Raw genomic sequence first — 259,653 nt, 5'->3', positions numbered from 1 at the left:
GTCTTCATTGCACATAAAATCAACGTGGAGCTTTAAAAAAAATATTGGTGTCTGAATCCCGCCTCCAGGGATTCTGAATTAATTGATCTCTGGTGGGACCTGGGAATAAAAAAAATTCTTTTTAAATCTCTCTGTGTGATTCTAATGTACAACCATGTTAGAAAACCACTGTTTTTGTTTCTCACCATTAAACATGAAATTCTTTGTTGTTTTGAAATAAACGGTTATATTATGTAATGGGTGAAATATTTTGCTCCTATTTAAAAATAGGTTTTATAGTTAAGAAGGCCAATTTGCAGTTAATTTTCTATTGTTTTTCTTCAGCAATCTTTTATTTGCTATCTTTTCTGATTTCAGATTACTCTTTATTTACAATTGCTTTGGCTTCATAAATGCAGGATTCTTTCTAATCACTTCAAAAAACCAAATTAGCTTTTTTCCTATGTTATCATAAGACTAGATAAAACATGTTGAGTTTGATTCTTGAAGCGTTCCCCTTCTTCTGATCTATGGTATCTCTTTGTAAATCCAGCCACCTTTTAAATTTTCTCACTTTATAGAAATATTTAGGTATATCAGCTTTTGCTTGTGTCTACTTATCCTCCTTTCCCGACTACACTCGATTCTTGAAGGGAATATGACTTGTCAGGAAGGGTAGTGTCCATGTTATTCTTCACTTGCTGTCAGTGGTTTAGAAGGTCTCAGGAGGGATATGTCAAGGTCCTCCATTTGCTTCCCAAACTTGTTGTTCTTTCATAAGAGAAAACACTCTGGGCATCTTCTTATATTTGTTGACATGCCTTTTCTGCATTTAAGCACCATTGTAAGTTTTTACCTATATTTATATTTTTCAATTAATTTCTATAGGAGTGTGGGAGGGAGGAAAGTTAACACTTCTGATTATGTGACCAGCTTACCTGGAATCTGTCATCCTTATACTCTTTCACTCATAAAGCCAATATAATGGCCTTCATAAATAAATTGAACTTTCTATTTTACTTGTTCTTATGGATTATTATTTCTGTCACTTTATATCTCTTTGCCAGTTATATTCATCTGGTATATAAATACTTCATCTGATCCATTAATAATTATTGTTATTGTTTTGTTTTCTTTCTGCTTCTTTTTAATACAGTGTACACCAATATTAGCCTTTTTTTTAAAGTACTCTGTGAAAAACAGATTGAAATTTACTATAGGTAACAGGTGGATTTACAAAGAAAACACTTTTCAGTGTACATTTCCAAGTCCAATACACGCTGTATTCTCTATGAGACATGACTATTTTCTATTGAAACCATATTAGAAAGGTTATGTGTAGATACTAACAATTTATTTCAATGCATACAAAAAATCATTTGGATAATTCATATTATTTTTGATGAACTATCAAAAGAATCCATTGCCTTAAAAGAATTAGAACAGTGATATAAGTGACTATCAGATGTGTTTAAAGAATGATAGTGGATATATATTTAAAAACAAATATAATATTCTAAACATACCCATTGCTTGAAAAAATTAGAATTGCATCATATTATGGGCAATAGTTTGTCTCCTAATTCAGTGTAGCAGCATGATGATTCCACATTGTGTGATTACAAAGTGAGCAGATGTGTTTTCTAAATTTTATTTAAAAATATTTATTTATTTATTTATTTATTTATTTATTTATTTATTTATTTAGGAGATAGAAGTATATTGAATACACTGCAAGAGAGTGGTGGGCAGGACAGCAGAAGATAGACTGCCAAAAATATTTATTTTTCTAGTAATGTTCCAATCCTTTTTTATCATGTCATTTTAGTGTGTTCTAATCATCTATATCTGATTGCCTCAAGTATTTAATCAGCTTTTTTTAAGTGCATTGCCTATTTATTTGGGCTTACTTCTCAGACCCATATTCTGCTTGATTATCCCCACCATAATGTTGTATATCAACAGTTTGAGGAGAATTGATGCCTCTAAAAGACAAAGGTGATGATTTGATTGTATCACTGTATTCAAGATATATTATACAATTTAAATATAAAGAAAATCCCTATACTTTAAGCCATTTCCACACCAACATGCATGGCAAACTGTGAGATATATTCACATAAAATACGGCCCCCAGATAAAATAAACATGCTTAAAAATGCAGAAAGTCATTCCAAGGAAAACTTGAAAAAAATTATGAGAAATTTGAAACATTTTAATGGATTAATGTTGTTATTGATATTAGAACGATATAATTAAGCAACAGTATATGAATATTATAAGGAAATATGAAATATTATTTCACAAACATTATTTAGGAGAAATATAAGCAATGTATATTGTATTCCATATTCTCAAAAAAGTTACGTGTTAGGGCAGTGAAACTGCTCTATATGATATTGTAATGGTGGATACGTGACATTATGTGTTTGTCAAAACCCATAGACCTTTATAACAAAGAGAGTGAACTTTAATGTATTAATATATTTTTTAATAATTATAACAATTGAGGCATCTCAGGGAAGAATGCAGATTGTGAGAAAAGAATCTAATTGTAGCACAAATGTATGAAATAACCTTACTGAAGAGGATGGGAGAATGATACTGATTTGAGTAACTTTGGAAATGAGTGGAATCTATAAGACTAAAGTTAAAGGGAAATGTACATAAGCAATGTACTAAACTTGATAAATTTTTTTCTTATGGGAGTATGAGTCAATAATTCTAAAACTATTATATAAGTATATAAGAATTGAATCACTGAGTTAGTTGATGATGGGTGTTGGAAGCCTGATATCTTACAGTTGGAGTTTAAGATTATAGGTAAGCAGTGGAAGGAGGATGTGACTCGTGATGATGAATTAGAATTGAACACATCAGTATGAACACATGTTTAGCTCACTATAGATACAGATGAAGATTGTGTGCGTGTGTGTGTGTGTGTGTGTGTGTGTGTATGTGTGTTTATACATGGGTTAGTACACACACGTATATTTCTTTGCTGTTTTAGCTGAGAGGACCTAGAAACAATGGCATCCCAATAATAAAAGAACCTTTAACACCCAGATCTTGGTTTTTATTAGTATTGTATCACAAAAAGAATCAGGGCTCTTTGGAGAAACAGCTGATTCTAGAACAGGGACTGGAAATATGTAAGCCTGGAAGGTCTGTTAGTTCCAGAAAATAAGGGCTAAGAGGAAAAAAAATAATGGGAGTGTGTCAAAAGGACATAAGGACCAACTGAAAGAGCTCCCAATGGCCAAATAGAATAGTTTGAACAATAAAAATAAATAAAGTAGGTTAAATTATATACTGAAGTATAAAATAGACATCCACGTGTCCATAAAGATGAAAATAAATGATATAACAAATAAATGGGAGAGAAGAGACAAATCTCACATTCCGAAGAATTCCAAATAATTTAGGTAGATATTCCATCCACAGTGAAGTGAAGCATAATTCCCCTTAGGATTTTTGGGATACACATAGTGACTTCCCTTCACAGAGTACGTTGCTCAGGAAAGAAGGACACCTAACAAACACTGCCTCAGCTTGGTGAATAAAATTAACATCTACAGTGATAAGCCATGTAACCTTGATGAAATGAAATGAGAATGGCACTTTACCTCTGTGATCTTCCCACCAAAAACCTATAACCCCAGTTTAATCATCAGACAAATGAAGAAACATTGAACAAATTCCAATTGAGTCTACAAAATATTTGACCCACACTCCTTGAAATTGTCAAGGTCATAAAAAACTAGGAAAGTCTGAAAAATTATCACAGCCCGTAAGAAACTAAAGAGACATGCAGCTAAATGTATTTGATATCTTGGATGGAGTCTGAGAATATAAAAAGGATATTTGGTAAAAAGTAAGGAAGTCTTAATAAAGTGTGTACTTCTGTTAGTAATAATAATTAATATTGGTTCTTATTGTGACAGATGTACCATACTAATATAAATGTTGGTTACTACTGGAAACTGGCTATGGAGCATAGGGAAAAGCTGTACTATTTTTACAATTTTTCTGTGAATCTAAAATTATTCTAAAATAAAAGTTTATTTAAAAAGAATGCCAGAATGGTTAACCCACTCCATTGAAGATACAAAAACACCAGATTGAAATTATAGCAATAATGCTATAATATCTGAGATGAAAATACATTGAATGGGCTTAACAGCAGATTAAACATAGATTCGTGAACCTGAGGAAATTGCAGTAGAAACTTCCAAAAGGAATTCAGAAAAAAATAATTAATTTTGTTAAAAGTATACCAAGTATTAATGAACTACGGGACAACTTCAAGTGGCCTCATGTATGTGTATTTAGAGTCTTCAAAAGCATAGGAAGGAACAGAAAAGAATTTGAAGAAAAATGGCTGAAGTATTTCCAAATTTGATGAAAATCATAACCCCAAATACCCAAGTAGTTCAGAAACAAGAAACATGAAGGTAACTACATCAACACATATCAAAATTAATTACTCAAAATCAGCAATAAAGAGAAAAATCTTAAAAGTAACCAGGGAGAGGGGGAGATCCTTATATACAAAGGACCAAACATAAGGATGACATCAGATTGCTCATAAAAAACAATACAAGTGAAAAGTCAGTGGAATAACAGCTTTAAAATATTAAAAGGAAAAAAACCTCATACATAAGCTGAAATAATTTGTCACTGGCAAACCTGAACTATAGGAAAATTAAAGGAAGGTTTTCAGGCAAAAGAAAAATTATTCCAGATGGGAATATGGGTAGAAACAGAAGGGAGAGATTACAAAGGTGTATAAAAATGCTTTTGAAGGTGATGGATATGTTCATTGTCTTGATAGTGGTGATGATTTCAAGGGTGCAGACACATGTCAAACTTGTCAAATTGTAACTTTAAAAATGTACACTTTACAGTTAAACATACAATTAGCATGTGACCGAGTTATTCCACTTCTAAATATTGAATATAAATAAAACTATATATCCATACAAAACCTTGTACACTAGCATTGATAGAAGGTTTATTCATAATATGGATAACAAACTGGAAACAACACAACTTCCATCAATAGTTGAGTGGATAAATAGTATATTCATACAATGGAATACTACTCAGTGATAAAAAGAAATGAATTATTGGTATTCTTAAAAAGAGATGAATCTCAAAATAAACATGCTGATTATAAGTAGGCACAAAAGACTAAATACTTCATGATTCCATTTGTATGAAGTTCTTTTTTTTATTGTTGTTATTATTGCTTATTTTTTTTATTTTTTATTTTTTTTTATTTTTTATTTTTTAATATATGAAATTTACTGTCAAATTGGTTTCCATACAACACCCAGTGCTCATCCCAAAAGGTGCCCTCCTCAATACCCATCACCCACCCTGCCCTCCCTCCCACCCCCCATCAACCCTCAGTTTGTTCTCAGTTTTTAACAGTCTCTTATGCTTTGGCTCTCTCCCACTCTAACCTCTTTTTTTTTTTTTTTTTCTCCTTCCCCTCCCCCATGGGTTTCTGTTGCGTTTCTCAGGATCCACATAAGAGTGAAACCATATGGTATCTGTCTTTCTCTGTATGGCTTATTTCACTTAGCATCACACTCTCCAGTTCCATCCACGTTGCTACAAAAGGCCATATTTCATTTTTTCTCATTGCCACGTAGTATTCCATTGTGTATATAAACCACAATTTCTTTATCCATTCATCAGTTGATGGACATTTAGGCTCTTTCCATAATTTGGCTATTGTTGAGAGTGCTGCTATAAACATTGGGGTACAAGTGCCCCTATGCATCAGTACTCCTGTATCCCTTGGATAAATTCCTAGCATTTGTATGAAGTTCTAAGGAATGCAGAGTAATATGACAGAATCAGAATAGTGGTTGCCTAAGAAAGGAAAACTTGTAGATACACTTCTTCACCACCCCCCAACAAAATAAATCAGAGTTCTTGGAAATGATAAAGTGCTTAAAAATCAGATTAATATAACTAAATATTGGTTTAACGACCAAGGACAGCCAAGGTCATTTTTCAAAATGGGGGATTTCAAAATGGGATTTTTCAAAATGGTAGTACAAAAGGGTAAAGAGATGAAAAGTGTGAGTGAAATGTTCTGACATGGAATACTTTGTAAAATAAATTCCCTAGCAGAGGAAGGAGAAGAGGAAATATTCAAAGAAATAAAAATATAGAAATCTATACACGTGCACATGTACACACTTACTTGACATATTTGAGTGAGGGGTACATATATGCAATTCTGAAACCCCTGACTCTCTAGAAACATTCAGTATTTCCTCTCTGTGAAATGCAGTAAATAGAGTATTTCAGAGCCACACAAAAATTTTCTCTCCATCTGCCCCCAAATTGGGCCTTTCATAATTTTTATTTATTTTTTATTTATTTATTTTATTTTTTAATTTTTATTACTTTTTTAAATTTTTTTATATATGAAATAATTTTTTTAAATGACAGTCTTCAAATATTTTTGTATTTTGCCACATAGAAAATTAAATTTTCAGTTGAGCCACTATGAGGGATTTGTCATAATAGGATTCAATAGCTTGGATTTATAAAAATTTTTTAAAATGTATAATTAAACCTCTGACACCTGCTATTTATGTCTCTATCTATCTATCTATCTATCTATCATCTACCTATCTATCTATCAGTCATCTACCTATCTGTTTGTCATTCTATCTATGCAAAGGCCATGTTTCCACTGAATCAAGACTAGGTGTTCTTTTGACTAATGCTTGTAATGTCTTTGAAAAGAAACTATATTAGAGAGAATATGAAAATATTTAAATGATAGTCACTTAAGAATTATTAGTTATTTCAAGACATAATCTAAGCTACCATTTTTCTCTCTTGAATGACAAAAACAAGGTGGCCTGCTAGGACATTAAACAAAGGAAGCTGAGAGAATAAAGGATGCTTCTATGGTTTTCCTCTCTCTCTTTTTTTTCTCCCCTTTCTCTATATTCATCTGTTTTGTTTATTAAATTCCACATATGAGTGAAATCATATGTTATTTGTCTTTCTCTGACTGACTTGTTCCACATAGCATAATAGACTCTAGCTCCATCCTATTTTTTTTTAATATTTTTTTAATGTTTATTTATTTTTGAGACAGAGAGAGACAGAGCATGAACGGGGGAGGGTCAGAGGGAGGGAGACACAGAATCCGAAATAGGCTCCAGGCTGTGAGCTGTCAGCACAGAGCCCGACGCGGGGCTCGAACTCACGGACAACGAGATCATGACCTGAGCCGAAGTCGGCCGCTTAACCAACTGAGCCACCCAGGCGCCCCTCTAGCTCCATCCTAAAGAGAACAAACTGAGGTTGATGGATGGGAGGTGGGCAGAGGATGGGCTAATTGGGTGATGGGGATTAAGGAAGGCACTTGTGATGAGCACTGGGTGTTATGTGTAAGTGATGAATCACTAATTCTATTCTTGAAACCAGTATTACACCATATGTTAACTAACTTGAATTTACATAAAACTTGAAACAAACAAAAAGAGGATGCTTCTAATTTTGCCAGTGATTTCTTTAACAGATACCTGAAAAAATCATTATATCTTGTATTTTAAAATTCTAGATATATACCTGCAGTAATGTAGTGAGAAGTGTACAAAGCTGAGAATCAGAATCAAATTCTTTAATCATACACTGACATTGTGATCTTGGACATATTACTTATGAGTTCTGAATCTAATTCCTCATTCATAAAGTAGGATAGTTGACATATACTCTCTGATGGAGTTGCAGAGAGAATTGAATGAGACAGTAGATGTGAAAAAGCACTGAATGTATTAGGCATTAGTGTAAACCTTAATTTAATTTAAATTAATGTAAAATAATCTTATACATTAATTCATTCAAACACATTTCTTTATAGTTACATACAGTGGTGAACAAAAGATCTTCACAAATCTATGTTCTTGGCATACGTTTTAATGCAAGGGGACATGTAACAGACAAATACATTAAAGAATGATTAGTGCTACCGAGGAAAGTAAGTTAGAAAATAGTAAAGGCTGTTGAGAAGTAAAATAATTGGTCCAACTTTCAGTAGATAATCAGAGAAGGCCTCACTGAAAAGGCTACAAATATCTGAAGGGAGCAAGTGAGAGAGCTATATGGATATATTACAGAAGTGTGCTCCAGCCGAAGTAAACAGCAAATGCAATAACTGTGAAGCAGAACTATGCCTGAGTGCTGGAGGAGAACAAAGATGCCATTTTAACAGAATGAAATTCATTTGGGGAACAGTAGTATAAGATGAGATTAGAAGATAAAGGGGTCCATATTATATAGAGCTCTGCAAGCCCTTTTAAGGACTTTGTATTTTAAATAATTTGAGAAGTGATATGGGCTGGATTACATTTAGCAGAATACAAGAGGACAAATGTGGAAGCAGAGCTTTAGCAGTGATCCAGAAGAGAGGTAATGCTGGCAACAGAGCATTATGAGTGGAGGAGGAGAGAAATGGTGAAGAGAAATGGTCGGATTCTAGATACTTTAAAATATTGACTTAATTCAACATTTTAAATATTGACTATGTTGGTGGCTCCACACAGTGAAGGTTTTTCACCCCTTAGTCTTTGTGGCTTGATTTTTTAAAACATCTAACGTATCCAGCTTTATTGGATCCTATTAGTTTTACAAAGTGATTTTACCATTGTACACTACTACTGTCAATACCTGAAAGTTCTAGTTGCTCCACATTCATGCAAGAATTTATTTTTCATTTTTTTCATTTTAAGCATTTTGGTGAATATATAATGATATTGCACCATGGCATTGGTCTTCTTTCTCTGATGACTAATGAAGAGCATCTTTTCATGTTAATTGAACATATGCTCTTCTCTGAAGTGCTTGTTCACCTATTTTGTCCATTTTAGGGGGTAGGACTGTTTTCGTTTCTTATTGATTTGTAAGGATTACTTACATATTTTGGATACAAGTCCTTTCTCAGATATATGGATTACAAAAGTGTTTTCCACTGTTCCTTGACTTTGTACTCTCTTAAAGTTCTCTTTTGATAAATAGAAATTTAAATTTTTTTTTGTTTAGTGCTTCTAGTGTTCTCTTGAAGAAATTATCTAATTCTATTTATATTTCACGTTTAGTAACACAATCCATATGTAATTTATTTTTGTGTATGACAGGCTGGAGGCAAGATTAGGGTGTTTTTTTCCCATATGAGTAATTAAGTCATTTGTCAAAAATTTTATTTTTTTCACATTTTACAGTAGGTATCCATATACATATGGTTCTACTTCTGGACTCACTATAGTGATCCACTGTTCTATATTACTAATAGCATACTGTCTTATTATAGCTTTATAATAATGTTTTTTATCTAGTAATGTAAGTCCTCCAGCCTTGTTCCTGTTCTTTAATATTGCATTGCCTATTTTTGTCCCTTTGCATTTCCATGTAGATTTATATTCAGATTGTCAATTTCCACAAAAAAACTTCTGGGATTACTATTAGGATTTATTGAATAGATCAATTTGTCGGCAAAGTGACATTATTACAATATTGCATCTTCTTATATATGAACATGTTGAATTTCTCTACTTATTTGGGTCTTTAATTTCTCTAACAAGTTTTTTATTTTCATTTTACAGGCCTTGCACATGTTTTATTATATTTACTCTGGGGATTTGATATTTCTGGTATTACTAAAAATGGTTTGTTTATTTTAAACTTCATTTTCTATTTGTAGTTGTTATATAAATAAATACAGTGCATAAAATACTGAACTTATATCAAGCAACCTTGCTCAGTTAACTCATTAATACAAATTGGAAATCATTTTGGATTGTCTACATACATAATCATGTAAAATTAACTCTACAAATAAGGGAAACTTTATTTCTTCCCTTCCAATTCCTGCGTCTTCTATATTTTATTCTTGCTTAATAGCACCGACCAGGATCTCCAGTACAATATTTAATAGAAGTGGTAAGAGTTGGCATCCATGCATGCAATGTGTCTGTTTTTAGGAGAATTGAGTTCAATTATATGTCCCTAAATTGTTTTTAAATATAATCTATTGTCAGGTTAGCTAACATACAGTGTATACAGTGTGCTGTTCGCTTTCAGAGTAGATTCCCATGATTCATCACTTACATACAACACCCAGTGCTCATCTCAACAAGTGCCCTCCTCAATGCCTATCACCCATTTCCCCCCCACACACCACCCCATCAACCCTCAGTTTGTTCTCTGTATTTAAAAGTCTCTTATGGTTTGCCTCCCTCTGTGTTTGAAACTATTTTTCCCCTTCCCTTCCCCCATGGTCTTCTGTTACATTTCTCAAATTCCAGATATGAATGAAAACATATTATATCTGTCTTTCTCTGACTGACTTATTTCACTTAGCATAATAACCTCCAGTTCCATCCACATTGTTGCAAATGGCAAGATGTAATTCTTTCTCACTACAGAGTAGTGTTCCATTGTTTATATATACCACATCTTCTTTATTTATTCATCAGTTGATAGACATTTAAGCTCTTTCCATAATTTGGCTATTGTTGATAGCACTGCTATAAACATTGGAGTACATGTGCCCCTATGAATCAGAACTTCTGTATCCTTTGGATAAATTCCTAGTAGTGCTATTGCTGCATTGTGGGGTAGTTCTATTTTTTATTTTTTTTGAGGACCTCCACACTGTTTTCCAGAGGGGCTGCATCAGCTTGCATTCCCACCAACAGTGCAAGAGGGTTCCCATTTCTCCACATCCTCGCCAACATCTTTTGTTTCCTGAATTGTTAATTTTCGCCACTGTCACTGGTGTGAGGCAGTATCTCAGTGTGGTTTTGATTTTTATTTCCCTGATGATGAGCAATGTTGATCATCTTTTCACGTGTCTGTTGGCCATCTGGATGTCTTCTTTGGAGAAGTGTCTATTCATGTCTTCTGCCCATTTCTTCAATGGATTATTTCTTTTCAGGTGTTGAGTTTGGTAAGTCCTTTATAGATTTTGGGTACTAACCCTTTATCTGATATGTCATTTGCAAATATCTTCTCCCATTGCATCGGTTGCTTTTTAGTTTTTTTTTATTATGTCCTTCACTGTACAGAAGTTTTTTTATATTAATGAGGTCCCAAGAGTTCATTTTTGCTTTTGTTTCCCTTGTCTTCAGAGACATGTTGAGTAAGAATTTGCTTCAGCTGAGGTCAAAGAGGTTGTTGCTTATTTTCTTATCTAGGGTTTTGATGGTTTCTTGTCTCACAGTTAGGCACTTCATCCATTTTGAATTTATTTTTGTATATGGTGTAAGAAAGCTATCCCGTTTCATTCTTTTGCATGTTGCTGTCCAGTTCTCCCAGCATCATTTGCTAAAGAGACTGTCTTTTTTCCATTGGATACTCTTTCCTGCTTTGTCAAAGGTTAGTTGCCCATACATTTGTGGATCCAGTTCTGGAGTCTCTATTCTATTCCATTGGTCTATGTGTCTGTTTTTGTGCCAATACCATACTTTCGTGATGATTACAGCTTTGTAGTACAGGCTAAAGTCTGGGATTGTGATGCCTCCTGCTTTGGTTTTCTTTTTCAACGTGACTTTGGCTATTTGGGTCTTTTGTGGTTCCGTAAAAATTTTAGGATTGTTTGTTCTAGCTCTGAGAAGAATGTTGGTGCAGTTTTGATTGGGATTGCATTGAATATGTAGATTGCGGTAGTACCAACATTTTAGCAATATTTGTTCTTCCAATCCATGAACATGGAATGTTTTTCCATTACTTTGTTTCTTCTTCAAATTCTTTCATAAGTTTTCTATAGTTTTCAGATAGAGATCTTTTACCTCTTTAGTGAGGTTTATTCCTAGGTATTTTATGGTTCTTGGTGCAATTGCAGATGGATCTATTTCTTGATTTCTCTTCCTGTTGCTTCATTGTTGGTGTATAGAAATACAACCAATTTCTGTACATCGATTTTATATCCTGTGAGTTTGCTGAATTCATGTATCAGTTCTAGCAATTTTTTGTGTAGTCTTTCATGTTTTCCATGTAGAGTATCATGTCATCTGCTAAAAGTGGAAGTTTGACATCTTTGCCAATTTCGGTGCCTTTCATTTCGTTTTGTTGTCTGATTGCTGAGGCTAGGAGCTAGGACTTTCAACACTATGTTAAACAACAGTGGTGAGAGTGGACACCCCTGTAGTGTTCATGATCTCAGGGGGAAGGCTCTCAGTTTTTCTCCAGTGAGGATGATAGTAGCTGTGGGCCTTTATATATTGATTTTATGATGTTTAATATTGAACCAGCCCTGAAGCCCAGGAATGAATCCCACTTGATCATGGTGAATAATTTTTTTTTAATATACTGTTTAATTCGACTTGCTTGTATCTTGTTGCGAATTTTTGCATCCATATTAATCAGGGATATTAGCCTATAATTCTCATTCTTTAGTGCGGTCTGTCTGGTTTGGGAATCAAGGTAATGCTAGTTTCACAGAATGAGTCTGAAGCTTTCCTTCCATTTCTATTTTTTTGGAACAGCTTGAGAAAAATAGGTGTCTGCTTTAAATGTCTGGTAGAATTCCATTGGGAATCCATCTTGCCCAGGAATCTTATTGGTTGGGAGATTTTTGATAACTTATTCAATTTCTTTGCTGCTTATGGATCTGTTTAACTTTTCTATTTCTTTCCATTTGAGTTTTGGTAGTGTGTGGGTGTCTAGGAATTTGTCCATTTCTTCCAGATTGTCCAGTTTGTTGGCATATAATATTTCATACTACTCCCTTCTGTGGTGTTGGTTGTGATTCTTCTCTTTCATTCATGATTTTATCTATTTGGACCCTTCTTCATTTCTTTTTTGATAAATCTAATTATCTCTTGCTGGGCTGGTTTAGTGGTCATGAACTCCTTCAGTTTTTGTTTGTCTGGGAAACCTTTTATCTCTCCTTCTATTCTGAATGACAACCTTCCTGGATGAAGGTTCCTTGGCTGCATAGTTTTCCTATTCAGCACAGTAAATATTTCCTACACTTGCTTCTGGCCTGCCAAGTTTCAGTGGACAGATCTGCTATTACCCTTATGCGTCTACCCTTGTAGGTTAAGGCCTTTCTGTCCATAGCTGCTTTCAGAATTCTCTCTTTATCTTTATATTTTGCCAGTTTCACTATGATGTGCCATGGAGTTAACCTGTTTTTGTTGACTCTAAAGGGAATTCTCTGTGCCTCCTGGATTTGGATGTCTTGTTCCTTTCCCATATTAGGAAAGTTCTCAGCTATAATTTGTTCAAATAAACCTTCTGCCCCTTTCTCTCTCTCTTCTTCTTCTGGAACTCCTATTATATGGGTATTGTTATGTTTCATTGAATCACTTAGGTCTCTAATTCTCCCCTCATGGTCTAGTATTTTTCTATCTCTTTTTTTGGGGTCATGATTTTCCATACTTTTGTTTTCTATTTCATTTATTCTTCCCTCTGCTTCCACCATCCTTGCTGTCGCTGCATCTAGCTTATTTTGCATCTCATTTACAACATTTCATAATTTCTCGTGACTATTTTTTAGGTCCTTGATCTCTGCAACAATAGATTCTCTGCTGTCTTCTACACTTCTTTCAAGCCCAGCCCAATAGTCTCATGACTATTATTCTAAATTCGTGTTCAGATATATTGTTTATATCTGTTTGGAGCAATTCTCTGGCTATCATTTCTTCCTGGAATTGCTTTTGAGGAGAATTCTTGTTTCATCTCTTTGGCTAGTTTTCTGTCTTTTACATGTTTGAATGGCTTGTTATGTGTCCTGCACCTGCAAGTACTACTATGTTAAAAGGGGTCACACACTGTCCTGGGCCTGTCCCTTCAGGAGGTGTTTTTGGAGTGTGTTGTGTGCTCTGTTTTTATGACTCTGGTTGCTTTATCTCACTACTCATAGTGTTGTCTTGGACCATCCACCAGGTGTGCTTTGATTTGTTCATTGAAGTAACCCTGGGAAAAATTAAAAGTGGGAGGTGGTGGAAAAGCCTCATCCCATACAAAGAGAGAAATGACAGGGGTGGGGGGAAAAATGACCAGGCAGAGAATTGGAGAAACTATACACCTTAATCCAGAGACAGAGGAAAATAAAGAAAAGATAAACAAGAGGAGTAAAAATAATAGATTAAAAATGCCTGCTTAAACAAACCAACAACCAGAATAGAGAAGGGAACAAAGAAGAAGAAAAGAAAAACAAATATATCTGTATATCTACATATAGATATATAGATATATAATAAGAATATATATATCTATATCTATATATACATATATATGTATATATAGATGTATATGTATCTATATATACATATATATATAGACATATATGTATATATAGATATATATAATAAGAATTGACTAAAAATCAAATCAGAAAATGCAAAACCATGGGACCATTGTATGATGGTGCCTTGGAACCGGTGGCTGTGCTGTTCTGGAGGAGGGGCCCTCTGGTTGGTCAGTGTCAATTTTGCTTGGTTGCCAGGCATGGAGAGGCATGGAGGGGCAGTGGTCCACTGGGGGCCAACTGTCCTAGTCCCTGAAGCCCCACTGTGTTGATGATGGGGAGAAAAATGGCAACACCCCGGTCTCTCCTCCCCTGACCAGGTGTTCCAAACCATATGGTTTAGGCAGTCCTCAGCACCACACGGGCATGAAGGGGTCACTTTGTCTCTGCTCCATAGCCTCCTGTGCCTCCCAGGTGCTAGGATGGGATTCAAACCTCTAGGTCTTAAAAAATCCTGCTCCATGTACCCTGGTTCAGGGGTAGTGCCACTCTGCACAACCAACAAAGGACTTCTGGCTGGTGCCTGCAGGGTCCTTTGTCCTAGGAGCACAATCTTTCCACACCACTCAAGGGAGGAGACTGCTCTCCCAATGCACTTGTGAGCTAGCTATGAAGCCCATGGCTGGCTCCCCCTCCCCTCAGGGCAGCTGTGGTCTGGAGAAAGTCATGCCAACCCTGGATTGTCACTCCTAAGACTGTTTGCAAGTTAGACTGGCCTCGTTTTTTCCACTTCCCAGTCCGTGGTAGTCTGGAGAGGTTTTTCTCTTGTCCAAATATAATCCCACACTTCCACAGCCTCTCTTTCTCTTCCTTTTGTCTCTCCACCAAAGGGATTCCTTGATCCATGCCCATGCTGCCTGCTTTAACTCTCCCAATTCGCAAGCATGCACCTCTGTCCCACCAAGCCATCTCCATGGGCCCCTGGAGTGGTTTCTGTCACTTTATAGCTTGTATTCCTGGAATTCCAAGTCTTCTGGCCTCAATACTGCTGTATTTGAGGGACAAGGGAACTTCGGGTCCCCTCCTTCTCTGCCATGTTGGCCCACATCCATCCCCAAATTGAATGTTTACTGCAGAATTTATTATAGATTTTTTTTAGATTTAAGAAAGTTTTCTTTAATTCCTATCAGGGTAATCTTTGTCATGAATACAAGCTGAATTTTATCAAATATTTGTTCATCATAGTGTTATTTTCTCCTTTTTCTGTTAATAAAAGAAACTATGATTACTGATTTTTTCATTGAATTATTATTTATTTTTGATTACTAAACCAACATTGCACCCCCAGGACAAACTTCTCTTGATTATGTTGTATTATATTTTTGCATATATCAGGATTCAATTTGCTAATGTTTTGTTTAGAATTTTTGCATCAATGGATAAAAGAATGTTCCTAATGTATGTGGTATACAAGAGTGGTATACAACATTTTAGATTTAAAGATACCTATTGCTTCCTTCTAAAAGAATGTAAGTAGAAATATCATGCAAAGGTTATCCGAAAGAAAGCTGGAGTGGGTACACTAATGTTAGATAAAATAGGCTTGAAGTCAAAAAAGTCAATTTTATAATGTTGAGAAGGACAGTTCTTCTAACGAATATAACAATTATAAACATAAATTTACCTAAATATGTAAATCCAAAATATAAGAGGTAGAAACAAATAGTTTAAGAGAGAAATAAGCATAAATACCTCACTTTTATAAGTGGATAAGACAGTTAGAAACAAGGAAATGGGAGGCTTGAACAACACTATGAACCAACTAGACCTACTAGATATCTGTAAAAAACACTCCCTCCCTTAACTGCAGAATAAACATTCTATTCAAGTGAAGATGGAATATTTTCTAGAATAGATGATGTGTTAAGCCATAAAATAAGCCCAATAAATTTAAAATGATTTAAATCATATAAAACATGTTATCTGACTACAATTGAATTATGACTTAACAGAAATAAAAAAGGAGTATAAGATAATAATATGAATAATTATATGTCAAAAATCAGTTATTATGTATGAACAAATTTCTAGAAGGAAACAAACTCAAGAAGAAAATATTAGAGAAAAACATTAAGAGGACCAGATTATCAGTTCAGGTGGCCCAATATCTGATGAGAATCCCCAAACAGAGAATAGACAACATAGAAGAGAGGAAACTATGAAAGTAATAACAAAATTTTCTAAAACTAAAGAACATGAGTCTTCAGATTTTAAAGGCTCATTATATACCCAGCATAATAAATGAAAGAAATAAATACTTGGAAAAACAATAACAGAAAAAACATCTAAACCTAACTTCATCCCTCTGAAATTTTGGAACCCCAAGGATAAAAAGGAATTTCTGGAGAAAATTATACAAGACAAAAAAGCAAACAGATCATTTATAAAAAAGCAGTACTCAAACTAGCATCAGACTTTTAATCAACACTGGATAAAAGTATCTTCCATGTTCTGATGTACAATGTTTTTAATTTATAATTCTTCATCAAACCAAACTATTAAGACAATGGTAGGACACAGAGCAGTGCTATCAACAGTAGCCAAATTATGGAAAGAACCCAAATGTCCATCAATTCATGAGTGGATAAAGAAGATGTGGTATATGTATACAATGGAATACTACTTGGTGACCAAAAAGAATGAATCTTGCCACTTGCAACAACGTGGATGGAATTTGAGTGTATTATGTTAAGTGAAATCAGTCAGTCAGAGAAAGACAAATATCATATGATTTCACTCATGTGGAATTTAAGAAACACAACATATGAACATAGGGGTAGGGAAGGAGAAAAATAAGATATAAATAGAGAGGGAGGCAAACCATAAGAGACTCTTAAATACAGAGAACAAACTGAGGGTTTCTGGAGGAGAGGCGGGTGGGTGGAAGGGCTAAATGGGTGATGGGCATTAAGGAGGGCACTTGTTGGAATGAACACTGGGTATTATATGTAAGTGATAAATCACTAAATTCTACTTCTGAAACCAATGCCACACTGTATGTTAACTAACTTGAATTTAAATAAGTAAATTAAATTAAAATGGTATATAAGCTTTTAAGCTTCAAGAATTTGGGGGTCTTCATTTTCCTTTTGAAAATTCCCATGTACATGTAAAATTATTAAATTATAACATAAATTTTATCTGCTTTTCCTGTTAAAAATATTTGCACATATAAGGACACAAAAATCAGTCTTCCTACAATTTCTTTCTTATGATAGTTCTTGACTCTATAATTTAGCAAAGCAAATGGTACAAGGAAGAGAAACACATTGTATTGCATGGATTAATCTCATCTAGTCCAAGTTTTTTTTTTTGCTTATCTGTAAGTATTGATCCTTGGTCAGTACTGTTAAATATATTAAATAAAGATAAATGATGTTCTTAAATTCTGTCAGCATTGTTTCATAATTACTGGATTGATGATTTGCAGTCGGTTTTAGTGAGGCTTGGGGAATTGTGATGGGTAAGCTAGACACATAGCTAGTACGTGCTTACATGACCAGCTTGCTATAAAAGACCCCTGCAATGAATAGGCTTTGGGCTTCCTGGTATCAAAACACTTTGCATCCATGCTGGTAATCATTTGAGATCTGGAGACAAAGTGGATCTTTTCATGTTCCAACAGTTGGAAAAAAAGAAAGCCAGCACCTGAGACCTTTGGGCATTTTTTCAATGCATAGTCGTCTTATGATAATGCTGAATCACATCCTTTGCCTGTTATGAAGCTATTTTATGAATATAAACAGTGTGAATCCTATTACCCTCACAACAATTAAAAACTTAAGGTGACATACATAACTTAATACAACATGAGATTTAAAAAATAATGATTCGAATCTTCTACTTCTTCAGGTGATATCTGTGTAGATGTGTAGCTGACCTAAAGTGCCACCAGCAAAGCATGGAACAACTCTGGAAGGCAAAGAGGGTTAAATGTTGGTGAGTGCATTAAGTTTCCTATTGCTGCTTTGAAATATTACAATTTTAATGGGTTAAAATGACATAAATCTAGTATATTACAGTTCTTTAGTTCAGAAGTCTGGTGTGGATGCGACTGGGCTAAAATCAAATGTCAACAGGGCTGTATTCTTCTTTTGGAAGCTCTAAGAAAAAGTCCATTTCCTTGCTTTTTCTAGCTGGTAGAGGCTGTCCACATTCTTTGTATCATAATCTGTCCCCCCATTTCCAAAGCCAGCAATGGGTGGTTGGATCTTTCTCACATTGCCTCAATCTGACATTGACTCTTCCTCTGCCTTATACTTCCACTTTTAAGGACCCTTTTGATTACATTGTATCCAATGGATAATCCAGAATAACTTCCCATCTCAAGGTGTGCAGATTAGTAACCTTCATTCTATCTGTGAACTCAAATTTCTTTTTCCCTAAAACTAACATATCTACTGGTTCTGGGTATTAGGACATGGTATCTTTGGGGAGACACTTTTCTGCCTATCACAATCAATTTAAAACCTACATTTAAGACAAAGGTAATTAGAAATCCCAAGTAGGGGTTACTTATGGGTAAGCACAGAGGAATCTCTTTTGTTCAAGAAACAGCCATTTAAAGAAAGAAAATTTACAGATGTATTACATTTGTGTGTATATATATATATATATGTGTATATATATGTATATATATTTGTATGTAAATACATACAAATATATGTATATATATGTGTATATATATGTATATATATTTGTATGTAAATACATACAAATATATGTATATATATGTGTATATATATGTATATATATTTGTATGTAAATACATACAAATATATATTTGTAAATACATACATATTTGTATGTAAATACATATAAATATATATTTGTAAATACATACAAATATATATACATATATAAATAATGCGCACATTAATAAATACATACAAATATATATTTACACACATATATATATACACATATATATAAATAATGTAAATGTAAATAAATCCAAATATATATTTACACACACACATATATATACACATATATATAAACAGCTAGTTATGAATAACACATATTATAAATTTATGTATATTATACAACAACAATCATTGAGCATTTCTATAAATTGTCGTGAGGGTAGGGGCGCCTGGGTGGCGCAGTCGGTTAAGCGTCCGACTTCAGCCAGGTCACCATCTCGCGGTCCGTGAGTTTGAGCCCCGCGTCAGGCTCTGGGCTGATGGCTCGGAGCCTGGAGCCCGTTTCCGATTCTGTGTCTCCCTCTCTCTCTGCCCCTCCCCCGTTCATGCTCTGTCTCTCTCTGTCCCAAAAATAAATAAAAAACGTTGAAAAAAAAATTAAAAAAAAAATTGTCCTGAGGGTATACAACAAATGAGGAAATAGTCAAGGAAATCCACTGAATCTTGGTAAAAACAATGAAACTTTGTAGCATTTGAGCTAGCTGAAGAGAGAATCAAAGACTGGAAGATAGACAAATAGAGATTATGTAATCAGAAGAATAGTAAAGAATGGAAAAAAACATGGCCTCAGAGAAATGTGGAACACACATATATATATATAATGGGAATACCAGAAGAGAGGAAAGAATGAGAAAGAGGCAGAAAGAATATTTGAAGAAATAATGACTGAAAAATTGCCAAATTTGATGAAAATATTCATGTATATATCCAAGTAGTGCATAAAACCTCCAACTAGAATAAACACAAAGAGATCCACACCTAGACACATCACAGTCAAAATGTTGAAAGAGAAAGAACAAAAGAAAGAGAAAAGCAGTTTATCACATAAGAAGAAACACCAATAAGATTAACAATTGAGCTTTCATTAGAAACAATGGAGGCTAGAAGGCAGTAGGGTGACACATTCAAACTGCTGAAAAACCTGTCAGATTACTATATTCAGCAAAGTTATCTTCCACAAATGAAGGAGTAATTAAGGCATTTTCAGGTAAACAAAAACGGATAGAATCAGTCACTAGAAAATCTTCATCACAAGAAATACTAAAGAGAATCTTTCAGGCCAAAATAAAAAGAAACTAAACAGCAACTCAATCCAAAAGAAGGAATAATTAGTGCCAGTAATGTTAACCACTTAGGGAAATATAATAGTATAAATGCATATTTATTACTTTATCATCTCTCAAATGATTTAAAAAGTAATTGAATAAAACAATAGCAAATTGTTGTATTTTGGGCTTGTAACATATATAAATGTAATCCATTTGACAATTGCAGTACAAAGGCAACAGATGGGAGAAAAGCAGTATTAGAGTAAGGATATGAAACTGAATGGTAACTCAAATCCTTGCAAATAAATGAAGAAATTATAAATGATAAATAAGTTTAAATATAAGAAGAGTGACATCAGCAAGATGACAGAATAGTTTTCTACTGTTATTCCACCAAAGGATGTCAATTTTGATATTCACCAATGGTATCCACCTTTGTAGGAATCTAGGAGTACAACACAGAAGTTTCAACACACCTTTGGAGCAAAAAATCTGAATGATGCATTGAAGAAGATAAGAACAGTTTCATTTTACCCATGTTACCTCTCCCCCAAGGTGGCATTACTCAATGCCAAGAGAGAAGCCCCAAGCTTGTGATTTCTTCCAGGAGAGTGAGAGCATAGTGAATGAATGCCTGCTTCCCCAGCTTTGTGGGATGCTGCCAAAGAGGCCCACTTCTCATCCAGTCCACCCAGTATACTGAAGTTATCTGTACAATTGAGGAGATAAGGGAGACTGGAATCACAGCAGCCAGTGTTCGGAACTCATCAAAAGAGGCATGGATCCTACTATGGCTTCATGGACTTCATCAAGAAGTCTGTCCAGAAGCCAATGGGAACACCTTACCTATGGACCTTCCAACTGGTCCACAGACATCCCCCAGTGCTGCACACATTTTACCCATACATGGCCTCATAGCCACTGCTCTATATGTGGCCATATGGGCATCAGGTGCAAGCCTTTATATATAGTTAGTGAGCATATGCAGAAAGCCAGCTTAACTCTTCAGGATTAGAAGAAAGCACAAAAACTTGAGCATTTCAGGATACCATCCTAGGGAAAGCAAGTGAGGGTCTCTCAGCACCTGGATTAGTTTTGCAGGATCAAGAGAAGGTAAATAATCTTAAGAATTGTCATTCAAGAAGAAACAAAAAATGTGGAGTGGAACATGCACAGAAAAGTTCAGAGAAAGCTTCAGAATCCCTATAACAGCTAATTGGTGAAGGTCTTGCCTGAAGTCAGTCAGTAAAGACTGGAGGAAGTGAGTGCTTCTTCAAATGTGAAGACAAAAGTTCAAGAAACACAGAAAATCAAAGTAACATGATAACACTAAAAGAATACAATAATTTTCTAGTAAATGACCCTAAAGATATGGAGATATACACATTGCCTGGCAAAGAATTAAAAATAATTGTTTTAGAGAATCTCATGAGTTGGGTGCTTGGGTAGCTCAGTCAGTTAAGCACTGGACTCTTGATTTTTGCTCAGGTCATGATCTTGCAGTTTGTGAGACCAAGCCCTGCATCAGGCTCTGCATTGACAGTGTTTGAGCCTGAATTTCTTTGGGTTTATCCTACTGGCATTTTATTAAGCTTCTTAAATCTGTAGGTTTAGTTATTTACTCAAACTTGGGAATTTCTTCACTATCATTTCTTCAAATATTTTTCAGCACCATGTGTTTTCTCCTCTACTTTTTGATTCTGATGATGTGAATTCTAGATATTTTGTTATAGCTCCACTGGTATCTGGGGTTCCGCTCATTTTAATTCTCAATAATTTTGTTCCTGTTGCTCAAATTTGATTATTTATATAGATCTATTTTCATGTTCACTGACACTTTCCTGTGATGTCTATTCTGTTATTGAGCCTATCTGTTGAATGTCTTACACATTTCTGTCAATGAACCTTTCAGCTCTAAAATTTTCATTTTTTCTACATTATATCTTCTGTTTCTTTGATGAGAGTTTCTGAGTTTCTATTTCAACAGTTGTAAAAGTACTCAAAATTTGGGGCACCTGGTGGCTTAGTCGGTTAAGTGTCCGACTCTTGATTTCAGCTCAAGTCATGATCTCATGGTTCATGGGTCAAGCCCTGCATTGGGCTCTGTGTTGACAGGTAGAAACCTGCTTGGGATTCTCTTTCTCCCTCCATCTCCCTCTCACTCTCTCGTTCTCTCTCTCTCTCTCTCTCTCTCTCTCTCCCCCTCCCCTGCTCACCCTCCCCCCTCCCCAAATAAATAAATAAATAAGCATTTTTTAAAAAATGCACTCAGGGGTGCCTGGGTGGATCAGTTGGTTAAGTGATTCTTGGTTTCAGCTCAGATCGTGATCTCACGGTTTTATGAGTTTAAGACTTGCATTGGGCTCTGCACTGGAAGCATGGAGCCTGTTTGGGATTCTCTGTCTCCCTCTCTCTTTGTCCCTCCCATACTCGTGCTGTGTCTTTCTCTCTCAAAATAAATAAATAAACTTTAAAAAAACAAAAAATAAATAAACATGCATTCAAAATTTCTTGCTTAAGGATTTTTATAACACCCACTTTATTTTGGGTTTGTTTTTGGTTTTTTTCCAGATTTATTAAGATATAATTGACCTACAACATGTGTAAGTTTAAAGTGTACAATGTATTGATTTTATACTCTTATATGTTGCAATATGATTACCACTAGCATTATCTAACACCTCCATCATATGACATAATTACCTTTTTTGGTGCGGTTAGAACATTTAAAATCTACCCTCTTAACAACTTTCAAGTACTTAATAAAGTATTGTTACCTATAATCACAATGCTGTGCCTTAGACCTACAAAATTTATCTTCCGACTGGATGTTTGTACTCTTTAACCAATATCTCCCCATTGCTCTCCGTTTTCTATCTCCCCTTTCTCTCTCACAAAATAAATATTTAAAAAATCTCACTAGCTACAAGATAACACAAATAGACAGTTCGACAAAATCATGAAAACAGGGAAACAAAAGCAAAAATGAACTCCTGGGACCTCATCAAAATAAAAACCTTCTGCACAGCGAAGGAAACAATCAGAAAACTAAAAGGCAACTGACAGAATGGGAGAAGATATTTCCCAATGACATATCAGATAAAGGGTTAGTATCCAAAATCTATAAAGAACTTATCAAACGCAACACCCAAAAAAAAAAAAACACAAATAATCCAGCGAAGAAATGGGTGAAAGACATGAATAGACACTTCTTCACAGAAGACATCCAGATGGCGAACCGACACATGAAAAAATGCTCCACATCACTCATCATCAGGGAAATACAAATCAAAACCACAATGAGATACCACCTTACACCTGTCAGAATGGCTAACATTAACAACTCAGGCAACAACAGATGTTGGTGAGGATGTGGAGAAAGGGGATCTCTTTTGCATTGCTGGTGGCAATGTAAGCTGGTGCAGCCACTCTGGAAAACAGTATGGAGGTTCCTCAAAAAAGTAAAAATAGAACTACCCTACAACCCAGAAATTGTACTACTAGGCATTTATCCAAGGGATACAGGTGTGCTGTTTTAAAGGGACACATATACCTCCATGTTTATAGCAGCAACTATCAACAATAGCCAAAGTATGGGAAGAGCCCAAATGTCCATTGATGGATGACTGTGTGTATATATATATACACACAAACACACAATGGAGTATTACTCGGCAATCAGAAAGAATGAAATCTTGCCATTTACAACTACGTGGATGGAACTGGAGGGTATTATGCTAGGTGAAATTAGTCAGAGAGAGACAAAAATCATATGACTTCACTCGTATGAGGACTTTAAGAGACAAAACAGATGAACATAAGGAAAGGGAAACAAAAATAATATAAAAACAGGGAGGGGGACAAAACAGAAGAGACTCCTAAATATGGAGAACAAACTGAGGGTTACAGGAGGGGTTGTGGGAGGGGGAATGGGCTAAATGGGTAAGGGGCACTAAGGAATCTACTCCTGAAATCATTGTTTCACTATATGCTAACTAATTTGGATGTAAATTTTAAAAAATAAAAAAAATAAAATTAAAAAAAATCATGAAAACTGTGTTCAAACAAAATGAATCATAAATTAGAAATTATAAATAGAAATTCTGAACCAAACAAATTATGGAGCTGAAGAATGCAATAAGTGAAATGAAAAATGCAATATAAAGCACTAACAGCAGGCTTGATATATAAGAAGAAAAAAGCTGTAAACTTGAAGATAGGTTATTTGAAATTATCCAGTCAGAGGAAAAAAAAAGAAGGAATGAAAGAGTGAAGAAAGCCTACATGAAGTATAGGAAATCATCAAATGAAACAGTAAGATGTACAGACTAATAGAATAGAACAAAGAGCCCAGAAATAAATTCACACATGTACAGTGAACTGATTTTTGACAAGGGTGCCAAGAATATACAATTTTAATAGAATGAAGGACAAAACACATGATCACTTTAGCAGATGGTGACAAATTATCTGACAAAGGTCCAACACTTAATGATAAAAAAATCAACAAAATAACAATGGAAGGGAACCTCCTCAACCTGAATAAGGATGTCTATTAAAAAAACCTCACAGGTAGCATAGTATTTAATGGTGAATTACTGAATGCCTTATGTTAAGGGCAGAAACAAGGTGAAGATGCCTTTTTTCAGTACATTTATTCAACATGCCCTAAAAGTTTTAGTGAGGTCAACTAGACAAGAAAATGAAATTAAAACCATCTAGATTGAAAAGAAGTATCCATATTCACAAAGGAAAAAAAAAACCATATAGATATTTTTAGTAACCTCTACATCCAATATGGGGCTCAAACTCAAGACCCTGAGATCAAGAGTTACATGTTCTTCTGATTGAGCCAGCCAGGCACCTGGGAAAATATTCTTTATGTAGAAAAAATCCATCAAAACCACTATTAAAACTGTACTATTGGAGTATAATTGACATACAATGTTACATTAGTTTCAGGTGTACAATATATTGATTTGACAATTCTATAAATTACTCAGTGCTCACAAGTGTAGTCATCATCTGTCACCATACATCATTACAATATCATTAACTATAAAAAACACTATTAAGACCAATAAGTTCAGCAAGGTTGTAAGATCTAATATCAACATATAAAATCAATTATATTCGTACATGCTAGCTAGTTCCAAGGTGAAATTAAGAAAATAATTTTAGTTAAAATAGTATCAAAAATAAAATAACTGGATGTAAACTTAACAAAAAATGTAAGATTTGTATACCAGAAACTACAAAATATCATTGTAAGAAATTAAAGAACACATAAGTAAATGGAAAGACATACCCATGGTTTGGATTGGTAGATTAAACATAGATGTGATGTCAGTACTCCCCAAAATAATACAGATTTGGTGTGATCCCTATCAAAATTTGAGCTGGTCCCAGTGCAGAATTTAGGGACAAGCTATTCCTAACATCCATATTTAAATGTAGGGACACATAATAGCTAAAAAAATTTTGAAAAATACAACAAAGTTGAGGGACTCACACTTTCTGATTTCAAAATTTAATACAAAACAAGAGTAATCAAGACAGTGTGGTGCTGGCATAAGGCAGACATATAAGTTAATGTAAGAGATTGAGAATTCAGAAATAAAGATTTACATTTATGATCAGTTGATTTTCAACATGATCTCAGGAAAATTAAATGGGAAAAATAACCTTTCAATAAATGGTGCTTGGACAAGTGGATATCCACATGCAAAATAATGAAACTGGACCCTTACCTCAAACCATATTAAAAATTAACTCAAAATAGATAATAGATTCAATTGTTATAGGTAAAAATATAAAATTATTAGAAGGAAACTTAGGAGTAAATCTTTGTTATTTTGGATTTGGCAATGATATATTTGATACACCAAAATCAAAAGCAGCAAAAGCAAATAAATTTTACTGCATCAAAATTTTAAAAAATTGTGCTGCAAGTGATACCATCAAAAAGTGAGAAGATGGCACACAGAATGGGAGAATATGTTTTCAAATAATATATCTGGTAATAGACCTGTATGCAGACTATTTCAAGAACTCTTAATAATTCAACAAAAGACAACTTAATTAAAAATGGGCTGGGGCAGCTGGGTGGCTTAGTTGGTTAAGCGTCCAACTCAATTTCAGCTCAGATCATGATCTCATGGTTTGTGGGTTTGAGCCCCACTTTGGGCTCTGTGCTTAAAGTGCAGAGCCTGCTTGAGATTCACTCTTTCTCTGTCCTTCCCCCGCCCTTGTCCACACACGCATGAGCTCACTCTCACTCTCTCACTCTCTCTCTCAAAATAAACAAATGTTAAAATACGGTCAAATGATCTGCTTAGATATTTCTTTGAAGAAGATATACAAATGAAATATGTATATGAAAAGATGCTCATCATTATTAGTTATCAGGGTAATGGAAATCAGCACCTGTATGAGATATAACCTCATATCTACTAGGGTGTGTATAATAAATAGGTAATAACAAGTGTTGGGGAGGATATGGAGAAATCGGAACTTCCCTACACAGTTGCTGGAAATGTAGAATGGTGTTTCCTATTTGGAAAACCATCTGGCAACTTCTCAAAATTTAAACATAGAGTTTCTATGACCCAGAAATTTTACTAATTATATATCCTTGAGTAGTGAAAACAAATTTCCACATAAAACTTGTATACAAATGTTTGTTGCAGTGTTATTCATAATAGCCAAAATCTAGAAACAACTTAAATATCCATCAACTGATGAATGGATAACTAAAATATGATATATCCTACATTGCAATATTATTTGGCTATATACAGGAATAAAGTACTGACGCATGCAACAATATGGGTAGATCTTGAAAATATTAATGTAAGTAAAAGAAGCCAGCCACAAAGGACATATATTGTTTGATTACTTTTTTTTGAGATATAACATATAACTGTGCAAGTTCAAGGTGTACGGCATGTTAATTTGATACATTTATATATTTCAATATGATTACCATTGTGGTGTTAGCTAACAACTCCATTGCATCATGTAAGTATCGTTCCATTTTATGTAGAGAACATTTAAGATCTAGGTTCTTAGAAACTTTGAAATATATAGTACAGTGTTATTGACTATAATCATAATGCTGTACATTAGATCTCCAGAGTTGGATATTGGGAGTGGCAGTGGGTATAAAGTTTCTTTTTGGAGTTATGAAAATCTTTAATCTTAGATTGTGGTGGTGGAAGCAAAACTCTGTGAATATGTTAAAATCCTGAACTGTAAACTTTAAAAGGATAAATTTTATAGTATGTGATTTGTATCTCAATGAAGATTATGTAAAAAGAAACCACAGCAAAGCAAAACATTGTAACAAAATAAAACGCACAGTCGTAGTATATAACTTGGTTTATGTCCTTTATGTTCTCATGCCAATGTAAACACTATTCTCCTATTTTCAACTTTTATAATAATTTGCATAATATAATAACTTAAATTCTACTAAAAATTGTATAAATGCATCTGACATTTGCAAAGAAAAAGTATAGGTTTTGATGTCAAATGTGAAGTAGTGGAAGGGAGTACGGGAACCAAAGTGAAAATACAAGTGCTAATACCTTACAAAGTCTTACAAAGTGCAAATTGAGAGGTCCTGTTTATATTTGATAGAATAAGACATTAGGGTATATTTCTTAAAAGAGTGAAGTACTTTAAAAAAGAGAAGTAATTATATCTGCATATTTATTTGGTGGGGATAAGTAAGCTTATTCCTAATCTATTGTATTGTGAAAGTCAAAAGATAATGTGCAAAACTGATCAGTCAAGATTTATCAGTATAAGCATATTATTTAGAGACATGGAAATGATAACCGGAAGGAATTAAAATAATTAATAATGCTTCCCTCTGGGGAGGAGTAGAATTTAGGATTGTGTTCAAAGCAAGTTCTTTATTATTTGAAGAAAACGTACTATTTGGTTCCAAACATATTTTGAATGTATGTTTGAAAAATTCTTTTAACAAAGAAGCCAGCAATAATTATTGAAAAGGTATGATTACAAATAAAATTAAGTGCTGAAAATACTTTGTAAATAAATACCAACAATTATATAATTTAATACTATCTCCACAGATGGTGATATATGTATTTTATATTTTTCCTTCTTTCTAAAATAGAAAAATCTGAGTCATAAAAGAGACTGAAAAATTATTCTTTTAACACTCAAAAAAAGACCTTGATTGATACTCCCTAAGTAATTATGGACTTGGTGAATGTCAGTATCCACAGCTTCCCAATGGCTTGAACATATTTCTGAAAATAAGAAGACAATTGATGGGACTGAAAGACACTTAATTTGAAATGAATGAAAGGAACTTACTGTTTGCAATAGATATGGTTGACCTGTGAAATTCTCTGTCATAGTATATTACTGAGAAGGGTCATTTGCATCTGGATTAAAACTGAATTTTGAATTTTTACAGTCATGTGAACTAAGGAAAGAGGAAGAAGAAAAGCCTTGAAAGGAAATGTACCACCCATAAGCTTATACAAAAAGAGCTATTAGGCAATGATACTAAATGATTTTAATATTGGGTATAGAAATTAAAAATTGTATTCCAAAACCTAATGTATAGTGAGTGTTCTATCCGCCCCACCATACAAACTTAGTCACCTATGGGGTAGAAAAAAAAACAATACACAGAGAAACTGAATATTTTCCATTTACTCTTAGTGGTTAGTTGTTATAATAATAATAGTTGTCACCTATGTCTGGTAAATACAGGAAATACTATCACACAGGGAGGTTATGTGTGTCTTGTTACACTGTAATTTCCTACTTGTCAGAGAAGACACATTTTTTTAGGAGAGACAGAGATATTTCCCTTATCATAACTTCCAGTAAGGACATTTCAAAGGATCAAAATATAAGGGGTGCCTGGGTAGCTCTGTTGGTTAAGCATCTGACTCTTGGTTTCAGCTCAGGTCATGATCTCATGGTTCATGGGATCAAGCCCTGTGTCGGGCTCTGTGCTGAGAGCACAGAGCCTGCTTGGGATTCTCTCTCTCTCTCTCTCTCTCTCTCTCTCTGTCTCTCAAAATAAAAATAAATAAATGAATAAATAAATAAATAAACATTTAAAAACCTTCAAAATATGTATGTATTATAACATCCAACTCTAATATCAAATAGTTATTGTTAATCTTGGCAAATACTTACCTAATATTTATTACTAAAAAATGTGACAAGACATATGCTCTAGTTACTTCTATACAACATTATACTGGAGGTCCTAGCCAAGTCAATTAGGCAAAAAAAAAGAAATAAAACCATTCAGATTAGAGAGGAAGAATTAAATATATATTCACAGATAACATGATCTTATATATAGAAAATCAAAAGGAATCCACAAAATTATTATTAGAAGTACTAAATAATTCCAACAAGGTTATAGTATATAAGATCAAAATTAAAATATAAATTGAATTCTCTGTCCTAACAATGAACAAAAATAAAATAAAATAATACAGCTACATTTGATAAACACATCAAAACATTTTTAAATATTCAGCAATAAATTTAACATAATAAGTACAATATGTGTAAACTGAAAGCTACGAAATAATCATTAAAGGAAGTTAAAGAAGATCTAAATAAATGGAAATACCTCCTATGTTCATGTTATGATGGAATCATATAATATAGTTATGATGGGCATACTTCCCAAATTGAATCAAAGTTTCAGTGCAACCTTACCAAAATTCCAGCTATTGTTTTTTCCTGAAAATTTATAAGCTGCTCCTAAAGTTAGTATTGAAATGCAAGGGTTTCTAAATAATGAAATCAGTTTTGAAAAAGAACAAATTTGACAGGCTTCTCAATTTCAAAACTTACTACAAAGCTACAGTAATAATGAGTGTGGAGCTGGCATAAGGATAAACATATAAGTCAATGGAATAGAATTGAGGATACACATTTTTAATTAATTTATTTTTGACAAAATTGCCAAGACAATTCAATGGTATAAAGAATAGATTTTTTAACACTTGGTGCTGAGACAACTGGATATACAGATGCAAAAGAATGAAGTCAGACTACTGCCTCACACTATGTACTAAAATTAGTTTGAAATTGATCATAGATCTAAATGTAAGAACAAAAGATTCAAAATTAGTAGAAGGGAATACAAGAGTATGTATATCTTTGTAACCTTGGATGAGGCAAAGATTTCTTCAGTACAAATCAAAAGCACAAATAGTAAATGAGAAAATAGAAAAATTGTACTGCACCAAAATTAAAAGCATTTGTACTTCAAAGAACATTTATAAATTTAAAAAGGTAACACACAGAATGGGAGATAAATATTATAAAGCTATATCTAATAAGGAGCTTATATTAGTATCTGTAAAGAACTCACAACTCTGCAGTAACTTGGCTAATAGCCCATTTAAAAAATAAGGAATGGATCTGAACAGACATTTCTTTAAAGAAGATATATATGGCCAACAAGCATATGAAAAGATATTCAACATCGTTAGTTATTAAGGACATGCAAGTCATACCCACAGTGAGATACCACTTAACATCCATTAGAATGGATGTAATCACAAAGACATATGATAACAAATGTTAGCAATGATACCTAGAACCTTCATACATCACTGGTGGCACTATAAGATAGTGGAATCACTTCAGAAAACAGTGTGGCAGTTTCTCATAATGTTAAAACAAAAAAGTACTTTATAACCTTTTGATTCCACTCCTAATTCTCTACTCCCCAAAATTGAAAACATATGAACATTAAAACTTGTAAGTGAATATTTATAACAGCATTACTCATAATATCAAAAGTGGAAACTACCTAAATATCCATCAATTGATGAAGAAATATAATGTAGTATTATATCCACACAAGGAAATATTATTCAGCCATAAAAAGAAATGAAATACATTGCTACAGTGTGGATAAACTTTGAAAACATTATGGTAAGTGGAAGAAGCCAGTCAAAAAAGACCACCTATTGTATAACTCCTTTTACATGAAATGCTCAGAATAGGCAAATCCATAGAAACAGCAGATTAGTACTTGTCAGAGGCTGGGGACAGGGGAAATGGCGAGTGACTCTAATATGTATGGGGTTTCTTCATAAGTGATGAAAATGTTCTAAATTTAGATAGTGGCGAGGTTACATAACTCTGTGAATGTACTAAAAATATTGAATTGTACAGTTTAAAATGGTGAACTTTGTGTTACGTAAGTTATATTTCAATAAAGATACTATAACATAATAAAGTGAATATTCAGTGTGTTTTGTCAACATAGATTATATACAAATAGGCATTAGTAAAAGTAAGGAAGGGGTTATGTATAATTCTTTTTTAAGGTTAATACCTAAATGAATTAATAATGCAGTTTCAACCAGACCAACCCCTCAGGGCTGATATAATTTTATGGATTACTAGTATGGTATCAAATTATACTAAGAAGAAGTTTATGCAAAGGCTATATTCACTGCTAAATAAGTGGTGTAAACTAGCAATAGCTATTAGAAAAACAAATTGCAGCATTATCCATTCATACATATATATCTTCACTTACATGCAAGCACATTTTACTCTGCAATTACAAATCAACAAATTTTACAATACATCCATTATACCATTCAGGGGATAATTGAGGGATGTAACGCATACCATATGATTACTCAGAACCATCCAAAACATTAATTAAAGCATTAGTAATATGTTTTTGAGATACCAATCTCAAATAAACAGTTTTTGCAGAGATAATGTGGAATATATAACTCAGACCAAAATTAGTGTTAAATGAATGCTTTGGTGGATCAAATAATCACCAAGGTGAAGCTATGGGAAACATTAAGAACATAAGGAAAGTTGATTCACAATAAAGTGTCATGAGAGGAAAAAAACTTCATATAGTAAACACGTAAAACATGTTCTATCTTGCTACTACTTTTAATTTGCTATTGTAACACTAAATCTTCATTTCGTTATCACTTGACATCAAAGTTATCGCTTGACATCAAAAGCTCTGTTTAAAAAATGCCAATTCCTGTTATTTATAAACTATGAATCCACTTCTTTACATTCTTCCCTAACCAGATGTCCATGGTTAATCTTGTACTTTCTCTATTTAATTGGTAATAATATTTAGAAACCAAGATCTGAGGACTAGGTGTGCTCATTGTTACTGGTGTCACTGTTTCTAGGCCTTCAGTGGAGCAAGCTAGGAAATATGTTAGTGACAACAATAAAGAAGGTCACAAGTTCTCATGTATGTGCTCAGTTAGAATTAAACATTAAATCAATTTTTCTTAAAATGTTTTTATATTACATTAAGTATATCTTTTTATTTAAGAAAGATTAACACATAAACATTTATTTATTTGATTTATGCTACAGTATATACAATAGCTTCAAAATTACAATGCCTATATTGCTACTTAGAGTACAATTATTAAGTGGATTTGAAATTTTTTGTGCCTTATTTTCTTTGTCCTTACAATGTACCCTACTAAAGGTGTGTGGTCTCAACTGTGCACTTTCTGCACACTTTCAAGTGACAAAAGTCACTTGAAACAATTTTTTTATGTATGTTTATTTTACCAATTTGGCATGCGGTTATGTGTGTTTATTTTGGCTTGTTTTCGGTGTTAGAGTCCACTATTTTCCCTTCTCATTTTATTATTTTTTGAACATATAAAATATTTATATGATTCAAAAGAAAAAAAATCATGAAAATGTATATTTATAAGTTTCACCTCTGTATCTATCCCGTAAGTCCCATTCCTCCAGCTGAAGTGTGGGAGGTATCATCTATGGCAGGTTGAGGTATAATGTCTAAATAAACGAAAGTAGCCTAGGCAGATAAATAGGGAGAATCATTGAATCAGTTAGTGCATAAATGGGAAAAATCATATATGTCAAAATAGGCTGGAATAAATTATGAGATCAACATAATCAAGGGGGATCAAGTAGATCAACACAATCCATTTCCATCATATAAATTCCAGGTGATATCTTACAGAGTAAAATGGATTTTATGCTTTGTACTAGTTGTTCTAAGTGATTTGTTTCTTAATGTTTTAGAGTGTAAATGAATAAGCAAGTACATATGTGACCTCATGATAGTAAAGCAAAGCTTAGTCATCTTCTTTCTATTGGTTTTGAGTGTGAATAGATCTGGACCTATAAATGTCTGTTGCCAGAGAAATCTGAGAGCCATTTGAAAATTATTCTGGATGAAGAAGAGAGGCTAGATTTATTGAATAGTAATTTCTTTCAAATAATCTATGGGAGTGAATATTGACAAATACTGAGTGTATAAAATAAGAAAAATGAAAATGTGGTGTTGAAATATATGATAAGCTAAAGTATAAGAAAATGATAGCATAAGATGTGGTAGAGGGAAAAAGAACTTTATATTGTTGGGAAGGGGTAAAAGTACTAATTTATATCATACTCCTGTAAGTCAAGGATATAAGAGACATTAGAGTGAATTTTCAAAAGGAAAATATCTATGCTACTTTTAAGAGACGCACCTTAAGTATAAAGACAGTAATGTTACAACTAAGAGGGTACAAAACAATATACCATGCAAACACTAACCGAAAGAAATGTGATGAGATTTTGTTTTATTAATACCAGACAAAATAGATGTTAAGTCCAGAAACATTATTAAATATGAAGTAGAATATTTTATAATGATAAAAAGTCGACCTACAAAAACATATAGCAATTACAAATTTTTATTTACTTGATAACATACTATCAAAATATATAATGTATATATGGCAGAATTAAAATGAGAAATAGACAAGTTCATAATCACAATAGGATATATTAACACATATATTTGTAACTGATAGTAAAGCATATGAAACCAGGATGGATACTGAAGATTTGAATGACATTTTAACAAATTTGACCTAACTGACATATATATTGAAAGTAGAGACGAGCAATCCAAAGAATACACATTATTTTCTGTGCACATGACCATAGATGGTCAGGCCATAAAGCATGTGTCAACACCTTTAAAAGACTGAAATCATACTAGTGTATGTTTTCTGACAAGGAAATTAAACTAGAAATATATAACAGAATGATAACTATAAAAGACCCACGTGTTTGCAAATTAGGAAATAAATTTTATTTCTAGGTAACTCATATATAAAATAATACATTTCAATGGAAACTAGAATATATGTTCTTAAATTAGTGATAATAACAAAATGTATCAAAGCATGCGGGCTACAGCTAAAGCCATAATTAGATGGTCATATTTATACTTAAATTTGTGTATAAGAATAGAGAAAAGGACAAAAACCAATGATCTAAGTGTCCATCTTAAGAATGTAGATAAAGAAGAGAAAATGAAACCCAAATAAAGTAGAAAGAAATAAATATAATATTAAGCGATGAAATGGATGAAATAATACAAACATAATCAACACAGCTAAAAGTTGGTTAACAGGCTAAATACAATTAATAAAAATATTCTGGCAAGAATGATTAGAAACAAAATATAAAACACACCAATTACCAACATCAGAAAGGAAGAGGATGTTACTACAGACGTTACATTAACAATTTTTTTAAGAACATGAGAAACAATGATAAACCAATGTATTTGAATATATGAATGGATTTCTTGAAATATATGGATAGATTTCTTGACTAGTACAACATACCAAGACTGAAACAAGAATAAATGTAAATTTGTACAGTCCTATACCAATTAAGGAACTCAATCGAATTTCAAACTTTTCCACAAAGAAAATTCTATAGCCATATGGCTTAATCAGTAAATTATTCCAAACTCTGAGAAGATATAACATGGATCTTATACAAAACTTTCTAGAGAATAGAAATTCACAGGAAAAATCCCTACTTAATTGATACCAAAAGCTGATGTGGACACTAGAAGAATGGAAAATTACAGACCAGACTCTCAAACATAAATGCAAAATTCCTTAAAAAAATTAGAGAAGCAAATTGTTGGGTATGCAAAAAGGATAATTCATTATAATCAATTTGACTTCACTCCAGAAATGTGAAGTTGTTCAGCATTTGAAAAATCAATCAATGGAATTTACTATCATACCAAAATAATGGAGAGAACAATATGATCCTTTTAATAGATTTGTAAAAATATTTGATAAAATTCTTAGGAAACTAGAGATATTAGAGAACTTCTTAATCTAATGAAAACTACAAGAATAAAACAGCTAACAAAAGTAAATGCTGAATGATTGAAAGGTCTCTCCTAATCTCAGAAACAATGTAAAAATAACTTATATCATCGCATATTCAAATTATACTGGAGCAGTTCTAGTTCTCGGGAAGATAGACTAAGCACATTTTTTTTCTCTCTTACTGAATGAACCTATAAAACATGGACATATGCATTATATAGCTATTTGAGAACTATGAAAAGTTACTAGCAGCAGGCAAACTGGGGAAGATTATCAGAATTTGAAGTACCACCAAATTGGTAGTGAGTTTATTATTGTTTTTCTCTGTTTCCCTCAATATAAACATGCCACAGCAAGATACCTAGAAGTGAGTACTATAGCACAGACAGAGATAGCTCCAGAGAAGCCCTCTAGCTGATTTGAGGGCCAGTAAAGGGAATCCTAATGCTCAGAGTGCATCAGCCATCCATTTTCCTACCTTTCTTCTTTTGTGTGCCAACAATCAGGAAATCCCATGATGACAGAGGCAATAGCTAATAATAGAAGACTGTATGAGCCAAACTCTGAGGAAGCATAGCCTTCCTCTTCATTTAGTGGAGCTGTGATTCCAAGAAGGAGGTCTCTGTTCTTGTGTCACTTGAACCCAGAAAATACTGGGAAATCACGGTTGGGAAAAAGCTTTGGAAAGTGACCCAATAAAGTTTATAAAATTACTTTCATCAATCAACTTTATAAAGTTTATAAGTTATAAAGTTTATAAAAGCATACATGTGTGGAACTAATCAAAATTAGCATACATGAGTCATTGAGAGCCGAACCAATGATATACTACCACTTAAGTCACAGATAGTAAACCAAGGACATATTTGACAAGCACTACAAAGGCTGTGAACTGAACTGATATTGAAACCATAGGCCATAGAGGGAAGCCTAGAACTTACAGTCTGACTCTATCCAGGACTAAAACAAAAAAACCAAAACCCAATATTCTCTGTGGAACTTAAATAAGATACATAGTTTCATAAGCTAATAAAATTCTCAGGAAAAATCCTAAATCACATGTCATGAAGAATGATCAACAGGGAGAGGGGCCAACATGGTGGAGAAGTAGTGGGAACCATACCTCCCATGTCTCTCAAACAAAGAAGGGTTGAAGCCAAAGCACTTTGAACACCAAGACTCTGGGAGGAAAAGAGACAGTGAGTCTACCAGGGAGACACCAGGACAACCTGACGGGCCATAGGTAGGTGATTGTGAACTGGGGGATATAAAACGGGCTGCATAGGCACAGAGGGGAGGGATCCCCTTCTGCAGAGAGACAAAGGGAAGAGAAACAATGGCTGTGGAAGTGTAGGACTATATCTGGACAAGAGAAAAACCTCAGACCAAGACGGAGAGGGATCCCATCTCTAACTGTGGGGCTTTCTCCAGACTGGGGCTAGCTGCCCTGTTTGCGCACCTGGGGAGGAGGGAGCCTCCCCTGGTTTCCGTGTAGGTCAGGGGCACAGTCCACAGTAGGAGAAAGTGGTTTCCTTCCTGAAGTCCTGCAGGACAGGACAAAACAAGCCGGGACCACATAAAGGATGGCATAGAGAGGCACTTCCCAAGTGCCGGGGCGCACAGATTTGGAGTTTAAGCCTCAGCCAAATGCTGGGGCTCGGGACTCGGAGGAGTGAGACAGACCACCTCATCTGCGCCTCCAGCACAGTGAGGACAGCTCGAAAGGAGTGATTTGGGATACCGAGTCCATGGGTGGAGACTGGGGAGTTGTCATTTTTCTCCCTGCCACCACCAAGGGGGAGCCTCAGGAATCAGCCCAAGGGGTACACGGTGGAGGGGGGACGCCTACACCAAACCATGCCCCTCCTCGCCTACCTACTGGGATGGGATAGACACTGAGAAACCAGATGGTCCACTCCTCTAGACCAGTGCTGCTGCATTGCCTGGATTAATTCTAGGACAATTCTTGTTATTTAGATATATTCTTCCTTCCTTTTTTCCTTCTTATTTCTTCCCTCCCTTAGGCTGGTTACTCTGGTTGTTGGTTTGTTTAAGCACATATATTTCATCCATTCTCTTGATACATGTTCTACACCTCCTTTACTTTCCTTTCACTCTCTCTGGAATAATCAAGCCTTATAGTTTCTCTGTCTGGGGACTTTATCTTCTTTTCTTTTTCCCTGCTTCCTTCTTCATTTTACTTCCTCTTTCTCTGGATTAAGCCCTTTAGTCTCTCTGCCTGGCCAATGTTTATTTTTCTTTTTCCCTGCCCCTGTCATTTCTCTCTTTGTATGTGCTCTTCCATCAGCACCACCTCCACCCTGTTTTTTACTTGTAGCTGGTGTATCTGGTTTTTACCTTTGGATTTTTTTTGTCCGTTTGTTTGTTTGTTTTATTTGTTTGTGTGTTTACATGTTTTTGTTTCCTGTTTGTTTGTTTTCTTTTCTAGGGCTACTTCAAGGAACAAATCAAAACACAGCTGGTGGAGGGACCAAAACATCACTAAGAGTAGGGAAATAAAATAACCAAAGTTACAACAACAGAGAGCAAGCAACACTCTCCAAAAAACACTTCCTGAAGGGCCAGGCCCTGGACAGTGTATGACCCCCCTTTAATATAGCAGTGCTTGCAGGTGCTAAGCACACAGCAAGCTTTTAACACACATAAGGGACAGAAAACAAGCCAAAATGATGAAACGGAAGAATTTTCCTCAAAAGAAATTCCAGGAAGGAATGACAGCTAAAGAATTGACCAAAACAGATATAAGCAATATACTGAACAAGAATTTAGAATAATAGTCATAAGATTAATCGCTGGGCTTGAAAAAAGCATAGAAGACAGCAGAGAATCTATTGCTGCAGAGATCAAGGAACTAAAAAATAGTCATGATGAATTAAAAATTCCTATGAATGAGGTGCAAAATAGAATGGAGGCAGCCATAGCATGGATGGAAGAGGCAGAGGGGAGAATAGGTGAATTAGAAGATAAAATTAATGAAAAAGAGGAAGCTAAGAAAAAGAGAGATAAAAAAATCCAGGATCATGAGGGGGGAATTTGAGAACTAAGTGATCCAATCAAATGGAACAATATCCACATCATAGGAATTCCAGAAGAAGGAGAGAGAAAGGGGCTGAAAGTGTACTTGAACAAATCATAGCTGAGAACTTCCCCAATCTGGGGAAGGAAGCAGACATTGAAATCCAAGAGGGACAAAGAACTCCCTTCAGACGTAACTTGAATTGATCTGCACAACATAACATAGTGAAACTGGCAAAATATAAGGATAAAGAGAGAATTCTGAATGCAGCTAGAGATAAACGGGCCTTAACATACAAAGGTCACACGTAAGGGTAGTAGCAGACCTATCTACTGAAACTTGGTAGGCCAAAAAGGAATGGCAGGAAACCTTCAATGTGATGAACAGGAAAAATATGCAGCGAAGAATCCTTTATCCAGCAAGCCTGTCATTCAGAATAGAAGGAGAGATAAAGATTTTACCAAACAAACAGAAACTGAAGGAATTCATCACCACTAAACCAGCCTTACAAGAGATCCTAAGGGGGATTCTGTGAGTGAAATGTTGCAAGGACCACAAAGTACCAGAGACATCACTACAAGCATGAAACCTACAGACATCACAATGACTCTAAAACCTTATCTTTCAATAATAACATTGAATGTAAATGGACTAAATGCTCTGATTGGAGACATAGGGTATCAGAATGGATTAAAAAAAAAGATCCATCTATTTGCTGTCTACAAGAGACCCATTTTAGACTACTGAGGACACCTTCAGATTGAAAGTGAGGGGATGGAGAACTATCTATAATGCTACTGGAAGTCAAAAGAAAGCTGGAGTAGCCATACTTATCCAAGTTCTACTAGACTTTAAATTAAAGGCTGTACCAAGAGATGAAGAAGGACATTATATAATGATTAAAGGGTCTATCCATCAGGAGGAGCTAACAGTTATAAATGTCTATGCACCAAATTTGGAGAAACCCAAATATATAAAACAATCACAAACATAAGCAATCTTATTGGTAAGAATGTGGTAATTGCAGGGGACTTTGATACTCCACTTACAACAATGGACAGATCGTCTAGACAGAAAATCAGTAAAGAAACAATGGCACTGAATGATACACTGGACCAGATGGACTTGACAGACATATCTAGAACTCTACATCCTAAAGCAACAGAATATACTTTTTTCTAGAGTGCACATGGAACATTCTCCAAGATAGATCACATACTGGGTCACAAAAAAGCCCTCAATAAATATAGAAGAATTGAGATCATACCATGCACACTTTCAGATTGCAATGCTATGAAACTTTAAATCAACCACAGGAAAAAGTCTGGAAAACCTCCCAAAGTATGGAGGTTAAAGAACATCCTACTAAAGAATGAATGGGTCAAGCAGGTAATTAGAGAAGAAATTTAAAAATATATGGAAACAAGCAAAAATGAAAGTACAACAATCCAAACACTTTGGGATGCAGCGAAGGCAGTCCTGAGAGGAAGATACATTGCAATCCAGGCCTATCTCAAGAAACAAGAAAAAACCCCTAACAACACACCTAAAGGAACTAGATTAAGAACAGCAAAGATACTCCAAACCCAGAAGAAGAAGAGAAATAATAAAGATCAGAGCGGAAATAAACAATATGGAACCCCCCCCCCAAAAAAAAACCCAACAACAACAACAACAACAGTAGAACAGATCAATGAAACTAAGAGTTGGTTTTTTGAAAAAGAAACAAAATTGATAAACCTCTAGTGAGGCTTATCAAAAAGAAAAGAGAGAGGACTTAAATAGATAAAATCATGAATAAAAATGGATTTATTACAACCAATCTGTCAGAAATACAGGCAATTATCAGGGAATACTATGAAAAATTATATGCCAACAAACTGGACAACCTGGAAAAAATGGACAAATTCCTAAACACCCACACACTACCACAACTCAAATGCAAAGAAATAGAAAATTTGAACAATGTATACAAATTGGTTGCATTTTTTCACCAATAATGAAGAAACAGAAAGATAAATAAACAGATCCCATTTACAATTGCACCAAGAACCATAAAATACCTAGGAATAAACCTAACGCAAGATCTAAAAGATCTGTATGCTGAAAACTATAGAAACCTTATGAGAAAATTGAAGAAGACACAAAGAAATGGAAAAACATTCCATGCTCATGGATTGGAAGAATAAATATTGTTAAAATGTTGGTACTACCCGAAGCAATCTACACATTCAATACAATACCAATCAAAATTGTACAAGCATTCTTCTCAAAGCTAGAACAACAATCCTAAAATTTTTATGGAACCACAAAAGACCCCAAATAGCCAAAGTAATACTGAAGAAGAAAACCAAAGCAGGAGGCATCACAATCCCAGACTTTAGCCTCTACTACAAAGCTGTAATCATCAAGAGAGTATGGTATTGGCACAAAAACAGACACATAGACCAATGGAATAGAATAGAGACCCCAGAATTGGACCCACAAATGTATGGGCAGCTAATCTTTGACAAAGCAGGAAAGAGTATCCAATGGAAAAAAGACAGTCTCTTTAGCAAATGATGCTGGGAGAACTGGACAGCAACATGCAGAAGAATGAAACTAGACCACTGTCTTACACAATACACAAAAATAAACTCAAAATGGATAAAAGACCTGAATGTGAGACAGGAAACTATCAAAACCCTAGAGGAGAAAGCAGGAAAAAAACTCTTGACCTCAGCTGCAACAGTTTTTTACTTGACACATCTCCAAAGGCAAGGGAATTAAAAGCAAAAATGAACTACTGGGACCTCATCAAGATAAAAAGCTTCTGCACAGCAAAGGAAACAACAAAACTAAAAGGCAACTGACCGAATGGGAAAAGATATTTGCAAATGACGTATTGGATAAAGGGCTACTATCCAAAATCTATAAAGGACTTACCAAACTCAACACCTGAAAAAGAAATAATCCAGTGAAGAAATGGGCAGAAGACATGAATAGACACTTTTCTAAAGAAAACATCCAGATGGCCAACAGACACATGAAATGATGCTCAACGTCACTAATAATCCAGGGAAATAAAAATCAAAACCACATTCAGATACCACCTCATGCCAGTCAGAGTGGCTAAAATGAACAAATCAGGAGACTGTAGATGCTAGTGAGGATGTGGAGAAATGGGAACTCTCTTGCGCTGTTGGTGGGGATGCAAACTGGTGTAACCACTCTGGAAAACAGTGTGGAGGTTCCTCAAAAACTTAAAAATATAAATACTCTATGACCCAGCAATAGCACTGCTAGGAATTTACCCAAGGGATACAGGAGTGCTGATGCATATGGGTACATGTACCCCAATGTTTATAGCAGCACTCTCAACAATAGCCAAATTATGGAAAGAGCCTAAATGTACATCAACTGATGAATGGATAAAGAAGATGTGGTTTATATATACAATGGAATACTACTTGGCAATGAGAAAGAATGTAATCTTGCCATTTGCAGCAATGGGGATGGAACTGGAGGGTATTATGCTAAGTGAAATAAGTCAGTCAGAGTAAGACTGATACCATATGTTTTCATATGTGGATCTTGAGAAACTTAACAGAAGACTATGGGGGAGGAGGAGGGGGAAAAGAGTTACAAACAGAGAGGGAGTGAGGCAAACCATAAGAGACTCTTAAATACAGAGAACAAACTGAGGGTTTATGGGGATGGGGGAGAGGGAAAATTGGGTCATGGGCATTGAGGAGTGCACTTGTTGGGATGAGCATTGGGTGTTTTATGGAAACCAATTTGACAATAAATTATATTAAAAAAGATAATATGCAATAAAAATGGTAAGCATTTAGATCCTATGAGAAAAACCAGTTAACAGGTACCAAAGGCCAGGATGACACTGATTTGGAATTATATGGCAAAGATTCTAAAGTAGCTATTATATAAAGAAAACAATCTCATTCAGAATAGCATGAAAAAATAAAATACTTAGGAATAAATTTAACTGATGGGAAAGATCGTTACACTGTAAAGGACAAGACTCTGATGAAACAAATTGAAGACACAAACAAATGGAAAGATATCCTGTGTTCATGGATCAAAATAATTAATATTGTAAAAATGTTCATACTATCCCAAACCACCTGTGTATTCAGTGCCATACCTATCAAAATTCTCATGGTATTTTCACTGAATTAGAAAAAGTAATTCTAAAATTTTTATTGAACTACAAAAGACTCTGAATAGTGAAACCAGTCCTGAGAAAGAACAAAGCTAGAGGCATCATACTTCCTGATTTCAAACTGTACTACACAGATAAAGTAATCAAAACAGTATGGAATTATCATAAAAATAGACACATATACCATCATAACAGATTTAAAACCCCAGAAATAAACCTCTGCTTATATGGTCAACTAATATTTGACAAGAGAGGCAAAAATGTTCAACTGAGATAGTCTCTTCAATAAATACTGCTGAAAAAACTGGACAGCCACATGAAAAAGGATAAGACTAGACCCCTATCCTACAGCATACACAAAAATTAACTCAAAATGAATAAAAGACTTAAACATAAGACGTGAAACTGTTAAACTCCTAGAAGAAAACAGGGGAAAGCTCCTTGACATGGGTCTTGTCAATGTCATTTTGGATATGACATCAAAAGTGTGAAAGTGACAAAGGCAGAAATCAATAAGATTAAAAAGCTTCTGCACAGTAAAAGAAACAATCAATAAAATGAGAAGGTGTCCTACAGAATGGAAAAAAATACTTGCAAACCATCCATTTAATAAGAGGTTAATATACAAAATATATAAAGAACTCACCCAACTCAGTAACAACAACAACAACAACAACAACAACAACAACAACCAATCTGATTAAAGAATGTATGTAGGAAGTTAATAGACATTTTTTCCAAAGAAAACATCAAATGGCCAACAGGCACATGAATAGATACCCCAGATCACTAGTCATCAGGGAAATACAAATCAAAACCACAATGAGATGTCACCTTATACCTGTTAGAATGGATATCATAAAAAAGATAATAACAAGTGTTGGTGAGAATGTGGAGAAAAGGGAACCCTTGTGCATTATTGGTAAGAATGTAAATTGGTGCAGACTCTATGGAAAATATTATGGTTCTTCTTCAAAAAATTAAAAATAGAACTACCATATGATTCTGCGATCTCTGTTCTTGGTATTAATCAAAAGGAAATGAAAATAGCATATCAAAGAGATATCTGCACTCTCATGGTTATTGTAGAATAATTCATAATAGCCAAGAAATGGGAACAACCTAAGTATTTTCAACAGAAGAAGGGATAAAGAACATGGTATATATATAATGTGTTATATATGTATATTATATATACTACATGAAAAAGTAGGAAATACTGTCATTTGTGACAACATAGATGGATGTTGAAGGCCTTGTGCTAAGTAAAATAAGTTAGAGAAAGATACTGTATAACCTCACTTATATTTAGAATTTACAGAAGCAAAACTGAAAGCAACAGAAAGTAAGATGGTGGTTACCAGGGGGTGGGGATGTGAGCAATGGGTAGATATTGGTTAAAGAGTACAAACATCCAGTCGGAAGATAAATTTTGTAGGTCTAAGGCACAGCATTGTGATTATAGGTAACAATACTTTATTAAGTACTTGAAAGTTGTTAAGAGGGTAGATTTTAAATGTTCTAACCGCACCAAAAAAGGTAATTATGTCATATGATGGAGGTGTTAGATAATGCTAGTGGTAATCATATTGCAACATATAAGAGTATAAAATCAATACATTGTACACTTTAAACTTACACATGTTGTAGGTCAATTATATCTTAATAAATCTGGAAAAAAACCAAAAACAAACCCAAAATAAAGTGGGTGTTATAAAAATCCTTAAGCAAGAAATTTTGAATGCATGTTTATTTATTTTTTGTTTTTTTAAAGTTTATTTATTTATTTTGAGAGAGAAAGACACAGCACGAGTATGGGAGGGACAAAGAGAGAGGGAGACAGAGAATCCCAAACAGGCTCCATGCTTCCAGTGCAGAGCCCAATGCAAGTCTTAAACTCATAAAACCGTGAGATCACGATCTGAGCTGAAACCAAGAATCACTTAACCAACTGATCCACCCAGGCACCCCTGAGTGCATTTTTTAAAAAATGCTTATTTATTTATTTATTTATTTGGGGAGGGGGGAGGGTGAGCAGGGGAGGGGGAGAGAGAGAGAGAGAGAGAGATTGAGAACGAGAGAGTGAGAGGGAGATGGAGGGAGAAAGAGAATCCCAAGCAGGTTTCTACCTGTCAACACAGAGCCCAATGCAGGGCTTGACCCATGAACCATGAGATCATGACTTGAGCTGAAATCAAGAGTCGGACACTTAACCGACTAAGCCACCAGGTGCCCCAAATTTTGAGTACTTTTACAACTGTTGAAATAGAAACTCAGAAACTCTCATCAAAGAAACAGAAGATATAATGTAGAAAAAATGAAAATTTTAGAGCTGAAAGGTTCATTGACAGAAATGTGTAAGACATTCAACAGATAGGCTCAATAACAGAATAGACATCACAGGAAAGTGTCAGTGAACATGAAAATAGATCTATATAAATAATCAAATTTGAGCAACAGGAACAAAATTATTGAGAATTAAAATGAGCGGAACCCCAGATACCAGTGGAGCTATAACAAAATATCTAGAATTCACATCATCAGAATCAAAAAGTAGAGGAGAAAACACATGGTGCTGAAAAATATTTGAAGAAATGATAGTGAAGAAATTCCCAAGTTTGAGTAAATAACTAAACCTACAGATTTAAGAAGCTTAATAAAATGCCAGTAGGATAAACCCAAAGAAATTCAGGCTCAGACACATCATAATCAAATTGCTGAAAACTAAAGAAAAAGAAAATCTTAAATGCTACCAGAGAACAATGAAGTATTACTGATGGAGTATTATTCCAAAGATTGTTGATGTCACATGAGACAAGATGAAGACTTAAAGAAAATGAAATAGTATATTCAAAGTGCTGTCAAGTTGGAGTTATACATCCATGAAAATATATATCAGGAATGGATGTGTAATAAAGACATAAACATAGGTGCATAAAGGTACCTATAAAAGTATAAAATTTCTATATTCTAATATGATGTGGTAAAATATTTATGCTAAGTATATTGTGAAAAGATAAGTATGTATTTTTATTTTTATTATTTTTAAGTTTTAATTTTAATTGCAGTTTGTTAACATACAGTGTTATTATTAGTTTCATATATACAATATAGTGTTTCAACAATAAAGTGTTTCCATACATCATCCATTACTCATCACAAGTGCCCTCCTCCATCTTTATCACCTATTTCACCCATCCCTCACCCAGCTTCCCCTCTGGTAATCATCAGTTTGTTCTCAATAATTAAGAATCTGTTTCTTTGTTTGTCTCTCTTTCTTTTTTACTTTTTCTCATTTGTTTTGTTTCTTAAATTCCATATAGGAATGAAATTGAATGGCATTTGTCTTTCTCTGACTGATTTATTTTGCTCAGCATTATACTCTCTAGTTCCATCCATGTTGTTGCAAATGGCAATATTTCATTTTTTATGGCTGAGTAATATTCCTGTGTGTGTGTGTGTGTGTGTGTGTGTGTGTGTGTGTGTGTGTGTGTACATCACCTGTTCTTTATCCATTCTTCAATCTATGGACACTTGGCTGCTTCCATAATTTGGCTTTTATAAATAATACTTCTATAAACATAGCATGTATCCCTTTGAATTAGTGTTTTTGTGTTCTTTGGCCAAATACACAGTAGTGCGATTGTTTGACTGTAGAGTAGTTCTATTTTTAACTTTTTGAGGAACCTCCATACTGCTGCTTTCCCCAGTGGCTGTACCAGTTTGCATTCCTACCCACAGTGCAAGAGAGTTCTTTTTCTCCACATCCTCACCAACACCTGTTGTTTCTTGTTTTTGATTTTAGCCATTCTGACAGGTTTAAGGGATATCTCATTGTACTTCTGATTTACATATCCCTGATAATGAGTGATGTTGAGCATCTTTGCATGTCTCTGTTTGCCATCTGTAGGTCTTCTATGGAAAAATGTCTGTTCATGTCTTCTGCCAATTTTTAATTACATTATTTTTCCTTTTGATGTTGAGTTGTATCAATTCATTGTTACATATTCCAGATACTAAACCTTTATTGGATGTATCATTTGTAAATATATTCCCCCATTCCATAGATTGCATTTTAGTTTTGTTGTTTCCTTTACTTTGCAGAAGATTTTTCTTTTGATGAAGTCCCAATAGTTTATTTTTGCTTTTTTTCCCCCTTGTCTCAGGAGAAATATTTAGAAAAAAGTTGCTACAGAGAAGTTACTGCCTGTGTTCTATAGGATTTTTATGGTTTCAGGTATCACATTTAAGTCTTTTATCAATTTTGAACTTATTTTTGTGTATGCTGTAGGAAAGTGGTTCAGTTTCATTCTTTTGCATGTTGCTCTTCAGTTTTCCAAACACCATTTGTTGAAGAGACTGGTTTTTTTTTTTCATTGGATATTCTTTCCTGCTTTGTTGAAGATTAATTGGCCGTCTAAATGTGGATTTATTTCTGGGATTTCTGTTCTGTTCTATTGATCTATGTGTCTATTTTTATGCCAGTACCATACTGTTTTGATTACTATAGCTTTGTAATATAACTTGAAGCCCAGAATTGTGAATGCCTTGATCTTTGATTTTCTTTTTCATGATTTATTTGACTTTTAGGGATTTTTTGTGGTTCCATAGAAATTTTAGGATTAGTTGTTCGAGTTCTGTAATAAATGCTGGTGACATTTTGATAAGGATTGCATTAAATGTATAGATTACTTTGGGTACTATAGACATTTTAACAATATTTGTTTTTCCAATCTATGAGGTTGGAATGGTCATTTATTTCTGTAGTTTTTTAAATTTTTTTTTTGAGAGAGAGGGTGCAAGTGAGTGAGGGGTAGAGAGAGGGGAGAGAGAGAGAGAGAGAGAGAGAGAGAGAGAGAGAGAGAGAAGGGAGCGGGGCTCACCTGAAGTGGGGCTCATGTTTACCTGAAGCACGGTTCAAGCTCACCCAAAGCAGGGCTCGAGCTCACCCGATACTGGACTCAAACTCATGAACCCTGAGATCATGACCTGAGCCAAAGTCAGATGTTTAACGACTGAGCCACCCAGGCACCCATGTAGTTTTCAATTTCTTTCACTAGTGTTTTAGAGTTTTAAGAATACAGGTCTTTCACCTGTTTGGTTAGGTCTATTCCTAGGTATCTTATTACTTTTGGTGCAATTGTAAATGGGATTGATTCCTTGATTTCCCTTCCTGCTGCTTCATTATTGGTGTATAAAAGTGCAACAAATTTCTGTATGTTGATTTTGTATCCTATGACTTTACTGAATTAATTGATCATTTCTAGCAGTTTTTTGGTGGACTCCTTCAGGTTTTCTACATACAGTAGCATGTCATCTGAAAATAATGAAAGTTTTATTTCTTCCTTACTAATTTAGATGCCTTTTATTTCTCTTAGTTGTGTGATTGCTGTGGCTAGGATCTTCAGTACTAAATTGAGTAGAAGTGGTAAGGGTGGACATCCTTGTTTCTTTCCTTACCTTAGGAGAAAAGATCTCAGTTTTTCCCCATTGAGGAGGATGATGTTAGCTGTGCATTTATCATATATGGCCTTTATTCTGTTGGGGTATGTTCCCTCCAAACCTACTTTGCAGGGTTTTTTTTTATCATGAATGAATGTTGTACTTTGTGAAATGCTTTTTCTGCATCTATTGAAATGATCATATGGTTCTTATCTGTTCCCTTACTGATGTGATGTATCACATTGATTATTTTGTGAATATTGAGCTATGCTGGAAACCCAGGCATAAATCCCACTTGATCATGGTGAATGATTTTTTTGAAACTATTGTTAAATTCAATTTGCTAGTATTTTGTTGATAATTTTTGCATCTATGTCCATCAGAGATATTGGCATGTTCTCATTTTTAATGGAGTCTTTATCAACATTTGGTACCATGGAAATGCTAGAATCATAGAATGAATTTGGAAATTTTCCTTCCTTTTCTATTTTTTGAAATAGTTTGAGAAGAATAGGTGTTAACTCTTCTTTAAATGTTTGGTGGAATTTGCCTGTGAAGTGTTTTGGTCCTGGACTTTTGTTTGTTGGGAGTTCTTTGATTACTGATTCCATTTCTTGGCTTGGTATTAGTCTATTCAAGTTTTCTATTTCTTTCTGTCTCAGTTTTAGTGCTTTATATGTTTCTAGTAATTTATCCATTTTTTCCAGGTTGTACAATTTATTGGAGTATTGTTTTTCATCAGATTTTCTTATACTTGTTAGCACTTCTGTAATTGGTTGTTTCCTCTCCTCTTTTGTTTGTGATTTTATTTATTTGAGTTCTTTCTTTTTTCTTGATAAGTCTGTCTAGAGGTTTGTCAATTTTATTGATCTTTTCAAAGAACAATATCGTGGTTTCAGTGGCCTACATATTTTTTTTTTTTTTTTTAGTTTCGGTATCATTTATTTCTGCTCTAATATTTTTTATTTCCTTCTTTCTACTTGTTTTAAGTTTTGTTTGCTATTCTTTTCTAACTCCCTTAGGTGTAAGGTTAGGTTGTGTATTTGAGATTTTTCTTGCTCTTGAAGTAGAACTGTATTGCTTGAATCTTCCGTCTTAGAACAGCTTTAGCTGCATCCCAAAGGTTTTGGACCAGTGTATTTCTGTTTTGTTAATTTTTAATGTTTATTTTTGAAAGAGAGAGAGAGGGAGAGAGAGAGCAGGGGAGGGGAAGAGAGTGAGGGAGACACAGAATCCGAGGCAGGCTCCAAGTTCTGAGCTGTCAGCACAGAGCCTGATGCGGGGCTTGAACCCACAAACCATGAGATCATGACATGAGCTGAAGCCAGAAGCTTAACCGACTGAGCCACTGAGGCACCCACCCAGACACCTAACCCTAACCCTAACACCTAACCATAACCATAACCATAACCATAACCATAACCAAAACCATTGTGTTTTCATTTGCATTTCTTTCCATATAGTTTTTTATTTCTTTTATTCCTCATTGAGTCATTCATTGTTTAATAGCACATTATTTAGTCTCCAAGTATATGTGGTCTTTCCAGATTTTTTTCTTGTGATTGATTTCTAATTTCATAGCATTGTGGTCAGCAATGATGCATGGTAAGACTTTGATCTTCTTGAAATAGCTGGGCCTTGTTTTGTGGGCTAATCTGTGATCTATTCTGGAGAATGTTCCATGTGCACTTGAAAACAATGTATATCCTGCTGTTTTAGGATGTAATGTTTTGATTTTATCTGTTAAATCCATGTGTTCCTGTGTGACATTTAAAGGCATTGTTTCCTTGTTGATTTTCTGTTTAGATGATCTTTCCCTTGATGTTAGTGGGGTGTTAAAGCCCCCTACTATTATTGTGTTATTATTGATTAATTCCTTTATGTTTGTTAGTAACTCTTTTGTCTATTTGTGTGCTCCCATGTGGGTGCATAAATATTTCCAATTGCTGTATCTTCTTGTTGGATTTTCTCCTGTATTTTTATATAGTGTCTTTCTTTGTCTCTTTTTGTAGTCCTTGTTTTAAAATCTATTTTGTCTGATATAAGTATTGTTATTATTTTACTTTTTCTTAATATTTTTGAACAATATTTATTTTGAGAGAGGGAGGGGGAGTGAGAGAAAGTGGAGCAGGGGCAAGGAGGGACGGAGAGAGAGAGAGTCTCAAGTAGGCTCCACACTGTCAGCACAGAGCCTGACGCGAGCTTAGCCCATGAACTGTGACATAATGATGTGAGCTTTAGTGGTCATGATCTCCTTTGGGAAATTCTTTGTCTTTTCTTCTCTTCTGAATGATAGCCTTGCTGGATAGACTATTTTTGGCTACAGATTTTTCCCATTCACCACTTTGAATATATTATGTCACTCCCTTCTGGCTCAAAAATTTCTGCTGAAAATTCCCCTGATAGCTTGGGTTTTCCCTTGTATGTTACTGTCTTCTTTTGTGTCACTCCTTTAAAAATTTTTTTCTTTCACCATATTTTGCCAATTTGATTACAATATGTCATGGTGTGGATATACTTTTGTTGGTCTGTTGTGGGTTCTCTGTGCCTCCTGGATCTAAATTTCAGTGTGCCTCCCCAGATTAGGGACATTTTCAGCTATTATTTCTTAAAATAAATTTTCTGCCCCTCTTTCTCTCTTTTAATTCTTCTGGGACTCCTATAATAGAAATGTTATTATGTTTTATGGAGTCACTGAGTTCCCTAAGTCTGTTCTCATTTTGCATAGTTCTTTTCTCTCTGTTTTATTTAGCTTGATTGGCTTCCATTACTCTTCTTCGAGGTCATTAATTCCTTCCTGCACTTCTTCCAGTCTGGTGTTTATTTCTTGAAGCATGTTTCTAATCTCATTATTGCTCTTTTCATTTCTGATTGGTTCTTTTTTATGTCTGTGTTAAGGGTCTCAGTGATTTTTCCAGTCTTTTCTCAAGTCCAGTGAGCATCCTTAGGATCATTGCTTTAAATACTCCCATCAGGCATGTTAGTTGTATCTGTTTTGCTTAGCTCTCTGACTGTGGACTTGTCCTATTCTTTAATTTGGGACTAATTTCTCTAGGTCTCCTCATTTTGTCTAAATCTCTATGTCTGTTTCTCTGTGTTAAGAAAGTCAGATATGTCTCCTGTTTTGAGTGTAATGGCTTTACGAAGAAGATATCCTGTAGTACTTTGTCATGTACTGTCTCCTGTTCCTCAGGACCTGGTGCTTGTGGGTATCTCTCCAATGTGTTGTGTCCTGTGCTGTTTCGTCCTTCTGGCTTTATCCTTCAGGCTAGTCATCTGTAGAGGCTCTATTTGCTTGTGGTCAGTGTTTGATCCCTGGCCTGAATGTAGCATGTTTAACTAGGTGTGGGCTGGTCTACTTGTGAAATGAGACCTGTCACCACTGCTGCTGGAACTGAGACTCTGCAAAACTTGCAGGTGGGGAGACATGGTGTTGGCAAGAATTGGGGCTGATCTTGGGGTAGGGGCCCTACTGTTCTGGGACTGAGGCAAACCAGACTGCAAAGGGTGGTTCCAATGGAATGTGGAGGGCAGGTCTTGGTGTAAGTAATTTAGGTAGCAAGTGTTGGTGCTGGGCTGGTTGAACAGGTGGCCCTGTGCTTATGCTGAGGGGCAGGGGAGGGAAATGGCACTTACTGGGTTTTTTTTGTTCCTTGAGAGATCTCTTGGCAAATTCTGACTGTCTGGAACATGCTCCGAAATGAGCAAATAACCTCCCCTCTGTGTGTCCCAAGTGCTCTTCAGATTTCTGTTTCCATGCTACATGTCTTCAGGCTTTTTGCATTGCTTTCTCTCTAAGAGCAGCCCCAGTCCCCTCCAGGTTCTATGTGAATCAAGGCTGCTGACTATTTATTTATTTATTATTTTTAATGTTTATTTCTTTTTGAGAGAGAGAGAGAGAATGGGGAAAGGGGGGACAGAGAGAGAGAGAGAGAGAGAATCTGAAGCAGGCTGTAGGCTCTGAGCTGTCAGAACAGAGCCTGAAGTGGGGCTTGAACCCACAAACCGTGAAATCATGACCTGAGCTGATGTCAGATGATTAACTGACTGAGCCACCCAAGCACCTCTTGGTGGCTGACCTTTTAAAACTGAAGAGTTTACAAGATTAAGGGGAAGATAGTGGCATAGGAGGACGGTGGGCTCACTGTGTCCTGCTGGTCACTTAAATTCCACCAATATCTGCCTAAATAACCCAGAAAACCACCAGAAGTCTAGCAGAATGGACTCTCCAGAGCCAAGCATAGACAAGAGGCCCAAGGAAGAGGGTAGGAAGGGCGGAGAGGCAGTGTGCGCTAAACACACTGGCGGGAGAGAGCTGGGGTGGTGGAGGGGCAGCCCACCTGGCAAGGCAGAGCCCCTGAGTCTGGCTAGCAAAGCGGAGGGGCCGGACTGCATGAGTTTGACAGCCAGCGGGACTTAACATCTGGAATGTTATAACTCAACAGCTCTGCTTGGAGAGTGGGAGGGCTAGAGGACAATGGGAGGGAGAATTGCTGAGCTCTGGAGGACACAGCTCAGCTTCGCGGGGAACAAAGGCGCTGGGAAGTGCCATCTCCCTCGCCCATACCCCAGCCAAAATCCCAAAGGGAACCAGTTCCCATCACGGAACTTTCTTGCACTGTGCAAACACCCAATGCAGTACTTCTGTGGATCCATCCCTATGATGGGTCTGCCTCCCTCCCGGTGCCACAGGGCCCCTCCCCAAGTGGACCACCAAAGGCAAAGGGAGCTGAGTCTACCCCTCCCGCCCCTGTGCACCTTGTGGATCCACCCCGGCTAATACGCCAGATCCCATAGAAGCAGCACCACAAGCCTGGCAGTGTGCAGGTAGCCCAAACAGGGGCCACACCACTCAATAGTGAGTCCTGCCTCTGGGAGAGGGGAAGATAAGGTACACACCAGTCTGACTGTGGCCACAGCAGTGGGCTGGGGGCTGACATCGGGTCTGACTATGGCCCCGCCCACCAATGCAAGTTACTCCAGACAGCACAGGGGAAGAGCCCTGCAGTTCCCTGGCACTCCAGGGACTATCAAAAATGACCAAACAGAAGGATTCTCCTCAAAAGAAACTCCAGGAAGTAGCGACAGCTAATGAACTGATAAAAAGCGATTTAAGCAATATAACAGAAAATGAATTTAAAATAATAGTCATAAAATTAATTGCTGGGCTTGAAAAAAGTATAGAGGACAGCAGAAAAAATATTGTTACAGAGATCAAAGACTAAGAAACAGTCAGGAGGAGCTAAAAAATGCTAAAAATGAGCTGCAAAATAAAATGGAGGCGACCACAGTTCGGATTGAAGAGGTAGAGGAGGGAATAGGTGAATTAGAAGATAAAATTATGGAAAAGAGGAAGCTGAGAAAAAGATAAAAAAATCCAGGAGTATGAGGGGAGAATTAGAGAACTAAGTGATGCGATAAAACATAATAATATACTCATAATTGGGATTCCAGAGGAGGAAGAGAAGAGAAAGGTGCTGAAGGGGTACTTGATCAAATCATAGCTGAGAACTTCCCTGATCTGGGGAAGGAAAAAGGCATTGAAATCCAAGAGGCACAGAGAATTCCCTTAGACATAACTTGAATCGATCTTCTGCATGACCTATCATAGTGAAACTGGCAAAATACAAGGATAAAGAGAAAATTCTGAAAGCAGCTAGGGATAAACATGCTCTAACATATAAAGGGAGACCGATAAGACTAGTGACGGATCTATCTACTAAAACTTGGCAGGCCAGAAAGGAATGGCAGGAAATCTTCAATGTGATGAACAGAGAAAATATGTAGCCGAGAATCCTTTATCCATCAAGTCTGTTATTTAGAATAGAAGGAGAGATAAAGGTCTTCCCAAACAAAAACTGAAGGAATTCGTCACCACTAAACCAGCCCTACAAGAGATCCTAAGGGGGATCCTGTGAGACAAAGTACCAGAGACATCACTACAAGCATGAAACCTACAGACATCACAATGACTCTAAACCCATATCTTTCAATAATAACACTGAATGTAAATGGACTAAATGCTCCAACCAATAGATATAAGGTATCAGAATTGATAAAAAACAAGACCCATCTATTTGCTGTCTACAGGAGACTCATTCTAGACCTGAGGAAACCTTCAGATTAAGAGTGAGGGGATGGAGAACTAGTTATCATGCTACTGGAACTCAAAAGAAAGCTGGAGTAGCCATACTTATATCAGACAAACTAGACTTTAAATTAAAGGTTGTAACAAGAGATGAAGAAGGGCATTATATAATAATCACAGGGTCTATCCATCAGGAAGAGCTAACAATTATAAATGTCTATGCACCAAATACGGGAGCCCCCAAATATATGCAACAATCACAAACATAAGCAACCTTATTGATCAGAATGTGGTAATTGCAGGGGACTTCAATACTCCACTTACAACAATGGACAGATCATCTAGACACAGGATCAATAAAGAAACAAGGGCCCTAAATGATACATTGGATCAGATGGACTTGACAGATATATTTAGAATTCTGCATCCCAAAACAACAGAATATACTTTCTTCTCGAGTGCACATGGAACATTCTCCAAGATAGATCACATACTGGGTCACAAAACAGCCCTTCATAAATATACAAGAATTGAGATCATACCATGCATACTTTCTGACCACAATGCTATGAAGCTTGAAATCAACCACAGGAAAAAGTCTGGAAAACTTCCAAAAGCATGAAGGTTAAAGAACACCCTACTAAAGAATGAGTGGGTCAACCAGGCAATTAGAGAAGAAATTAAAAAACATATGGAAACAAATTAAAATGAAAATAAAACAATCCAAATGCTTTGGGATGCAGCAAAGTCTGTCCTGAGAGGAAAATACATTGCAATCCAGGCCTATCTCAAGAAACAAGAAAAATCCCAAATACAAAATCTTAACAGCACACCTAAAGGAAATAGAAGCAGAACAGCAACGACACCCCAAACCCAGCAGAAGAAGAGAAATAATAAAGATCAGAGCAGAAATAAACACTATAGACGCTAAAAAGCTGTAGAGCAGATCAACAAAACCAAGAGTTGGTTTTTTGAAAAAATAAACAAAATTGACAAACCTCTAGCCAGGCTTCTCAAAAAGAAAAGGGAGATGACCCAAATAGATAAAATCATGAATGAAAATGGAATTATTACAACCAATCCCTCAGAAACACAAGCAAATATCAGGGAATACTATGAAAAATTATATGCCAACAAACTGGACAACCTGGAAGAAATGGACAAATTCCTAAGCACCCACACAGTTCCAAAACTCAAACAGGAAGAAATAGAAAATTGAACAGACCCATAACCAGCGAAGAAATTGAATCAGTTATCAAAAATCTCCCAACAAATAAGGGTCCAGGAGAGATGGCTTCCCAGGGGAATTCTACCAGCCATTTAAAGCAGAGATAATACCTATCCTTCTCAAGCTATTCCAAAAAATAGAAAGGGAAGGAAAACTTCCAGACTCATTCTATGAAACCAGCATTACTTTGATTCCTAAACCAGACAGAGACCCAGGAAAAAAAGAGAACAACAGGCCAATATCCCTGATGAATATGGATGCAAAAATTCTCAATAAGATACTAGCAAATCGAATTCAACAGCACATAAAAAGAATTATTCACCATGATCAAGTGGGATTCATTCCTGGGATGCAGGGCTGGTTCAACATTCGCAAATCAATCAACGTGATACATCACATTAATAAAAGAAAAGGTAAGAACCATATGATCCCGTCAATCGATGCAGAAAAAGCATTTGACAAAATTCAGCATACTTTCTTAATAAAAACCCTCGAGATAGTCAGGATAGAATGAACATACTTAAACCCTAAACATCCTAAAAGCCAGTTATGAAAAGCCCACAGCTAATATCATCCTCAATGGGGAAAAACTGAGAGCTTTCCCCCTGAGATCAGGAATACGACAGGGATGCCCACTCTCACTGCTGTTGTTTAACATAGTGGTGGAAGTTCTAGCTTCAGCAATCAGACAACAAAAGGAAATCAAAGGCATCAGAATTGGCAAAGATGAAGTCAAGCTTTTGCTTTTTGCAGATGACATGATATTATACATGGAAAATCCGATAGACTCCACCAGAAGTCTGCTAGAACTGATACATGAATTTAGCAAAGTTGCAGGATACAAAATCAATGTACAGAAATCAGTTGCGTTCTTATACACTAATAATGAAGCAACAGAAAGGCAAATAAAGAAACTGATCCCATTCATAATTGCACCAAGAAGCATAAAATACCTAGGAATACATCTAACCAAAGATGTAAAAGATCTGTATGCTGAAAACTATAGAAAGCTTATGAGGAAATTGAAGAAGATATAAAGAAATGGAAAAATTTTCCGTGCTCATGGATTGGAAGGATAAATATTGTTAAAATGTCAACACTACACAAAGCAATCTACACATTCAATGCAATCCCAATCAAAATTGCACCAGCATTCTTCTCAAAACAAGAACAAGCAATCCTAAAATTCATATGGAATCACAAAAGGCCCCGAAGAGCCAAAGTAATTTTGAAGAAGACCAAAGCAGGAGGCATCACAATCCCAGACTTTAGCCTCTACTACAAAGCTGTAATCATCAAGACAGCATGGTATTGGCACAAAAACAGACACATAGACCAATGGAATAGAATAGAAACCCCAGAACTAGACCCACAAACTTATGGCCAACTAATCTTTGACAAAGCAGGAAAGAGCATCCAATGGAAAAAAGACAGTCTCTTTTAACAAATGGTGCTGGGAGAACTGGACAGCAACATGCAGAAAGTTGAAACTAGACCACTTTCTCACACCATTCACAAAAATAAACTCAAAATGGATAAAGGACCTGAATGTGGGATGAGAAACCATCAAAACCCTAGAGGAGAAAGTAGGAAAAAACCTCTCTGACCTCAGCTGCAGCAATTTCTTATTTGACACATCCCCAAAGGCAAGGGAATTAAAAGTAAAAATGAACTATTGGGACCTCATGAAGATAAAAGTCTTCTCCACTGCAAAGGAAACAATCAACAAAGCTAAAAGGCAACCAATGGAATGGGAAAAGATATTTGCAAATGACATATCAGACAAAGGGCTAGTATCCAAAATCTATAAAGAGCTCACCAAACTCCACACCCAAAAAACAAATAATCCAGTGAAGAAACGGGCAGAACACATGAATAGACACCTCTAAAGAAGACATCCAGATGGCCAACAGGCACATGAAAAGATGTCCAACGTCGCTCCTCATCAGGGAAATACAAATCAAAACCACACTAAGATACCACCTCATGCCAGTCAGAGTGGTAAAATGAACAAATCAGGAGACTATAGATGCTGGCGAGGATGTGGAGAAACAGGAACCCTCTTGCAGTGTTGGTGGGAATGCAAATTGGTGCAGCCGCTCTGGAAAGCAGTGTGGAGGTTCCTCAGAAAATTAAAAATAGACCTACCCTATGACCCAGCAATAGCACTGCTAGGAATTTACCCAAGGGTTACAGGAGTGCTGATGCATAGGGGCACCTGTACCCCAATGTTTATAGCAGCATTCTCAACAATAGCCAAATTATGGAAACAGCCTAAATGTCTATCAACTGACGAATGGATAAAGAAATTGTGGTTTATATATACAATGGAATACTATGTGGCAATGAGAAAGAATGAAATCTTGCCTTTTGTGGCAACGTGGATGGAACTAGAGAGTGTTATGCTAAGTGAAATAAGTCATGCAGAGAAAGACAGATATCATATGTTTTCACTGTTATGTGGATCCTGAGAAACTTAACAGAAGTCCATGGGGGAGGAGAAGAAAAAAAAAAGGTTAGAGAGGGAGAGAGCCAAGGCATAAGAGACTCTTAAAAACTGAGAACAAACTGAGGGTTGATGGGGGGTGGGTGATGGGTATTGAGGAGGGCACCTATTGGGATGAGCACTGGGTGTTGTATGGAAACCAATTTGACAATAAATTTCATAATAAAAACAAACAAACAAAAAAAACTGCGGAGTTTAAGGCTGCTAGTTGTAAGGACTCACAAATTTCAGCCTGTCTTGGTGTCCAAACCAAATGTTCTAGGGATATATTTTCCTCATGCCCTCCTCTGTGTGCTTGTCTGTCTCTTGCCCTTCTCCTTGACTGTGGCTCCATACCCACTGCAGAAGCCACAATCTGATCTCTTTGTCTCCTAAACTGTGTCTTTGTACTTCCTACCTTCTTCAATGTGGCCTCTTCTAATACTTTTAGTTGTAGAGTATGTTCTGCCAGTCTTCAGGTCGATTTCTGGGATATTTAGGGTAATTTAGTAGTTATCTAGTTGTAGTTGTAGGGTGAGGGTAGTCTAGGGTCCTCCTCTTCTGCTGCCATCTTCCATAAGTATATGTTTTTTAATTCCTAGACAAACTAGTTAAAAACTATATAAAGTCAAAATCACAATAGGTAAATTAGAGTGAAGTAATATAAAGGAAGTAAAGGGAACAAATAATATCAACTACATCTCCAAAACACTTGGAAATTAAGCAACACTTTTCTAAATAATACATGCGTGGAGGAAGAAACTATGAGAAAATTAGAAAATATATTAATTAAACAAAAATTAAAAATATAATATATCAATATTTGTATGCAGTCAATGCTGTTATCGGAGAGAAATTTATATAACTAAATGCTTATATTTAAAAAAGAGGAAAAGATCTCACCTCAAGAAACTACAAAAATATGGAGAAAAATACATATCAAGCAGAACTAAGGAAATAATAAAGATAATAGAAATTAATGCAATTGAAAACAGAAAAATAGAGATCAAAATTAATGAAAACAAAAGCTGTTCTTTGTTACCATCAAAAATCAATAGAACTATAGGAGGACTTACAAATAAAAGAGAGAAGACAAAAATGACCAATATTAGATAAAATAGAGGGGATATAAAGACAGACCCTACAGACATTAAAAAGCTTAAAAGGGAATTTAGAAACAATTCACATGTATATATTCAACACATTAAGTGAAATGGACCAATCCTTGAAAACGAGTGTTTAACTTTACCCTCCCAAATTTTTTGCACATCATATTCACAGGAACCTGTTAATGTTATATGGCAAAATGGGACTTTACAAATGTAACTAAGAATCTTAATATAGGTATATTATCCTGGATTATTCAGTTATACCCAATGTAATCACAAGGGTCCTTATAAGAGAAAAGGCAATGTAAAGACAGAGGGAGTGAGAGATTTGAAGTTGCTATTCTCTAGGCTTTGAAGATCAGGAAGGTGTTCTCAGCCAAGTTTTATAAGAAATGCAGAAGCTAGAAGAGGCAAGGAAAGGAAGCTGGAAAAGGCTAAGAAATGGATGACCTCTTAACAGTTTCTTAAAGGAGTATAGTCCTGCCAACACCTTGATTTGAGCCCAGTGAGAATCATTTAGACACTCTGACCTCCAGAACTGTAAGACAACAGATTTGCATTGTTTTAAGTCACTGAGTTTATGGTAATTAATTATAGAAGTAACAAGAAAACTATTACAACCACAAACTATCAAAAGCCACTTAATACGGAGTAGATAACCTGAATTGTTTTATACCAATTAAGATGATTGAATTAGTATTTAAAAGCCATCAAAAATAAAAATCTTTAGGCCCTTATGGTTTCCTCTGTAAATTCTACCAAACGTTTAAAGAAGTATTAACACCAATTCTATACAAGTTCTTTTAGAAAATAGAAGAGGTGAGAATAATTCCCATGTCATTTTATGAAGTCCACATTAACATGATACCAAAAGCAGACAGGATAAAACAAAAACAAAAAACCTACACTATCTATCTATCTATCTATCTATCTATCTATCTATCTAATATATACATATTATACATATATATGTATATACATACATGTATATATATAATGACCAAATGTGTTTCATCCAGAGAATGCAAGTAAAAAACCTACACTATCTATCTAATATATATATATATATATATTATAACATATATATAATAACATATAATATGTATACATTTACATATTATTACATATGTAATTATGTATTTATGTAATTACATATGTAATTATTACATATAATAACATATATATAATATGTATACATTTACATATACAATATATATATGTTGTACGTATATATATATAATGACCAAATGTACTTCATCCAGGGAATGCAAGTTGGCTTTAATATTCAGAAATAAATCAATGGCATTCACCATATAATCAGTCTTTAAAAATTAAAACGTACAGAAAAAACATTTGGCAATATACAGTAGTCTTTCATGATAAAAACTTTTAGTAATTTAGGAGTAGAAGTAACCTTCTTCAACTTAATGGAGCATACCTAAAAAAAAAAAAAAACAACCTACAACTAACATTACATTTAATAGTGAAATAGTGAATTATTTCCTCCTAAGGCTGAAATAATGCAAGTATGTTCCCTCTTATCTCTCCTAATCTACATTGTCCTGGCACTCTTAGTCAATACAATAAGGCAAATATAAGAATGGAAGGCATCACATAATGGAAAGGAAGAAATAAAACTGTCCCTATTTTCAGACAATGTGATTGTCCATGTAGAAAATCCCAAGTATTCTGCACAAAAACCCTTAGAAATAATTAGAGAGTGTAGCAAGGTAGCATGGTATAAGGTCAGCACTCGAAAATTAATTGTATTTTATTACACAAGTTATACTGGCTTATTTTCAGCCAAAGACATGTACTAGAATGTTTATAGAAACATTATTCATAACAAATAAAATGGAAAACAACCTAAATATTCATCAATATTAGAATAGCTAAATGCATTGTGGTATATTCATATAGTAGAATACTATACAGCAATGAAAACAAGTGAATTATTGCTACATGCAATAACACATAACATAATGTTGAACAAAATAGGTTGTACAAAAGAAAAGACATAATGCACAATGCATTTATAAAGTTCAGTAATAAGTAAACTGATAAATGGTAAAGAAATAAGGGAGTGATTACCTCTGTGAAACAAGTAGGGTATTTACTGTAAGGAGGCATGCAGTGGACTTTTGGAGTGTTGGTAATGTTCTGTTTCTCAATTCATTGGATGTCACATAGGTGTGTTCATTTTGTGAAAATTACTAAAGCTGTTGAATATTTATAATGTAAATGTTTTTCTGTGTCTATATCTGATATATGTATATATGTGTGTATGTATATATATGACATGCGTAAACACACAGGTAGATAGATACAAATTTTTGAAGTTTATTAAAAAGAAACAGTTATAACATATTACTTACAAAAAGAGACACGATAGAAAAGAGACAGCATATAAGTATAAAATAGGAAGACAGAGGAAAATCATATGCAAACTATAAAATTGCATTTGTATAATGCTAAATCCCACTTCCACTCCTTTAAAATGTAAAGGTAAAATTCCTCATAATTATTAGGAAAACACAGGAATATATAGACTTTTAAGAGTTACTTTTATAATAAAGTCCCAAGAAAAGAAAATTACTCAATAAATATATATATTAATCAGACAAAGAGCATATTTTTAAGCAAAAACCCATGAGGAGATAAAAAGTAAATATTCATAACGACAAAAGGGAGGATAGTAATAATACATAGTATTAATATATACTTGCCAAATAACAGCCACAGTAAAAAACAAATACAAGCAAAAGTGGATGTGGTTTAAGAATTAAATTGGCATAACTACTCTACTATCTAAAAGAAATAAGTGAAGAATGTTAAAAATATTGTTAAGATGGTAGAAGTAATATGTGGGTATCTATGGTTGGTTGAATAATGGCCCCAAAAAGATATGTTCAGGTCCTAACCCCTAGTACCTGTGAATATGATCTTATTTAGAAATATGGTCTTGGGCCACCTGGGTGGCTCAGTTGGTTAAGCGTCCCACTCTTGATTTCAGCTCAGGTCATCATCACACAGTTCATGAGTTCAAGCCTCACGTGGGGCTCTGCACTGACACCATGGAGCCTGCTTGGGACTGTCTCTCTCTCTCACTCCTTCTGCCCCTCCCCCAGTCTGTCTCGCTCAAAATAAATAAATAAACATTAAAAAAATAAATATGGAGTAATTAAGGATTTCAAGATGAGATAATCCTGGAGTTAAGGTGAGTCCTACATCCAATGACAGAATCCCTCATGTGAAACAGAAAAGGGGAAAACACAGTGAAAACACAGTGGGGAAAGTTCATGTAGAGACAGAGGCAGAGATTGGAGTGATGCATCTACAAAGCAAGGAATGTCAAGAATTGTCTGCATCCACCAAAAGCTGGAAGAGGCAATGTATGAATTGGCCTAGAGCCTTCAAAAAGAGTGTAGTTCTACCAACATCTTGATTTCAGACTTTTAGCCTCCACAACTAAGATAAAATAAATTTCTGTTGTTGTAAGCCACCCAGTTTGAGGTATTTTGTTACAGCAACTCTAGGAAAATAATATATATTTTGGTAGTAGCATGTGGGGTGCTTCTCTAACAAGTACCTAAAAACATGGAAGTGGCTTTGGAATTGGATCATGGGCGGAGGCTGAAGGAATTTTGAGGCACATGATAAAAAATGCTTACATTGCTTTGAAGAGATTGTTGGTAGAAATATGGATATTAAGGGTTATTTTGGTGAGGGCTTAAAAGGAAGTGAGAAGCACTGTGGAGAAAGCTTCTATCATCTTAAAGAATATATATGTCATCAAGAACCGAATGTTGATAGAAATATGAATGTTAAGGGAGATTCTGGTTAAGGCTCAGATAAATATGAGGAACATATTGGAAACTGTAGGAAAGATGATCTTTATCCTAAAGTGACAGAAAATTTGACTGAATTGTGTTTTACTTTTGGGTAGGGAACAGAAAATTTAAGTAATGAACCTAGATATTTAGCTGAGATTTCCAAGCAAAGTGTTTCTCATTGCTGCTTCTAGTAAAATGCAAGAGGAAACAAATATATTGAGGAAGGAACTGTTAAGAAAAAGGAAACCAGCACTTGATGATTTGGGAAATTCTCAGGCTCTCCAGACTGCAAAAGATGCCAATGTTGGCAGATTTCATTGTTCAGAAAATATGCTTTGGAAAGAAGGCCAAGAGAGAGGCTGGAAAACTTTTGCTGACTGAAGAGATTAGGGGTATGACTCATGGATCTAGTCAGCAATCTCAGCAGAGGCCAGGAATACAGAAGGGGTTATCCAGGGAGGATCTATGAGAACCCTTCTGTTTAATAGAGTGGACCCCCTTCACATACACAGGAGACTGATAAGGTTTTTCACAATGTTGATTTAGCAAAAGCATTGCCAGTTTGTACTGAAGGGGATAGAGACAGAACTAAGTGAAAGAGAGCAGTAGGACTTCCAAAATTCCTCATGCATGAAATGAGCTTCTATAGCTAGTTGACGGAAAACATGTTCCTTCAAAAAAAGAAATAATGACTCTCAGGGCAGAGTCACAGATGCAGAAGCAGAGGCTAGAGAGGCAAGTGCTTAAAAGCAGAGGCAGTGGGGCGCCTAGGTGAATCAGTCAGTTAAGCATCTGACTTCAGCTCAGGTCATGATCTCGTGCTCTGTGAGTTTGGGCTCCACGTCTGGCTCTGTGCTCACAGCTCAGAGCCTGGAGCCTGCTTCAGATTCTGTGTCTCCCTCTCTCTCTGCCCCTCTCTCACTCACACTCTGTCTCTCAAAAATGAATAAATGTTAATTTTTTTTTTAAAGCAGAGGCAGAGGACAACCAAACCACCACCCCAGATGCAAAAGCCAGTAGAGCCACTCTGTAAGCCCATAGGCCAAGGACAAAAGTGGAGCTGCCACTGGTCCAGAGAATAGATCCATCACAGACCTATAGGGTGGAGTCACCATAGGTCCAGAGGGCAGACACAAAGCCACAGAGAATTATTCTCAAACCTTGAAACCTTATGTAATTTACCTTTATTTTTCCCATTTTCTCTCTCTTCGATGGGAATATCTATCTTGTGCCTACCCTGCAATTGTATTTTGGAAGTAGATAACGTGTTTTCTAGGTTCACAAGTCCACAGATGCAGGGGAATTCCCCCCCCCCCCCACCCATATCCACAATCTCACTCCTACATGATTTAGATGATTTTAGAAGATGAGATGTGGAACTTTTTGAGCTGATTATATTTAGAGTAGAGTTTAGACTTAAAGTTGAAGCTGTCATGATTTGAGAATTTGGGGGATGTTGGGATGGAGAGAATGCATTTTTCATATGGAATGAGTATGAGTTTTGGGGCCAGAGGGTGGACTTTAGTGGGTTGAATAATGGCCCTGAAATATATGTTCAAATCCTGACCCCGTAGTACCTGTGACAGTTACCTTATATGGAAATAGGGACCTTGTAGATGTGATTAAATTAAGAATCTCAAAGTGAAATTATCCTGGATTTAGGATGGGCCCTACATGCACCGACAGTGTCCCTATAAGAGATGGAAAAGACACTGAGAGACATGTAGGGGAAGGCCATGTGAAGATAGAAGTAGACACTGGAATGATGCATCTATAATCCCAAGAACACTAAGGATTGTCTGTAGACACCAAAAGCTGAAAGAGGCAAGGAAAGATCATCTCTTAGAACCTTCAGAGGGAGTGTAGCCCTTCCAATACATTGATTTTGCACTTCTAGCCTCCAGAACTATAAGAGAATAATTTTCTCTTGTTTTAAGCCACCTAGTTTGTGATAATTTGTTATGTTGATCCTAGGACACTAATAAAATATCTAACTAGGGGTTTGTTGTGAGAATTAAATGAGATAATGTATGTGAAGTACTTATAGAGTGAGCATATAATCAATAGTAGCTATTGTTATTAGCACCGGGAAATCTATTAATAACCCATATTATTTATTTAAATAAGAAAAGCAATATATAATCATAATAGATACTAAAAGCATCAGATAAAGTTTAACACTTGCAACCTAAACAAATACAAAATACATTAACAATACAGGAAACTTCCTTAAAATGGTAAGGAGGAACTGTTTTCAAAGAGTAGTGATATACTTGCTTATTTACTATATAAACCCTAGAGACATGCCTAATGGAAAAAAGGAAGAAAATATTGCCATTAAAAAAACTCATAATGCTATGTTGTTACCTTGTTATTCTCTATATAAAAAACCTATATATAACCTCTATATAAAAAAAAGCCATGTTATTCTCTATATATAAGTTATATATAACCTATATATAAATAACCTATATATAACCTCTATATAAAAAAAAAGCCATGTTATTCTCTATATAAATAACCATACATAGGAATCATGGAATTCAAATATTAAGTCAGTGATTGAGTAATGTTAATGATGGTGTTATTGAGATACTTTATCCTAATTCTTCTATCTGTACTGCACAAATCTGCCAAAGATTTCAAAAGTTATTGTGATGTTTCCAGGTTACTTTTCTCTAGATGGGCATTTTTAATTTGGTTTTTTAGGATTCTGACCAATGCAGTGATATTTGAAAAATAAATACATGGAAAAGTATCATAATTGAATAAATTAATGTGTTCTTATTTGTTGATAGCTTCAATAAATGTTAGATTATCTAAAAGAATTATCTACAAAATCATGTCACTCTGTCTTGTGTTAATTTATATACCCATACAATACCAATAAAATACCAACAAAATTTGTTCTAAAAAACTATAACATTCTTCTTGAAATTAATTTTTAAAATAAGCATGTAAGATTTTAAAAATCAGAAAATACTAGAGCCACAAAGGTAATCTACTGTAGAGGATGTTAGACTGTGGTTATTATATTATTCTCAGTGAAACACACCTATCATGTCATCCTAAAAATCAACCTAATTATATAGGAAGTTTTAATATATAATAAAATCAAGCATCCCAAAATAACACAAAAAATGAAGAATTATTGAATAATAAGTGCTAGGATAACTGGATAGTATTTGGGAGAAAATTTTGATTAAAAAATCTGTTTAGATATATATTTTATATCAACTTCCAATAAACTCCAGAAGAATTAAGGATCACACATTATACCATGCCATAGAAAAACTAGCAGAAAATAGAATAAGATCTTTGGATGGATGATAACTTTTCACATTGAAGTAAAAAAAGTTTTAAAAGGGAAGATTGACAGATTCAATTATATAAAATGTGAAACACCTATTCAACAGAACATGCAATGAAAATAAAAAAGAAAACTATACACTGGTATCGGGTATGACAGATGAAGAATTAACATCAATAATGAACAAAAAGAGAGTTCTAATTCATAAGCATATAATTAAGATGCCAAAGAGTAAGGGAAGGAACAGTCAGTAAAATAGAAAAGAAAAAAAAAAACAGCGAAGGAACATAAGGAAAATGCTCAGACTCACTAGTAAGTAAAGCAATACAACTTGAAACAATAATTTTGCACCTGTTAAATGAGAAAAATTGGGTCCACTTAAATCAGCCAAGCCTGTGATTAAATTAGTGCCATCTAGCATTATTGATGGCAATGTAAACTAGTATAACATGTAAAGCAATTTGGCCATGTATATCAAGACCCATAAAATTTTGACCACTTATTTTATTCTTGAGAATTGAACCTCAGGAAATATTTGTTAGAGGATTATCTATAATAGCAAAGAATTGGAAGTCAGATAATATGTATAAAAGTAGTTAAATAAGTAAATTGCAGTTTAGAAAGTATTAAATTATAATTGTAAATATGTAACAACATGGGAAATATATGAGACATTATTAAGTAAAGAGAGGATATCAGGTAGAGGACAATAAAAATATAAAAGTGCAGATGTGGATTTAACAAATATTTATCATCCTGAATTTCACACTTAGGAGTTGTGCTTAGTATGCAGCTATATATATTATCATCTCTGATCAAGATACAAAACTATGAATAGCCAATATTTAGGTTTTTGTAATACTGCAGTAAACAGAAGGATAGTATATTCTCTTACATATCTTTCCTGATGCAAGTCACTAGCCAATAAACATTAGAAGTATCTCAGTGAAAATATATGGTGGAAAACTATATCTGAACATTATTGAAAATATTTTTCATTATCTTCAATTTAGTGCCTCAACATTTTGTTTACTTTGGTGGGATTAATGAAAACATCATTGTCATGACTTGAGTGGAAAACAATTGTATGATCATTACCTGTTGATTTTGTCAACAGTTTAACAAGGAAGTTGCAACTTGCAGTATATAGTTTGTTTTAAAGGTACAAAGTAGTCTTCATTTTTCTCTTTGGAATATTGATTTTTAGCTAGGTAAAAATATTGAGAATTTAATTAGTATGTGTAAAGAATCAGAAATACTGAATGGCACACATATAAACACCTGATTGCAAGCCATATGATTTGTAACATATTATTGTCTATCTAAAAGAAGGCTTCTTTAATATTTAGAAATATGTTCTAAAATAGACCATTCAATTGATTGACACTTTTAACACTATTAAATACATTATTTTCCATAATTTTTAAGTAGAACAACAACAAAAGTAGCCCAATTGCAGTTCTTGATATATGACATTGATGACAGCTCTGACATAGTTCTGTGCCCCCTAGTCTCAGCCTCACAAGCTCAACTGTCCTCAACAATTTTTGCTGCTAATAAAGATGTTGGTAGACAGTTACAAGAGGTAGTTTCCATGTAAGTCTCTTTCAGAGAAGGAAGAATGGAGGAGACAAGGAAAAAGAGAGAAAGCAGCATGGTATACTCATTAACGGTATAGATCTAAAGCCACACTGTGCAGTCCAAGTGCTATTCTCTTTAATAATTATTTGACCTTGGGCAAGTCAGTTTCTCACTAATATTTCACAAATTCCATGAAAAAGGTTTTGCTTTTCTTAGCTGCATGTTTTGCAGTTTGACCTTGATTATTCTTTCTTCTCTCTAAGCTTCAGTTCCTTATCAGTGAAATAGTACCTAATAACCCTGAAAGACCTGCTTTCTGTTACCCTTTAAAGAAAAGTACCTAGTTAACAATACCGTATTGTTTACCTAAAATTTTGCTAAGAAGGTAGATCTTATCTTAAGTACTCTTAGCACAAAAGAAAAAACGTTAAAGGGAATAGGAGGAAACTTTTGGAGGTGATGGATAGATTTACGGTCTTGATTATGGTGATGGTTTCACAGGTGTATACTTGTCTCCAAACCCATCAAATTGTATACACTAATTATGTACAGCTTTTTGTATGTCAATCATACCTAAATAGTTTTTTAAATATCAATTTACATTTATTTTACAAGTTTTCATGTAAAGAATTTTATCGTACAGTTTTAATTACTTTAAAATTCTTATAAGGATTGACTAGTAGAACTTTAGCAATGTGTTTTTTAATGTCCAAATGTACAGGGTTTCAACCATTTCATTGTGGTTCTAGAACATGGTCTACATGATACTGTTTTTTTAAGTTTATTTATTGAGTGAGTGAGAGAGAGAGAGAGAGAGAGAGAGAGAGAGAGAATGAGCGGGGGAGGGGCAGAGAGAAGGAGAGACAGAATCCAAAGCAGGCTCCGCACCATCAGTGCAGAGCGCTATGTGGGGCTCCAACTCACGAACTGGTGATCATTACCCGAGCCAAGATTAATAGTCAGACCCTTAACCGACTGCACCACCCAGGTGCCCCTGCATGATACAAATTTTTAAAAATGTTTCGAGATGTGCTGTGTGCAATCAATTTTCCAAATATTTCGTGTGTATTTTAGAGGATTGTGTGTTTTAAAACTGTTGGAGGCAGGTGTGTGTGTGTGTGTGGGTGTGTGTGTGTGTGTGTGTGTGTGTTCTTTAAAATTAAGTGCACTAATTTTGTTATTCAAATCTTCTATATCTTTACTATTTTAACTTTGTCTCTTGACCCATCAATATTGGAAAGAGGTATGCTGATATTTCCTACTATGATAGAATTGTCGTTTTTTAAAATTTTGTCAATTATTGATTTACACAATCAAGGCTATATTATTAGGCATTACAAGCTTGACTAAATATATCTCCCTAGTGAATAAAACTTTTTAATATTAAACCTTAATAGTTTAATATTAAACTATTTAATATTAATCTTTTCCCCTAATGATATTGTCTTTGAACTTTGTACTTTTTGATATTAATATAGCTACCCCAGCTTTCTTTTGGTTAGTATTTCCTGGTATATCTCAGTTTACTATTTCTCTTATCCCCAAATTTTCTCTCAAAAATAAATAAAACTTAAAAAAATGGTAAATATAAGAGAGAAAATGGTAAATATGAGAGAAAAGCTAATACATTAGCTTTACATTGCTAATTACATTACTAATAATTACTAATAATTCAAGCCCCACATCAGGCTCTATGCTGACAGCTCAGAGCCTGGAGCCTGCTTCAGATTCTGTGTGTCTTTCTCTGCCCTTCCCCTACTCATGCTGCCTCTCTCTCTCTCTCTGACTCTCTGTCTCAAAAATAAATAAACCTTAAACTCAGGGCTGACTCTAGTCTAGTGCTTTTACCTACAACTAACTGCCTGCAATTGAACTTTTGTTATTTTTGAAGGGAGATGTCAGAGTTTGGGTTTGGTGGCCTTTAAGTTATATACCTTGCTTGATTACAGATCCAATTACTAGAGTTCTCAAGATATGTGGTGGACAGGTGTGTAATATATGAGCTCTTGGAGTAAGGTTTCAAAATACATATTCAGAACTGATACAATTTTATCTTTGGAGAATGAACAAAAAACATTGTTTTCATAAATGCTATAGAAAACAAAGCTTTGCAAAATTTCCGTGGGTGCTGAGAATATGTAAAAAATAGCAAGAATTGTCTATGTATACATAAGAGGGATGGATTTCAGAATTTTCAAGCAGAGACATGAAATTTTGTATTTATTAAAAGAATCAAGAGGTTTTCAAAACATTGAAGAATACTGTTTTATATCATTCTGCCTTCATTTTTAGATAATCTGGCACATCTTGCATGAAAATTTTGAAAGATAAAATTAATTACAATGGATAATTAGTTGATGTTATGTCTAACATTATATCTTGTATAATGTTAACTGCACCTTTCCTTTACATTTTGATAGTAATTCATTAGTTCAACAAATCTGTATTAATCTATGGGCTGAGCCCTGTACTAAGTGATATGGGTGCATGAATTAAGTGATCCATGAACTTGATGTGAGTTATCAAGTCTTCCCTCCACTTGACAGCAATTGTGCCTCACATCTAAAAATCTTTACAACTAAACTCTTTAGCTTTTGACTTCTTCCATATCCCTCATGGTATAGTATAAAACTTTTAAGCACAAGTTTTGGACTTAATTTGTTCTTTGATTTGTCAAAAGCAGAAAAGCCAGGTTAACTAAAATATCAGACAGAAACCTGATACTCCTTAGTGCCAGGTCAAAGACCTAGGAAAACAAAGTCAAACAGCAATTTTCATGAATACCAGGAAATTGGTTCAGGAGCAAATTTAAATAAATTACTGAGATAACAAAAATGTGTAATTACATTTTTTTGTGTGTGAGCTCTACATGATCAGTGAAATTACTAGCGCCTTTTTAGAAGGTGCTCTTTTTGCTACCAATTCAACCTTGAGAATTTTCTTATATTTTAAAATAAAGATAGCTGTGTGTTCTGACATGCAGGATTTAAGATAAAATGGAGTAATCTAATCACAAAATTACCTAGTTTCCTATTTATTGTCACAGTCTGCTAGGAATGAGGATAGAAATTAGATATCCTTCTGCTTTCAGAGCATTTGAGGCAAGTATATTCATACTGCCACAAGGGTGTGGAATAGCTGCAGAAAGAAAGTTTATTTGACAAAAAATGTGATTAGGCAGGTTGGCTCTAGTTGTGAATTCATGGCAGCTAGAGAATTTGGTGTAGTAGTCTTAAATTCAACCTGCAAATGTTCTTAGAGAAGTTATTGTGTCTCATCACAAAGATCTTCTTTGGTACAGACTGGTCATCATGGTCCACTCCAATGACACAATGTTCTAATACTTTTGCTTTCACAGAGTATACATTTTGAGATTATGAAGGTTATTGTTATTCTGTTAATTTCTTTATGAGTTTCCTAATTTACATTCACTGCCTTTATATTTTTTTATCTTTTGTGCAACCGCATATGCATATAGCTGATGGTCAGATGCAATGTCACTTCAGAAACAGAATGATGTAACTTCACTTATATATTGAAGCCAAAGTTCTAACATTGCCTGTCAACATTAGCTAGTTTAACATTAAAACAAAACTATATCTAAGTATTAATATGTAGAAAAGATATGCTCAGTAACTGATTCTAGAGACGTATTTGCACTTTAGAAGTTCTTGGGTTATATTGGATTTAATGATATTTAAAGTTTATTGTGTATCTACAGTTAAGTGTAGTCAGAGTAGATTTTATATTCCAATTATAATAGATTCATACATACAGATTTTAAAAATCTAAAAAGAGAGGGGCACCTGGGTGGCTCAGTCGGTTAAGCACCCGACTTCCACTCAGGTCATGATCTCATGGTTCCTGAGTTCAAGTCCTGCGTTGAGCTCTGTGCTGACAGCTCAGAGCCTGGAGCCTGCTTAGGATTCTGTGTCTCCCTCTCTCTCTGCCCCTCCCTTGCTTGCACTCTGTCTCTCTCTCAAAAATAAATATTTAAAAATTTTGAAAAAAAAACACATGGGGTGCCTGGGTGGCTCAGTCAGTTAGGCATCTGACTTTGGCTGAGGTCATGATCTTGCAGTTTGTGAGTTTGAGCCCTGCATCAGGCTCTGTGCTGATAGCTCAGAGCCTGGAGCCTGCTTCGGATTCTGTGTCTCCTTCTCTCTCTGCCCCTCCCCAACTTGTGCTCTGTCTCTCTCCAACTATCAAAAATAAATAAATGTAAAAAAAAAAAAATAAAAAATTTGAAAAAACTCTAAAAAGAGAAAGCATAGCATACAATAGGTTGTCTCATTATTTCCTTACTTTATGTCTCTGGCCCACTTTATATCTTCCATTTCCTGCATATCTTTAATAAATAATCTTGAATCAAAATTTGACATATTCCCAATAACCTAATTTTGAAAACATTGCACCTATTTAGGAGTATGGTGCTAAATATGGTCTTGATCTAAGGCAAAGGAAACAAATAATTAAAAATTTGAAAAAATATGACATAACATGCCAAGGAAATTTGAAGAGATGGAAGCATTTGCTGGCATGTGTCATAAGTAGGGCACTAGCTGGGCTAGTAGCTAAGTGTCATAAAACTATTAGAGATTCAAATTAGTAAACAGTCAAAAGTTCATGTTTTCAGATCTCAAAACAAGTGAGTAATTAATATTCAGGTCTTTGGAGCAGCCAAAATTCAAAGGCCAAGTAATATACTTCTTCATTTATTTAATATTTTAAATTTATTCCATATAGAACATTTATCATATGCCAGGCACTATTTTAATTGCTTTACAAATATTAATCCAGTTAGTCTTCATAATAACCTCATGATATAGGTATTACCCTCTATAGGCACCGATTTTATAAGAAAATTGCCAAATTTCATATACCCAATAAGTCGAAGAGCTTGGATTTAAATCTCACTCTAGAACCGGTGCCCTTAATCACTATATACTACTTTTAAAGGATTACTATTTACTCATTTCAGACTACCCAACACAGCTTCTTATTCTTAGCAATGGATGAGAAAAATAAATGAGAATCTTTATCCTATAGTCTCAGATATTTATCAGAGACCCCAAAAGCTGAGACCAATACAAGGAGAAGCAAGAAATATCTCCACCTCCCAAAGCACGGTGTTGGACCTTGTATATTTGCAGGACATGCTGAAATGCTACATAAATGGTTAAGGTTGGGGGAACAGAGATAACAAGAGAAAACATTTGGAGTGGGTTGTCAACATTTTAGGAAAGAATGGAAATCAGTGTTTATCCTCACTTTAAGCCAACTGAGAGGGAGCTTCAAGAGAACCACTCAGAAAGGTGGTCTCTTGGTATGAGGAGAATGCAGGGCCTGGTTTTGGAATCACACTTAAAAGAGGAAAACATGTTAAGAGACTGAGCCTCGGTCAGTCAGAAATGATGAAACCAAATGACAGATGCATCTGGAGCAAACTATACTTTCTCCAACATGGCATTTTCTCTAGTAAAAAGGACAATTTACACGATTGAAGAGCTCCCATCAGATAGACTAAAAAGAGATCAGAAGCATTGCCTATGCTAGGGGAACCTCAGAGGTGGGTCTTTAATTGAGAATCTCCAAGGAATATTTATACGTGCCTCACTATGGAGTACAATGCAGGTGTAAAAATGAATGAGGGAGTTCTCTAAATAATGCCATGGAATGAGCTCTAGAATATATTGAAAAATGGAGAAGACCAAATACAGAGCAATATTTTTATTATTATACTACCTTTTATGGAGAGAAGTAGGGTAACATGATAATAGATATAAGTGGCTATACACACACATGTAGATAAATATAGGTAAGGGCCAGGAAGTATACTTTTCTGAAGTTACTTATTGTTTATTTTTTTATATTTTGGTACATGTGATGTTGTGATATAATAGGAAATATATGTTTGATCTTTGTCCCCAATCCTTGGCACAGAGCTTCTAAAACCCTTGGAATTTCCTGAGTGATAGGGGTGATAGAAGCATCTTTTGTTATATAAAACAAGCCTCTCTCAACCATACCTGAGTTTATGTTAATGAGATGACTGGTGACTGGAAGCCCCTAGATAGCTTCAGGATGGGAGCTGGTTGACACAGGAGCCAGCCATGTGATGAGAGGGTAGGAATTTTCAGCCTCTTACTCCATCCACACTTCTACCTCAACCTCCAAGGAATGAAGAGGAGCTTCAGGTTGAGTTTATCATTATGATTAGTGATTTAATTAATCATGCCTACATGATGAAACCTTCATTAAAACCCTAAATGAAGGGGTTTGGAGAGCTTCCAGGGTTGTGAATAGATTCATGTGTCAGAAGGGTGTTTCATACTAAACTCCATGGGGAGAACAGCTACCGTAATTGAGACCCTTGTCAACCTTGTCCTGTGTAACTTTTCATCCAACTATTTGTTTGTATTCTTCATAATACTGTTTATAATAAACAGGGAAGCACTTTACTTACTATTAAGTTTTGTGAAACATTATAGAAAATTATTAAAACTGAAGATGGGGTGTAGGAATTCCTGCTCTGTAGACAAATCATACAGAAGTATAGGTAACTTGGGGACCCAATACGTGCAATTGATGTCTGAAGTAGGAGGTGGTCTTGTGGGACTGAGCCCTTGATCTGTGGAATATGATACTAACTCCAGGTAGATAGTGCCAGAATTGAATTCAGTTGTAGGACACCCAGTTGGTGTCTGCTTGGTTTGCAGAACCCACACATTTGATGTCAGGAGTGTTATGAGTAGAGAAAGTTTTTCCTATAGCACATGTCAATGTTTCATACAATTAAAATGACAAAATTAAACCAAAAAAACATGAAAGTAAATAAACTTATATATACCTCAAGTTGGAGAAATGAGAAATATTTTTAAAGACTTTAAAACACAATATTTTGGCTATATATTTTTACTGGGATATGTAGTACCGACAAAAAGAACTGTGAAGAAATCCAAAAACTAAATTGGGTATTCTTGTATTAGTAGTGATAACAAAGTTATTTTAACACTAACATATATATCAGGTAAAACAATTAAGTACAAAAATGTCTTTAATTACCAAGATTTTTAGAGTAAGATAGAAATAAATTAAACTCAGGGGACTTAAATTAGGACTTGTAATCCTAAATGTGATTGGAAATAAAATAATTTATTTTTCATTTTCAAAGATGCATATTATGTGTTTCCAAATTTCCACGGAAGGAGTCTAAAACTACATCAACAATGTAGCCTAAACACAGGTCTCAAAATATGATTTCCTTGAAGAAATGGCTGAATCCAGGTCTGGAACAGGAAATGTATAGGATGAGCAGGGGAAATCTCATCATACTAGACAGGAAGGAAGTTATGGAAGACGACTGAGGTCATGTCAACAGACAAGATAGAGGAGGCAATCTGAAAGCCTCTCACTGACCAAAGATGGGTCAATTTTAGCATCATTAGTAATAATTGGAATGCATTGAACCATACCAAATTATATATATTTTGAAGTCATAATAATATGTAAAAATAATGACAACAAAAACCTCACTGGTCATTGTTGTGGGTTTATTGTGTCCCCCCCCAAAAAAAGATATGTTGAAATCCTGACCCCCCCACCCCATACCTGTGAATATGACCTTACTTGGAAAATAGGGTCTTTAGAGATGGAATCAAGTTGAGATAATGTCATACCTGATTAGGGTGGGCCATAAATCCAATGGCTGTTGTCCTTGTAAGGAGCGAGAGACACAGAGACACACATATACACATAGAGGGAAGACAGTATTGTGAAGACAGATGCAGAAGTTTGAGCAATGCAACTGCAAGCCAGGGAATACCAAGAATTGTCAGCCCGCAACGTAGGCTAGGAAAAGGCAAGGGAATATACTTTTCTAGATCCTTCAGGAGGAGGATGTCTCTGCCAACATTGATGTTCTACTTCTAGCCTCCAGAACTCTGACAGAATAAGTGTTTGTTATTTTAAGCCACCCAGTTTGTGCTAATTTGTTATGGCATCCCTAGGAAAGTAATACAGTCATCTTTATAGGTTGCTAGACCACCAACTCATTATCCTAAAAATAAGTAAACAAAAATAATAACCATTTTTATACCTTTACTGTATGAATTATATTTCCAAGTTATTAATAGTTAATAAGGGAAATTTCCTCTTTATAGAAGAATCCTAGGTAATTAATGTAGGATTCATAGAATTTAAATATGTCATATTTGTATCCTCTAATAAGATAATGAGCCTAGGAAATGGATTATCAATGGATGCTGAAATCATTTTGTAAAAATTTGATGGGGGAATCTTTATACTGGATGGAAACTGATAGTACCTTGCTGATAATACCTGGACTCATTGATCAAACTTAACATCTCTAAAATTCGGACAACTACACATATGTGCTTCATGAGGTGATGGAATAAGAAATATGTAGTACCCCCTATGATGTATTCTTACCAACAACCTGAAACTAAATCTAATTCATCTTTATATCTACCTCCTATTTTATAGGAAGAAATAGAAGACAGAGAAAAACTATAAAGTTCACATTTGTACTCAATAAAATCCAGCAAGTTGAAACCCTGTAGGACAAATGACCCTATTTCCTCAACAAATAGATGCCATGAGAAGATAAAAGATTGGAGGAAATGAGACAAGAGGCATATCAACTGAATGCAAAACTTGTTTAGATCCTATTCTTGAAAAATTAAAAATCTTTGATCAATTGTAAATATGACCCACTATTAGATGATGTCAAGAAAGGACAATTACTTTTCTTAGATGTTATAATGGTATTATAGTTTGCCAACAGATAGCATATTGTAAAAAAAATAAATACTTAAGTGTTCAAGAGTGAAATCAGGCATTTATTAGTCAGGGATTGCTTAAAAACACACTAGAAACCAAGAAGAGAGCAAACAAGCAAACAAAACAAACAAATAAATAGTAACAGTCAGAGGATATAGATGAAACAATATTGGCAAAATGTTGATAACTGTCAAAGCAGAAAAAGTACATGGGGTTTTGTTTTAATATTTCCACAGAAGACATCCAGATGGCCAACAGACACATGAAAAGATGCTCAACATCACTCATCATCAGGGAAATGAAAACCAAAAGCACATTGAGATACCACCTCCCACTGGTCAAGTTGCTAAAATTAACAACTAAGGAAACAACAAATGTTGGTGAGGATGTAGAGAAATGGGAACCCTCTTGCACTGTTGGTGGGAATGCATACTGGTGCAACCACTCTGGAAAACTGTGGAGGTCCCTCAAAAATTAAAAATAGAAATACCCTATGACACAGCACTACTAGGAATTTATCCAAAGGATACAGGAGTGCTGATTCATAGGGGCACGTGTACCCCAATGTTTATGGCAGCACTATCAACTATAGCCAAATTGTGGAAAGTGCCCAAATGTCCATCAATTGATGAATGGATAAAGAAGATGTAGCTTACACATATGATGGAATACTACTTGGCAATGAGCAAGAATGAAATCTTGCCATTTGCAACAATGTGGATGGAACTGGAGGGTATTATGATAAGTGAAATAAATCAGTCAGAGAAGGACAGATATCATATGTTTTCACTCATATGTGGAATTTGAGAAACTTAACAGAAGACCATGGGGGAGGGGAAGGGGAAAAATAGTTTCAAATAGAGAGGGAGGCAAACCATAAGAAACTCTTAAATACAGAGAACAAACTGAGGGTTCATGGGGGTGGGGGAGAGGGGAAAATGGGTGATGGGCATTGAGGAAGGCACTTGTTGGGATGAGCCCTGGGTGTTGTATGTAAGTGATGAATCATGGGAATCTACTCCCAAAGCCAAGAGCACACTGTATACACTATATGTTAGCTAACTTGACAGTAATTTATATTAAAATTTTTAAAAAAATAAACAATACCTTTTAAATGTCCTATAAGAGGAGTCGGCAATACTTTTGTCACCCATAGGATGCAGATGCTAGGTAGGAACCATTCCAACTATTTAAGACTATTCCTTTTTTTCTACATTATTTATTATTGAAATATAATTGATATAATATATTAGGTTCAGGTGTACAACATAATGATTAAATACATGTACATATCACAAAACAACCACCTTAGTAAGTTAATATCAGTTTCCACATAGTTACAATCTTTTTCTATGATGAGAACTTTTAAGATTTACTGTCTTAGCAACTCTCAAATATACGATACAGTACCATTCAGTGTAGTCACCATGTTGTACATTACATCCCAGAACTTATTTGTCTTATAACTGGAAGTTTGTATCATCTGACCGCCTTGACCTGTTTTGCCCTCTCCCTACTCATCTTCCATCTCTCCACACCCACCTCTGGCAACCACCAATCTGTTCTCTGTATCACTGAATTCTGTTGAGGGTGTTTTTTTTTTTTTTTTTTGGTACATTACATATAAGTGAAATCATACAGTATTTGCCTTTGACTTATTTCATTTAGCATAATATCTTCAGTGTCCATTCATGGTGTCTCAAATGGCAGGATTTCCTTCTTTTATATAGTTGAAAATGTTTCATTAAAAATATATATACCACATTTTATCTGTCCATTCATTCAATGGGCACTTAAGTTGTTACCATGTAAGACTATTATTTTTTTATCCAAATTTCACCCTCTCTTCAGGCCCCTTTTTTGGAGGGGTAAGAAACTGCGAGAATGAAGGGAAAGGCTGGACTGAGAAAAAGAGAGCAACCACACGACCTTGTCTCCCATAGTCAGATTCTAAGTCTGAAACAGGTTCAAGCTAGGGAAAGAAGAAAGTTTAAACTTATGTGAAATAGGAAGTATTCTCCACTAGAAAATTTAATTATCGAAATCAGTCTTCTTGTTCTGAATGAGAATGGCTGAAAAGGCTGAGGGATTGCCCAAGATTTTATTCAGAGGTGTCCTAGGTAAACTTCTCTGGGAAGCTGACTCTTAAGCATAAATTCATATATAGGAGATTTAACTGGCACAAAAACAGACACATAGATCAATGGAACAGAATAGAAAACCCAGAAATGGACCCACAACTACATGGTCAACTAATCTTTGACAAAGCAAGAAAGAATATCCAATGGAAAAAAGACAGTCTCTTCAACAAATGGTGTTGGGAAAACTGGACAGTGACATACAAAAGAAACTGGATCACTTTCTTACACCATATACAAAAATAAATTCAAAATGAATGAAAAAACAAATGTGAGACGGGAAACCATAAAATTCCCAGAGGAGAACACAGGCAGGAACCTCCTTGACATTGGCCACAGCAACTTATTACTAGATATGTCTCCTGAGGCAAAGGAAACAAAAGCAAAAATAAACTATTGGGACTTCATCAAGATGAAAAGCTTCTGCACAGCAAAGGAAACAATCAATAAAATTAAAAGACAACCTTTGGAATGGGAGAATATATTTGTAAATGACATATCTGGTAAAGGGTTAGTATCCAAAATCTATAAAGAACTATCAAACTCAACACCCAAGAAACAAGTAATCCAGTTAAAAAGTGGACAGAAGACATGAAATAGACATTTTTCCAAAGAAGACATCCAGATGGCTAATACACATGTGAAAAGATGCTCAACATCACTTATCAGAAGTACAAATCAAAACTACAATGAGATATCACCTCACACCTGTAAGAATGGCTAAAATTAACAGCACAGGAAATAACAGGTGTTGGTGAGGATGGGAGAAAGGGTAACTCTTTTTCACTGTTGGTGGGAATACAAACTGGTGCAGATACTCTGGAAAACAGTATGGAGGTTCCGCAAAGAGTTAAAAATAGAACCACCCTATGACCCAGCAATTGCACTACTAGGTATTTACCCAAAGGATACAAAAATACTGATTTGAAGGGATACATGTACCCTGATGTTTATAGCAGCATTATCTATAATAGCCAAATTATGGAAATAGCCCAAGTGTCCATAGACTGATAAATGGATAAGCACGTTGTAGTAAATATATATATAAAAGAATATCACTCAGCCATGAAAAAGAATGAAATCTTGCCATTTGCAATGACATGAATGGAGCTAGAGAGTATTATGTGAAGCAAAATAAGTCAAAGAGAAACAGATACCTTATGAATTCACACATATGTGGAATTTAAGAAACAAAACAAATGAACATGGTGGGGGGAAAGAGAGAGGCAAGCCATAAAACAGACTCTTAAATATAGGGAGCAAACTGAGATGCTACAGGGGAAGTGAGCAGGGGGATGGATTAAATGAGTAATGGGTATTAAGGAGGGCACTTGTGATGAGCACTGGGTGTTGTATGTGAGTGATGAATCACTAAATTCTACTCCTGTAACTAATATACACAGTATGTTAACTAACTGGAGTTTAAATAAAAACTTGAAATTAAAAAAAAAATCACATACAGGAGATTTATTTAAAATTGCTTGGGGGAACAGGTGTGAGGGGTGAAGAATGAAAGACTGGGTAGAGATTGCAGTCAAACAATAGCAACAAAGGCCTTCACCATTCTGACCGAAAGTTCTGGAACTGGCATGGCGTTTCCAGATGGTTCTGTTGGAGAAGTGAATAAAGTACAGCACCAAAGATGGCCAATGAAGCTAAAACAAGCTCTGGTCTCTAGCATAGAGACCCCTCCTCCGGGTTCTTCCTTTGTTTGCTGTGCGCACAAAACCCCCCACAGATATGGAAGCTGATGACTATAAATTACCCTTCCCACTTGCATTCAGCGCTCAGATCTTTGGAGAAACGGTCTCCTCTGAGCCCGCCGGTGTTAAATAAATCTCTGATCCACCAAGATCTCTGAGTGCTGCTTGGTTTTTCCGCCAGCATTCCAGCCTGGTTCTGTAACAGTTCCAAAATTGAAGCAATACAGCTGAGCCTTTGTGACCCAGACATCAACAGTCATTGCAGTCAGGTTACCTCTGGGAAGAGGGTGGCGCCTTGTTCAAGGTGAGGCCTTGTCTGAGGCTCAGCTGTGAGCCACCAGCACCCTATACTTTTGTCTGCTGAAGGAATGAGTACTTCCACTCAGAGGGGAGAAATAGCACAACACAACATCCTTCACAAGGGGACATGAAAACAAAAACTATCCAAAAGCTTACTCTACAGAGTCCAGCTAATTCAAGATACTGATTGAATGAATATCCATCCATCCATCCATCCATCCATCCATCCATCCATCCATCCATATATACATATATTATCTGTGCAATGGGTTAAAAAATAACCTGACCTTCCTACCTGTTAGGATGTTGAAGGAATAAGTTACAATAGTATTTGTAAAGGTACTTGTGAATGATAAATTGCCATAGGGAACATCATGGCAATGTGAAAAGACTAAAAGCCTGGAAAAGCTCTGTTAACATCCTGTCTCTGTTCTAACTAGCTGTGTGGGGTATCATTCCTCCATCTAGAAAATGAGAAACCACAATAGGCTGTGGTCCTCTAAGACAGTAGTTGTCACGATTTAATACACATAAGAATTCTTAGCGAAACCTGTTAAAATACAGAGTCCTTCTTCGGCAACTCTGAGGATGGAGTCTTGTCTGCATTTTTAGCATGCATCTCGAGATTTTGAGGAACACTGCTTTAAGAGCCTTTCCAGTTTTGAGGTCATACTGTCATATTTTTAGTTATTTACTTGGATCAACATTTTACATTCAGTGTTCTGGAAAACAACATAGGTAACAGAATATCACAGAATGTGCTTTAGAAAATTCTGACTCAGATTTTACAAGAACTCAAATTAGCTTAGGCTTTGCAATAATATTACACACTAATGATCCCTCTCAATTGATTTTTTAAATTATCTGCAGCTTCCCCTTTCCTTTACAATGCATATTTAATCATGATTTTTTTTTCTGCCAGTGTTGAAGATCATAGATTGATCAGCATAGCAGGATCTCCTGCACCCCCAACACAGCAGAATTAACCTAAATCATCTTCATAAAACATTAACATATTGAAATTAAAACTCATGAAAGATACCATAATAATTGTGATATTAGATATAAAGTTTCATCAATATGTATATAACATACTTGTAATATGAGCATTATATTTGATAAAAAGAACACTATTTCTCAAAACAAGAAAAACAAGAAAGAATGACAATGGGACATTTCTTGAAACCCTCTGCTGTCTATGGGAAAGGTGCTGAAACGTGGAAGAACAGAATAAAAGCATTTGCAAATCAAAATAATGTCCAAAACATCAGGTTGATTTGTTATTTTTATTGGAAAAAATCTGACTCTATATCCTGAATATTCATATTGAAAAATGGGTAGCATATGCTTCCTATCTCAAAGTTATGGATGATTGCTCTACAATAGAAGGTATGCAGCACTGAATCTGACTACCTGCATATAAAAATTGAATTAATAAAACACAGATTGCTATCTTTAAAGTGTCTGATTTTAAGAAGTGTCACTGGCAGCCCAAATGTGCTTTAGATTCAGAGTTACAAGATGTTTTCTATCAAGAACTTTAACCATTATTGCTATAGACTACTCTAAACATTCCTGTTTCAGAAATCCTAGTGGCACTAAGAGAGGCACCTTCCAAGTCTAAACTTCAAGAAACTCTAGGTTTCTCCCTCTTTCTCTCCCTCTCACTCTCTTTTTGGCCCATTATAGAAAAATTCCAAAGAACTGTATCACTTATGGAAAGGCAATTGTACAATTCTATATCTAAATCTGAAATTCAGAAAATGATTCATTTCCAGTAAACCTGCTAATACTTATCTACTGTCTTTATATATATTTAATATTTTTTATATTTAATTTTTTATTGAATTATTCAAAGAAGTACACATATCATAACTCAATTAATTATTAAAATGTTAATACATCCAGGGGTGCCTGTTTGGCTCAGTCAGTTAAGTGTCTGACTCTTGATTTTGGCCGGGGTCATGATCTCACAGTCATGGGATCGAGCTCCCCATTGAGCTGTGTGCCAAGCATGGAGCCTACTTGGGATATTCTCTCTCTCTCTCTCTCTCTCTCTCTCTCTCTCTCTCTTTCCCTGCCCCTCCCATGATATCTCTCTATTCCTCTCTCTGTCTTTCTCAAAATAAGTAAATAAACTTTAAAAAATTAATAAATCCATGTAACTACTCCCCAGATCATGAAATAGAGCATTGCCAGCACGCCAGTCACTCTTGTCGACCTCCCAATCACTACCTCAACCTATTCCCCCAAAGCAACCACTGTCCTTACTTCTAAAATCATATATTTTTTCTGAGCTGTTATATGACTTAAATCTGTTGTGGTTTGTTTTTTCATTCAACGTTATGTTTGAAATATTTATCCATATCATTGTACATAATTATTACTTATTCAGTTTCACTGTATTGTAGTAAACCATTATATGGATATACATATATATATATATGTATATATATATATACATATATATATATATATTTAAATTTATTCAGTCTTCTGTTTTTAGACATTTGGTTTGGTCCCACATGGAATAAAATTAGAGATAAATAACAAAAAAATTGGGAAAACTTAAAATGCAAATGCATTTTTTTAATTAAAAAAATTTTTTTAGAGAGAGATAGTGAAACAGGGAGAGGGGCAGGGGCGGGGAGAGAGAGAGAATCTTAAGCAGACTCCATACTCAGTGTAGAGCCCAAACCAGGGCTTGATCCCAGGCCCTGGCATCATGACCTGTGCTGAAATTGAGTCAGATGCTTAACTGACTGAGCCACCCAGGATCCCCTTAAAGACATGTTTCAGCAACCATTGGGTCAAAGAAGAAATCAAAAGTGAAATTAGAAAATTTATTTTTTTTAAATGTTTATTTATTTAGTTTTGGAGAAAGAGCTGAGCAGGGCAGGGGCAGAGAGAGAGGGAGACAGAGAATCCCAAGCAGGCTGCTCACTGTCAGCACATATGGCCTGGCTCTATGACACGTGGCTCAAACTCACCAACCGTGAGATCATGACCTGAGCTGAAATCAAGAGGCAGACACGTGACTGAATGAGCACCCTGAAATTAGAAAATTTCTTGAAACAAAAATGAAAACAGCTGGGTGGCTCAGTCAGTTAGGTAAGCGTCTGACTTTGGCTCAGGTCATGATGTTGCAGTTCATGTGTCAGGCTCTGTGCTGACAGCTTGAAGCCTGGATCCTGCTTTGCATTCTGTGTCTCCCTCTCTCTCTGCCCCTCTGCCACTCGCACTCTGTCTCTCTTTCTCTCTCAAAAAATAAATAAACATTAAAAAAATTTTAATGAAAACATAGCATACCAAAGCTTATGGGATATAGAAAAATCAGTACTTTGAGGGAAGTTTACATTGATAAATGTCTATGTTAAGTGAGGAAGAAAGATCTCAAACACGTTAATTTTATGTCAAGGAACAAGAACAAGCTAAGTCTAAAGTCAGCAGAAGAAAGGAAATAAAGATTAGAACAGAAATAAATGAAATAAGAAATAGAAATACTCTTTAAAATTTTTTACAAAACTAAGTTGGTTTCTTGAAAAGAAACAAAATTCACCAACTTTTAGTTAGATTAAGAAAAAAGAAGACTCAAATCAGAAATAATAGAGAAGATATCACAACTGATCCCACAGAAATGAAAAAGATCATAAAGGATGATTATGAACAATTGTATACCAACATATTTGACAATGCAGAAGAAATGGATAAATTCTTAGAAACATACAACCCACCAAGACTGAATCTGAACCAGTAACAAATAAGGAAATTGAATTAATAATAAAAAATCTCCTAATAGAGAAAAAACCCAAGAACAGATGATTTCACAGGCAAATTTTACCAAACATTTAAAGAAGAATTAACAATAACCCTTCTTAAACTCTTCAAAAAATAGAGGAAGAGAGAACCCTTCAAAACTTATGTTAGGAGGCCAGCGTCACCCTGTTAACAAAGGCAAAAAAAGGGCAAGAAAAGAAATCTACAGGCTACTATCCCTGAAGAACAAGGATGCAAAAATCCTTAACACGATATTAACAAATTAAATTCAACAGCACATTAAAAGGATTATATACCACGATTAAATGGGATTTATCCCTGGGATGCAAAGATGGTTTAGCATATACAAATCATTAAATGTGATACATCATATTAATAGAATAAAAGAAAAAATTATATGATTATCTCAATACATGCATAAAAAGCATTTGAGAAAATTCAACACTCTTCCATGATAAAAACTCTTGACAAATTAAGTATGGAAAGATCTCACCTCAATAAAATAAAGACCATATAGGAAAACCCCACAGCTAACATCATACTCAACAATGAAAACTGGAAAGTTTTCTTCTAAGATATGAAGCAAAGCAAGGATGTCCACTCACACCACTTCTGTTCAACACAGTACTAGAAATCCAAGGCAGAGCGATTAGGAAAGAAAAAGAGAAGAAGGCATCCAAATTGGAAAGGAAGATATTAAATTGTTTGTGGATGACATTTTCTTATATATAGCATATTCTAAAAACTCTGCCAAAAACTCATAGAACTAATAAACATAATCAGTTACATTTCAGAATACAAAATCAACATACAAAAATCAGTTGCATCTCTATACACTAACAATGAAAAATATGAATAGAAAATGAAGAAAACAATTCCATTTACAATAGAATGAAAATAATAAAATACTTAGGAATAAACTTAACCGAGGAGATGAAACACTTGTAATATGAAAACCATGAAATATTGCTGAAAGAAATTAAAGAAGACATAAATAAATGGAAAAGCATCCCATATTTATCAGTTGGAAGACATACTATTCTTAAGATGTCTATACACCTCAAAGAGGTTCAGTGCAATCTCTCAAATTCTCAATGATGTTTTTGTAGTAGTATGAAAATCCATCCTAAAATTCATATGTAATTTCAGGGGACCCCGAATCACCGTAACAGTCTTGAAAACGCAGAATAAAGCTGTAGGACTAACACTTCCTGATTTCAAAAGTTACTACTACAAAGTTACAGCAATCAAAACAGTGTGATATTGACATAAAGACATACATCCAGATCAATGGAATAGAATGGAGAGCCCAGAAATAAGCCCTTACTTACATATTCAAATGATTTTTGACAGGGTTGCCAAGGACCATTCAATGGGGGAAAGGAGAGTCTTTCAACAAGTAATTCTGGGAAAACTGGATATTCACAAGCAAAAGAATGGAGTTTCACCTTTATCTAATGCCACATCCAAAAATTAACTCAAAATGGACCAAAGACCTAAAGATGAGACCCAAAACTATAAAACTCTTAGAAAAACCAGAGGGCAAAGGCTTCATCACATTGGATTTGACAATGATTTCTTGAATATGACACCAAAGGCCCAGGCAACTGAAGAAAAAATAGAGAAATTGAATTTATAAAATTAAAAATATTTTTATGTCAGAAGACAATAGAGTAAAAAACTGACATATTGGGAGAAAATATTTCTAAATCATGAATTTGATAAGGGGTTAATATCCAAAGTATACAGAGAACATCACAAATTCAACATCATAAATACAAACAAATTGATTAATAAATAACTGGTCTTATATAGGCATTTCTCCAAAGAAGATATGCAAATGTACAATAAGCACATGAAAAAATGTTTAATATCACTAATTATTAGGGAAATGCAAATGAAAACTACAATGAGATACCAATTCAGACCCATTAGGATGACTGCTATGAAAAAAACAAAGTAAGTGTTAAAGAGGATATTGAGAAATTGCAACTTTTGTGCACTATTGGTGGAAATGTAAAATAGTTCATCCACTATAAAAAACAGTACGGCAGCTCTTCAAAAAATTACTAATAGAACTACCAAAAATGATTCAGAAATTCCACTTCTGGGTATATAGCTAAAGAATTGAAAGCAGAGTCTCAAAGAGATATTTGTACACTCATGTTTATAGCAGCATTATTCACAATAGTTTAAATATGGAAGCCACCCAAGTGTCCATTCACAGATAAATGGCAAAGCAAAATGTGGTGTAATCATACAATGGAATTTTTTTCACCCTTAAAGGAAATTCTGACATAGGCTACAATAGGGATGGACCTTGAGGACATTATGCTAAGCATAATAAACCAGTCACAAAAAGACCAGTAGTATATGATTCCACTTGTATGAGATACTTAGAGTAATCAGACTTCTAGAGACAGTTAAGTGGTAGTTGTTAGAGGCTGGGGAGAGAGGAGAATAGGAAGTCATTGTTTAGTGGATATAGAGCTTCAGTTTTACAAGTAAAGAGAGTTTTAGAGATGGATGATGGCCATGGTGCCACAACATTATGAATGTATTTAATACCACCAAAATTTACACCTAAACATGGTTAAGATGGTTTTAAAAAAAGTAAGATAGAAACCTACATGCGTCGGAAGTTCTATTTGTGATTTATATAGTTGCATATTTATGATTCACGTACATGTGTTAGATAATTTTCTCAGGTTTCAAAACAAGAGTAACAAAGAAATTAATTGTACAATTGATTCATGATTTATTGCCATTAATGATAAAAAATAATTCTTTTCTTTTTCCTGACATCTAAACTGAGTATACTTACATTTTAAAATGGAACACAAAGTATCACAATAAATAACTTCTCAGCTGTGCCACCATTTCTTCTCATTGTGATAACACTATAACACTGTCAGCACATAAAGATGGCTTTTTCAAGTATTTATATTGGAAGTTATATCTGTTTGATATAAATGTACCAAAAATTAGCCCAACGTAGAAACATGAAGTGAATTTTTCACTTCTTCTACAACATTTAGCAAGCATACATAGTATTGGTGAGCAATATTCTAATTGTTTTATCATATGAGTTGAGGATAAGTAGTAAGATTATTAAAAACAGAATGCAAGGACAGGGTTTAGTATAATAATAAAACTCACAACAAATTTAAATTGACATATGTGTAATAGTATGCAAAATTATTAATGTGTTGCATGGTAATTATTCAAAAATATTGTGGAAAATGACAGTAATTGGCATTACTTTCCCCTGACCAAATCACTGCTTTCTAGGGTCCAAGGATTTTGTTGGACAGCTCTAATTATTTGAAAGTACTTCATCATATTGAGTCTTAAAGTTTTCATTGCAACTTTTATCTAATCATAATCCATATCTGCTTTGTGCAGTTACACAGACTCTAAGTCACTTAACTTCCCATATAGCAGTTACCAAATATTTGAAGATAGCTATCTTTGCCTTATCTCACTCTCATGTTATTCCTCTTCCAGGCTGAGCAATGCAGTTTCTCTCAATTGTTCATCACAGGATATGTTTTTCAAGCTATTAAGAATCTTCAATGCATTCCTCTGGATATTTGGTAGTATTTTTCCCAAAAATGTTACAGTACCCTAGATGTGGTATAGAAGTTAGAAATTTTGATATGATTATTTCACTTTATTCTATATAATCTGGCTTTTTTTTTTGCTTGAATTACATTTTTTCCAAACAAGCTTTGTTTTTTTTGAAGCATGATTGACACATAGCAAAACATCCACACTTTAAGAGTACTCTCTATGAGTTTTGACAAATTTACAAACCTGTGTAACTACCACCATAATAAAGATTTAGCACATGTCCATCACCTCAAAAGTTTCCCTACCCTATCCTATTCAGTCTTCCCACCACTCCTAGGTTCAGGCAATCCTTGATCTGATTTGTGTCACTAGTTTTTTCCCTATTCTGTAACTTCATATAAATGGTATCATACATTATGTATTCTCTTGTATATGGATTTTTACAAGCATTGACAATGCTAGTCTGTTCAGTCTGCCGTAATAAAATGCCACAGACTGGGTACCTTAAATAATGGAAATTTATTTTCTCACAATTCCAGGGAAGTCCAAGATCAAGGTGTTAGCAGGGTCAGTTTCCAATGAGTGCTCTATTCCTGGCTTTCAGACAGCCACCTTCTTGCTGTATTCTCGAACATGGCTTTTCCTCAGTGTGTTATTCAGAGAGAGCATAAAAGCATGAATGAGAAAGTGAGAAACACAGAGTGAGAGAGAGCAAGAGAGTGTTGTGGTGTCTCTTCTTATAAGGATACTAATCCTATTGGATTAAAGTCCCATCTTTAATACCTTATGTAATTTTAATTGCTTCCTTAGAGGTCTTACCTCCAGATACAGCCACACTGGACGTTAGGGTCTCAACATATGAATGTTAGAGGGACACAAACATTGAGTCCATTAACTAGCATAATGCTTTATAGATTCATCCATGTTTTTGTTTGTTTCAGTTGTATTCCGTTGTTGCTTCTGAATAATATTCCATTTATGGAAATGCTGCAATTGGTTTACTTATTCACCTGTTGATGTATATTTAGGTTATTTCTAGATTTGGGGATATTATAAACTAGGCTGCTAGGAACATTATTGTACAAGTCTTTGAATGTATTTTATTTCTTTGAAGCTAGTAGCTAGTAGTGGAATTGCTAGGTCATATAATAAGTGCAAATGTATGTTTCAGATGACAATACACTGCCAAAATGGGCAAATGTATTTTTCATATGACAATAAACTCCAAAATGGAAGTATTTTACATTCCTATGAGGAGTAGGAAAGCTGAAGGTGCTCCACATCATCATGAATACCTGTCAGCCTTTTAATTTTACACATTTTAGTGAGTATGTAATGATATTACATTGTGATTTTAATTTGCATTTCTTTGATGACTAATGATATTGAACATTTCAAAATTTGCATACCTATAAGATGCTCATCTTTTGTTGTGCGGTGTCTGTTCAAATCATTTACCTGTTTTTAATGGGAGTTGTTTTTCATCTATTTGTCATATTGGGTGAGTTATAATTATATACTCTTGATACAAACTCTTTATCTGATATATGCATTGGGAATATTTTTCTAAGTTCTAACCTGCTTTTCATTTTCCTAATTGTGTATTTCTAAAAGCAGACATTTTAAATTTTGTTGAAATCAAATTTCGTTTTAAATTTTGTTGAAATCAAATTTTGTTTTTCTTTTATAATTTGTGACATTTGTGCCCTATCTCATAAACCTTTGCCTGACTTGAATTCACAAAAATTTTCTTCTCATTTCTCCAAATTAAAAAAAAATTGTTATTATGTTTATTTACTTTGAGAGAGAGAGAGAGACAGAGTGCAAGTGCGAGAGGGACAGATAGACACAGAATCCGAAGCAGGCTCCAGGCTCTGAGCTGTCAGCACAAAGCCTGACGTGGACTCTAACCCACAAGCCATGAGATCATTATCCGAGTCCAAGTCAGATGCTCAGCGACTGAGCCACCCAGGCGTCCCTCCAAATGTTTTTATAGATTTACTTATACATTTGGGTTTATGATCCATTTCAAATTTCTTTTTGGGTATATAAGGTAATGATCAAGTTCATTTTTTTCCCACATGGATATCCAGTTGTTCTAACACCAGTTTTTGAAAAGCTTTCCCTATTGAATTATCTTCACATTTTTGTTGAAAACCAATTGGCCATAAATGTGAAGGTCTATTTCTGGACTGTTTATTCTGATTAATTGATCTGTAGATCTGTTTTTGCAGCAATATATCACTCTTTTGATTGTGATAGAAAAATACTAAGAAAGAGGTAGAACAATTCCTTCATTTTTTTTCTTTATTTTCACAATTGTTTTAACATCCTTTGCATTTCCATATAAATTTTAGAATCAACTTGTCAGTTTCTATGAAAAAGACTACTGAGATATTAGTTAGAATTGCATCAAATCTACATATAAGCTTAGGGGGAATTGACATCTATCTTAATGCTGAGTCTTCCAATCCATGAGCATGGTGTATCTGTAAATTTATTTAGGTTTTCTTTCATTTATCCAGCAATATCTCAGTTTTCAGTGTAACAATAATCTTTATCTTGCACATCTTTTGTTAAGTTGTAATGATTCTCTGGGGTGTTTTCCCTTTATTATATTAGTATGGAGAACAATACTGATATATTTTTGAGTGTTAATCAAACTTGCATCTCTAGGATAAATCCACTTGGTCAGAATGTATTGTCTAATATCTTTTTTGTGTTTGATTTGCTAATATTTTGTTAATGATTTTTGAGTATGTGCTCATCAGGAGTATTGGTCTGTAATTTTCTTTATTATTTAATTTTTGTTAATGTTTATTTTTGAGAGAGAGACAGACAGACAGAGCATGAGTCGGGGAAGGGCAGATGAAGTTACAAAATCTGAAGCAGGCTCCAGGCTCTGAGCTGTCAGCACAGAGCTCGACGAGGAGCTTGAACTCATGAACTGTGAGATCATGACCTTAGCCGAAGTCTGACAGTTAACTGACTGAGCCACCCAGGCGCCCCTGCTGTGTAATTTTCTTATAATGTTGTCTGGCTTTGGCATAAAGACAATATTGAACTCCGAGAGTGAGTTGAGAAGAGTTCTTTTATCTTATACTTTTTGAGAAAAAACTGTGGGCTTTGTATTATTTCTTCTTTAATTATTTGAAAGAATACCTGTGAAACAGTCTGGGCATTGAATATTTATTTATTTATTTATTTATTTATTTATTTATTTATTTAAATTTTATTTTTTACTTTTTAAAATTTACATCCAAATTAGTTAGCATATAGTGCAACAATGATTTCAGGAGTACATTCCTTAGTGCCCCTTACCGATTTAGCCCATCCCCCCTCCCACAATCCCTTCCATAACCCTCAGTTTGTTCTCCATATTTAGGAGTCTCTTCTGTTTTGTCCCCCTCCCTGTTTTTATATGATTTTTGTTTCCCTTCCCTTATGTTCATCTGTTTTGTCTCTTAAAGTCCTCATATGAGTGAAGTCATATTATTTTTGTCTTTCTCTGACTAATTTCACTTAGCATAATACCCTCCAGTTCCATCCATGTAGTTGCAAGTGGCAAGATTTCATTCTTTTTGATTGCCGAGTAATACTCCATTGTATATATATACACCACATCTTCTTTATCCGTTCATCCATTGATGGACATTTGGGCTTTTTCCAGACTTTGGCTATTGTTGATTAGTGCTGCTATAAACATGGGGATGGATGCCTGTGTCCCTTTGAAACAGCACACTGTATCCCTTGGATAAATGCCTAGTAGTGCAATTGCTGGGTCGTAGGGTAGTTCTATTTTTACTTTTTTGAGGAACTTCCATACTGTTTTCCAGAGTGGCTGCACCAGCTTGCATTCCCAGGGGCATTGAATTTTGTTATTAAGAATGTTATAAATTACAAATTCAGTTTCTTTGATGAATATAAGGTTATTCATGTTCTAATTTTTGTGTCAATTTTAGTGATTTAACTCTTTCAAGAAGTGTGTTCCTTTCATCTAAGTTTACAAATTTATTTTCATAAATTCTTATGTCTTTTCTTTTAAATTGTGTATGATTAATAATAATGATCTCTCTTTTTTTTCTCATATTTCTAATTTGAGTCTTAATCAATTAGTTGGAAGCTTATTAGTTTGTTTATATTTTCAAAGAACCAGGTTTTGGTTTTATTAATTTTTCTCTATTGTTTCTCTCTTTTCTCTTTCACTGGTTACCATTCTTAAATTTATTTCCCTCCTTCTCCTTACTTAGGGTAGCTTGCTGTTTTAATTATATTTGTCTTTCTGAGATGATAATTTAGATCACTGCTTTTGGACTTTTAAAAATATATGAGCATTTAAAGCTATGAGTTTCTTCTAACTGAGGGTTGATGGGGGGTGGGAGGGAGGGGAGGGTGGGTGATGGGTATTGAGGAGGGCACCTTTTGGGATGAGCACTGGGTGTTGTATGGAAACCAATTTGACAATAAACTTCATATATAAAAAAATAAAGCTATGAGTTTCTTGCTAAGTATTGTATTATCTGCATTCTATTGTATTATCTGCATATCTATAAATTTTGATGTTTTATTTTCATTTTAATTTAGTTTGAAACTTTTTCTAATTTCCTTTATGAATTCCTTTTTGACCTATGGTTTACTTCAAATGTGTTGTTTAATTTATAAATATTTTATAAATTTCCAGATATCTTCCATGTATTAATTCCTAATTTAATGTTTCTGTGATCAGCAAACATATACTGTATAACTTGTATTTAAAATTATTGAGATGTGTTGATCTAACAAATTGTTTTGATTAATGTTCTGTACCTATTTTTAGGTAATGTTTATTCTCTTTCTTTAAATTTTTTTTAATGTTTATTCATTTTTGAAAGGCAGAGCTGTCAGCACAGAGCCCAATGCAGGGCTCGAACCCACAGTGTGAGATCATGACCCGAGCCAAAGATGGACACTTAACCGACTGAGCCACCCAGGCACCCTGGTAATGTTTATTCTCTTATTGGATGGCAGTATTTTACTTTTTGCTTTATAAATGTTTATTTAAAATAAAATAGAATGTTAGGTTATAATCTTTATCAGATGCATAATAATATTTCCACAGTAGAAATAAATATATAAGTTAGAAGTCAACTTGCATCATGATGTAGGGATTGTGGTGATAGCAACATGATTTATTACTTACAATGCAGGAAAAAACTGACTATAGCAACATTCTTACTTCTAACTCCTCTTCTGCATCTAAAAACAACTATACTTCTGAGCTGCCATTTATAATTCAGGTTGGCACTAATAAAATAAATTATTTAATAAATAAATAAATAAATAAATAAATAAATAAGCAGGGATGAAATGACAAAGTTTCCTCAGGGAAGAATTCCAAATCACATATATAGATGTTCCTTACTCCATAAGGTAAAGCATAAGCCCCCTATCCCTGGCCAGTTGCCCAAATCAATCTATACCCTTTGAGTAGCAGTTATGTAAACATTTATTTTTCACCTATTTGTACTACCATAAAGTGTATACTTCTCAATCTTTTCATAAAGATAACCTGAAGAGTCTCATGAAATTTATTTTGAAGAAATGTACTCTGTTTCTTTGAGCAACCAGTCAGGAAATAATAATCTAGTATGACAGTTTTAGTAAATAGTGTTGGCTTCAAGAGTCTCCATTTATTTTTCTAAGTGATCTTGCTTCCTTATATTAATAATACAGAATATTGTTGACAATCAATGTCAATGTCATGAGACATTCTTGGAGTTTTGGTAAAGTGTCATTCCTAGTCTTTAAGTATCTGTCCCATTTTCCACAGTCCTCAATTGTCACTGATTAAGGACTGTTCAGTTTCTGCACTTTCTCATCATACTTTGGTATGCATTCACTTAGGCAAGGAGATTTACATTTATTATTGAGCTTATTTTAATATTTTATATCAAACATGACATAGTTATATAAGTACTTGAAAACTCTAACAAAAAATAGTGGCACAATTAAATGAGAAGGCTTTACAAGTTGAAAATATATTCAGAGAAGTAGATTTACATTAAATTTGCCAGTTAAGGAGAATGAGTTTGAACAAAAGAGACTGAAGGTGAGAGACATATTTCTTTTGTACTGAGAGATCTCTAACCATTTCAAAATTATCATTTCTTTTTTCAAACTATGCTTCCCTTGGACAGTCTTGCTCAAAGTTCTTCCTTATTACTGATGGAAACACAGTTCCACTGTTACTTATGAGACTATCTATTTCTCAGATGTCTTGGAACAGAAAAAAAGGCTAAAAGCCACTGAACTAGGGTGATCACTTTCAAATACTCTTTCAAAAGAAACAGATCAGAGTTTAAGTGATAATGTGATGCTCTTAGTTGTGGAATCTCAACTAAATTACCTTCTCTAAAGTTGGGGTCTTTTTCTGTGAACGTAGGATATTAATACTTATGAACTTGGCAGGGTTGTTGTGGGAATTAGAGTTTATGTATGTAAAATGTTTTGTATATAGTAGATGCTCAATAATAGCAGCATGCCTTGTCATCATTGCCATCACTTGAAATTTAGTTACTTCTTGTGAATGTTTGTTCAGCCCCCCCTTCCCACACATGAGTGTGCAATTGAAAGTCATATTGTGACATGGAAATGTGGGCCAAGATTCTCCATTTTTTTTTATTTGTCAGGACAGGTTGCATTCATTCACCTTCTTACTCACCAAAATCACTATTTCACACCTGCCCTCTATTCACAGGTCTCTATCACTTCTTCCTCATTATCAGGTGACAATCTTTCTTCCAATTTCACCGAGAAAGTAGAAACAATCAGAAATGACTTTCCAGAAGCTCCCATCACCATATCTGCCCATCTGCCTGTACCAGCATCTGTACCCAGATGTCTTCCCTTCTATAGATGAATTATGTTTCTAGAAAAAAAAAAAAAAACTAAACTATTTGTTCGTTATATCCTGTTCCCTCTAGCAAGTTCAAAGACAAGTTTTCAGCAATTTTTGCAAAGTTGCTCCCACATTATAAATTTCTCCTTTGTAAAGTATTATCTCTGTCAAACTCAGAGATATTCTTTTATCTTGGGAAAAAACAAAAACTAAAACTTTTTTTTATGCACCACATCCTTTGATACCCTTCAGCTGCCACGGCATTTTGTTCTTCCTCTTGACAACAAAACTCTTTAAAAAAAAGAGAATGTCACTTACTGTCTTCAATTCCTCTCATTTCATTCTGGATCCCACTCCAATGAATCCCCTATCATTCCACTGATATGCCTCTTACCAAAGTCACCTATAACCTCCATTGTATTGAATCCATTTCTTGATTCTCAGTCCTCATCTGTCTTGACATATCTATTTGACACAATTTATTATTAATTCCCTTCCCCTTGAAACACATTCTGCACTTGGCTTCTGGGGAAATATTCTTTTGGTTTTCTTCCTACCTTAGCTATTGCTCCTTCTAATTTACTTTGCTGGTTCCTTCTCTACTCTCTGGCCTCTAAACTTTGGAGTGGTTTTGAGTTTAGTTCTTGGAATATTTCACTTCTCTATTTATACTATTTATACTATTTCCATTTATACTCACTCTCTCAGTAATCTCATCCAGTCTCAGGATATAAGTCCTTTCTGTATTTCTAAACTTGATCTCCAAAATCATATACACAACTGCCTCCCTGAGGAGGCAAATATCCAATTTGATATCTATCAGGCATTGCAAATGTAATTTATTTAAAACCCAACTCTAAATATTCCTCATCCCCAAATCTGCTTCTCCTTAGTAAATAATAACTTCACTTCTATAATTGCTTAAGTAGAAAACCTTATAGTCATCTTTGACTGGTCTCCTTTTTTATCCCATATTTTACAAATATTTGGACATCCTCTTAATTTTTCTTCCAAATATATCATAATTGAACAACATCTCTCTATATCTACTTTGCCAAAACTTATCCAACCCCTCATTATTCCTCATCTTAATTATTATAATAGTATCTTAGCCTTGCTACTACTACGTTTCCCATTCATAGTCTTAGTGGCCTGATCATGTCATTTCTGTTCTGAGAACACTTTAATGGTTTCCATAATAATGGAAAACAAGGCCATGCCCCATCTGACTCTTTTTAACTTTCTGACATCATCTCCTATTATTCTTTCTCTCATTCACTCTAATTCAGGCATACCAGCCAATGTCTTGCTCCTTGAACATACCTGGTATACTCCTGTCACAAGGCCTTTGCCCTTCCCTTTCCCTCTTTCTGCAATACAGCAAAATGTATATGTAGCTACCTCATCTCCTTCAGGTGTTTGTTCAAATGTGTCTTCTTATTGAAGCTTTCCTTATCTATGTTGGTTTTCATTTCAATTCTCCACCGTGGACTCTGTCAACTGTTTGCTTTATTATTCTCTATAGCACACATCAACATCTGAATTCCTATACATTTTGCATATTTATGCTCTAATTATCTGTTTCCCACTTCCAGAATGTAAGTTCTACAAATTTGAGGATTTGTGTTTGCTTTATTCCCAATGGCATACTCATTGTTTTTTTTTTAATTTTCATGTATGTCCCAGGTTATTTATCTGAACTTCAAATTAGTTTTTTTTTTAAATTAAATATTTTTAAATTTTTAAGTTTTTATTAAAGTATAATTGATAGTGTTATACTGTCAACACTGGCAACCACCAGTATTTAAGGGTCTGTTTTTTATTTGTTTCTTTGTTTCCTTTTTCTTTGTTCATTTGTTTTCTTTCTTAAATTCCACATATGAGTGAAATGATATGGCATTTATCTGTGTCTGTTTATTTCACTTAGCATTATACCCTCTATGTCCATCCATGTTGTCTCAAATGGCAACATTTCATTCTTTTTTTGGCTGAATAATATTCCATTGTCTGTGTGTTTGTGTGTGTATGTATATATACATATATATATTCTTTCAATATATATAAATTCTTTCAATCTATATGTATATATACATATATATATTCTTTCAATATATATCTATATCTATGTATATATGTATATATATCTATATATATGTGTATATGTACATATATATGCATATACATATATATGTATATGTACATATACATATACATATATATATACATATACATACATATATATATATATATTCTTTCAATTCCTTTGGGTAAATACCCATTAGTGGAATTACTGGATCATATGGATATTCTATTTTTAATTTTTTGAGGAACCTCCATACTGTTTTCCACGGTGGCTGCATCAATTTGCATTCCTACCAATGGTGCATGAGGGTTCCTTTTTCTCTGCATCCTTACCAACACTTGTTATTTCTTGTGTTTTTGACCTCAGCTGTTTTAACAGGTGTAAAGTGGTATCTCATTGTGGTTTTAAGTTGCTTTTCCCTGGTGATTAGTGATGTTGAGCATCTTTTCAAGTGTCTGTTGACCATCTGTATGTCTTCTTTGAAAAAATTCCTATTAAGGTCTTTTGCTCATTTTTTAATGGGATGTTTTCAGTGATATGTATAAGGCCTTTATATATTTCATATATTAACCTTTTATCCAATATATTATTTGCAAATATCTTCTCTCATTCAGTAGGTTGCTTTTTGTTTTGTTGATGGTTTACTTCATTGTGCAAAAACTCTTTATTTTGGTGTAGTCCCAATAGTTTAGTTTTGTTTTTGTTTCCCTTACCTGAGGAGGCATATCTAGAAAAATGCTTTTATGGCTGATTTCAAAGAGATTACAGCCTATGTTTTCTTCTAGGAGTTTTAAGGTTTCAGATCTCATATTTAGACCTTTAATTAATTTGAGTTTATTTTTGAGTATAGTGAAAGGAAGTGGTTCAGTTTCATCCTTTTCCATATAGCTATCCAGTTTTCCCAGTACGATTTGTTGAGGAGACTGTCATTTCTACACTGTGTACTTTGTCCTTCTTTGTCATAGATTAATTGGCCCTGTAAGCATGGCCTTATTTCTGAACTATCTATTCTGTTCTATTGATCTATGTGTCTGTTTTTGTGCCAGTACCATACAAAGTTTTGGTTACTATAGCTCAGAAGTATATCTTGAAATCTGTGTTTTTGATAACCCCCAGTTTTGGCTTCTGTTTCAAGATTGCTTTCGCTATTTGGGGTCATTTGTAGTTCCATACAAGTTTTAGGATTATTTGTTCTAGTTCTGTGAAAAAATGCTGTTGGTATTTTGATAGGGATTGCACTGAGTCTATAGATTGTTTTGGGTAGCATAGACATTTAAACAATATTGATTCTTCCAATCCATGAATATGGGTTCCATTTGTTTGTGTCATCTTCTATTTTTTAATCAATATTTTATAGTTTTTGGAGTACAGGCCTTTCATTTCCTTGTTTATTTCTTGGTATTTTATTCTGTTTGGTACAATTGTAAATGAGATTATTTTCTTAATTTCTCTTTCTGCTAATACATTATGAATGTATAGAAATGCAACAGACTTCTGTACATTAGTTTTGTATCCTGTGACTTTACTGAATTAATCAGTTCTAATAGTTTTTTGATGGAGTCTTTAGGGTTTTATGTATATAGTATCATGTCAACTGCAGATAGTGAAAATTTTACTTCTTTCTTACCAATTTGGATGCTTTTTATTTCTTTTCCTTGTCTGATTGCTGCTTCTAGGACTATGTGGAATAAAACTGGTGAGAGTGGAACTCTTTTGTCTTGTTCCTGACCTTAGAGGAAAAGCTCTCAGTTTTTCACCATTGAGTATGATGTTAGCTGTGGTTTTATCACATATGGCCTTTATTATGTTGAGGTGTGTTCCCTCTAAAACTACTTTGAGAGATTTTGCCATAAATGGATATTGCACTTTGTCAAAGGCTTTGTTGAGACTTTTTATCATGAATGGGTGTTGTACTTTGTCAAATGCTTTTCTGCGTATCTTGAGATGATCATCAGGTTTTTATCCTTTCTCTTGTTTTTTTTAAATTTTATTTATTTAAGGGGCGCCTGGGTGGCTCAGTCGGTTAAGCGTCCGACTTCGGCTCAGGTCATGATCTCGCGGTCCGTGAGTTCGAGCCCCGCGTCGAGCTCTGTGCTGACAGCTCAGAGCCTGGAGCCTGTTTCGGATTCTGTGTCTCCCTCTCTCTGACCCTCCCCCGTTCATGCTCTGTCTCTCTCTGTCTCAAAAATAAATAAAGGTTAAAAAAAATTAAAAAAAATTTTATTTATTTAAAATTATTTTAATTTCAGGAATAGAATTTAATGATTCATCACTTACATATAACACCCAGTGTTCATCCCATCAAGTGTCCTCCTTAATGCACTTCATCCCTTAAGCCCTTCCCCCCACCCAGCACCCTACCAGCAACCCTGTTTGTTCTCTGCATGTGAGAGTCTCTTATAGGTTGTCTCCCTCTCTGTTTTATCTTATTTTTTCTTCCCTTCCCTTATGTTCATGTTTTGTATCTTAAATCACAAGTGAAATTATGTGATATTTGTCTTTCTCTGACTGACTTGTTTCTTTAAAAATTTTTTTGGATGTTTTGTATTTATTTTTGAGACAGAGAGAAAGCATAAACTGGGGAGGAGCAGAGAGAGAGGGAGACAGGAACCAAAGTGGGCTCTGCGCTGACAGCAAAGAGCCTGATGTGGGGCTCGAACTCATGAGCAATGAGATTATGACCTGAGCTGAAGTCAGATGCTTAGCTGACTGAGCCACCCAGGCACCCCTCTGATTGACCTATGTCACTTAGCATAATACACTCTAGTTCCATCCACATTGTTGCAAATGGCAAGATTTCATTCTTTTTGATCACCAAGTAATATTCCATTGTGTGTGTGTGTTATACACACACACACATATATCTTCGTTATCCATTCATAAGTTGATGGACATTTGGACTCTCCATACTTTGGCTATTGTTGATACTGCTGCTATAAACATTGGGTGCATGTGCCCCTTAGAATCAGCACTCCTGTATCCTTTAGATAAATAACTACCAGTGCAATTGCTGGGTCATAGAGTAGTTCTATTTTTAAATTTTTGAGGAACCTCCAACTGTTTTCCAGAGTGGCTGCACCAGTTTACATGACAACCACCAGTGCAAAAATTTTCTCTTTCTCTGCATCCTTGCCAACATCTGTTGTTCCTTGAGTTGTTCATTTTAGCAATTTTGGCAGATGTGAGGTAGTATTTCATTGTGGTTTTGATGTACATTTCCCTGATGATGAGTGAGGTTGAGCATTTTTTCATGTGTCTGTTAGCCATCTGCATGTCTTTTTCAGAGAATTGTCTCTTCATGTCTTTTGCCCATTTCTTCACTGGTTTATTGTTTTTTGGGTGTTGAGTTTGATAAGTTCTTTATATATTTTAGATACTACCCTTTATCTGATATGTCATTTGCAAATATCTTCTCCCATTCCGTTGGTTGCCTTAAGCTTTGCTGGTTGTTTCCTTCCTGTGCAGAAGCTTTTTATCTTGATGAGGTCACAATAGTTCATTTTTGCTTTTGTTTCCTTTGCCTATGGAAACATGTCAAGTAAGAAGTTGCTGTCGCCAAGGTCAAAGAGGTTGTTGCCTGTTTTCTCCTGTAGGATTTTGATGGCTTCCTGTCTTACATCTAGGTCTTTCATTCATTTTGAGTTTATTTTTGTGTATGGTATAAGAAAGTGGTCCAGTTTAATTCTTTTGTATGTCCCTATCCAGTTTTCCCAACACCATTTGCTGAAGAGACCTTTTTTTCCCCATTGGATATTCTTTCTTGCTTTGTGAAAGGTTAGTTGGCCATACATTTGTGGGTCCATTCCTGGGTTCTCTATTCTGTTCCATCGATCTGTGTGTCTGTTTTTGTGCCAGTACCATACTGTCTTGGTGATTACAACTTTGTAATACAGCTTGAAGTCTGGAATTGTGATGCCTCCAGCTTTGGGTTTTTTTTTTCAGGACCACTTTAGCTATTTGGTGTTTTCTCTGGTTCCATACAAATTATAGGATAGCTTTTTCTAGATCTGTGGAAAAGGTTGGTGTTATTTTGATACAGATTGCATTGAATGTGTAGATTGCTTTGGATAGTATTGACATTTTAACAATATTTGTTCTTCCAATCCATGAGCGTGGAATGTTTTTCCATTTTTTTGTGTCTTCTTAATTTCTTTCATAAGCTTCTATAGTTTTCAGTGTAAAGATTTTTCACCTCTTTGGTTAGGTTTATTCCTCTGTATTTTATGTTTTTTGGTGCAGTTGTAAATAGGATCAATTCCTTGATTTCTCTTTCTGGTACTTTATTATTGGTGTACAGAAAAGCAGCTGATTTCTGAACATTGAGTTTACATCCTACAATGTTGCTGAATTCACATATCAGTTGTAGAAATTTTTTGGAGTCTTTTGGATTTTCCACGTATATTATCATGTCGTCTGCAAAGAGTGAAAGTTTGACTTCCTCCTTGCTTGCTGTTTTGGATGCCTTATATTATTTTCTGTTTTCTGAGCTGAGGCCAGGACTTCCAACAGTGTTGAATAACAGTGGTGAGAGTGGACATCCTTGTCGTGTTCCTGACCTTAGTGGAAAAGCTCTCAGATTTTCCCCATTGACAATGATATTAGTGGTGGGACTTTCATATATGGCATTTATAATCTTGAAGTATGATCCTTCTATCCTTAACTTCTTGAGGGTTTTTATCAAGAAATGATGCTATATTTTCTCAAATGCTTTCTCTGCATCTATTGAGAGGATCATGTGGTTCTTATCCTTTCTTTTATTAATGCAATGCATCCCATTGATTGATTTGCTGATATTGAACCAGCACTGCATCCCAGAAATAAATCCCACTTGATTGTGGCGAATAGTTCTTTTAATGTATTGTTGGATCTGGTTTGCTAGTATCCTGTTGAGATTTTGCACCATGTTTATCAGGGAAATTGATCTGTAGTTCTCCTTTTTAGTGGGGTCTTTGTCTGGTTTTGGAATCAAGGTAATGCTGGCCTCATAGAATGAGTTTTGAAGTTCTCCTTCCATTTGTATATTTTTGACAGCTTCAAAAGAATGGGTGTTAACTCTTCTCTACATGTTTGGTAGAATTCCCCTGGAAAGCCATCTGACCCTGGACTTTTGTTTGTTGGGAGATTTTTGATTATTGATTTGGTTTATTTATTGGTTATGTATCTGTTCAAATTTTCTATTTCTTTTTGTTTCAGTTTTGGTAGTTTATATATTTTTAGGGATTTTGTCATTTCTTCCAGATTGCATAATTTGTTGGCATGTAATTGCTCATAATATTGTCTTATTATTGTTTGTATTTCAGTGGTGTTGGTTGTGATCGCTTCTCTTTCATTCATTATTTTATTTATTTGGGTCCTTACCTTTTTTCTTTTGATCATACTGGCTAGGGGTTTATCAATTTTGTTAATTCTAAGAACCAGCTACTGGTTTCATTGATTTGTTGTACTGTTTTTTCGATTTCTGTATCACTGATATCTGGTCTAATCTTTATTATTTCACTTCTTCTGCTGGTTTGGGGCTTTATTTGCTGTTTTTTTTCCAGGTCTTTTATGTGTAAGGGTAGGCCTCCTTTAGGAAGGCCTGTATTCCTAGATACTTCCTTCTTATGCCTTCCTTTGCTACATCCCAGAGGTTTTGGGCAGTATTGTATTCATTTTCATGGGCTTTCATGTACTTTTTAATTTCCTCTTTCATTTCTTGGTTAACCCATTCATTCTTTAGTAGGATGTTCTTTAATCTCCAATATTCATGGTCTTTCCAAATTTTTTTCTTGTGGTTGATTTCAAGTTCTATTGTGTTGTGTTCTGAAAATATGCAAGGTATGATGTCAATCTTTTTGTACTTGTTGAGAGCTGATTTGTATCCCAGTAAGTGATCTATTCTGGAGAATGTTCCATGTACCTCGAGAATATGTATTATGCTGCTAAAGCATGAAAGGTTCTGAATATATCTGTTAAGTCCATCTAGTACAGTGTCATTCAAAGCCATCGTTGCCTTGTTATTTTTCTACTTAGATGATCTGTCCATTGTTGTAAGTGGGGTGTTGAATTCCCCTACTATTATGGTATTATCAATGCTTTTCTTTATGTTTGTGATTAATTGATTTATATATTTGGGTGCTTCTCTATGGGGACAGAAATATTTACCATTGTAGATATCTTGGTGGATAGACCCCTTAATTATGATATACTGCCTTTTTTCATCTCTTGTTACAGTCTTTGTTTTAAAATCTAGTTTCACTGATATAAGTATGGATGCTCCAGCTTTCTTTTATGACCATTAACATGATATATGGTTTTCTATCCCCTTACTTTCAATCTGCAGGTGTCTTTAGGTCTTAGATGAGTCTCTTATAGGTAGAATATAGAGAGGTTTTGTTTTCTTATCCATTCTGATATCCTGTGTCTTTTCATTGGAGCTTCTAGTCCATTGACATTTAGAGTGAGTACTGCAAAATATGAATTTAGCACCATTGTTTTGCCTGTAGAGTTGGTGTTTCTGGTGATTTGTAGTGTTTGTTGCTTTTGGTATTTTTTTTTGTTTTGTTTTGTCTTTTCTCTGCTCAAAGGTTTTCCCTTAAAATTTCTTGCAGGGCTGGTTTATTGGTCACGAACTCCTTTAGTTTCTGTTTGTCTGGGAAATTCTTTATCTCTCCTTCTACTTTGAATTACAGCCTTGCTGGATAAAGAATTCTTGGCTGCATACTTTTACAATTCAGCACATTGAATGTATCCTGCCACTCCTCTCTGGCCTTCCCCATTTCTTTGTATAGGTCTGCTGTGAACCCAATCTGTCTTCCCTTGTAGGTTAAGGACTTTTTCCCCTTGCTGCATTCATAATTCTTACCTTGTCAGTGTATTTTGTGAGTTTTACTATGATATGTCTGCTTTATGGTCGGCTTTTGTTGAATCCAATGGGATTTATCTGTGCTTCTTGGATTTTGGTGTCTGTGTCCTTCCCCAGGTTAGGAAACTTTTCCACTATAATTTGCTCCCATAAACCTTCTGCCCATTTTTCTCTCTCCATCTTCTGGGACTCCTATGATTTAGATGTTATTCATTTTTAATAAGTCACTGTGTTTCTAAGTCTTGTATCATGCTCTTTTGCCTCTTTTATTCTGCTTCATTATTCTCCATAATTTTATCTTCAAATCACTGATTTACTGCTCTGCTTCATCCATCCTTGCCTCTGTGGCATCCATTCAAGATTCCATCTCAGTTATAGCTTTCTTAATTTCATCCTGATTAGATTTTATTTCTTTTATCTCTGCAGAAAGGGATTCTATGCTCTTTTCAACCCTGACTAGTAGTCTTGTTATCGTCATGCTAAATTCTAGTTCAGACATCTTGCTTATATCTGTTTTGATTAAGCCCCTGACTGTCATTTCTTCCTACTCTCTTTTGGAATGAATTCCTGCTGAATACTGTGGCTCATGTTATGCAGATTGATGTGTTAATCCTCAAATCAATATCATAGGTGTTCAAATTGGTTTGGTGATGATCTGGCTACATTTCTGGGAGGAGACAAGTTCAAATTCTCCGTGCTGCTCTGCCACCTGAACTCCTATCCTTTCTCTTGTTAATGTGATATATCATGTTGATTGATTTGAAAACATTGAACCTCCTTTGTATCCCTGAAGTAAATTCCACTTAATCATGGTGAATGATTTTTTTAATGTGTTGTTGGGTTCAGTTTGCTAATATTTTGTGTAGGACTTCTGCATCTAAAAAATATATTAAATTAAAATAGTATACATTTTTACTTTAAAAATACACATTAAAATATTTCACCATTAAAATGATAGAATATATACTCATATATCACATATTTATTCATTGGGTAAGAAGAAAAAATCAGTAATTTTTGTTTGTTTATTTCTTTTGTTTTTTGGAGTCCACATGTAAGTGAAATCATTACTGGTGGTTCCCAGAAGGGTGGGGGGGCTATGCGAATGGGCAACATAGGTGAAGCAGATTAAGAGGTACAAGCTCAGTTATAAAATAAATAAGTCACAGGGATGAAAAGTATTGCATAGGGAATATAGTCAATAATATTGTAATAATATTGTATGGTGACAGATGGTGACTATACTTATTGTGGTGAGCATTGCCTAATGTATGGGATTATTGATTCACTATGTTATTCACCTGAAACTAATATGATATATGTAAATCATAGTTCAGTTTAAAAAGTGAGTATATATAAACTAAGCTAATTAATAATCAGAAAGCAAAATTTATTTCAAATACAGATTTCCACTTTAATTTTTCTCAGTACTGTTCAAGTGTCAGTTTTAAATTGTCATTTTTTATATGGATTATTCTATTTTGGTTATCTTACAGAAAATTGAAAAATGAAATTCTGTGTATCCAATTTATATCTGTAACAATTTTCTCTTATAAAACAATGATTTAAAAATCATTTAGTGAAACTATCAGTCACTACAGTAGTAGAAATCACAAACTTTCTGGTATTAGTGATATAGATACAAGTTAAACAGATGAGAATGGATTGTAACTACAATTAGGCAATAATTCTATTGTTCACATTCCTTACTATGGAGTTAATGACTAGCTCTAGGGGCCATGAAAAGCAGGGAGCAAACGATGTTTAATGATCCAACAAGTCATTAAGTGCCTTAAAAGGAACCGCAATGTCAGGTATCATTGACCTTATGAATGTTTATAGCTACACGAATACCAATTGTTTATTGTTGCATACATTTACAATTTAATAGAACTAATTCTGTTGGAAAAAATCAAAAATATTTCTGGAGCTCTGATATGACTGTTGACATTTTTGTTCCTCACTTATAATAAACCAAAACAGTTTCACTAGATTAAAGTGTCATCTTTATAATTAAATTTTAGGTGACACAGCAAAATCAGTCATGAATCTGAGCTAGTAGAAATTCTACTTTCAAATGTTAAAATAATAAAATTTAATTTTAAATATGTTCTGGAGATCTGAAAGATATATTTCATTTGAGAGGACAAATAATGAGAAGTTTAAAATGTAGACATCTCAAACTAAGGAGTAATAAATCAGACAGAGATAACCATCCTGTCACAATATATCAATTCCCTCCCTTGCACACCTCTAAATTTTCAGATATCTTCAAGAGGAATAAAAGTGACAATTCTGCCTTAGTTTAGACTATATTTGGAAGTGAATCAAAAAAAGATGGCCCAATGTGTCTTGTACATGACATGATGATAAATATTGTAGTTTATCGCTCCAAGAATGGGAAGTTGTGATCTAAATTAGAATTTATAACCTGCTATATACATTAGATATCACTATTTGTACATGAATATTGAAAAATAGCTAGATCAAGCAATAAAAAAATGTTCCTTACATAAACTGTATGCTTGCTGCTTTCCTAAAAATTAGATAAACCATTGACGTCATATTAATTAGCATGGGATGAATTCATTTTATATACTTCTCCTTTACTCCTATCTTATTTCCTTTCATTATTAAGATTCAGTCTGTTTAACAAAAACATCTATAATTTATTAATATTTATTTGAAAAATGCAAGACAGATTTGGAGACAGATGGAGACAGAACTGTTCAAAGAAAGCCATCAGCAGAATACATAGTGGATGAGTATTAGCTAACAAGCCAGAACCATTCAAATTATTCAAATCAAGGCAGACAACAAAAGAAATGAAAGTTTTCATTCTTTTACTGAAACTACCTGTAAATAATTTAAACATACTGGTTTAAAATTTTAATATTAAACATTGTTTTAAAAATGGAGATTAAAAAATAAAAGCAGACTGAGATAATTCATTTTATCAAGGCATTACTGATCCAGTAAAATATTTAGATTTGTTATAAACCAAAATAGAAATATTTCAGGGAGTTCAATATAAAGTTATAAAAAGTTAAAATATTTAAATATTTGGATGACGATCTAAAGAAAATTATGGGTGGACAGAAGATAACTTTAATAACTATTGAGTATTGAGCCCTATTGTTTATTGCCACATTTACACAGACAATTTCTAATCCTATAGGTCTTATTATTCTAGGACTGTTTTTTTCTTCTTTTTTTCAAGGCTGTTTTTTTCTTAATGTGAAGAAAGGGAGGCTCAGTAATTCTAAACAAATTGATCAAGTTAACGTGGGAAAATAAAATAAAAATTTAGTTCTAGACCTGTGTTATCTTTGCTGTTTCCACTATGCCATATTATCTTTTTACAGATGGCATATTAGTGAGATACTACTTTGATTATCCCAGAAGTCTATTATGCACAAACTTAGAGTATTTTCTGTTGACATTCAGGAAGAAAGCACAAAATGCATCTGAGAAATCAATATGTCCATGCAATGACATACTTTTTTTTCACATGAAAATTCCTTTGATTAAGACTTTGTTCACAGTCCCTTATTTCTTACTTCAAACACTATTCTAAGAAGCTTAGTAATGTGTTTTCCTAGTCCATAGAATGTTAAATATCTTATATAAAAATTGTAGTGGGAATGCTATGGAGAGACATTGGTATTAGCAAGAAGTAGCAGCTGATAGCAAGAAAGAAAACAGGAAAATGATAGACATAAGGATTTTAAAACCTCAGCAATCTGAATCAATTTAATACAAGGGCAAACGTCCTTACATATCCCAATAGCTTCTAAATGCATCACTTTATTAAAGCATTGCATAAAACAGATACTTATGTCAGTTCCTGATATCTTAAGGAAAAGGTGAAGATAATAATAGCTAATATTTTTTGAGCACTTACTATATGCCAAGTACTTTTCTAAGCTTTTTAAATTTATTGACTCATTTTGATTTCACAGTACTTTTTAATTATATGTGTAGTCCTTTTATTTCCATTTTTTACAGGTGAGGAAAATGAACTTTAGAGCTATTAAGTAACTTGATCAAGATCATATGGATAGTAAGTGATCAGAATAAGGAATTAAACTCAATTTCGCTGTTTCTACAACACATGCTCTTTATCCAGTATGAGCAGTGTGATGTATTGTCCCTTGTGTTTAGTATTTTCTTTATTAAAAAGGAATATAATACATTTTTACAAGCTTTTCATTTTATAAATATTTTAAAATTAAAATTTTTTGGAGTTTAAAGGGGTACAAGTTTATTTGGAGAAGACTTTGTTTTTAAAATTTTTAATGTTTATTTATTTTTGAGAAAGAGAGACAGAGACAGAGAGACAAAGCATGAGCAGGGGACAGGCAAAGAGAGAGGGAGACAGAATCCAAAGCAGGCTCCAGGCTCTGTGCTAATAGCACAGAGCCTGACAGGGGGCTTGAACTCATGGGCCCTGAGACCATGACCTGAGCCCAAGCCAGACACTTAACCGTCTGAGCCACCCAGGCGCCCCAACATCTTATTTATTTTTCAAGCACTTACTGCATTTCTATAGTGTTTCAAACATTGTGCCATATAATAATGGATAAATTGGAGAATAGGATACTGTCAGATCCCCTGGGAAACTCCGATGTTTAGTAGAGAAAATAGGCACGTAAAGATTTTGTGCCATTTAGTAAAAAGTTCATCAATAGTTGTAGCACAGATGAAGGCATGCTTAACTCAGACTGGGAGTGAGGGAATCTTAAGGTCAAAAAAGACTTCTCTGAAGCAGTAGACTTCAATAAGGGCATTGAGTTTCAACAGTGCAAGAGCAATGTGTGTGTGTGTGTGTGTGTGTGTGTGTGTGTGTGTGTGTGTGTCCCTTTTACTGTTTTTGATCCTGAACCCTTACCACCACTGGTAAATTGTCACTCGGATACAGGTCAGGGGTAAAGATGGGAAAAAATGTAGGGGCGGAAGGATTCTGAGAAAAGGAGAAGTGCAGGCAAAAGAAGTGAAGGGTTGCTTTAGAAGTGTATTCTCATGTAGGAATTGGATATTGAGATTAAACTGATTTAAAAGAGAATGAGAATGCTTAATACTTGTTTGCTTGGTTACTCACTTTCAGATAAAAATAGTTTTGTTTCTTTCTGTTTGATTAATTTTAGTATTCGGTGGTTTTTGAGAAAGTGACCATTCTTCAGTCCTAGTTCAAATAATTTTTGCAATATTCCTTAACTGCTGACTGCTCTGTCAATTCGTTGGGCATTTCATGAAGCAACATAGTCACATGAAGTATGGGGACTAATGTTAACACAGTACTAGTGGGCACTGCCATGAAATCAGGCTTTGTGTCTATCATGCTATCAAGGGCTCTTTGGATTCTAGGAAGAGAAAACTCAACCTAATGCAAATCAAGAGGAATACCAATGAAAGCTCCATGGTAACTGAGTAAAAGAGAACTGACCCAGTGACAGGGAGACTAGGAATCAAGTGAGTACCAGAACTCATGTTCTTCCCATTTCCATCTCTAGATTTTTCAGGATGTCTCATCTCTCTGAGTCAGCATCAGTTCTTTTTGCCTATCTGTGTCAGTGTCTCTGTGTCCTGTATCTGTGTCTATCTCTCTGTGTCTGTATCTCTTTTTTTTGTCTCTCTCTCTTTTTCTGTGTCTGTCAGTTTCTGTCTATGTCGTCACTCTCATTATGTTTTTAGGTGAGAATGTGTTTTCGCTCTCTTTCTCTTTAGGTCTCTATTATATATTTCACTCTGCCTCTCCCTTTGTCTCCTTCTGTTGCTCTTTGCTCTGGGTCTTTTATTTATTTCTCTCCTTTAGTTTCTCTCTCTGTGTGTCACTTTAAGTCTGTGTATCTCTTTCTGTTACTCTGTATGTATGAATCATCTCTGACTGTCTGTTTCTCTGTCATCTCTTTGTATATGATCACTGAGTCTGTTTTTCTCCAAATGTCTCTCTGGCTGTCTGTACATGAGTATTTCTCTGAATCTCTGTCTGTGTGGTTGTATCTCTCTATCTCTGTCTCTCTATTTATGTACATATACACATATTTGTATATGCACACAACACATATCTCTCTGTATCTGTCTCTATATATTCCCTTGCTTATTTGTAAAATGCTCCCCAAATTGTTACTTCTTTTGCTAACAGAAATACCAAAAAGGTCAATTTTCTATGACTAATTGCTTATTTCTACTCTTAATTCAAGTTTCTTAAACATGATATCCTGATAAACTTATTTCTTCTTGAGGCAGTCCCCATCAGGCACACATTAGCCACCTTATGGATAAACCATGTTTACTCTTGGTTCAATAAAAGGATGGTCATAAGGCTTGGCCATGTGGCACACCAACTGGTTAGCTAAAAACTGTGGAGAGAGTAGATTCTCTGTGAAGGAATCATGGGGCAGGTTCTCCAAAATTTATCTAGTATTGGATAAAGTAGAAATAATTATATTTATTTTATCGACAAAGAAACTGATTCTAAAAGAGGTTAGTAAGTTGTCAAGAATCACAAAGATTACAAAGATGGAGCAGGAGTTGAAACCCAGTCTATCTGAATCCAACAGCCAAGTTCTTTCCACTAGATTATGCCTCTAAAAACAAATCATAAAACATTCCTAGCATTTAACCCAGAAATTCCACTGATAAGAAGTAATTCTTAATAAATAATTTATCTGAAGCTAAAAGTTGTTCATTGGAGCATTATGTATACAACCTAAATATCTCCACATGTTCCAGGATTTATGGGTCATCCTTTCCTTTAATATGTAAATGAACATATTTGAATCCTCCCACATTCTTTGGAAATAAAATTCCCTCACCAATATCATTGAGAATTACCCTGCATGGTCATTGCCACTCTGTTTTCACAATTTCACTGAACTCTTCATCAGGATGACCAACCTTCCTGTGTGATATATTCTCCATCATAGATTTTTGCATTAACTTTGACTTTCAGGAAAAATTGGATTAAAACATTATTTATTTTTGATTACTAAGTATTTTGTTTTTCTTTAAATTTTGCACCCAGTAGAATGTCTCCTTGTATCACTATAATCCTAGCTCTAATGACTATATAGTTTTTGCCAGAGAAGCAGCAACAACATGTAGAAGACTGTAATCAATGACCACTTAAATAAGAGACACCTGCCTGTTCTTCCTTTATCTATCTATCTATCTATCTATCTATCTATCTATCTATCATCTATCTATCTATCTATCTATCTAATCTATCATCTATCTTGATCCTACCCTTCAACACATTTAAAGAGCCAGAACCTAGGGGAGGAGGTGGGAATAGGTTTTCTAGAGGCTGACCACTTTAAGGTGAAAAAGATAGCAAGATAACAAAGGAAAAGTATCAGACTACACATTCCTCCCAATTTCAGGTTCATTTGTATATACACAATCCTGGCTAGCAATAGGAGAGAGGAAAATTTGAATTAGTTATAGTCTAAACTAAGCTTTTAATAACCACACATGACTGGGAGTTGTGTAATCTACTCAAGGTGTCATTAAAGGACAGGACAAGGAGATGCAAAATAGCTCAGGTGGAGGCAGAGAATGGAGAAAAAGCATAAAGTGGTTTCACATTTATACCCCACCAAGTAGAAACTTTTGCAAAAATTGGTTACATTGGGTATAAAAATATGTCATTTCATCATCTTTTAATAACATAGCATAGCACTAATTAATATAAGAGCCACAAATACCTGTTATTACATGACCTGATTCAGAGAGAAGAAATAAAAATTTTTAGTCATCAGAAAATTTAAAAATGACAAGATTGGTAAAGGTGATACACTAAACTCATCCAGGCATGTTGCTTAGGGTGACCCCAGTCAAGAGCAGGACAGAGTTATGTGAAAGGACAGCAAGCAGAAATGAGCAGGGAAGTTTACTCTTGACGTTTCTGACCGAATATTAACATTAACGTGAGATTAGGAAGATAGGATTAGAACTAGTAAATAATCTCCAGAATTCATCATATCCAGCCCCCTGCCTTCAGGCAGGTGAGAGTCTTCAACATCCAGAACAACATACTGTAGATTATATTTTAAAAATCTGGGGGCGCCTGGGTGGCTCAGTCGGTTAAGCGGCCGACTTGGGCTCAGGTCATGATCTCACGGTCTGTGGGCTCGAGCCCCGCGTCGGGCTCTGGGCTGATGGCTCAGAGCCTGGAGCCTGCTTCTGATTCTGTGTCTCCCTCTCTCTGCCCCTCCCCCGTTCATGCTCTGTCTCTCTGTCTCAAAAATAAATAAACGTTAAAAAAAAAAAATTAAAAATCTGCTTAAGGTTTTTCTATTGCTTAGAACATCTATTTGGTAAGCATCTTTTCCAACATTTTTTGACAGATAACAACTTTTTTTGTTCCATAGGTATTTTGCTTTTCCCATAATTCAATTAATGTTTCTAAGAGAGTTTCTCTTAATATTGGAATATTAGTATATTAAAATTCAAGGACTTTAATTAACATATCAAAAAGTACATATGGAAAAAATACCATGAGGTATAATTAATACCCTGTACTAGTTGTAGGGCTATGTCCTTTTTTCAAAGGCTGAGCTAACTGAATCACACCTCACAAATGACTTGTTTTTTTCTTGCAAGATTTTATTTATATTCAACTTAGTTAACATATAGTGTACTATTAGTTTCAGGAGTACAATTTAGTGATTCATCACTTACATATAACATCCAGTGCTCATCCCAACAAATGCCCTCCTTAATGCCCATCACCCATTTAGCCCATCCCCCCAGCCACCTCCCATCCAGCAACCCTTTGTTTGTTCTCTATACTTACAAGTCTCTTATGGTTTGCCATCTTCTCTGTTTTTATCTTATTTTTCCTTCCATTTCCCTATGTTCATCTGTTTTGTTTCTTAAATTCCACATATGAGTGAAATAATATGGTATTTTTCTTCCTCTGATTTATTTTGCTTTGCATAATACACTCTAGTTCCATCCATGTCATTGCAAAAGGCAAGATTATTTTTCATAGCTGAGTAATGCTCCATTATATATATGCCACATCTTCTTCCTCCATTCATCAGTCAATGGACATTTGAGCTCCTTCCATGATTTGACCATTGTTGATAATGCTGCTATAAACATTGGGGTGCATGTACCCCTTCAAATCAGTATTTGTATCCTTTGGGTAAATACCTAGTAGTGCAATTGCTGGGTCATAGGGTAGATTTGTCTTTAACTTTCTGAGGAAGCTGCAAACTGTTTTCCAGAGTGGCTGCACCAGTTTGCATTCCCACAAACAGTGTAAGAGGGTTCCCCTTTCTGTGCATCCATACCAACATTTGTTATTTCCTGAGTTCATTTTAGCAATTCTGACAGGTGTGAAGTGGTATCTCATTGTGGTTTTGATTTATATTTCCCTGATGATGAGTTATGTTGACCATTTTTTCATGTGTCTGTTCGCCATCTGGACATCTTCTTTGGAGAAGTGTCTGTTCATGCTTCTGCCCATTTCCTAGCTGGATTATTTATTTTTTGAGTGTTGAGTTTGATAAATTCTTTATATTTTGGATACTAGCCCTTTATCCAATATGTCATCAGAAAGTATCTTCTCCAATTCCATAGGTTGCCTTTTCGTTTTCTTGATTGTTTCCTTTGCTGTGCAGAAGTTTTTATCTTGATGAAGTACCAATAGTTCATTGTTGCTTTTGTTTTCCTTGCCTCTGGAGATGTGTCCAGTAAGAAGTTGCTCTGGCTGAGGCCAAGAGGTTGCTGCCTATGTTCTCTATGACTTTAATAGAGGTTGCTGCCTGTATGTTCTTCTCTATGACTTTAATACCTTCCTGTTTCATATTTAGGTATTTCATCCATTTTGAATTTATTTTTGTGTGGTGTAAGAAAGCGATCCAGTTTCATCCTTCTGCGTGTCCCTGTCCACTTTTCCCAACCCCATTTGTTCAAGAGCCAGTCCTTTTTACATTGGATATTTTTCCTGCTTTGTTGAAGATTAGTTGACCATATAGTTGTAGATCCATTTCTGGGTTTTCTATTCTGTTCCATTGATCTGTGTGTCTGTTTTTGTGCCAGTACCACACTATCTTGATGATTGCAGTTTTGTAATATAATGTGAAGTCTGGAATTGTGATGCCTCCCAGCTTGCTTTTATTTTTCAACATTACTTTGGCTATTCAGGATCTTTTCTGGTTCCATACAAATTTTAGGATAGTTTTTTCTAGCTCTGTGAAAAATGCTGGTGTTTTTTGCTAGGGATTGCATTGAATGTATAGATTGCATTGGGTAATATAGACATTTTTATAATATTTGTTCTTCCAATCCCTTAGTATGGAGTGTTTTACCATTTCTTTGTGTCTTCTTGAAATTCTTTCATAAGTATTCTATAGTTTTGAGAGTACAGATCTTTTATCTCATTGGTTAGGTTTATTCTTTAGGTATCTTATGGTTTTTGGTGCAGTTATAAATGGGATCAATTCCTTGATTTCTCTTTCTGCTGTTTCATTATTGATGTATAGAAACACAATGGATTTCTGTACATTGATTTTATATCATGGCTTTGTTGAATTCTTACATTAGTTCTAGCAATTTTTTGTGGAGTCTTTTGGGTTTTCCATATAAAGTCTCATGTCATTTGTGAATACTGAAAGTTTGGCTTCTTCCTTGCCAATTTGTATGCCTTTTATTTCTTTTTTGTTGTATGATTGCTGAGGTAGGACTTCTAGTACTATGTTGAACAACAGTGGTGACAGTGGACATCCCTGTCATGTTCCTGATCTTAGGGAAAAGCTCTTAGTTTTTCCTCATTGAGGATGATATTAGCTGTGGGTCTTTCGTATATGGCCTTTAGGATGTTGAGGTATGTCCTTGCTATCCCTACTTTGTTGAGGGTTTTTGTTTTCAAGAAGATGCTATATTTTGACAAATGCTTTCTCACAACTCTTCAGAGAATCATATGATTTTTATCATTTCTTTTATTAATGTGGTATATCATGTAGATTGATTTGTGGATATTGAGCCAGACTTGCAGCCCAGGAATAAGTCTCACTTAAACATGGTGAATAATTCTTTTAATGTACTGTTGGATTCAATTTCCTAGTGTCATGTTGAGAAGTTTTGCATCCATGATCATCAGGGATACTGGTCTGTAGTGGGGTCTTTGGTTTTGGAATCAAGGTAATGCTGGCCTCATAGAATGAGTTTTGAAGTTTTCTTTCCATTTCTATTTTTTGGAACAGTTTTGAGAAGAAAAGGTATTAACTCTTCTATAAATGTTTGGTGTAATTCCCCTGGGAAGCCATCTAGCCCCGGGCTGTTGTTTCGGGAGATTTTTGACTACTGATTCAATTTCTTTTTTGGTTATGGGACTGTTCAAATTTTCTACTTTTTCCTCTTTAAGTTTTGGTAGTTTTTATGTTTCCAGGAGTTTATCCATTTCTTCCAAATTGCCCAATTTGTTGGTATATTATTGCTCATAATATTCTCTTAAAATTGTTTGTATTTCTGTGGTGTTGGTTGGGATTTCTCCTCTTTCAGGCATGATTTTATTTATCTGGGTCCCTTGTCTTTTCTTTTTGATAAGTCTGGCTAGGGGTGCATCAATTTTGTTAATTCCTTCAAAGAACCAGCTTCCGAGTTTTGTTGGTCTTTTCTGCTGTTTTTTTTATTTCTATATCATTTGTTTCTGCTTTAATCTTTATTATTCCCCATTTTATGCTGGTTTGGAGCTTTATTTGCTATTCTTTTTCCAAGGTTAGGTTGTGTATTTGAGACTTTTCTTTTATTTATTTATTTATTTATTTATTTATTTATTTATTTATTTATATTTTTATATATTTTTAATATGAAATTTATTGTCAAATTCGTTTCCATACAACACCCAATGCTCATCCCAACAGGTGCCCTCCTCAATGCCCATCACCAACTTTTCCCTTCCTCCCACCCCCCATCAACCCTCAGTTTATTCTCAGTTTTTAAGAGTCTCTTATGGTTTGGCTCCCAACCTCTCTTTTTTTTTTTTTCCTTCCCCTCCTCCATGGTCTTCTGTTAAGTTTCTCAGAATCCACATAAGAGTGAAAACATACGGTATCTGTCTTTCTCTATATGACTTATTTCACTTAGCCTAACACTCTCCAGTTCCATCCATGTTGCTACAAAAGGCCAGATTTCATTCTTTCTCATTGCCAAGTAGTATTCCATTGTATATAAAAACCACAACTTCTTTATCCATTCATCAGTTGATGGACATTTAGGCTCTTTCCATAATTTGGCTATTGTTGAAGGTGTTGCTATTAACATTGGGGTATAAGTGCCCCTATGCATCAGCACTCCTTTATACCTTGGGTAAATGCCTAGCAGTGCTATTCCTGGGTCATATTGTGGATCTATTTTTAATTTTTGAGGAACCTCCACACTGCTTTCCAGAGCAGCTGCAGCAGTTTGCATTCCCACCAACAGTGCAAGAGGGTTCCCGTTTCTCCACATCCTTGCCAGCATCTATAGTCTCCTGATTTGTTCATTTTGGCCACTCTGACTGGCGTGAGGTGGTATCTGAGTGTGGTTTTGATTTGTATTTCCCTGATGAGGAGCGACTTTGAGCATCTTTTCATGTGCCTGTTGGCCATCTGGATGTCTTCTTTAGAGAAGTGTCTATTCATGTTTTCTGCCCATTTCTTCACTGGATTATTTGTTTTTCGGGTGTGGAGTTTGGTGAGTTCATAGATTTTGGATACTAGCCTTTTGTCTGATATGTCATTTGCAAATATCTTTTCCCATTCTGTCGGTTGCCTTTTAGTTTTATGGATTGTTTCTTTTGCAGTGCAGAAGCTTTTTATCTTCATGAGGTCCCAATAGTTCATTTTTGCTTTTAATTCCCTTGCCTTTGGAGATGTGTCAAATAAGAAATTGCTGAGGCTGAGGTCAGAAAGGTTTTTTCCTGCTTTCTCCTCTAGGGTTTTGATGGTTTCCCATCTCACATTCAAGTCCTTTATCCATTTTGAGTTTACTTTTGTGAATGGTGTAAGAAAGTGGTCTAGTTTCATCCTTCTGCATGTTGCCGCCCAGCACCATTTGTTACAAAGACTGTCTTTTTTCCATTGGATATTCTTTCCTGCTTTGTCAAAGATTAGTTGGCCACACTTTTGTGGGTCCAATTCTGGAGTATTTATTCTATTCCATTGGTCTATGTGTCTGTTTTTGTGCGAATACCATACTGTCTTGATGATTACAGCTTTGTAATAGAGGCTAAAGTCTGTGATTGTGATGCCTCCCGCTTTGGTCTTCTTCTTCAAAATTACTTTGGGTATTCGGGGTCTTTTGAATTAATGTACAGAACTCAGTTGCACTCTTGTACACTAATAATGAAGCAACAGAAAGACAAATAAAGAAACTGATCCCATTCACAATTGCACCAAGAATCACAAAATACCTAGGAATAAACCTAACCAAAGATGTAAAAGATCTGTATGCTGAAAACTATAGAAAGCTTATGAAGGAAATTGAAGAGGATACAAAGAAATGGGAAAACATTCCGTACTCATGGATTGGAAGAATAAATATTGTTAAAATGTCAATACTACCCAAAGCGATCTACACATTCAATGCAATCCAAATCAAAATTGCACCAGCATTCTTCTCAAAGCTAGAACAAGCAACCATCTTTGTTTTAAAATCTAGTTTGTCTGATATGAGTATGGCTATTCCAGCTTTCTCTTGATGTCCGTTAGCATAATAAATGGTGATCCACCCCTTTACTTATGATCTGGAGATGTCTTTGTGTCTAAAATGAGTCTTTTGTAAGCAGCATATCAATTGTTCTTGTTTGTTTATCCATTCTGATACCCTGTGTCTTTTGATTGGAGCATTTAGTCCATTTACATCCAGAATAATTATTGATTGATATGAATTTAGTGCCATTTTATCGCCTGTAGAGTTGCTGTTCCTGTATTTTGTCAGTTACTTTCTAGTCTTTATTGCTTTTGGACTCTGTCCTGCTCAAAGTGTCCCCATCAATAATTCTTAAAGAGCTGGTTTAGTGTTCATGAACTCCTTTAGTTTTTGCTTGTGTTGGAAACTATCTCTCCTTCTGTTCTGAATGACAGGTTTTCTGGATAAAGAATTCTTGGATGCATATTTTTCCCACTCAGTACATTGAATATTTCCTGCCATTCCCTTCTGGCCTGCAGAGTTTTAGTGGACAGATTTGCTACTAACCTTGTGTGTCTACCCTTGTAGGTTAAGGACCTTTTGTCCCTAGCTGCTTTCAGAATTCTCTATTTATCTTTGTATTTTTTAAGTTTCACTATTATACACCTTGGTATTGACCTGTTTTTGTTGATTTTGAGTAGAGTTCTTGGATCTTGGATTTGAATAACTGTTTCCTTCCCCAGATTAGGGAATTTTTCAGCTATAATTTGTTCAAATAACCTTCTCTCCCTTTCCCACACTCTTGTTCTGGTACTCCTATGATACAGATATTATTGTGCTTTATGGAATAACAGATTTCCCTATATTTGTGATATATTTGTGATCTAATAGCTTTGTTTCTCTTTCTTTTTCAGCCTCCTTATTTTCCATAAATTTATCTTCTATATCATCTATTTGATTCTCTGCTTCATGAATCCTTATTGTGGTTACATTCAGTCATTTTTTAATAAAAATGGCTTCTTTTAAATTTACAGCCTTTGGCAAAAGCTACATGAAAAGCCCTGTTAGGATATTGAGTGGAACTGCATTAGACTTACAAGACAATTTGGGGAAATTAACACCTTTATGATATAGAATCTTTCCAAATTCATGTCTAAGTATATCATAGTTCTGGGTTGGTTTTTTTTCTGTTATTATAAAATAGGTTATTTTTTACTATTTCATTGTGTAATTGGTCATTACTGATATATAGTACTGTTGATTATTGTTTGTTGATTTGTATTCAGCAAATTTGATTAAGCCTTTTATTAGTTATAAAATTTTGTAGATTCCCTTAGATTTACAATGTAAAAAAATGATCAACTACAAATAACAATTAGGTTTTTCTAATTCTTACAATTATTATGTCTTCTTTATTTTCCCATGTGTGAGCCAGACTATCCACTAAAATATTTAATAATGATGTTAGCAGGAATTCTTGTCATTTTCTGATATCCATGGGCATTCTCTTCCAAGCTTCACTATTAGGCATGATGTTAAATGTAGAATTTTGGTCTATGTGGTTTGTCAGTTAGGAAAATCCCTTCTATTCCTTTTAAAACATATTCATTTAAATATTCATTATGGAAAATTGTTCTATACTGTGAAAACCCTTATAAGTGAATTCACCCACTTATTAAGTATCTTTCATAACACGTTTTTCCTCTCTGCTGTGAACTTTCAGTTTACAGGCTCATCTTTAGTGGGTCTTTCTTCAGTTCTCTGATATTTTTTTGATGTGTGTTTTTTCTCCCTTTTCTTATCTCTGCATGTCTAAAGATTTTACATTTGCTTCCACCAAACCAATCAGACTTCTCAGATTAAATCCAGGCCTCAGCTTTCTGGCTGGAGATCTCTCTTCCTAGAGGAAAATTTCAGAGCTTGTTCTAGAGCAGAAGGTGGCTTGCTACCTCTTGACTCTTCTGGCAACAGATTGACACTAACTACAGCCTTTGGAAGCGACCCCAGAATTTTTAGCCATGTTGTGAGGAGGTGGAGGAGGCTGTGCTACAGATATCTCATTTCCAAATACCCGAGTCAGCACGGAGAGGCTTCAGTTTCTGTTAATTCACAGAAGTTGAGTTCTGTGCCATCTTTTTATGGTTATAACTTTATACAGCAAAGGGTCTAAATATTGAGTTTAGACATCTAAAGCACCCTTACTAAGGTATACAAAATCTATTCTCTACCCAGTAGCCAGTGTTCTTGTGAAAAAGTAATTCTGATCATGTCATTCTCCAAAGTTCTTATATTCGCATACAGGGTTCTAAATAATCTTGCCCCCATGTTATCTCTCTGAGCTTTTCTGTACCACTCTTCCTTTTATTCTTTGACCTCAAAATATGCAGATTTTGATGTCTTTTAAGTATACCAATCAGGGTCCTATCTGAAAGTTTTGAAATTGTAGTTCTTTATGGAAATCCCTTCCCCAGATATTTGCATTGTTCAAAGTCTCTTTTCATTCAGATCTCTGCCTAGGAGATCTGTCAACTTCTCAGAAAAACTCTTCTTGATCCCTCTCTATTCTCTCACCCTTTTTTCCTCTTTATGGCTCATAGTATTATAAACATTTATTTGTGTTTATTATCTATTTCATCTATTTGAATGTCAGCTCCATGAAAGCCAACCATTCATTAAAGTCAGTGCTGTATCCTCAGCTCTTGGAGTAGTACCTGCCACATAGTAAAGGCTCAGTAAGTATTTGTTGAATGAGTAAATAAAGTATCAAATTTGATCCTCAAACACTGTTTGATGTCAGTGTGATTATTCCTAATGCTTCAGAATCAGTGAAGACACTATATTGCAGAAGTTAAGTAACTTTCCCGAGGCTACACTGATAATAAGTGACAAAGATAACTAAGTCTGTTGCATTACATATCTTTCCAGAAACAAGAGTCTATCAAAACTTGATTATGAGTGATGTGTTATGCTAGGTATCCAGAATTACCTCATTTATGTTTTTCTCAAGATATAAGTTAGTTCCTCTAAAATAATTTTTTGCTTTTAAAACCCCTTCAAATAATTTTCCATTGCACTTATAAAAAAATTCACACTTTCAGCATGGCCTTAAAGTCCTTGTATGATATCCAAATTCATCTGGTCCCTCTTTTTCCTTTTACTCACAACATTATAGCTGTAAAGACCTTTTTTTTTCTTTATCTCAAACACCGAGTCCTTACTATTTCCAACTCCAATCAGAGTTTTTCATTTGCTCTCTTCTCTCAAAAAACTTCCCTAACTTGTTTCATAACTTATTTCATATTCATATCTTAGCTCAGAGAGGACTTCCCTGATCATTGTATCGAACCTTTTCACCCCCGCTCTCACCACTCTCTATCCCAGTATCCTGTTTTTATTTTCTTCATGACATTTAATGCTATTTGGAATTATTTTTTATTTTTATTCATTTATTTTTGGTCTTGTCCTGTTTCCACTACAATGTAAACTCTCTAAATATATGAACCTTGTCTGCCTTTTTATTATTTTGTCCCTAGCACCTAGGATAGTGACTAGCAAAAAGAAGGAACATAGAAATAATTATTGGATGAGAATGGTGATGATAATTACTTGTTGAGTTCTTACCACATACCATGCATTGCATGGAGCCTTGTATCTGTATTATTCCTCAAAAATACAATGAGATTGATACAGTTTTTAGCTCAATTTTAAAGGCAATGAAACTAAGAAATACGGTCAACAATTTGCCTAAGATCAGACAACTAAGAAGTGAATGCATGAAAAGAATCCAAGTAATTTTTTTTTAATTTTTTAAATGTTTATTTATTTTTGAGACAGAGAGAGACAGAGCATGAATGGGGGAGGGTCAGAGAGAGAGGGAGACACAGAATCTGAAGCAGGCTCCAGGCTCTGAGCTGTCAGCACAGAACCCACAGACCGTGAGATCATGACCTGAGCTGAAGTCAGATGCTTAACCGACTGATCCACCCAGGCGCCCCAAGAATCCAAGTAATTTAGCTTGAGTGGTAGTGCTCTTCACCTCAATTAAAATGAAGCAATGAATAAATGATTTAGTTAATTGGTTTTGTACTCTAAATTGTCTCAGAATTGTGATCTTGCCTCCATGTTGTATTTTAACTTAAGTAGTGGAACATACCTAACATTGGGTAGAATGAATCAGTTCTGAAGAGTGCAAAGAAAAGTGTACTGGAGAAACCTGTTGGAATTGAGTTTTCTAAAATCTCTGGCTCCTCTTAGATTTGCCCATTGAAATTGCCAAAATACCACTATTTCCCAAGTGATACATCAACCTTATTCTTAGAAAAGAGGAAACATTTAAAAAATTGGCTATTTTAGTATAGTAATTTACATGTGAAATATTCTATAGCGTAGACTTCAGAGATTCAAGTTAGACAATCTCACTTTCAACCATCTGTTTCTAACTTCACAACCTTAGATTTGACTGTCCTCTTTCTCATTATAGTTTATTGAACACTACATGGAGTAACCAATACATTTTCTTATCTTCAAATCTGTAGCCATTTTCTAGTGAATATTACCCATGGGGTACAATTAGTCTTACGCCAAGAGGGAAGAGACAATATTCTAAAAAGCTGTTTTCCTCGTTTTTTTATATGGATGGCCAACTCCCCATCTAGAGAATCATGAGGAGCATAAATCCTCACTATGATTCACCTAATTTTGGCTCAACTAATTCCATGTTTTGGCAGTTGCATCTTAATACCAGTTACTCCAGTAAGACCTTTTGGTTGCAAGCAGAAAAACCAAACCAAACCAGATTAGGCAAAAAAAAAGAAAAAAAGAAAAAAAGGAAAGAAGAAAAGAAAGAAAGAAAGGAAGGAAGGAAAAAAGGAAGAAAGAAGAAAGAAAGAAAGAAAGAAAGAAAGAAAGAAAGAAAGAAAGAAAGAAAGGGAAAGAAAGAAAGAAAGAAAGAAAAGAAAGAAAGAAAAAGAAAGAAAGAAAGAAAGGAAGGAAGGAAGGAAGGAAAGAAAGAGGAATAAAGTTTAAGGATAAGGAATTGTCTCACAGAGCTGAAGGGCAGATATTTACCAGGCCCCAGAGGGTGACTGGAGCCAAACAAAGACTGAAAAGGCTTCATCGCTTCATCTCTCATCTCTGTTTACATCTACTTATTTGTTTTGTACTTCTTTCTCCCTTCCTCCCTTCCTCCCTTCCTTCTTTCCTTCCTCCTTCCCTCACTCCCTCCCTCTCTTTCTTTCTCTCTTTCTCTCTCTTTCTCTCTTTCTTTTCTTTCTTTCTTTCTTTCTTTCTTTCTTTCTTTCTTTCTTTCTTTTCTTTCTTTCTTTCTCTCTCTCTCTCTCTCTCTCTCTCTCTCTCTTTCTTTCTTTCTTTCTTTCTTTCTTTCTTTCTTTCTTTCTTTCTTTCTTTCTTTCTTTTTCTCTTTTCTTTATTCATTTGAGCTTTGGTTTTTCCTTCCATTCAGTAAACTATGGCAACCCTTCAGCTCTTAATGTACATGATACATTTCCCACTACAGTCTAATACTAAGTCCTAATTCCAAATTTCTAGGGGAAATATTCTTATCTGAATAACTGTGATCAGGCTTCCACATCTAGCTCAGACATAATAAGGAGTGTGCAATCACAAAGTACAATAAATGGCTTCTGGGAGCCCACACCTATGTATTAGTAGTGGGCATAGAAACAAATATTTCCCAGACAAAAGTAGACATACAATAGCCCACTATTCTTTTTTTTCTTGCTTTTGAAAATATACTCCATTTAGTAATGCTTGATTAACTTAAAAACAATAACTATCATGGTTTAAACACTGTATTAAACATTTATTAGACATATTCTGTGTGTTCCAGGCACTATGCTGTGACTTTGTAGGCATCATTTCCTTTAATTTTAAGAACCGTAGGAGAGTTAATGCCATTATCTCCCTTTTCTTTATTTTTATTGAAGTGTAATTAACACACAGTGTTATATTAGTTTCAGGTGTACAATATAATGTCTCAACAATTCTGTACATTACCCAGTAGCCCACTATTATTAATTATCTTCATTTTAGACAAAATAATCTATGTTTTAAATAAAATAGATTTCCAAATTAGCTACACAGATAAACTAGGTTATAATTAATCAGATAAAAGTTTTCTTATAAAATATTAACCATTCCAATACATTTAAGATATAATGTATTTGCATACAATTTTTCAGGAATTCATCTATTTCACAAAACAAAGTACATCTTTATAGATTTACAGAGATTGGCATTAATGACCAGTTTTCTAAGGAATGAGAAAATATTATTTTATACTATATTGCAACTCTAACTTTTCAAATATAGTTTTACTTTAGTTGAATGACACAATATTTCAAAATGAGTACTTTATTATTGTTTACTTTTTTCAAGTGCAGGCAATATCTAGATTGGAGTATAATTTGGGCAATTGTTTCAGAGATCAGAATACACTATCAGGCAGTTCTTGTTGATTTTATTATGCCTATGTTATGCATCTCATTTTCTCCTCAGTTGTTTGAATAATTTTATGTAAATCAGCATTCTTTATTCATCCTCAAATTCTCATTTTCAAGTCCAAGTCTGTATTTTGGAACAAGTACAGTTTTGGAAGCTTTTTTAAAAAAGTTGAGAAAAAGATATTGTGATCAAATAAAAAAAATTGAGATACATACATGATTTCAGGAACTACCTAAATATAATTATTAGATCTACAGCTCCAATGCTAATCTCTCTTCCTCTATTTTGTCCCACATTCTCAATCATCCACATGACATTTCTCTTTGGAATCTAAATGATACCTCGAATTTAATATGCCCCCAACCTCCTGCCAACAGTCAGCCCCTTACTAATTTTCTCACTACAACAATTGGCTCCACCAATCTCCCAGCCTCCCCAATTCTACTATCCCTCATCTTTCACACTATCAAGATCTGTACATTTCCCACCATGAAATCTATTTTGGTTTCTGCCCTTTCATTCAACATTTGTGCCACCTCTCTTGTCCTTATCTTCCAATCTTTAGATTATAGCAACAGGGTCATTTCTAGCATTTCTTTACTCCAGTATTTGCTATATAATTGTTAAAAGTATCTTTGGAAAATGAAATTTTTATGAGATCGCTCTCTGTTCCCATTATTTTGAAATAAAATTTAATAACAACAACAACAACAACAACAACAACAAAAGCTAACACTGGCATAGTACTTGATATTCTACAGCCTCTTTAAAGTTCTTTACATGTATTGATTTCTTTAACTTTCTAAATCCATAAAGTAGGTTACTATTATTATTTTCAATTTACAGAAACCAGAGAAACAGAGTGCTTAAGTAATTTGCTAAAGTTTCACAGATAATAAGTAAGGTTTCCTGAATTTATCAAACTCTTCTGCTTATTACTTTAACCACTTACCCACATTTGTTCCCCGTATCATCTCATTGACCTTAATTCATGAAGAGTAAATGCAGGTCCCACTGAAAGGCTGTTTTAATGGAAGTGTCCAATAGTAAAGCCAAGGCTAATAAATGGAAGACATGAGCCACCCAAATTATTTAAAATACACACACACTTGCATTTACTTTAAGGGCAGCAGGTTTTTTGCCAGGTTTCTAAATCATATGTGCCAATATGTTTTCAATTTTGGCCATGGTAAATCTGTCCCTCATTTAAAGGGAAAGGAAAAGACTAGATCATCACACAGATTTATAAACAGGGAGCTGTACTTGGCAGATGTTGATGTGGCCTTAACCTCTCCAGGTTTAGCAGCTGGACTTAGACACTGTAATGATTGCTCTGTCACTCTCCAATTTGTGACTAATCCAAACTGCCTCCTGTTCTTGGGGGAAAGCAGTCATCTGTGAAGTGATTGGTCATATCAATTTTATGTTGCAAAGTTCTCATTTGCAAAGACCTATTTCTGCCAGCACACCTAGAGAAAGCTGTCAAAAGTCAAACTCCTACTCCGATCCCCCCATCCCGAGTCAGCACTGCCAGCACAGATGAGTCCTTACTTAGTTCTCTGCATCCCTCTTATCCCTCCTGTCATTTCTAAGAAATGTTAGATTTTTTACCAGTAGGAATAGAGCATATTGGATATTACATTCTCTGAACTTCTGAAAAGAAGTGATATAATACAGTGAGGAGGAAAAATAAAAAGCAGACATGAACCAAGCAGAACTAGGCTTGTTTTAGTCTTTTCTATTTACTGTATCTACCAGTACCAACAAACCATATCTGTTTTCTCAGCTTCATAAACTCACTTGTAAAACGGGGATACGTCCTAACTTACAGATTTGCTATGTGGATAAAGTGGTATAACATGTGTAAAGTATCTGGCACTCTACATCACTTGTCATGATGAGCACTGGGTAATTAAAAAAAAACTTAAAGTATCTGGCACTGAAAAAATTAAGGATATTATGTACAAAAATATATTTAATATCTATCTAGAACGTCTAGTGTGTATTTAAAATGGAAAAACATGGGAGGAATACCACTTACACTGTTATAACACCAACAAAAAACTGGATAAACTGGAAATTCATTAACCCCAAATCTAAGAATACTCAGGCATTTTCAAGAGAAGATAGGACACAAGTACTTTCTTACCTGGTGCATACGTAATCAGACACCAGTAAGATTTCAACTAAAATTGTTATCAAACTGGTAAAGGCCAAGTCTGGGTTAGCAACAGAATATGGAACCCTATAATGTCACACAGTTCAGGGGAATATGCACTCATTTCAAGACTGATTTCCATGAAACTAACTGTTTTAGAATAGCAAGAGTTCTGAAAAAGCATTCCTCATTATAAATGCCAGGGGGAGCAAAAGTATAACCACTGTGGGAAAGGGGGGAAGACCATCAAGATCCTTTCCCCTACAGAACAAAAGTCTCAAATGGTGGACAAAAATGGCAACAAATACTATCACCCCTAGGGCACTCTTTCTCCTTGGAAAACAGGGCAAGTTTATGAGGATTTGAGAATTAAAAAAAATTGTGCATGTCTTTAAGCTTCCTTTTATATTGTGGAGTTTTGAAAGTTTTTAAAAAATATTTTGGATAAAAGTCACTTGTCAAATGTGTGATTTGCAAATATTTTCTCTCAGTCTGTGACTTGTTTTCTCATTTTCTTTTTTTGTTTTGTTTTGTCTGTTTATTCATTTTAAATGTCTATTCTTGAGAGAGAGAGAGAAAGAGAGAGCAAGCGGGGGAGGAGCAGAGACAGGAGGCAGAGGATCCGAAGCAGGCTCCACCTGTCAGCGCAAAGCCCTATGTGGGGCTTGAACCCGCAAACCTTGAGATCATGACCCGACCTGAAGTTGTATGCTCAACCGACTGAGCCACCCAGGTGCCCCTCATTTTCTTATCAATGTATTTTATATAACAAACGTTTTTCATTTTTAAATTATAATTTAGGGGCGCCTGAGTGGCTCAGGCGGTTAAGCATCCGACTTTCGCTCAGGTCATGATCTCGCGGTTCCTGAGTTCGAAACCCACGTTGGGCTCTGGGCTGACAGCCCAAAGACTGGAGCCTGCTTCAGACACTGTGTCTACCTCTGTCTGCCCCTACGCTGCTTGCACTCTGTCTCTCACATTGTCTCAAAAATAAATAAACATTAAAAAACATTTAAATTATAATTTATCTTTTTCTGTTATGAACTGTGCTTTTCATGTCATGTCAAAAAATATTTGCTTAGCTTAAGCCCACAAAACTTTCTCCTATCGTTTCTTTTATAAATGTTGTTGTTTTACATTTTTCAGTTTGGTCTGTGTGATACACCATACCCGAGTTTTATGTTGATGAGATGACTCGTGGCTGGAAGCCCCTACATAGCTTCAGGATGGGTGCTGGTTGCCACAGAAACCAACCATGTGATTAGAGGGGTGGAACCTTCAAATCTCCAGAGAGTGGAGTGTGTGTGTGTGTGTGTGTGTGTGTGTGTGTGTGTGTGTGTGTGTGTGTAGGGGGGATATAGATAGAGGTTATATTAATCACCAGTGACTAATGATTTAATCAATACTCTAGGTAATAAAGCCTTCATACAAACCCAAAAGGACATGATTTGGAGAACTTCCAGGCAGGTGAACAAGAGTACCCCACTGCACCCCAAACTCCCTGGTGACAGCAGCTCTGTGCTCAGTACCCTTCTGGACCTCACCCTATGTATCTCTTCATGTTGCTGGTTATTTGTATCCTTTAATATCCTTGGTAATAAACCAGTAATCTAAAAAGTAAATTGTTTTCCTGAGTTCTGTAAGCTGTTCTATCAAATTAATTGAACCTGATGGGGAGGGTCTGGGAACTTCTGATTTATAGCCAGTTGGTCAGAAGCACAGGTGATAATCTGCATTTGTAATTGGCATTTGAAGTGGAGGCAGTCTTTTGAGACTGAACCCTTAACCTCTGAGATCTGATGCTATCTCCAAATAAATAGCATCAGAGTTGAGTTAAATTGTAGATAACACAGCTGGTGTCTGCTGGAGAGTTGGAGAATTGCTTGATTTGGAAAAAAATCCCACACATTTTGTGACCAGAAGTACCAGAAGTATTGGGAATGAGTAGAGTGTTGAAGAAAACAGGTGAGTGTTTTCCATATTTCTCTTTATCAGGTTTTAAAAGTTTGTCTATTTCTAGTTTTCTGCAAGTGTTTTATAAAGAATGGCTGCTGTATTTTTTTAATACAACTGGCAACCATCAGTTTGTTGTCTGTATTTATAGTTCAGATTCTTCTTTTTGTTTATTCATTTTTTAGATTCCATTTATGAATAAAATCATATGGTATTTGTCTTTCTCTTATTTAGCATTATACCTTCTAGGTACACACACACACACACACACACACACACACACACACCCCACATCTTCTTTATACACTCATGCTTGGATGGACATAGGTTGGTTCCATACCTTGGCTATTGTAAATAATGCTGCAATACACAATAAATAATGGCTCATATAACTTTTCAAATTAGTGTTTTAATTTTCTTTGGGTAAATACCTAGTAGTGGAATTACTGGATCATATGGTAATTCTGTTTTTAATTTTTTTTGTACATCTATAGTTGACACACAATGTTACATTAGTTTTAGGTGTACAACTTAGTGATTTGACAAGTTTATACATTATGCTATGTTCACCACAAGTATAGATACCATCTGTCCCATTACATCGCTATTACAAATCAGTAACTGTATTCCTTATGGTCCACTTTTATTCCTGTGACTTACTCATTCCATAATTAGAAGCCTGTATCTCCCTCTCCCCTTACCCCTTTTTGCCCAACCCCCCATTACCCTCCCTTTGACAACCATGTTTGTTCTCTGTATTTATAGTTTTGATTCTGCTTTTTGTTCATTCATTTTTTTAAAGATTCCATTTATGGGAGCACCTGGGAGGCTCAGTCAGTTGGGCGTCCGACTTCAGCTCAGGTCATGATCTCACGGCCCGTGCGCCTTTGAGCCCTGCGTCAGGCTCTATGCTGTCAGTTTGGAGCCTGGAGCATGCTTTGGATTCTGTGTCTCCCTCTCTCTCTGCCCCTCCCCATTCACGCTCTGTGTCTATCAAAAAATGAATAAATGTTAAAAAATTTTTTAAAAAAGACTCCATTTATGAGCAGAATCATATGATGTTTGTCTTTCTTGGACTCATTTCACTTAGCTTAATACCCTAGTCTAGGTCCATCCATGTTGTCTCAGATGGCATGATTACATACTTTTTTCAGCTGTATAATATTACATTGCATATATATGTATATATATATATATATATATATATATATATATATACCATATTATATATATATACATATATATATATATATATACCATATTTTCCTTATCCATATGTATTTTGACACTTGGATTTCTTCCATGTCTTGGCTATTGTAAATAATGCTGCAATAAACATAGGGGTGCATATACCTTTTTGAGTTAGTGTTTTCCCTGGGTAAATGCCAAGTGGTGGAATTGTATGGTATTTCTATTTTTAAGTTTTTGCAGAACTTCCATAGTGTTTTCCACAGTTGTACCAATTTACATTCCCACCAACAGTTCACGAGGGTTCCTTTTTCTCCTCATCATTGCCAACCCTGGTTTCTTTTGTTCTTAATTTCAGCCATTATAGCAGGTGTAAAGTGATAGCTCATTGTGCTTTTGATTAGCATTTTCCTGATGATTATGCTGTTGAGCATCATTTAATGTCTTTTGGCCATCTGTATGTATTCTTTGGGAAAAAAAGATTTTTTTTTCAGGTCTTCTGCCCATTTTAATCAATTGTTTTTTTGGTGTTGAGTTGTATAAGCCTTTCATATATTTTTGATATTAACCCTTTATCAGATATATCCTCTCCTATTGAAAATACCTTCTCCTATTTAGTAGGTTGTCTTTTTGTTTTCTTGATGGTTTCCTTTGCTGTGCAAAAGCTTTTTATTTTGACACAGTCCAATAGTTTATTTTTGCTTTGGTTTCTTTTGCCTTAGGAGACATATCTAGAAAAATGTTTCTATGGCTAATGTCAGAGGAATTACTGCCTGTTTTCTCTTCTATGATTAATATGGTTTTAGGTCTTGTGTTTAGATCTTTAATCCGTTTTGAGTTTATTTTTTGTGTAGTGTTACAAAGCAGTCCCATTTCATTCTTTTATGTCCAGTCCCTGTCCAGTTTTCCCAGCACAATTTATTTGAAAGACTCTCTTTTACCCACTGCATATTCTTGCCTTTTTTGTCATGGATTAATTGACCATATAGGTATTAATTTATTTCTGGGTTCTCTGTCTTGTTCCATTGATCTATGTATTTTTGTGCCAGTACAATACTATTTTGATATACTTTGAAGTATATCTTGAAATATGGGATTGTGATACCTCCAGTTTTCTTTATCAGGGTTGCTTTCGTTATTTGGGTTATGCTGTGGCTCTACACAAATTTTACTACTATTCTAGTTTTGTGAAAAGTGCTACTAGTGTTTTGAAAGGGATTTCATTGTATCTGTAGATTGCTTTGGGTAATATGGGCATTTTGACAATATTAATTCTTCTAATCCATGAGCATGGAATATCTTTCCATTAGTTTGTATCATCTTCAATTTCTTTTATCAGTGTTTTATACATTTCAGAGTACAGATCTTTTCACCTCTTTGGTTAAATTTATTCCTAGGTATTTTATTATTTTTGATGCAATTGTAAATGATATTATTTTAATTTCTCTTCTGTGAAATCATTGTTAATGTATAGAACACTACTGATTTTTGGTATTAATTTTGTATCCTGCCACTTTACTGAATTTTTTTATTACTTCTAGTAGTTTTTGGGTATAATCTTTAGGAATTTCTATGTATAGTATCATGTCATCTGAAAATAGTGACAGATTAACATCTTTAGCAATATGGATGCCTTTTATTTCTTTTTCTTGTCTGATTTTTGTGGCTAGGACTTCTAGAACTATGTTCAATAAAAGTGGCAAGAGTCCTGTTCCTGTTCCTGACCTTAGAGGGAAAGCTTTCAGCTTTTCAATATTGTTGATTATGTTAGCTGTGGGGTTTTCATGGATGGTCCTTATTATCTTGAGGTGTGTTTCCTCTAGCCACATTTTGTTGAAGGTTTTTTTTTAATCAGGGATGGATGTTGTACTTTGTAAAATCCTTTTTCTGCATCTATTGAGATGATCATATGATTTTTGTCCATCATTTTATTGATGTGGTGTATGACATTGATTGATTTGTGAATACTGAACCATCCTTCCATCCTGAAAATAGATCCTACCTGGTCATGGTGAATATTGTTTTTAATATATTCTTGTATGTGGCTTGCTAATATTTTGTTCAGGATTTTTGTATCTATATTCATCAAGGATGTTGGCCTGTAGTTTCCTTTTTTGTGTTGCCTTTGTCTGGTTTTGGTATCAGGGTTATGCTGCCTTGTAGAATGTATTTGGAAGTTTCCCTTCTTCTATCTTTTGGAATAGTTTGAAAAGAAATGATATTAACTCTTCTTTAAATTCCTGGTAGAATTGTAAATCCATCTGGTCTTGGACTTTTATTGTTTGGTAGTTTTTAGAGTACTGAGTCAATTGAGTTCCTTGTAATTGGTCTGTTCAGATTTTCTATTTCTTTCTGATTCAGTTTTGGAAGATTGTATGTTTATAGGAATTTATACATTTCTTTTAGATTGTACAGTTTGTTGGCACATAATTTTTCATAACATTTTCTTTTAATCCTTTGTATTACTGTGGTGTCAGTTGTTACTTCTCCTCTGTCATTTCTGATTTTATTTATTGGGTCTTTTCTTTTTTTTTCTTGACAGATCTGGCTAACAGTTTATCAATTTTGTTTATCTTTTCAAAAAACAGCTCTTGGTTTAATTTTTTTCTATTGTTTTTTAAGTCTCTATGTCATTTATTTCTGTTGTGATCATTATTGTTTCCTTTCTTCTACTTACCTTGAGTTTTCTTTATTCTTCTTTTTCTAGTTCCTTTAGGTGTAAGGTTAGATTGTTTACTCTAGGTTTTTTTCTTGTTTCTTTGGTAAGCCTCTATTGAAATATACTTCCCTCTTAGATATACTTCTGCTGTGTCCCAAAGATTTTGGACCATTGTGTTTTCATTTTCTTTTGTCTCCATGTATTTTTTTATTTTCTATTCCCTTCATTGACCCATTGGTTGTTCAGTATCATGTTATTTAGTCTCTGTGTGGTTATTTTTTCCCATTTTTTTGTGATTTATTTTTAGTTTCATACTGTTGTTGTCAGAAAAGATGCACGGTATGATTTCAATATTTTAAAATTTATTGAGGCTTATTTTATGGACTAACATGTGATCTATTCTGGATAATAGATTTGGAAGCAAATGAAAATAAAACATGGCAGTCCAAACCCTTTGGGATGCAACAAAGGCGGTCCTGAGAAGAAAATACATAGCAATTCCATCCTACCTCAAGTAACAAGAAAAATCCCAAATACAGAACCTAACCCACAACTAAAGGAACTAGAAGCAGAGCAGCGAAGAAACCCCAAAGTCAGCAGAAGAAGAGAAATAATAAGATGAGAGCAGAAATAAAGAATATAGAATCCAAAAAAAGTAAAACAGATTTATGAAAAACAGCTGGTTTTTTGAAAGAATAAACAAAATTGATAAACCCTTAACTATGTCTCAAAAAGAAAAGAGAGAGAACCCAAATACATAGTATCATGAATGAAAGAGGAGAGATCAAACCAACACCACAGAAATGCAAACAATTATTAGAGAATACTATGAAAAACTATAGGCCAACAAACTGGGCAATCTGGAAGAGATGGACAAATTCCTAGATACCCACACACTACCAAAACTCAAATGGGAAGAAATAGGAAATTTGAACAGACAAATAACCAGTGGAGAAATTGAATCAGGTATCAAAATTCTCTCAACAAATTAGAGTCCTGGACCAGATGGCTTCCCAGGGGAATTCTACCAGATATTTAAAACAGAGTTAATACCTATTCTTCTCAAGCTGTTTCAAAAAATAGAATTGGAAGGAAAGCTTCTGGACTCATTCTATGAAGCCAGCATTACCTTGATTTGAAAACCAGACAGAGACCCCACTAACAAAGAGAATTACAGACCAATATCCCTTATGAACATGGATGTAAAAATTCTTAACAACATACTAGAAAATCAAATTCAGCAGTATAGTAAAAGAATTATTCACCATGATCAAGTGGGATTCATTCCTGGGCTGCAGGGCTGGTTCAGTATTTGCAAATCAATCAGTGTAATACATCACATTAATAAAAGAAAGGATAAGAAACATATGATCCTTTCAATAGATGCACAAAAAGCATTTGACAAAATACAGCACCATTTCTTTTTTTTTTTTTTAACGTTTATTTATTTTTGAGACAGAGAGAGACAGAGCATGAACAGGGGAGGGGCAGAGAGAGAGGGAGACACAGAATCTGAAGCAGGCTCCAGGCTCTGAGCTGTCAGCACAGAGCCTGACGCGGGGCTCGAACTCACGGACCGCGAGATCGTGACCTGAGCCGAAGTCGGCCACTTAACCGACTGAGTCACCCAGACGCCCCAGCACCATTTCTTAATAAAAACCCTCAACAAAGTCCAGATAGAAGGAACATAATATCAAAACCCATACATGAAAGACCCACAGCTAGTATCATCCTCAATGGGGAAAAACTGAGAGCTTTCCCCATGAGATCAGGAACATGATAGGGATGTCCACTCTCACCACTGTTGTTTAACATAGTGTTGGAAGTCCTAACCCCAGCAATCAGACAACAAAAGGAAATAAGTGGCATCCAGACTGGCAAAGAAAAAGTCAAACTTTCACTTTTTGCAGATGACATTATACTTTACATGGAAAACCTGAAAGACTCTACCCAAAAATTGCTAGAACTGATACTTGAATTCAGCAAAGTCACAGGATACAATAAAATCAATGTACAGAAATCAGTTGCATTTCTATACACTAACCATGAAATACCTGGGAATAAACCTAAACAAAGAAGTAAAAGATCTGGATGCTGAAAACTATAGAAACATTATGAAAGAAATTGAAGAAGACACAAAGAAATGGAAAAAAATTCCATGTTCATGGATTGGAAGAACACATATTGTTAAAATGTCGATACTACTCAAAGCAATCTAGACATTCAATGCAGTCCCAATCAAAATTGCACCAGCATTCTCTTCGGAGCTAGAAGAAACAATCCTAAAATTTGTATGGAACCACAAAAGACCCTGAATAGACAAAGAAATATTGAAAAAGAAAACCAAAGCTGGAGGCATCACAATTCTGGACTTCAAGATGTGTTACAAAGCTATAATCATCAAGGCAGTATGGTATTGGCACAAAAATGGACACATAGACCAATGGAATAGAATAGAGAACCCAGAACTGGACCCACAAATATATGGGCAACTAATCTTTGACAAAGCAGGACAGAGTATCCAATGGGGAAAAAAAATTCTATGTAGCAAGTGGTGTTGGGAGAACTGGACAGCAACATGCAGAAGAATTAACCTGGACCACACTCTTACACCATACACAAAAATAAACTCAAAATGGTTGAAAGACCTAATGTGAGACAAGAAACCATCAAAACTCTAGAGGAGAAAACAGGCAACAACCTCTTTGACCTCAGCCGCCTCAACTTCTTTCTCAACACGTCTCCGAAGGCAAGGGAAATAAAAGCAAAAATGAACCATGTGGACCTCATTAAGATAAAAAAGCTTCTGCACATCAAAGTAAACAATCAAAACTAGGGTTGCCTACTTGGCTCAGTTGGTTAAGCATCCGACTTTGGCTCATGTCATGATCTCACAGTTTGTGGGTTCAAGCCCCGCATCAGGCTCTGTGCTGACAGCTCAGAGCCTGGAGCCTGCTTCAGATTCTGTGTCTCTTTCTCTCTGCCTCCTTCCTGCTCACATTCTGTCTCTCTCTCTATCTCAAATATAAATTTAAAAGAACATGGGAAAAAAACCTAAATGACAACCAACAGAATGGGAGAAGATATTTGCAAATGACATATTGGATAAAGGCTTAGTATCCAAAATCTATAAAGAACTTACCAAACTCAACACTGAACAAGAAATAATCCAGTGAAGAAATGGGCAGAAGACAGGAATAGACACTTTTCCAAAGAAGACATCCAGATGGCCAACAGACACGTGAAAAGATGCTCAACACTGCTCATCATCAGGGAAATAAAAATGAAAACCACATTGAGACACCACCTCACACCAGTTAGAGTGGCTAAAATTAACAATTCAGGAAACAACAGATGTTGGCGAGGATATGGAGAAATTGGAATGCTCTTGCACTGTTGGTAGAAATGCAAACTGGTGCAGCCACTCTGGAAAACAGTGTGGAAGTGCCTCAAAAAATTAAAAATGGAACTACCCCACGACCCATCAATAACACTACTAGGAATTTATCCAAAGGATATAGGAGTGGTGATACATAGGGGCGCATGTACCCCAATGTTTATAGTAGCACTGTCAACAATAGCCAAATTATGTTAAGAGCCCAAATGTCCATCAACTGATGAATGAATAAAAAAGATGCGGTACGGTATATATATATATATATATATATATGTATATATATATATATATACACACACACACACACACACACAATGGAATACTACTTGGCAATAATAAAGAATGAAATTTTGCCATTTGCAACAACATGGATGGAACTGGAGGGTATTATGCTAAGTGAAATAAGTCAGTCAGAGGATGACAGTTATCGTATATTTTCACTCGTATGTGGAATTTGAGAAACTTAACAGAAGACCGTGGGGGAAGGGAAGGGGAAAAAAATTTCAAACAGAGGGAGGCAAACCGTAAGAGACTCTTAAATACAGAGAACAAACAGTTGATGGGAGGGGCTAGAGGGAGGGAGAAATGAGTAATGGGCATTGAGGAGGGCACTTGTTGGGATGAGCACTGGGTGTTGTATGTAAGCGATGAATCATGGGAATCTACTCTCAAAGCCAAGAGTACACTGTATACACTGTATGTTAGCTAACTTGAAAATAAATTATATTTTAAAAAATAAATAAAAATAAAGGCTATTTTGTCTGATAAAAGCACTGATACCCAGGCTTTCTTTTCATTTACATACACATGGTGAAGGTTATTCCATCCCTTCATTTTCAGTCTGTGTGCATCTTTAGGTCTGAGGTCTTATAGGCAGAATGTAGATTTTTTTTTATCCATTCTTCCACTCTATGTCTTTTGAATGAAGGATATAGACCATTTATATTTAAAGTAATTATTCATAAGTATGTACTTATTGCCACTTAAAAAATTTGTTTTCTGGCTATTTTTGTAGTTCTTTGTTACTATCCTCTTCTCTTGCTCTTTTTTTCTGTGATCAATGAATATCTGCAGTGTTGTGTTTGGCTTTCTTTGTTTTATTTTTTTGTAGATATCATAGGTTTTGTGTTTGTGGTTACCATAGGATTCATATATAACATCTTAAGTAAATAGGAGTCCATATTAATTTGTGGTCAATGAAGTTCAAACACATTCTTTAAAAATAAACCTCTTCTTTCTTTTTATTTTCTCTTCTTTTCCCATTTTATTCCCTTCTCTGCACTTTATATAAATGTTGTCTTATTTTATGTGTTTTCATTTATACTTTTATGCCTAATTATGGCACTTTCTTTCCACTTAAAGAAGTCCCTTTAATATTTCTTATAAGGCTAGATTAGTAGTGATAAATTCCTTTATTTTTTGTCTTTCTGGGACCTTTTTATCTCTCCTTCAAATCTGAATGATAACCTTGCTGGGTAGAATATTCTTGTTTGTAGGCGTTTTTTTTTTTTCCTTTCAGCACTTTGAATATATCATGCCATTCGCTTCAGGCTTGCAAAGTTTCTGCTCAAAATTCAACTAATAGCTTTTTAGAGTTTCCCTTGTAGGTAATTTTTTGTTTCTCTCTTGCTGCTTTTAGGATTCTCTCTTTATCTTTAATCTTTGGCATTTTCTTTTTTTTTAATTTTCTTTTTTCTTTTTTAAAATTTACATCCAAATTAGTTAGCATATAGTGAAACAATGATTTCAGGAGTAGAGTCCTTAATGCCCCTTACCCATTTAGCCCATACCCCCTCCAACAACCCCTCCAGCAACCCTCAGTTTGTTCTCCATATTTATGAGTCTCTTCCGTTTTGTCCCCCTGTTTTTACATTATTTTTGTTTCCCTTCCCTTATGTTCATCTGTTTAGTCTCTTGAAGTCCTCATATGAGTGAAGTCATATGATTTTTGTCTTTCTCTGACTGACCAATTTCACTTAGCATCATACCCTCCAGTTCCATCCACATAGTTGCAAATGGCAAGATTTCATTCTTTTTGATTGCCGAGTAATACTCCATTGTATATATATACTACATCTTCTTTATCCATTCATCCATCAATGGACATTTGGGCTCTTTCCATACTTTGGCTATTATTGATTAGTGCTGCTGTAAACATGGAGATGCATGTGTCCCTTCAAAACAGCACCCCTGTATCCTGTGGATAAATGCCTAGTAGTACAATTACTGGGTCTAGCATAGTTCTATTTTTAGTTTTTTGAGGAACCTCTATACTGTTTTCCAGAGTGGCTGCACCAGCTTGCATTGCCACCAACAATGCAAAAGAGATCCTCTTTCTCTGCATCCTCGCCAACATCTGTTGTTGCCTGAGTTGTTAATGTTAGCCATTCTGACAGGTGTAAGGTGATATCTCATTGTGGTTTTGATTTGTATTTCCCTGATGATGAGTGATGTAGAGAATTTTTTCATGTGTCGGTTGGCCATCTGGATGTCTTCCTTGGAGAAGTGTCTCTTCATGTCTTTTGCCCATTTCTTCACTGGATTATTTTTTGGGTGTTGAGTTTGATAAGTTCTTTATAGATTTTGGATACTAACCTTTTATCTGATATGTCATTGGCAAATATCTTCTCCCATTTCATTGGTTGCCTTTTAGTTTTCTGATTGTTTCCTTCACTGTGCAGAAGCTTTTTATTTTGATGAGGTCCCAGTAGCTCATTTTTGCTTTTGTTTCCCTTGCCTCTGGACACATGTCAAGTAAGAAGTTGCTGCGGCCAAGATCACAGAGGTTTTTGCCTGCTTTCTCCTCGAGGATTTTGATGGCTTCCTGTCTTACATTGAGGTCTTTCATCCATTTGAGTTTATTTTTGTGTATGGTGTAATAACGTGGTCCAGGTTCATTCTTCTGCATGTCGCTGTCCAGTTTTCCCAGCACCACTTGCTGAAGAGACTCTCTTTATTCCATTGGATATTCTTTCCTGCTTTGTCAAAGATTAGTTGGCCGTACGTTTGTGGGTCCGTTTCTGGGTTCTCTATTCTGTTCCACTGATCTGAGGTCTGTTCTTGTGCCAGTACTTTACTGTCTTGATGATTACAGTTTTGTAGTATAACTTGAAGTCTGGGATTGTGAGGCCTCCTGCTTTAGTCTTCTTCTTCAAGATTGCTTTGGCTATTCCGGGAATGGTCCTCTCTATGGTGACCCCTATGCAGAGTGTGTGTGCTTGGTGACTTTGCTGGCTGGCTGGAGCTGGGGCTGTATATGCTAGTTACTCTTTTAAACCATGGCTTTTTATGGAAATAATAAAGAAAACAATAATAATAAAGCAAAAAGAAAAACAAAGAAAATAATAAAAGAAGAAAAGAGAAAATTTTAAAAAGAAAAATGGAGAAAGAAGAAAGAGAGAACAAGAAGAGAACAAAAAGGAAAATAAATAGAAACCAAAACAAATTTTCAAACGTAAAAAAAAAATTAAAAATTAAAAATACAACAAACCAAAAAACCCCACAAACCACAGCTTGTTTTCTGTGCACCAGCACCACAAGGTGGCTGGTGTGGGCTTATGGACCCTTGGCTTGCTGAGGTTGCCAGGTAATTGTGAGCCAGACCCTACTCTGGTCTCAACTTTTAAGATGGAAGGGTCAAGAACATTCTCATAGCTCCTTGCCCCTTTCAAACCATGACTATTTTTCTATGCCCTGTGTTGGCTAGGGCCGGTGTGAGCTTGAGGACCCTGGACTTGCTGAGGTTGCAAACTTCCTTTGATGACTAGAACAACTAGTTACAGCATCAGGGCCCACCCCTTTCAGTGTTGGTACCCTCCATTTATGGTGTCTGAATCTGCCCCTTATGATGTCCAGACCCTGCTTTGGTCTCTGCTTTTAAGGTGGAAGAGGAGAGCACTTCCACAGCTCATTGACCCGTTTAAGCTGTGGCTTCTTTTTCTGTGTCTCAGTAGGATTAGGGCTGGTTTAGGCGTGTGGACATTGGGTTCCTTGTATTCACAAGTTCTCTGAGACAACTGGACAGGACCGTTATGGTGTCCAGACCCTGCTTTGGTCTCGCTTTTAATGTGGGGTAGTAATGTAAACTGTGTCATTTTCTTGTCCTAACCTAGAGAGCTTTCTAGCCACTCTGCTATTTGACAGAACTCTAGTGTTGATTCTTTTATATGCTAGTTGCTCTTTTAAATGGTGGCATTTTTTTCTGTGCCCAAGGACAGAGGGATCTGTTCCTTGTCCTTCAGTACTATCCCTCCTCAGTGCCCTTTGCAGTGTTGGAGATTGGGGTTCCCTTTGCTACTGTGTCTCCATCTGTCTTGCTGTTCTCTTGCCATTCTCTATATCTTTGGTTGTCCACTAGCTGTTTAGTTAGGCCTCAGTTATTTTTCATGAGGAATTGTTCTATTAATAGCTGTAATTTGGTGTGTTCATGGATGAGGTGGTTTCAGATCTTCCTATGTCACTACCTTGAACAATGTTTTTAATTAAAAAACCTCCAGACTGCTTTCCACAGTGCCTACATCAATTTTCATTTCCACCAACAGTGCACGAGACTTTCTTTTTTGCCTCATTAACATTTGTTATTTCTAGTGTTTTTGGTTTTAGCCATTCTGAGAGCTACAAGGTGATATATCAGGGTGGTTTTGATTTGCATTTCTTTGATGATTAGTGATGGTGAGCATTTTTCCATGTGTCTATTAGCCATTTGTATGTATTCTTTGGAAAAATGTCTATTCAGGTCCTCTTGCCCATTTTTAAATCAAATTATTAGTTTATTTGGTGTTTAGTTGTATAAGTTCTTTATATATTTTAGATATTGAACCCTTATTGAATATATCATTTGCAAATATCTTCTATTTAGTAAGTTGCCTTTTTGTTCTGTTAATGGTTTCCATTACTGTAATTTTGGCATTTTGTAATTTATTTTCATTTAATTGAGAAAATTTTTAAATTTCTTTTGATATTAATTTTTTTGACCTGTATGTTATTTAGACATGTTATTTAGTTTTCCAATATTTGAGGATTTCCAAGATATAGTTATTATTTATTTTTAGTTTAACTTTCTTATAGTCTGAGAACAAAATATTACATGATTTCTATTGTTTTATATTTGTTCAAGTTTATTTTATTGCCCCAAATAAGGTTTACCATAATGAGTTTTCCATCCGACAGGAAAATAATGTGGATTTTTTCTGGGTTTTTTGGTTGAATTTTCAATATATATCAATTAAGTCAGATTGGTAGTTGGTATTATTTAGTTCTTCTATATCCTTACTGATTATATATTTACTTTTGTTTAACTGACTACTGAGAAAAGAATGTTGAAGTCTCCAGCTGTGACTATGGATTTGTCTCCTCCTTATTTTAGTTCTATATTACTATTCTTTCTTTATTCAGTTCATATATTTTGAATCTCCATTGTTAGGCATATACTTATATAGAACAATTGGATCTTTTTATCCTTATGTGTTGCCTGTTTTTATCTTTCATCATATTTCTTGTTTTTTTTTGTTTTTTTTTTTTAATTTTTTTTTTATTTATTTTTGGGACAGAGAGAGAGACAGAGCATGAACGGGGGAGGGGCAGAGAGAGAGGGAGACACAGAATCGGAAACAGGCTCCAGGCTCCGAGCCATCAGCCCAGAGCCTGACGCGGGGCTCGAACTCACGGACCGCGAGATCGTGACCTGGCTGAAGTCGGACGCTTAACCGACTGCGCCACCCAGGCGCCCCCATCATATTTCTTGTTTTGAACATACATTGTCTAATAGAAATATAGCCACTCTAGTTTAATTTTGGATAATTCTATTTGTATTTTTGCATATCTATGCCTTTATATGTAAAGAGGGCTTCTTTTAGATAACATTTAGTTGGATCTTTTTTAATCCAGTCTTACAATTATCTTTTTAAAAAAAAAAAAATTTATTATGTTTATGTTGAGAGAGAAAGAAGAAGTGTAGAGCAAGGGAGGGACAGAGAGAGAAGGAGAGAGAATCCCAAGAAGACTCCATGCTGTTAGTGCAGAGTCTGACATGGGACTCAATCTCATGAACTGTGAGTTCATGCCCTGAACTGAAATCAAGAGTCAGACACTTAACTGACTGAGCCATCCCGGCACCCCTGGCAACCGTTGTCTTTTAACTAATGTGTTTATACCATTGACATTTAATGTAATTTTTAACATGAGTGAATAAAAATATACCATCTTGCTAGCTATTATTTTTATCTATTCCATGTGTTATTATTTTTTCTTACTCTTCTGCTTGCATTTGATTTAATTTAGCATTTTGTGACTATTTTATCTTCTTTATTGACATTAATTATACATATCAAAAATAATTTTGTGATACTTTAGGGTTTACAATATGCATGTTTAGTTTAACTCTATTTTTAGGTAACACATTTTCACACATAGTGTAAGAGCCTTTCAAATTGTGTATCTGATTCCTCACTCCCATTTTTTGTGCTGTTTTCTGTTATATATTTCACTTTCACTTATGCTACAAACACAGAATATATTGCTACTACCTTTGCTTTGGACAAACAGTTATGTTCTAATTAATTCAGAAAATATTAATTTTTTTGTATCTTCATTTATTCTATTTTGGTACTCTGTTTTATTATGTAGGTTCAGTGTTTTTTTTTTTTAATCTAATATCATATCCTTCTTCCTTAAAAAATCCCTTTAACCTTCCTTGAAATGCAGGTCTACTGGTGATGAATTCTCTCATTTGTGAGAGAATTCTCTCATTTGTGAGCAGGGGAGGGAAAGAGAGAGAGAGGGAGACACAGAATCTGAAGCAGGCTCCAGGCTCTGAGCTGTCAGCACAGAGCCTAACACAGGGCTTGAACTCACAGACTGTGAGATCGTGACCTGAGCTGAAGTTGGATGCTTAACTGACTGAACCACCACCCAGGTACCCCTCTCTCATTTTTTAAAAATTATTTATTTCTCTTTTTTTTTTATAATTTTTTTTAACATTTATTTATTTTTGAGACAGAGACAGAGCATGAACAGGGTAGGGTCAGAGAGAGAGGGAGACACAGAATCTGAAACAAGCTCCAGGCTCTGAGCTGTCAGCACAGAGCCCGATGCGGGGCTCGAACTCAGGGACCGCGAGATCATGACCTGAGCTGAAGTCAGTCCCTTAGCCGACTGAGCCACCCAGGCGCCCCTCTCTTTTATTTTTAATAGCACCTTTAATCTAGCTATAATTAATATAACATAAAATTCACCATTTTTAATGAGTGCAATTTTGTGGGTTTTAGTATATTAATAAAGTGGTGCAACCATAGACATTATCTACTTTCAGAGCATTTTCATCACTCTGAATAGAAACATTGCACCTATTACCAGTCACTCCCCATTATTAGTAGCCTACCCGTTTTCCCTTCTCTCTATTCCTGGGAAACTACTAACATACTTTCTTTCTCTATGGATTAATTTATTCTGAATATTTCATATGGCCTTGTACCTGGCTTCTTTTACTGAGAATAATGCTTTCAAGGTTCATTCATTTTATAGTACTGAAGAATGATGATGAATGATAATAAACCTATTATTGTTATTGTAATTTTTAGGCCACATCTATTTTATAGTCTCAGTAGTTTCCTTCATGGGTTTGTTTCTTTGAAGCTAGAATGCTTAGAGTCTGGTTTTTAGCCCCGTCAATTTTCATCTCAAACCATTAAAACATGTTACTTCTTGTTTAATCTACATAATATATTGGTCGTGCAGTAAACTTACCTCATGGAAGGAAGGGTAAGGAATGAAATGGAAAAGAACATTATTATTTAACACCTATTATTTCTCAGGACTCGCATGTAAGTGATTATATATAATGCCAAAAAATTCTGAGATAGGAACTAAGTGATCCCCATTTTTATAAAATCATGCTCAAATTTAAACAGTAAATAAATATAAGTTTCAAACCCAGGTTTCTTGGAATACATGCAGTATTCATGAGAATACACTGTATCCAATAGAATTTTTTTAAAGAACAATGATTTTTTAAGTTTATTTATTTATTTTGAGAGACACAGAGATAGCACAAGTGGGGGAGGGGCAGAGAGAGGGAGACAGAGAATTCTAAGCAGGCTCCACATTGTCAGCTTGGAGCCTGGTGTGGAGCTTGAATTCATGAAACTGTGAGATCATGACCTGAGCTGAAACCAAGAGTTGGATGCTTAACCGACTGAGCCACCCAGGCACCCCAAGAACAATGATATTTTAAATAAATAACATAAAATTAATGAAAATGCTATATTTCTTGGTAGGTTTACAGTACCTAATTATGCATCAGTTATAAAATGGTTATTTATATAGACTTATATTAAATGCTCGAAGTAATGTTGAATTCACCAGAGCTTTGTGCTCTAGAATGACTGATAGTCAAGTCCTCTCATTCTTTGTCTTCTAGGAAGGAATTTACTGCAAGGACCCACATTTCCCAATGTGGCTTAGATACTTAGATAAGACTTCTGGATAACCCCCTTGTTTACCTAGGACAAGGCCTGGCACAGATCCTCCAAATTCCCATTTTCTACCTCTTAAAAGATTAGCTGAATTTACTGATCAATGGGAACAACATGCTTGTGAACTTGACCAAAATTTAATCTTCTCTTATTCCCATAGGACCCTTAACTTTGACTTACTCTCAGCTTGATCCAGCATTGGAATGTAGAATAGCTTCTTGTAGTAGGGTTTTCCAGAAAAACAGTGTTAATGGAGTGTGTGTGTGTGTGTGTGTGTGTGTGTGTGTGTGTATACACACATACCTGTGTATCTCTTTATATGTGTGTGTATGTATATATATATACACATACATGTATATATGTATATACATGTATATACATGTATATATATACATATATATGTATATACATGTATATACATGTATATATATACATATATATGTATATGTATATATATATACATACCCACACACATATAAAGAGATTTATTTTAATGAATTGGTTCATGCAATTATGGAGGATGAACCAACAGACTGGAGACCCAGGGAAGAGCTGTTTCTATAGTTCAAGACTGAAGGCCTTCTGATACAATTCTTTCCTTGTTGGAGGTCAGTCTTTGTTCTAAGCAGGCCTTCACAATAATATTTGAACATATTGCTGGGCACTATGGCCCAGCTGAGTTGACACATAAAATACTCTCCCCTCCTAAGAGCCTCTCCTGAAAATTGGCTGACCACATAGAAAAACCTTCCCCGATCAACTGTGGATCTTGGTTCTTTCTAGTCTTGTTTTCTCCTCCCTGTAAAATAAAAGTCCTTTACTACCTGAGTTTTGAGAAGTTTGCAGATCTTATGATCAGAACATTCTCCTGATTTTAATAGTCCCTCTGCCTCTATTGCAGCAGTCTTTTGAAGAAAATCTTTCCTTACTTAAGTCCATGTATGTTTTTTTATTTTCCATTTTCATGTATCACAGAACAACTTGTGAATTCCAAATTAATGGCAGGATTCTGATTCCATTTTATTTTGGTGATCCCTGAATAAGCTCCCAAAGTTGGTAGCTCCTTTATTGATTAAACACAATTGCATAAAAGTAGATGACTGAATAAAAGTCAAAAGTTCTAATGATTTTTTGAGCTGGGTTACAAATAACCTGTGACTAGACTTATGTACACTAAAGTTCTTTTTGAAATTCTGCTGATGGGAAATGAATATAAACTAGAATTAACCAATTTTAAGGCCTCTGCTGAGATTTAGTCTTCAACACTTGACAGAAACACTCAGAAATTAGCATTTTGGTAAAACCTTTATTTGTATAAGATGCCTCTTAGCCAAAGAGCCTGTCTGTACAAAAGGATTAACCTATTGACAATGACTTTCTAAATCCAAACCCATTGAATAACAAGCACTGAATGTGTTTACCTTTCTAATGCACCACAATTCACTATGAAACTGGCTTTCTTGAAAAGGTCAAAATGCTTAAAGTGCTGAATTTCAATAGGAAGACATACAGAAATCTGAAGCGGAATGGGATTGGGTTTGTTGAATATAAATAGAAAGTAAATTATATGAATTTGGGCCATCTAAGTGGGTAACACTCCCCCCCAAAAAACATCCCACACCTTCTAAAGACTGTTTTGTTATTTGGTAAGGCACTACTAGTCCATTGTCAGCATATTACTTATTCTCTTAAATAAGACGCATTATTGTACTAAGAACCTCAATAACTGCCATGCTATTCTTGCAAACCAAGTCTCAAAAATTCACTCTGAAAAAAGCCAGTAGTCTCTTTATGTATTGAACACTTCAGGGGTATTAGATATGTTCTGATATTTAGTGCAGAGAAATGCTACTTTTCAATAGGTAGAACAAGAAGAGATTGATGAGTTAATGAAATTGTAATATTTCATGTTGGTATTTTCCTGGGCAACTCCTATCCTGACCTGATTTTTGTAGTTCTGCTAAAACTGTTTTTTACTATAGTAGTTCCTGTTTATCCATGGTTTCTCTTTCCACAGTTTCAGTTACCCATGGTCAAGCAAGGTCCAGAGCAGATGATCCTCCTTCTGACCTATCATCTGGAGGTCAATAGTAGCCTAAGGTTACATGACAATGCCTATGTCATTCTCCTCACTTCATCTTATTAGGTAGACATTTTATCATCTCACACCATCACAAGAATAAGTGTGAGTATAGTACAATAAGATATTTTGAGAGAGAGACCATATTCACATAACTTTTATTATAGTATATTGTTATAATTGTTCTATTTTATTATTAGTTATTGTTGATCTCTTCCTGTGCCTAATTTATGAATTAAACCTTATCATATGTATGCATATATTGGAAAAAACATAGGATATATGGGGTTCACTACTACCTGTATTTAGTACTGTGGGTCTTAGAATGAATCCCCAGTTGATATTGGGGGGGACTATTGTGTAGGTAAATTGTACATATATCCAATGTATATTGATCATAGAGTGTTCCAAACAGGTGTTCATCAATATTGGTCATTTAGGCTCATTAGTGGCCACTTTGAAATTAGGAAAAGTGGTTGACTTTTAATTTCTATAAGTAGCTTCTGGTATAGAAACACTAGCACTTCTCAGAATAAAAAAAATCATTTCAAGAACTGTAAACATGTCTCCTTCCTGTGACAGTAAAAGGTTTTGTAGTGCTCTTCCAACCCAGTGATAACCAATTTAGTGCTTATGTGATAAGATCCAGAGCTCTGTCTTTGGATAATAATTCCTTAAGAGTTTTACAGAAAAGAGATAAGAGTCATTTCCCCCTTTTGGTAGACTCAAATGTGAGAATATATTGTGGGTTGCATTATATACCTAGTTAATGCAATTATTTCTTATTCTGTGAGCTACTGGATACCTCAGTGTAGGCAGCAAAGAGTTCATGTTCCACTATAAAAAAAGACACCAGTAAAGTTAAAGACAGTGAAAGTTACATGTAACATTTACTAATCAAGTTGTATATACTCTTCTTCACATATAAGGATGGTATCACTAAATCCCCATTCCCTAAAGCATGCACTTTGAATTATATTCCAGGTAAGGAGATATGCCTATACTGAGCCCTTACTTGTGAATACTAACATTTGGTTTTGAATGAGCTGGCTTTTATGAAGGGTGGAATCTATAACCCAGAGACAGGGATTTTTTCTTTTAGGGTGTAAACAAATGAGCTCACACAGGGAAGAAATGCTGAATTTTGGTTACTTTGGCACTGTGTTGTAGAGTTCAGCTAACTTATTCAGACCATTGTGATTAGGAGACCAAAACATTTCTTTTGGCCTTCTATTTATTTGGCTGTTTATATTTTTAAATAAACTATTTTTCTAGGTATGCTTTAATAATACTTTGTAGATTCTATGCATTTTAATAATGGAAAATGTTATAGTCAATGTGGAAAACAGTATGGAGTTTCCTCAAGAAGTTAAAAACATAACTACCCTATGATCTATCACTCGCACTACTGGGTATTTATCCAAAGAATACAAAAACACTAATTCAAAGGGATATGCACCCCTATGTTTATAGCAACATTTCTTATGATAGCCAAAGTATAGAAGCAGCCCAATTGTCAAATGATTGACAAACAGATAAATAAGATGTGGGATATATACACAATGGAATATTACTCAGCCATAAGAAAGAATGAAATCTTGCCATTTGCAATGAGATGAATGGAACTTGAGAGTATAATGCTAAGCAAAATAAATCAGAGAAAGACAAAAGCTGTATTACTTCACTCTTAAGAAACAAGACAAATGAGCAATGGGGGGGGGGGGGAAGAGAGAGAGACAAACCAAGAAACAGATATTTTTAAAAATTGGTTTTATTTAAATCCAAGTTAGTTAACATATGATGTAACGATTTCAGGAATAGAATTTAGTGATTCATCACTTACTTATAACACCTGGTGCTCATCCCAACAAGTGTCCTCCTTAATGCTCCTTGCCTATTCAGTCCATCCCCCCACCAAACACCCCTACAGCAACCCTCTGTTTGTTCTCCACATTTAAGAGTCTCTTATGATTTGTCTCCCTCTCTGTTATCTTATTTTTGCTTCCCTTCCCTTATGTTCATCATTTTGTATCCTAAATCCACAATATGAATGAAATAATATGATACTTGTCTTTCTCTGACTGGATTAATTTGCTTAGCATAATACACTCTAGTTCCATCCATGTTGTTGCAAATGGCAAGATTTCATTTGTCATTCATTTTGATTGAAGAGTAATATTCCACTGTGTGTGTGTGTGTGTGTGTGTGTGTGTGTGTGTGTGCATGACATCTTCTTTATGCATTTGGGCTCTTTCCATACTTTGCCTATTGTTGATAGTGCTGCTATAAACATTGGGGAGAATGTGCTCCTTTGAAACAACACTCCTGTATCCTTTGGATAAATGCCAAAGGTATTGGTATTTACCAAATAAGGTAATTCTATTTTTAATTTTTTGAGGAACCCCATATTGTTTTCCAGACTGGCTGCCCAATTTCATTCCCACCAGCAGTGCAAAAGGGTTCCTCTTTCTCCGCAACCTCACCAACATCTGTTGTTGCCTGAGTTGTTCATCTTAGCCATTCTGACAGGTGTGAGGTGGTATCTCATTGTGGTTTTGATGTGTAATTCCCTGATGTGAGTGATGTTGAGCATTTTTCTCATGTGTCTGTTAGCCATCTGGATGTCTTCTTTGGAGAAGTGTTGTCTTTTGCCCATTTCTTTACTGGGTTATTTGTTTTTTGGATATTGAGTTTGATAAGTTCTTTATAGGTTTTGGATACTAACCTTTTATCTGATATGTCATTTGAAAATATACTCTCCCATTCCGTCAGTTGCCTTTTAGTTTTGCTGATGGTTTTCTTCACTATGCAGAAGTTTTTTATCTTGATAAGGTCCCAATAGTTCATTTTTGCTTTTGTTTCCCTTGCCTCTGGACACATGTCAAGTAAGAAGTTGCTGCGGCCAAGGTCAAAGAGGTTGTTGCCTGTTTTCTCCTCTAGGATTTTGATGGCTTCCTGTCTTACATTTAGGTCTTTCATCCATTTTGAGTTTATTTTTGTGTATAGCATAAGAAAGTGGTTCAGATTCATTCTTCTGCATGTCACTGTGCAGTTTTCTCAGCACCATTTGCTGAAGAGACTTTTTTCCATTGGATATCCTCTCTGCTTTGTCAAAGATTAGTTGGCCATACATTTGTGGGTCTATTTCTTGGTTCTCTATTCTGTTCCATTGATCTATGTGTCTGTTTTCATGCTAGTACCATATTGTCTGGATGATTATAGCTTTGTAATACATCTTGAAGTCTGGAATTGTGATTCCTCCAGCTCTGCTTTTCTTTTTCAGGATTGCTTTGACTATTCTGGGTCTTTTGTGGTTCCATAAAAATTTAAGATTGTTTCTTCTAGCTCTGTGAATAATGCTGGTGTTATTTTGATAGGGATTGCATTGTATATGTATATTGCTTTGAGTATCAACATTTTTTTTTTAATTTTTTTTTCAACGTTTTTTATTTATTTTTGGGACAGAGAGAGACAGAGCATGAACGGGGGAGGGGCAGAGAGAGAGGGAGACACAGAATCGGAAACAGGCTCCAGGCTCTGAGCCATCAGCCCAGAGCCTGACGCGGGGCTCGAACTCACGGACCGCGAGATCGTGACCTGGCTGAAGTCGGACGCTTAACCGACTGCGCCACCCAGGCGCCCCGAGTATCAACATTTTAAAGATATTTGTTCTTCCAATCCATGAGCATGGAATGTTTTTCCATTTTTTTTGTGTGTGTGTGTGCATCTTCTTCAGTTTCTTTCATAAGTTTTCTATAGTTCTCAGTGCATTTTTAACCTCTTTGGTTAGGTTTATTCCTAGGTATTTTATGATTTTTGGTGCAATTGTAATAGGGATGTATTTCTTGATTTCTTTTTCTGCTGCTTCATTATTGGTGTTTAGAAAGGTCACCTATTTATGTGCATTGGTTTTATATCCTGTGACATTGCTAAATTCACATATCAGTTCTAGAAGTTTTTTGGTAGACTCGTTTGGGTTTTCTACATACATTATCATGTCATCTGCAAAGAGTGAAAGTTTGACTTCCTCCTTGCTGATTTGGATGCCTTTTGTTTCTTTGTGTTGTTTGACTGCTGAGGCTAGGATTTCCAACATTGTGTTGAATAATAGTGGTGTGAGGGGACATCTTTGTAGTGTTCCTGACCTTAGGGGGAAAGTTCTCAGTTTTTCCCCATTGAAAATGATGTTAGTGGTGGTTCATTTGTTTATGGCCTTTATGATCTTGAGGTGTGATCCTTCTATACCTATTTTCTTGAGGGTTTTTGCCAAGAAAGGATGCTGTATTTTGTCAAATACTTTCTCTGCATCTATTGAGAGGATCATGTGGTTCTTATCCTTTCTTTTAATGTGATGTATCACATTGATTGATTTGCAGATATTGAACCAGCCCTGCATCCCATGAATAAATCCCACTTAATTATGGTGAATAATTATTTAATATATTGTTGGATCTGGTTGGCTAGTATCCTGTTGAGAATTTTTGCACCCATGTTCATCAGAGAAATTGGTCTGTACTTCTCCTTTTTAGTGGGATCTTTGTCTGGTTTTTGAATTAAGGTAATGCTGGCATCATAGAATGAGTTTCGAAGTTTTCCTTCCATTTATATTTTTTGGAACAGCTTCAAAAGAACAGGTGTTAACTCTTCATTGCATGTTTGGTAGAATTCCCCTGGAAAGCTATCCAGCCCTGGACTTTTGTTTGTTGGGAGATTTTTGATCACTGATTTAATTTCTTTACTGGTTATGTGTCCAAATGTTTTATTTCTTGCTGTTTCAGTTTTGGTAGTTTATATGTTTCTAGGAATTTGATCATTTCTTCCAGACTGTAAAATTTGTTAGCATATAATTGGTCATAATATTCTCTTATTATTGTTTTTATTTCTGTGGTGTTGGTTGTGATCTCTCTTCTTTCATTCTTGATTTTATTTATTTGGGTCCTTTCCTTTTTCTTTTTGATCACTCTATCTAGGGATTTATCAATTTTGTTAATTCTTTCAAAGAACCAGCTCCTGCTTTCATTGATCTCTTCTGGTTTTTTGATTTCCATGTCATTTATTTCTGCTCTAATCTTTCTTATTTCCCTTCTTCTGCTGGTTTGGGGCTTTATTTGCTGTTGTTTTTCAACTCCTTTAGGTATAAGGTTGGGTCGTGTATTTGAGACCCTTCTTCCTCCTTTAGGAAGGCATAGATTGCTATTTACTTCCTTCTTATGACTACCTTTGCTGCATGCCACATGTTTTGGGCTGTCGTGTTATCATTTTCATTGGCTTCCATGTACTTTTTAATTTCCTCTTTAATTTCTTGGTTAACCCATTCATTCTTTAGTATGATGTTCCTTAACCTCCAAGTGTTCATGGTCTTTCCAAATTTTTCCTTGCGGTTGATTTCAAGTTTCATAGTGTTGTGGTCTGAAAATATGCATGGTATGATGTCAGTCGTTTTGTACTTGCTGAGGGCTGATTTGTGTCCCAGAATATGATCTGTTATGGATAGTGTTCCATGTGCACTCGAGAAGAATGTGTCTTCTGTTGCTTTAGGATGAAATGTTCTGAATAGATCTGTTAGGTCCATCCAGTCCAGTGTGTCATTCAAAGCCATTGTTGCCTTGTTGATTTTCTGCTTATATGATCTGTCCATTGCTGTGAGGTGTTGATGTACCCTACTTTTATGGTATTATTATCAATGGGTTTCTTTGTGATTAACTTTTTATATTTGAGTGTTGTATATTTGAGTGTTTTCAGGTTGGGGGCATAAATGTTTAAAATTGTTAGGTCTTTTGGTAGATAGACCCCTTAATTATGATATACTGCCCTTTCTCATCTCTTGTGACAGTCTTTGTTTTAAAATATAGTTTGTCTTATATGAATATGGCTACTCCAGCTTTCTTTTGGCAACCATTAGCATGATAGATGGTCCCCATCCCCTTACTTTCAATCTGCAGGTGTGTGTTTAGGTCTAAAATGAGTCTCTTGTAAGCAGCATAGAGATAGGTCTTGTTTTCTTATCTATTCTGATACCCTATGTCTTTTGATTGGAGGGTTTAGTCCATTGACATTTAGAGTGAGTAGCGAAAGATTCGTTTTTAGTGTAATTGTGATGCCTCAAGAGTTGGTGGTGTTCTCTGGTCCTTTCTAGTCTTTGTTGCTTTTGATCTTTTTGTTTTGTTTCATTGTTCCTCTATTCATGGAGTCCCCTTAAAATTTCTTACAGGGCTGGTTTGGTGGTCACAAACTCCTTCAGTTTTTGTTTGATGGGGAAACTCTTTATCTCTCCTTCTATTTTGAATGACAGCTTTGCTGGACAAAGAATTCTTGGCTGCATATTTTTCTAATTTGGCACGTTGAATATATCCTGCCACTCCTTCCCGGCCTGCCAAGTTTCTGTGGATAGGTCTGTTGTGAACCTGATCTGTCTTCCCTTGTAGATTAAGGACTTTTTTCCCTTGCTGCTTTCATAATTCTTTCCTTGTCAGTGTATTTTGTGAATTTGACCATGATATGCATTTGTGATGGTCGGTTTTTGTTGAATCTAATGGGAGTTCTCTGTGCTTCTCGGATTTGATGTCTGTGTCCTTACCCAGATTAGGAATTTTTTCTGCTATAATTTGGTCCCATAAACCTTCTGCCTGTTTTTCTCTCTCTTCATCTCCTGGAACTCCTATAATTCAGATGTTATTCCCTTTAAATAAGTCACTGAGTTCTCTAAGTCTTGTATCATGCTCTTTTCCCTTTGTTTTCTTTTGTTCTGCTCCATTTTTCTCCATAATTTTGTTTCCTACATCGCTGGTTTGCTGCTCTGCTTTGTCCATCCTTGCTGCTTTGGCATCCATTTGAGACTGCATCTCAGTTATAGCATTTTCAATTTCATCCTAACTAGATTTTAATCTTTTATCTCCGCAGAAAGGGATTCTATGGTTTTTTCAACCCCAGATAGTATTCTTATTATCATGGTTCTAAATTCTAGTTCAGACATCTTGCTTATATCTGTGTTGATTAAGCCCCGACTATCATTTCTCCCTGTTCTTTCTTCTGGAGTGAATTCCTTCATTTTGTCATTTTGGAGGAAATTAATAAAATAAAAAATTAAAATTAAAAACAAAGCAAAAATTAAATAAAGGAAGCTATATCTAGATCTGTTTTGGTATGCTTGTTGAAAGAAGCTTGATAAAATAGATAAAACAGGGAAAGAAAAGAAAAATAAAAAAGTTTAAGAAGAAAATTAAAAAGAAATGATATAAGAGAATAGAAAGAATGAAATAAAGAAAAAGAAAAAGAATAAAAATTAAAAAAACATTAAAAACTAAGTAAAATAATAAAAGATTTAAAAATTAAAAATTAAGAAAAGAAAATAAAAATAATTGTTTTCTTTCTGCATCCAAGAAAAGGAAAAGAAAGTAAAAAAAAAAAAAGAAAGAAACCAATTCCAACAAAAACAGAAGCAAAAAAAAAAAAAAAAGATCTAACGAATGAACCAACAACCAGAATGAAATCTGAACGAATTTATATCCAGTTTCCCCTAGAATTGAAACTATGATGCACTCTATAGTCTGTACACTACCAGGTGGAGGGACTTTTGCTGGTCTTCTAGGGCATGTGCTTGAAGGCACAGTTGGGTGGCACTTGGTGTAACAGCTCCTTCTCCACTAGATGGTGTTGCTTAGCTTACTGGGGTGAATCACTGTGGCATGCATGCAGTCTGGGTGCATATGCTTGTGGGTGAGGTGGAAACAGCTTCACCAAGCTCCCTAGTCTCTGGCACAGGAAGTTCACACTCTCAAACACCCCTCCTTTGTCTCAGGACTCTGTTCATTCTCCACCTCTACCCTGTCCATGTCCAAGCCATCTGCCTGCCAGGTGGTACCTTCCTCCAGAGTTTTATCTCAGATGGGGTTGTGTTTCAAAACATTGTACTTCAGAGACCCCTGTGGCTTGGACCCATGCCAAATCTCTGGGTGAGGGTATTGTTGAGCAATGGCCAGGTGCCAGCTTGCACTGGAAAGCATACATGTTATTTTTCAGTTGCAGAGGTTCAGAGATTATGACAAATCACAACACACAGCCAGTGCTAGGTTTCATCACACTCTAGCGTTTTTGTCCTAATACCAGCAAACATGGCTGCTCTTCTGGGTCCACTGGGACCTTTGCCTGTGGGGAGACCATATGGCCCCCACCAAATGCACTCCAAGCAGGGCAACTGCTTCTCCCTGTGTGGCACATGAACCTCTCAGACCATGCTCCCTGCTCCTGGGGATTTGCTCTACTTCCTCACTGCAAAGCACTGAGCTCCAAAACTTTAGACTCCACTCTATTGTTTATAGAATCCAGATGGTATTGAAACCCTCTCCTTTTTTCCTGTCAGTGGTTTTGGAGAACAGATTTCTTGTTCAGTGCCCTGCCAGTGTTTTCACTCTCTCTATCTCCAGCTACTTTTGGGGGAGTATTTTTCCTGTGCTCTCCTGATGTATGGCACTCTCCCCCCTTTTCTGTCCTTTCTCCAGAGAAACAACTCCCTACCCTCCATGACTTTTCTCTTCCCCAGTTCACCTCTACACACCATGTACCTATCTTCTGAGTTCTGTGGCTTAAGTTATTCATATTGTTGTGTTAATCCTCAGGTCAATTTCCTAGGTGTGCAAAATGGTTTGGTGCTGATCTAGATGTGTTTCAGGGACAAGAAAAGCTGAGGGACTCCATGCTGTTCTGCCATCTTGATTGCATTCTGACTTAATTATAGCAAACAAACTGATGGTTATCAAGGGGAGGTAGGTGAGGGGATGGGTTAAGTAGTTGGTAAAGATTGAGGAGTACACATGTGGTGCACACTGGGTGATGTGTAGAATTGCTAAATCACTATATTGTACACTTAAAACTAACATAACAGTGTGTGTTAACTAACTGGAAATAAAATGAAAACAAAAAATAAATTTTTGAATAGCAAAAAATATTTTAAATAACATTAATTTTTTAATTAGAAAATATTTATTTAATATATTAAAAATATAAAATTTGATAAGAGCTTAAACTACTTTTCTAATCATAGTTTTTTGCACTTCATAGAATTTTCAAGCTTTAAAATTACAAATTTTATTTCAATGATAAATTTGAGATATTTTTATAGTAGGCTTCACACACACACACACACTCACAAGCAAACTCAGTATTTGAGACTTTCTATTTGGAACATCAACAGGTAGAGAACTGAGAAGTAAAATTCTCCTTCAGGTGTTCTGATCTGTCCAATAGTAGTCAAGTGTTCTGTCTGCATTGCAACATACTATACCTAAGGGGGTAATAAATATGAAATAATACACTGCCCTATTTTATCCTTCTGTGGCTCATGTTCTAAAGAAGAATATGTAGCATATCTTACTGCACTGTTGAAGTCAGTAGAAGTTTTGCCAACAAATCATCAGACAACACTAGTGGCTTATAAGACTCTCCAAGTATCTAAAACATACATGAAATCTACTAGGTCAATAAAACTTTTGCAAAGAATTAGAAAAAATTCTCTTCATTTTAGTAGTAAAGAAATAGATTTTCTTTAGATAATAACTGGCAACAAATTCCTCCTGGCTTATTCATAATTGCCTGAAAGTTATTTTTATATCTTAATTTATTTATATAGACAAAATATGTAAATTTCTTATTTGAGAACATGAATAACATGGTGCCCAGTTTTCTTTTTATTTCTAATATCTACATTTTCTGATTATTTAGATATTTCCTTATTATGAAGTGTTGACCAGTCACATTGGTCTGGTTTATAATAGCTATAAATGTGCCATATAAGTGCAAAAACAATATGAGAAAGAAAACTAAAATGCATGCATTAGGAAAATTTTAAATTATTTTAAAAATACAGCAACAGGAAGGAGATTCATGGGACCTTTTTTTTAAAATTGATTTTTGAGAGACAGAGTGTAAGTGGAAGAGAGGTGGAAAGTGGGAGACACAGAATCCAAAGCAGGCTCCAGGCTTTCAGCTGTCAGCACAAAGGCTTATGTGGGGCTCAAACCCACAAACCATGAGATCATGACCTGAGCCAAAGTCAGATGCTCAACCAATTGAGCCACCCAGGCATCCATCATGAGACCTTTTAAAACAATAGGACCTATTGGATCAGAAATAAAAGACAAAATATGCTGAATTCCAGATGGTAGATGTTTCAAAATGGAATACTATTGTTACTGCCCACTAGTTTATAAGAACTATCTTTGCCATCATCCCCAGCAACAGATCTATTTCAGATTAAGAAATTGATCTTATTCTTCATACTTGGAGGAAAAGATTGGAGCAGGTAACCCTTTCAAGGTTAGATTCTAAGACATAATCATCTCAAAACTGAGAGTATCATCATAGTGAGAAGTATAAACTATAGAATTTAAGATTACATTCAAAAGTATTTGCTGAATGATTGCTATGGTTATGGGTCTGAATTTTGTTCACTTGTTTGTTCAATTGTTTTAAAATCCATTCTGTAAGTTATCCCTTTGTGGTAACAAAATGACATAAAGTTGTCATATTCAAAATTGTTCATATGCCAGCTAGTAACCTAGTGGCTCCATGGAATAGCATACAGTGAGTGTAGACAACATGTAATAAGAGCTAAATTATCCTCTTTTCATTAAACATACAGTTGTGATTCAGGGTATATACCAAATTTTCTTTCTTTTTTAACTTGTAAGTCAAATTTATTTTTTAATATTAAATTTATTATCAAATTGGTTTCCATACAACACCCAGTGCTCATCCCAACAGGTGCCCTCCTCAATACCCATCACCCACCCTCTCCTCCCTCCCACTCCCCATCAACCCTCAGTTTGTTCTCAGTTCTTAAGAGTCTCTTATGCTTTGGCTCTCTCCCTCTCTAACCTTTTTTTTTTCTTCCCCTACCCCATGGTCTTCTGTTAAGTTTCTCAGGATCCACATAAGAGTGAAAACATATGGTATCTGTCTTTCTCTGTATGACTTATTTCACTTAGCATCACACTCTCCAGTTCCATCCACATCGCTACAAAAGGCCATATTTCATTCTTTCTCATTGCCACGTCGTATTCCATTGTGTATATAAACCACAACTTCTTTATCCATTCATCAGTTGATGGACATTTAGGCTCTTTCCATAATTTGGCTATTGTTGAGAGTGCTACTATAAACATTGGAGTACAAGTGCATTAGTACTATGCATCAGTACTCCTGTATCCCTTGGGTAAATTCCTAGCAGTGCTACCACTGGGTCATAGGGTAGGTCTATTTTTAATTTTTTGAGGACCCTCCACACTGTTTTCCAGAGTGGCTGCACCAGTTTGCATTCCCACCAACAGTGCAAGAGGGTTCCCGTTTCTCCACATCCTCGCCAGCATCTATAGTCTCCTGATTTGTTCATTTTGGCCACTCTGACTGGCGTGAGGTGGTATCTCAGTGTGGTTTTGATTTGTATTTCCCTGATGAGGAGTGACGTTGAGCATCTTCTCATGTGCCTGTTGGCCATCTGGATGTCTTCTTTAGAGAAGTGTCTATTCATGTTTTCTGCCCATTTTTTCCAGTGGCACAATCGGTTAGCGCACAGTACTTATACCAAATTTTCTAATGTGGAACCAAAAGGTAAGGAACCTACTCATATTTAACATCAATTTACTGCAACTCAATATCATGGGAAAGGCAGTAAGAGTCAGAGTATCTTGATTCTAGTCTTGTCCTATTCTGATTGTGCGATCCTTCTGGGAGTTTTGAGTCAAATTCCTTAGGCTCCTACCCTAAGAGTGATTCAGAGTCTCTGCTTAGCATATTTCCATGTTAAACCCATTAAACCTGAATAGAGAGTTCTTTTGGATAAGATATTCTACATCTCAGACACTTTAGTTAAAGTTTTATTAGATAAACACTCAAAAATAAAGTATGGCCTTGTCTACATTTTTCTGTGATCATTCTTCTGAAAATCATTCTAACTACCTCAGGTTGGTCCCAGCCTGAGGTTAAAATAGAGAAATATACTTTTCTTTTCCTTTTATATAGTTTCATTTAACATCTCTGTTAAATTATTTGCATATAGTCGCCAGAGTTTCAATTTTGGGACTTGGACAGATCATCTTTTATTATAATGAATTTAGCAGAAAGCACCCATCTTGAATTTGCTTGTTGCTTGTCATAGCAAAGAATATGAAGAATGAATTAGGACTTGTCAACATCTATCTTAATATACCAAGAAAGAACTAACACACAAAGCATGATTAACATTTATATTCAAGCAAGAAAATGTATTTGACTAAAATTCTAGCATTAAGACCTCCATTTTGTTTTCCTACCTTGGTAGTAAAAAATGAAAAATACATTTTCTTTCTCCCCTACAACACTATCTTAACACCTCCCCATGCCATGTTCCTAACTCTGCTGTTCTGTTTCCATCCCATTTATGGAGTAGGTCAACCAGATTTTGGAAAGAAGTAATAGAAACTATGGGGTATTACAATAGAAAATCTGATATAATCTATTGGGAAGTTTGCAATCCAGTGAAGAAGGGAAAAATCACACAGCCACAAGGACACACACACACACACACACACACACAAACACAAATCACAAAGACTCAAAAATATACCTAAAAAATATTGGTTACAGAGAGGCAGACATGTTATATATGAGCCTAAGTTAAGATTAAAGTATTCTCAGAAAACACCACAGGTAATCAGCTGATTAAAATTTCTGCTAAAATACTGTTACTGAGAAAGGCCACGTTACCTTAATATCTATCATACACTGGTAAAAGGTATTGGTTTATGAAAATATTGATTAAGGTTTTGCTTATAAGTGCAGACTGTGAAATTCTAGCATACTTGTGAAATTTAGACAGATTACCATTCACTAAAAATCATTTCTGTCTGTAATAAAATGAGATGTTAAAACAATAAATGATTTAAGTTGCTAAAGAGATTGCAAGCAGGGCCCTAATTATGGATTTGATAATTGGTCTTTCGTACTTGGATCCTTGCCCACACTATCTTGCTCTTAAGTGCTGAGAAGTTGTCATTGGGTTGGTCATAAATCTCATGAAGAGATTCAACATAATGAATGTTTTAAAACAAAGAAGAAGGATAGGAGGCTGGTATGAAATATGAGATATTTTTCTGATAGGTAAAAATGCTTCAGATGGGGATTCCATTTATAATATACCAAAGAAGGAAAGTAATTTTGTTTTGAGAAGAGAATAAAAGCTAATGGATGCTAACAGGTGGTAATATTTACTACTTGTCCTTTAACTACCTTGCTTCATTTTTAATTACATAAGCCACGTCTACTCCATTTAATAATTAAAACCACATAGCCGTATAGCCATATATAAGAAATGCTTAATGGTTTCTTCTTACCCCAAGTATCCCCCTTTCCCCACTATCCCAAGATAACCAATGATAATAGTTTCTTGTACACCTCTATATTCTATCCTATGATTGCCAGCTATATATACACATTTTCTTGGTTTATTTTTTAAATTAATTAATTTTAGAGAGGGAGAGACAGTGTGTGAGTGGGGGAGAGAGAGAGAGGTAGAAAGAGAGAGAGTGAGAGAGGGAGAAAATCCCAAGCAGGCTCCACACTCAGCATGGAGCCCAACACGGGGCTTGATCCCACAACCCTGGGATCATGACCTGAGTCAGAATCAAGAGTGAGATGCTCAACCTAATGAGCCACGCAGGTTCTCCTTAGTTTACTTTTTTTTTAGTACAATCAGGCTATTAATATTTTTTTTCTAATGCTTCCTTTTCTTTTCACTCAAGATGACCTGGATATCACTTTGGGTAAATCCATAGAATAGTTATACTGTACCTTGAAAAAATTATTATATTTCCTTGAAAGTGTCTTCTTGGAACTGTTTGGTGGGAGCATGGTAGAGGTCAATGTATAATGTGGCTGAAAGAATTCTGACATTAGCAAAATAGGTCATGACTTTGTTACCAATGTTGACAAATGTATCTGATGGTAACAGATGCTTAAAGGGAGTTTTGGTCCATCACTGGCAGTTTGGGTGTGGCAATGTAGAAATGCTCATATTTTATGCTGTTTTCTTTCTGCAAGGTAGAAGTTGCTATTTTTATTTGAAATGAAAATTCCAAAGATGATATTTTAAGAGTATGAAGAGTTTCAGTGATACAAAAGTGGAATGGTTTGAATGGATCTTCAATGTGAAGGCTTTTCTTTTTACTTACTTTCTTTTTTAAAAAAAAGGGGAGTACTGCATAATGATATTGAAAGAGCGTCTGAGATTGAACATGAAATTCAAATTGCTGAGAACTTGTAAGTTCATGAATTACAGAAACATGATTTGGAAAACAGAAGGGAAAGCTTTGGAAAAGGGCTAATACAATGTGAATGCTGTATAGTACATGATTGGTCTCTTACATTATTCTGAAAACCCCCGCTAAATGGAACACTCTTTAGAAATGAAAGCCTAGACAAAGAATGAAATTGTGCAATTACAAATGATATGGCATTCTTATCTATGACTTTCAAATGAATAGCAACTGATTATACCTATGGATTTCACTTTTAAGAATAGTAATATCACTTTGTAATATTTGAAAGAACTTCTAGTCCAACCATATATGATTAAAAATGAAACTTGGATACTGAAAAAAAATCACCAACTGGATTTACAAATGTAATAGAAAGCAAAAAAACAAACCTTGTTTTTAAATCCTCGATATAGCCTACATTTTCTTCTTTAGTTCTAACAATTAAAGTTTTTAAATTTACCATTGACAAACCAATTAAATTTACCATTGACAAACTGCAATCATGGGATCACAGTATTTAATACCTTTATTGTCAGCAATAAAACTCTAAGTATCATGTGATTGTAAAGATGCCACAAAACTAAGAGCCACACAAAACTATGAAAACAATTCAAAGTTCATAGGAATAAAGAAACCACAATGTCTATAATAAACAGACAAACATAAAAAATTATTGGTGATTCTAGAGAGATCAAGCAGGGAAAATTATGACTATTTCAATAGCACTTCATTTATGCATTCACTCAACCAACCAAGTAATGAATATATGTTAGCTGATATGAAAAATTTCTAAAAATGCATTGCTTCTGACTTCAAGAATTTGAAAATTAATAGGAAAGAAATAACTACATAAAGAGCATGCAACAAGTATATACATTATGGAATGTAAGCACCATGGAGACTGAGGTAAAAATAAAATTTCCAGAGGAGGGAAATACTACTTCCAGCTTGTTGAAGTCTGGCCTCCTTGGGAAGCAGACTCTGAGACAAAGATTAGCATGTTGGAATTTTATTAGGAAGTTCTTTCAGAATTTATACCTTTTATGTGAAAGAAAGGAAACAAGATTGGGCAGAGATGATGGATGTTAATGAGGCTTATTGGGGAGATCATTTTGCAATATGTACAAACATCAAATCATTATGTTGTACACTTGAAACTAATATAATGTTTTTTACACTTGAAACTAATAAAATGTTATATGTAAATTATACCTCAATTAAAAAAGAGAGAAGTTGGACTGCAAAAGCTGTTCTTACAATAAAAGTCTCAGTTAACCTCACAGTGTTCTGTGAAACTAGGATGACCCTTCATAATTGTTCTGAGTTTGGATGAGGGGAATGGGCATTTATATTTCCCTATCTACAAGTCATTGGATACAGGGGCATGCCCTTATGTGACTGGATTCTCAGATGAAAGCAATTCCTAGATATGAATATCAGCCAGCAGTACTTCTAGCATTCATGGGCAGGAAAGTGGGGGAATCTGGGAGCACACTACAGTGCCCACTACACAGCTGAAGAGGTCAGAGTATTAGAACTCCAAGTAACCTTATTAATTATTAGTTATCTCACCCAACCTAATAATTTTTACCTGATAAAACAGAGTTTAAATTATTTGTCCAAGGTCACAGAGCTGGAGATAAAATTGAAGCTAGAACTCATTTGATTTTTCTTTCCCTTATCCATTCTGATACACCTAAAGCTTTCTTATGCAAAGAGCTAAAACAAACAAAAGCAAACAAAATAAAAAACAAAATAAAAACTAAAGCTGAAACATTCCACTCTTTGGAAAACAACAGGAAAACTGTATCTCAATTTAAGTAAATAGTTGCTTTATCAGTAAACCCCATGTAAATATCTTACGTTTAAACAAAATTTTTCATAAATGTATCTAGCACTTCTATATATTAGTAAAATGCTAGGAGTTGAAGAGTAAGAGGATAATGCATACAACCACCATTGTTTCCAGTCACTGACATATTAACTTTAGATTTCTTCTTCATGAGAAGCCCATTGTTTCTGGCTCAGGGAGGAGAAAAGAAAACACTTAACAGTCATAAAGAGTGTTATAAACTCCTTTTTCTGTTATTTCTCTCAATTCTCTTGACCCAGACTCCCAGAAACCTCATGGTAGTGGTTACAAACACCCAGTGGGAGCTCACAGGAGTCAAAAGTAAGAGGAGGGAAGACATTCTTTTAAAACGTTCTGTTTATTTTCCCCCTCATTGTCCACCACTCGGCTCTAGAAATAGGTGCTGTTGCAGAAGTATGTGGAAGACTGGGGCAAATAATGCCCCAGATTTCTGAACACAGGACCAAAATGGTGAGCCTCAGGAAACCATTAAGTTCCAAGAATAGTCTATTATATTTACTCTCATATTTACCATTTCTATTGCTATTCCCTCACTTGCGATGTTCCAGAGTTTTATTTGATATCATTTTCTTTTGGTCTGAATATATTTCATTAGCACTTCTTCTTAAAAAGGTCTTCTGATAATGAATTTATTTTAGCTTTACTTCATCTGAGATTGCTTTATTTCATCTTCATTCCTGAGGAATAGAATTTGGACTGGCAGTTCTTTTCTTTCAGTACATTGAAAAATATGCCACTTCCCTTTGACTTCCATGTTTGGTGATGAGAAATCCAGTTAGAATCATCAGTCATTGTATTCATTGTATTAGTTTGCTAGGATTGCTATGACAAAGTACCATAGACTGGATGGTTTAAACCACCGAAATTTATTTTCTCACAATTCTGGGGGCTGTATATCTCAGATCAAGGTCTTGGCAGGGTTATATTCTTCTGAGGCCTTTCTCTTTGGCTTGTGGATGGCCATCTTCTTCTCGTGTCTTCACGTGGTCTTTCCTCTTCATGTGTCTGTAACCTCTTCTTATTTAAGGACACCAGTCATATTGGAGTAGAGCCTACCCATATGACTTCATTTTACTTTATTATTTTTCTAAGGGCCCTATATCCAAATGGGGTCATATTCTTAGGAACTAAGGGTTAGGACTTTTATATATAAATTTTTGGGAAACACAGTTCAGTACATTATGTTCATTTATAGGTAATGCATAATTTTTACCAGGCTTCTTTAAAAAAATAATTTTGTCTTTAGTTTTCAACAGTCTAATATTGGTATGTTTGGCTTTGATTTCTTTTAGTTTGTCCTGTACCTTACTAAGATTCTTAAGTATACTTGGATATGCCCCATTTGTGAGCTACTCTTTGGTCAGTTTGGGACTTGGGTTGTAGTCTATTTGTTTGTTCAGGTCTCAAAGTCTTCGATATTCTGAATAGGGTCTAATCTATACACGTGAGGCTCAGGGATGAGCCCAGGATTGGATTAGTATTTTTATGGGGTCACTTTCCCATGTTTCTCCCTCCGTACTATTCTTGGAACTCTGTACAGCCAGCTTTTTTGGTGGGGTACCAGCAAGCTCCCTCAAGCTCAGCTGTTTTCCTTAGTGTCCTCTTTGTCCAAACCTCTTTCTTTGACCAGATAACTTTTATTCTGCTCTGTTAGGCACAGAGCAGATCAACAAGTCTGCTGCATAAGTAGGTGTCCAACTCGGCAATTAGTTCCTACTTTCTGCTTCTTTTAGGCAGCCCTAATGGACTATCATTACTTGGCTTTAGAATTTGGTAGGGTAACTCTTTCCTTCCCCCATGACAAGACCAAGAAAAGCTGTTGAAGTCTATTCCTAAATTGAGGTTTGATTAATTTGCTTTCTTTGGACATTGCAAAATAAATCAGAAAGTGGAATGAGCTAGAATGGAAGTTTAAAGTAGCAGGTAGTTTCAAAATCTCAGGGCAACAAGTTCAACTCATCACTCTTTCAAACAAGCATGTATGAAATTTTCAGAAATAGTGTTGGGGGGTGCCTGGGTCATGCAGTCGATTGAGCTTCTGACTCCTGCTTTTGGCTCAGGTGATAATCCCAGGGTCGTGGTATCAAACCCTGAGTGGAGCTCCATGCTGAGTGTAGAGTCTGCTTGGGATTCTCTCTCTCTTTCTCTCTCTCTCTCTCTGTCTCTCTCTCTCTCTCTCTCTCTCTCCCTCCCCCTCTCTCTCTCCCTCTGCTCCTGTCCCCAAATCGTGCACACTCTCTCTCTCTCTCAAATAAAAATTAAAAAGCAACAAAATAAAAAAATAGTGTTGGGGAAATTGCCTAATCATTTCAGAAAATAACTTAGAATTCTATGTCACAATCTATATCAAATTATACTTCTTATGTATTTAAAATGTAAATACAAGAAGGAAATGATTAGGACTAAGGATGGCCTTCTTAAAATATAAAGTATATGGAAACAAAATTTATCATAACAACATATGTTCCTTAAGGAAAATACAAATGTAAAGAAAAAATGTGTTATTAAAAATGTGTAATTCCACAATACAAAGATAATGGACTATTGACATTGTGGAGTATATCTTTCCTTGCTTCCAGTTTCTTTTCTCTCTCTGTCTCTCTGTGTCTCTGTCTCTTTCTTTTTATCATAATATGTTGAATCTGCTTTTGTTCTCAGCAATATCCCACCAGCATCTTTGAGAAACTCAGCGCTTTCCTTTTAATATTTGCATAATAATCAATTGCATATCTGTAAAATTTTGCTTGAGTTGGTAGGTAATTAGGTTCTATTTTTCACAATTAAAACCCACACAGTAAAGAATATCCTTATCACTAGGTTAAATGTTTAGAAGTAAAATTGCTGCCTCAAAGGAAACATTTAAAAGACTTTTTGTTTTTCTTTTTGCACTAAGTTGACCTTCAAAGTATGTACAGAGTTTACACACTTAGTAATGATGTATGAAAGTTACTATTTCTTCATTATTACCTGCAATTAATACCAATATTTCTTTCCATCTTTGTTAATATTATATGCAAAAATTAAAACCTTAATTTTATTTTCTTTAATTTCTAATGATGTTGAATATTTTTTTAATGTTTATTTATTTTTGAGAGAGAGATAGAGAGAGTGTGAGCAGGAGAGGCAGAGAGAGAGGGAGACACAGAATCTGAAGCAGGCTCCAGGCTCTGAGTTGTCAGCACAGAGCCCAATGTGGGGCTCGAACCCATGAACCATGAGATGATGACCTGAGTCGAAGTCACATGCTCAACCTACTAAGCCATGCAGGCACCCCATTCTTGCCTATTTTTATTCAAAAAACCTATATAATTATTTTTTAATTTCTAAATCCATCCTATTGAAATTTTGATTTGTATTATATTAAAGGCATACATTAATTTGTAGGGAATTGTCAACTTTTATATATCAAGTCTATGAATATGCTATATTTCACTTAATTAAAATATTATTTTATATTCTTATATGCAGTTTTGATGTAAAAATAAGACGTGTGTCCTAATACTCAAAAATACACCAAAATGTTAATTCTAGGTATTTCTATTTGGGGGGATTATGAGGTATTATTTATTCCATGAAATTTTTAAAATAGTTTTATTGATATGCCATATAATTCACCCATTTGAAAAGCCATTCAGTTATTTTTTAATATGTTCACAGGATTGCACATCCATCATCAGTATCTAATTTATAACATTTCTATAACCCATAAGAGAAACTTCACATCCAGTAGCATTCACTCCCTATTTATCCTCAACTTCCATAGTCTTAGGCAATCATTAATCTACTTTCTGTGACTATAGATTTGATTATTCTGAACACTTTAAATAAATGGAATTGTATAAAATGTGGTCTTTCATGACTGGCTTCTTTTACTTAGCATGTCTTCAAGGTTCATCCATATTATAAGATGAATCAGCACTTCATTACTTTTCATGACTGAATAGTAATCCATTATATGGCTATACCACCTATTGTTTATCCATTCATCAGTTGATAGACATTTGAGTTCTTTTGGCTTTATGGATATTATTAATAATGCTGCAGTGAACATTAGCTAGTTTTTGTGTAAATATTTGTTTTTAATTCTCTTGGGTATATACTTAGGAGTGACATTGTTAGGTCATATGGTAGCTCTATGTTTGACTTTTTGAGGAAGTGCCAGACTGTTTTTCAAAGTGACTGCACCATTTTACATTATCACCAACAGTATATATGGGTTCTGATTTTTCCACATCCTTGTTAACGCTTGTAATCATATGTCATTTTTATTATAGCCATCCTAGTGGGTGTGAAGTAGCATGCCATTATGATATCTCTCTTAATACTCTATAATGTTCACATACTTCTTTTTAATGGCAAGCCCCCTATATTTATAAAAGCAAAATATTATTACATGAGTACTCTGGAAACTGGAAATAAATGTTGACCTCTGTTTACACAGTGTCCTGAGTCACTTCTGTGCAGGCAGACATTGAGCAATCATAAAATGGACATGTTTATAGCCACAGATATGCAATTGTATGTGAGGAAAAATAATATCACAAATTCTAATGATATTTTTTGACTTTTAAAAAGGAAGTTGGCTGTTCTTAAAATAACTTTTCAGTATCTCTATTAGCATGTCACATTTTTATGAAAAATTTAAAGTGCATTTTCAGAGATTTAGAGTTATCATCAGTAATCTCATTTTTAAACTATTTTTTTGCTTCCATCTTATTTTCATTCCTTTCTTTAATTCATTTTATGCTCAGACCCAATATCTACTATGTGAATACCACAACTATATCACATCAAACATCTTTACAACAATTATTTTTGCCTTGCTTGCATTACCCCTAATTTGTAGAAAGGAGACAAAGTAAGGGGATTTATGACGCAGATTACCCAAATATAGTAAATCCAAATATGTACTTGAATTGCTATCTAATTCAATATGTTGTAATGAAATAGCTGAAGTAGTCAATGCAAATATCCTTCCTTCATCTCTTTCTTTCTTTCTCTTTTCTTTCTTTCCTTTTTTCTTTCTTTCTTTCTTTCTTTCTTTCTTTCTTTCTTTCTTTCTCTTTCTTTCTTTTTCTTTCTTCCTTTCTTTCTCTTCTTTCTCTTCTTTCTTTCTTTCTTTCTTTCTTTCTTTCTTTCTTTCTTTCATCATTTGTAATAACTGGGGGATATTGACATTAGTGTAACTTCACATTATAAATCAATATAAATGGTATCAATCAACATTTTGTTAGTTATGGTATACTCTGTCTATAAATTCATCTTAACTTTTTGAAATACAAATGAGAACAAAGGAGGAGGCATTTTCAAAGTTACTGTAGGTCTGTTTTATCTAGTGGTGGCAGCAATTTCCAAATCATCTTCAGGGAAAATAGTTTCTTCTGTTTCGGAAATATCCAAATAGGCTCCTTAATTATCAAATATAAAGTAGGCACACCTCCAAATGCCTTTAGAGAGACTGTAAACTTTGGTAATCTGAATGTGATATTGAATAGTTCAGTTTGGTCATTTAAATTGCTGTGAATGCTTCAGACTATGGAGGATTTTGTAGTTTGCTTTTTGAAAGAGAGATAAAAATGGGGAAAATAATTTCTTGGGTGCACACAAATGTCAAGGTGCATTGAAAGTTTGTATTTATGGAGAGAATGGTGCTTTGAGAGTACTGGGAGACAAAACTCTGACATGGACACTGTAGTGGCAATGGAGAATCCTTTTGAGAAGGCTTTAAGGTAGGAAAACATTGGCTGAAGGGGATCAGAATAGGAAAGGAAACATAGTGCAGGCCCTCCTAATCAATAGACTATAATGTGAGGCACTCCTCTAAGGACATGAAGGATAATTGAGTAATACTGTGGAGGTGAAGGGATTCGGGTGAGTCCCAACAAGCAAATGCTTTAGAGCAGTGCTATCCAATAGAAATTTCAGTGATAAAGAAATGTCTGATACAGTCTAATAATCACTAGACATAGGTGGCTATTGAACACTTGAAAAGTGTCTGGTGTGATTGAGGAACCAATTTTTAAAATTAACTTAATTCTAATTATTTAAATTTAAATAGCTTTGTGTAGCTAATTGCTACTTATTGGACAGAGCAGTTCTGGAATATTAAAAATAAATGTAACACCATATATTTAAAAGTAGTAGAGGGGCGCCTGGGTGGCGCAGTCGGTTAAGCGTCCGACTTCAGCTGGGTCACGATCTCGCGGTCCGTGAGTTCGAGCCCCGCGTCAGGCTCTGGGCTGATGGCTCGGAGCCTGGAGCCTGTTTCCGATTCTGTGTCTCCCTCTCTCTCTGCCCCTCCCCCGTTCATGCTCTGTCTCTCTCTGTCCCAAAAATAAAAAAAATAAAAAAATAAAAAAAAAAACATTGAAAAAAAATAAAAGTAGTAGAAACATGAACGTTTCAATTGCATGTTTAAGATTGAGTCATAAATTGGATTGAAAATACATCTTTATATTATAGGAATTGGTAAAAAAAAATTTACAGTGTGTCATTCTCTACTGTCTATGGAATGAAATTCAAAATCTTTAGCTGAGTATACAAGGTTTTCCAAAACTCAGTCCCAGGTCACTGCTCTAACCTTAAGTCCAACAATCTTCTAATACATACACCCTATTGATGAATAAAAAAACAGGTTTAGAAACATTATCCCCAGTTTTCTCTAGTGATAGGTATTCAAATCTAGACAGTGTGACTCCAGAGTTCTTATTCCTATTACTCTACCAGTTTCTTTATCTTCAAAGAGATATAATAATGGTACCTACTTCATAAGGTTGCTTGAGGATTAAGTGAGGTATTTATATAAAGAGCTTGACTTTCACCTGGTACAGAATAGTGCTCAATGAAAATTAGCAATTGTGTGGCACCTGGGTGGCTCCATCAATGAAGCATCCAACTCTTGGTTTTGGCTCAGGTCATGATCTCATGGTTTGTGAGATTAAGCCCTATGTTGGGCTTGGCGCTGACAGTACAGAGCCTACTTGGGATTCTCTCTCTTCATCTCTCTCTCTCCACCCCTCTTGTGCTCATGCTCTCTCTCTTTCTCTTTCTTAAAATAAATAAGCTTTTAAAAAAAGGAAAATTAGCTATCATTGTTGATGGTACATTGGCATTGTGGCTTGTAATACTTATTACTTTTAATATTATAATTAAGAATAGAACCAAGGAAACAATTTTTCTTTTTTAAGACCAATAAAGTATTTTTGTTTTTGACCTATATTATCTTGACTAGTATTATAACATTTACAGAGATCTCTAATAAAAATTACTTCATGAATTAGCTTTATACCACTCTAGAAAAGTTCTGCCACCCCAAAGCCACCTGGATTACAAAGAATAAAGTGGCTTAGCAAAGTGCTCTGGCATTGAAATTATGTAATTTCAAAAAATACACTTGTACATAAACCAAAAATAGAATAAATGAAGAAAAGTCAGTAACTAAAAGACATAATGAACTATAAACAAAAGGAATTTTCTTTTTTTTTTTTTTAAATGTTTTTAATGTTTTCATTTATTTTTTGAGACAGGGAGAGACAGAGCATGAGCAGGGGAGGAGCAGAGAGAGAGGGAAGCACAGAATCTGAAGCAGGCTTCAGGCTCTGGGCTGTCAGCACAGAGCCCGATGCGGGGCTCGAACTCATGGAGTGTGAGATCATGACCTGAGCTGAAGTCGGACGCTCAACTGACTGAGCCACCCAGGCGCCCCCAAAAAGGAATTTTCAAACAGGATCATTCTTCATGCCTTTTTATCATAGAAAAGACAAAATGTAGAAAGGAAGCAAATGGATTTGCAAGAAGCCAGACAAGGTGATTCAGCTTGTATCTATCAGAGATACAATAGCCTAACTATGCCCTTGAGTATGCATAGTAAGCTTTTAGAAAGTATGTGACTCTAACCATAAGAAACTAAAACATAAATATAGGCTTTACTATGAAATATAATTTAAGAATGCTGTCATCAGTTTGGGTATACACCACAAAAATTTCTCCTACATAAAAGAATGGATTTAAGAAAAACATAGTTTTCATTGAGAGGTTTTTGCTCATGGTAAGTATTCAGAAGGGGAAAATATTTATAAAAGGTGAAAATATAAAAAGAGATTATGAACACCGATAGTTTCTAATATCCATTAATTATTTTGAATGTTCCATGTATGTCTCAGAAAATTGAGGCAATGCTTATGAGATTGCTATATAAATATCAATTGTTTTAACAGTGTAATATTAAATCTAAAAACAAGATGTCCAGTAGATAAAATTTATAAAATAAATAAATAAATCTATTAAATGAATGAATAAATAAATAAATAAATAAATAAATAAGTAAATAGAATCTAAAAACAAGATGCCTTGCATGCATGTTGTGATTTATTTCCTCTAAGGCTTTTTACTTCTTTACCAATTGGTATAAGGAATTTTATTTCTCCCAGATTGCAGGAAAAAATAAAACAAACATATTGCTAAGATTTTCAGAGTTAGAAATAGAGCACAAAGAACTCGTTTTAATCAAAGTTAAACAATTTGATGAAATTCCTTATGTTAATGTTAGTTTTATATTTTTTCTAGGTATTATAAAATACTATTCTGTTTTGTGGATTTGACTGCAGTAGATTTGTAAGTAGATAGTATCAGAGAAGCTACTTGATGCTCACTTTATTTTGTTAACTTTTATTACTAAGGGGTTGGATTAAGTCAAGAGAATATTTCATGTAATATTGTCTGTCTTGAACTTTTGTTTATAATTTTTTAGAATAAAAAAACTGCTTAAAGTTTGCATAATAGTACAGAATTCTAAAGCAAAAAGAATGAAAATAATTCTTTGAGAGAATTTTGATTTCTATATATTATTTAAAAACCTGAAGGGGTGCCTGGGTGGCTCAGTCAGTTGAGTGTCCAACTTTGGCTCAGGTCATGATCTCAAGGTCTGTGAGTTTGAGCCCTGCATTGGGCTCTGTGCTGACAGCTCGGAGCCTGGAGCCTGCTTCAGATTCTGTGTCCCCTGTCTCTCTGTGGCCCTCCCCTGCTGGTGCTCTGTCTCACAAGAATAAATAAATGTTTAAAAATTTTTTTAATTAAAAATAAAAGCCTGAAGCTATAACTTTTTCTTTATGACCTTATTTCCTTTTTTGCAAAATCTCTTCCCAAGTCTTCCAGAAGTCCTAAGACAAATCAAAAGTTAACCTAAAGTGAGTCAGTGGGTTTTGACTACTGTAACTGTAAATATAAGAAATTTGTTACAGTGATGCATTTAAATCAGGTCAAAAAGTAACATGGTTGAATGTGTTTATTTTTCTTTGCAGTTGTGTTATGTTGAATGTTTTTTCTTTAAGCTCTCTGCTTCTATCACATTATATCAGTTGAGAGGATTCAGGATTTTCAATACTGAAGGTCAGACACTATTAAGCACTAAAAGTCTTTAACTTAACAGGGAAACGAGAAAATATTCAAGTTTAGTTCAGACATTTGTGACCTCAATTTAGACCCTTATTTTTATGTTAAATCCAAATGTGTTGAATCTAAAATCAAAACAATATACTTTGTCCTACTCTGGATTAAAATAGGTTGTGCTGGTCCTGAGTTGCAATAGATTTTAATACATGTGTCATATCAGCCTACCTTCTCCTAATAAGTTAGTAAACTTCTATTTTTCTTTATCAGTACATCCAATAAACATTACTATTATAGGAAATATACTCCTAATACAAGGCAACCAGCTTTATGTGCTCATCATAAAAAATGTGTAATATGAGCATGCTGTGTACACAATCATTCCTTCCATGCCAGAGGGGAAAAGGGAGGAAAGATGAAAATTTGGTGCACAGAAGTCTTTGTAGTATAAAAGGGCTCAAAGTAATTAGATATTATAATTCAGGGCACAATAGTAGCCCAACTGTTTAAAATTTTGTGTTATACTATATTAAATTTTTAGTTATCTACTATTGGTTTGGATATTGTCTAAGATTCATAGTTGACATTCACAAGGAAACATCCAAGCATACAAATTAAAAAAAAATTAAAAAGTGCAACAGTACAAGTTGATTTCCCAAGGATGCAGAGAGAATAATTTTCTACCAATGAAGTATACCTTTATGCACTCTATTGAAAATTAGGCATAGTGTTACACATTCATGATACATCGTGTAGCTCCTCAAGTACAAAGAGTGGGTTAGAACTAAAGTGTAAATCATGTGCTTGTTTTTGGATTGCTTTATCTAATTCTTTATACATATATTAGTCCCATTGTAAAATAGAGATGTGATTTTCCTTTCAGAAGTCTAAATCTTCACATTATGCAAATACACATCTGTTCAAAAAACAAAGCTAAAGAAACAATCCACAGTTACTACAAAACAACAAAGATTTCAAGGATATTTGAATATAATTTTGTTTTTGCTTTGTTTCAGCTGCATCAAGGTCTAATGGTGATGTATTTTACTACTGTTCTCCAAACAATAAAAAATTTCCTTTAGAGTGTATTGACCATAATATAAACAACATACTTAAAGATAGTTATTTTAAACAAACTAATCTCAAAGGCAAATTAATTAAATGTATTTTACATGTTAGAAACCTATAAAAAGGGGAAAGCTAATATAAGAAACAGAGTTTGAGCACACACCTAGTCACTAAATGATTTTATCAGTTCATACTGACATCAACAATGGATTCAATTATATATGCTGTTCATTAATAAGATTATTAAAATGAAGCCTCTGGAATATTTCCCTTCAAGCTTGTTTTGCTTTGGCAAATGTTTAAATCCTTGTCTCCACCCTCTCCCTGTGTTACTAGAAATGTTGATTTTTAATTTGAATTTTCCATTCTCTTCATTTGATTAATTTAGTTTAGTGACAGGCAACTTAATTAAACAACATGTATTTTTTAAGGCATTATTTTTATTTTTATTTTTAACAAAGACAAGGTGAATCCAAACAAGGAAAAGGAAGATACATAGAGATTGAAACGTATCTGGAAAATGAGTAAGAAGAGAGTTTTAGAGTGAGTGATCATATTCCCTTTGGTGATACTGTTTAATGAAGAAATATTTTTTATAATTTTTATATAATTTTTAATAATTTTTTATAATTTTTATAAAATTTTTATAATTTTTTAATAATTTCTTTATTAAAGAAATTAATTTTATTTCTGAGATCAGTTAAGAAAGCAGTTATATGGATATACTCAGTTGTGTTCTCTATCATTCATTCAATAAGTATTTATCAAATATTGCACTATGCTAATCCTTAATTTCAAATTTTAGCACAATTATTCAATATGGTGTGAAATACTATTGGTGTAAAAATATTTGCAGATAAAGCTACTTTAAAAGCTGGATTTCCAGAAAATATGCGTGAAATTACTATGCTTTTTGATTTTTCAAAAAGGTCAGAAACCTTAATACAGGCAGACCATTTGCACCAGATGCCCAAGGAAACATTTTTAATTGCTAAATTCTACTAAATATTCAAGATCCAACTTTAAGAAGAGACAATACTGAAAAATCAAGGTTGTAAAATATTAAGAATTGATTATGCACATTATGGAAAGGTGTTTTAACTCCACAAAATAATATAGTGTAGGATTCACATACACTATTTACTGAATATACGTATTGTACTTATTCTTCCTCTCAGAATTAAAACTTCTACATTAAGCAAGATACACCAACATCTAAACTTAGAGTTAGGTAAACCCAGACTAACTTTCTACACTATGCAACAAATACCATTAAATATTCCTTACAGTGTTATTTAACTTTAACACTTTTAGTAAAAGAGAGCATTTTCTGTTTTAGTTCGGTTTCAGTTTGTTTCAATTCTTCATTCTAGAGAGCATCACATTATGGGTGTTATATAGTTTAGTAGCTTTAAGTAAAACAAGAAGATTAGGTCCTTGTGAGAAATACTAAAATATTTTTACAAAATTTTTGCTAAAAGTATTTCTATGGACAGCAACAGCCTCTTTCATCTGGAAAGACAGCATTTCTATTTTACATACAGGCACACACGCAGGCACACAGGTGCACACGCATACACCCCAAGAAACAAATGTTTGAATAGAGACACAGAGATTTAGTAAGATTATTAAATTTCACACACTCATGAGTTAGGACTTACTATATATACAGCTCTGATACTTATAAGCCATGCATATATCTATGACATTAAATCAGTCTTCTCCGAAGACAGTAATTCATCAACAAAAGTGACAGTAGGCAAGAGTGTCCAATTTTCTTATCCCCCATTGGAGCCACTAGGGGGCATGTCGTTCCATTAATCTAATGATCAACATTTGACTTGACATTGGAAGCCAAGTAAATAAAATTTTAATTTCAGTGGGTTAAGAATTTCTATGCTGTAACTAATTTAGGAGTTTAGTCTAATTTATTTCAAATGCTTCCTAGAAAAAAAATGTTAGGTCAGGCAAATTTGTATGCACAGAAAAAAATTATGGGAGATGAAAAAATAATTTTTATTTTAACAGGTTTCTCAGTAGTAGTTCCTCAGAAGAGACACACATTTTTTCTAATATGGAAGGGTTTACATAGTATAATATTCCATGCATTTTCTTTATTGTATCTTGACAAAATGTGTGTATATTTTATAAGTACAACAGACTATTTGATTTTCCTCTAGAGGGTTTGACTTTGGAATAATAATGGTGAATATAAGCCATTTAACATTGTTTTGGGACTTATATTTAGAAATGGAATTAGCAAGGTGAAAGTTGGTACACATTAAAAATACAGCAATAACAACCAGCAAAGAAAGAACATTGAATCAAAATTACACTATCCACTTGTTTGATTTTTTCATTATTATTTTCTAATAATTTATAATGAGTGCATTTTCCTGATGATTTTTATAGCCACACAATTTTAATCATCTGGTTTCTTTCCTCATGCTATTCGTGTAGATATTTAAAAGACAGTATCAATTCTTTGTACTCTAGATGCCTACAGATCTTTGGATCAAAGCTGAAGAGTCCTCAGGAAAAAATGGGCCGGGAGTATGAGGATGAAAAATGGTGAAATAAGAGAAATAGTAGTCAAAAATGCAGCAGTTGTATTTTATTTTAATCAATATGTGTATGAAATTGTACTTCCAATTTGAGATTATTTTATCTGTCAGTTTGCTATCAATTGTTTCTATGTGATTTAGGATTCAATCACCTTTGTACCAATGACTTAGAAAATCCTGGGAGTTAGGGATGCAATCTATTGTGGTTGGACTAGGAAGGGAAGAACTAATGTTTATTTAGCATCAAAAGTGTTTCAAGCATTTTACAAATATCTCATTTAACTTTCACAACTCCCAGAAGTCAGGAATAACGCTATCCCTAATTTACAGGTGAGGAAACTGCAATCTGTGCCTAGGAGAAATTTAGCCTCTTGTGTAGCTCACAAAGGCAACAAGTGAAAGATCTGGTATCTCTTTTCATTTAGTTCAAAATATTAAAAAAATTTTTTTTAACATTCATTCATTTTTGAGAGACAGAGGGAGACAGAGTACGAGTGGGGAAGGGGCAGAGAGAGAGACACACACAGAATCCAAAGCAGGCTCCAGGCCCTGAGCTGTCAGCACAGAGCCCAACCCACGGCTCAAACATACGAACTATGATACCATGACCTGAGCTGAAGTCCGACACTCAACTGAGTGAGCCACACAGGCGCCCCTCGTTGAAAATATTTTAAAATTTATCTTGAAATTTCTTCTTTAACCCATATATTATTTAGAAGTGTGTTTAATTGCCAATTATTTTGGGATTTTTCAACTACCTTTCAGTTACTGATTTCTGGTTTAATTCCATGGTAGTCTGAGAGCAGACATTGTTTACTTTCTATACCTTTAAATTTGTTAAGGTGTGTTTCTGATGTTAAGTTTACACATATTAAGGATCGTTACATCTTTTGTTGAGAATTGACCCTTTAATCATATGTAATGCCCCTCTCTGTCTTTGATAACTTTCCTTGCTCTGAAATGTGCTTTATCTAAAATTAATATTTCTACTCCGACTTCCTTTGGTTAGTGTTAACATTTTATATCTTTCTCTATCCATTTACTTTTCTATGTACCTTTATACTTAAAGTGCTTTTCTTTGTCCTCCTGTTTTTTAAAATTTTTTTAATGCTTGTTTATTATTTTGAGAAAGAGAGACACAGAGACAGAATGCAAATGGGGGAGGGGCAGAGAGCAAGCGAGGTACAGAATCCAAAACAGGCTCCAGGCTCTGGGCTGTCAGCATAGAGCCTTATGTGGGGCTCGAACCCACGAGTGGTGAGCTCATGACCTGAGTTGGACGCTTAACCAACTGAACCACCCAGGCGCCCCTCCTGTTTTTTTATATCGAATTTCACTACATTCTGATAAGGACTCCAAGGATTTCCAATTTTGTATTTGTTGAAACACGTTTTTGTTTTTTGTTTTTTTTTCCTAACATTTGTTTGTCATTTAGAATTGTCCTTGGGGCACCTGGGTGGCTCAGTCAGTTAAGTGTCCAACTTCAGCTCAGGTCATGATCTCACAGTTCGTGGGTTCAAGCCCCACGTCGGGCTCTGTGCTGACAGCTCAGAGCCTGGAGCCTGTTTCAGATTCTGCGTCTCCCTCTCTCTCTGACCCTCACCCGTTCGTGCTCTGTTTCTCTCTCTCTCAAAAATAAATAAACGTTAAAAAAAATTTAGAATTGTCCACATACCCTTCAGGAGAATGTATTCTATGCTGTTGGGGGGTGGAGGGTTCTATTTATGTCAGTTTGTTCTACTTGGTTTATGGTGTCGTTCAATTCCTCTACTTCCTTACTGATTTTCTGTCAAGATTTTCTAAGTCTGTTATTGAAAATGGGTTTATAAAATGTCCAGCTATTATTGCAGAACTATTTCTTTAGTTCTATCAATGTTTGCCTTATATATTTTGAAACTGTTGTTTGATGTATATGTGTTATAGTCATTAAACCTTCTCAATGAATTGACATTTTTATCAATATGCTATATCACTCTTTTTCTCTTAAGATAACTTTTTTACTTAGGCCATTTTTTTTTTTATCATAGCCACTTAAGCTCTTGTGGTTACTCTTTGCGTGGAACATCTTTTTCCATCATTTCACTTTCAAGCTATTTGTATCTTTGGATTCAGAGTGTTTCTCTTATAGACAGCATATAGTTAGATTCTATTTTTAATCCATCCTTTCTTTCACGTACAGTTTTAATATGTTTTCTTATATATTTATATATTATATAATATTTAATATATTTTCTTATGCATACTATGAGGATTACATTTAATATCCCAAATTTGTGAAAGGTATAACACTCTAGTTTTAATTGATATGGATTTAGCGTCAATAGCATTAAGACTCTGCTCCTTTACAGCTTTATTCCTTCTTCTTACCATTGTTATTACATCAGTTTCATGTTTATTTATTATGTGGCCATTAACATGATTCATACTTAGTTTTATATATATGTACTTTAACTCATATAGGAAATAAAAATAGGAGGTATGAACTAAAAATACAATATTATCGGCTCTTATATTTACCTGTGTAGTTAACTTTACCATTGTTCTTTACTTCTTCATATTGTTTTGAGGTACTGTCTAGTGTTTTTTATTTCAGCCTGACAGATTCCATTAGTATTTCTTGTAAGGTGGGTTTACTAGTGATAAACTCCCTCAGAATTTCTCCATCTGAGGATGTATTAATGTTTTTATTTTTGGAAGATTTTTTTTGCCAGATACAGTATTCTTAATTGACGGGTTTGTTTCTTTTGACACTTTAAAAATGTCATCCCATTGCCTTCGGTCCTCCATGAATTCTGTTGAAATATTTTATGTTAATTTTATTCAGGATCTCGTATATATGACAAGTCACTGGATAATTTTAATTCACATCTTTTTTTACACTTCACTCATTTATTACAAAATATTTAGAGGAACCTTAAGATGTTACTGGCTTCTCCATAAGCATATGAGAAGAAAATAGCTGACAAACTCTTTTTTTCAAGACCCATACCGTATTAATGTTTTAAACTGCAATTGCAAAAAGAGATACCAATTGCTTCCAGATTCTAGATGCTGAAAGATTTACACAATATCAACCATTGATACTTTAAACATAGAACCATCTAATTTACAACATGGTAAGAATTTTACAGCAGCATTTAATTCAAATATCTATAATTCAGATATCACTACTATTAGATGTTGCAAATTGGCAAGGCAAATGCTATGTATTGCCTAAAATGAAGTCTCATTTAAATAAGAAAATATTGGTGACAAAAGTGTGTGTTAATTAACTGTGTATCCAAATATGCAATACCACATAATATATGAGACATGTACTTTTCTCAAAAAATGGACAAAATTACATGTGTTTACCGCTTTACATTTCTGGCAGAGCTGAAAAATGGTCATCTATTAGCTAGATCACAGCGCTTGATAGTTTCCTACTATCAACTGCTCCCCAATGATTTTTTTCATTGAATTATTTATATTACATTTAACTTATCGTTTGAGGGACATGTAATGTCTTTTTGTGGTAAGGGTATTCTATAAAACCTGCTTCTACAAGCAAAATCTTGTGTTTGAAATTTATAAAATTCCAAGTAAGATTATATACTTAACATATAGTGTAATAATAATTTCAGGAAAAAACGTTAGGGTTTCATCACTTACATATAACACACAGTGCTCATCCCAACAAGTATCCTCCTTAATGTCCATCCCCATGTTGTCCATCCCTACACCCTACACCTCAGCAGCAACCCTCAGTTTGTTCTCTGTATTTAAGAGTCTCTTATGGTTTGCGTCCCTATCTATTTTTATGTTATTTTTGCTTCCCTTCTTCTATGTTCAACTGTTGTGTATCTTAAACTTCACATATGAGTGAAATCACATGATACTTGTCTTTCTCTGACTGACTTATTTCGCTTAGCATAATACACTCTAGTTCCACCCACGTTGCTGCAAATAGCAAGATTTCATTTTTTTTTTTTGATCACTGAGTAATATTTCATTGTGTATACATACCACTTCTTCTTTATCCATTCACCAGTGGGTGGACATTTGGCACTTTCCATACTTTGGCTATTGTCAATAGCGGTGCTATAAACATTGAGGAGCAATTGGGGTGCATTGGGGAGCATTGGGGGAGCATTGGGGTGCACCTTCTAATTAGCATTCCTGTATCCTTTGCATCAATACCTAATAGTGCAATTGCTGGTTCGGAGGGTAATCCTATCTTAAAGTTTTTGAGGAACCCCCATATTGTTTTCCAGACTGGCTGCCCCATTTACATTCCCACCAGCAGTGCAAAAGGGTTCCTCTTTCTCTGCATCCTCGCCAACACCAGTTGTTGCCTGAGTTGTTCATCTTAGCCATTCTGACAGGTGTGAGGTGATATCTCATTATGCTTTTGATGTGTACTTCCCTGGTGATGAGTGATGTTGAGCATTTTTTCATGTGTCTGTTAGCCATCTGGATGTCTTCTTTGGAAAAGTGTCTATGCATGTCTTTTGCCCATTTCTTCACTGGATTATTTGTTTTTTGGGTGTTGAGTTTGATAAGTTCTTTATAGACTTCGAATACTAACCTTTTATCTGCTTTGTCATTTGCAAATATCGTCTCCCATTCCATCACTTGCCTTTTAGTTTTCCTGATGGTTTCCTTCTCTGTGCAGAAGCTTTTCATCTTGATGAGGTCCCAATAGTTCATTTTTGCTTTTGTTTCCATTGCCTCAAGAGACATGTCAGTCAAGTAACAAGTTACTGTGGCTGAGGTCAAAGAGGTTGTTGACTGTTTTCTCCTCTAGGATTTTGATGGCTTCCTGTCTTAGGTTTAGGTCTTTCATCCATTTCGAGTTTATTTTTGTGTATGGGGTAAGAAAGTGGTCCAGGTTCATTCTTCTGCATATTGCTGTCCAGTTTTCGCAGCACTCTTTGCTGAAGAGACTGTCTTTTTTCCCTTGGATATCCTTTCCTGCTTTGTCAAAGATTAGTTGGCCATACGTTTGTGTGTTCATTTCTGGGTTCTCTCTTCTGTTCCGTTGATCTATGTGTCTGTTTTCGCGCTACTACCATTCAGTCTTGATGATTACAGCTTTGTAAAAAAACATCTTGAAGTGCAGAATTGTGATGCCTCCAGCTTTGGTTTTCTTTTTCAGGATCGTTGTAGCTATTCGGAGTCTTTTCTGGTTCCATACAAATTTTAGGATTGTTTGTTCTAGCTCCGTGAAGAATGCTGGTGTTATTTTCATAGGGCTTGGATTCAGTATTAGATTGCTTTGGGTATTATCGACGTTTTAACAATATTTGTTCTTCCAATCCATGAGCATGGAATGTGTTTCCATTTTTTTGTGTCTTCTTCAATTTCTTTTCTAAGCTTTCTGTAGTTTTGAGTGTATAGATTTTTGACCCCTTTGGCCAGGTTCCTCCCTAGGTATTCTATGGCTTTTGGTGCAATTGTAAATGGGATTGATTCCTTGATTTCTCCTTCTACTGCTTCATTATTGGTGTCTAGATACGCAACCGATTTCTGAACATGGATTTTATATCCTGAGACATTGCGGAATTCACCTATCAGTTCTAGCAGCTTTTCGGTGTGGTCTTTTGGGTTTTCCACATAGCGTATCATGTCTTCTGCAAAGAGTGCAAGTTTGACTTCCTCATTGCCGATTTGGATGCCCTTATTTCTTTTATGTTGTCTGATTGCTGGGGCTAGGACTTCCAACACTGTGTTGAATAAACAGTGATGAGAGTGGACATCCTTGTCACGTTCCTGACCTTAGGGGAGAAGCTCTCAGTTTTTCCCCATTGAGGATGATATTAGATGTGGGTCTTTCATATTTGGCATTTATGATCTTGAGGCATAATCCTTCTATCCCTAGATTCTTGAGGGGTTTTCTCAAGAAAGCATGCTGTATCGACACTTTTTCTGCCTCTATAGAGAGGATCGTGTGGTTCTTATCCTTTCTTTTATTAATGTGATGTATCACATTGATTTGTGGACAGTGAATCAGCCCTGCATCCAAGGAATAAATCCCACCTGATCATGGTGAACAATTCTTTTAATGTATTGTTGGATCCGGTATGCTAGTATCTTCTTGAGAATTTTTGCATCCATGTTCATCAGGGAAATTGGTCTGGACTTCTCCTTTTTAGTGGGGTCTTTGTCTGGTTTTGGAATCAAGTTAATGCTGGCCTTGTAGAATGAGTTTGGAAGTTTCCTTCCATTTCTATCTTTTGGAGCAGCTATAAAAGAATGGGTGTCAACCCTCCATTAAATGTTTGGTAGAATTCCCCTGGAAAGCCATCCAGCCCTGGACTCTTGTTTGTTGGGAGATTTTTAATTAATGATTCAATTTCTTTACTGGTTATGTGTCTGTTCAAATTTTGTATTTCTTGCTGTTTCAGTTTTGGTCGTTTATATGTTTCTAGGAATTTGGTCGTTTCTCCAGATTGTGCAATTTGTTGGCATACAATTGCTCATAATATTCTCTTATTATTATTTGTATTTCTGTGGTGTTGGTTGTGATCTCTCCTCTGTCATTCATGATTTTATTCATTTGGGTCCTTTCCTTTTTCTTTTTGATCAATCTGGCTAAGGGTTTATCAATTTTGTTAATTCTTTCAAAGAACCAGCTCCTGGTTTCATTGATCTGTTCTACTGTTGTTTGATTTTGATATCATTGATTTCTGTTCTAATCTTTCTCATTTCCCTTCTTCTGCTGGTTTGGGGATTTATTTGCTGTTGTTTTTCCAGCTCCTTTAGATATAGGGTTAGGTCGTGTATTTGGGACCTTTCTTATACTTCCCTCTTATGGTCGCCTTTGCCGCATCCCAGAGGTTTTGGGCTGTCATGCTGTTATTTTCATTGGCTTCCATGTACTTTTTAACTTCTCTTTAGTTTCTTGGTTACCCCATTCATTCTTTAGTAGGATGTTCTTTAATCTCAAGTACTCATGGTCTTTCCAAATTTTTTCATGTGATTGATTTTAAGTTATCATAGTATTGTGGTCTGAAAATATGCAAGGTAGGATCTCGATCTTTTTGTACTTGTTGAGGGCAGATTTGTGACCCAGTATGTGATCTATTAGGGAGAGTGTTCCATGTGTACTCGAGAAGAATGTGTATTCTGTTGCTTTAGGATGAAATGTTCTGAATATATCTGTTAAGTCCTTCTGGTCCAGTGTGTCCTTCAAAGCCATTGTTGCCTTGTTGATTTTCAGCTTATACGATATGTCCATTGCTGTAAGTGGGGGTTTGAAGTCCTCTACTTTTATGATGTTGTTATCAATGAGTTTCTTTATGTTTGTGATTAATTGATTTATATATTTGAGGGTTTGCATTGGGGGCATAAACATTTACAACTGTTAGATCTTCTTGGTGGATAGACCCCTTAATTGTGATATAATGCCCTTCTTCATCTCTTATTACAGTCTTTATTTTAAAAGCTATTGTGTCTGACATAAGTGTGGCTACCCCAGCTTTCTTTTTGCGACCATTAGCATGATAGATGGTTCTCCATCCCCTTACTTTCACTCTGTAGGTGTCTTTAGGTCTAAAATGAGTCTCTTGTAAGCAGCATAGAGATGGGTTTTGTTTTCTTCTCCATCCTGATACCCCATGTCTTTTGATCGGAGCATTTAGTCCACTGACATTTAGAGTGAGTACTGAAAGATATGAATTTAGTGCATCGTGTTGCCTGCAGAGTTGGTGTTTCTGATGATGTTCTCTGGTCCTTTCTAGTCTTTGTTGCTTTTGGTCTTTTTTGTTTTGCTTTGTCTTTTCTCCACTCAAAGGGTCCTTCTTAAAATTTCTTGCAGGGCTGGGGCATCTGAGTGGCTCAGTTGGTAAAGCGTCTGACTTGGGCTCAGGTCATGATTTCATGGTTCATGAATTCGAGCCTGGCGTCAGGCTCTGTGCTGACAGCTCAGTGCCTGGAGCTTGCTTCGGATTCTGTATCTCCCTCTCTCTCTGCCCCTTCCCTGCTCATGCTCTCTCTCTCTCTCTCTCTCTCTCTCTCTCTCTCTTTCTCTCTCTCTCTCTCTCTCTCTCTCTCTCCATCTCTCTCTCTCTCTCTCTCGCAAAAATAAAAAAACAATTTAAAAAAATTTCTTGTGTGGCCGGTTTAGTGGTCACAAACTCCTTTAGTTTTTGTTTGTCTGGGAAACTATCTCTCCTTCTGTTTTGAATAACAGCCTTGCTGGATAAAGAATTCTTCCCTGCATATTTTTCTCATTCAGCCCATTGAATATATTCTGCCACTTCTTTCTGGCCTACCAAGTTTCTGTGGATAGGTCAGCGGCGAACCTGATCTATCTTCCCTTAATAGGTTAAGGACTTTTTTCCCTTGCTGCTTTCATAATTCTTTCCTTGTCGGTGTATGTTGTGAATTTTCAAATTTGCTGCTTCTTCTGCTGCTCAAAACTGCTATTGAAGTACTAATAATTTTGTCATTTCACTTATTGTACTTTTAACATACAGAATTTCTACTTTATTTTTTAATAATTTTATCTCTTCATTAATATGTTCTATTTGTTAGAACATCATTCTTCTGGCTTCATTTCTTTGTCCATGGTCTCCTTTAACTTTTCGAAAATATTTGGTGAAATACACAGCTGATGTCAGGTAATTTAAATGTCTACTATCCACAAGGAATGTTTCTGTTAATATGTTATTTTCCTTTGGTTCATAATTTTTAAATATTTATTTATTTTTATTTTTATTTTTAGATAGCATGAGGAGGAAAGGGGGTGGGGGAGAGAGAGAGAGAATCTTAAGCAGACTCTAAACCCAGCTTGGAGCCTGGTGTGAGGCTTGATATCATGACTGTGAGATCATGACCTGAACTGAAATCAAGAGTTGTATGCTTAACTGACTGAGCTACCCAGGTGCCCCAATCCGTCCTTTTTTTTTTTCTTTGCATGCCTCATAAATTTTGTTGAATACTGTTGTTTTGAATGTCATAATTTAGTAAGTTTGGTAGTCAGAATCTTTCCCTTTTTCAAGGTTTGTTGTTACTTGCTGTGGGTTGTAGATTTTGGCTTATTTAATTACTTTTTGAATTATATTTTAAATATATTTTAGTTGTCTTTGGTCTATGAAGCCTCAGTTCCTTTGGTTTGTGGATAGCTAGGGGCTTGACAAAAATTTCCTTAAAGCATAGTAATATAAAACAAAAATATTTTCCAGTTTTTACAAAATGCCTCTGTTTTGGGACACTTGCAAATTTAGCCACTCTATTTACAACTGTAAATTTACCCTCATTTTCAGCTTGTACTGAGCCTAGAACCCAGCCATGGGTGAAAGCCTGGGGTTATCTCAGGTTTTCTGACCATTCTTCCTCTCTCGGCATTCATTTCACTTGCTAGATTTTCTGTTATACAGGAGAACATTTCAAGACTTTATTCCTGAAAGTAATTCCCAAGTTCATCTAGTAGACTTTCATCATGTCAATTGTTTGCCCCTTATAATCCCTTGCCCCAGATGGCAGCAAATTGTTCATTTGCCTTTCAATGTGTTCAAAGAATGCTGTCTGCTTAGCCTCTTTTCTGCCCTGAAAGAGTTCTAAGGTGAAACAAAAGCAACTGTCTCGCATCAGTCTTTTAGGAAACCCCCAGATAAATTAAAGCAAACAAACGCAATTCTTTGGTAGCAAGGATCTCTCTGTTCCCTTCAGAAGCAGGTATCCACAACTGGAATGCTGGCTCTCCTCTTCAAAAATGTTGTTGCATTGGTATTATCTGCTATCTTTCTGTCTATATCTATCTATATCATCTTTTTCTATATCTATATATCTATATCTATCTATCTACATATCTATCTATATCTATCTATCATCTATCTATCTATCTATCTATCTATATCTAGGCTGAACTATGGAATTATGTAAATATCGACAGTATCATTGGTAGCAAGCAGAAGTGACAATATTTAATATCTGAGTCTCTTACTCCTGAGACTATGTTCTTTCTATGTTATGTATTTTCTTATATGCCCATCTATTCTCCATATTTGGCCAAACTGGACTCAGTGTATGCTCTTTCACTCCTCCCCATGCACACTTGGTCTCTGATTGAAGTTCCATCCGCAAGAGCTCTGCCCACATAGCCCACTTGCAACTTTGTATTATCTTCCTATTTACCCTTTCCAGCAGGTTTAATTTCTCTTTTTCCCCTAGGCTGTCTTTTGGTCATTACTGAACTACTCTTCTAAATTATACTGAAAATGTTTTACTACTATATATTCTTGTCTATTAATTTCACTTGCTTCATGTACAGCTAATATGCAATAGCAGTTTTATTCTTTGATTATTTGGAAAAATACATTTTTCTCTTTTCTTTAGTAATACCTATTATCTGCCAGTTGGACCTTTATAATCTATCTTCTGTATCCATTACTTTCCCCCATTTTCCTTCCTTTATTTTTTGGTCTGTATTCTCATATTTGTTCGAAATTTTGTCCTTTGCACCACTGATTCAATTTTCTCCAACATCAAGTCTGTTATTTATTGCTTTCAAAGCATATTTCCTGCAGCATGCATAGATTGTTGGCACACAGCAGTGATTCAACAAATTATAGTTTCTCTCTCAAGGTGAGAGACCAAGGAACTCAAAGGTACATTTTGGTGTGGTCAATTGGAATCATCCTTGATAAATAAACTCACATTTTAGATTTAAAGAAAGGCAAGGGCAGGGGGATATGTTAGGGGCTCAACCTCACTACCTAAAAAATTCTGAGGCAAATCAGACTCCAGGGTGTGGCTCTTTGATGACCACTGAGCTACTAATAGCATCAACTATGGAGTAGGCCGGGGTAGAAACCTGAGTTACTCTAGGAGCTGGGAGAAATGACTATGTAGGTCACAGAAAATAAATGAACCCAACCTCTCATAAAGAGAAGATTGTATCAACTTCTGCCAGGATTATAAATAAATTTCTAATTTTTTCAACCCAATGGAATACATAGACCTTTTTCATATCAATTTTACAGGTTTTACTAAGAGGAGATCCTTGGCATCTATATACATTCTATCATTTTTCCAGAAGAGTATATAGTCAATAAAATTAGAAAGTATTTAAGATACTTAACTCTACAGCTAGACTAAATACAACTTTTTATGATTTACAAAACACTACATAGTCTTCCCAGTGCCCCATTGTACTCATTGTAATTCTAAATTCTGTACTGTGCAAATAAAAGTTACACGAGTACTGATTTTATGGTCACCAAAGAGACCCTGGGAATTAGCATTTGCCATTAGGATGCATTAGGATGCTTCTGTACTGAGCATTTGTCTCATTCTTATTATAAAATTAATTTTTTTCAATTTTTCAGTAACTGGAATTTTCTCTAATACTCTTTTATTTAAAATTCAGATTTTATATCATGAAAGTGACTGGCAAACATTTGAATAATGTTCATGAAATTTTAAATTAATTTTAAATGCTTATTTTGGTAGAGAGAGAATACGAGTGGGTGAGAGGAGCACAGGGAGAGGGAGAGAGAATCTTTTTTTAATTTTTTTAAATGTTTACTTATATTTGAGAGAGAGAGAGAGAGAGAGAGAGAGAGAGCAAGCACAAGTGGAGGAGGGGCAGAGAGAGAGGGAGACACAAAATCTGAAGCAGGCTCCAGACTCTGAGCTGTCAGCACAGAGCCTGACACCAGGTTTGATCTCACCAACCATGAGATCATGACCTGAGCCGAAGTTGGACGCTTAACAAACTGAGGCACCCAGGTGCCCCAGAGGGAGAGAGAATCTTAAGCAGGCTCCATGCTCAGCAGGGAACCTGATGTGGGGTTTTAACCCCAATCCTTGGGATCATGACCTGAGCCAAAATCAAGAGTCAAACACTCAACCAACTGAGCCATCCAGCACCCCTACATGCTTTTTTAAAAAACATTCTAGTTTAATAAAGGGGAAGAGATTGTGAGCATATTTCATCTATAATCGTTATTAAAAAAATATTTCTCCAAAAAATTGTTAGAGCAAATCGTAGATTTTCTTAATTTGAAAAAATCTAAATTTTATGGCAATTTATTTTCCAGTAATTTCCATATCAAAAATTCAAAGTAATTTTTCTTAGAACCTTTGTGTAATACATGGCATAAGCATCCAGCTGCATAATACAAATACAAAACCTATGCAGAATTTTACCCAAACTCCAATTCTTACAGCAGATCATATGTTCCCAAGTATCACCTGCTTTTAATTATGACTGAGAAGTCAAAAGTTAAAAGTACTATTGAGAGTATACTAAAATATAAGTTTAATGTGGAGCAAATAAAACAAAATTAGAAAATAAAGGCAGATTTTGATAATTTGATTTGGTGTAAGAGTAAAAAATATATTTCCTCTAACTAATAGCATTTTTGTTTTACATTTCCTCTTTCAGATGTGCATTTATTCACTGAGTTGTTATTTTGCTGTTACAGGGTATTTCTGTTTCACAGTGGCAGAAGTCCAGGATAACACATTAAGTGGAATTTGGTACACTGTAGTTCATGGAGAGATCACTCAGGAGGATTTAATGTATTTGGAATGCCAACTAATTAAACACCTGGAGATGAAGTGCACTTTCCCTGGCTGAATTCTGGCAAGTGTGTCTTATTTCAATATTCATATAATCATAACCAGGTCATGGGTGTAGAGTTTTGGAGAAATAATAATTCTGCCAACCCAGAGAATCTTCCAAAGTGTAGGAAAGTCAGAAATAAGTTTTATTTTGAAATAAGCATATCCGGATTATAATGCCTCATAGGTACGTCAAAGAAATTCCACCCTATTTATACAGCCAGTCACAACCCATTATGTACATAAGTTCTCAAGTCCTCTCTAACACGACTTAACACCATCATTTGCTACAAATTCTTTAATAAAGGTGTTAATAAAGGCCTTAATTCTTTAATAAAGTTCATCCTAAGTTTACTTGGGAATTAAGGTAACCATTTGTTTTAGTTAATTGCATTTCTCCAAAGGTATATTAAAACTTCTCATCTCTGTGACAAGCAGATGGTTACAGCTGAGAGAAAGGTGCCCAGCTTAAATTTACACTGTGACAAAGAGCTAGAGCTGCTATCTTTGTAAATGTTTACATTTGAAAGGGATGACTCCCAGACACTTAAAAAACATTCCTTGTCTGTAACCTGGCAAGAGAGTTACTAAGCCTCTAAAATATATATACATGTATATCAAAAACAAAACAAAACAAAGCAAAAAAGTTAGCTTAGAAAAAGAATTCACAACCCCTAGCTTTCTCATAGGAAAACTGTAAGAAAAAAAGGGAAAACATTGTCTCCATTTGTCAACATGCAAAATTAAGTTTTTATTTATCCTTAAAATGGGTAAAATAGCAGAGTGCAAACACAAGGAATCACCTTCTGCACTAGCAGTTGGCACTATCAGGGATTGAGTGGGAGTCCCAGTGGCTTGGCATGGATGAAGCAGACTAGAATATCATTGCAAAAGTTCAGAAAATTAAAGTATTAATAGAATTAAAGTCCAAAAGAGTATAACAGAATCTACATGATAAACTTAAACAGTGTCAGGGCTTGCTTATTGGGAGTTTTAAATAGAATAAGAAAATCTAACATAATAACCAGTATGTCTGAGATACGATTAAAAATCACTCATTACAGCAAGAGCAAAGAAACCCACATTTTTTTGGCAGTTGATTGATTGTATATTTATTTGTATTGTTTTCAAATGATTTATTTTTTATCATTGTTTTCCATCATGATGATTGTACTATTTATTTTTTAATATGAAATTTATTGTCAAATTGGTTTCCATACAACATCCAGTGCTCATCCCAAAAGGTGCCCTCCTCAATACCCATCATCCCCCCCTCGCTCCCACCCCCCATCAGCCCTCAGTTTATTCTCAGTTTTTAAGAGTCTTTTATGGTTTGGCTCTCTCCTTCTCTAACTTTTTTTTTCCTTCCCTTCCCCCATGGTCTTCTGTTAAGTTTCTCAGGATCCACATAAGAGTTAAAACATATGGTATCTGTCTTTCTCTGTATGACTTATTTCACTTAGAATAACACTCTCCAGGAATTTACCCAAGGGATTCAGGAGTGCTGATGCATAGGGGCACTTGTACCCCAATGTTTATAGCAGCACTTTCAACAATAGCCAAATTATGGAAGAGCCTAAATGTCCATAAACTGATTAATGGATAAAGAAATTGTGGTTTATTTACACAATGGAATACTACTTGGCAATGAGAAAGAATGAAATATGGCCTTTTGTAGCGACGTGGATGGAACTGGAGAGTGTTATGCTAAATGATTGTACTATCTAATCCCTATCCTCCAACCCACATCCCCTCTGATAACCATCAGTTTATTCTCTATAGTTAGAAGTCTGTTTCTTGTTTTGTCTCTATCTCCTTTTTTTTCCTTTGCTCATTTGTTTTGTTTCTTAAATTTCACATACAAGTAAGATCATATGGTATTTGTCTTTCTCTGACTTATTTGACTTAACATTATATTCTCTAGCTCTATCCATGCTGTTGTAAATAGCAAGATGTCATTCTTTTTTATGTCTGAATAATATTCCAGTGTGTGTGTGTGTGTGTATTTCATATCTTCTTTATCCATTCATCTATTGATGGACATAGGCTGCTTCCACAGTTTGGCTATTGTAAATAATGCAATAAAAATAGGGTGCATGTATCCCTTTGAAATAGTGAAATTCACAATTTGCATGAAGAAAAATAATCAACTTATGATAACACTAAGATGAAAAACATATTAAAATTATGTAAAAGGCATTTTAAAGCAGCAGCCATAAAAATGCTTGAATAATCAACTACAAATTCTCTTAAAACAAATGAAAAATAGATATCAGCAAAGAAATATAAGTACAAAACTCCAAATTTAAATTATAGAACTAAAAAAAATGCAATTACCAAAATTAAAAAAAAAAACTTCTCAATAGTAGACTGAAGATGACAGAGAATAGAGTCAGTAAGTTTGAAGATGGATCAATAGTATTTATTCCATCTAAACAACACAGGAAAATTAAACTGGAAAAAAATGAGGAAAATTTCAATGATCTGTATAACAATAACAAAATATCTAACATTTTAACAGAATGAGAGGAGAAACAGAGTGGAGCTGAAAGAATATTTAAAGAAACAATGGCAGAAAACTTTCCAATTTTCCAACAAAAAATAAATAAAATAAAATAAACCTACAGATTCAAAAAGGTGAGTGAACTCCAAATAGAATACACCCAAGTAAAGCTGTGCAGGGACCTATCAGAGTCAAACTACTGAAAAATAAAGACAAAAAAAAATCTTCAGAGTGGTGTCAGCAAAAATGGCAGAGCAGGTAACTTCAAGATTCTGTCTCTCCACAGAAACGTTGGAAAATCAAACAGAAGAGTCAGAATCAACTTTGTCAGAACTCTGTAAAGCAATCAAAAGCTTACAGCAAACAAGAAAACGTTGAATCAAGAAAAAGCCTACTAAAAAAGGGCAGGTAAGTGTTGTGATATTTTCATGCTCTTACCCAGCCTCCTCTCTAGCAAAAGAGTAGTCTTAAGATGACTGCCCAAATTCCCAAAATGGCACCCTAGTCCCTGGTTCCAGAGGTACCAGAGCATTTTTTATTTGAAAATTACTGTGTTTGCCTTATCTAACTTGTCTGAGGGCTACCTAAAATATTTTATTTATTTTGCGTAACTTAGAACTCTCTCAGGGCAGAAATGTCAGCACCCAGAGGGCATTCCTCAAAACAGCAAAGGGCAAATGAATAACCCACTGCCACTTGAGGCAAAAGATTACCACTGAGGTAAAAAATAAATACACCAGAATCCAGAGAATAAAGACCAGGGAGAGAAACTCTTGGAGAGAAACTCTTTGGAGAATTATAGCACTAAAAATGTACCTAATGTACCAGAGAATTGAGAAAGCCATGTGCATGCCAATGAAAAATGCATGCTCAGAACAGACCTGAGAAGATCCTAAGATTTTAACTCTGATTCTTGGGCTCAGCACAAGCAGGAAGTGAGAGATAAGATAAAATATAAATAATCTAGTTAGACACTGAAAGAATGCTCCAGCACAAAGTCAACCTGCAAAGACCGGGAGAATTATTTTCATTTTAATTCTTTCCCCTCTTTCCCTTTTATATGGCTGCTGGCATTTAAGTAATTCATTAAAACACAAAGTGAACAAAAAGTAAAACAGAGACTTCAGAGACCACACATGACCAATAATACAGACATTACATAAATATTTTTAATAAGTCACTAAAAAGATCAGTTCTAGCAACAAAATTACAACATTATAATTTTCAAGATGTCTGGCTTTCAACAAAAAATTCAAAGCATGAAAAGAAACAACAAATTATGGTCCATTCAGAGGTATCTGGGTGTTTCAGTCAGTTGAGTATCTGATTCTTGATTATGACTCAAGTCATCATCTCCCAGATTAGGATCAAGCCTTGCATCAGGCTCCATGGATCCAGCTTGGGATTCCCTCTCTCCCTCTCTCTCAGTCTTTCCCCTTCTCTTGCTCTTTTTTCCCCTCTCTCCCTCAAAATAAAATAAATATTAAAAGAAATATGTTCCATTCGAAGAAACACTTAGGAAAAACCATCTCAGAGGAGACAAACATACTGGACATAATAGAAAAGGATTTTAAATGACCTGTTGAAATATATTCAAGTAGCTAAAGGAAAATATGATCAAAGAACTAAAAGATTTCAGGAGAATAATGTATAAACATGTAAAGAATATTAATAAAGAGGTATAAATTATAAAAAATGAACCAAATGAAATTCTAGAGATGAAAAGTACAGTAATGGAAATGAAATTTCACTTGAAGCTTTCAATTGTACACTTGAACAGATGAAAGAAAGAATCAGTGAACTTTAAGATGTGATTTAGGGAAGGAGATAAGATGGCAGAGCAGCACGGAGACCCTGAGATTGTCTTGTCCCTGAAACACAGCCAGATCAACACCAAACCATTTTGAACAACTAGGAAATTGATCTGAGGATTAACACAACAATCTGCATAACTTGCACCACAGAACTCAGCAGGTACACGGAGTGGAGAGGTGAACTGTGGGAGAGAAAAGCTGCAGAGGGTAGGGAGCTGTTTTTGTGGAGAGAGGACAGAGAAAGACAAAGGGGGAGAGTGTGTGCGGCACATTGGGGTCATGCAAGAAAAGCACTCCCCTGAAAGTAGCTGTAGAGAAAGAGAAAGAAAGAATGAAAACACTCAGAAGGGACTGAACAGGAAAACTGTTCCCCAAAACCATGGACAGGAAGAAAAGAGAGGGTGTCAATACCACCAAGATCCTATAAACAGTAGAGCAGAGAGTCTGAAGTTTTGGAATTCAGTGACTGGTGGCAATCAGGTGAGGAGGGAAGGTGAATCCCCAGGAGCAGGCAGCATGGTCTGAGGGGTCCATGTGCCACAGAGGGAGAAGTAGTTCCCCTGCATGGAATGCATTTGGTAGAGGCCATACAACCTCCCCACTGGCAAAGTTCCCAGTGGACCCCAGAGAACAGCCACATTTCCTGGTATTGGGACAAAGACGCCAGAGTGTGGTGAAACCTGTGCCAGTTGTGTGGTGTGATTTGCCATAATCTCTGAACCTCTGCAGCTGCCCAATCACATGAATGTTTTCTGGGTCAAGCCGGCAACTGGCTGTTCCTCAGTGAGACCCTCCCCCAGAGACTCGGTGCAGGTCCAAGCTGCAAGGGTCTCTGAAGTGTGGAGTTTTGAAACACAACCCCATCAGAGATAAAATTGGAGAGAGGTGCTACCTGGCAGGCAGACAACTTGGACATGTGCAGCATAGAGGAGGAGAGTGGACAGAGGCCTAAGACAAAGGAGGAGTGCTTGATCATGGATTAGTGAGAGCTCAGAGCTCCTATGCCAGAGACTAGGAAGCTGGGTGAATTCATTTCCACCTCTCTCACACATGTGCATGCGTGCATGTGCATGCAAGCCACACTGATCCTCCCCAGGAAGTTAAGCGGTGCCACCTACTGGAGAACAGACCTGTTCAGCCAGGACCTGCCCAACTGCACCCTCCAAGCACATCTCCTAGAATGAGCACAAGTCACTCCTTCTGCTTGGTGTATGGACTGTAGAAGTCTTCATAGTTTGAATTCTAGGGGAACTTGATGTAACTTCACCTGGGTTTCATTCCGTTTGCTCGTTCATTTGTTTGTTTGTTTTTCTTTGCTTCTGTTTTTGCTTAAATTGTTTTATTTTCTTTCTTTTCTGCCTCATTCATGGATACAGAAAGAAAAAAATATTTTTTATTTTTTATATTTTTACTTTATTTTTCATTTTTCCAATTTTTTCTACTTCATTATCTCAACTTCATTTTATTCTATTATGTAAATTATTTTTTAATTTTTAAATTCTTTCTTACCTTTTTTCTATTCTTTCCATTTTCATCTATTCTATCAAGCATATTTCAACAAGCAGACTGAAACACACTTAAGATATAGCTTCCTTTACTTGATTATTTTTATTTTTAATTTTTTAAATTTAATTTTTAATTTTATTAATTTTTCCTTCCTCCAAAATGACAAAATGAAGGAATTTACCCCATAAGAAAGAATAGGGAGAAATAACAGCAAGGGGCTTAATCAACAAGATATAAGCAAGATGTCTGAACTAGAACTTAGAACTACATACGAAGAATACTAGCTGGGGTGTGAAAAGCATAGGATCACTTTCTATTGAGACACAAGAAATAAAATCTAGTGAGGAAAATATTGAGGATGTTATAACTGAGATGCAATCTCCAATGGATGCCACAATGGCAAGGCTGGACAAAGTGGAACAGCAATTCAGTGATTTAGAAAATAAAATTATTGAGAATAATGATGCAGAAAACAAGAGGGAAACAAAGGAAAAAGATTATGATACAAGACTTAGAGAACTCAGTGACTTATATAAAAAGAATAGCATCCAAATCATAGGAGTCCCAGGAAATAAAGGAGAGACAAAGGGGCAGAAGGTTAATGGGAAAAAATTATAGTGGAAAACTTTCCTAATCTGGGGAAGGACAGACACATCAAAATCCAGGAGGCACACAGAACGCCCATTAGATTCAAAAAACCCCAACCATCACAAAGGCATATCATAGTCTATTTCACAACATACACTGACAAGGAAAGAATTATGAAAGCAGCAAGGGAAAAAAGTCCTTAACCTATTAAGGGAAGATAGATCAGGTTCGCCGCTGATCTATCCACAGAAACTTGGTAGGCCAGAAAGAAGTGGCAGAATATATTCAATGGGCTGAATGAGAAAAATATGCAGGGAAGAATTCTTTATCCAGCAAGGCTGTTATTCAAAACAGAAGGAGAGATAGTTTCCCAGACAAACAAAAACTAAAGGAGTTTGTGACCACTAAACCGGCCACACAAGAAATTTTTTTAAATTGTTTTTTTATTTTTGCGAGAGAGAGAGAGAGAGAGATGGAGAGAGAGAGAGAGAGAGAGAGAAAGAGAGAGAGAGAGAGAGAGAGAGAGAGAGAGAGAGAGCATGAGCAGGGAAGGGGCAGAGAGAGAGGGAGATACAGAATCCGAAGCAAGCTCCAGGCACTGAGCTGTCAGCACAGAGCCTGACGCCAGGCTCGAATTCATGAACCATGAAATCATGACCTGAGCCCAAGTCAGACGCTTTACCAACTGAGCCACTCAGATGCCCCAGCCCTGCAAGAAATTTTAAGAAGGACCCTTTGAGTGGAGAAAAGACAAAGCAAAACAAAAAAGACCAAAAGCAACAAAGACTAGAAAGGACCAGAGAACATCATCAGAAACACCAACTCTGCAGGCAACACGATGCACTAAATTCATATCTTTCAGTACTCACTCTAAATGTCAGTGGACTAAATGCTCCGATCAAAAGACATGGGGTATCAGGATGGAGAAGAAAACAAAACCCATCTCTATGCTGCTTACAAGAGACTCATTTTAGACCTAAAGACACCTACAGAGTGAAAGTAAGGGGATGGAGAACCATCTATCATGCTAATGGTCGCAAAAAGAAAGCTGGGGTAGCCACACTTATGTCAGACACAATAGCTTTTAAAATAAAGACTGTAATAAGAGATGAAGAAGGGCATTATATCACAATTAAGGGGTCTATCCACCAAGAAGATCTAACAGTTGTAAATGTTTATGCCCCCAATGCAAACCCTCAAATATATAAATCAATTAATCACAAACATAAAGAAACTCATTGATAACAACATCATAAAAGTAGAGGACTTCAAACCCCCACTTACAGCAATGGACATATCGTATAAGCTGAAAATCAACAAGGCAACAATGGCTTTGAAGGACACACTGGACCAGAAGGACTTAACAGATATATTCAGAACATTTCATCCTAAAGCAACAGAATACACATTCTTCTCGAGTACACATGGAACACTCTCCCTAATAGATCACATACTGGGTCACAAATCTGCCCTCAACAAGTACAAAAAGATCGAGATCCTACCTTGCATATTTTCAGACCACAATACTATGATAACTTAAAATCAATCACATGAAAAAATTTGGAAAGACCATGAGTACTTGAGATTAAAGAACATCCTACTAAAGAATGAATGGGGTAACCAAGAAACTAAAGAGAAGTTAAAAAGTACATGGAAGCCAATGAAAATAACAGCATGACAGCCCAAAACCTCTGGGATGCGGCAAAGGCGACCATAAGAGGGAAGTATAAGAAAGGTCCCAAATACACGACCTAACCCTATATCTAAAGGAGCTGGAAAAACAACAGCAAATAAATCCCCAAACCAGCAGAAGAAGGGAAATGAGAAAGATTAGAACAGAAATCAATGATATCAAAATCAAACAACAGTAGAACAGATCAATGAAACCAGGAGCTGGTTCTTTGAAAGAATTAACAAAATTGATAAACCCTTAGCCAGATTGATCAAAAAGAAAAAGGAAAGGACCCAAATGAATAAAATCATGAATGACAGAGGAGAGATCACAACCAACACCACAGAAATACAAATAATAATAAGAGAATATTATGAGCAATTGTATGCCAACAAATTGCACAATCTGGAGAAACGACCAAATTCCTAGAAACATATAAACGACCAAAACTGAAACAGCAAGAAATACAAAATTTGAACAGACACATAACCAGTAAAGAAATTGAATCATTAATTAAAAATCTCCCAACAAACAAGAGTCCAGGGCTGGATGGCTTTCCAGGGGAATTCTACCAAACATTTAATGGAGGGTTGACACCCATTCTTTTATAGCTGCTCCAAAAGATAGAAATGGAAGGAAACTTCCAAACTCATTCTACAAGGCCAGCATTAACTTGATTCCAAAACCAGACAAAGACCCCACTAAAAAGGAGAAGTCCAGACCAATTTCCCTGATGAACATGGATGCAAAAATTCTCAAGAAGATACTAGCATACCGGATCCAACAATACATTAAAAGAATTGTTCACCATGATCAGGTGGGATTTATTCCTTGGATGCAGGGCTGATTCACTGTCCACAAATCAATGTGATACATCACATTAATAAAAGAAAGGATAAGAACCACACGATCCTCTCTATAGAGGCAGAAAAAGTGTCGATACAGCATGCTTTCTTGAGAAAACCCCTCAAGAATCTAGGGATAGAAGGATTATGCCTCAAGATCATAAATGCCAAATATGAAAGACCCACATCTAATATCATCCTCAATGGGGAAAAACTGAGAGCTTCTCCCCTAAGGTCAGGAACGTGACAAGGATGTCCACTCTCATCACTGTTTATTCAACACAGTGTTGGAAGTCCTAGCCCCAGCAATCAGACAACATAAAAGAAATAAGGGCATCCAAATCGGCAATGAGGAAGTCAAACTTGCACTCTTTGCAGAAGACATGATACGCTATGTGGAAAACCCAAAAGACCACACCGAAAAGCTGCTAGAACTGATAGGTGAATTCCGCAATGTCTCAGGATATAAAATCCATGTTCAGAAATCGGTTGCGTATCTAGACACCAATAATGAAGCAGTAGAAGGAGAAATCAAGGAATCAATCCCATTTACAATTGCACCAAAAGCCATAGAATACCTAGGGAGGAACCTGGCCAAAGGGGTCAAAAATCTATACACTCAAAACTACAGAAAGCTTAGAAAAGAAATTGAAGAAGACACAAAAAAATGGAAACACATTCCATGCTCATGGATTGGAAGAACAAATATTGTTAAAACGTCGATAATACCCAAAGCAATCTAATACTGAATCCAAGCCCTATGAAAATAACACCAGCATTCTTCACGGAGCTAGAACAAACAATCCTAAAATTTGTATGGAACCAGAAAAGACTCCGAATAGCTACAACGATCCTGAAAAAGAAAACCAAAGCTGGAGGCATCACAATTCTGCACTTCAAGATGTTTTTTTACAAAGCTGTAATCATCAAGACTGAATGGTAGTAGCGCGAAAACAGACACATAGATCAACGGAACAGAAGAGAGAACCCAGAAATGAACACACAAACGTATGGCCAACTAATCTTTGACAAAGCAGGAAAGGATATCCAAGGGAAAAAAGACAGTCTCTTCAGCAAAGAGTGCTGCGAAAACTGGACAGCAATATGCAGAAGAATGAACCTGGACCACTTTCTTACCCCATACACAAAAATAAACTCGAAATGGATGAAAGACCTAAACCTAAGACAGGAAGCCATCAAAATCCTAGAGGAGAAAACAGTCAACAACCTCTTTGACCTCAGCCACAGTAACTTGTTACTTGACTGGCATGTCTCTTGAGGCAATGGAAACAAAAGCAAAAATGAACTATTGGGACCTCATCAAGATGAAAAGCTTCTGCACAGAGAAGGAAACCATCAGAAAAACTAAAAGGCAAGTGATGGAATGGGAGACGATATTTGCAAATGACAAAGCAGATAAAAGGTTAGTATTCGAAGTCTATAAAGAACTTATCAAACTCAACACCCAAAAAACAAATAATCCAGTGAAGAAATGGGCAAAAGACATGCATAGACACTTTTCCAAAGAAGACATCCAGATGGCTAACAGACACATGAAAAAATGCTCAACACCACTCATCACCAGGGAAGTACACATCAAAAGCATAATGAGATATCACCTCACACCTGTCAGAATGGCTAAGATGAACAACTCAGGCAACAACTGGTGTTGGCGAGGATGCAGAGAAAGAGGAACCCTTTTGCACTGCTGGTGGGAATGTAAATGGGGCAGCCAGTCTGGAAAACAATATGGGGGTTCCTCAAAAACTTTAAGATAGGATTACCCTCCGAACCAGCAATTGCACTATTAGGTATTGATGCAAAGGATACAGGAATGCTAATTAGAAGGTGCACCCCAATGCTCCCCCAATGCTCCCCAATGCACCCCAATTGCTCCTCAATGTTTATAGCACCGCTATTGACAATAGCCAAAGTATGGAAAGTGCCAAATGTCCACCCACTGGTGAATGGATAAAGAAGAAGTGGTATGTATACACAATGAAATATTACTCAGTGATCAAAAAAAAAAATGAAATCTTGCTATTTGCAGCAACGTGGGTGGAACTAGAGTGTATTATGCTAAGCGAAATAAGTCAGTCAGAGAAAGACAAGTATCATGTGATTTCACTCATATGTGAAGTTTAAGATACACAACAGTTGAACATAGAAGAAGGATGAGCACTGTGTGTTATATGTAAGTGATGAAACCCTAACGTTTTTTCCTGAAATATATTACAGTATATGTAACTAACCTGGATTTAAATTAAAAAAAAGAAAGAATTAAAAATTAAAATAAAAATGTAAATTAAAAGCCATGGAACAGTTAGAAAAAGAGTAGACGAAGAAGCAAATTGTTGCCTTCGCATTGTCTCATTAATTTATCACATTTGGAAACGAACTTAAGGAAAAGACATTACCAAAAGATCTCCGAAATCAAAACAAAACATAACAAAACAACAACAACAACAATAATAACAACTATTCAACCTGGCTTTCAAGTCAGTCTTTGAATTATTACAATAAAAACCTAAACTTTACACGAGATATCTGAACATTTTAGGACATAGACATAAATTCAATATTAAATGTTGATTTAACTTCAATACTCTAGTAAACACTATGTAAATATTCCCTTTTTTGTGGTCAATAGAAACAAAATTTAATGCTTAATTGTGGCCTTTAAGTTCTCAGAACTCTAGAGTCCATAGTTCTGTCCTGATTTCTATTACTAAAGGTAGTAACTTCTAATCTCAGATTAATTTTTATTAAGTATTGAATACATGCAAATGATTAATTGTAAAATATGTGTAAGACATAAAAAATAATGAGAAACCCACCTTTATGAATGAAACTGTAATGCAGTCTAAGAACTAGAACACTTTGAATTATCCTCCAGATTTCCACAACATATAACATTAAACACATGTCACCAATTCTGAGATTAAAATACTACATGTAAAACAATCTAGTAGATGGGTACCTGAGTGGCTCAGTTGGTTAAGTGTCTGACTCTTGGTATCAGTCCAGGTCATGATCTCTCTGGTTTGTGAGTTCGAGCCCCATATTGGGCTCTGTGCTGACACATTTTCTGTCTCCCTCTCTCTCTGCCCCTCCCCTATTTGTGTGCTCTCTTTCTCTCTCTCAAAAATAAATAAACATTAAAAAAAGAATCGTCTCTTTGTTTAAAATAAAATCTAGTAGATGTGAATGTTTTTCTGAGCCTTACTTTGCTTAATTAATCTTTGTGTTTCTGAAGGTTTAATTATATAATCAATATCCAAGCATTTAAAGAAATGTAGAAAATGACAGAGTCATTTGCAAAACAGCAGAAGAAAGGGTGTACAGAGTAAATAGACTAGGAGACCACGTAAGACTCTCTAAAACAGCCAAGATAAAGAAATGATGAGAAGAATAATGAAAATAGGATCTAGAATGCACAAGTACCAAAATGCAAGTATTCAACAACTGTTGGTCATTGTAGAAGGGCATGAGCTTAAACTCTTGAGTCCTAAAATGGAAAATACCTAGATCAGGAATTCAAAAGATAAAATAAACACAGCAATGCTGTTTTTGTGAAAATTATTCATTTCACCAATTGTTTGAGATACTCTTATGAGAGCTGCTTACAGGAAATACACCTGAAGAAAAAACTGTAGGGGAGTAGTATAAGATAACTACTAAACCATGGGATGTGTATAAGACAGGTACCAAGAGTCATTCACTGTATTAAGCACAAAACTGTTCTTTTCTCTTAAGAATTTTATATTCTAAATAAAATATATAAATAAATAAAATGCATTAACATTTTATTTAGTATTAAGAATCCCTAGAATAGTTTATATTAATAATTATAGTTTATTTTGTGTGTGAGATTATAACAATCCAATGAATGCCAAGGAATTAAAGTTAAATAACTTTTAAAAAATAAATAAAATTGAATATTCATCAAAACATTGGAAAGACAATGTCTTAAAAGCAATAAAATAAATTGCAATTAAAGTAACCAATAATTTATTCTTTAGATATTTTGTCCTTAAAATCTAATGTAAAAATAAAAAACACATACAATTTGCACAAATATGTTAACTTGACATGTCCACTTAATATAATTAATATATAAGACTCCAATATAAAAGTGACATAAACCAAATATACTACAAAGTAGAAAACATGACCATAAAAAGCATATGGAAAAATACTCAACATCACTAATAATCTAATAAGTTTGAATAAAGCAATATATCCTCCTTGATATATTTACCTGAATGTCTAATAGGAATGTAAAACAATATTCAAAACAAACCATTTGGGGGCACCTGAGTGGCTCAGTGGGTTAAGCGTCCAAATTCGGCTTAGGTCATGATCTCACAGTTCATGGGTTCAAGCCCCGCGTGGGGCTCTGTGCTGATGGCTCAGAGCCTGGAGCCTGCTTCAGGTGCTGTGTCTCCCTCTCTCTCTGCCCTTCTCCGCTTGCACTTCTCTCTCTCTGTCTCTCTCTCTTTCAAAAATAAACATTAAAAAAAACCACTTGATTTCCCAGCCTCAAAACTACCCTTACTTCAGACTTTACAATTTTAGGAAATAGCACCATCTGTCATCCCTTGTGCATATCAAAATTTCATTGGTTCCTCTCTTTCCATCATAAATCCATTTGATCTATCAGCAAGTCCTATAAGATTTACCCTTAAAATATTTATCCCAAATGACCACTACTAACCATCCCTGTCACTCTAATTCAAGCTGTGATCATCTTTCATTTGTAGTCTATTCTCAACAAAGTAGCCAACATAATCCTTTGAAACCTGAATTAGTTCATGTTACTCCTTTGCTCAAAATCATGTAGTAGCTTCATTATACATTGGAATAAAATCAAAACTCCTACTCTGTTCTACGTAAGCCTGTCTACCTTTTCAATTCATCTCATACCACTTTTTCCATATCTCACCACCTCCCAACCACACTGGCCTTCTTTTTTCTTGAAGTTAGTTGTTTTCCACTTTAGTACATTTGCACTTACACATCCTTCTGCCTGGAACATTCTTTCCCCATTTGACCATATAGCTCATTCAGTCAGCTTTCTGATTAAATGTTACTTCTTCAGAGTTATCTTCCCTGATCACCCTATTCAAAATAGTTCCTTGTGTCTCCACTCATTCATTTACTTCAACATTACCCAGCTTTAGTTTGTTCATAGCACTTAAGAATATATCACATAGTTTTATAATATATTATTTTATATTTTTGTTTGTCTGTTACCTATGTCTCCCACTAGAATGTAAGCTCTATTAAAATAGGATATTAGTCTAGTGGCCCATCATCTAGAAGAGCGACTGGGACATAATTGGTACTCAATAAATATTTATTTAATGAATTAATATTAATATTACCACTTGTTTGGTATATGTTTTAAATTCTTCATCATTGGTGACTTTTGGAATAAAGCAATATATTGGACTTTTGGAAACCAATTGGTTTTACTCGTTTATAAAGCAGTTTGGAATTGTGAGTTATTTGCAGATGGCAGTAAATATTTAACAATCACTGAAAACTGTTAGATATTATACTTGTGTATTGCCCATATTTTTCATTAGTTCACTTATCTTGTATATTTCAATCCAGTAATCCTACTACTGGAATCTATCCTGGGGAAGTATTAAAAACTATTGAAAAAAGTTATATATAGATAGAGAGGCCTTAATTTATTATTATTTATAATGGTTAATATTGAATATGAATTAACAGACCAATAATGGACTAGTTAAGTAGTTTTTGGAGCATATACTTAATGTGATAGTGTGCCATTGAAGGTGATGATTATAGAAAGGCTAAACATGGAAAAATTCTTAGGTTGTAATACTAAGTGAATAAGCATGATATAACATCACATGCATATTTTTAATGTAATGAAGGGAAAATACTTAGGAAAATCCTGTGGGAAGTAGATGTATCAAAATAGTAGTACCAGTTGTGTTAGCATTGTAGAATTTTTTAATGATTTTCTTTATCAAGGTGGATCTGTGATTTTCTTATTAATTTCAACTAATTTTTATTTTTACCAAAGCATTATGCAGGTAGTTTCAAAACACAAATAGTACAGTAAAGTTTATAAGAAGACCAGTAAATAGTAGTCCTATCTCAGTTATGCTTTCTACCCTCTTCTATGGGATTAACTTTTACACTTTTAAATGACACATTTTGCTTATATCTCTAGTTTCTCAGTTACAAACATTTATGATATTTAAGATGATAAAGTTTTAGTAATCTTAATCCTCCCTTTTCCTTCCACCCATCCTCTCAATACAGCATCACTTTTTGTTGTCATCATTAAATGTTTACATTGTTATAATTATTTAAATATAATTCACTGCTGAGCCAAATAGTGTACAGTGGTTTACCTTCTTTTTGAACAACTTAAAAAAATATCCTTGAAGTTAAACATTATCTCCTACTTTTTTCATTTGCTGAATTGTCCGCATACTTATCAGTTCTACCAAACCCTTCGACAGAAATTTAACATCCCAGCCATACTAAAGAATGATTAATCTATGGATTCCATTTACCTGAGTCCTCTGTCCTCCTGTTCCAGTCTGGACTGTTGGTTCTCTAGGACTCCAACATATCTCTTGTCCAGGGACCTCCGTTCCCTTCACTGTTGACTTGAAAATCATCTTTATTGCCCTAGAGGAACTATGAAATTTGTGCCTGCCCAATATCTTTTAAAATCCCCTTCCCATTTTAATAGTTTCCTAAAGTTGCTTTTCACACATAGAATTTTAAACAAATTCCAGTGTCACTTTTTCCCAAAGTGTAATCATATGACTAGCTTCTCTCAAGCAAATTTGCCTGAGTGATACATGGAATGTAGAAGTAAAGATCTGAGGTTGTGTGGCTCACACAACAGGGACATTATGAACATGAGCGTATTGCTTAAAGTTTGGCAGAATGCGCCAACCTAGCAGAGATAAATTGTGAGATACTGTCATTTCCATACATATGCCACCAAGATATTTCTCATAGTAAATATATCATTCTTTTAGGGACTTCTTATTTCTATTAAATTTCTTCCTCTTGCATTATGTCATACTCATTTACATACTTGTTCCCATTCAAACTGTATAGGGCACTTCAGTTTCCTCCTTTCCTGTTTCAAATATATATTCTTTTGTGGCAAGTATTGCCAGTTCTCCAGAAGGGGAAAACATTCACAAGGGCTACCCATTGTTGGCTGGAAAAGTAAAAGTTCCATAGTCTTGATAGGATGTTTTCATTTCATGTCTTGCCTGTCCCACTTAATGTATGATCTGCTTCAGAAATGTTATTTCTATTTACAGAGTTACCATTCAGCTATTCTCACACCAATTTCTCTGTGATTTACATTGGTTTTCTCACAAAATACTCAATTTCTTTCTGTCAGTTATTCCCAAAAAATTTTTGTCCAAGTCAGGAATTTAGGAAAGCTTGTGTTAAACTGCTGTGGACTTTTTATAGTCATTGCTTATTGATTTTGTAAACTATTTATGACGTAGAAAGAAAGAGAAAGAATAACCTGTAACAAACCATCCTGAATAAAACCATAGAGAAGAAAGTCACGGATAATTTGTTTCAGAAAGGTAATCAATTCTACCCACCCCATTCCTCAACCATACATTATCTCTGGGTTTACTAGACCTTAGTTAAAATTAAAATTCAGTCCCATTAAAGGCAAGGGTATTATTATCATTAACAAAATCTTTTGCAGTTATAATTATGAGGGTCTCTGACCCTTCACGTTAGAATATACTTTGTATATAAAGTGACAGACTAATTCGGCTAGAGCAAGTCTCTGTGTAAGCTAATTACATGTGGTAATTTTGCCTGAAAGGAGACTGACTTGAAAATGAATCCAATTTAACGGTGAGGAGATTGTTATAAGAAACATTTCGTTGTGGGCTTGGAAGTCCCTTAAAGTGCTAATTTTTCAGTTGAATAACCATATTGCCATAGCGAGGATTTTTCAAATTACTTAATATTTGTGAGATATTATTTGAACTAAGAAAAAATAAAGACAAATAGTGAAGATTTTTTGAATTTTGTGGGAACAATATAGGATAGTATCTAATTATTATTCACACGTTAAAATTAGCTTCTGTCACGCTCTTCCTACTTGTTCTTAAGTTATGGTGGACCACCTTTCTCCATTAAAGGACAAAGCTAATTCCTAAATTACATATTCAAGTCAGAAGGAGTATAGTTTGTCCACTTTATCAATCTTTCTGAGTTTTGCCTTTTAACAATATAATTTCTCTTAGGAATTTTAATTATCATTTCTTATAAAATCATTGCATGCAGCTAGCAGCTATTATTGTGTGGCGAGCTGAAATATGGCAACTGTAAGCAGAAAGGGCAGAAGAAATACTTTGATACCTATTCTGAAATTCTCTTTCCTTTCAAGTTACTCCAATTCTTAGAATTGCTGTTGTAAATTATTCCATTGTGGTAAAGCCTAAATTTTCCAGAAAGCCCCTATAAAATTGCAAATCTTTTCTGGGAAAAGTGTCATGGGTGCTATGGTGACCATCCCAGGTCCCCCTTTCAGGAAGAAGCAATAATGACCCCGGTAGTTTGGAGGGTTTGTGACTAATGGCTCTCACCTGAATATCTTTTTGTGAATTTCCCTTAGCAGAAAAGAGATGTCTCACTGAACGCCTTATCTCCTCCATAGGATCAGCTCACATCCAGTGACTTTTCAGTGACGGAGCATAAAGTCCTGACCTTCTTTTCTCAATATGGAAGATCTCTGGAGGGCCATTCCTGCTCCAGAGTTCCCAATAGAATCAGCCAAGGCCACTGTTGTAACTTCTTCAGTGTTCTACTTACCCTTTTGCCCAATCCTGCTTCCCTCCCCTCTCATAAGTGTTAACTAATGAATCTCCTAGAAATAACTCTGAGTGCTTCAGAGTCTGCTTCCTGAGGAATGTAACATAAAATAGTTAGGAACTTTAGGAAATTTCCTTGGAACAGACTCTACAATGTGATGGATAACTGACTACAATGTGATGGATATATGTATATATATATATATATATATATAGGGCTGGACCCTAAGGGTGTTGATTCAAATGAGACAAAGTATAATGTTGGATAAGGAAGAGTGTATCAGAATAAAGGGATTCTCTTATAATACAGGATTTAATACCTTGACAAGGACAATGGGAATTGGTTCTAGTACACTATTAGGTTGCCTCTTGTACCCTTGAAAAAAGTGATGACTCTCACAAAGTGAAGTAGAAATGCCAAAACTTACCTGAAAAACAGTGGAGGAAAGAATCAAAGACTCAGAGAACAGGCATATACTGATGTGGATATACTGTGTAAGTTTAGAAACTCCTCCAGGTGAATGTAATCCCAGGAGATACTCCATTGATAAAAGTAGTAAGGAATGCACTGACGTTGGGGCACAAGTATTATTAAGGATCTCAAACATGGCTATCCCCTAAATCCTGGGATGAGAGCAGGAGATACTATTATATAACTGACCTTGATATAAATTAATAGGGTCAAAATGGTAGCCTGTAGAATCTGACCCGCAGAGAGCAAGAGATGGTGAATAGAACACAGTATTTCCAGGGGCAATATAGGTGGGCAGTTAAATAGGGTATTGCCCAATCTATATGCTCCAAAATAATCAAGTATGGATGATTATGAAGTCGGGGCCAGTTGCTCCAATAAAAAGCCATGATCCTAGTTTTGCAAAGTGAGCCATTCTCAGGCTAAGACCAATTGACTGTGGGGAATGCTGTATATCCACAAGGAAGACCTTAAACACAAGTATATATGGTATTCGTTTCCCCAGTCCTTCTCCAAAGGGACCTATGACCATTTGCTTCTGTTGTTTTACATTGGGAAAAAGGGAATATTCAACATTTCAAGAACTGTTGCACCTAGGATATGAGTCAACATTGATGCCCAAAGTATCAATGTCTGGAGTAGGGGATGTAGAAGATACAGGTAATAAATAAATTTGCTTCCTACATTTGAATTATTGTTTGCCTCCTGGGTCCACAGACTTGCCTGGTGGTAATATTTTGATTCCCAAATTTATAATCACAACTGACATGTTTTGGAGTTGACAGAACCCTCACATTGGTTCATTGGTCTGTGGGGTATGGGGTAGCATAGTTTTGACATTCTATGCTTCTACTGCTCTTAAGTTTCAGAAAAATTGTGAAAACTTAATAACATAGGAAATGAGCAATAGAGATGAAAATGGTCAGTCTAATGGTCTAATATTTTATGTTAGAACAATTAATTATCCTTTATATACTTAACTCCTAAACTTAGAGATATGCCCAAGATACCCCTGGCTCTTTAAACAAATCCAAAACCAACTATGGAGTGATCGGCCAAGAACACATTTATTAATTCTTCCCTTCACTGAACCAAACATTTATTGAGAACTCCCACACAGTATTCTAGACTTTAGGTTAAAGAAGAATGAAAACACCTAACCCTTCTTGAGTTTGATTATAATTCCAACCAATACTACCTTTCTGGGTAAACTTACTAAACAACTCCTTCGAGTTTCAACAAGGGAATTATGCATTTGGTACTCAGAGATTTATTGGATCAAACCAAACTGATTATCCAAATATAATTTTTAATTTTATCTTTTTGTAAGTTATACAGAAAGACACATTTATTTTTATATTGTAGCAATAGAAGTCACATTTGGTGTGTATAAAATACACTGCTTTGTCTCTGACTATTCTGGAAATAGTTATCTGATAAGATGAAATTGATGAATGGTCAGAGGGGGAAAAAGAAACATTTACTTTTGGCTTTCAGAAGAAAATAATTTCACAAAATGATTAATTACAAACTAAAAACATTTGCAGAATAAAAATAGAGATGCTTCATTAGGATCAGTAACAATGTGTGCATTTATTTCCACATAATCCCTCTTTTGTCATATTCACAGTTATTAGAATATCTGATTTGACTTTCATTATGCAATTTATATGACCTTCTTTTACTAAAGACCTTCCCATATAACAGACTTTGAAAAATTTGCCAATTAGAAAGGATTAATTACAGTTTTACAATTTTGTCATTTAGCATGGAAAATATTTAAGAAATCAATATGATAAAAATTTTAATGCCTTTTAGTATATAGAATGATTTATTTATATACATAATACATACGATATATTCAATTATATGTGCATTGATTGATATATGGGATCTTCACCATTCTTAAATTACTCTGTCCTCCATTGCAGTAATAAAACTGAGTCATTTCAAATAATTTTCATCTAATTGAATGAATATTTCCCTATGTGTATTCAGCATTTAATTTCTAATTATGGTTCCCTTGTCTTAGAAACTAAAACGTAAAGAGACATATTTTTTCTTTCTTCTCAAACCGCAAACTGTGCTAATTTACTTAAGGTGATGATCTCTTTTTCTATTAAATACTGACATAGGACTGACAAAGATACATTTGTTCATATTCTTTCAAGCAGAGCTAGCTACTTCTTCCTCAATACTACCATAGTGGACACTCTGTTGGTACATGCTTCATGTTCTATCATAATTTCTGTTTATTGTTCTCTCCCCCACAGGAATATAAGCCTCTCAAGGACAGAGATCTCATATTAATCATCTTTGGTTCATTACTACCTAAAGTAGGGCTGAATGAAAAATGAATATATTTCTTTTTCTTATTTTTTATTTAATGTTTCTTTTCTGAAATGTATCTTTTTTCTAAATTTTAAATTATCATTTTAAATATCAGCTAAAACTTCTTAGTTTCCAAGTGTAACCTAGTACTTCTGCTAGAAAAGAACATGTGCAATAAAAATTACCTCAATTATAATACAAAATTGCTCACTAGGGAAAATAAGTATTATTTCTTAACAAACATCAATTGAGGGCCTATTATGTTATTGCGTTTCAAGTTCTGTGCTAACTTTTGTGAATACAAAGAATTTGATTTGGTCCCTGTCCTCAAGTAACTCATGGTCTAGTGTGGAAACAGAGAAGTAAGAAGATGAAAGCTATATTAAAACTATGCTTTGTATTCTACAGTACTACAAACATGTCTGTGACTTAACTAGTATTCACTTTATACATTCTTCAACTTTTGCATTATTATATATGTTTTCTTGTGGCATGTATGGCCAACTATGTGTTATATTCCATGAGGGCAAGGATTACAATATATGCTGATAATACCTTAAGTGTGCTAGTGAAGCCCAGTGTACAGAGCAAGTGAGTTGAGGGATCTTTGGTTTAGTAGAAATATAGTGGACTTATAAGCACAAGAGTTGAGTTCAAGTCCAGCTCTACTCTCTTAGCTGGTAATACTTTACTTTGAACATATTATAAGCATAATCTCTTAAAATAACAAAAATATATTTCCTTCCTGGTCTTTGTGGGTGTTAAAATAAATTTGTGATAGTACATAACAGGTCTTATAAATATCCTTCTTTTTTTTATTCTTTTTGAGAGATAGAGGCAGCGAGATAGAGTGTGAGTGGGGGAGGAACAGAGAAAGAGGGAGACACAGAATCTGAAGCGGGATCCAGGCTCTGAGCTGTCAGCACAGAGCCCGATACGGGGCTTGAACCCACAAACCACGAGATCATGACCTGAGCCAAAGTTGGAGGCTTAACTGACTGAGCCACCCAGGCGCCCCAAATATCCTTCTTTTAATAAGCATTCATTTAATGTAATTAGGCAAAGAATTTAGAGAAGATTCACAAAAGGGCTAAAGTTATTTACAGCAGGGTTGGCCTTGGTTACGAGTGCCAGCAGGCAAGGTTTTGTCTCACAGCCATCTTCCCTAAGCATACATATGCTATTCATCTTTGCCCTTAATTCACCCATTGTTTATCTCTGTAAATTTTTAATGCACCCATTGTTTATCTTTGTAACTATTTATTGCAATTAGCATAATTCTGAAAAATTCTGAAATGACTCCCGAGATTCCTGCTGGAGATATGAAGGATTTTACTGTTATGATTAGGTCATATAATGTGACAAAGTTCAAGGGATTATGCTGATGGAATTAATGTCCCTTATCAGTTGACTTTTGAGTTAATGAAAAGGAAGATCATGCTGGGTGGGCTTGACTCAATTAGGTGAGCCAAAAAAGGAACTGTGCTCTTCTTGAAACTAGAGATTTGAAGCAAGTGAGATATTTTCCTGGTGTCTTTGAAGGAAAAAAAAAACAACCTGTCATGTTGTAGAGAGATCCATGTGGGAGGGAATGGCTGGTGGCCTGAAGGAAATGAGATGACCCCCAGCTGACATCCAGGAAGAAAATGGGGATTTTAGTTTTACTACATCCTCAAAAACAGAATTCTGCCAAAAGCCACATGAGCTTGAAAGATGACCTCAAGCACCAAATAAGATTGCAGCCCCTTGCCCCTTTGATTTCAGGCTGGTGAGACATTGAACATAGGTAACTCGGTTGACCCAAAAGCCTGACTTATGGGAACTGCAAAGTAATAAATTTGCGTTGTTTTAAGTCAGTAAATGTGGTAATGTGTTATGCAGTAATAGAAAATGAATATATTTATGTCATCTGAAGAGATACTTCGATTTAGGGTGTTGATTGGTGATAATAGTTTTGTGTTACTCCTCCCAGTAATATGCCTTAAGCCTGGAAAAGCTGCATGGTAGGAATTACAGTTGGTAAAAGCAGGGCAGGAAAGAGCAAATGAGGCAAACTTTTAGTACTCCTCTACTAGATATTAAGTCAATTCTTAAAGCTAAAATATTTGTTTATTTGTTTGTTTTACCTAGATGAGGAATAAAAGGTAGGAAAGAGATTTGACAATTTGCTAAGATGCAGGAAAATGCGGAGAAACAACATGATATAGTAGAATGAAAAACAGGCAATGTGGATTTGAGCCATGATACCACATTTAAGTAGCTATTAACCTGAGAGGATCTGCAAGATTTAGCCTGCTAAACTCTAAGGATGGGAGTATATAATTTCTATATCTTTTTTTGATAGAAAATGCTATGGCTCTTATAAATGATGAAACTTGCTGAAATTTGATTTAATTACAGAGAAATTTTTTGAAGACTAAACAAGGGTTTGAGTGGTGTTACTTAGTTATAAATTTTAGTTAGGAGTAATAAATTTGAGATATGTAATATATATTTAGACATGAATATTATTATAAATTACATTATTAGTATACGGTTAATATAACAATACTAAATATAACAGTATCAAAAATATATTATATTTCACAGAATTGTAGGGCAATAATTATTAAGAATCATCTCCCTTATCCCTTGCTTATATGCTTTAATTATCTCCAGTATATATACCCTTGCTTGTATGCTTTAATTATCTTCAGTATATATACCCTGAAATTATGTGATGTATATCTGTTTTGATTGAAACACAAGATTGTCTGATTCAGCACAAGAAATGTAAGAGCAGTGAAAGTCCTATATCTTCTCCAAAATGCCCTATAACTTACCCCCCTGTATGGTGATAGTCTTTTCTCTAAACAAAGTTGTTTTCTAGTCTTCTGTTATTTAAAGGGATAGATTATACATCTAAGGACAGTGTTTTCATGGATATAATATAGTCCTTATTAGAACAAAATGAGAACAAAATGATGCTTTTCACCAAAAATAGGAAATACAATGAGACCTGAAACTGGGAATAATAGTTTTGTTGAATAACATATCATTACTGAGTTCTGAATGACTGAATTATAAATAGACTTGACACAATCATACATCAAATTTTTTTATTCCATAGTACTCTAATTGTTAACAGCCAGTCAGTTATCTTAATGATAATTAACATACTAAAAGTACATTTAAAAGGACATTATAGTAGTTACGAATCAGTGAAAGCAAAGAAATTCAAAAATGAAGCACTATTTCATTCTTTAACTATATTAGCTGAAGCTTAACTCATGGAGGCATTAAAGCTGGAAATCTCCAATTAGGTCAGAAAGTCTTTTTCCCTAAACAGAAAAATAAGTAAATGGTAGACCGCCATGTGCTATCTTCACGTATAAAAGAAAACAAATTAACTATTCAAGGTTATAGTACAGTATTTTAGTGTACACTCTGGGTTTCAATTATGGTCCTGCAGACTGAAAAATCATACACAGTTCAAAAGAAGTAATAGTTGAACATATTACTAGTTGTACCCCATCTCTAAGGTCTGAGACTAGGAAAAATTATGAAATAAACCACTTTGCTTACTTATACCTCATTCTCCTTTCCTTCCTTCCTCTAGTATTTTATCCAAGGTCCCTTACATGCCCTGTGGATTTTTGAACAATTTACCCTTTCAACAAACTACACAAGTCTTACTGTAATTTTAAAGATGATTTTAACTCAATAATTGTCAGTTTTATGAGTTGGGGAGAATATGAGAGTAAATATGCACCCAAGTGTTTGTCAGTGTGTGTGTGCGTGTGTGTGTGTAAGGAAAGGCATTGCATATCAACTTGGTGAGTAGCACTCTTGATTTAACCAGTACAAAAGAATCCACGTGCAGAGGATATGCAAATATAGGAAACTAGGTAATTTAGAAAGCCTTATTGTTTCCTTAGGCTACCTGCAAGGACAGTATGATGTATGGACTAACAATCTGCTTCTGGTTAATTAAAACTGCAATAGTTATGTGCATCCTTAGAGCTCAAAGAATGTTGATTATAACTTAAATGCATCCACTTTGTGCATAAAGTATTTGTATATTAGGCAAAATTTTGAAAAGAGAAATATATTGAATATAATATTTCCAATTTTCAGAATTTGAAAAACATGCTCATAATATCATATATTAATTTTATATAATCATTTTATAAGTTTCCCTTTTGAACAAAAAGCATCTAAGATTAAACACATGGGTCTGGAGTAAGAACACTACATACAATAGAATGGACATCATTTCTGGGTAGAAGGAAAATTGTTCAGAACATATAGAGAATACTGTTTAAGGCAACAAAATATTTCATTAAATGAAGTTTTTATATGAAATTATACTTTTAAGTGTACTATGATACAGTCTGGGTAATGTCAGGACATTATATTAGTCATTATTAAATTTTCAAAGTGTTATTATTTTTTTAAATGGAGCTAAAAATCCATTGCCATTATAAATAGACAATAACTGCAAAATGTAAAGGGAACTAGTTACTGAAAAATGCACCAGTTGCAGAGGTTTTCAACGGACTTCTCACTGCCTGTAAAGAGTGCGGACTGACTATAAATAAACAAATTCCTTGGTACAACTGTTCTCTTTACTTAGTGGCACAAATAGTGTGTTCACCTTGACTCACCCCGCTGGTGGGGACTGAGGCAGTGATGCATGCTTTATAATATTTTTTTAAAAATCACATGATTAGTGCAAATATTTCAGATGAAGAGGGGCTGTTTTGATTGATTTTTAGCATGTTTGACAAGGAATATTACTGGAAATAGAAGACTTGGTAGCATACGTACAACCAGGCATTTGGATAGAAAATAACAAAAGCATATGTCATTTCCCAAATTTTATTTATACTTGGGGGTAATTTGACCTTATAAACTTTAATTTCTTAGGTAAGTTTCCCCATCTCATATATACAGCATCACTACCCCCATTGCTGTTAACATGGTTGCATAAGCATATTTGCAGTTACATGCTCTCTGGAGTACAACCAGTTCTCTGCAGTTCATGCAGTTCAAATGAGAGAATTTCCTTCAAGGTTCCCAGTGATTACAATCAACATGATATATATGGATGATCTCTAGATTTATGTAGGGGATATTGTTGTTAGGTTTCAGTTTTTATTCTTTCATGATCCGTATACCTATACTGGAAGATCATGTGACAGTTGGCTGAAATTTGAGTTCCTAGAAAGCAAGAATAAATCAGAACTATTAGGCCATATAGGACTAAGGAGGTGGGTTGTTTTTTTTAATTTTAGGGGGCTTTTATTTTTGGTTTTCCATTGTGGAGTGGAAAATGCTCATTTAGATGATCAATTTGTTTTCATTTGAAGAAACTCTTAGAAACATGCATTTTAAAATTTCCAACCTAAAACTTTCACCTGATCCTGAGATTCTGGTGAAGGTAGTTATAAAATAAGTTGACCCCTGTCTATTTGGTAAGCCTTCAGACAACCTATTCTTCTAGCGATCTTGGGTCTGTAGCTACAACTTTTATTCAGAACCAGCAGATCTGCTTTTCAAACATCCCTAGTCTATGAAAGTAAGCTTTAAGTGCCCTGCAGACATTCAAAATTGCAATCTAAGTTCCGAGATAAGATCTAACAAAGGTAAAGATATTTTCTGATTTATATGGAACTTGGAAGTAATGTCTGGCAAAAAAATTCCAGAAGTATTTTTATTATTGCTTTGTTCAGGAAAGAAAAATCTGTAAAAGGATTTGAGCAAGAGAGCACGAAGCTCAACAACCCATTAAACCAAACATATAGAAGCTAGGAAATAGGATTAATGTCAAAAGATAAAGAGGCATGGTAACTGGTGGCTAAAATGAAGAGTCCATCATCATGTTCCAATCCCCATTTAAGTCTTCTGACAGAAGAAGAGTTCTGATATTGGGGTCAAATGAGGGACAATTCTCCAGAAGATGACATTAAACTGAGAAGGCAAGTATGTTTTCCTTTGATGAATCACCTAACCACTGACATAGGAACATACTCTGCTTTTAAAAGTCTTCTAGGTCAGCTGTACTGAAAGAAATATAATGATTTCTTGAACTCACCTTGTAGTGACCTTTTGTATCATACCTTATTGAATAACCATATCCTAAACACTCCATGTAGCTATTATTGCATTCTCTCTATATATACCTTGATAAAAATTACATATATATCAAAAGAATATCTCAGACGAAAAGTTCATGTCTAAAGAACATTTTATACTTTATTAAAAGAGATCCATTAATTCTAAAGAAAACATTGTAGTATAATATCAGCATAAAATGTAAATTGGTTTAGGAAATACAAGGAATAATTCATTATCAATAATCAGCATTAAGTAACTCACAACTTTACCTTCCCCTTCTTCCCCCAATACTATATAAACACAAATAAGAATCTTTATTAAATAGTGTATAAAATGTATTTAAGATGAAAAAAAATACTGCCTTCAAATTTATTCTTTTTTAAAGTTTCTATTTAAATTCCCATTAGTAAATATACAGTGTAATATTAGTTTCAGGTGTACAATATAGTGATTTAACAATTCCATACAACACCCCAATAGCCAATGCTCATCATAACAAATGCACTCCTTAATCCCCATCATCCACCTTCCCTCTGGTAACCATCAGTTTGTTCTCTGTAGTTAAGGGTCTGTTTCTTTGTTTTCTTTTTAAGATAAATAAAATGGCTTTAGATATTCACACTTTAGAGGTTAAGAAGCAACAATGACAATTTTTAATTTGAAAAATTTACACATTCCCAGGTGCAATTAATGTAGATAGAGAATGACTCCAACCGTTTTTGTTTTTAACATCATATTGAAAATATAGAAGAAATAATCTGGATATTGCTAGCAATGAAACTGTTAATAATTGTCTTTTATGTGGTCTCCAAATGTATATAGTGAATGTGCATTACATCTTTGGGGGAAAAATAAATTTTATTTTTGAAGCACATTTTAAAAATATTTTGTCATATTTCAAAACATGTCATGTTTTGAGAAGGATCAGTGAAAAGTAAATAGAAGAAAAGAAAAAAAAAGAAGCTAGAAAAAAAGGCAGAACAGTAAGAAAGGGTGGATCCTAGGGAAGAAGAGAGAAGCATAAAATAAAAACTAATATAAAGGGGTAGGAACTCAGAGGGACAAATGCTACTAGGTGTAAAAGCAAAGTGGAGTTATGCAAAGAAGGCTGATTCTTCCTCTGAGGGGCATTCCTAATTAGTTGGTAATATACAGTTTATTTATTTATTCTTATTAAACATTTTTTAATGTTTATTTATTTTTGACAGAGAGAGAGAGACAGAGCATGAGCGGGGGAGGGGCAGAGAGAAAGGGAGACACAGAATCCGAAGCAGACTCCAGGCTCTGAGCTGTCAGCACAGAGACGGAGGCAGGGCTCGAACTCACAGACTGCGAGATCATGACCTGAGCCGAAGTCAGACGTTCAACCGACTGAGCCACCCGGGCACCCCTAGTTGGTAATATACAATTTATACTATTGAATTATGATTGAACATTTACCAAACCATCCACTTTTTTTATCCCGCCCCCCAAAGAATCCAGTAGAGAACAGACCAATTGAGAGTATTCACAGGGAAGCTATGAGGAAGAATGACTAGGCACTAAAATTTTGGGCCAGATTTGTAAGGTAAGAAGACACATAGATTGGTAGAGATGAAGAGTGAAGAAAATCCAAGTGGGGAATGAAACATACAAAAGAATAAAGCTACGACTAAATAAAATGCCCTGGAGGGATCATAAAATAGCAGTACAAGATAAAAAAGTATTCTTACATCCATATCTGATACTTGAATTTGCTCTGAGTGCTGAGGCTGAAAAAAAGATAGGTCCTATGATTTGAATGGTATTGATTTCAAGCAAAGATATGTACAATTATTTATTTATATTAAATATTATAATTAAAATACATTAAAATACATGGTAATATTTTTATATTTTAGTATATATAAAATATGCATATCAGGTATATAGTACATCAGATTTTTCATCATCACAGGAATCGAGCATGTAATCATCCCATGAGATCTTATATAATACCTTGGACCTTGTTGGTGGATAACATCAATGAAAAGAGATTTTAATATAAGATGCTACATGTGGGCCTAGCCTTAGAACACTGGGTCTTAATGCTTTAAATTGTGTGTAAAGCAAGAAATACTCTGTTACCAAGATTATCTGCTGCTAATTGGGATAATGAACACTGCAAATATGATCTACTTTTTCATGTCAAAACAAAGAGAACAACATGATGTCACAGATGTCAAAACAGCCAGACACTTATTCTTATTTCCTTCACATCTTTGGCTTGTTGAAATGGATATTTTTTTGAAATTGTGGAACTGAATACTAATCTATAAACTCCTTCTGCTCACTAATAGAGTTAAGGTATTTTGCGGAGGTGGCGGGGGTGCAGGTGACAATACAGGAAGGTGTTAGTGAATCACATTCAGTTTGAGTGAAGTTTGCCTGCTAGCATTTCAAGCATCAGAGTCTTTATTAGCGTTTCCATGTAATTCTATGCACACATGTACATAAAAATCTCTGAGGCTGTACTCAGAAATGACTTACTATATGCCAGGAAGTACACAACTCTCCTATGTAACCTACACAAAAATCAATTTTCATTAACAAGAGTCTTGGTGTGCAATAGGGGACAAGAAGTTGCTATATGGAAATATTGTTTGTTTGTTTATTGATTTATTTAATTTTTAAGAGAGCACAAGAAAGAAGAAACATCACTAGCATGACTGGAAGGATAAGTACTCAGACAAAAATGCCTTATTAATCTTCCTTTTTCAGAAAGGATAGAAGAAAACACTGAAGCAGGCCTTAGGCAGATTATTCAAGCAGATCTTCATAGTGGCAGCATTTGGGGGTTAATCTTTGCAAAGGATATATTGGTTTTGAATAATTTCTCCTATGTTCTGGATTAGAATAAACTATTCTTTTCTTAAATATCAGCTATCCATGATATGGATAATATGATAATATGATATGAAAAAAATCCATAATTTTTTTTCTCTACTTGCTCTTGGAAATAGGTATCCACTGTTCCCAAAACAGAGGACTTTTCTGTGGTTTGGAATCACTTGGTGCCCTTAGTAAGTAGGCTGTTGAAGGAGACCAAACAACACACTGATATCCTTTTATCTATTTCATCAGAACATATTTCCACTTAGAAATCTTCTCCTCCAATCCTCTCTTGAAAATTTTGAAGAAGACTCTTCTTTTTTAGGATATCGTTTATTGCTTGTCATTGTATTTTTTATTTTTTATTTTTTTTGTTTTTGAGAGAGAGAGAGAGACAGAGAACGAGCGGAGAAGGGGCAGAGAGAGGGAGACACAGAATCTGAAGCAGGCTCCAGGCTCAAAGCTGTCAGCACAGAGCCTGACACGGGACTCGAACTCATGGACGGTGAGGTCATGACCAGAGCCAAAGTCAGACACTTAGCCAAATGAGGCGCCCTTCATTGGTACTTTTTAAAAAGCCTTATTTTTTAATCTCTTAAAGTGTTCCAGTTAGGTTGCATTCTATATGTCTTTTGTGTATATTGTACAGGTCATAACTAATTTCAAATTAGACTTAATAGGAAAATTTGTTTCAACATATATTAAAGACAACTAAGCAGTGCTGACTGGAACACAGTATGCATGTAAATAATACTTGTTCAAAGAAAGCCACATTTAACAAAAATTAATTCACAGTATTTTTACTAAATCTAAATTACAAAATCACTAACTATTCCTGTACCAAATATTTCTAAGCATAGTTACCAAGAAAACTTTCTCTGCTTTTTATATTACATGCTGCACTGTAATTACAATGTCACAAATAACAATTTAAGTAGAATAAATGGCAACATTACTTACATATGCCTTTGAAATAGACAAGGCTTTTTTTCCTTCAATACATTTTCCTTTCTAAACCATGATTTGCTTAAGGGACTATTAGTTTTATGTACTGGAGCAAAGTAGCAGTCAATTTTCCATTCATTAATTCATTGACCTTTTACTAGGCACCTACTCTGTGCCAGGATATTTAATATGTACTGAGAATATTAGATAAATAAAATTGTCTCCACAGTCATGATGCTCACATTGTAGTTGAGGTGGCAGGTACAAAAATAAATAATGACAAAACAATATGATAACTGAGAAAATAGATCCACTCTTCTTCCCCTCCCTCCAACCAAATAGGTCATGGTGTACAGCAGGTTAATTCTGTTAATGCGGATGTAAGTTGAGAAAGTTATTCAGAAGACAAGTTATATGAACTGAATATTAAAAATTAATTAACTTTCTAGTTGAGAAAGAAGTTTGAAGTGATATGAAAGATATTTTAAATGGAGGGAATAAAATAGAGGCATGAAAATGGATAAAACACTAAACAATGGAAAGGAATGTCAGTGAGAAGCAATGTGATATAATTGATAGCTGCAGAGAGACGCTGCATTTGTGAGTTCTCATGGATAAGTAGAGGATGATACATATGCAACTTAAGACTATTTAGTATGTTCTGTGTCATAGAAGCATCTAAGTTCCCTCTTTACGCTGAATTTGCACTCAGATATAAGAAAATAAAAGCTATCACATGTAATTTGATTTTTAAGTTAAGAGAAGCAATTAAGGAATGTATTTTTGGGTATTGTAGGAATAGACTGATGGTTATTTTATCCATGGACTTAATAGAAAATCATCCATGCTAGTTATTTTTTAACTTAATTTTTTAATTTTTTAACTTTATTTATTTATTTATTTATTTATTATGAAATTTATTGTCAAATTGGTTTCCATACAACACCCAGTGCTCATCCCAACAGGTGCCCTCCTCAATGCCCATCACCCACACTCCTCTCCCTCCCACCCCCCCGTCAACCCTCAGATGGTTCTCAGTTTTTAAGAGTCTCTTATGGTTTGGCTCCCAACCTCTCTAACTTTTTTTTTCCCTTTCCCTCCCCCATGGTCTTCTGCTAACTTTCTCAGGATCCACATAAGAGTGAAAACATATGGTATCTGTCTTTCTCTGTATGACTTATTTCACATAGCATAACACTCTCCAGTTCCATCCATGTTGCTACAAAAGGCCATATTTCATTCTTTCTCATTGCCATGTAGTATTCCATTGTGTATATAAACCACAATTTCTTTATCCATTCGACAGTTGATGGACATTTAGGCTCTTTCCATAATTTGGCTATTGTTGAAAGTGCTGCTATAAACATTGGGGTACAAGTGCCCCTATGCATCAGCACTCCTGTATCCCTTGGGTAAATTCCTAGCAGTGCTATTGCTGGGTCATAGGATAGATCTATTTTTAATTTTTTGAGGAACCTCCACACTGTTTTCCAGAGCAGCTGGACCTGTTTGCATTCCCACCAACAGTGCAAGAGGGTTCCGCATCCTCTCCAGTATCTATAGTCTTCTGATTTGTTCATTTTAGCCACTCTGACTGGCATGAGGTGGTATCTGAGTGTGGTTTTGATTTGTGTTTCCCTGATGAGGAGTGACGTTGAGCATCTTTCCATGTGCCTGTTGGCCATCTGGATGTCTTCTTTAGAGAAGTGTCTACTCATGACTTCTGCCCATTTCTTCACTGGATTATTTGTTTTTCAGGTGTGGAGTTTGGTGAGTTCTTTATAGATTTGGGATACTAGCCCTTTGTCTGATATGTCATTTGCAAATATCTTTTCCCATTCCGTCGGTTGCCTTTTAGTTTTGTTGATTTTTTCCTATGCAGTGGAGAAGCTTTTTATCTTCTCGAGGTCCCAATAGTTCATTTTTGCTTTTAATTCCCTTGCCTTTGGAGATGTGTCAAGTAAGAAGTTGCTGCAGCTGAGGTCAGAGAGGTTTTTTCCTGCTTTCCCTTCTACGATTTTGATGGTTTCCTGTCTCACATTCAGGTCCTTCATCCATTTTGAGTTCATTTTTGTGAATGGTGTAAGAAAGTGATCTACTTTCATCCTTCTGCATGTTGCTGCCCAGTTTTCCCAGCACCATTTATTAAAGAGACTGTCTTTTTTCCATTGAATATTCTTTCCTGTTTTCCTGCTTTCCAAAGATTAGTTGGCCATACTTTTGTGGGTCCAATTCTGGAGTCTCTATTCTATTCCGTTGGTCTATGTGTCTGTTTTTGTGCCAATACCATGCTGTCTTGATGATTACAGCTTTGTAGTAGAGGATAAAGTCTGGGTTTCTGATGCCTCCTGCTTTGGTCTTCTTCTTCAATATTACTTTTGCTATTCGGGGACTTTTGTGGTTCCATACAAATTTTACAATTGCTTGTTCTGGCTTTGAGAAGAATGCTGGTGCAATTTTGATTGGGATTGCATTGAATGTGTAGATAGCTTTGGGTAGTATTGACGTGTTGACAATATTTATTCTTCCAATCCATGAGCACAGAATTTTTTTCCATTTCTTTGTATCTTCTTCAATTTCCTTCATAAGCTTTCTATAGTTTTCAGCATACAGATCTTTTACATCTTTGGTTAGGTTTCTTCCTAGGTATTTTATGCTTCTTGGTGCAATTGTGAATGGGATCAGTTTCTTTATTTGTCTTTCCGTTGCTTCATTATTAGTGTATAAGAATGCAACTGATTTCTGTACATTGATTTTGTATCCTGCGACTTTGCTGAATTCATGTACCAGTTCCAGGAGACTTTTGGTGGAGTCTGTCGGGTTTTCCATGTATAATATCATGTCATCTGCAAAAAGTGGAAAGCTTGACTTCATCTTTGTCAATTTTGACGCCTTTGATTTCCTTTTGTTGTCTGATTGCTGATGCTAGAACTTCCAACACTATGTTAAACAACAGTGGTGAGAGTGGACATCCCTGTCGTGTTCTTGATCTCAGGGGGAAAGATCTCAGTTTCTCCCCATTGAGGATATTAGCTATGGGCTTTTCATAAATGGCTTTTATGATGTTTAAGTATGTTCCTTTTATCCTGACTTCTCAAGGGTTTTTATTAAGAAAGGATGCTGAATTTTGTCAAATGCTTTTTCTGCATCGATTGACAGGATCATATGGTTCTTATCTTTTCTTTTATTAATGTGATGTATCACGTTGGTTGATTTGCAAATGTTGAACCATCCCTGCAGCCCAGGAATGAATCCCACTTGATCATGGTGAATAATTCTTTTTATATGCTGTTGAATTCGATTTGCTAGTATCTTATTGAGAATTTTTGCATCCATATTCATCAGGGATATTGGCCTGTAGTTCTCTTTTTTACTGGGTCTCTGTCTGGTTTAGGAATCAAAGTAATGCTTGCTTCATAGAATGAGTCTGGAAGTTTTACTTCCCTTTCTATTTTTTGGAATGGCTTGAGAAGGATATGTATTACCTCTACTTTAAATGTCTGGTAGAATTCCCCAGGGAAGCCATGTGGTCCTGGACTCTTATTCATTGGGAGATTTTTGATAACTGATTCAATTTCTTTGCTGGTTACGGGTCTGTTCAAGCTTTCTATTTCTTCCTGTTTGAGTTTTGGAAGTGTGTGGGTGCTTAGGAATTTGTCCATTTCTTCCAGATTGTCCAGTTTGATGGCATATAATTTTTCATAGTATTCCCTGATAATTGCTTGTATTTCTGAGGGATTGGTGCAATAATTCAATTTTCATTCCTGATTTTAAATATTTGGGTCATCTCCCTTTTCTTTTTGGGAAGCCTGGCTAGTGGTTTATCAATTTTGTTTATTTTTTCAAAAAACCAACTCTTGGTTTCATTGATCTGCTCTATAGTTTTTTTTAGCTTCTATATTGTTTATTTCTGCTCTGATCTTTATTATTTCTCTTCTTCTCTTGGGTTTGGGGTGTCTTTGTTGTCCTGCTTCTATTTCCTTTAGGTCTGCTGTTAGATTTTGTATTTGGGATTTTTCTTGTTTCTTGAGTTAAGCCTGGTTTTTAATGTATTTTCCTCTCAGGACTGCCTTCGCTGCATCCCAACGCATTTGGATTGTTGTATTTTCATTTTCATTTGTTTCCATATATTTTTTAGTTTCTTCTCTAATTGTATGGTTGACCCATTCATTCTTTAGTAGGGTGTTCTTTAACCTCCATGCTTTTGGAGGTTTTCCAGACTTTTTCTTGTGGTTGATTTCAAGTTTCATAATATTGTGGTCTGAAAGTGTGCATGGTAGGACCTCAATTCTTGTATACTTATGAAGGGCTGTTTTGTGACCCAGTATGTCATCTATCTTGGAGAATGTTCCATGTGCACTCAAGAAGAAAGTATATTCTGTTGCTTTGGGACGCAGAGTTCTAAATATATCTGTCAAGTCCATCTGATCCAATGTATCATTCAGGGCCCTTGTTTCTTTATTGATCCTGTGTCTAGATGATCTATCCATTGTTGTAAGTGGAGTATTAAAGTCCCCTGCAATTACCACATTCTGATCAATAAGGTTGCTTATGTTTGTGATTAATTGTTTTATATATTTTGGGGCTCCCATATTTGGCGCATAGACATTTATAATGGTTAGCTCTTCCTGATGGATAGACCCTGTGATTATTATATAATGCCCTTCTTCATCTCTTGTTACAGCCTTTAATTTAAAGTCTAGTTTGTCTGATATAAGTATGGCTACTCCAGCTTTCTTTTGACTTCCAGTAGCATGATAGATAGTTCTCCATCCCCTCACTTTCAATCTGTAGGTTTCCTCAGGTCTACAATGAGTCTCTTGTAGGCAGCAAATAGATTGGTCTTGTTTTTTCATCCATTCTTATAACCTATGTCTTTCGGTTGGAGTATTTAGTCCATTTACATTCAGTGTTATTATTGAAAGATATGGGTTTAACGTCATTTTGATGTCTGTAGGTTTCATGCTTGTAGTGATGTCTCTGGTACTTTGGTCCTTGCAACATTTCACTCACAGAATCCCCCTTAGGATCTCTTGTCGGGCTGGTTTAGTGGTGATGAATTCTTTCAGTTTCTGTTTGTTTGGGAAGGACTTTATCTCTCCTTCTATTCTGAATGACAGACTTGTGAATAAAGGATTCTCAGCTACATATTTTTTTCTGTTCATCACATTGAAGATTTCCTGCCATTCCTTTCTGGCCTGCCAAGTTTCAGTATATATGTCTGCCACTAGTCTTATGGGTCTTCCTTTGTAGGTTATAGCCTGTTTATCCCTAGCTGGGTTCAGAATTTTCTCTTTATCCTTGTATTTTGCCAGTATCACATGATATGTCATGCAGAAGATCGATTCAAGTTATGTCTGAAGGGAGTCTTCTGTGCTTCTTGGATTTCAATGCCTTTTTCCTTCCCCAGATCATGGAAGTTCTCATCTATGATTTGTTCAAGTACACTTTCAGCCCCCTTCTCTCTCTTCAGCTCTTCTGGAATTCCTATGATACGGATGTTGTTCGTTTGATTGCATCACTTAGTTCTCTAATTTTCCCCTCATACTCCTGGATTTTTTTATGTCTCTTTTTCTCATCTTCCTCTTTTTCCATAATTTTATCTTCTAATTCACCTATTCTCTCCTCTGCCTCTTCAATCCGTGCTGTGGTCACCTCCATTTTATTTTGCACCTCATTAATGCATTTTTTAGCTCCTCATGACTATTTCTTAGTCCCTTGATCTCTGTAGCAATAGATTCTCTGCTGTCCTCTATGCTTTTTTCAAGTCCAGCGATTAATTTTATGACTATTATTCTAAATTCTTGTTCCGTTATATTGCTTAAATCGTTTTTGATCAATTCGTTAGCTGTCGCTACTTCCTGGAATTTCTTTTCAGGAGAATTCTTCTGTTTCATCATTTTGGGTAGACCCTGGGGTGGCTCCAAACTTCAGGGCACTTCGCCTGTACTGTCCAGAGTAACTTGTGTTGGTGGTCAGGGCCGCAGTCAGACCCGATGTCTGCCCCCAGCCCACTGCTGGGGCCACAGTCAGACTGGTGTGTACCTTATCTTTCCCTCTCCCAGGGGCAGGACTTACCGTGGAGTGGTGTGGCCCCTTTCTGGGCTACTTTCACACTGCCAGGCTTATGGTACTGCTTCGATGGGATCTGCCCAAGGGCGTATTAGCCAGGGTGGATCCACAAGGTGCACAGGGGTGGGAGGGACAGGTTTAGGTCGCTTTGCTGTAGGTGGTCCCCTGCGGGAGGGCCCTGCAGCACTGGGAAGGAGGCAGACCCTTGGAGGGTTGGATTCACAGAAGCAGAGTTGGGTGTTTGCGTGGTGCAAACAACTTCCGTGATGGGAACTGGTTCCCTTTGGAATTTGGGCTGGGGGATGGGAGAGGGAGATGGCACTTGCCAGCGCCTTTTTTTCCCTGCCGAGCTGAGCTCTGTCTTCTGGGGCTCAACAACTCTCACTCCCGGTGTCCTCTTGCCCTCCTGCTCTCCGAGCAGAGCTGTTGACTTTTAACATTCCAGATATTAAGTCCCCCTGGTTGCCTGAATTCACGCAGTCCAGCCCCTTCGCTTTTGCAAGCCAGACTTCAGGGGCTCTTCCTTGCGGTGCAGGCTGCCCCTCCACTGCCCTGGCTCCCTCCCGCCGGTCCGTGTAGCGTGCACCATCTCTCTGCCCTTCCTTCCCTCTTTCGTGGACCTCTTGTCTATGCTTGGCTCCAGAGAGTACATTCTGCTAGTCTTCTGGTGGTTTTCTGGGTTATTTAGGCACGTGGGTGGAATCTAAGTGATCAGCAGAACACGGTGAGCGTCTTCCATGCCACCCTCTTCCAGTCTCTCTCAAGGTTTCATTCATTTCTTAACATATTTCTGTCCATTCCCTCTAAGGATGTTCAGACCTTGAGCTCCTGGGTCAGAGCCAACAATAATTTTAAGTGCAGAGTTCCAGCATTTTCTATTTTCAGGAAATCTCAAGTTATCTCCAGTTTGTCAGCCTAAAAAATCCGCAGTAGAGCCACAGCAGGTAAGGAGCAGAGCTGTTGCCAAACCACCTATTTATTTATTTAGAGAGTGGGAGGGGCAGAGAGAAGGAGGGAGAGAATCCCAAGCAGTCTCTGCACTGTCAGCACAGAGCCTGACACAGGGCTTGAACCATGACCTGAGCCTAAACCAAGAGTCGGCCAGATGCTTAACCAACTGAGCCACCCAGACACCCCTGTTTTTTACTTTTAAAAATAAACAAGCAAACTCAATATTTTCTAAAGTGTTTTGAAAAATGAATAATTCATATTCTTACAAAACTATGAGACATGGTTAGAAATTTAGAGTTTAAAATTTATCTTTCTTGATGTAGACTATGTGCCAAATATCACTGTTAGGAAGAATAATTCTTTCCCTACTAAGTGCATGTATCCCCTAAAATATACCTCAGCCCTGTAGTGAATGACAATATTTTACACTCTGTAACCTATATCCTGGAAATTCAGGCTGACACTTGTTATGATGTCACTAATGTCCCAAATTGGTATTCTGGGTTCCTTTCACCCATGATTCCAACTGCTTACAAGAGATGGGCCTAAATAATGCTTGCTCCTAAGTCAATTATTTGAAAATAGAACCTGTAATGTGAGATTTACTATGATACTCTTAACTTTGTAGTGAATTGAAGTGTTTGTAGCATCTGTAAAATTGACTGATAGTTTCTTATAGTGCCAGCAGTTCTACAGAGAATAAGACTTTTATGTTCAGAAAAGCAGCAAGGTCAAACAACTATGAAAGGTGGACTGGAAATGCTACTTCTGATTTTGTAGAAATACTGAAAGCAGCTTATACAAATGCTTTGCTTCAAGGAAGTGAATGTGTGGGGAGAAGGAGAATGCTGCCTATGGGAGGAAAATAAGGAAAAACAGATTCATGTGCCACTGATTTGAAAAATAGATGCAAATTTGTTTAGATAACATAGTTAATATCTTTTAATATTTTATCTGGGGGAATGAATGGATTGCTTTCTGTGTTCCATTTTGTTGGGTGCAAGATATACTACCATGTATTAGGAAACAAACGCCTAAGCCTATACTAGTCAAGTGGGGAGAAAATACTTTAACATTCTTCAACTCTAGTAGTCTGTTCCTTCACTCTCTAGAACTGAGACTGAGTTTTCAAATTTGCATAAGGTAGTACTTCATGTGAGGATTGGAGAGTAGGTTCTTCCTCCCTCCACCACATATATTTATGATCAAAGTTGAGTTTTCTCCCATGTATGACTTTGGTAGAGTACATCATTCCTCCCTGTGAGAATCAAAGAGATATACCCTGTTATGGGCTTATTTCTCTCCATATAAATATATTTCCTACAGCATCAAGGCCTAGTATTAATATATTATTTCATATAATTTTCACATAATTTTACTACTTTCCCCCCAAAAATGTTGGAATACATTCTCTTAAGCATGTCCTTTCATAAATCGTTCCCTATTTCCTCCCTCTAATTTTCAAGAATACTTAGGTTAAGTAGTAACTCTTCTTTACTAATATTCTTACTCAATCTTACTGGGTAATCACTAGCCATATGGTATAATTCCTGACAAATTTGTCCATTTGCTTGCTTCTGATTCCCATGATATCCCAATAATTGCATTGCACATTAGTAAGTTTCTAGGCAGACCTATGGGGCTTCTCTACTGAGAGTCTTAATTAAACTTGTTCTAAATTAAAACAACCTTTGCTGAGACACTTGTCAGACCAGCTTTAAAGGTTTGCTTGGGACACAGGAGGCAATGCCATGATCAGTGGAAGCATGACAGAGGTCAGGACCTAAGCAGTAAACTTGATGATACACAGGGAGGTAATTTATTATACCCACTAGACCTGCTAATATGATGGAGGACAGGTAGGGAGGTAGGATGATTAGGAAAGAATGTAAAATATTAGGACAAAGAATAAAAGTGATACAATTTTGTAGTGCTATTGTACACCACCCCACCTCCTAAAAATAAACCTCCAAAATAAAATGGAAACCATAGCTGTATTTTATAGTGCCAAGAAGCGGGAAGAACATTTAAACATCTAGTCAATCTTCTAGGTTTTGGTTCATTAGGGTTAGTGCTGGTCCTTGTCTTCTGAGCCTCATCCACATTTAAAAAAATTATCTGTGGATTTCTCACCATCTTATGATAAGAGTTTCACAATCAAATTCTTCCTATAATTCAATGACATCATGCTTTCTTCATCCTTTACTTGACTCAGGAAAACTATTGTGAAGAAAGAAACTAATTAATCGAATTACACTAACATATAAATGAATGATGTTTTAATTTATTAATTTTTTATGGATATTTATATTTGACAGTAGAAAAACCCCTGCTCAGTTTATGACCAAATATGAAGCTGTAAATAAAAGGTTCAAATTTGGTACACTTTGCTGGATAAGTGTTTCCTTCTAGAATGTCTTGTTTTGACTATAGATCAAAATTTTTTGCTAAAATGCTTTTGCCCTGCAAAGGAAATCATCAACAAAATGAAAGGCAACCTACAGAATGGGGAAAAATATCTGTAAACTATCTATCTGATAACAGGTTAATATCCAATGTATATAAGTAACCCATACAACTTAGTAGCAAAAAAATAAACAATCCAATTAAAAAATGGGCAGAGGAGTTGAATAGACATTTTTCTAGAGGAGATATACAAATGGCCAATACGTACATGAAAAGGTGCTCAAGGTCACTAATCATCAGGGAAATAAAAATTAAAACCAAAATGAAGTAGCAACTCACACCTATTTAAATGACTGTTATCAAAAAGACAAGAAATAAGAAGTGTTGGTGAGGATGTGGAGAAAAGGGAAGCTTTATGCACTGACAGTGGAATGTAAATTGGTGCAGCCACTGTGGAAAACAGATGAAAGCTCCTCAAAAAAATAATAATAGAACTACCACATGATCCAGCATTCCCTCTTCGGGATATATACCCAAAGGAAATGAAATTTCTATCTGTAAGAGATATCAGCATGCTCACGTTTATTATAGCATTATTTACAATAGTCAAGGTATAGAAACAACATATGTCTATTAATGGATGAATGGATAAAGAAAATGTGTGGTTTATACACACATATATATACATATAATAAATATGTATACATATAATATAGATATATATTAATATATTAATTTTATCATATTAGTTACATTAATAATATAATAATAATATAATTACTTATACTAATTATATGAAATTATCATTAACATATTTATATTAAAATAAATGTATTGATTATATTAATAATATAATAATATATTATATTATATTAATTATATTATTTATATTAAGAATATATATATTATTATTAACCCATTAGAATAAAATCCTTCCATTAGTGACAATATGGATAGACTTTCAGGGCATTATGCTAAGTAAAATAAATCAGAAAATGATCTCACTTATAGGTGGGATCTAAAAGAGCCAAACTCGTAGAAACAGAGAGTAGATTGGTAGTTGCCAACAGCAGGGGCTTGAGGAGTGGGGAAAATGGATGAAGGCAGTCAAAATATATAAACTCAGTTATAAGATAAATCAGTTCTGGAGATGTAATGTACAGCATGGGGACCATAGTTAACAATACTGTATTGATTATTTGAAAGGTGCTCAGAGATTAGATCTTAAAAGTTCTTATCACAAGAATTGTAACTATGTGAAGTGATGGGTGTTAACTAAAATTACTGTGCTCATCATTTTGCAATATATACATATATCAAATCATTATGTTGTAAACTTCAAACTAATGCAATGGTATATATCAATTAAATCTCAATAAAGTTGGGAAAAAACCCTAGCTCTGAATCTGATAAACATGAGTTAAATTTTGGATCTTCCACTAAATAGTTGTGTGACTTCAGGAACTTTCTAAATCTATTTCATAAAAAGCATAAAGAGCCTAAATGTCCATCAACTGAAGAATGGATAAGGAAATTGTGGTTTATATACACAATGGAGTACTACGTGGCAATGAGAAAGAATGAAATATGGCCCTTTGTAGCAATGTGGACAGAACTGGAGAGTGTTATGCTAAGTGAAATAAGTCATACAGAGAAAGACAGATACCATATGTTTTCACTCTTATGTGGATGCTGAGAAACTTAACAGAAGTCCATGGGGGAGGGGAAGAAAATAAAAAAGAGGTTAGAGAGGGAGAGAGCCAAAGCATAAGAGACTCTTAAAAACTGAGAACAAACTGAGGGTTAATGGGGGGGGGAGGGAGGGGAGGGTGGGTGAGGGGTATTGAGGAGGGAACCTTTTGGGATGAGCACTGGGTGTTGTATGGAAACCAATTTGGCAATAAATTTCATATTTAAAAAAATAAATAATAAACAATAAATAAAAATAAAATATCAAAAAAAGCATAATGATAATTCTATCTTGTGGTATTATTTTGCATATTAATGATACAGTGCATGTAACTCCCTTAACTTTGTGCCTGGCCCACAGTAAACACTCAAAAAATGCTACCTATAATTATTAAGCCTCATATACAAGTTGGAAGTACTTTGCAAGCCCAACCTTTAAGATAATATATAGTACAGGGAGTTCCGGAAGATGGCGGCGTAGGAGGACGCTGGGCTCACCGGGCGTCCTGCTGATCACTTAGATTCCACCTACACCTGCCTAAAGAACCCAGAAAACCGCCAGAGGATTAGCAGAACGGAGTCTCCAGAGCCAAGCGCAGACGAGAGGCGCACGGAAGAGGGTAGGAAGGGCGGCGAGGCGGTGTGCGCTCCACGGACTGGCGGGAGGGAGCCTGGACGGAGGGGCGGCTCGCCGGCCAAGCAGAGCCCCCGAGTCTGGCTGGCAAAAGTGGAGGGGCCAGACGGACTGTGTTCTGACAGCAAGCGCGACTTAGCGTCTGGGAGGTCATAAGTTAACAGCTCTGCTCAGAAAGCGGGAAAGCTGGAGGACAAAGGGAGGGAGAGCTGCTGAGCCCCCAGATGACAGAGCTCAGTTTGGTGGGGAACAAAGGCGCTCGCCAGCGCCATCTTCCCCGCCCATCCCCCAGCCAAAATCCCAAAGGGAACCAGTTCCTGCCAGGGAACTTGCTCGCTCCGCGCAAACACCCAACTCTGTGCTTCTGCGGAGCCAAACCTCCCGCAGCGGATCTGACTCCCTCCCGCTGCCACAGGGCCCCTCCTGAAGTGGATCACCTAAGGAGAAGCGAGCTAAGCCTGCCCCTCCTACTCCCGTGCACCTTGCCTACCAACCCCAGCTAATACGCCAGATCCCCAGCACCACAAGCCTGGCAGTGTGCAAGTAGCCCAGACGGGCCACACCACCCCACAGTGAATCCCACCCCTAGGAGAGGGGAAGAGAAGGCACACACCAGTCTGACTGTGGCCCCAGCGGTGGGCTGGGGGCAGACATCAGGTCGGACTGCGGCCCCGCCCACCAACTCCAGTTATACACCACAGCACAGGGGAAGTGCCCTGAAGGTCCTCACCACTCCAGGGACTATCCAAAGTGACCAAACGGAAGAATTCCCCTCAGAAGAATCTCCAGGAAATAACAACAGCTAATGAACTGATCAAAAAGGATTTAAATAATATAACAGAAAGTGAATTTAGAATAATAGTCATAAAATTAATCGCTGGGCTTGTAAACAGTATACAGGACAGCAGAGAATCTCTTGCCACAGAGATCAAGGGACTAAGGAACAGTCACGAGGAGCTGAAAAACGCTTTAAACGAAATGCAAAACAAAATGGAAACCATGACGGCTCGGCTTGAAGAGGCAGAGGAGAGAATAGGTGAACTAGAAGATAAAGTTATGGAGAAAGAGGAAGCTGAAAGAAAGAGAGATAAAAAAAATCCAGGAGTATGAGGGGAAAATTAGAGAACTAAGTGATACACTAAAAAGAAATAATATACGAATAATTGGTATCCCAGAGGAGGAAGAGAGAGGGAAAGGTGCTGAAGGGGTACTTGAAGAAATTATAGCTGAGAACTTCCCTGAACTGGGGAAGGAAAAAGGCATTGAAATCCAAGAGGCACAGAGAACTCCCTTCAGACGTAACTTGAATCGATCTTCTGCACGACATATCATAGTGAAACTGGCAAAATACAAGGATAAAGAGAAAATTCTGAAAGCAGCAAGGGATAAACGTGCCCTCCCATATAAAGGGAGACCTATAAGACTCGTGACTGATCTCTCCTTTGAAACTTGGCAGGCCAGAAAGGCTTGGCACGATATCTTCAGTGTGCTAAACAGAAAAAATATGCAGCCGAGAATCCTTTATCCAGCAAGTCTGTCATTTAGAATAGAAGGAGAGATAAAGGTCTTCCCAAACAAACAAAAACTGAAGGAATTTGTCACCACGAAACCAGCCCTACAAGAGATCCTAAGGGGGATCCTGTGAGACAAAGTACCAGAGACATCACTACAAGCATAAAACATACAGACATCACAATGACTCTAAACCCGTATCTTTCTATAATAACACTGAATGTAAATGGATTAAATGCGCCAACCAAAAGACATAGGGTATCAGAATGGATAAAAAAACAAGACCCATCTATTTGCTGTCTACAAGAGACTCATTTTAGATCTGAGGACACCTTTAGATTGAGAGTGAGGGGATGGAGAACTATCTATCATGCTACTGGAAGCCAAAAGAAAGCTGGAGTAGCCATACTTATATCAGACAAACTAGACTTTAAATTAAAGGCTGTAACAAGAGATGAAGAATGGCATTATATAATAATTACAGGGTCTATCCATCAGGAAGAGCTAACAATTATAAATGTCTATGCGCCGAATACCGGAGCCCCCAGATATATAAAACAATTACTCATAAACATAAGCAACCTTATTGATAAGAATGTGGTCATTGCAGGGGACTTTTAACACCCCACTTACAGAAATGGATAGATCATCTAGACACACAGTCAATAAAGAAACAAGGGCCCTGAATGATACATTGGATCAGATGGACTTGACAGATATATTTAGAACTCTGCATCCCAAAGCAACAGAATATACTTTCTTCTCGAGTGCACATGGAACATTCTCCAAGATAGATCATATACTGGGTCACAAAACAGTCCTTCATAAGTTTACAAGAATTGAAATTATACCATGCATACTTTCAGACCACAATGCTATGAAGCTTGAAATCAACCACAAGAAAAAATCTGGAAAACCTCCAAAAGAATGGAGGTTAAAGAACACCCTACTAACGAATGACTGGGTCAACCAGGCAATTAGAGAAGAAATTAAAAAATATATGGAAACAAACGAAAATGAAAATACAACAATCCAAACGCTTTGGGATGCAGCGAAGGCAGTCCTGAGAGGAAAATACATTGCGATCCAGGCCTATCTCAAGAAACAAGAAAAATCCCAAATACAAAATCTAACAGCACACCTAAAGGAAATAGAAGCAGAGCAGCAAAGGCAGCCTAAACCCAGCAGAAGAAGAGAAATAATAAAGATCAGAGCAGAAATAAACAATATAGAATGTAAAAAAACTGTAGAGCAGATCAACGAAACCAAGAGTTGGTTTTTTGAAAAAATAAACAAAATTGACAAACCTCTAGCCAGCCTTCTCAAAAAGAAAAGGGAGATGACCCAAATAGATAAAATCATGAATGAAAATGGAATGATTACAACCAATCCCTCAGAGATACAAACAATTATCAGGGAATACTATGAAAAATTATATGCCAACAAATTGGACAACCTGGAAGAAATGGACAAATTCCTAAACACCCACACTCTTCCAAAACTCAATCAGGAGGAAATAGAAAGCTTGAACAAACCCATAACCAGCGAAGAAATTGAATCGGTTATCAAAAATCTCCCAACACATAAGAGTCCAGGACCAGATGGCTTCCCAGGGGAGTTCTACCAGACGTTTAAAGCAGAGATAATACCTATCCTTCTCAAGCTATTCCAAGAAATAGAAAGGGAAGGAAAACTTCCAGACTCATTCTATGAAGCCAGTATTACTTTGATTCCTAAACCAGACAGAGACCCAGTAAAAAAAGAGAACTACAGGCCAATATCTCTGATGAATATGGATGCAAAAATTCTCAATAAGATACTAGCAAATCGAATTCAACAGCATAGAAAAAGAATTATTCACCATGATCAAGTGGGATTCATTCTTGGGATGCAGGGCTGGTTCAACATTCGCAAATCGATCAACGTGATACATCACATTAACAAAAAAAAAGAGAAGAACCATATGATCCTGTCAATGGATGCAGAAAAGGCCTTTGACAAAATCCAGCACCCTTTCTTAATAAAAACCCTTGAGAAAGTCGGGATAGAAGGAACATACTTAAAGATCATAAAAGCCATTTATGAAAAGCCGACAGCTAACATCATCCTCAACGGGGAAAAACTGAGAGCTTTTTCCCTGAGATCAGGAACACGACAGGGATGCCCACTCTCACCGCTGTTGTTTAACATAGTGCTGGAACTTCTAGCATCAGCAATCAGACAACAAAAGGAAATCAAAGGCATCAAAATTTGCAAAGATGAAGTCAAGCTTTCGCTTTTTGCAGATGACATGATATTATACATGGAAAATCCGATAGACTCCACCAAAAGTCTGCTAGAACTGATACATGAATTCAGCAAAGATGCAGGATACAAAATCAATGTACAGAAATCAGTTGCATTCTTATACACTAACAATGAAGCAACAGAAAGAGAAATAAAGAAACTGATCCCATTCACAATTGCACCAAGAAGCATAAAATACCTAGGAATAAATCTAACCAAAGATGTAAAAGATCTGTATGCTGAAAACTATAGAAAGCTTATGCAGGTAATTGAAGAAGATATAAAGAAATGGAAAGACATTCCCTGCTCATGGATTGGAAGAATAAATATTGTCAAAATGTCAATACTACCCAAAGCTATCTACACATTCAATGTAATCCCAATCAAAATTGCACCAGCATTCTTCTCGAAACTAGAACAAGCAATCCTAAAATTCATATGGAACCACAAAAGGCCCCGAATAGCCAAAGTAATATTGAAGAAGAAGACCAAAGCAGGAGGCATCACAATCCCAGACTTTAGCCTCTACTACAAAGCTGTAATCATCAAGACAGCATGGTATTGGCATAAAAACAGATACATAGACCAATGGAATAGAATAGAAACCCCAGAACTAGACCCACAAACGTATGGCCAACTCATCTTTGACAAAGCAGGAAAGAACACCCAATGGAAAAAAGACAGTCTCTTTAACAAATGGTGCTGGGAGAACTGGACAGCAACATGCAGAAGGTTGAAACTAGACCACTTTCTCACACCATTCACAAAAATAAACTCAAAATGGATAAAGGACCTGAATGTGAGACAGGAAACCATCAAAACCTTAGAGGAGAAAGCAGGAAAAGACCTCTCTGACCTCAGCCTTAGCAATCTCTTACTCGGCACATCCCCAAAGGCAAGGGAATTAAAAGCAAAAGTGAATTACTGGGACCTTATGAAGATAAAAAGCTTCTGCACAGCAAAGGAAACAACCAACAAAACTAAAAGGCAACCAACGGAATGGGAAAAGATATTTGCAAATGACACATCGGACAAAGGGCTAGTATCCAAAATCTATAAAGAGCTCATCAAACTCCACACCCGAAAAACAAATAACCCAGTGAAGAAATGGGCAGAAAACATGAATAGACACTTCTCTAAAGAAGACATCCGGATGGCCAACAGGCACATGAAAAGATGTTCAACGTCGCTCCTTATCAGGGAAATACAAATCAAAACCACACTCAGATATCACCTCACGCCAGTCAGAGTGGCCAAAATGAAGAAATCAGGAGACTATAGATGCTGGAGAGGATGTGGACAAACAGGAACCCTCTTGCACTGTTGGTGGGAATGCAAATTGGTGCAGCCGCTCTGGAAAGCAGTGTGGAGGTTCCTCAGAAAATTAAAAATAGACCTACCCTATGACCCAGCAATAGCACTGCTAGGAATTTATCCAAGGGATACAGCAGTACTGATGCATAGGGGCACTTGTACCCCAATGTTTATAGCAGCACTCTCAACAATAGCCAAATTATGGAAAGAGCCTAAATGTCCATCAACTGATGAATGGATAAAGAAATTGTGGTTTATATACACAATGGAATACTACGTGGCAATGAGAAAGAATGAAATATGGCCTTTTGTAGCAACGTGGATGGAACTGGAGAGTGTGATGCTAAGTGAAATAAGCCATACAGAGAAAGACAGATACCATATGGTTTCACTCTTATGTGGATCCTGAGAAACGTAACAGAAACCCATGGGCGTGGGGAAGGAAAAAAAAAAAAAGAGGTTAGAGTGGGAGAGAGCCAAAGCATAAGAGACTGTTAAAAACTGAGAACAAACTGAGGGTTGATGGGGGGTAGGAGGGAGGGCAGGGTGGGTGATGGGTATTGAGGAGGGCACCTTTTGGGATGAGCACTGGGTGTTGTATGGAAACCAATTTGACAGTAAATTTCATATATTAAAAAAAAAAGATAATATATAGTACATAGATTTATTTTTTTAAAAAAACTGTATGTAGGAAATAATATATTCATACTTTCTATCTGGGACCCAATATTATTTAATTTTTGTTGTTTTATAGTAAATAATGTTTCTTGGTATTGACGAAACATTTCAAAAATTTTGTTATAGTAGCTCATACATTTACATAAATTTTACTTGGTTCCAATCCAGTAGATTATCTAAACGATAAGCATAATCCTATTCACTGTGTTCAGTTTTTGATTAGGAAAACAAAAACAACAGTAATAAATTGTTTTTCCTCGGACAAGTATAATTAAGGACGAATGATAAACTTTGGTTAGTAGGTAAAATATTTTTGAAATACCTCCTAAATTAGATTTACTTATTGGTAAGCCAATCTCTCTTTCACATCTTGCCATCAAGTTGTAGTCATGAGATTTGGTTAATAAAAAGCAATAAATGATACTAAGTAGAAAACCTGAAGATTGTTTCCTTTGACCCAGGCATACTAGAGAGAAGTACTTGACAGATAGCAAGTAGAATTCCTATTCTTACATCCTAGGGGATTCTGGAGAGAACAAGATAGAGTCACTTGGATAAAGTCAGATGTCACTTTTTGTTCACATTTCAAACTCTCTTCTCTATTTGATTCTGAGCTTCAAGTTATGTATTTCTGTGTGTGGTGGGGGAAGGGATCATTAGAGATACCTAGGTATGAATGCAGGAGATTAAAAGTATTTAGGCTAGTGTCCCATTTTCTCAAGTATAGGGATATTATGGACTGAATTGTGTCCTCCCCCACTTCAAATTCATATTTTGAAGCCCTAACCCTCAATGTGACTGTATTTGCAGATAGTCTTTAAAGGTAATTAAGATTAAATGAGGCCATAATGGTGAGGCATTAGTCAGGACTTTTGGCCTTATAAGAAGAGGAAGATCTCACACTCTCACTTTCTTGCTCGCTTTCTTGCTCTCCCAATTTTTTTTTGTTATCTTTCACTCCTTCTGTCTGCATATGCACAAAGAAAGGCCATTGGAATACATAGGAAGAATATGGCTGAGTAAAAGCAAGGAGGAGAGCTCTCACCAGAAACCAAACCTGCTAGCACCTTGATCTCAGACTTTCCAGCCACCAGAACAATAAGAAAATAAATTTATCTTGTGTAAGCCACACAGTTTGTGGTATTTTATTATGGCAGCCCTAGCTGACTAAGAAAAGGCCTAAGCTGTAATTCTAAAAGCAACACACATAGTTATTTCCAACATGGTAAGAGATTAATAATGCAACATCTCTTAGTGGTGCCAATATATAGGTAAGCTTGAGGTAATGTTTCGGTTCCCCAAGTTGTATAGGTAGAAAGGACTCAGAAGTTCCCTATATCCCAGTAAATCAACTTGGAAGTGAGAGTGTAGGTGTACAACTCCAAGGCTTTCAGCCAGGAAAAGGAGGCTGTTTTTTGGGGTTTTTTTTGAGTGAGGACATTGAATCTTGGATAAATGACTGAGCCATGAGTTCTAGAGGTGAGTTTCAGCACATCAACCCAAGAGACCTAATGAGATTCATCTTGTCCTGTCAGTTACCAGTCCAGAGAACACACCAGTCCAGTCATTCTTCAGTAGTGACTGGCAAGAATCTAGAGATCAGTCTTCATCACAAATTCCATAAGCATACCCTTCTTGAAATATCCAGATTCCCTCTTATAGGAGAAGAGTTGAGGAATTCTGAAAGACTAAGAACTTATCTGAATCCATCAAACACAAACTGAGTCATATGAAGGAAATACTTGAATCACTGAATAAATCTAAGCCTTAGTTTATCAGGCTGGGAAATGATTCTGTAGTTCTTGTCTCTCCATCCATCTCTGACCTTGCTATCCAAAGGATGGGACCCTTCAGAAAGACCAGATTATTAATTTCTGAAGAAATAAAGATGTTACATTAGCTTTGCAAATCTTTATATAAGGTGAATAAATTTTGCAATCCTAATACACTTATTTGCTCTTGAGATCATATTGCTCCTGGGGTGAAAATTCAGTTTCCTATCATTGAACATCTGTAAGAATTTGGTAGTTATTACTTGATGTGTTGGGCTAAAAAGATTCTAAGGCTTCATCTTGACACTGTGGAAACAAATTCCATGATTGATGATAGGTGTTAGCTTTAGAAATGGGCTGCAGTAATAGAGGCACATTTTCTAAGTATTTGTTGACAGTGGCTTATATTGATGGGAGGCAGAAGTTCTCCATGTAGAAAAGAATTTCCTAAGCCCAACGCTTGACACTTGTTTAAATTGCTGGTTAGATTTCCTGATATGAAGGAAACACTGCATCCACTTCTGTCTTCTAAGAGAATGGCATATGTAATTTTAAGTGATAAATGTTCTTTTACTTAGGAAAAAGTCTTGATGGGACATTTTGCTCATCCTGGATTATTGAAGGGCATTATTCCCCCGCAAATAGGGAAACCAGAGGATTTTGTAAAAGAAACAAATTCTCCATCATAGGTGCCCCAAACAGCTTAAAAAGTATTTTTGCTGCTGCATTTTTGCTTCTTTCCTTGAAACTTACTCATTCCAGATATCAACTACCTAATCTGATTTAAAAAAAAAAAAAAAAAGAATCCATGCCAAGAGCTTTAAAGCATCTTCACAAGTAGCAGTTCTTTAGCTGAGACCTTCTTATGTTGCCTAATCGATTAATGGTTCTTGGTGGGAATTTCACTCAGTGGAGGATAGTGGCTACGAAGATAGATATTTAGGGCAATCCAGTCATACTTGATGCATTTGTAAAGACAGCCATGCCTGCCTTACTGATTTCTTCAATGATTCTTAGGAACTAGTTTTATATTTATCTTTTTAATGTCATAATCAGTTGCCAAAGGAGGTGACTTATTCAGAAATTGTTCAGATATTTTACTATAAATAGTACTGTTATTCTTGTGATTATTATTTATAAATAGGACCTAACCAAGGTTTTATATAATGTATTCTTCACTCAATTTGGAGTTGTTAAGTTACTTAAGAGTTTTAAAAATCCTGTCAATATTAGGAAGAAAAGTACACAAAATAAAAAATGTGGAGCAAAGAAGGACAAATACAGACTTAATCAGTATAAGGATAGAGAAAGTGCAAGAAAATCATAGGATTGACTGGCTTTCTTTTTTTTTATTCTTCTTCAAGCAAGGTCACATTTCTTAGATAAAAGTAAATTAATTGTCTAATTTCTTGGCGCATAGTAGGCACCCAGTTCACTTAAAACATTCCCAGAATATGCTACAATATGAATAAAATAATCTCATTATATTTGACAGTTTGATACTTAAAAATTAGTTTTATAATTCATACATGTAAATCAAAACAATACCAATATATAATATATTGTCAGATCTTTATACATACTCTATTATTATACATATAACATTACACTGCAATTATTACTGTATATATCTTTCTACCTTAAAAGACTATGACCTCTTTAAGGGTCATGCTTTCATCATCTGTGTATCACAGAGCTTCTTGTGAAGAGTAGGTACTCAGAAAATATGTGTTGAATAAATGGTTGGTAATGATAGTCATTTTATTTTCCATTTTTAAAAAGATGAGGATTGAACTTCCTACAATCATATACGTTTCTACAATCATAAAAGATGAAAGTAGAGCAGCCATTTGTTAACAATCTGATTACCTATATATCAAGCAGCAGCATAATAATAATACTGTTACCTCCATCATTAATATGCATATAATTAGTTTCAAGATTGCACATGTCTAATAAGATGATTCCGCTATTTAGGAGACCTTTAACTCTGCCAGAATGTCATGGAAATAGATTCAGGCATGCTCTTTCTAGATCATCTCAATAATAAGTTATAAATGTAACTAATACTTACCTTATAATTGGAAAACATATCTAAATACAGTGCCTATCAACTTTACTAATGTTTCAATGTTTATCATAATTGAGACCCGTGAAATTATATAAAATAAAATCACACAAGGAAATTTTTAATTATGTTCCAGAGTGCATGCATGTTAGTAAATGAAATTGATATTCTGTTACCTAAATAGAATAATTATTAAATCTAAAATCCAAATTGCATCATTCTAATGTTTTTATTTATTTTTTAAGAATGTCTTGTTTCAAATAACCATTTTTTGTTTTTCACATCATAGTACAGAATTTCAGTGCTCCTGTTAGGTTGATAAAGAAACTACTGCATGTATTTTTCCAGGTATGAATAATTACATTTTTAGTCACAATAATTGTACAACTTTGTACCAGAAGATCCAATAAAGATAAATTATAACCACTTTAGAAGTGGCCTTTGGCATAATTGTAGCAGAAAAATGGGGAGAAACCATGCTACGCTAGTGCTCCAATATAATTTATATGAACAAATACTGCACAAAACAAATACTGCATATCATATTTAAACTATTTTTAATTATTATGTTACTTTCAATGAAACCTTTGTATGATTGTGAACATTATTTCTTAGGAGTCAATGGACAATACTGAAGATACTCCATAATGTCAGCAAATACAGTTTAACTGAAAATCGAAATCTATAGTGCAAGCAAAACCATTATTTAAATTCATGGTGGGGGCACCTGGGTGGCTCAGTTGGTTAAGCCTATGACTCCTGCTTTCGGCTCAGGTCATGATGTCACAGTTTATGAGACTGAGCCCTGCAACAGGCTCTGAGCTGACAGTGTGGAGATTGCTTGTGATTCTCTCTCTCTCTCTCTCTCTCTCTCTCTCTCTCTTTCTCTCTCTCCCCTCCCTCACTCATGCATGTGTGTGCACACGCTCTCAATCAAAATAAATGAATAAACTTAAAACAAATAAAAAATAAAAGCATGGAAATATATTTCACATGTGACCTGTTACACCTGGCTGAATTGTTCATTTCCTTCTCAAAATTGAACAAAACTGATGCAACCAACATGAAAATTTTGGGGAATACAATGCTTGGAAGTAAAAAAAGAATTTCAGAGAGAAAGTTATATTCTTAGCCTCAGATTGAAAAATATATATATATTTTACTTTTATGTAGCTCTAGGCCCAAGTTGTAGCATTTCATATTAGCCAATCTATGACCATTACTTCTTCGAAACTTCTTCCCAGAAAACTTTCTCTGATGAAAGTCAGTGCACAAGAATTTCCTTTGCTTTGTATATCTTGCAATAATACTTTGTCTTATGTGTTCATAACTTACAGATCCTCTTAATTACATATGCATTTCCACAGACAAATTATGAGCCCTGTGAGCATGAAATGTCAGATATGATGTGTCTGTATAAAGCAGTGACCAAATGAATGCTACATAAACGTCTTATTAATAGCCCTAAAAACATGTGATTGTTGCAATTTGCCACTTATGAAAAATAAATACTGATTTTCAAAGAAATCCACAAATTCTTAATTTCAAGGCAAATAGAATACAAAGATACTAACAATCAAGTAGTTTTTTATTCTAAAATTGATCATTTTACTGAAACTGGGCCTGCTATTTTTATTGCATACAATATTTAGTTTGCCAAACATTTAAATCATACTTAAAGTCAAATCAAATAATGAAATGCCAAATTGTAATATTTCTTTGATTGGAAATAGATTATATTAATTCAGTAAGAAATGGGCAGAAGACATGAATAGACACTTTTCCAAAGAATACATCCAGATGGCCAACAGACACATGAAAAGATGCTCAACATCACCCATCATCATAGAAACACAAATCAAAAGCACATTAAGGTACCACCTCACACCTGTCAGAGTGGCTAAACTTAGCAACTAAGGAAACAACAGATGTTGGCGAGGAGGTGGAGAAATGGGAACCCTCTTGTACTGTTGGTGGGAATGCAAACTGGTGCAGCCACTCTGGAAAACAGTGTGGAGGTTCCTCAAAAAATTAAAACTATAACTGCCCTATGACCCAGCAATAACGCTACTAGGAATTTATCCAAAAGATACAGGACTGCTGATTCATAGGGGCACTTATACCCCAATGTTTGTAACGTGCTTTCAACAATAGCCAAATTATGGAAAGAGCCCAAATGTCCATCTACTGACAAATGGATAAAGAAGATGTGATTTATATATACAATGGAATACTACTTGGCAATGAGCAAGAATGAAATCCTGCCATTTGCAACAACGTGGATGGAACTGGAGGGTATTATGCTAAGTGAAATAAGTCAGTCAGAGAAAGACAGATATCGTATGTTTTCACTCATATGTGGAACTTGAGAAACTTAATGGAAGACCATGGGGGAAGGGAAGGGGAAAAATAGTTTCAAACAGAGAGGGAGGCAAACCTTAAGCAACTCTTGAATGCAGAGAACAAACTGAGGGTTGATGGGGGGGTGCTAGGAGGGCTAAATGGGTGATGGGCATTGAGGAAGGCACTTGGGATGAGCACTGGGTGTTGTATGTAAGCAATGAATCACGGGAATCTACTCCCAAAACCAAGAGCACACTGTATACACTGTATTTAGCTAGCTTGACAATAAATTAAAAAAAAAAAAAGAAATAGATTATATTAAAAAATTAAATGATCTAAAATGGCATTTAATAATGATACTTAATGGAAAATATCACACATGTTTTGTCCAATCATTCTGTGTGGTTTATGACATACTTTCCATGGTACATAAATAGCAGAAGTACTAAACTTCAGGGTCATAAATGTGTTGAAGGAACAATATATAATGAAGGACACAGGCTAGAACATATAAAGACTTATTAACTTAGCTGTAAAACCTTCTCCTTATATAGAGATGATTAATTTGTATGATCAATTTGTATGATCAATTGCTAGAACAAGGTGCTAATTAAAACAACTTTTGGGGGGTTTGTTAACCAAATAGGCCAGTCAGCTATGTAAAAATATACTTTGTTTCTTGGTCACACACTATAAATTTTCTACTAGTTTTATCGTAAAAATAGTCATGAAGGAAACTTAAAAAACAAAAGTTTATGGATAGCTCACTGCAGCCCATTGTCAGCGCTGATTATGGGTCAGTAGCATCAGCAGAAACGTGCAACACTTGAGGGTGAAGTCACCAGTAGACTTGATAAGTCATCTTTCTTTGAAGTAAACATAACATTCTTCCACTCTTATAAAAAATCTCAGATATGATTGGCTGCTTTTATTTGTGTCAATTTCACTCTAACTTATAATTCTTTATAGTTAAATTTGACATTTTCAGCAAAAATCACAGCATGAATGATCGTTGCGTTCTTCATAGGTTTTGGCTTTACCCTATCAAGGAACTTGAAATAATTAAAAAATAATGTTCTTCAAAATGATTGATTTTATCAAACAAGTCTCAGTTGGCTTGCAACTTCCTTGACTCCTCAGCTCATCACTATTCCACATATTCTCCATATTGTCAGATCCTCTCTCTATGATTAATTGATCAAAAACAATGACAAGACAAAAGTGTAAATTGCACAAACTTTGTGCCCTTAGTATCTTTCGCAAAGCATATTTTCTCGGATAAGTGAACATATGTGAAGTAATAAATCTATAAAGCTGTTTATGAGATATTGCTGCAAAAGTCAAATTATAAGTCATAATTTATGTGTAAAATGATATATGCTCACTAAAGTTTTTCTTCATTTTCTTTTCTTTTGGGGTGGTGCTGTGCTTTTCTATTTTGGTTTCAGTTGGGGGTTTTCATTCTGAAGAAGACAAAAAGAGATATTTCTCGGTTAGCAGGGGGTTTTTGGTGCAGGAAAATGCTAACAGCCATTGTGGCTAAATGGTTGCCCAATAAGTGACCACAGAATGCAGTATTTTGAAGAGCTTACTAGGCAACTGAAACTACCAGAGAAATTACAGTTCTGCAGAGGAGATTAAGATCCTAGGAATAAATGGATGAATTCTGTATAGACATGTGCTGTCCTATATGATGAGGACTGGACATATAGAGGAGGGGTATTGGGAACTTGAAATGTGGCTAGTTCTAATTAAGATATACTGTCAGTGTAAAATATACACCAGTTTTCAAAGACTGATTATGAAAAAAATGTAAAATATCTTATGATAAGCACAACTATGACCATTCTTCACTTTGTCTACAATAATAAAGCTTAACCAGACAATGAATACTCTAATAAAGATTACATTTCCCAGCTTTCTTTGTAGCTAAATGTTGCCATGAAGCCTGGTTCCAGCCAATGAGATGTAAATAGAAGTGACATATGCAACTTCTTTAAAAGTAAATTAAAATCCATGTTGTTGCAATTTTTTTTAAATTTTTTTTAACGTTTATTTATTTTTGAGACAGAGAGAGACAGAGCATGAACGGGGGAGGGTCAGAGAGAGAGGGAGACACAGAATCTGAAACAGGCTCCAGGCTCTGAGCTGTCAGCCCAGAGCCCGACGCGGGGCTCGAACTCACAGACCGCGAGATCATGACCTGAGCCGAAGTCGGACGCTCAACCGACTGAGTCACCCAGGCGCCCCTGTTGCAATTTTTTAAAACCTAAAAAAAGTAAATTAAAATGTCCTGTATTTATCATCTCCTTCTGCAACGCTGGCTGGAATTTAGATAAGTGGTAGAGTAGGGTAAGCATCTTAGGTCACAAGATAGAAGCTATATATTTAGGGTGGCTGAGCAAAAAAGAATGATCCTGAGTTCATAGAGTTATCATGTAAGCCTTAGAACACTGATGCTAGGACTGTTTCATGAAAATAAGGTAAATTCTATATTGTCTAATCTGTTTTTAACTACTGCATGGTATTTCATGATGAATGTGCATCTGTCATAGATTATTTATCTGCTTTTGGAGTAATGGACACTCAAGTTACTTCCTGCTTACTACCATCACAAATATCACTGCAATTATGTCCCCATATGGATCTAGGTGAAGATTTCTGAGATATTATTCAAGGGAATGATTGCTGGTAAATACAATATATATATTACATTTGTTTAAATAGTGCCAGGTTTTTTTCTTCTCTATAGTGGTTGTACCAATTTATACTCCCTTCAGCTAGCACTTTTAGGCTAGACCAGGTGGTAAGACACCATGGCAGTCAATGGCAATATACTCAATTTGCATGTCCCGAACTAAAGAGGGGAAAATCAGCCTCACAAAAGCTCCATGAGGGAAAGAATGGTGTCTGTTTTTAGACTCTGTTGTAGACCCAACAACTGACACACATAGTAGTAGCTCCATAAATATTTGTTGAAAAAAATGAGTGAGCATATAGATTTTACAAAGATGAAGTTGTACATTCACAAAAACAATCACTCCATGTGGTCGTGATTCACAATTAATAGGGAAAGCCTGATAGGGTACACATTTCTGCTTGAAACATATTCCTTTCAGGTCTTCATTTTGCTTGCTCCTTAATTCAGGTCTCTGATCAAATGTTTCCTTCTCAGGGGAGACATTCTTCATTATCCTATCTAAAATAGCATCCTACCTCTGCAACCAACCATTATACTATATTCTCTTCTCTTGTTTCATTTTTCTCCAAGTACTAAAAGTTCCTAAAAATTTAATATATATATAATAAGGTTATATATATGTGTGCGTGTATATATATATATATATATATAATTATACATACCAAATTATATAGATACCAAAACTGTATATACAAAAATTATATAAATACCAAATATATATATAAATATATATAAATACCATATATATATACACATATATATACTGACTTCCCCATATATATATATATATATATACACATATATATACTGACTTCCCCATATATATATATATATATATATATATATATATATGCTGACTTCCCCATTTAGATGTAAATTTCATGAGGGTAAGGGCTATATCCCCAGTTCCTAAAATAGTACAGTACTTGGTGCAGAATAGGTACTCAGTATACTTGCTAAATGAGTGAACAAACCATTCTATAATCACTCAATCAGTATGTATTGAATCACTCCACATGGAATAACTATGCTAGGCACTGTGGAAAAACTCAGGTGTATGATACAAATCCATGATCTCAAGCTGCTTATAGTCTAACAAAGCAGAAAAGACAATGCATACAAAAAGCTAATAATGCCAGTGTAAGGAAAAGAAATAACTAATGAGTGGCTATAGGAACTCAGAGGGTACAAAGACCATATGTAGGTTTCTCTGAGAAGATGGAGTGTGAGGTAGGTTGGTACTTAAGTTGGCAAAGTGGGAGGTGTGGACTCTCTAGGGGAAGTGACCTGTATAAGCAAATAAGAACCTCAAAGAAAATATTTCGTCAAATATGCAATATAGCTTTCCAGTTTTACAAAGCACTTTCACATATATTTTATCACCTAATCCTCCTGATAATTTTTGAGGTCATCAGGGAGGGACTAATGTCCAAACTATTTTTGAGGAAACTGAAGCTCAGATACTAATTTGCTTAAAGTCACTTGACTGGAGTTGGAAGCAAAATCAAGGTTTTCTGATTCTTAATCTAGAGCCCTGTCTTCAGTACCAGGAGCCAAAGGGCAGAGCTATTACACAGCTGGGACCTTGTTTCTAAACATAATTATGAGGTGTTTCTCCCGGACATGTTTGGATAACTGTGGCTGATTGTGTTTATATTACCCGTGTTTATTTGTGTTTGCCTAATCTCCCCATTAGATTAAGCACCTCCATAAGGGTTGGGTTATGACCTCTATTTCCCTTGTAATTTCCACAGAACATAGTACAATTAAGAGGTGTTGATTGGCCTATCTCTATTGTAAAGCAGTATCATGTTAAAGAAAATGAAATAAATTCTAAAAAAATACATTATGAATTAAATTATTTGTAGATTAAGTTATAGAATTGTTTACACACATAACCTACATAATTTCATCAATAGATGATTGCCTTCTGCCAGTGACTACTCAGATTCTTAAAGATATCTATTTATATATCATTCTCATCACAGACTGAAGGTCAAACTAACATTTCAGTTGCAGATTTTTAAAAGCAAAAGGGGAATCTATTGTTTGGATTGTATTTATCAGACATTAAATCACTCTACACATTATGTGTAGAGTATATATACTTTTAAAAGTTTATTTTTATTTATTTTGAGAGAGAGAGAGAGAGATTGCGAGCAGGGGAGGGGCAGAGAGAGAGGCAAACAGAATTCCAAGCAGGCTCTGCACTGTCACCACAGAGCCTGATGCAGAGCCCGAAACCATGAACCATGAGATCATGACCTAAGCTGAAATCAAGAGTCGGTTGCTTAACTGAGCCACCCAGGTGTAGTGTATGTTAAAAGAGCAGGAACTAAGCATCTTGTTTTATTTTACAGAGAGAGCAAGTGCAAGTCGGGGAGAGGGGCAGAGGGAGAGAGTGAGAGAATCTCAAGCAGGCTCCATGCTCAGTGCAGAGCCTGATGCAGGGCTTGATCCCACAACCCTGGGATCATGACCTGAGCCGAAATCAAGAGTCGATCGCTGAACTGAGCTACTCAGGTGCCCTGAGCATCTTATCTTCATATAAAATTTTACTTAAGAAATTGCTAAACTAAATAACCTGGTGATAATTTTCATACTTGACTTGAATCCGAAGGAGGGGGAAAGTGTTTCTATTTCAACCTATGTCTAAGAGGCCTCTCCATTTCTCCCCCTTTTTTTAATTTAGCAGATTAGTAGCAAATTATTCCTATATCCTAGACATTGTAATTAGGGCTAGGATCATATTACATAATATTTTAAAATCATGAATGAAATTAAATTGAAATATGGTTTAAAAGTAATATAAAAATATAAGCCACAACATAGCAAGAGCTATAACATTAATTATTTGACCATACGTTTGTCAGTTCTGACTCTAAAACAGTTTTCAAACTTTGCATTAGGAAAAAAAATATGTCTATAACTATTGTTAAAGAACAGGAAATTACTTCCACATTAGGTTTTTTTTATTTCCCTTTCTTTTTTTACCTGGAGTTTTAAGTGCAGAGAGTTAAAGTATTCATGTCACACACTCAAAATCAGTCTATACTTGGCAACTCTTATTTATGCTCAATATAGTCTCTTGAATATGTTTCAATGTTGTAAAATATTAGCACTGTTGTGTGTATATATTTAATATCCTAAATGGTAGTGTGTTATAGAGCTCACTTAATTTATTTTTTTAATTCAACCACCCTTTCTAATTTTTAAAAGGTTTAAAAATAAAAATCATATATATTTAAGGTGTACAACATGATGATTTGATATACGTATAAGTGAAATGATTCCTACATTCAAGCTAATTAGCATATGTCCTCACATAGTTATTTTTTGCTTGTAATGAGAACACCTGAAATCTGCTCTTAACAAATTTCCAGTATTCAATGCAGTTTAATTAACTATAGTCATCATGCTGTACATTAGATCTCTAGAGTTATTCATCTTACACAACTGTAACCTTGAACTCTTTGACCAACATCTCCCCATTACCCCCACTTTCCTTGCATCTGGTTACCACCATTCTTATTTCTGCTTCAAGTATTTGATATTTTTTTAGATTTCACATGTAAAATCATGCAGGTGTGTGTGAGAGAGAGAGAGAGACTTTACTAAGCATTGTGTCTTCAAGGAATGGATATATAAAAAGGTGCTGAACATCACAAATCATCAAGGAGATGCAAATCAAAATCACAATGAAATGTCACCTTATAACCAGTAGGATGGTGGGTATCCAAAAGACAAGAGATAATAAGTGCTGGCAAGGATGTGAAGGAAAGGGAACTCTTGTGCACTCTTGGTGGCAATGTAAATTGGTACAACTGCTATGGAAAACAGTATGGCAATTCCTCAAAAAACGAAGAATAGAACTATCAAGAGATCTAGTAATTTCTCTTTTGTGTATATATCTGAAGGAAATGAAATCACTATCTAAGAGAGATATCTGTGCATCCATGTTCATTGCAGCATTATTCACAATAGCTGATAAATAAAGACATTGTGGTATATAAATACAATGGAATGTTATTTTAAAAAGGAGAGCTTGCCATTTGCAACTACATGGATGGACCTTTCTAATTTTGTAATATACATAATATTATTTTACTGTTCAACATTTGCGTTATGATTTTGAAGTTGTTTCAACAGCTTATCATTTATTATATTATAAATAATTAGAATTGCATTTAGAATTTTCAAGCATACAGTTAGGTTTAGTGAATTTTAGAGTGAACACTCACATATTCACCACCTAGAGTCCACCTATAATATTTTACTATGTGTTGTTTATCAAATATCTATCCATCTTTTCTAACTTTATCACCTATGAATACATTTTACTTCTGGAATATTTCAAAATAATTTGTAGACATTAGTATATATCACCATAAATATTTCATAATGTATATCATCTAGGGCTCAATACTTAATAGTGTTTCTATTTAAAATTTACACAAATGAAACACACAAATCTTGGGCATATTTGTGTGACAAATTAATATGCCCAGTAATCTGAACTCCACCCCAAATATAGAACATTAGCACTACCAGAAATTTTCTTCCTACCCCTTCCACCACATAAATTTCTACTCCCAACCTCCAACACTATTTTTACTTTTTTTAAACATAAATTAATTTTGCTTAGTTTAGAACTTTATATAAATAGAATCACGTAGTCCGTAGCTTTTGTATAAGGCGTATTTCACTAAGAACTTTGTGTCTTATTTTCATCACTGTAGTATTCTACAGTATAAACAAAGCATCATTTGTTTATCCATTCTCCTATTGATGAACACCTGGGTAGTTTCCAGTTGACTATTATGAATAAACTTGTTATGAAAAATCCTTGTACAACTATTTTTGTAGGACATATACTTTCATTTCTCTTGAGAAATACCTAGGAGTAGAATTAATAGCCATAGTGTAGATGAATGTAGAAGAAACATCAGATCTATTTCCATAGTGGCTATACCATTTTATATTCTCACCAACGTTGGTGATGCCTGTTATTTTAATTGTAGCCAGATTTGAGGGTCAGTAGTAGTAGCTTTAATTTTTATATATCCAAAGATAAATTATGTGATTATTGACCTTTCATATAGTATCTTTCTTTTAATTTTTTTTTTTACAGAGATAGAGCATGAGTGGGGTAGAGGCAGAGAGAGAGAGAGAGAGAGAGAGAGAGAGAGAGAGAGGATCTGAAGCAGGCTCCAGGCTCCAAGCTGTCAGCACCGAGCCTGATGTGGGGCTTGAACTCATATACCAGGAGATCATGACCTGAGCTGAAGTTGGAGGCTTAACCGACTGAGCCACCCAGGTGCCCCTCATTTAGCTTCTTTCGGTGAGTGTATGTTTGAATGGTTTGTCTCTATTTTTTTTACTGGATTTTTCAAAATTATTATTGAGTTGTAGAGTTTTTGTAGTATATTTATCAGGTTTTGCTATCAGTGTATCTGGCTTCCTCCATTTTCTTAGTTTTTATAGGGTTGACATTGTTTTTTCTTTAAATTTTTGATAGAATTCAACAGAAGTCATCTTGACCTAGAGTATTGTTTGAGGGAAGATTTTTGATAATGAGTTCAATTTTATTAGTAGTTAGATGGCTATTAAGATATTTAAACTATGCCAATTTTGATGCATTGTATATTTTAAGAAATCTATCCATTTGATCTAAGTTGCCAAATTTATTGACATAAACTTGGTAATAATATTATTTTATTACCTTTTAAATACTTGTAGGATCTTTAGTGGTATACCTTCTAATATTTCTGATGTTGGTAATTTATATTTTCTTGGTTTTTGAGTAGTCTAGCAAAAGGTTAAACAATTTTCTTGCTCTTTTCAAAGAAACTATTCTTGACCTTGCTATTCTTTATCAGTTTTGAAAAATTTCTATATCCTTAATATCTGCTCCTATCTTTTTATTTATCTTTTATTTTAATTCCAGTATAGTTAACATATAATGTTATATTATTTTCAGGTCTACAATATACTCAACAACTCCATACATCACCCAGTGCTCTCACAAGTGCACTTTTTAATGCCTATCACCTGTTTCACCCATTCCCCCGCCCCCATCCATCTCCTCTCTAGGAACCATGAGTTTGTTTTCTGTAATTAAAAGGCTGTTTCTTTATTTCTCTCTCTCTATTTGCTTTGCTCACTTGTTTTGTTTAATTCCATGATGGAGCTAGAAAGTATAATGCTAAGTGAAATTAGTTACTCAGAGAAAAACAAATACCATCTGTTCCTATTTGTATTACTTCCTTTGTTCAACTTAATTTACGTTTTTGTTTTTCTATCTTCTTATGTTGGAATCTTAGGTCACTGACTTTATAACTTTTTTTTTTTCTTCTAACACATTGAGCCTTGGATTGCAAGGAACTTGTTCTGTGAGTGTTCTGCAAGATGAGCAAACTTTTATAATAAATTTTAACTTGAAAAACGAGCAATGTCTTGCAATATGAGTAGTACATGATGCCAAATGTCACATGATCACAACTGAGCCAATGGTTCTTGAAATTCACTTTGATATACAAGTGCTTTGGATTACAAGCATGTTTCTGGAATGAGTTATGTTCACAAAGGTTTTACTGTATACGTATTTACAGCTATGTATTTTCCTCTGAACAGTGTGTTAGCTACAATTCATGAATTTTCTGTAGTGGTATGCTCAGATTTCTTTGTCTTTTATGTGTCTACTGTAGGATTTTGCTTTGTGGTTACCATGAGGCTTACATAAAACATCTTATATTTATTACAGTCCATTTAAAGCTGATAAAAACTTGACTTCGAACACATATTAAAGCTTTACTTTTTTACTCTTGTCCCCATTTTATGTTTTAGATATGACAATTTACTTCTTTTTAGTTTGTGTCTCCATTAATAAATTATTATAGTTGCATTTATTTTTAATACTTTTGTCTTTTAATTTTCATACTAAATTTAGCAGTGATTTGCCCACCACCATCACAAAACTAGAGTATGATGAATTTATATATTTACGTTTACCAGTGAGATTCACACTTTTATATGTTTTCCTGTTACTAATTAGTACCTTTTCATTTCAGCTTGAAGTCCTTTTAACATTTGCAGGATTGGTCTAGTGGTGATGAAATCCTACAGCTTTTGCTTGTTTGGAATCGTCTATCTATGCCCTTCAGTTCTGAAAGATAAATTTTCCAGGTATAATATTCTAGGCTGGCAATTTTTTTCCTTTCAGCATTTTGAATAGATTGTGCCATTACTTTCTGGCCTACTGAAAAATCTGCTGGTGGACTGATGGGGATCCCCTTGTATGTAACAATTTGTTTCCCCTTGCTGCTTTTAAGATTCTCTCCTTGTCTTTAATATTTGACAATTATAATGTGTCTCAGTGTGGGTATGTTTAGATTCTTCTTATTTGGAGCTCTCTGGATTTCTTGGATCTAGATTCCTGTTTCTTTCCCCAGATTAGGGAAAATTTCAGCCATTATTCCTTTCACTAAGCTTTCTTTTCCTTTGTTTCTTCCTCCTCCTCCTCCTCCCCTTCTTCTTTCTTCTTCTTTTTCTTCTGGATCCTATGAATACAAAGTTTGGTGTATTTGAATTTGCCCTATAGTCTCTTAAGCTATCTTCCTTTTTTTCACTATTTTTTTCTTTTTTCTCCTCTGAGTGAATCTCAGGCCTGTGTCTTTGGGGTTGCTGATCCTTTCTTTCACTTGATCTAATCTGTTGTTGAACCCCTCTATTGAAGTTTTCAGTTTAGTTAGTGTATTATTCACCTCTGTGACTTCTGTTTGGTACTTTCTTGTATTTTCTGTACCTTTGTTGAAATTCTCACTTTGTTCATTCATTATTCTCCTGACCTTGGTAAGAATTTTTATAACCATAATTTTAAGCTCTTTATCAGGTAAATTATTTATCTTTGTTTCTGGAATTTTATCTTGTTCTTTTGTTTAGAATATATTCCTCTGTTTCTTAATTTTCCTTAACTCTTTGTGCTGGATTCTGCACATTAGATAAAACATTCATCTCATTCAGTTTTGACAGGTTGGTCTTATGTAGGAGATAAAACTTATTGTTTAGCCCAGCCCAAGCTCTTGTCTCTCAAACTTTTGACATTGTCTGTGTTCTTAGTGGCCCCCAGTGGTTGAAGGTGTGTCAAGACGTGTCAGTGTCCCAAAGTAGAGCATCTCAGTCAGTACCCAGATGTAGGTTGATTGAAAGCCAGACCCTCAGGCAACAGCTTTTAAAGTATGAAGCTAGACTTCTTTCAGGGAGAGACTGGGAGATGAGTGTTTATGTCTGCTCTCTCTGTGCTGAGCCATAGGAGAATGGTTAAGAACTGCTTCTTTCCTTGCTGTAGTCCTGTGGGGCTCATGAATGCAAGTCCTGGTGGCCACCAGAGCCAAGCAACCAAGAGTTGCATTCTCTGGGTGGCAGCCATAAAAGCTAGTGCATCAGACATATGTAAAGTCTCCTTACAGGGCAACACCAGTGACTTTGAGTGGGTCAGAGGGAGGATTGCCATCAGCTCCTAAATGTGTGCTAAATTAGAGGCCTGACTCTTAGGCAACAGCTTTCAAAGTATGCAAATAGGCCTTTTTCAGGTAAAGACTGGAAGTTGAGCATCTCTGTCTATTCCTTCACCTCTGACCCCTGAAGGGATAGTTACAGGAAGTCCTTATATTTCCATTAAGAACTGTTTCTTTGTTTCCTATCATCTGTGGGTCTCATGGACATAAGCACAATTACTTTCTTTTCTGTATATAGAAATGGAGCAGCACTACTTATAAAATCTCAAAACATTCTGGCTTCATATGAGGAATATTTTGCTACAAGATAAATGGTCTCCAATGATCTCCTTGAATGCATGTGAGCTCAAGCCTAACCTTTAAAAGAAATAGATAGTGTTAAATGCCAAATAGGTATTTATGAGATATAGTAATATGTAACATTGGCCAGCCTCTAATATATTTTTAGTTTAAGTAACTTTACTTGCCATTAGTGTTTTGGCAAAAGTGATATTTAAAACATTTAACAAGTAGCATAACACAAGCCTCAGTAAATCATGCTTGGGTACCGGTCTTTTAGAAGAGCTTCCACATTAAACTATTAGTGTGCCTTTACTAGTGTATACTGGCTCCCCTGGACCTTATATCTTCCTGTGAGGATAAAGGAAACTGGCTTAGAAATCTGGGGGAGGGGTAATTTAATCTGCATCTTTAATGAAAGTTCTATCAATTTATAAAGACTGTTAGAAGACAAAACTGATTTAATCTAGAGGAGTTAATCAAGACTAAGAAAAAAGACCTATTTCCATAATCATGCAATTTTGGGGATATCTATAGAAAAAGTTCTAGAGTGACAGAAGACAAATGAGGCCATTCTTTTCCAATTGGTGGTATGGTCTTTAAAGAAGAGAAAATGCTATTCTAGGAAGGTTGGAGTTCCTGAAGAATCATAATAGCAATGACTTAAGGTGTTATGAATATTGATAGAAGTGTTGAGATGGTAGAGTAGTAGGAGGACCCTATGGTTTCCTCATCCTTCATACACAGCTAGATAAATATCCAATCTTTTGAAGACCCAGGAAATGAATCTGAGGACTGAAAGAACAAACTGCACAACTAGAATAAGAAAAGAGGCCACATGGTGGAAGATAGGAAGTGCAGAGACGTGATTTGGGAGAGAAAAGAACCACCTGTGCTATGAAGGGCAAGGAACCCAGATTATACAGAGGAGAGAAAGACAGAGAGAGAGAACAGAGTGCAGAGCATTGCACAAGAAAAGCACTTCCCCAAAACCACTAATGGGGAAAATGAGAGGGACTGATAATCACAAGTTTTTACAAGCAGCAGAGGTCAATGTCTGAAGTTTTGGAAGCTGTGCCATTGCTGGGTGGAGCCTGGTGAGAGTAGAAGTATTCCTGTGGAAAAGGAGGACAGATGCCCAAGAGCAGACAGCATGGTCTGAGGATCCCCTGGGTCACATTGGTAAAGATAATTCCTCTTCTTGGGAGTGCTTTTGAAGAGGTGGAACCACCTCTCCAGGGACAAAAGAACCAGTGGGCACCATTGACCTGCCCCATTCTTTAACATTCATGCAGACACGCCTACTGAGGGCAGCTAACTTGAATACTGTTGTTTTGTTGTTGTTCTTATTGTTGTTGTTGCAAGCCCTTGCATGTTCATGCAACTAGACTTCTGAGACAAATGGGTACCAGCTACAGTGTGGCAAGACCCTCTTCCAGAGGATCAGCATAGGTTTGTGCCATGCTGATTCCCTGAAATTTGGACTTTTGAAACCAGCAGTGTGAGATAAAACAAAGGAGCACTGTGCTGCTGGGTGAGCAGAAGGCTTGGACACAGACTGGGTGAAGTCAGGAATCTGAGGGATGACTGGGAAAAATGACAGGAGATTGTTCTCTTCTGTGAGGGCTTCCAGGACAGCAGTGGGCACAAGATTTCTTCTTTAGGGACAAGAGATCTGGCTGATGCCATTTTTACCCACTGCTCATCAGCAGACTGACTTCAGTGAGTAGCACAGTGCCCACAGTGGAGGCTTGAGCCACTTACACCAAGTCTTTCCCCCCTCCAGATTTTTCAGGTGCTTTTTTACTAGGGCAAGTATGGCTGAGAGTCAGAGCATCAGCAGACTCCTCCACCAGAAGACTGGCACAAACCCCCCACATCCACCAAGTCTATTGACTATAAAGTGTTGCAAAGCTTCAGCTCTATGGGAAATAGGATCTAGCCTCTTTAAACAGGCAGACCAAAGACACCTAGTTAAAACTCACCATACAGTGTCCAAGGTCTAAACACTCCCCATAGCAGGCAAGGAGAAACTCTGCAGAGGATTGACCTGAGGGAAAGAGCAGCCAAAACACAGAAGCAGAGTGCACACAACATATACCAGAAACATTTCTTGAAGCACCAGTTCCTGGACATTATACGACCTCATCTTAATATAACCATTACTTTCAGGAACAAGAAACATAACAGGTTTTCCTAACATAGAAAAGAAAGAGACCTAGACAAAATGCCAAGATGGAGGAATTCATCCCAAAAGAAAGAACAAGATGAGTTCATGGCCAGGAATATAAACAAAACAAATATAAGTAATATGCTTGATCCAGAAGTTAAAACAACAATCATAAGGATACTAGCTGGATTTGAGAAAAGTATAGGAGACACCAGGGAGTCCCTTTCCACAGAGATGAAAGACCTAAAAACTACTCAGGCCAAAATAAAAATGATATAACTGAGATGCAGCAAAACCGATAGAAGCAATGAACACAAGAATGGAAGACGCAGAGGAATGAATAAGTGTTATAGAAGATAAAATGATAGAAAATAATACAGCTGAAAAGAAAAGGGAAAGAAAAATATTGGATCACAAAAGTAGACTTAAGTAACTCAGTGACTCCATAAAGCTTAATAACCTTATCATAGGAGTCCCAGAAGAAGATCAGAGGGAAAAGAGGGTAGAAGGTTTATTGGAGCAAATTATAGCTGAAAACGTCCATAATCTGGGGAAAAAACAGACATTCAAATCCAGGAGGTACAGAGAACTCCCATCAAAATCAACAAAAGTAGGCCCACACAAAGATATATCATAGTAAAATTTGCAAAATACAAAGATAAAGAAAGAATCCTGAAAGCAACAAGGGAAAAAGATATCCCTAATCTACTTGGGAAGACAAATAAAGTTATCAGCAGATCTATATACAGAAACTTGGCAAGCCAGAAGGGAGTGGCATGAAATATTCAATGTGCAGAATGGGAAAATATGCAGCCAAGAATACTCTATCCAGCAAAGATATCCTTCAGAATATTAGAGATAGTTTACGGACAAATAAAAACTAGAGGAGTTTGTAACTACTAAACCAGCCCTGCAAGGAATATTAAAGGAGACTCTTGAGTGGGAAAGAAAGTCCAAAAGCAACAGACTGGAAATGAACAGAGCAAATCTCCAGAAACAAAGACTTAGCAAGTGATAAAATAGCACTATATTCAAACCTATCAAAAATCACTCTGAATGCAAATGGACAAAATGCTCCAATCAAAAGATAAAAAGCAAGACTAATCTATATGCTGCCTATAAGAGACTCATTATAGACCTAAAGACACCTGCAGATTGCAAGTGAGGGGATGGAGAACCAATAATCATGCTAATGGACATTAAATAAAGCTTCAGTAGTCATACTTATAACAGACTAACTAGATTTTAAACCAAAGACTGTAACAAGGGATGAAGAAGGGAATTATATCATAATAAAGAGGTCTATCCAACCCCTTCTTTAGAAGAAGATCTAAAAATTGTAAATATTTATGCCTTAAACATGGGAGCATCCAAATATATAAACCATTTAATAGCAAACATAAAGAAAGTCATTGCTAACAGTAAAATAATAGTAGGGGACTTTAACACCCCACTTATAGCAATGACCAACTCATCTAAGCAGAAAATCAACAAGGAAACAGTGACTTTGAATGACATACTGGACAGGATGGACATAACAGATGTGTTCAAAACATTTCATCCTAAGGAAGCAGAATACACATTCTTTTCAAGTGGACATGAAACATTCTCTAGAATATATCACAAAATGGGACAGAAATCAGGCCTCAAAAGTACAAAAAGACTGAAATCATACCATGCATATTTTCAGACAACAATGTTATGAAATCTGAAGTCATCAACAAGAAAAAATTTAGAAATACCACAATACATGGAGGTTAAAGAACATCCTACTATAGAATGAATTGGTTAAACAGGAAATTAAACAAGAAATAAAGAAATACATGGAAGCCAATGAAAATGAACACATGACATTTCAAAAACTTTGGGATGCAGCAAAAGCAGTCACAAGAGGGAACTATATAGCAATAAAGGCCTACATCAAGAAGCAAGGAAAGTCTCAAATACACAACCTAAACTTACACCTAAAGGAGCTAGACAAGGAGCAGAAAATAAAGCCTAAAGCCAGTACAAGAAGGGAAATAATAAAAATTAGACCATAAATAAATGATATGGAAACACTAAAACCATTAGAATAGATTAATGTAAGGAGGAGCTGGTTCATTCAAATAATTAATAAAATTCATAAAACCCCAGCAAGACTTACCAAAAAGAAAAGAGGAAGAACTCAAATAAATAAAATCATGAATGAAAGAAATCACAACGAACACCACAAATGCAAACAATTATAACAGAATATTATGAAAATTTAGATACCAACAAATAGGGCAATCTGGAAGAAATGGATAAATTCCTAGAAGCATACAAACTACCAAAACTGAAACAAGAAGAAATAGAAAGAAAATGTGAACAGACTGGTAACTAGTAGAGAAATTGAATCAGTAATCAAAAATCTCCCAACAAACAGAAGTCCAGGGCCAGATGCCTTCCCGGGGGTATTCTACCAAACATTTAAAAACAGTTAATACCTATTCTTCTCAAACCATTCCAAAATAGAATTGGAAGGAAAACTTCCAAACTCTTTCTATGAGGCCACCATTAACTTGATTCCAAAACCAGACAAAGGCCCCACTAAAAAGGAGAATTACAGGCCAATATCCCTGATGAACATGGATGCAAAAATTCTCGATGAGACACTAGCAAATAGAATCCAACAGTACATTAAAAGAATTATTCACCACGATCAAGAGGGATTTATTACCGGGCTGCAAAGGTGGTTTAATATTCACAAATCAATCAAGGTGATACACAATATTAAAAAAAGAAAGGATAAGAACCATATGATAATGTCAGTAGATGTGGAAAAAGCATTTGACAAATAAAAACATCCATTTTTGATAAAAACCCTCACCAAGGTAGCAATACAGAGAACATACCTCAACACTGTAAAGGCATATAAGAAAGACACACAAGTATCATCCTCAATGGGGAAAAACTGAAACCTTTTCCCCTAAGGTCACTCTTCCGATTGTTATTTAACATAATACCGGAAGTCCTAGCCTCAGCAGTTAAACAACAAAATGAAATAAAAGGCATCCAAATCAGCAAGGAAGAAGTGAAACTTTCAGTTTTCACAGATGACATGATACTCTGTATAGAGAACCAAAAAGGTTCCACCAAAAAATTGCTAGACTTGATACACAAATTTCACAAAGTCACGGGATACAAAATCAATGTGCAGAAATTGGCTACATTTATATATGCCAGTAATGAAGCAGAAGAAAGAGAAAACAAGGAATCAATCCCATTTACAGTTGCACCAAAAACAATAAGATGCCAAGAAAAAACCTCGCCAAAGAGGTAAAAGATCTGTACTCCGAAAACTATAGAACACTTATGAAAGAAATTGAATGGGCACCTGAATGGCTCAGTCAGTTAAGCATCCAACTGTTGATTGGGCTCTGGTCATGATCTCATGGTAGTGGGATCTAGCCACATGTTGGGCTCTGCACTGACAGCATGAGGCCTGACTGGAATTCTTTCTCTCTACCCCTCCCATGCTCATGCTCTCTCTCTTTCTTTCTATTTCAATAAATAAATAAACATTAAGAAAAATTGAAGATGTCACAAAGAAATGGAAAGAACATTCCACGCTCATGGATTGAAAGAACAAATATTGTTAAAATGTCTATACTACCCAAAGCATTCTACACATTTAACGCAATGCTTATCAAAATACCACCAGCATTTTTCACATAACTAGAAGAAACAATCCTAAAATATGTATGAACCACAAAAGACCCCGGATAGCCAAAGCAATCTTGAAAAAGAAAAGCAAAGCTGGAAGGATCACAATTCCGGACTTCAAACTTTATTACAAAGCTATAGTCATCAAGACAGTGTGGTACAGGCACCAAAACAGACCATAGGTCAATGGAACAGAATAGAAAACCCACAACTATATGGTCAAGTAATATTCAACAAAGCAGGAAAGAATATCCAATGGAAAAAAAGACAGTCTCTTCAACAAATGGTGTAGGGAAAACTCAACAACAAAATCTGAAACAATGAAAGTGGACCATTTTCTTACACCATACACAAAAATAAATTCAAAATGGATGAAAGACCTAGATGCGAGACAGGAATCCATCAAACTCCTAGAGGAGAACACAGGTAGCAACCATTCTGATGTTGACTGTAGCAACTTCTTACTTCACCCATCTACTGAGGCAAGGGAAACCAAAGCAAAAATGAACTCTTGGAACTTCATCAAGATAAAAAGCTTCTGCAAAGCCAAGGAACGAATCTACAAAACA

The 259,653-nt window shown here is 35.3% G+C and overlaps 1 long non-coding RNA gene across 1 annotated transcript; it reads left to right on the top strand.

Moving 5' to 3' along the window:
- The first annotated feature begins 18,121 nt into the window (after positions 1 to 18,121).
- On the top strand, positions 18,122 to 127,643 carry LOC128773889 (uncharacterized). Its single transcript, XR_008418370.1, has 3 exons — positions 18,122 to 18,208; positions 92,871 to 92,977; positions 127,458 to 127,643. It is a non-coding gene; the product is annotated as an uncharacterized LOC128773889 (long non-coding RNA).
- The last annotated feature ends 132,010 nt before the right edge of the window (positions 127,644 to 259,653 follow it).

This window comes from Panthera pardus, unplaced genomic scaffold (genome assembly GCF_024362965.1).
Source record: "Panthera pardus isolate Hobbes unplaced genomic scaffold, ASM2436296v1 HiC_scaffold_27, whole genome shotgun sequence".
In the NCBI taxonomy this organism is placed as follows: Eukaryota; Metazoa; Chordata; class Mammalia; order Carnivora; family Felidae; genus Panthera; species Panthera pardus.
Note: the sequence above shows the minus strand (reverse complement) of the source record. Positions and strands in the feature narration are given on the sequence as shown.